General features: G+C 38.5%; 1 protein-coding gene across 2 annotated transcripts; it reads right to left on the reverse strand.

Annotated features, from left to right (window-relative positions):
* Positions 1 to 7,506: 7,506 nt before the first annotated feature.
* BCKDHB (branched chain keto acid dehydrogenase E1 subunit beta) lies at positions 7,507 to 232,460 on the reverse strand. Of its 2 annotated transcripts, none has more exons than XM_044246705.1 (11): positions 232,223 to 232,460; positions 220,869 to 220,946; positions 219,044 to 219,112; positions 189,622 to 189,755; positions 189,004 to 189,159; positions 186,589 to 186,697; positions 159,846 to 159,943; positions 157,487 to 157,597; positions 70,449 to 70,535; positions 9,327 to 9,475; positions 7,507 to 7,796 (listed from the first exon to the last, which is right to left on the reverse strand). In XM_044246705.1, the coding sequence occupies exons 1-10, from the start codon at positions 232,416 to 232,418 to the stop codon at positions 9,335 to 9,337; spliced, it is 1,179 nt and encodes a 392-aa protein (XP_044102640.1). In that variant the 5' UTR covers positions 232,419 to 232,460; the 3' UTR covers positions 7,507 to 7,796; positions 9,327 to 9,334. The 2 variants fall into 2 exon arrangements, with proteins under 2 accessions (XP_044102640.1, XP_044102649.1); XM_044246714.1 differs by lacking the exon at positions 7,507 to 7,796 and adding an exon at positions 8,098 to 8,249.
* Between the last annotated feature and the right edge of the window lie 49,261 nt (positions 232,461 to 281,721).

Consider the following 281,721-nt stretch of genomic DNA (forward strand, 5'->3'; position numbering starts at 1 on the left):
CGGAGCACAAAATCAGGACTTTTAAAAGTCTGTTCCACTGAGGGACATCGCTCCAGAGGCTAAACCGGGGCGAAGCCCACGCGGGTTCAGCGTGGCCTCAGGTCCCGCAGGGTCACAGAAGGATCGGGGGTGTCTGAGTGTCACAGAGCTTGCGGGTATTGGAACGGGAAAGCCGGCTACAGAGACAGAGCCGACAGTAAGCTCGCAGCTCGGGGTTACCTTGAACCGGTCGCAGGCTCGGTGAGCTCGTAGCGCGGTCGGAGGTCAGGCAAACGGAGTTACTGGGCGCTGTTCTCTGAGGGCGCACTGAGGAGTGGGGCCCCGGGCCCTCGGCTCCTCTGGGCCGGAGACCAGGAGGCCGCCATTTGTAGTCCCGTCCTCCGGAACTCTACGGAAAGCGCTCAGGGAACAAAAGCTCCTGAAATCAAACCTCAGCGGATTACTCAGCCCGGCCCCTGGTAAGGGCGGTGCAATTCCGCCTGGGGCAAAGACACTTGAGATCACTACACCAGGCCCCTCCCCCAGAAGATCAACAAGAAATCCAGCCAAGACCAAGTTCACCTACCAAGGAGTACGGTTTCAATACCAAGGAGAGCAGCAGAATTCCAGAGGAGGAGAAAGCAAAGCACGGAACTCATGGCTTTCTCCCTGTGATTTTTTTAGTCTTGCAGTTAAAGTAATTTTTTTCTTTTTCATTTTTTTTCTCTACTTTTGCTAAATTTTTAAATTTTTTTAAATTTTTTTTAACTTTTACCCTTTTCATTTTTAACTTTTTTAAACTATTTTATCTAATATATATATTTTTTCTTTTTCATACTTTGCTTTCTTCGTTTTCTTTTTTTTAATTCCTTTTTTTCCTTTCTTTTTTTTGAACCTCTTTTTATCCCCTTTCTCTCCCCTCACGATTTGTGATCTCTTCTGATTTGGTTAAAGCATATTTTCCTGGGGCTGTTGCCACCCTTTTAGTATTTTACTTGCTCCTTCATATACTCTTAGCTGGACAAAATGACAAGGCAGAAAAATTCACCACAAAAAAAAGAACAAGAGGCAGTACCAAAGGCTAGAGACCTAATCAATACAGACATTGGTAATATGTCAGATCTAGAATTCAGAATGACAATTCTCAAGGTTCTAGCCGGGCTTGAAAAAGGCATGGAAGATATTAGAGAAACCCTCTCCAGAGATATAAAAGCCCTTTCTGGAGAAATAAAAGAACTAAAATCTAACCAAGTTGAAATCAAAAAAGCTATTAATGAGGTGCAATCAAAAATGGAGGCTCTCACTGCTAGGATAAATGAGGCAGAAGAAAGAATTAGCGATATAGAAGACCAAATGACAGAGAATAAAGAAGCTGAGCAAAAGAGGGACAAACAGCTACTAGACCACGAGGGCAGAATTCGAGAGATAAGTGACACCATAAGACGAAACAACATTAGAATAATTGGGATTCCAGAAGAAGAAGAAAGAGAGAGGGGAGCAGAAGGTATACTGGAGAGAATTATTGGGGAGAATTTCCCCAATATGGCAAAGGGAACGAGCATCAAAATTCAGGAGGTTCAGAGAACCCCCCTCAAAATCAATAAGAATAGGCCCACACCACGTCACCTAATAGTAAAATTTACAAGTCTTAGTGACAAAGAGAAAATCCTGAAAGCAGCCCGGAAAAAGAAGTCTGTAACATACAATGGTAAAAATATTAGATTGGCAGCTGACTTACCCACAGAGACCTGGCAGGCCAGAAAGAGCTGGCATGATATTTTCAGAGCACTAAACGAGAAAAACATGCAGCCAAGAATACTATATCCAGCTAGGCTATCATTGAAAATAGAAGGAGAGATTAAAAGCTTCCAGGACAAACAAAAACTGAAAGAATTTGCAAACACCAAACCAGCTCTACAGGAAATACTGAAAGGGGTCGTCTAAGCAAAGAGAGAGTCTACAAGTGGTAGATCAGAAAGGAACAGAAACAATATACAGTAACAGTCACCTTACAGGCAATACAATGGCACTAAATTCATATCTCTCAATAGTTACCCTGAACGTTAATGGGCTATGCCCCAATCAAAAGACACAGGGTATCAGAATGGATAAAAAAACAAAACCCATCTATATGTTGCCTCCAAGAAACTCATTTTAAGCCCGAAGACACCTCCAGATTTAAAGTGAGGGGATGGAAAAGAATTTACCATGCTAATGGACATCAGAAGAAAGCAGGAGTGGCAATCCTTATATCAGATCAATTAGATTTTAAGCCAAAGACTATAATAAGAGATGAGGAAGGACACTATATCATACTCAAAGGGTCTATCCAACAAGAAGATCTAACAATTTTAAATATCTATGCCCCCAATGTGGGAGCAGCCAATATATAAACCAATTAATAACAAAATCAAAGAAACACATCAACAATAATACAATAATAGTAGGGGACTTTAACACTCCCCTCACTGAAATGGACAGATCATCCAAGCAAAAGATCAGCAAGGAAATAAGGGCCTTAAACGACACACTGGACCAGATGGACATCACAGATATATTCAGAACATTTCATCCCAAAGCAACAGAATATACATTCTTCTCTAGTGCACATGGAACATTCTCCAGAATAGATCCCATCCTCGGTCCTAAATCAGGACTCAACCGGTATCAAAAGATTGGGATCATTCCCTGCATATTTTCAGACCACAATGCTCTGAAGCTAGAACTCAACCACAAGAGGAAGTTTGGAAAGAACCCAAATACATGGAGACTAAACAGCATCCTTCTAAAGAATGAATGGGTCAACCGGGAAATTAAAGAAGAATTGAAAAAAATCATGGAAACAAATGATAATGAAAACACAACGGTGCAAAATCTGTGGGACACAACAGAGGCAGTCCTGAGAGGAAAATATATAGTGGTACAAGCCTTTCTCAAGAAACAAGAAAGGTCTCAGGTACACAACTTAACCCTACACCTAAAGGAGCTGGAAAAAGAACAAGAAAGAAACCCTAAGCCCAGCAGGAGAATAGAAATCATAAAGATCAGAGCAGAAATCAATGAAATAGAAACCAAAGAAACAATAGAACAAATCAACGAAACTAGGAGCTGGTTCTTCGAAAGAATTAATAAAATTGATAAACCCCTGGCCAGACTTATCAAAAAGAAAAGAGAAAGGACCCAAATAAATAAAATCATGAATGAAAGAGGAGAGATCACAACTAACACCAAAGAAATACAAACTATTATAAGAACATACTATGAGCAACTCTACGCCAACAAATTTGACAATCTGGAAGAAATGGATGCATTCCTAGAAACATATAAACTACCACAACTGAACCAGGAAGAAATAGAAAGCCTGATTAGACCCATAACCAGTAAGGAGATTGAAACAGTCATTAAAAATCTCCAAACAAACAAAAGCCCAGGGCCAGACGGCTTCCCGGGGAAATTCTACCAAACATTTAAAGAAGAACTAATTCCTATTCTCCTGAAACTGTTCCAAAAAATAGAAATGGAAGGAAAACTTCCAAACTCATTTTATGAGGCCAGCATCACCTTGATCCCAAAACCAGACAAGGATCCCATCAAAAAAGAGAGCTATAGACCAATATCCTTGATGAACACAGATGCGAAAATTCTCACCAAAATACTAGGCAATAGGATTCAGCAGTACATTAAAAGGATTATTCACCACGACCAAGTGGGATTTATTCCAGGGCTGCAAGGTTGGTTCAACATCCGCAAATCAGTCAATGTGATACAACACATCAATAAAAGAAAGAACAAGAACCATATGATACTCTCAATAGATGCTGAAAAAGCATTTGACAAAGTACAGCATCCCTTCCTGATCAAAACCCTTCAAAGTGTAGGGATAGAAGGCACATACCTCAATATCATCAAAGCCATCTATGAAAAACACACCGCAAATATCATTCTCAATGGAGAAAAACTGAAAGCTTTTCCACTAAGGTCAGGAACGCGGCAAGGATGTCCATTATCACCACTGCTATTCAACATAGTACTAGAAGTCCTAGCCTCAGCAATCAGAGAACAAAAGGAAATTAAAGCCATCCAAATCGGCAAAGAAGAAGTCAAACTATCACTCTTCGCAGATGATATGATACTATATGTGGAAAACCCAAAAGACTCCACTCCAAAACTGCTAGAACTTGTACAGGAATTCAGTAAAGTGTCAGGATATAAAATCAATGCACAGAAATCAGTTGCATTTCTCTACACCAACAACAAGACAGAAGAAAGAGAAATTAAGGAGTCAATCCCATTTACAATTGCACCCCAGACCATAAGATACCTAGGAATAAACCTAACCAAAGAGGCTAAGAATCTATACTCAGAAAACTATAAAGTACTCATGAAAGAAATTGAGGAAGACACAAAGAAATGGAAAAATGTTCCATGTTCCTGGATTGGAAGAATAAATATTGTGAAAATGTCTATGCTACCTAAAGCAATCTACACATTTAATGCAATTCCTATCAAAGTACCATCCATCTTTTTCAAAGAAATGGAAAAAATAATCCTAAAATTTATACGGAACCAGAAAAGACCTCGAATAGCCACAGGAATATTCAAAAAGAAAGCCAAAGTTGGTGGCATCACAATTCCGGACTTCAAGCTCTATTACAAAGCTGTCACCATCAAGACAGCACGGTATTGGCACAAAAACAGACATGTAGATCAATGGAACAGAATAGAGAGCCCAGAAATAGACCCTCAACTCTATGGTCAACTAATCTTCGACAAAGCAGGAAAGAATGTCCAATGGAAAAAAGACAGCCTCTTCAATAAATGGTGTTGGGAAAATTGGACAGCCACATGCAGAAAAATGAAATTGGAGCATTTCCTTACACCACACACAAAAATAGACTCAAAATGGATGAAGGACCTCAATGTGAGAAAGGAATCCATCAAAATCCTTGAGGAGAACACAGGCAGCAACCTCTTCGACCTCAGCCGCAGCAACATCTTCCTAGGAACATCGGCAAAGGCAAGGGAAGCAAGGGCAAAAATGAACTATTGGGATTTCATCAAGATCAAAAGCTTTTGCACAACAAAGGAAACAGTTAACAAAATCAAAAGACAACTGACAGAATGGGAGAAGATATTTGCAAAAGACATATCAGATAAAGGACTAGTGTCCGAAATCTATAAAGAACTTAGCAAACTCAACACCCAAAGAACAAATAATCCAATCAAGAAATGGGCAGAGGACATGAAGAGACATTTCTGCAAAGAAGACATCCAGATGGCCAACAGACACATGAAAAAGTGCTCCATATCACTCGGCATCAGGGAAATACAAATCAAAACCACAATGAGATATCACCTCACACCAGTCAGAATGGCTAAAATCAACAGGTCATATCCTGATATGACAGATGCTGGCGAGGATGCGGAGAAAGGGGAACCCTCCTACACTGTTGGTGGGAATGCAAGCTGGTGCAACCACTCTGGAAAACAGCATGGAGCTTCCTCAAAATGTTGAAAATAGAACTGCCCTATGACCCAGCAATTGCACTACTGGGTATTTACCCTAAAGATACAAACGTAGTGATCTAAAGGGGCATGTGTACCCGAATGTTTATAGCAGCAATGTCCACAATAGCCAAACTATGGAAAGAACCTAGATGTCCATCAACAGATGAATGGATCAAGAAGATGTGGTATATATACACAATGGAATACTATGCAGCCATCAAAAGAAACGAAATCTTGCCATTTGCGACAACGTGGATGGAACTAGAGCGTATCGTGCTCAGCGAAATAAGTCAAGCGGAGAAAGACAACTATCATATGATCTCCCTGATATGAGGAAGTGGTGATGCAACATGGGGGCTTAAGTGGGTAGGAGAAGAATAAATGAAACAAGATGGGATTGGGAGGGAGACAAACCATAAATGACTCTTAATCTCACAAAACAAACTGAGAGTTGCTGGGGGGAGGGGGGTTGGGAGAAGGGGGGTGGGGTTATGGACATTGGGGAGGGTATGTGCTTTGGTGAGTGCTGTGAAGTGTGTAAACTTGGCGATTCACAGACCTGTACCCCTGGGGATAAAAATATATATTTATAAAAAATAAAAAAATTTATAAAAAAAAATAAAGTAAAATCAATCATAAGAAAATATCCCTTTGGTCTTTATAGAGAAAGGAAAACACTCTATGACCCTGTTTCTCTGATTTTTTAGGGAGGTGGATCTTTCTGCTGGAACTGGTGAGAACAAACTCTTCTGAAGTAATCTACAGAAGGGGTGGGCAGACTGGCAAGTACCACTTGCAAGGGACAGGCCCCCAGAGATGAGGTGTCCTACGAAGGGATTTCTGAGGCTGTTCAGGCCAGTCTCAAACTCAAAATGAAGGGCAGAAGAGGCAGATTAAGAAATGCGGGCCCTGGCAATATCCCCAACCACAGAGGCTTCCTCTGGCCAGGGCTTTTTTTATTTTTTAAGATTTTATATATTTATTTGAGAGAATGAGAGAAATAAATTATGTTTGAAAGGAAAAAAAAAGTGTGTAAGGAGGGGCAGTGGGAGAAGCAGACTCCCCACTGAGCAGGGAGCCTGACACGAGACTCAATCCCAGGACCCTAGGATCATGACAGAAGGCAGAAGCCTAACCGACTGAGCCACCCAGCCGTCTTCTCAGGGCCTTTTGATGCTTCTAATCTTGTTTCTCTTTTCATCTACAAGTAATAGAAAGGACATGGAAAAAGATACTTGCTTTGCAACACCATGGAAAAAAAAAATACAGCTGTAGAAAAACTTGGTAATTTTATAACAAAAAATAGGTTCATGCTGTCCATCTCCCAAAATTAGGAAGAGAGGCAGCAAGGATGATCCTGCCCCACCATGCTTTGGAAAACAGTGAGTATGTCCATCAGTGCATTTTTTTTTTTGAAGATTTTATTTATTTATTTGACATACAGAGACAGAGAGACCACAAGTAGGCAGAGAGGCAGGCAGAGAGAGAGGGGGATGCAGGCTCCCTGCCGAGCAGAGAGCCCGTGCGGGGCTCGATCCCAGGACACTGGGATCATAACCTGAGCCGAAGGCAGAGGCTTTAATTCACTGAGCCACCCAGGTGCACATCTTTTTTTTTTTTTTTAATTTACTTATTTGAGAGAGAGAGAGAGAGACAGTGATGGCGAGGGAGAGCTGGAAGGAGAGGGAGAAGCAGGCTCCCACTGAGTAGGGAGCCTGATGTGGGGCTCAATCCCAAGACCCTTGGATCATGACCTGAGCTGAAGGCAGAGGCTTAACCACCTGTCACCCAGGTGCCCCCATCAGTGCATCTTGTTGAGGTAAGAGGGAAGAACCAGGTAAGATATTCCAGAAGTTTCATCAACATACAACCATCTTAGCCATAAAGAATTATACTAAATATAATGTAACTGAAAATCAGCATTTCTAAGCATTTCACTTTCAGATTTAATTAACAAGTTAATCTAGTACTCTGTTAAGATTCTTTTAGCTAATGAAAAAAGACTCACACAAAAAAAGATAGAATCTGATTTTGCTTTATTGAATACTACCCCATGCCCAATATTTACAGATGTAATTTGATGGAATTTATAAGACTACCAAGTGAAGCATTTTAAAAAGTTAATCTGAGATACTCTTAATGGAAATCATCAATTCATATGTGTTAATACAATAACTAATTAAAAATTTTCAGCCATTATCCAAGGTGGTTCAGTTCATAGAAACTCTATTTTCAAGAAGAGAGAAGTCTGAGGAAATAAGAATTTTCAGAAAAATATTTCCATATCTAGTCACAATCTTCCAGTTGTTCTGTAAAAGAAATCAATAAGAATTATAGACATTCCGGCCACCATGAATTAAATATAGATTTCTCAACTGCATGACTCTTTTCCTTAATGCCATATTTAGCTTGAAGCATAGAAAAACTATTCTTCCTTTATCATGTTTTCAATAGGTTTACAAATTTTTTAGGTTTAAAAAGAAGTATATATCCAAATTTAAACCAGCACCTAAACTCTGTGGCCACACATTGTGATTACCTTGACTCTCCACTAGGGAGAGTCCATGGAAGGAAGAAGATGGACAAAAGAGATGGTTTTTCTCTAACTAGTCCTAAGTGTGACTTACTGTAGAAGCCAGTTGCTTTCACAGACATTAAGAGGTCACCAGATACACAGCATCTCCCTCAGTGTATCTGAAAGAATACCGAGGATGTGTTGACTAATGGCTTGAACTTACATCTGGTACATTCTCAAAATAGAACTGCAAAAAAGGGAAAGGGGGGGGGGTGTCATAGTGGCAGATGGGAGGGCATTATTTTCTCTATCTGTACAAATTTAAAAGGTACCTCTCTGGTTTTCAATGGCCCAGGTTTACTCCTCAGACACAGAATTCAGGAATTACAGTATTTCTATCTTTAAGAAGTATGGGCTTATGTTATTACACAGAGCCTGGTCTCTCCTTTTTTTAAAAAGATGACAGCTCTTAAAAATGTATTATTATTACTATTTTTTAGACAATCTAGATATTAAAATGTAAATATCACATGTTAATATTAGAATATTAAATGTAAAATTTAATTCCAGCTATACGTTTCAAAATGCCAAGATAAAATAAGGCAGTGTGTCAGTGATAGCAACTCCTTTCTATATTAAAACCTGAAAACTAAACAGTTTTTAATGATATTCATTTTTTGCTAGAAAATCGCTGCTGAAGAGGCAGATAAGATAGAAAATCATAACAACTAAATGTCATTATCCACAATTTAAAAACATTCATTTGTCGAAAAGGATTCTGGAAATGGTGGTGGTGCTGGGTTTTCTTTTATGTAAAAACTTCCCTATACATGATAAATACGTTTTCTGCTCAACAAACCTATTTTCAGATAATATAAAGGCAAATTTCATGTTATGGATCATCATATAGTTTAAATTCACTGGAGTCCCAAAGAATGTTGCTCAAAGGAACATTTTTCAATAACAGAAATTAACCCTATTCATGAACAATTTAAATGGCCAATAACAATATACAGAAATGAGGCTAAAGTTGGAAGAGTAGAGTAAGGTATATTTGTAAGCAAACCACAGCACAGAGTATCTTCGTCTTCATTGATTACTCCACATTAATATATGCACACATCTGTTTTATGGATATCAGATAAACATGTATCTGATGTGTTTCTATCAAGTGTAAATATACCACTATAAATTTCCATTTTTTTTTCTTCAATCCACTTTTGTTCTGGAAATTGCCAACACGCTGATGACTGTAGCTCTTGGTTAATGGCACAGTCATATGAGTGACATACACTAGCTTTGTCAAAGTGCAAGGCTGACTTACCAATACAGTCAATAGTTGATCATTTTTCGAAGGGCATCGTAACACTTCCATTTGTCTGGGATGTAGAATGGCTCGAAAATGTGAGGAAACGGTGTGTCATACCCACATACTCTTGATATAGGAGCTTCTAGGTTTAGGAAACATTCTTCCTACAGAGAAGAATACAGATAGTTCATTCACAAATATTTCTTTTTATTAAGAGAGATGAAACATTTCCACTTGAAATGTAATTCTAAAAAGAGAAAAAAGAAATGTAATTCTATCCAGGGGCATTAAAATAAATCAGTATATCGTAACGTTAAAAAAAAGGTTAAAAAAATTAAGTGACATACACAAGTCTGGCATGATCCCAGTTTTATTTAAAATGTCTTCATACATGCATGCATTTATGTCTCCATGCATAGCTCTGGTTTAAGCCTCACTGGGAATATACCAAATGTGTTGTCCTATAAATTCAAATATAAGGCATGACAAAATTGTAAGAAAATGCTCACAGGAAACTCTGCAGCTTAAAATTAGTGGTGGCATATGTTTTCCCTTGTTTCCTGTGTTTTTCAAATTTTACATATAATGTATTATTATCATAATAAATGTTTCTAATTACCCTACAGTCAGACTGACCTTCTAGCAGTTACTTAACCATGTTCTGGATTCTCTCATGGCCAGGCTTTTGTAGATGCTGATGGTTCCCTGGCCAATTCCCAGCCCAAGCCCATAGCTCTTTGCCTGACTCCTGTGTGCACATCTTTCAGATACTGTGTTAGGATTCACCTCTGCCAGGAAGCCTTCCCTGGTGGCACTTGCCCAACCCTGCACCATTGACAGAGGGGTTTCTGCCCCTAGCCTTCACAGTACTGAACTGAGCAAGATCCACTGTAGTTGCTCAATTATCTGTCTCTCCTGAGAGACAATGAACTCCATGAGGCTAGAGGTCTGGTTCAAAAATATAAAATCCCAACCACACTTGAGGAATCCTACAGGAAATTATCTTCAGAGGGGAAAAAAAAAATTAGGTGACAAATTCAAACTTGAAAATAATTTTTAGAGAGTTCCAAAAAATCTAAAGAGAGCTATGTGATTAAACTGTTCCTATGAAAATGATATTGACGTTACCCCTCACAGCTATTACTGCAAATAAAATCTTAGGGTTTTGCTAATAGTTGCCAGAGGGGAGGAGGGTTGGGCAAAATTGGTGCCAGGGAGAGGGAGATACAGGACTCCAGTTATAGAATGAGTTAAGTCATGGGAAGAAAAAGCAAAGCACAGGGAATCCAGTTAATGATATTGTAACAGCGATGTAAAGGGAAAGACAGTAGGTATGCCTACAAAGAAATAGCACAATGTATAAACTTGTCAAATCCCAAGTCATATACCAGTAACATTGTGTGTCAGCTATACTAAAGACATAAAACAAAAAACAAAAAACCTCACACAACTTAAGGGTTTATAGGCATCTACTTCCTGCATTATCTTGCTTTACCAAGGATTTGAGGTCCACCTTTCCCTATATATTTTACTTAATTGTATTTTATTTTATTTTAATTGGCTTCTTAATACCATGCTTTATATTGTTTAAGTTTTTATTTCAATTGCAGTTATGGTGTAATATGCATTTCAGGTGTACAACACAGTGACTCAACACCCATACATCACCCCAAGCTCATCACAGCAAGTGCCTCCTTAATCAACTTCACCTATTTCACCCACCCCCTTCCCACCTGCCCTGGTAACCGTCAGTGTGTTCTCTATAGTTAAGAATCTGTTCCTCAGTTTGCCTCTCTCTCTCTCTCTTTTTTTTTTTTTCTCTTTGTTCAGTTGTTTGGTTTCTTAATTTCTACATAGGTGTGAAATCATATGGTATCTTCCTTTCTCTATTTCACCTAGCATAAAACTCGCTAGCTCCATCCACATTGTTGCAAATGGCAACATTCCTTTTATGGCTGAGTAGTATTCCAGTGTGTGTGTGTGTGTGTGTGTGTGTGTGTGTGTGTGATCACTCTTTGCAAGATATACCTGTGTGTTTGCATGAGCACAGAAAAAGGTCTGAAAGGTCACACTTGAACTATTACTAGAGGTCACCTTCTGAGGCCAGGAGTGGCAAAAAGGTGAGAAAGAGCTCTAGTTCATACTTAATATGTATTGTAATAGTTTTTATGAAACTATTTGTAATTAAATGTAATTTACATTTGTAATTAAATGACACTGACATAAAAGAGTAAAGAATACCTTCTTGTGTGAATAATGGTTACTATTTTACATTAGTTTTGTAACTTTGTATGTAGTGTTTCCTTAATTTGGAAACAATTATTCTACATTAAGTGGAGTGAAAGGATTTTAAATCATTATATATAAATATATAAAGTATATTTTTAAAAGTCATGGAAGAAACTAAGGATGTACTAAATGTTGGCTAACTGACTAAATTGGCTATTTAAATTTAAAAAATCATGGAAGATAACAGATACATAACAGAGGACTATGATTCAATTTTATAAGGATATGCCCTGACCAATTGAAACAGTTTGACATTTTAATGCTTTGCTAACTGAAGTATTATTAGAGAGACTGGCATTATTCCCTCCACAGACTTGTGTTAAAACATGTTTTAAAAAGACCGGAAAAAAATGCTTGGGTCAAGCAGCTGCACAGAGTGAGTTCCTAATGGACTATTTCATACACAAATGATTTATGTGTGGCTATATGTTTCTCTGGGCAACCATCAAAACAGGGCATCCTTGTTCAACCTGTTTTTTTCATGCAGAAGCTGTACACACACACACACACACACACACACACACTTACAAAAAATATTTGAATCTCAATGGCAGATTTGTAGATCAATGTACCAGATTAACCCTCTGGAAAGTATGTATCTCTATTTTATACCATATTATAATACTAGAACTACAGTAAACGTGTGCCCTGAATTTCCAAGACCGTCCAGATTAATTGTATTCTTCTTTTCCACTGACTGCATAAGCATACTCATACTTTAAAAACTCTGATGATCTTTAATTCAGAAATAGTAATCCACATAAAATTAGGAAGAAATAATGACGTCACTCACAGGGTTGTGAGGGTTACAGGTCATGGCCGGCACAGGGGCTAATGTGGAAGAGACCATTTTCTGGTCTCTCTCCTCAGAGAGCATATATATAGACCAGCTCAGTCCACAGGGAACCATTACAGATGTGAAAGTGAGGTTCCAAAGCCATACAGTCTAATATGTAACCAGGGACTTCGGAAGAGAACCCAGACAGGTGCCGAGAGAAAACTCTTCTCCAGCTACTCATAGTCCAAAGTTTCTCCATGGGTCCCGTGAAAGAGGACTGGAACCCTCACACTAGACCCCATGACGGTTTTCATACATTTTATTGTAGTGTGTGCTTTCACATAAACAGTCAGCTTAAGGAAAAACAGATATTCCTTCCAAAAGACTATTGTCTGAAATTCAAGTATATGGTATCCGAAATTTACTTCTGAATGTCTTTTTGTCATTGTGAGACTCATCTTTCTAAAGCATGTTAATAATAGCAACCAGACAGAATTATATGTAATGAATTATATTTTATCTCATTTAATCATTCTCACAAATATATGAAGTGGGTATTACATTCCATTTCACAGATGAGGAAGTCAAGGTGAAAGAGCCTGGCCCAGGTCAAACAGCTATGTACACAGCCAATTAAGATTCCAACCTGACTAACAACCCATGTTCCCAGTCATTCATCTGCAAAGTGACTGCTGAGGACAGTAATAACAGGAAAAAACTAAAGTAAAATAGATAAAATGGTAAAACAGAAGGCAGGTGGGGATTAAGGTTTTAAAACAGAACCTTGATAGAAATAAGGAGTTAAATTGAGTCTAAGACGCCTCTTCTGGGTATATATCAGGAAGGTAGAGGCTAAGACGTGTGAAGGTGTGAGCACACACTAAGCCTCGAAGAAACACATAGAGCAATAAACAGATGGTCCCGGGTCTCAGCAACCTCCTGAACTGTCCTAAATGATTTAAATAAGCATCACTCAAATTGTTTATATATTAGCCATCTGGGTTGCTATGTGCATTGTAACCAGAAACGGAAGATGAGAGTCTGAAATGATAATTCCAAATCATAAAAACCATAAATGCAAGCAACATAAATTCTTTATTTGCCTATATTATGCAATAAAACAAAGTTTTAAGTGTCTTGTTCAGATTGCAGAGGAGAGAGCCTGTATATTTTTTAGCAGGTAAGAGAGAGTAAATCAAAATTAATTACAAAAGGACCCATTGTTGTTTTAAGAAAACTAAAATTATTAGTAGGTTTCCAAAAATTAAGTGTATTGCATTTAATCCCGTGTTTTGGTGAACATAATACCGAGTATATACTGTGTGTATGTAAATGTGTACAGATTAGGGCTTTCATTCAAGACCTCCCAGCACTTAACCGCATCTCCCCATTAGAGTTTTAAGTACATCAAGCATAAATTCTCCCATCACAGGAATTACAGCACTGAAATCAGTTTCAGGCATTCCTCACTGTACCTTCACTCACTCTCCACAAATCTTTTCATTGTTTTTATGGCAAAGCTGTAGGATATAATTGATACAGCATGGAATCTAGAATTCTTTTTTTTTTTTTTTTTTTTTTAGATTTTATTTATTCATTTGACAGAGAGATCACAAGTAGGAAGGCAGGCAGAGAGAGGAGGAAGCAGGCCCTCCGTGGAGCAGAGAGCCTGATGCAGGGCTCAATCCCAGAACCCTGGGATCATGACCTGAGCCCAAGGCAGAGGCTTTAACCCACTGAGCCACCCAGGAGCCCTTGGAATTCTATTTAAAGGGAGTCTTTGTTTTCCTATGATTTAACTTCTCTGAGCCTCTGTCACTTAACAGCAAATTAGGGACATTAAAAATTCTGCTGTTATATTATCCTATTGTCTTGTAACACTATTGTTACTAGAGGCCTACTTGCTCCTCCAGATTGTAGAGAGTGTCTGAAGAGGACCCGGTTTCAAGCTTGACATATCATAGTGTTAATAATTGCTAGGTTTTTGTTTCCCTCTTGAGATTTCCCAAGTTATAATAAACACAAGGTGTCTGAAAGCACAGATCAAACCATCAATGAAGAAAAGATTCTGGTGTACAGAACGGTCAACACGGAATGGCTACCCTTGCTGGAGACTTACTAAGCCTTAAAAAATGTAAGTAAATACCACAAATAAGTACGTGTCATGTGAGGAGAGGGTGGGAATCACTGAGGTTATGAGGAGCCAGGCTGCGCTAAGGCCTCAGGGAAAGGGAGGGTCCAGTGCTGCCCCCTGGTGGGGTTCAGGGAGCCTGGACACAAATTGCCAGTTCCTGGGCCTGGAATGATAAACAACTTGTGTGGCTAGATGAGGAAGTCAAGAGCTCTGGAAATAGTTGAGGAAGTCAAGAGCTCTGGAAATAGTTAAAAAAAAAAAAAAATCTAACTCCTCTCCCCAGAAGCACATAATTTCCAAACAATACTCCTATAGCAAATTAGGCTGTCAGTTACCTACTGGATGGTTTCAACCAGAAGAGTCCGATATAATTTAATGTAACCAAGGTATAGACACTGAAAAATAGCCAAGAATAAAAGACCACTCAGTATCATTTAATTTATTTTTAAAGCAATCATTTGGTCTTTACTTTTTAAATCAAGGCAATCCCAAGTTCGGATTTCTTTCTAGAGACAATTCTGGAAAAATTTTTATTCGGTTCTTCTAATGACAGAAAGTTGGAGACAGCCTATTGTGTTAGACCACATATTACCCTGAGTTGGAAGACTGTGAAGAAAAGTTTAAAGTGAGATAAGAACACTTCGGGTCTTTTATATATGTTCCAACTTTTCATAGCTGACATAAGCTGATTAAATTACTTAAGTTTCCCTGCAAAACTAATTTTTCTAAACATTTAATGGAGAGTCAGAAAAGGAGGATGCTGTAATGAGAAACAAGTCGAATCAGGCATACATTGTCAATGGGATTACCTCGTAAATCAAAAATGTTACATTCTTCCTTGGAATAAGGAGAAACATTGGCTCACAACTTAATTCCAAAGTAATAACTTGGAAAATTAATTTTTAAATTATTTTGCAAACAAAAAGTTTCACGTCATATAGTCATTATTATGCCACCAACAACCCATTTAAACTATGAGAATATATTTTGTTTCCAAGAGGAGAGAGGATGCGGTTAAATTAAGCTCTAAATGTAGTGAGCACCGAACGAGATGTAGAGGTCATAGAGTCATCCTTTCTTCTCTAGGAGAAAAAAATTTAAGAAGCAACTTTATATGATTTGTGGATGTGTTCAGTTTTAAACCTAAATTCCAATACCATTTAGTCCCAATTTAGTTAAATTATTAAATTAACAATAAAAACAACAGAGATTTCACTTCTAAGTGCAAATAGTCATCTAGAGGTCATAATGAGCAGGGCAAGAGTTAAATTCTAAACATATGGGAAAAAAATCACAATAAACCAAATGATGCAAACTCGATAGCAATATAGTCAATGAACTTAGAGACTTGTATTTTGATTATAAATTGAATAGTCTTATCTATGGAAGGCTAGACATCCCCCAGCTTCCCAATACTATCAGAGAATATTTGTTTTAAATTTGTTTTAAATCTGCCCTGAAAACTTGTCCATAACCAAAACATGAGCTTCAGCAAATGAGAAAAAAATTATTCTGGTGTCTTGAATCACACTTCCTTAGCAAATGAGTCACAGAAACCTGTGAAGGCCCCTAAGCCAGCAGCTCCAAATTAATTTCATTACTGAATTAAATAAATACAACATTTGCTAATCTAAAATATTATTTTTCATTTAAGCTAATGGTTTAAATACTATCTTATCATGTTTTTAAAACTTAGCTTAGAAGACACAGTAGGCTGTACTGATTTTCTATGCAGCACAGACCTATGAAATTAATTCTTCAGACAGCACCGTCCCTAATCTGCCCTCGAACATCAAAACTATGCTTATTTTATTTTTCCGATACCTATGCACAGAAGATGCATTCAATAAACACTTGTTGATATGAGGTCTCTCGCTTTGAAAATACAGTGGAACCAGTGGAACTAAGTGAAACAGTATATGAAAAATAGTATTTTATCCAGCTTTCTCTAACACCTAAAACATTATAGTGAAGCCCACCTATTTCAGCAAAGCTTCTAGATAAAATCATAATCCTGACTAAATTAAAAGCTGAGATGTCTCTGACTTAACTTCACTGAAGTGTCTACAATATCTGAGCACTTTAAAAAAAAAACTTCCATTTCTTCCTCTTTAGTGCAAATTACTAGCAATCTGGTACAATTTTTGTTTTCTGTGATTTCTCTAGCTAAAGAATGGGACTGAATTCTAAATGAGGATTTTCATTTAAATTCAAATTCCATTTTTAAAATGGACGCTTATATTCTGAAGTTAGAAATATGATATGTGAACTAAATGGGTTTCCCCGCATACAATCTAGCTACCCAAAACAAAATTGGAGTATGATAATTAAAATGTGCGCAGAAATGATTCGTGGCTCAAATTCTATAGTTATATTAGAATATAAACAGGTTAATATAAAATTATCTGTGAATCTCCATCGATTAACTGTAGAAACTGAAGTAGAACAAACTTTAAAATCATTAAAATTAACGATTTATTACTTCATAGCGATTTTTCCTCTCAGAATGATGGTTTTGTAACTTTCACTGTTTTAAAATCAGAAACAAGTTTAAGTAAGTGATAACTCATTTCTATCACTTATAATGTTATCTAAGATCACTGTTTAAGAAAGTGCATGTGTTCGTTATGGCCCAGGGACCGTATGAACTACTTTATAGGTATTAACTCATTTTGCTTTTCATAAAGACTAAATTAGCAGCCGCAAAGGCAAAAGTCGCACCCCATCCAAACCACTTTGGTTTCCCCGGTAAAACCTGTCAAGGTCTGGTTCGGCTTTCCAGCCTTCCCCCAGATACAGTCTGGAGCTGTGACCCACAGCTGCCGCGCCTTTCACCTGAAGAGCACAGGCGAGAAGCAGCAGCTAAAAAAAAGTTATTTCTCCCTTCCATCCTCCTGCCCATAAACATCGCTTTTATTTGCAGCCCTTGGTCTCCAAAGATGTCCCGAGGCTTTCAAAGTTCAAAAGCTAAAGTTAAAGTTCTTTTCAGACATAACTATGGGCAAATTCTGACATGTACCGCAAACCGTGGCTACCATGCTTTTGTTAAAACAATTTATATTCAATTGGGGGTGGGGGGAGAGAAAGGCAATGCTCTCAAATTTCCACAGACGCTGGAGCTTCTCAAATTTTATAGTTCAGAATTCTTCCCTATAGAAGCAAGCATCGGCAGCAGCAAAGTTGGAAAGTGGAATTTCCTGAGAATGTGGGTGCTTAATGATAAACATAAGCGACTTGCTGCACCGGGGTCATCTCAGGAACAAACTGCTCTCTGTCAGGTAGGATTCTTGCTTTTGTTTGGCAGCAGGAAACTTCAAATACTCCTCTTAAGCAACTTTCGATGATCTCACAAAGCATTCGGTTTTTCTGTTGTTTTTTTTTCCCCCCATAAAATTATTCCTACAGCATTCTCATACCACCAAATGGTGCTCAGAAGGCAGAAATCAATCCTGGCTGAAGCAATCTGATGATTCTTTTGTCTCGTGACACAGAAAATATATTCTTTCAGAATTTGGGAAACTGAACCTGCGCTAGGAAAATCTCTATTAGGATTTGTCACTGTCCCAATTCTGCAACCTGATTTTAAGTTTCAAGACTGGTCACAAAACGAAACTACTAGAATAAAGTGATTTCCCCCTATCTGGCACCATCTTTCTAAAAAGTTGAGAAGCCAGATAAAGAACTGATGAAAATATCTGCTATTGTATGAATGATCTCTTATTACGATACAAAGTTTGTTTTTGTTACTGCTTTTTCCGTCTTTTTAAATATGTCAAATTTCTAGTTTATGTTTATGTTTAAATGCTAAATGTAAAAACTAAATGCTAAATTGTTAAATGTAAAAAAGGCAAGGGAAAGGGAAAAGATCAACTTTATTTTATCTACGTAATGCCAGAAGAGACGTGTCAATGTTTTTACTGAAATTAAACGCACTTTTTTTTTTTTTTTTTTAAGTTAATCTTGAGTGTCATAGCAACACAGCCTTTAAGCTTGGTTTTGCTGAATGAATAAATCAGACCACGTTGTTTTTCAGCAATTTAATTCTGGTCACTAGATCACTACAGATTTACTAAGAAAAGCACAACAGAAATAAATGTCCTAAGGCTATCAACAATTATCAGGGAGATGTAGTCAAAAATTTGTTGATTGGATCCCAGCAGTAGCAGCACTCCCAAAATTTAATAATTGAACTAATTTACAAAGCAAACAAGTTTTTGGCAGGAATCTCTGACCTAAGTAAGAAAAGGCTTGTTAGTGCTCTCATTATTTAATGCAGACGACTTTTACTAATACAAGGAGTTCAACCTTTTCACTCAACAAATCTAGCACTTGTAATTATTGTCTGCATCCAATTAAAATACAATGCGGAACCCAAAATCTATTTTCCTCTTTGCTGCACTTACATATCTATGTTTCTGCCTTTAAAGTTGCTTAACATTTCCTACAAAGAAGCTTTTCAGATTAAATGTCTATGTATCTGCATAGACACATTTTCAGAATTTCCAGAATCAAGAGATAGTTCAGAATTAGAGGAAAAATACACGTGCCTTTTTAATGCCCATAACTGGATAAATATGTGCTGAAGATGAATTAAGATGAATCTACTTCTCGCAAAGTCTGTATTGCTTGCTCACTGTGGACAAACTTCTAATAAGCCTGATAAAACTATAGATACTAAAGATACACTAGTGAAATGTGGTTTAACAATAACTAGGACCTGGTTCTGGATACTTTTATAGTTAGGTGAAAAAAATATTAAAAATGCTAAAGATACTGTTTGTAGATGAACTAAATTTATATAGTTTCTTTAAAAGGGTGATGTTCACACAGTTTATTGAGTTAGACCAAAGCATTCACTTACTATTTTTTAATCTGCCTGTTTGGATGAGCTCTACAAAAATTCAATCAGGTCCCTCAATTAGGAATCAGGTTAAAACACAGAGCAGGGATTCTCCATCACCCCCTCCCCCCGAGATCACAGGAGCTTCCCCACTGGTCACATACCACAGACAACCATGTGCCTAAGCATACAAGGACACAAACAAATAATTCTGTGTTTAATCAACGAATACTCATGAATATTCTGAGACACCACACGGAGGCCTACTGGAAAAGCAATGTATTTGTCCTTATGCCTCTCACTTCAGGAAGAGGCATAGGTATACCCAGAGAACAAACAGCCAGACATTAACTACATAGTACCCATAATAAACTACATAGTTTATTAACTACATAATAAATAAGTACAACTATTTATATAGTCTCAATCCTTTCAGCAACTCTGTGAGGTGGTGACAAGTGAACAGAGGCTGGCAGAGGTTAGGGGAGGTGGCCAAGATCGCACAGGTGTACACGGTGAACAGGACGTGAACCAGCTCCCCTGCTTATTACTCTTGAGTGCACGCTACAAGGCTTTCGATTTAAAAGTACGCAGGAGAGTATGGGTTGGAGAAAAGGCAAAATTCTTATTTAGTGCTACCATTACAACTGTGAAATAGAAACTGGTGGAAATGTCTACTTGTTGATGCAAGTCCAATCCATACATACTTTTTAATAAAAGGCTTAGCAGTTTAGTGTCTTTGAAGGTCAGGGGTCACTAGGGAAGAGATGGGTCTCTAGAGTTACAGTAGGTTCAGCACAGATTGAGAGGTTTGGCTTCTTTTAAATATTTGTTGGGGAGAAGATGAAAAAATGAGAGGAAAAAAGGACAAGAGTGGAACTTTTTTCTACGATGGGCTTGCTTGAGTGCGGGGCATAAATTGCCCCTTTGGGTTCTGAAGCTGATTTTGAATTCTGAGTAAAAACTGGATATTCAACCAATAGTGGGCTGTAAGCTTCAAGTTGCTTCAACACTGAGATTCAAGAAAAGCAGTTCAGTGCTTCACGAGGAAATGAAACTTGCTTCCTTTCATTTCCTTATCTATAGGAAAATCTAGATTTAACTTAAGTAGCTAAGTAATTTGATAAGAATGTGACAGCTTTTTGACAGAGTAGGAAAACAGGTCAAATAAACATGGGTTACAAGTTTTATCCTAGCCTTAACTTAAATTGGAATATGAAATTTAATCCTCTCCTTATAGTAAATATTTTATAGCTATTCTCCACAGTTAACTCACTTTGTAGAGCTCTAAAACTACAGAAGAAAATTCCTGGGTTATTTAAAGAAATATCTTTTGAGACTAAAATTAAGATTTTTTTTTTTAATTAAAACGACAGACAACAGATAAGACACCACAATTAAATTAATCTGAAATTAAAATGTAAATGTAAGGGCGGTATGGGGGTCTCCCTGCCTCAGACTCTAGTCACTGGCTTCAATTAGTGGTTATTGGCACAGACTCCACGGCTGGCACTGGGGTGTTTATTAAATAGCTGTGGGCTCTCATTATAGGTGTAAAGCTGGCTGCACACATGTAAATGCCACCAAGTGGGCCTGGCTGTGTGCAGACCGGTCTGTCCCCAGGCACAGAAACAGAGAGGTCCCGGTGGTCTGGGACAAGAACCGCAAACGTCCCCAAGAAAAGATCACATTGAAAAGCTCAATTAAAACATTATACATGTTCACAATATATCTGGGGTATGATGCATTAACATTTCATCGTTCTCAATTCCCAGTCCCCCGAATGAGCACGCTTGTATGTCTGACATAACAAATCGCCGACCCACAAGGATTTTCCTCAGGTTTCCTCCAGTGCTAATTATGGAGCAAATCTAATTAAGTTTGTGTGATTCACTCCAGCAGTAGGTACTTCGGTTACTTCAGAATTGCCAAAAGGGATCTGCAGTGTCTCTTCTCCCTCCAAAACAAGCACACTGCGTGCCAAACTGATAACCATTAAACACAGCTGCAGAGCAAATGTGCGGTCTCGGTCCTGTAAATACAGTGTTCACACATCAATCTGCCCCGCGAGCAATGTCGGGTTCAGAACTACCAATTGCGGGTTTATGTAACCGTTAGACGAGTATTATATACGAGTGTTTTCACCCAGCACAGCTTGAACAGATTCCTGTATGTCCTGCGAGATCCTTCCACTGACGAATACTCACTGAAACTCTGAAAACCCCAAACCGTGATAAATAACGTTCAATCAGCATCTTGTTGAATTGGTTTTCGAGCTCTACTCCTCACGTGAAAAAAAGTCAAAGCGGTCTTGTGCGTTTGAGAATGTGTTTGTGGGGCAATTGACATGCAAGAGAGTTAGCCTCATTCCCCAAGAAAATCACAGATATGGTATGTATTAGAAATGCTTTTCTTTTCATGACAGTCGGTGAGTGTGTAACACAAACCTGTAGGCATATCAGAGTTGCAGAAATTGAACGATTTTTATTTCAGTAACTCAAAAAATTTCCAAGGAAGGAAATTCTTTTCAGAGGGGCTCTCCAAACTGGGTGGGTTGCCGGATGCTTAAGGCCATGACCGCATTCCCTCCAGAGGCTGTTAGATCACTATGGCAACTACCCTCTCCCTATCAATAAGCCAACAGCACTGAACACTGATATTCTCTCTAAAAAAAAAAACAAAAAACAAAAACGGTTTCCTTTTCTGTGGCTGCAACGACAGGGAACTAGCTTCAAGACTAAAATATACCACTTTTTGTGCAAAACAAACTATGTTTGCTGCCCAAACGGTTTCACTGGGATTCAGCTTTGTCAAAAATACAAAAACAGGGAAATCAGCCATGGTGCCCCAGTTTAGTTTCAAAACAAGGTAAAACTGGTGACAAAAACAATCGAAAGCTGTTACAGCTGGAACGGGTTATGTGCAGAGGTCCAGGCAGAAGAAGAAAATCGGTCTCCAGGGAGCAAATGACAGATCGGAAGCAAAACTGACATGAGAAGAACATATGCTTCCACCCAGCCCTTGGAGTTTCTTAAAAGCAGCACACACTGGAATGGTTGTAGTTCTTATCTGTGGTTATTCCCCAATATGTAATTATTACCGTGCAGGGTCATAAATTACTTGATTACACTGATTCAATGAAATAACACCCCCCCCCCATTTAAGGAGATACGTAGTTGCCAGCGTGCCTCACTCCAGGTGTGCAAAAACCAGCACCGCAAGCCATCACGCACACTGCTTCACGCAGCTCTGCTGCTTGGAGAGGTACGGTGCCTGACGCAGGGAAGGGCCTCAGTAGATCTTTGCTAACTAAACTGTTCTAGTTTCTACTTACACTGTTCACTCTGGGGCATTAATGAGCTTAGTCACTGATGAGGCAAAAAAAAATCAACAAGACAGGAGCTGGGGTGTGGACGTTTTCACTCCTTAGCAATTACTGAACACTGCCCTACTCATCTACCAGACGCCACACTATTTATTGTGATCATGCCCTCCCCTAGTTAAAAGCTTTTCCTGGCTCCCCAAAGCTTATTCTTTATTTATCCCCATTTCCCTCCCAGCCCAGTACAGACATGCACAGGCCTACCTCCACTCCGAAGCTTACCATTTTAAAAGACTGCCTTTACACGAACCTCTCTCTCTTCTCCAGCTGTCGGATTTTTCTATCCCTTGCTATCTTCACATAGTCCACTTTCCAAAGTCAGCTCCAAGGCCCTTTTCCAGGAGGCCTTCAGGACCTTGTGTTGATTTTAAAATCCATGTGTTCAATCATTCAGCAAATATGTCCCTACCTTCAGAGTTTTAAATTCTAGTGGGGGAATAGGTATGAGGACGTGCTAGAAAGGAAATATGCAGGGGTCTGCACCCGGTAATAACAGGGAGCTAGAGCTCCAAGGTACCCAGGGGGCTCAGGAAGGGGTTTTTTTGAGGAGGTGGCGTTTGAAAACCATCAGTAACCAGCTCTGCCAAGAACCAAGTAGAAGCATGCCTTCCAGGTCACACAAGAAGTACCAAGGCCCCCAGAGGCAGAGAAGAGCCCGGTGGGATCCAGGCAGGGAGAGAAAACGCTGGTGGGACTGAAGCACTGGAGGAGGGGTAGGCTGCACACGGAAGGAGGAACAACAGGGTGAGGGAGGTGGGTAGGCAACCAGATGGCCAGGTGGCCAACAGACCAGCCCTGGCAGGAAGATGGTAACATATGGTTTTGATATTTCACATATCTATATTTTACCAAGTACATACAAGAGTAGCTACAGAGATTTATAAGATTCTCCAGGTAAACTCAACGTTCACTTGTAAGAAATCAGAAATATCTCCAGAGATGAAGGATGGGGTTGCCGATAATGAGACCCAGAACAATACAGGGATGAGGGTAGTAAGTCCAAGTACACAATGTAAACAGATCATTTTTGGGGAGTAACTTGGGGTAAATTATCACTTCATTCAGTAGAATACTTTCAAGGGATCAATACTAAAATGCCCACTTCTGAGGAAAATAAAAACAGGGCATTTTAGAACTGGAAGTATTTTATTAGACTTTGTGGCTAATCGGAATCCCTTTTGGCTAAGATTCAAATACCTTTTCTCTTCTAGTAATTCAACAGATTTACTACCATATTAGCTCCTTAGCAATAATATCAATTTCTCACTTACTCACACTACTGACTTCCTCTTCCTATTTCTTATCTCTGCATCTCTCTCAGTGGTTTCTTACGGTTATGTATTATACAGAAATATCAAAAAATGGCCTAGCAACATGCATGAAGTCATATTTTTATAAATATTTTTTATTGTTCCTTTGGAAAGGATTTGGAATCCCCTGCAAAGAGAAACAGATTTTCAAGTGCTCTACGTAGGGGTAGTAAAGAAAAACCTTCTCCCTCATTCATGTCCTTTCTGGATTTTCTGTCACCAAAGCGGATTATAATACAGCAAATTCTGAGCTAGTCCCGTGTTAATGTTGCTACCCAGCAACCTGGGGTGGTTGTGAGGTAATATAAAAAAGAAAGCAAAATATAATTAGAATGCATTCCATGTGCCCAATTATACAAAACTGAGAAGGGAATATTTGTTTTTGTTTAGCATGTATCTTAATTCTGATCTATAAAAATTCTGATTAAATGAAAATCCTATAATTTGGAATTATTTGGAATCTCTTAGAAAGTTTAATTCCCATTTGCTTTTTGTTTTGTGAAAAAATGTTCTCTTTGTGAAAAAGAATGACAAAACATCTCAACTTCTTTGGTTTTCAGACTAATGCTGTACTGTGAAGTAGAAGACTGGGGTCCTTGTCCCGATTCTGTTATCAACTAGTAAGTGACAAGACCGTGTGGCTCTAGCTTTTCTTAATCATTCTCACTGCCTGCCAGGGAACATCGATCAACATGATAACAAGGGAAATCAATCTCCAGTCACCGAAAGAGTAAATGCCCTTCCTGAATCCCTTGAATAGAAGGCATCCTAGCATACAATGTCTGGCACACAGCGGCTACTCACTCAGTCGAGGTTTACTTGGAAAATTCCAGTTTTCACTTATCTTTACATCTTTCCGACAGGGAGAAAGGCAAGGGAGTCATTTGCCCTTGAATACTGAAAACAGAAGCTAAAAGATTTTGAACAAAACGAACTTCAGCCCTGAATTCTTCACAGAGCTTAGACTCCAGGTTTGCAGGTGACGATTTTGACAATCGAATGGCAAAAAAGGTAATAAAATATAGACAGTCACAGAGCCAAAGCAAACTAAACAAACAAAACAAAAGGAAGAAAACGAAAGAAACCCCAAGGGCCTTAAGAAGTCACAAAATGCTTTGGTTTAAGAATCAACACTAAGGGGGCTAACTCCATAGTGAGGGGATCAAAAGTACAGGAGTGGTGGCCATTTTGGTGAAAACAATCTTATCACCATTAACAAAATGAGTGGGAAAGACATCATCAAAGAGGAGGGTCAGAATCACTGGAATAAGAAGTACGGAGAGGATGGAGGAAACACTCCTTCATTTGTTTTTTTTGTTTTTTTTTTTGTTTTTTTTTTTTAAGATTTTATTTATTTATTTGACAGAGAGAGATCACAAGTAGGCAGAGAGAGAGAGAGGAGGAAGCAGGCTCCCTGCTGAGCAGAGAGCTTGATGCGGGACTCGATCCCAGGACCCTGAGATCATGACCTGAGCTGAAGGCAGCGGCTTAACCCACTAAGCCACCCAGGCGCCCACACTCCTTCATTTGTAACAAAAACCCAGAAGTTGGGCAAAATCTTCTTTGATGATGAAACACATAAGAATAATTTCCTGGGGTTAAAACACAGGAGCATCTCCTCAAGGGAAGATCAGAACCTCTAGGACAGGGTAAAATGTTAGATTTAATAAAAGCAGGCACAGGACAGAGTGAAAGCAAATATCTGCAAACCACTTATCTAGCAGAGGTCTTCTATCAGAGGATCTGTACACATCTCTCAAAACTCATCAGTAAACAAAGAAATGATCCAATCAGAAAGTGGGCAAAACACAGGAACAGACATTTCATTAAAGAGGAGGTAGATATCAAATTAAGTACTTGGGGGACGCCTGGGTGGCTCAGTTGGTTGGACGACTGCCTTCGGCTCAGGTCATGATCCTGGAATCCCAGGCTCGAGTCCCACATCGGGCTCCCAGCTCCACGGGGAGTCTGCTTCTCTCTCTGACCTTCTCCTCACTCATGTTCTCTCTCACTGTCTCTCTCTCAAATAAATAAATAAAATCTTCAAAAAAAAAATTAAGTACTTGGAAAAATTGTCAACACATTAGCTATTGGGGAAATGAAAATTAAGACCACAGTGAGCTCTCACTACACACTTAATGCAACAACAACAAAAAGGACAATGACAACGCCAAACGCTGGTGAGAATGTGATCACCCACACACCAGGGGTGGGAATGTAAAATGGACCAGCCACTCTGGAAAATGGCTTGGCAATTTCTCATAAAACTAACTATGCACTGATACCATCGGACCCAGCAATGATACTCTTCAGCATTTATCCCACAGAAATGAAAACAGAACCACACAAAAATGCACACACAGGGGCGCCTGGGTGGCTCCGTGGGTTAAAGCCTCTGCCTTCAGCTCAGGTCATGATTCCAGGGTCCTGGGATCGAGCCCCACATCGGGCTCTCTGCTGAGCAGGGAGCCTGCTTCCTCCTCTCTCTGACTGCCTCTCTGCCTACTTGTGATCTCTCTCTGTCAAGTAAATAAATAGAATCTTAAAAACAAACAAACAAAAAAAACTCACACACACAAATCCACAACAACTTTTTCCTAATAGCCAAAACTGAAAACAACTCAATGGGGGAATGGTTGAAAAACTGTGGTATGTATATTCACACATACCATGAAAAACTACCCAGTCATAAAGAACAAGAAGCTATTCATAGACACAACCACCTGGATGGAATTCAAACGCATTATGCTAAGTGAAAAATGTCAGATTTCAAAAAATCCCATACATATCAATGTTGAAATGACAAAACTTCATTTCAACACTAATCTTTTCTCTGTTTCTATAAACAGAGAAAAGATTAGTGGTTGCCAGCTAAATGGAGATGGTGGAGGGTGCAAACAGAAAAAGGTATTGCAATGAACAATTCTGTATCTTGCTTGTATATCGAGATATGTGTGTACATGATATATAAGATATATGTATACATTGAAGTGTGTATGTGGGATGAAACTGCATATGATTGCGCATGTGCACACATGAAAATGGGCTGAAAAAGTGGTGAGAAGTTCTGTAGTCTAGTGAACAGCATCATACCGATGTCCATCTCCTGGTTTCCATATCATACTAGAGTCATAGATGTCACCATGGAGGGAAGCTCAGTAAAAGGTACACGGGGCTGTGAGTACTGTTTTTGCAATTTCCTGAGTGCCTAAAATCTTTCAAAAACTTATTTAAGAGGTTTTTTAAAAAGGTATTGGCTAAAAAATAATACCTTGCCGATGTGCTCTCTCCATAAAAAAGCAGGCATATATGTAAGGAGGTAGAAAGGCCTAGAAACGAAGTAATAACCAGGCTCTCGTGTGGTCTGTCAGGAAGCATCTGACTGGACAAATTCGTCTTCTAAATCTCAGTTTTTCTAATTGTGGAAATGGTAGGTCTAGTCCACAGGCTTCTAAAAACTGGATGTGTTTAATTTTAGTGAAGTCCAGTATGTGCCTGGCATACAGGGGATACTGGTTTCCTTGTTTCTTAACCTATACTACATGACAGTGAAATAGTCAGACAGACAGAAAGAAGGTCATAGACCCAGCAGAAGTCCAAATGCCAAATCTAAGGGATACTCCAGCCTTAGTGACTACACAGAGGACCCCAAGAACACAGGACTTCTGGCCTTAGTCAAGCTGTAGCTTGAGGCTCTGCTGCTGTTCCCTCATGGTAGAAAGTCTTTTCTACAAAATGTGTTCCCAAAATTTAATAAGTAACTTTAAAGATAGTTTTACATTTATGGAAAAATGGCGAAGACAGTACAGAGTTCTCATATACCCATGCTCAGTTTCCACTATTATGAACACCTCACATTAGTACTGGTTCATTTGCCACAATTAACGAACCAATGTTGATACATTATGATTAACTAAAGTCTACTTGTTATTCATACTTCCTCAATTTTCCGCTAATGTCCTTTTTCCATTCCAGGGTCCTATATTCTATTTTGTCTTCTTGTTTCGTTAGGATCTTCTTGGCTGTGACTGTTTCTCAGGCTTTCCTTGTGTTTGGTGACTTGGACGGGTTTAAGGAGCACTGGTTGGGTATTGTGTAGAATGTCCCTTAATCAGGATTTGTTTGATGATTCTCTCATAATTGGGATGAAGTTAAAGGGTTTTTTCCCTCAAGTATTTCTAGTCCCAGAATTTAATCCCAAATTGAAGAGAGGTGACTGAAATTGGACAAGTTAAACTTCCAGAAACCAGTAAGTAGTTTTTGGGTCACTCTCCTGTTAAAAAAAATGCTTGGGGATCCCAAACATTTCTTAAGAACATTACTGACACCATTAAATAGATCAGCCTAACCTGTGTCAATCACAACCAAACACAAACAGTTCTAAGACCGATGGCTATGATAAAACAGTCTTTAGACCTCTAACAACGTTCTTTTATTTCACCTGGTAATTTCATTTTGTAGAAGGTTTTGCCAGCCCTTTATCAAGCTCTTATTAGCATTTGTTCCATTTTCTAGACAGAGTTTATAGAATCTTAAAAAAATCTGTATAGAATCTTATAAATCTTTAAGATTTATAAAATCCTAAAAGATACATCCAGGAACCACATTTTTCTATTAAATAGAAATCAGAAAAAGGGCGGCAATGTATTTGCCTGATAATCTCCAGAAATACAATGATGGAAGGCTAGATTCTGCCACAATAATAATGTTGTGAAGCAATGAGAGTTTTCACAAGAATCAGGAATACATGTTACAGATTGGCATATGCTATCATGTTTAGGTAAATTAAACCATTTTGATACATGAAATTATTATTTTATTTTTATCATATTGTATTCTAAAATATCACAGAAAGATTTTTTCCCTGAAATACCTGACACTCAGAGAAATACCAGCGCTATAGCATTTTCTATATGCCATTCAAAATGTCCCCATTGAAAGTATCAAGAATTTATAAATGTAAAATAATTCATTATATTGCATCACTATGACTTTATACATAGTGGCCAGTACTGACTGCCCAGCAACCATTCCCATCTTCCCCCCTTTTAAGAGTACCCAGATTTTCCTTCAGATATCCATTCATCTTCTTTTTCTTCTGTCTCTCTCCCCCATATATTGTGGGAAGGTGACACTTTTCCCAGTTCCGGGAGCGGGGAAGGGGCTCCACTGACTTAGCAAACTGGCATTTTCCATTCTCCTAAGTTCAGAGTCTCTGGTTCAGGAAACAGGACCTTTCTGGTCTAATGAGGGTGACTCTAGAACACTTGCTTGGACCTGCTAGAGCCAGACAGCCACTAGGAAAGACATCAGTTCTGAGATCAAACATTTTATATCCAGCCCCCTCCCACTTGATTGAAGAAGGAAAAGAATAAGGTGACCAGAGGCAGGGGTTGGGGGGTGGAGAAAGAAGGATGGGGAGAGCAGAGTGGGTAGTGGGGAATGGATAGATGTATCACAATTACCCAGGAGTTCTGAGAACTGCAGGTTCATCCCTGACCCCTACCATTGTTGAGTCACTGCCCTAAGGGATTGGCTGAGCCTCTGGGCATGTATGCTAACATATATTACTAGTATATTGCAACCTACATTTGTAAATTAGAATTCCTCGAGGTACAGTCCGCCTCTCTTCTTCCTTTAAACCATGAAAACTTAATAAAATGGTATCCACATTTCCTGTCTTGGTTTCTTGCCCTGTCAACTCATTCCTGCATAGATGCTCATCTAATTGTGTATTACACAATGCTCTCCCAGAGCAGGGCTCACACCTGACTAACTGTACACTAAAATTATTTGAAGAGCTTTAGAATTGATGCCTCAGTCCCAACACCCAAAAGCTCTGATTTAATGATCTGAGGGACAGTAAGTTCACCAGGAGTTTTAAAAACCATAGAATATTCTATTATACAACCAACCAACCAGGGCTGAGAACTACTGCTCTACTGAGCCGTTGCTACGAATGACCCCTGAATCACTAGAGTCAATGAATCTTTCTCAGTTGTTTCTACCTTAAGAGGAACTGGTAGAAAATAGTCACCAAAGAGGAGAAGTAATATTTTTCTCACTAAAAATCCCACAAAGTTGGAAAAAGAGAAGAAGAAAATCCATGTACAGAGAAGAGCTGTAGGAATATGTGAGTTAGGATAGCTGAAGTATGAGAATTTTATGGGAAACAGTACTGTTTGAAAGAAAAATCTCCGTATTCAAAATTGTCCATAAATCCCTCTCTCCCCACAGAACAGTTTGAAATGGGTCTAGATACTATGTAAACCCACTTATTAAATGGTTTCAGAAAAACTTTCTTAAGATGTTTTAGTGCCTTAAAGTTTGTGTGGGGAGGTGATGTGTGTGTTCAAAGAGAATCTGAGAGGGGCGCCTGGGTGGCTCAGTGGGTTAAAGCCTCTGCCTTCGGCTCAGGTCATGATCCCAGAGTCCTGGCATTGGGCTCTCTGCTCAGCAGGGAGCCTGCTTCCCTTCCTCCCTGCCTGCCTCTCTGCCTACTTGTGATCTCTGTCAAATAAACAAATAAAACCTTTTTTTTTTTTAAAAAAAAAAAAGAGAGAATCTGAGATACCAGAATTTCTTTTCTTCTATGCATTTTCAGAGACTGATGATCATTAAAAAAAGGGTCAATGTGTATTTGCATTCACAAGTAACATAATACTTCAAAAGATCACATTTCAAAAGCAGAAAACAAATTAAGAAGGTGTCTTTCTGTAACTGAAATAACACTAATAATATGACAAATAGATAGCCAACCCCCACTGAGCATACACCCGGGTGCCAGTATTAAGCATGACTTGCATTATATTATTATTCCTCATGAACCCTATGAGAGGAAAGCTTCATAATCCCCATTCTAGAGATGAGGAAACTGAGGTTTAGAGGTAGGTCACTACTCCAGTTGGCATGTACCAGAAACAGTATTTGAAAGCAGCTCTGTCCAATTCAAGAGCTTGAGTTCTTAACTGTTATACTCTTTTCTACACTGTTAGGAATCCACTGAAGTTAGTTTTTAAAAAAATGTTTACCCCCCCCCCCACTGAACAGACTATATTTTTAAAAAATCATTACACAAATTGACAGAGAACGTTTTGGGCAATTATAGAATAGCAAGAACAGAAGGCAAAGGCAAGTTTAACCTAAAATGTAAAATCCAGAGCCAGTCACTCTGGGGATTTTCCATATATGTTTACTGGTGATGATGAACAAATTATAATTTTATACTCTCCTTGATTCATTCTATTTCTGTAACTTTAAAGTCTTCCCATTGTGAATATATTTCCCAGTGGCTCCATTTTCCATTTCCACACAACCACAAGTCACTATGCCAAAGGCTCCTCTAACTCAAGGTGGCTAAACAGATCCCAGTTCCTAATGAATTCATTTTTGTTTAGAACACACACACCACCAGCTCTTTTCCATGGACTTGAAAATGACAGCTTTATAGTAAATAAAGGAGAAATGATGGCACTATTCTGAATAAGTACTCACCTCTTAATGGGGCTAAAAAAATGTATGTTATATGCTCTATATAGTCTATATATGATGATGACACAAATTAGAGCATCTCTCCCCGTAAGTGAATGTTCCCTGGAAGCAGGTACCATATCTACTTATCATTGCCTCTCTACTGCCTAACACATATGTTAGACTCTGTGTAAAAATTTGCTTGAGCTCATTTAACATTTGATATTCACCAAAATACTGCAATATACCTGTTCGGTGAGAAAATATATTTGATTTCAGATTATATTTCTCCTACTGGAAATCACACATGTAATTGTTTATATTTTAAAAATGTAACTGGGAGTACAGAAAAATAGAAAATCAGGAAGGGTACATCTTATGTTTTGGTTACCACTGAATATTATAGCTCTCAAGAGTATGAGACATTATTTCCCTGTTTCATATTAGTTGAAATACATTAAAGATGATGATATGTCAGGGTAAAGAATTACTCTTCATTTAAGTGTCCCTTTTTAAAAATTTAGGCAAACTTGGGTTTGCTGAACATTTCTGAGGATTCAGTAAGTTACAGTCATGTTAATTAAAAATATAAACATTTTTAGGTTTCAAAGGAGCTAAATATTGGATACAGCCCTTATCAAGCTTCAACATTAGGACTAGAAGTTTTAACTGCAGCAATCACACAAGAAATAAAAGGCATCTGGGGGGTCTGGGGGGCTCAGTTGGTTAAGCGTCTGCCTTCGGCTCAGGTCATGATCCCAGGGTCTTGGATTGAGCCCCACATTGGGCTCTCTGCTCGGCAGGGAGCCTGCTTCTCACTCTGCCTCTGCCTGCCACTCTGCTTACTTGTGCTCTCGCTCCCTCTCTCTCTCTCTGTCAAATAAATAAATACATAAATCTTTAAAAAAAAAAAAAGGCATCCAAATTGGTAAGGAAGAAGTAAAACTGTCAGTAATTACAGATAACATGATAGAAAACTCTACAGACTCCACCAAAAAAATTATTAGAATAAATGAATTCAGTAAAATTGCAAGATATATAATTAATACATAGTTATCTGTTGCAATTTTCTAGAAACTAATAATGAAATAGCAGAAAGAGAAATTAAGAAAATAATTCCCTTTATGATTGTACCAAAAAGAATAAAGTACCTTGTAATAAACTTAACCAAGGAGGTGAAATACGTATACTCTGAAAAGTATAAGACACTGATAAGAGAAACTAAAGATAACACAAACATATGGAAAGACATACCATGTTCATGGATTGGGAAAATTAACATTGTTAAAAGGTCCATACTACTCAAACCAATCTATAGATTCAATGCAATCCTTGTTAAAATACCAACAGCATTTTTCACAGAACTAGAACAAATAATCCTAGAATTTGTATGACACCACAAAGACCTCAAAGAGCCAAAGCAATCTACAAAGCTACAGTAATCAAAGCAGTATGGTACTGGCAAAACAAAACAAAAAACTAGACACCGAGATCAATGGAACCAGATAGAGAGCCCAGAAATAAATCTACACTTACATGGTGAATTAATCTATGACAAAGGAGGCAGGAATATACAATGGAGAAAAGACGGTCTTTTCAATAAATGATGTAGGGAAAACTGGACAGCTACATGCAAAAGAACGAAACTGGAATACATTCTTACACCATACATAAAATAATCTCAAAATGGCTTAAAGACCTAAATGTGAAACCTAAAACCATAAAACTCCCACAAGGAAACACAGGTCATAATCCCAGATATCAGCCTTAGCAACATATTTATAGATATGTCTCCTTAGGCGAGGGAGGCAGAAGGAAAAATACATAGCTTTTACACAGTGAAGGAAACCACTGACAAAACAAAAAAGCAACGTACTGAATGGGACGAGGTATTGGATATGGGCTAATATGCAAAATATATAAACAGCTCATACAACTCTCCACCCACCAAAAAGCAAACAATCTCATTAAAAGAGGGATGGAGGATCTGAACAGATATTTTTCCAAAGAAGAAATACAGATGGCCAACAGACACAGGAAAAAGTGCTCAACACCACCAATCATCAGGGAAATACAAATCAAAATCACAGTAAGATATCACCTCTCACTTGTCAGAACGGCTAAAATAAAAAGACACAAGAAACAACATGTATTGGCAAGGATGTGGAGAAAAAGGAACCCTCGGGCACTGTTGGTGGGAATGCATATTGGTACAGCCACTGTGGAAAACAGTATGGAGGTTCCTCAAAAAATTAAAAATAGGGGTGCCTGGGTGGCTCAGTGGGTTAAAGCCTCTGCCTTCGGCTCAGGTCATGATCCCAGGGTCCTGGGATGGAGCCCCACATTGGGCTCTCTGCTCAGGAGGGAGCCTGCTTCCTCCTCTCTCTCTCTGCCTGCCTCTCTGCCTACTTGTGATCTCTCTCTGTCAAATAAATAAAATCTTTAAAAAAAAATTAAAAGTAGAAATACCATATGATCTAGTAATTCCACAAGTGGGTATTTATCAAAAAATAAAAACACTAATTCAAAAAGATTATATGCACCCCTATGTTTACAATAGCCAAGATATGGAAGCAACCCACGTGTCTGTAGAGAGATGAATGGGTGAAGAAGCCATGGGATATATATACAATGGAATATTAATCATAAAAATGAATAAGATCATGCCATTTGTGACAACATGGAGGGACCTAGAGGGTACTATGCTAAATGAGATGAGTCAGATACACAGAAAGACAAATACCATATGATTTTACTTATATGTGAAATCTAAAACTCAAAACAAATGAATAAACAACAACAACAAAAAAAACAGGCTCTTAAATACAGAGAATAAACTGGTGTTTGCCAGAAGGGAAGTGGGTTGGGGGTAGGAGTGAAATAGCTGATGGGTATTAAGAGGTACAAAGTTGCAATTATAAAATAAATAAGTCACAGAGATGCAAAGTCCAACACAGGGAAATAGTCAATAATATTTTAATCATATTGTATGGTGACAGACAGTGACCATACTTATCATAACAAAAAGGAAAAAAAATTACAGTGACCATTCCATGGGTGTCCTGCTCAGGTAATCCTCCCTGACAAAAGATGGGACTACAGAAACAGGGTTCCAGGAAAGGTTATTCAACAGAACTGCGGGCTGGAAAACATCCACTGCTGACCTCCCCAACCCACTGCAAAACTGAAGGTGACACTCTGTGTCTCTGAACCCAGCTGACTTCTCCACACACACTCTAGGCAGCTCCTACCCAGAGTGACAGGAGTTGCATGTGAAGTGAAGGTCATCAGCTTTAGATGAACTGTATTATCTAATTCTTTTTCTCTTAAAAGGTCACCACTTTCATAATGTTAGCTTGCTTAGATCGTAACACAATCCATCCTGGGGTACACTGTCACTGGGTATAGTGACTGGATTTTTATTAATTTTGTGCTGTGTGGGGGCATATCACAGGGATAATATGGAAACATCTCATTTTTGTGTGATTATCAAAGGATCAATTTATTCAGTGGCCAAAACTGTCTCTGAGACTTTTCATTTCAAAAATATGGTCACTGTTGCACATGTATAAATGTCACAAGAAAATATTTGTTTGCATATATTATAAAGCAAGAAGCAGGAAGAAAATAATATAAGGATGTATTTGTTACGATTCATAATATGATACTGCAATTAATAAAGCAAATTTAAAAACATAAACATACCCCACATATGGTAGGGAAAAAAGGACTTATTAATAATGCTTTTATGAAAGTTGAATTCGTGCTTTCTCTATTAAAAAAAACACATGTTCCCTTTGGTAGGAGTCAGATTTCATTTTGCTCATATTTAGAAAGTGCTCATATTTAGTACATTTTAAATATAGCCATATATGCATTTAGCAACATTTACACAATGTTTCCTATTTCATTAAAGATTTATAAGCAAATATAACATGTGGCTGATAACCCAACTCCAAAAAAGAACTGATCCTACAACTCTATTAATATTTTAAAGAAGCCACATTGAAGGTCACATTGATTAAAGACTAGAATTATATACCTTAACCACAAAAATTCGTTTTCTTTAAACGATCCTTCTCTGTATTATCTCACCAGGTTTACAAACTTAAAGAAAAATGTGAGCGATCTTCCTAATCTAAATTTATAAAGCATTATAAATTATCTTGTGTGAGAAACCGACAATTCCTATACCTAAATAAATATATTTGTGTCTTTAGATTGTATTCACATGGCTTCACTTACGCAATGCAATCAGAGGTCTTTGAGATTCCTTACACATCTAGAGGCAACCCCTAAACCATAAAGAGAGAAAAGCTGGCTTGAATCAAGACATTTGTTCCATATTACAATGGCAGAGAAGCGATGAGTAATTCAAGAGAGATCACCAGGATCCATGGTGACGGTGATACATGACGATACTATCAAATGTTTTCTGTATGTTGTAGGCTGTTCGAAAAGCTTAACATTATTAATTCATGCAAACCTCACAGCAATGCAGCAAGATGGGTGCCACTGATGGAAAAACTGAAAACAGCTAAGAAATTTGTATAAGACCACACTCTTGGTAAGGTGTCAGCCAGTATGCTGATTCTGACTGGTTTTCTTTAAAAGCAAGGGGTGAGAAAGAAGAGAAAAACACAAGCTGTGACATGGGATTCTTTCCCACATCCAAAATTCCACAAGCCTAGCTCTTTCCATAACGACAGGCGAAAGCAGACTTCTCTGGTTCGCATGGTCCTACTCTCCTTTGCCTTTGGACAACTGCCTCCTGAACGCCCCAGGGAGACCATTATAACACACACACGGGTCCATACTGTAAATGCACCCACAGAGCCATCTATCCGTTCTGTGATGGCAATGGTCACGCGGCACGTCTGTGTATCAGATTGTTAGCTTTCCGAGGGCAAGGGCTTAAGCTTTTTTTTTTTTTTTTTAAAGATTTTATTTATTTATTTAACAGACAGAGATCACAAGTAGGCAGAGAGGCAGGCAGAGAGAGAGAGAGGAGGAAGCAGGCTCCCTGCTGAGCAGAGAGCCCGATGCGGGGCTCAATCCCAGGACCCTGAGATCATGACCTGAGCCGAAGGCAGAGGCTTTAACCCACTGAGCCACCCAGGCGCCCTGGGCTTAAGATTTTTTATCTGATCACCCTGATGCCTTACACGTTAGAGTAATTACGTGATTAAATTTCTTGTCTGGGTTCAGAAGCCCTAACCTGCTCTTGAGAGAGAAAAACTTCAGTGGGAAGAAGTAGGGGGTAATAGGGTTCTGGATTGTTGCCTAAATGCCTAGCACCGTTGGGATTTTCCTGCCATTTCTGGGGAGCACAGAGCATGTCCAGGTGCAAGGAGCTGAGAAGTCACAGGAAGAACAGAACACAGGCATATTGAGGACTCAGGGGAGAAAGCATCTTGAAGCAAGACCTAGAGCTGCTGGAGGGAATTTGAGGGAGAAGCAGCCAGAATCTCAGTCTGTTCTACAGAAGGGGAACAGGCTGAGAAGCCCTGGTCTATGGACTGGGTTCTGTGCTTTTAAAATGACTAGATCCTGGGCCCGCTGTGAAGAGGAGGAGGGATGGTGGTCTCCCTCAGGTCCCCAGCCTAGTGTAACCTACTCACCAAAAGGGAAGTGGATTGTGGTAGGAAGAGTTAAATGCCCTGAAAAATGCCCCTGTCCTCATCCCCAGACACTAGAAACACGTCACCTTACGCGGCAAAAAGCACTTTACAGACGTGATTACAATAAAGGACGCTGAGATGAGAACAGTCCCCTGCGTTATTCAGGGAGGGTCCATCTAATTACCTGAATCCTGAAATTTGGAGACCCAGGTGTGGTCAGAGAGAGAGCACTAAGACAACGGGAGGAGACAGAAAGATGCACTACTGCTAGCTTTGAAGATGGAGGAAGGGCCGTGAGCCAAGGAACGGAACCAGACTCTGGAGGCTGAAACTGCCAGGATGATCCCCCAGAGACTCCTCCAGAAAGGAACATGGCTCTGCCACATCTTGACTTCAGCCAAAACACGTGTCAAATCCGGATCTACAGAGCTATGAAATAATAGATTTATGTTGTTTTAAGCCACTAGTTCATAGTAATTTGTTGTGGCAGCAAGAGAAAACCAATACAGGGGTCTTCAAATTCTAAGTCAAGTCTGCCCCATGAGGGAATAACTGCAGAGGCCCCACGTTTGTGTCAGAAGCCCAGGCAGAGAGGAAGGCCACATCTGACCCCGACGGCTCAATGAAGCATCTCAGGAACTGGGAGAAAAACTTCTTAAAGAATTAGAACAAGCCCAGAGAGAGTACCCCATGTAAAAGACTGATAGCATTAATCTTTTTCATCCTCGGAGAAACGCTGCTCTAATTCTACACCCCACCCCGAGATTCTCTTCTGGAAAGGCTGATTTGAGCCAACTCAGAATGTCTCAAAACAAAGAGAATAAGAGCCACACTGTTCAGTGCTCCAAAATGGTTTCTGCCCTCCATGGCCATCCAAGGTCAGAACAGTCTGTAAAGACGAGGAGGCAGTCCACAAAGCATTCTGAAACAAAACCCAGGCCCGGGCTGCACGAAACAAGAGCTAGCCCCGGAGAGATCAAAACAAGTAAGCTCGATTTCCTCTCATCTTTGCCAGTACTTCTAGGCAAAGAAAGCAAAAATCATAAGACAAATGTTAGTAGTATGAAGTATTTTATTTTAAGAACGCTTTGTGGGAAGTATCTTGATTTCACAATTTTCTCCATTAATTAAGAGTGGAGTTACCCTGAATGAAGAATGGGCATTGCAAATACATTTGCTTATGTTGTTACCCATTATATAATCATATAATATGAACCTAGCAGTTGCTGGGAAGTTCCAGTGGAAAGAAGCACATTTTGATCTTTGTAAAGAATTAGAATAATGACCATGTAATATGGAAAAATCACAGATACAAAATGAAAAAAAAAAAAAAAAAAAACAACAACCAGGCAGTTTGTGTTTGAGTTGCACTGAATATTATGCTGCATAATGAATGATACGGAACTAGAATTACTTTTCATATACAAATTAAATCATGATTCAAGGAAAATCTAAGGTAATCAAGTATAACTTAAGTTCTTAAGATGATTGGACACTCAATTAAAAAATAGTTCACTGAGGTTTGTAAATGTTTTAACATCTGTTTTTGGATTTAACTGTCAAACTAAATTATCCTAAATTTGAGACTGTACTACCTAACGAAGTCTACCAGTTGTTTTTACTGCTTCAGAATCTTGGAATTACAGAATATGAATGAAACCTTAGAAGTCACTCCAGTCCAACAACCTGCCTGATGGAAATGATATCCTTAACAGATATTTTTACTCTTTAAAAGGCTCCAACTGATAAAGCATTTTGCCTTATAGAATCTTCCACCGACCAGTTTATGCCCCAACTTACGTTGCAAACAAAAAAGAAAGAGAATGAAGTGGTCTTTTATTCTGTGCCTACTATGGGTCAGGTATTGGGGTAGCTGCTTTGCAAATTTTTAAAGAATTTACTCTTCATGTCATCCCAGTGAAACAGTATGAGCTACATTTTACAGATGAAATAAAAAATAGGTTAAAATACAGAATATTGCTACCTCCTCTCTAAAATAACTAAAATTCAATGCTATACAACAGGCAAATATTTCAAGGAAAAATATCTAAATAAAACTGGAGTGGCTTTGGAAAGCATGTAAGTAGGTAAATGCATTCTCAGTATTCAAATTTACTGCCCATAATCTATATTTTTAAGAGTAAACCAGAAAATAACCAGTTGGTTTATAATAAGAAAATATTTTAATGAAAAATATTATTAAAATATTAGAGAGCTAACAAAAGTCAATTTGGACACTTAGATCATGTTCTGTATTAGAACAGAATATGCCTAAAAGTGAACACAAATAATTTATAAAGTTTCTAAAATGTCTGTATACTTCATAGTTTCGTTCCCTTTTCTGTGTGACGCTGATATTTCACTACAAGGTATTTTTGTATATATTAATGGACATATCTGGAGACTTTTTAAGTTTTGACTTACTCTACAGAAATTGTAAAAGATACCCATGATCTTTCATAGGGGATGGGTCTGGGGAAAAAAGGTAACAGAAAACCATTAGCACATGAAGCATAGAACACTGACAGAGAGGGAACAGAGACATTTAATATTGCATATGGTCCAATTTCAGATTACAGGAAAAAAATAATATAAATAACTTATTGCTTTCCCATTGTGTGGCAACGTACTAAGCACTTTGCACCCATTATGGCTTATAATCAATGCGTGCCAGACAGATCAGCCCCACTTTTCAGACAAGGAAATTAAGATCTATAAAGGAAGATAACTTTCCCAAGAAGACACAACTTTTGTGTGATAGGTTCTAAGCCCAGTCTATTTAATGAAAGCCTTTTCCTCCTCTTGGCAAAGAAGGTGAAGACCAGCCCAAGGACTGAGGAGCAGATCTCAGAATAAGCTGCTAGTTACGTAACTTAATGACAGGAGAGGCTTGCGAACCCAAGTTCTCCTTGAAGGGTGGAGAAGACATTTAGCGGACAGGTCTCAGGTGGGCTGGCGCTTGACCTCCTGAGCAATGCTTCTGAACCGACCTTCACCTCCTCAGTCTCACAGCGAACACCATTCAGAAATGGGTTGTGGTTTACTCTGACCCGCCACTTGCTCCTGATCAGCAGGTGGGCTTGGAGCCAGTCTCCAGGAGAATCTCCAGGAGGAAGCTGGGGTCAGGATAAAGGCAAAGGGAGTGCTCACGCCCGGTATCAATCCACAGCTGTCTGACTCCACCGGAAAGTGCAAAGCTACACCTCCATGTGAGAGCACGTGGTGTCATCACTGGATTGGTTTCCTTAAGTTTCTGTATCATTTTCCCTGAAGGAAACTAAATTCTTCATCTGTGTCTGAGGGTGTCTTTCCATCAACACACATCCTGCTGCCACAGGTTATTAAATACCTCTTTCCTGTGAATGGAATTCCAGTCATATCCGCCCTGGCTTATCTGCTTGTGTGCCCAGGACACCTTTACCCATTCTTCACGTGTCAGAGAAAATGCTACATTCTTCAGGAGTCTAGTGCACTGATTCCTTGGGTTCATTCAGGCACTTTTTCTCTCTGTTTAGATAGCACTGTGTAAGTCCTGCCGTTATACCAACGTTTCAGTAATCATGACATTCACTCACATGTGTCTCTCTACCAAACTCATATCTCTGGCCTGCCAGTCCATCTCCAAACCTTAGGCTACACAAGGGAATCAGTATTCATTTGTTAAATAAACCTGGTTTTCTTTTTGTTGTCTTTAACACTTGGATACATTCCCTTTGAATGCCAGCACATTAACGCCGAAACTTAACCCAGTGGAAGGTGTTGTCAAGAGATACACTGATTAAAGCATTTTGAGAAAAAGAATAACAATGTAAAGAAATAAAAACAGGGGCGCCTGGGTGGCTCAGTGGGTTTAAAGCCTCTGCCTTCTCCCAGGTCCTAACCCCAGGATCCTGCATCAGGCTTTCTGCTCAGCAGGGAGCCCGCTTCCCCTTCTCTCTCTGTCTGCCTCTCTGCCTACTTGTGATCTCTGTCTGTCAAATAAATAAATAAATAAAACCTTAACAAAAGAAAAAAGGAAAAGAAATAAAAACAGTAACAGCTACTACTTCCTCGGTGCTGTGTACCTGATAGCGTACTACTAGTTTGACATGTGGGCATTCCCTTAATCTTCACAATAACACTTTGCAAAAAGACTTTTCCCTCACTTTCCAGACGGGGACTTTGAAGCAGAGAGAGTTCAGACCATCAGCTCCTACAGCAAATAAAGGGGTGGGGCTGCTCTGTGACTCTCAGGCAGTACAGCCTTGCACTCCGTGCTCTCAACAACTGTCAGCCAAAACCTTCCCTGTGCTAGTGATTTCTATATTCCTTTTCAGGTAATCCTTGAAAGCAGTTGTGTAAGATATGAGGAACATATTAGGAGCGTAAGTCAAGTTGCATTGACTTGATCTGGTCCCACGGCTCCGTTGGTGAGTGGCAGGCAGGTGCTGCCCTGTGACTCCTGCCTTGCGAGGAACATCACGATGCCAACATTGTCATGTGCACCTCTCCCTTTGCATCAGCTTGAACCAGAAATTATCCCTCATCTCATTCTTCCTGCGTGGAGTACTTAGGACTCTTAATCTCTATAACACTTTAGCATAGACTAGTGATACTTTGAAGGAAAAAGTCTGTTTGGATTTTGTTTGAAGTTGTACTGAATCTACATAGATAAAACCACGACACTATTATCATCAATCTCCCTATCTATGAACATAGTCTTTTTAAAAAATCATTTAAAAATTGTCTTTTAATTGATTTTGTCAGTTTTATAATTTTCCCATAAAGATCTCAAATAGTTTTTTAAAGACTATCACATATCTATCATTGCTACCAGAGATACCGATTTTTTTTTAAATTGTATTTTCAGTTTGTATGTGAGGTTCATCTATAGCAACACTGTTAAACTCTCCAATTAATTCTAATAAGCCATAGGAGTTAAGTAGGATTTTCTACATAGAAAATCATATTCTCTATCAATAATGATACTTCTTTCTTCTTTTCCCCTGTTCTTACAAATATTCTGGTCTTACTGTGCTAGCTAGGATATCTATTACAACAATAAATATAATTAGTTACAGTGGGTATTTTGGTTTCTGATTTTAAAAGAAACACTTCTACAACATTTGCCATTAAATATAATGTTTGTTGTAGGTTTTTGGTGGATAACCTTTAAAAAGTAAACGAAGTTACTAATTTACTAAGAATTTTTTCCTTCTTTTAATTATAAGCAGGTGCTGAAAATTACTGATTATTCTTTCTGCATTGAGGTGAGTTTGTAGTTTTTCTTTAAATCAGTGAATATAATGAATTATCTATATATATATATATATTTTAAGATTTTATTTATTTATTTAACAGAGAGAGAGAGATCACAAGTAGGCAGAGAGGCAGGCAAAGAAAGAAGGGAAGCAGGCTCCCCACTGAGCAAAAAGCCCAATGCGGGGCTCAATCCCAGGACCCTGAGATCATGACCTGAGCCGAAGGCAGAGGCTTAACCCACTGAGCCACCCAGGCGCCCCATATAATGAATTATATTAATAGACTACCCAAAGTCAAATCAATCTGTTATTCCTGGAATAACTTCAACTTGGTCTTCAATATTTCTGGGCTGAGTTTGCTGTAAGAACTTTGCATCTAAGGGTGTGAATGAGATTGGTCTACAGTTTTCTCCTCTTGTATTGTCCTTGTCCTTTCAAAACCAGCCAAGAAATACTAACTTCATCAGTTTTGAAATTATACTAACGTCACCAGATTACATGGGCAAGGTTTTCTTCTATTCTCTAGAAAAGTTTCTAGTCTAGAAGTTTATAAAACATTGACCTCTGGTAGAGTTTACCTATACAATCAATTGGGTCTGCTGTCTTTAAGGGAAAATAAGCTATTGGCTCAATTTCTTTCATACTACAGGAAGATTTAAATTCTTTTTCTGCTTGGGTCAATTTTGGTTCATTTTTATTTTTCTAGGAAAGTCAGAACTACACAATTAACTTAAATTTACAAAATTAAATTCAGAAGTTTGGAGGAGTCATTAAAAATAAATAAATAAAATAACATTTTTTACTCGTTCTCTAGCAAGCCCAGAAACCCAAGATCCAAAATGTAGTAATGATAAAAGATATCAACTGATCTCCACCCCACCAAAGATAACAAGGACAAACCAGGTCTCCCAAAGCCCCTTGTAAGAACCAATGAAAATACCATAGCATTGCTAACATGTCCACTTTCTTATATTCTTTTGACATTTTTACAAGTGTATTTCAGAGTATTTAATCTCATCAGGGTGGTAACTACTTTTGAATTAATCAGTTATTATTACCATAGTCTTATCTTTAGCAAATTATAGACTCTTTTCTAAACTTTATTTCCTTCCAACATTCCTCTATGTTCATATAAAACAAGCTTTAGTTCGGTTCCTTTTTTTACTTTTTCCTCATTAAATTAGTATCCCAGCTTCAGGAAGTTAATGATCAAATTGCATGGAACTATGATTCTATGACACATCTTACTCTTAACTGGTACGAGCATTAGGTTGTCAGCTGTCAATCAGAAATAAGATGGCAAATCCCTATAACGGTCGTCTGACCTGCTTCAGCAAATATGTCATTTCTTCCTTCAAATTTCTGAAAACAGAGTTGGGGTAGAGTGAATAGACCTAAGGAATTTAGGAGTTAAAAATTTACATGGTTGAATTAACTCCCTCTGCTTTCAAAGCTTCACAAGCAGAGTACTGGTCTGTTACCTTAAAAGAGTTGTTGAGAATCTTAGAAGAAAAAATTACTGCTTGCTGTAATTTCTAAAATACCATAAGGGATTTGAAATATAAAACTTCTATTCTCTAAAAGCCTTCTAAAAAGTACTCAAGTTAACATTTTCAGACAACAATCGCTGTCTTTGAAAGAAGTGACATCTGTTCATCTTAAAAACCAAAAAAAATTTAATTAGTAGTCACACTGTGCTCCCAAGCTTCTACCAAGCAACTCAATTAATTCCACAACTGAAGGGAATTGGAAAGTCAACTAAGAAGCCTCCAGAATGATATTTAAGTGGCTTATAAAATAATTATTTTTTAAAGACATAAGGAAGAAACAGGAAATGTTTAGAAAGCCGTAAGTGAGGAAAGAATTCCTTACAAAGGGGGAAAAAAAAAAAAAAAGAGCAAAGCACTTTCGTGGTTTTTTTTTTTTTTTTAAGGGGGGAGGTCTTTAATTGGTAGGAACAAGAAAAAATAGTAAAGAAAATGTGACAGAGTCTCAAAAGAATTCACAGATGGTGTTAAACTGCATCCAATTTTTCATGAGCTGTTAAGAGGTCATGAACAATTTTCTCACCCTGACTTTTTAGAGGTTCCTGCAACATCCATCATCACGGTGCAGGTTGAAAACAGGGTTAGCTGATTTCCCTAGAATATCAGCATAAGCAAAGAGCTAACTAAGAATCACTATTTCTACGCTTTCTTTTCCCCCACTGAAATAAACACAAATAAAAGAAAATATATGGATTGGGGCGCCTGGGTGGCTCAGTGGGTTAAACCAAGCCTCTGCCTTCAGTTTGGGTCGTGATCCTGGGGTCTTGGGATTGAGCTCCACATTGGGCTCTCTGCTCAGCAACGAGCCTGCTTTCTCCTCTCTCTCTGCCTGCCTCTCCACCTACTTGTGAACTCCGTCTGTCAAATAAATAAATAAAATCTTTTTAAAAAAAAAAGAAAATATACAGTAAAATATATTATATTTTATATATATTATTATATCATATATTATATATATTATTATATAGAATATATAGGGTACAATATATTATATTTATATAATAAAAGGTGGTACAATAACAGGGTTAGGAAAACAGGATGTTAAAAAATAAAGCTGAGGGCGCCTGGGTGGCTCAGTGGGTTAAGCCGCTGCCTCGGCTCAGGTCATGATCTCAGGGTCCTGGGATCGAGTCCCGCATCGGGCTCTCTGCTCAGCAGGGAGCCTGCTTCCTCCTCTCTCTCTGCCTGCCTCTCTGTCTACTTGTGATCTCTGTCTGTCAAATAAATAAATAAAATCTTTAAAAAAATAATAAAAATAAAAACAAAAATAAAGCTGAGAGAGGGGTATCTGGGTGGCTCAGTTGATTGAGCATCTGCCTTCAGCTCAGGTCCTGATCCCAGGGTCCTGAGACTGAGTATTGCATTGGGCTCTCTGCTCAGTGAGGAGTCTGCTTCTCCCTCTCTCTTTGCCTCTCCCCCATACTGTGCTCTCTCTTTCTCTCTCTCTCAAATAAATAAGATCTTTATAAATAAATAGAGAGAGAGATAGATAAATAAAGTGGAGAGGAAAAAAAAGATGTGCAGTAAGTTTACAGTCTTCTCCCAAGCCTAGAGACAAGCTTGCAGTTAAGGATGAAATAGCTATCTCTTCTCTTGAGGACTCTGAACTGTAAGCTCTGCCCAACCAGCCAACAATATCCAGTCTCTAGGCTTGCAAATTATCAACCCCAAAATACCACAGTGCCCCCAATAAAGTGAGATACAATTTCCCTAAGGGTGTTATGAATACTTTAAATCTATTCACAATTCATTCAAATAAAATTATCACTAATAAAACTAAAAACTAGACACATAATGAATCCATAGAAGTCAGGTAGTGACTGAAAACAACCCAGCACAGAATAATAGTTGTGTTTCCTTGATTGATGCTGTTTTCTTAACTGAGTACTTCTGAGTCAACTGGGTAATAAAAGTTTTAAACCTATATTCTTTCCCCAAGTATCTATATCATCACAATGAATCTTATCAGTTTCTAGTTTTTTGTTCATGTTTGTTGATAATGTAAAATTGTCTAAAAAGATGTTACACTTAACTCATTACATATTTTATTTATTTATTTATTTACTTATGTATTTATAGAAAGAGAGTGAGTGAGGACAAGTCAGGTGGGGAAGCAGAGGGAGAGGGAAAAAGAATACCACATAGGCTCCACACTTAACGCGGAGCCCCATGCAAGGCTTGATCCCATGACCCTGAGATCATGACCTGAGCCGAAACCAAGAGTCAGAAATTAAACCGACTGAGCCACCCAGGTGCCCCATCACTTCTTTTATATTTAATGCTGATTCTCTTTTTTTTTTTTTTTTTTTTTTTTTAGATTTTATTTATTTATTTATTTGACAGAGAGAGAGAGAGAGACAGAGATCACAAGCAGGCAGAGAGGCAGGCAGAGGCAGAGAGGGGGGGATGCAGCAGGCTCCCCACTGAGCAGAGAGCCTGATGCGGGGCTTGATCCCAGCACCCTGAGATCATGACCTGAGCTGAAGGCAGCGGCTTAACCCACTGAGCTGCGCACACCCCTTTAATGCTGATTCTTAAACTAGTAAGGTCATCATTCTTCTAGAGCCTAGTAAGAGAAAAGTTTTAAAGGATTTTTCAATTATAGAAAAGAATCCTTGAATTACATTTCTATTTCTTAGGCAGGGACTTGGCTGTCTTACAAAATACACTTACCAACCAATGCTGGGAAACAACATTACAAGATGAACATCAAATTAAAGATCAAGCCCTTCATACTCAGAAGGCACGGCATACAGATATACCATCTAATTAGCTATCTGATTATCTCTGAAGAATTGTAAGGTTAGTCAGAAAGTTTGCTTGCCAGATTTTTCATGTCATTAATGTGGAAGTGTATTTGTATTTGAAAACTTAGATTATCTACAACCTTTTAAAATCATATAGAATGGAATCTTACAGTTACTGAAAAAAAATACCATCACAAACATGATGTTCCAAATAATGACTACTTGTATTAAAAAAAAAAAAAATGGCCAAAATTTATGATAGTATCAACTGTTGCACAATTTCATCATTTTATAATGTTTACAAAGTTATCTTGCTGTTTAAAATACAAAGGATTATTCAACTAGGGGGTTATATTTAGTATTTGTTTTTATCTCAGTAAAAGTATATTACAACAGACTGAAAAGTCATCCTAAAGCTAATTCCAGTGGTCCAATTATTCAAAAGCATGCTTACAAATATTTAATAGAAGTATTTTTTGGTTTTTCCCAGAGATACAGTATTTGCTTTTCTGTCACAGAATTTAGGGAAATTCAGCAGCCTAGAATCAGAGGACCAAGGTTTAAATGTGCTCCCTACTAACTGTGTGATCTTGATCAAGTTGCTAACTTTCTGTGTCTCGGTTTTTTCATCTGTAAAATCAAAGTGGGCTGACAATGGGTCCTATTTGATAGGATTGGTTTTTTTGGTCACAGCTTTGTATTAACAATATTATAAATGAAATAATCCAGGCTAAAAACTTAGAATCGTATCTAGCATAATAAATCCTGGCTGCATATCCTTTATTTTCACTTTTCCTTAATAACATAGCTCCAACATTTTTATTTTTTAATTTTTTTTAGCTCCAACACTTTTAAAAGCCTGAAATTTTTAAAAAAGATATAAAAAATTACTAAAAGACTGGAACAGTTTTGGAACACTCCCTTTAGGGCAGGCTGTTCCTACTCATATTTTCTTGGAGAGCCACCTAAGTGGAACGAGTAATATAAAGCAAAGACAAAATAGAGACACAGCTCTAGGAGCTAAAATGTCTGCAGGATAATGAGGGGGGGGGGGGGAATGGTCCCGAGCACCGGTCTTAGGAACTGGTACAATTTCCTAAAACCAAGAAAAGAACGAAATGGGTGATGAACACCAGGCTGTCTTGTTGACAAAGACGGTAACACAAAAGCCAATTACCATAATCAATTGCTAAGAGAAAAATGTACGCAACGAACAAAATCACAGAAGAGACTGTCCTTCCCAAGGAGGGATGTGGAAGTTCCAAGAGTTTCTATTTCCATTAAACATGGGAGGAGAGGGGGGAGGGGAAACAGCGCTCTTATTCTCATTTTATCATGGACTTGCTTTTTGAAAAAGAGATCTTGGCAGGGGGAGAACAGACGCCGTAGTCTTTTCTTAACTTGCTTTAGGCCTACAAACCCCTGCTGGTTCTCACTCGATGCCTGTGTCCATCCCAGGGGTCGGTGTGTGTAGGCACACTCAGGAGCAAGCAAACAAGTTCTCAGGGGATCGAGAGAAATCAGAGCACAAGTGGGAAGTTGGGTTGGACATTCTCGAAGATTCTCTTTTCTTTATGATTTCATGAGTTGTGCCCTGATTTTTAGTTTCCTTGGTCTATCATCTATTTTTGCCAGATTATTTATTCAGTTACAACTCCGGGTCGGATGCAGCTAGTTTTGAAGACACCTTCTATGCACCCTCTAGTCAGCTACATGAACGACCCTATACAATGTCAACATTACAGAATCTTGGCACCAGATGATGTAAATCTCACTCACTGAAGCCAGAAGGTACAAGAGACTTATTCTTTGAGTTCAGGTAATACCATGGAAAGACTTTTCCCTAATTTTTTTTTAATTTCCTAGTTTTAATAAAATAAGGTCCTACCTTTGTTTCTTGCCATGCACACTGGAAATTGTAATTTTTTTTAAGAGCATCATTATCCCATTTAAGCTAGCACTGATACTTGTGAATCTCAAACCAAAGTAGAGCTGGTATGCCACAGATCTAAGTTTTGTAATCAATGCTGCTTTGTGCAGTCTGTTAGCATTGCAGTGTTTCACAGCATAGCTCATATTTCATTTCCCCCCACCCCGAGTTTTGTTTCAGCACAACTTCATATAGTATTTTCCCTTTAACAATCTCACTGAAGAAAATAACAAATCCAAAATAGAGTTTACAGCTAAAACAAAAATAAAAGCTCAATTAATGATAGAACTGGTTGTTTTCAAAGTCTGACTAGTCAGAAGATTCAAATTCCCTTGGTATACAATGACTGATAACAAACACTGTGCTGGCTGTGTTAGAAAATGCTTCTATCACCTACTTGATAATATATGGCTTTGCCAGAAAAGTCAGCATTTCAAGCAACCAGTCCTCCAACATGGTTCACGCTGATTATAGCACGATTATAGAACTCAACATTTTGCAAAATAAAAAGGTATATTTAAGTTTTTGGCATTCACAAGAGATCATTCACAAAACTCATAGGAAAAATCTAGGATCAAAAAAAATCTAAGTTCTGTTCTCAAAAGTACTTTAATATTACCGTTTTAATTATATATTTAATATGAAATATATTACAGTATATACAAAGATATTCTTCTCCTAGAGTTTTTTATTTTTTTTAAAGGTTTTATGTATTTATTTGAGAGAGTGAGAACATGAAAGGGGGGAGGGTCAGAGGGAGAAGCAGACTCCCTGCTGAGTAGGGAGCCTAATGTGGGACTTGATCCCAGGACTCCAGGATCATGACCTGAGTGGAAGGCACTGGCTTAACAAACTGAGCCACCCAGGCGCCCTCTCCTAGAGTTTTAACATGAGCTTCATATATATTTTTTTGACATGAGTCATTGATCCACTATTAGCTCATCTCCTAGTGTAAATATTTAAATATTATAAGCTGAATCGGACTGTAAAGGGATACCTATAAAAATGTATTCTATTTTATCTTTCATTATTTGTAAATATGCTTGAAAATATTTTGCATTCTATAAATGGAAACAATCTCTTCTTGATACATTCTAGTTGCCAGATACAATAAGGAAATAGCCATTAAATTAAGAAGCCTTCTTTTCATATATATGTGTATATACATATATTTGTGTGTGTGTATATATACGTATATAAAGGGAGAGAGAGAAAGGGAGAGAGGAAGGGACTCCTGGGTGGCTCAGTGGGTTAAAGCCTCTGTCATTGGCTCAGGTCATGATCCCAGGGTCCTGGGATCGAGTCCTGCCTTGGGCTCTCTATTCAGTGGGGAGCCTGCTTCCTCCTCTCTCTCTCTCTCTCTCTCTCTCTCTCTGCCTGCCTCTCTGCGGACTTGTGATCTCTGTCAAATAAATAAATAAAATCTTAAAAAAAAAAGGGACAGAGGAAGAGAGGGATACAAAAGCTTAACTGCCATCTTTTAGGATGGTTCCTAGAAGAAAACAAAATCTATTTTTCCAAGTGTTATTATTCCTCCTTTATAAGAATTAATATTTAATTACTGAAATATTGTTCATGTCCATGCAGGCAGGGTGGGTGGGGTATGGCACTTTCATCTTCATGGCAAGACAAAAGTTTTCTTAATATTCAACTTCTTTTGCAACAACCTTCTGCTTAATTTAAATGGATTTCATTTACATATAGAAAAAAATGGGTTTTGAGAATACAAAACAAAAACATAATTACAGTTTGGATCAAATAAGAGGAAACAACACAGTCATCCTACACCTCCGAGTGAGACCACACACAGGGGACTCTGTTCCACAGGCTCTTAGTTTTCTACTTGGGTTGTTAGGATTAACTACTTCCACTTCCACAATACATTAAGAGTTCAAGGGAGGAGATGGAACCTGGAGACAGATGTGATACAGTTTCTAGTTCCTTTACTTGCCTGCTACCCAGCCACAGACAAATTAATTACCCTCCCTGAGCTTCAGTTTCCTAATCCGTAAAATAAGGGTAACAGACACTTCATGGGGGGTGGATAATGGGAGCATCAAGTTGCCTGTGGAGCACTCAGCACAGGTACGGGCTTGAGAGTATTCCTTGTATCCCCTCCTATCATTTTGATGTGTGTTGGGTCTGTAATGATATTCCCACTTTCACTCCTCTTATTGGTCATGTATGTTTTCTCTCTCATTGATCAGTTTTGCTGGTGGGTTATCAATTCATTTTTCCTAAGAACTAATGTTTTCAGTTTTGTCAAGTTCTCTATAGTCTATTTTCTTTTTTATTGTTTCTGTTATTATCTTTATTATTCCTTTCTTCTACTCACTGTAGGGATATTTTGCTTTTCTTTCCCTATTGTAAGGTAGAAGCTTTAAATCTTGCTTTAAGGTTTTTTTTTTTTTCCTTTCAAAGAGGAGAATTTATAGTTTACCTCTTCCTCTAAGTATTGTTTTAGCTTCTCTACACATATTTTATTTTGCATGGTCATTATTATTCATCAGATTTTAAAATTCCTTTGTTATTTCCTCTCTGACCTACTATTATTAGAATTTAACTTTTAATTTCCAAACATTAAGTATTTTCTAGGTATCTTATTAATATCTCATTTAATTCCATTGTGGTTAGATAACACACTATGGAAGATTTCAAACGTTTGAATCTTATTAAAACTTGTTTATGGTATAATAACATATGGTCTATTTTGGCCCACATTCTCTGAGCACTTGAAAAGAATGCATGTTCTGCAGTTTTTAGTTATAGATCTGAGTTACCATCTGGTGTTGTTTCCTCTCAGCATGAAGAATGTCCTTTTGTATTTCCTGTAGCACAGGTCTAATGGCAGTGAATTGTCTCATTTTTGCTCATCTGAAAAATTATTTATTTTTTCCTCCATTTTTGAAAGCTAGTATGCCTGAATGTAGATGTCTGGGTTTTTTTTGTTTTTGTTTTTGTTTTTTTACTTCCATAAAGATGTCACTCCACTTTCTTCTGACTTTTGTTGTTCCTAATGAGAAGTAAGACGACTGTGGAGTGCTGTTCTCTATACGAAATGTTTCATTTCCCCCCCATCCCCCCCACCCCTGCAAAGACCTTTGTCTATAGATTCTACGTCTTTGAATTTCCTGTTTTTCCTCCCCTTCTGAGACTTTGATTATAACATTACCTTTGCAACAATATTAAGAGTGCAACTGAGAACCATTCTCATCATCATTTAGTTAAATTAGAAAGAGATAAATAAAAGCCAATGTGGATCAATTTTCTAAAAAAGCTTAAACTGAATTTTTGTTAAATAAATACTGAGTTAGTGATTAAAATTACAGGAAAATTTGAAACCCATGCTACCAAATGTAACATTTATCTATGAAACTAAAAGAATTTTTCACAGTTACTTTCATAATTACTTAAATTAGCATTAACTATATAATAAGTTGTGTTATTCAAATTATGGCATTATGAAAATGATGAAAAATAAGACCACACCCTAAGAAACTTTAAGGTACTTGTCCAGGGCATTTTTCACTATCTGGATCAAATTTTCTATTTTTATCTGATCTGTAAGATATTCTGAAGCTATCAGCAGAAATATGTGTTTCCAGCCTTATGTTTAATTTTTTTTTTAACCACAACTGTATTCATTCAAGGAGCAAGATGATCCCTGAGGCTACACAAAAGTGAAGAGAGCAGAAAGAATTAGAAAATAAAACTAAGCAGTAGAGCTGCTCAGGGTATAGTAGTAAGGAGTCAGGATTTCATGGTAAGGAGGGGTGGGGTGGTGGAGGGAACTCTACAGGGACAAGGAAATCCAGGATCAAAATTGCACTTCCAAAAAGTCTATTCCAGCTACTCTGAAGGAAAAACTTACGAGAAACTGATAGTGCAGGGAAGAAAGATGCTGGCTTTGATTTAGGTAGTAGAGGTGCTAAGTGGTCAGATTAGAGATGTATTTCTAGACCAGTGCACCTCCTGGTGGACTGAACACAGGGTGTAGGGAAAACAGGCATTCATGAGGCTCCCCAGACTTTTGGCCTGAGGTAGGGAACAAAGAAATTAACAGTGGGTTTGGACTTTTTTTTTTTTTTTTTAAAAGATCTTTCAGACATCCAAATGGAGACATGAAACAAGCACTGGAAATTTTGGGATAAATAATGCCTTCGATAAAGAAGAGAGTTAAAAATCACTCATATAAAAATAATGAATACTGTTATGCTGAAAATAAATAAAAAATAAATTTAAAAAAATCACTCATACATGCAATTCCTCTATGTAGAAATAACAAATATCTACTAATATTTTAGAATAATTCTCTTGAATCTAACTAACTGCACTTGAAAAATAACCTTCTCTAAATGCTTTAACCCAAGAGTGACTATATATAAATGTCTTAAAAAGGAAATATAACTATAATTTAAAGCAGAAGTCCCCTTTGATCATACTTTTTAGCATCCTAAGATTTTCTCTGAAAAATCTGAAAAGAACTATTCATCAAATAAAAGCGCTATCATGTGGAATAGTATCTGTCATACTATGACAGATACTGTGACTAAATATATTTAAGTCAATTTTCTACTATAGCAAACCAAGATACTATGTGAACCGACCAACTATACCAAGTGAGAAATTATTTGTTAGCTCTTTACCACCTGAGATTACAAATGATCAATATTTTATAACATTAACTATTAACACTACATTTGGTTCATTCCTGGATCCTTTTACAGTTAACCAGTGTAATCTGATAATTATTTCACTGTCTGATACAACTGACAGTCCTACTTTTCAAAGAAGGGAGACATTGAACTGTGTACTGTGAATACCCTTACAGGGCTATGGAATCAATGAAAAGGTGGCTATTTTTAGCTTAAATTTTGGACTATGCAGTAAAATTTTAAATGCAACCATACTCTCTAAAATGCTTTACTAGAATCATTAAAAAAAAAAAGAAGAATCAAAGAAGCTCCTCCCCCCCCCCCAAAAAAAAGATTTAGAAGTTCTATAAATATACAGATTGGCCATTCAGTAATCCCTCAGCAATGAGTGTTTTACAAATCTCTGTTTGCTGGAAACAGCTTCATATTTGTTCCCCAGAGTTTTAAAATATGAGAGCTATTTATGTATGTGCAGTTACATTCTGTCTTCTTAAACAAAAGGACGCTTAGCCCGCTCCTGCTTTCTAAATTTCTAGGCTACTCAACACTGGGTGTTACTTTAGCCACTGCATACAGGAACAAAGGCCAGCCATAAGCCCCCGGACAATTTGTGTGTATACACACACACACACACACACACACACACACACATCGAAACATAACTGGTCATGCAAAAAAGGTCTTAAAATCTTTAAAAAAATAGATGAGGTTTAAAAGTGTAAAACCTTTTTTAAAAGAGGAAGTATAGCCTATATAACATGAAACGTTGGGAGAATGTGGTTGACGGTGCCCGCAGTTCTACACCACTAAATGACATGAAGATCACTCAGGAGAAGGGGTGCCTCGGCAGGGGGCAAACAGCCACCATTCCACTTTCTTTTGGAAGTAGTGTCCTTGCTTACCTTTTATTTATTTATGATTTTTTAAATATTTTATTTACTTATTTGACAGAGGGAGTGCATACAAGCCGGGGGATTGGCAAGCAGAGGGAGAGGGAGAAGGAGAGAGCCCGATGCGAGGTTCACGAGGTTCAACCCTGGACCCTGGGATCATGACCTGAGTTGATGGCAGATGCTTAGCCGCCTGAGGCACCCAGGTGTCCCAATTTACCTTATTTAAAATGCATATTTAAAGCATTTTGCGGGGCACCTGGCTCAGGTCATGATCCCAGGGCCCTGGGATTGAACCCCACATTGGGCTCTCTGCTTAGTGGAGAGTCTGCTTCTCCCTCTATTCTCTCTCTCTCTCTCTCTCTCAAATAAATAAATCAAATACCTTTAAAGCATTTTTAATGTCATATTTGCTCCTAAATCCCTATTATCTGTGAGATCTTGATCTTGCCAAGTGGGTCTTTCTCATCAAGGAATTTTTTCAAAAACATACACCCCAAATTCAGCATGTAATTAAATCGATTTTTATAAAATCATTTCAAGCCTTTAATAATTTAATTCAATGTAATGAAAATAAAGTTTACTGAAAGACTAAAGTCACTGAAATGGTTAATGAATCTCTCCAGATTCTTAATTTACAATTTGGGGAACAGTAAAATTTCCCCCTTTCAGCAGTTATTTCAAAAAGTCAAACTTAAAAAAATTAAAAGCTGTCATTAATAGAAAGGGTTATTTTATCATTCCCTGATTGGTAAAAAGAGCTAAAAAGTAAAAGGTATAGTAAGTCACATAATTATATTTTCATCTTCATTTTGTACACAATACAAACAACTAAAAATTCACTTAAAGGAAAATTTTAAAGTTATTTTAAATACACTTGGAACTTGTTGACATTTTTAAACTATTAAGGATTAATGTCCAACACAACAAATAAGTCATTGAATGATTCCCAGTTGGTTTGCCAATAACTAAAAATAAATTACACATGAGAACAAGCAGTGGTAGCCACTAGCAAAAACAACCCATCTTAAATTCTTCTCTTACATTAAGAAGATATAATGACTGAACAAAGAGATGGTACTTGTGTTCTTGAGTTTTTTCTTCTTTTTCTTTTCTTTCTTTTTTTTTTTTAGTTCTTGGACATTTAAGAACTCTAAATTTCATTTACCAAGAATCCTGCATATCTAGGCCACTGTTACCTATCCTTAAGATTTAATTGCATAACATGGTAATTGACATATTCCCATAAAGTAGCCTAAGTCAGTAATTATACATCCCAGTTTTCATGGAATGAACCCAATTTATGCCCACTGTCCAAATTTGGAAGATAAATTAAATGACCACCTTTAGTCCACTATGAGCACCAAGTCTCACTATCCCTAGGAAAGGCTTCCTATTCAGGCAACAGGACATGAGAATTGGTGTAAATGGGAATAACTTTTTAAATTGCTAGACCAAGAAAGGTGGGTCTAATTTCTTTACTTTCTACCAGTTCACCTCTCTTTAGCCTGACATGGAAGCTAAAACATTTGTGACCATTTCTTCTTTAGATCAATGTTTCCTAATGAAGATGTCAGCTCTATTTGAAAGATGACCAAAGTCTTCATGAAAACCAATGCAAAGATGAAATCATGTTTAAAATGCGTGACTTGCAGAGAGCATGACAAGAGAAATATTACAGGTGATCATACTCTACGACACTAAAAAATAAAATAAACTTCACTAATAAAAACCTTCACTACAGGGGCGCCTGGGTGGCTCAGTGGGTTAAGCCTTTGCCTTCAGCTCAGGTCATAACCCCAAGGTCCTGAGATCCAGCCCAGGTCAGGATCCCTGTTCAGCAGGCAGTCTGCTTGTCCCTCTCCCTCTGCCCCTTCCCTCCATTCGTGCTCTCTCTCTCTCAAATAAGTAAAACCTTCCCCCTCCCCCCCCCAAAAAAAACAAAAACAAAACAAACAAAAAACCCCACGTCACTAAAAACAAAGGACTTCAGATTTTATCTATGAAATAGCTATCATTTTTTAAATGTTCTAGACAGTAGAGAGACTGCTGGTATCACAGTTTCAAGGCCGAAGACTTTCAACAGACAAACTAGTATCCACCTGATAAGCCGGGCTATCCTTCCCCATAACTATACAAACCTCTATTTGTATAACATGGAATTCTATCCTCTCCTAAAACACTATTTTAAAGCTATTTGTCCCTTAAATTCATTAGCTGGAAGCAAGTGCACTAAGCCTTTGTTCTAAAGGAATCACTTTAATAGAGGTAACACATAAATGATGTTAGCAAGAACTCTGCTTCAGTTTATTAACTAAATGCTTCTTCAAGAATGAAAAAATAGTCTGTCCCAATTATGAGTAACAAGGCAAGTAGTAATAAAGTAGTAAGAAAGGTCATTCAAAATGAAATTCGCTTAGCAAATTTCTTCAAATAGGATAACCACCATTTCAAGATGGGATTTTTTTTTTTTTTTTTGAGGATGTTGGTTGTGAAGGTAAATGAAAATTGGCCTACTCTTTGAGGAAATAAAAAATGTTTTAATGGACTTCTGCTTGTTCTGTTATTCATTTCAGGTTTGGAAAAGAATGTCTTTCTTTCTTAATTATGTGTCCGAGTAAGCTCCCTAGTTTCAATTTTAGCAAATTATCCTTAACAGCATCATTGAAACTACTGATAGCTATGATATTCTTGGAGGAAATTACAATATAGGTAGAAGTCTCATCTGTAACACCCCACTCTATTACACCATTAAAAAAAAAAAACAGAAAAAATATACATTCACAGACTTCATACTGATAGGCAATTCCCTTTAAAAATGTGTAACAGATGGTATTAACTCCATAACTTTTAAAAATATCATCTTTGATCAACCATGTGAAAAAGAAAATATCTGCCTCCATCTAACCTCATTTTCCTACCTTCATCCAATATTACAGGGCACTTCTACTTTTTGCCTACTAGGATGGAGAAGGTTTTCAGAGGCACAAACCACCCTGAATAATGCTAGCTTGTCCATGATGAGAGAAGAATTATAGTTTTGCCGCAAAGATCCATATGTTTGCTGAGGCTAGCAGGAAAGGCAGAGAAAAAACAGGGAGGGAGGCGAGATGGCAAAAGAGGAAGAAAAAAAAAAAAAAGATCTCTGGTGGGCTAACAAAAGGAATCCCAGTGGCATGCTCTCTAATAAGAACATTTCACTTCACCTACACGACTATGGCTCCTTAATTCTAAATATAGGTTAGGCAAGGTCCTAGTTTTATAAAATACGTGGGTTTTATTAAAATGGATACTGTATTCATTAGGTAAAGTGATAGCTGCATACATAATAAAACATTCCATCAAATGAAAAGGGTATTTTATCAATATTTGTATAATACTTCATTATTTTAATGTACCTGAACTATGTTTTTGGAACTGCCATAGAAAAGCTGGTTTTAATAAAATATAAGATTGTGTGATGTTGGAGTATTATTCACAAAATACATTCAATGTGGTCTGCTATGTACTCTTAGGTAGAAACTGATGCCCAGAAAAGTTCATGGTTAGGGAAATAGGGCATAACTTTATTTCAGGATGCAGGGGCCCAGGATTCTTCAGTAATGAGTGGAAAAGGTTAAGATTAAGTTTCAATTTCTTTAACTGCACATATAGAGTTAAACATTGGTATTTTAAAAGGAACAGATTAAAGAAGAAAAATGGTGACAGAAAATTTGAAAATGCAAGCCATCTCAAGAAAAACCGAGAGTCTGACTGGTGCAGAAAGCACTCAAAATACAGGCATGGGGGGGATGGAGCACCTGGCTGGCTAAGTCAGTAGAGCGTGACTGTTAACCTGAGGGTCATGAGTTTCAGTTTCATGTTGGGTATAAACATTACTTAAAAATAAAGTCTTTAAAAAAATAGACACATGGGGAATATATTATACCCTCTTTATAGTCTAAGTTGGGAATATAAAATTGATGCAGGAAAAAAATGCAGAAATGTACTTATTAAGAGGATAAACAAATCCTACCAAAGGAAAGGAAATAATCAGTACTTGTTGTAAACAATTATACAACTATAATCGTAGATGATACAAATAATGGATTTTGAAATACTATTTATCTCAAGGCACTTTTTAAAGCATAAATATTTAGACCCTCTTAAGAGAATAGCCATGAATTATACCTCTCCCCTAATAATATTGATAAAGACAAATTCTTGGCGCCATCTACAATATAAAACTACCCTAAATAGCAAATATCACTATATGGTCCTTTAAAGGATTAAAACAGAAAAATATGTTTCTTCAAGTAGATCAAGAAATAGACTACCTTCTTTGACATAACTTGAAAGAAAATAATCCAACATTCAACATTTTCCCAATCAAATGCAAATTTTCAGACCTGCACATTAAAACATCTTTAACACTATTATTAATATTGATAGATTTAAAACATCAGAACAGTTATAAACTAGATGATTTATCACTTTCATTTTCAACTGTTTGTTTTTGAGTAAGTGCTGATCTTAACTTGTCTTAATTTTCACAAGTGCTTAGATTCAAACTGAGCAGAAAATTCATTAGCAGTAGTTCATCTCTATTTTAACATCTATTTTAAACACAAGCATGTTTTGGTGAGCTGTGAACTCATTCATGAAAAGAGGTGATGGCCCTTGTAACAAAGCATAAACTAATTTGAGCTGTAAATTTAATTACATTAAATTACCAAAATAAAACGAGCTTTCAACAACAGCAACTTGACTGCCTACCCAACAGCATGACAAACTAGCAGAGAATTTAAGTTCTGTCTCCTGGAGGCCAACTCATCCCCTTACTGATGGTCAATACAATGCTGACAAAATACACCTAAAATTTCTTAACAAACTGTACAAGCTTCTCCGTATTTGCCTACAAAGTTACTAGGGAGCCTAGAGGGTCAGCCAGGTCATGGATAGACATTCTCTCACTAAGAAATTTTTAAATAATTTTATTGTAGTTTGAAAAACCTTAAGATTATACATTAAAAATATATATATTTTAAAAGAAGGGAAACTATGCCATGCCAAATAAGGAAATGAAATATTTTCAATCAATTATAATTTGGAGGCTACAACCAGACCTTCAAAAATCACTCTGAAAGTAAACTAAAACTCATCAGGCACTAAAGTATAAAGGTACCAAATCATAGAAATCACTTGTCATTTTTAGAAGAAAGTAATGGTTTTCTTTAGAGAATCTATTTTACTCATTAAATAGTCTACTTATTCATGGAAACTTCACTGGTAACTACGTAAAAGTAAGTATCTGGGTGATGCAGTTGGTTAAGTGTCCGACTCTTGGTTCCATCTCAGAGTCCTGGGATCGAGTCCCACATCGGAGTCCCCTTAGACCCTCTTCCTCTCCTTCTGCCCCTTTTCCCCATCTTGCTCTCTCTCGTTCTCACTCAAGTAATAAACCTTTAGAAAAAAAAATGTTTTATTTAGCCTCACTAGAGAATTAAGAGGAGAAAAAAAAAATCACCAGGTTAGTTACAAGAAGTAACTTTGTCAAAATGACATCAAGTAGCAATGTGAAGGACAACAGCACTGAATATCAGTACTCATTTTGGAAGTTAACTCATAACACAAAACAAAACTTTTGAGCGGGGGAGCAGTCAACAAATTGGGGTGGTGTATACAAAGGGCCAAGGTCCAATCCAGCAGTTTTTGTGACTAGCAGTTTCTGTATACAACACAAACCAGCAAGATACCATTCTTCTTCAAAGAAATTACTAACAGCAGCAATACTTACGGGCAAACAATTCATTTCATTATTTGAGTGCCTGCCTAATAGTGCCAGCCAGGGTTCTAGTCACCCGGCTTACGGACATGAACAAGCCATACATGGTCCTTAAGCTCACGAAGCTTGTCTTTTACTAGGGCAAGAAGGACATAGAACAAATAAACAAGACACCTACAGACAGTTCAGAGGCTATGAGGACAGTAGGACGGAGCATTGCAATGGGGCAAACTCTGGGTGGACAGCTACTGTAGATGGGACATCTGGGAGAGCATTTCTGAGGAGATGCTAGATCAAAACTGAGGTTATTGGAGAATTCACATACTCCTTAGTTAACAACTAATGACTAAAGACTACATGTTTATAACATAACCTTTCACTTGAGTACACATCCTTTCAAACATTTCAGCAGTGAATTTTTCCCATCCAACTGGCAGATCAGTCAGTCTTAAGTGGGATAGACAGGAGTGGCTTTGGGACATCACCAAAAAGGACACAACAAAATGCTGACCAGAGGTTACGAAGAAAGGGAGAGAGGAGTGAGGTTCATAATGAATGTGCCTTTGAATTCAAAGGGGACTACTTCTGACAAGGAAAATATTAATAATTGTGTGAGAGAAACTGGAGCACTTTATCATTACCCAGAAAGATGGAATGTGGATGATCTTTCTTCTGACTGGCTTACATCCAAAAGAATTTCAAAGATAATGACAGCAATCTTTTGAAAAGCCAATACCAAAAGGAGGGAGAGAAAACAAGCAGGGGATTCAATGTGAATCTCAGTATCACTGACCAATTAACATGGGAAGACTAAATAATCTGAGTAACCCAATATAATGCTGCTTTCACTTTTATAATGAGAGCAACAAGTCAAACAGACCATGCATGCAAGGCACGGAACGAATCCACAGAATAACGGAATCTGTGTAGTAGGGTTTACTGATTTTAAATCCATCTCATATCACAAAACTGAGTACGTAGCCACTACCACTAAGAACAGCAATTCCCCAAACTCAAATGTACTTGATTAAAGAACCCTGTCAAAGTAAAGTACTATGATATTTTAAAAATCCAATTCATGAGCAAAATGGGTTTTCTTATTTAAAACATTTTAGCCAGAACTGGAAGATTTACCAAGACATGAATGAGACACAAACTACAAAAAAGATTTAATTATTATAAATGCTTCTATACATAAAAAAATGAAGAAATTATTAGGAGGAAAATATAGATTGAAAAAAGTCATATCTTGTCAGTTTTTTCCTCTATATCTAGATATACATATGTGTCTTTTTTTTTTCCTTCCACAAAACTGGGCAAGTAAAACACCCGTGGGCTTGCATTGTGAGTGTTTCATATAATATTATATCTGTACAAATATAACCATGCTGTCAACTATTCTTTTAATAATTTTCATAAATCTGTAACAGTCATCCTATGGATAAGTCATAACTTATTCAACTATATTCCTGTTGTCATTAATGGTATTTCCAGTATTTTCCTATGAAATGACTGACTCTGAGAAAAATGACCTTTCATATTTTTGTGTGGAACTCCAAAGTGAAGGTTTCTAGAATTTCTGAGTCAGAGGAAATGCATACTTTGATGAGTCTCAATCATCCCCAAACTGATTTCCTAGAAAGATTGATGACCCTGCACCATTTCAACACTAAATGTGATTTATTTTTAAGCACTACCACTCCTATGAGTAACAAATGATAGGTATCTCATTTTTGAAATTCACATTTTTAGCCTTAAGTATCATATTATTTTCATGTTTACTGGCCACTAATAGTTCTGAAAAAATAATCTGTCTCTGACCTTTTAAATAAAGGTACTATTAGTGTCCTTATTAATATTTAAGAATGTTTAATACAATATTATCTTTTGTCCTGTGCCTCAACACTGACCAAGTTGTCACTCTCTTTTTAATTGTGCTTGTTTTTGTCACACAAGTTATTTTTTACTTCATGCAAATATATTAATCTACAACAATAGGGATCCTGTTGTTTTTTACATTTCTGCTCAAAAATTTCTTACCCTTCTTGGAGCACCTGCATAGCTCAGAAGGTTAAGCAACCAACTCATGATTTTGGGTCAGGTCATGGTCCCAGGGTCGTGAGATCAAGCCCCCACTCAGGCTCCACACACAGTGCAGCGTCTGCTTGAGATTCTCTCTCTGCCCCTCACCCCCTCAAATAAATAAATCTTTTTTAAAAATTTCTTACCTATCTTACTATCAGTTATTTTCTACATTTTTCTTTTAGATTGTGTGGCTTTCTTTCTAGTAAAGTCCATTTGAGTTTATTTGAAAAATGGAAACCGAAGGGCACGTTTGAGAGATTTTTAAACCCTAGGTGGGTTGGAGGGGTAAGCGAGAGGACAAGGATGAAGAGGCAGTGAGGGAAAGAGATTTGAAAAGTGAAAACAGCATTCCATGTTGAGTGAACAGCATTTAGAGACTGATTTCTACTTTATGCTTCTCCCTTTCTTAAAAGCTATGTTTCTTGAAGTCATGTTTTCTTGTTTTAAATCGTCACACATTCACTCACCACCCCAAATATAATAATATGGCCTCCATCCTGGGTATAACCCTCTATTCATCGAAGTTACCAATGTCTTCCAGTTAAAACCATCAGTCTCTAGCTGACTTAAACTCTGTAAGCCTTTAATCTTCGATAATGGCTTTCTCCTACTCACTTCTTTCTCTCTGGTCACTCCAACTCACACTCCTTACAGCTCTTCTTCCTCTCTTTCTCTTAAGTGTTGATGTCCCTGGAGGATTCTTCTTTAGAAACTTTCCTCTTAAGACTAGCCTTTTCTTATGTGATCATACACATAACCTTGACCTCAGCCATCCCCATAAGATGATGAATCCTTAACCTTTTCCTAGACCTTAGGTTCTCTTCTGAGCTGCAGACACACATTTTCATCTTCATCTCAAATTCTACAAGCCCAAAATGAATTCATCATCTTCCACAAAAGATGTGCTTAAACCTGTTTTCCAATAATATTCCCCAGCACCTCCATTCTTAAATCACCCAACCCAGAAACTAAGCTAAGCCTTATTCTTAACTCTAGCCTGCCTCTCTGTCATCCACCCCAGTTCCTGCACAACTCTTGTCTCATCAGTCAGCAAGCCCGTCTTTCAAATTTTCCCTCCTTTAAAATTCACTTTTCTCTACACCACCATTCTCACACCCTTGACTTAGAAGACCCCCAAATCTCTCATTTAAATTACTCAGATAACTTCTTTGTTAATTTCTATAACTTCCTGCCTCATCCCTCATGGTGCATCCTCAACACAAGTGCCAAAGAGTTTTTTCCTAAACTGCAAATACTTCTAAGTTAATTTCCTGCTTAAAATCCTTTTAATTATACCCTTTTGCTTTAAATAATGAAAATAATTGTGATTATTGTATTCCGACTACAGATGGTCCTTGATTTACTAAGGTTCAATTTGAAATTTTTTTACTTTATCCATTATGTGAAAGCAATAGGTATTCAATAGAAACTAGGTATTCAATAGAAACTTAACTTTGAATTCTGAATTACGATATTTTTCAGGCTGGAGGTACAATATTCTCTCTCAAGATGCTGGGCAGGCCTGCGAGCCGCAGCTCACGGTCAGCCAGAGATCACGAGGGTGAACAACCCTTACACGTACTACCATTCTGTTTTGTGCTTTCAGCCCAGTATTCAATAAATTACATGAGATATTCAGCACCTTATTACAAAATAGACTTTGTGTTAGATGATTTTGCCCCACTGCAGGCTAATATAAGTGTTATGAGCACTTTTAAGGTAGCGGAGGCTATGCTATGATGTTTGCTAGGTTAAGTGTATTAAATGCATTTTGAGTTACAATATTTTCACCTTATGATGGTTTTATTGGGACCAAACACTGGCAGTTGAGGAAGAGCTGTACTTCCGATTTACTGGGAAATTTACGAGAGGTATTTTAAATACATTATATGGGAGAACTGAAGTTTATTAGCCATGTGAGATGGCTTTGCTCTGTCATAGCTTCTTCCTCACCCAAAACAAATTCCTTAGTATTATATAGAAGATTCTTTATGGTCTAAACCTTACCAGCTTATTGATCTTTACCTGGTGCTAAAGTCTCACCTACTACTCTTCAACCATAACCAAAACCCTGAAACCACTAGAAAATCAATTCTTTTTCCTGCCTCCTTATTCCTTCTGCCTAGAGTCACAACCCCCCTTCACCTCAAGGTCATACACATCCTCCAAGAGTTAACTCAGCTGACCCATGGGTTAGGTGATCAAGTTGTTTTTATAATCCCACAGTCCTCAGACTATTTCCTTATCCAAGCATGTACCATCATATAACTATTGTTTAGCATCTATTTTTGCTACTAAACTTGTGTCACCAAAATAAGAGCTCTATTTAGCGAATGAAATGCCAAAACTGATGTTGTGCCCAGAGCACCCAGCAAGGTTTTATTACAGGAATTAATTATCATTCAAGAAATGGCCAGTAGGACAGCACAATGGATTTAGAAAAAGATGTGAGAAATAATACTGGAAACACCAGTTTACTATCAACATAAATTTCTTATTTCTATTGCCCAAGGCCTATTGGACGTATTCAAACAGAGAATGGGCAAAATCTGATGTGCTTTATGGAAACAGTGAATAGTAATTTGATAAGATGTGAGAGGCTGAGGGGCAGAGATAAGCAAGGAGACAATTTAAAAGGTACAGAAAGGGATGCCTGGGTGGTTCAGTGGATTAAGCATCTGCCTCTGGCTCAAGTCATGATCCTGGCATCCTGGAATCGAGCCCTGCATAAGGCTCTCTGCTCAGTGGGGAGTCTGCTTCTCCTCTGCCTGCCTCTCCCCTGTCCTCTCTCTTCCTGACAAATAAAGTCTTGAAAATTTTTTTTTAATTTAAAAAAAAAAAGAAAGAAAAGAAAAGGTCAGAAAGAGTTGAGGAAAAAACAGAGTTCATTTTGAGACAAGCTAATTTCCAGAAGCTGGTGAATATCCATGTCCTAATGTCCACCTTTTCTCAGTCTCATGTGAAAAATTCTTTCAAATTAACCATTTTCTCATACAAATTTCTTATCACTACCAAAACTAGCAGGAAGTTGAAATTTTTAGTCTAATGCTCCATAGGTAGAGTAAGTCCTGAAGGTTTTGCATTTGAAAGTTGTAAGACCAGCCATTGGTCTCAGGTTGGGACCACCTGAGGAAGAATAGGGGAGACAAGGGCTGAAGGGGGCTCCTTGGATCCATTTACATGACTGAGCAAAGAAGGAAGAGCCACTGGCATGATCCAGGCAAAGGGAAGGACCACCAGAGTGTAACCTGGATATAAGTACAAATTGCAAACAGTGGTGTAATCACCCCAGCCTTCATGCATCCCTAGAAGGACCCAGTCTTTGTTTCCTATCTATGGCCATAGAAACCTCTGGATGAACACTAAACAGGCTTCCAGGCAAAAACCCACTTTAAAAAGAGTCCATCTTCTATTTGTTCACTCTGTGTTAAACTGTTTTTTAAAGTTCTGGCTCCATGGAAATAGATTTTGGTATAGAAGTACACTTCCCTGCTTGTTACATCTGTTGTTGTTGGCAAATGCCTTGCATTGTTGGTTAATTTTTTTGAAAAAATTAAAAAAATAAGACTCTAAAATTGCAGTAAACTACTCATTAAATTACTACTCTGATAGTTTTCTCTGATGATTCTTACTTTACAACATCATTATTTTAATTAAACATTTTTCCACAATGATAAAAACTCAAGACATGTAGGAGTTCTCCCTCTCCTTCAGATTGATGTTTTCAAGCAGAGTGTTGGTAAATTTGGTAGGAATAAGAAGTGTATTTTTTTTTTAAAAAATCCTCCCGTAGAATCCTTTCTAAATGAAATGGTAAGAAAAGCAAAATTCCTTTACTTGAAAATTATGAAAGTTTCCGTTTACACAATGATTTGTGTAAATCCTATAAAAATCCTCTCAAAGTATTAGAATATGATTACCTTAAAAATATATGTCAGTACACACAATTTCTGAGTTCTTTTTCTAGGAAAAGAGACCGCACAGAAAGGATGGAACAATGGTATGGAAACTTACCATCCTCTCCAACTGGACTCTTTCTTACAGACTTATTGCTTCCATGTGTTAAAAAAATAAATAAATAAAACCTTTAAGCCAACCCCAATCTCCAAAATTTTTGGCGTTCTTATTAAGCATTGAATCCAGAAGGGAAGAAAAAAAAAAAACCTCAAAACTTTTTTTTTTAATCACAAGCCTATCAGAGTCAAGATTTATTGATTTATTTCATCATTATGGGAATGTGTTCGAAATTAATAATAAAGGTTGGTTTCTCCAAGGCTTAAAGAAATGATACAATTTAAAACTGCTAAATACCATACATTATTTGGCCTGAATATTCAAATAAATAATGCCTATTTTGAACATTGCATTCTAGCACATATAATATAAATTAATGAGAGGACTATTAAAATGGATGAGGTTCACACACTTCTTTTTGCACAGTAATGATTGTTTTTAACCAGTGTTCCATAAAGCTGAGGAATATAAACATCATCTATAAGTAAATTATAAAATTATCTGAAGCAATGAAATCTTTGCTCAAACTATACAACGCGGTCAATGAATTTCCCAAGCCCTGTGTCTTTGCGCTTTTCTACAAATCAGGGTGCACGATGGAATGCGCAACTCCCTAAAAGCAACATATCTCCAACTTTCAGTGTGTGTCAAATGAAAGAAGGAAAAAGCTCCCTCACCCCCAAAGTGAGAACAGATGGGAATGTAAAATTAGATGAGAAGAGACAGTGAAGCTTTGGATGACCGACCAAGAAATCTTCCCCAGGGGTGGGGGGCCAAATATACTAGACCTCGGTTTGTTTTGCCTCTCAGTTAACTTCCAAATTCAGTACAATAGGAATGCAAAGCAGTTCTTAAATTCGATGCATTGGTTTTGGTTTCTGTAAGCATTCATATAAATTTCATGAAGAAGTTACTGACAATCCATTTTTTAAAATGTTATGTTTAATCATTCCTGTGAGTTTAACATGACTTTAAACTAAGACTGTTAACCGTGAGTATTTTTTTAATAAAATAAATGGTTTTAGGAAAAGAGACAATGGGCATGAACAAACAAGATGTGGACAATAAATTCCCTGTATGATGGAAGAGCCATCTGCCATAAATTGAGAAGTTATGTAAATAAAGTATGAATACATTTCATATTCATTCTTTTCATATTTTATCTGTACAACTAAAAAAAAAAACCAACTTAATAGTAATGCCAGCAATAATTCCTACATCTAGGAGAAAAATGTTTTGATGATATTCAATCTTTTTTAGCATGACATCACTTTTCTTTTTTTATATCACTTTTCTATCTAAAAATACTATCTATAAACTTAAAAGAATACTCTGTATAGTGCTTTATTATCTTCAGTATTTTTTATGTTTAATATGGGTAATAATTTAAAATTTCAGGGACACTGAAAATGGTGCTCTCAGATTCTAATGTATTTGAAAACAGTAGTTTTATTGTGAATCACCATTCTCTTAAAGTACTGTGATAGTAAGAGCTATTTTTTTGTAAGATTAAACATGAGCCCATGAGATCTTCCACAAAATAGTGCTTCTGGAGCAGATTTCTGGGTATGTGTTGATTTTTACATAAAATTTACATTCACTGATACAACAGTGAGAATAATTCAGTATTTTAATCAATTTATAGACCATTCTCATCCATAATTTCAAACTTGTTTTCCAAACAATGGTAAGTTCTCTGTGTACCTTTTCCCTGGTGTCCCAGAAAACTGGCTTTCAATATCTTAATCCCATTTTATCTTTTTTTTAGACCTTACACCATAGTTTATACAACAAGAAGAAATATAGGAATATGGATCATTCCAAGTGGTGAAAGCAACTGCACCTCACACTTAAGTAATTTCAGTTTAAACAATCCAAGGTGCTGGTAATGCAACAGAGGTTTCACTAACAACAGGGAATGAGGCCTTCCATAAAAAAGATGCTCAATAGAGGACACTGCATTTAGTTGAACATGTGCATGAAATAATTAATGAAAGGCAGAACTTATTCTTTAGATTACTCTGAGTATGTGCAAATGTTATTACTGAAAAAGGAAAAAAAAAAGTCTGTCAAGGTATCTCCCCCCTCCCCTTATCAATACATGAAAGCCACAAGTATCAAACATCTGGGGATACTGTGTTGATTTTATTAAAATCCATTTTCTCTACTTAAGCAGAAACACCTGGAGTATTTTCAAATTCATCCTCATACTAATAAATCCAAATACTAATCCCCCAAAACATCAAATGCAGATCCCTCTACATCATTGCCTTAATTCATTTTATAGTTAGCTGGTTAAATGATTTTTAACATGGAACACAGAACATTTTATAATAAATTTAAAACTTCTATCTTCCTCTTGGGGCTCAGAGGAACTTTGAATAAAGAATGCATATGCACAAACTCAACATTTCCTCAAGACTCCTGTCCTAGTTCCAGATCTTCCACTGTCCTCTTAAACTGGGTGAGTCAAAAACACACCCTCGACAACCACCACTAATGTGTCAAAGGAATCGGGTCAGATTAGGTCACGACTTCCCAGGCTGATGTCTGCAGACACCTATGGACAGATTCTTGGGAGTCGGAGAGGGTTACAAGGTATCTTCATGTTATGCTATAAATATAATTATATTTCGGATAATCTCGTTCACAACTTTTACTCCCGATCATTATCACATAATTTCAGGATCTGATTTTAACACAGTGGTTATGATCTTGTTCGTGTGAGTCTTTTGTAATGACTGTGTTTAACTCTAATAGGCTGTTCCTCAAACTGAAATTCACAAATGTCTTCTTGAAGCCTGATATTTTTCTGTTAACCCAAGTCCAAGTACTATTCAAGACCAACAGACACTAAATTAGATGATCTTTCTAATTCTTTTCCAGTCTGAAAAATACGTTACACTCTACCGCAGCTTACTAATAATTTATGGAGATCCAGCATAAGCACACTTTGAGAAAGAGTACTTCACAAGAGGAGTTATTTCTAATTCTGTGTTTACTTCTTTTCTTTTTACATTAAAATGCAAATTAAATTTTTGAGATAACAAAACAGCATTCAGTGAGCAGAATGAATAAGGGTATCAGATCAAAGTTCTCTTACCAAGTCACTATCATTTTAAATGATTTAGTGCATTATATACTAACTAGGAGTTAGACAATTCCAGTTTCTTTCTCCAGTTTTGCCTCTGACTTGAAATAGCATCTCAGTGTTAGAGTGATTTGTTTGTGATGCTCCCCCTTTTTTTTAAACAAAGTTAATCCATTATGCTACTCAATGAATAAAATGCACAATAAATACCAGACACTCATATTACATAATAAGTAGTATGCTCCAGAATTTAATTCATATAATAAATTTGTTAAAAACTGTAAAACTCAAATATTTGCTTTTCTTAATTTTGTTAGTGACAATATAAATAATGTATAAAATAACAGTATAATTTTTGGATTATATCGATCTAGTTTTATGTTTAAATCTGCTTCATCTAATTTTAAAATATTTACAATGTTGTCAATCTGCACTTAAAGAGATAATTTATTGGTATAAATCTCTGTTAAATGGTTAAAAGCTTAACTTATAAAAACTTATCATTATTCATATATCACAATCTTATATCAAATTTTTAAACTATTCACTCTTGAAGGAGTTCTCAACTTAAGATGTTTCTTAACAAAAGAATGATCTTAACACCAGTAAAGAGAAGTAAAATGTTTGCAAACTGCAAAGATATTCTGAATTTAAAATGTACATACTTTACATTTAAAATAGTTATTGAATTTTAATTTAAAAAATTAGGAAAATGAAACTCATTTAAATCACCTTATTCCTATATGTGATATAAATGCAAACAAAAGTTTAAAAAAAATTCTTCATAAAGCATTATGTGGGATTTTTTTTTCCCTAACTTGCAGCAGTTTCTACTGAATACTTTTTAAAAGAAAGTTGTGAACCATTTCTAAAGCACAACATAATTTGATTATTAATTAAACTAACAAAATCACTTACTGATTTTGATATTATTTATTGAATTTATATTGTTAACTTTTGACAGATGCATTTCTTTTTAAGGGGAAGTCTGTGAAAATCTAAGATCAACATATTGCATAACAAGTTTAACTTTTATCAAAAGAGAAATAGCACATTCAGATTTAAAAGTTTTCATTTCCTGTTCTTCTAGCAAATATAACTAACATTAGTTTTGTAAACTCATTTCAAACTTTCTTGTTCCTATAAAGGAATTTTCAGCTTTTATTACTTCAAGATTTCTTTTCTAGAAGATGTAATTAGACCATTAACCGAAGGACAGTGGAGTTGAATGGAAAACGTGCATTTCCAGAAAGTGCACACTTCTATATATTGTGATAAGTAACCTTTTTCCTTGGAATAGACAAGTGCAACTGCACAAACTTTAAAACCAGTGCCAAAAAGTTACTCTACCTGAACCGTAGAGCTGATCTCTGATGCAAAGCCGCCTGTCAAGGGAGCCTCGTGACTGATTAGCAGTCGCCCTGTTTTGATCACAGACTGAAAGAGAAAAGGAAAATCTGATGTTGAAGAGAATACATATTTTCAAGTATATGATGGCAGTTTTGATTAAGGAATAAAAACAAAGTATTTCAATATAATTAATAATTAAAAGTTAGTAATACAGTTTTATGTCAAATAAATTGTAACTCTCACTGCATAGTTACTTGATATTTGCACTGTTACAAAATTTTTCAATATAGTTTATAACCCTACTACAAAAGAAAAATGGGATTTGTCATTCTGTCATTAAAAGGCATTCCATTATAAAATACTTCATTATAAAATACTTCTGTTATAAAATACTTCTGTGTTACAAACTGAATTACTGTATTTCACATTTTTAATCTCAAAATCATTTTTTCTTCATATTACCTTAAGAATGAAAGTGGTTTTGGGGTTCACTTTTGGGTGTATTTGTATATAAACAAACAGCCTTGGGAAATACTGTTTTGTGGAGAAGGAGCACATGAGAATAGCATGTTAGAGCTGTAACGCAGGAAAAGTTCAAGCTTCTAGATCTTCAAGGAAACCTCGCAGGAGGAAAGCACTGCAAAAGTACAAGGGTTACAGACGTCTTTGTTCGTGTGCATTAAAAACTGGTTAACCACCACAACTCCATTTCACATAGAAAATGTCACAAACAAAAAGATGTACCCTCCATACTGGCTCAGTGTTCTTGTTCACCCAGCGTGATATACTCTGTACAATAATAAATCAAAAAGAATAGCTTATGGTATCATAGCAGGATGCCAGCTGTGTTGGAAGGCAAAAAATATTAAAATCAACAGCAAATTACTGCTTCAGGTATGTTGAATAATTAACATGTTACCAAAGAGCTGGGGTAATGTCTCTGCTACATGTCTAATAACTTGATATCACCTTTCTTAAATTATACATTAGTATTTTGTGAATAGAAGATCTTCCAAGCAAATATACGCATATAAATTAAAAGACTGCCTTCATTCTAAGCAACTAGAGTTTAAAATCTTAAAAGGAGCAGATGTTAAACTCCAAGATATGGCCAGTAGCCATGATAAAAATAAGTTATTATATCTACTGAGTATACAGTGACTTAAGAACATAAAATTTTATGAACACCTTAATGAATACCATCCCCACCCCCAGTGAAATGCGAACCTTGCTATACTGGTACTTGGATTTTAGGACTGTGGTGAATTATGCCATTTATGAAAATCACAAGCTAAGTTTTAAGGCACCTTGTTAGAAATATACAGAGACAAGAATAGTCCACAATCACGGAGAAAAAAAACCAAACGCATTCTCAAAGGACTCTCTAAAAGAAGTCCTGACCTAAAGGACCACCAGTTTAAAAAAAAAACAGATTTGACAACTAAACCTTTCTTATCACTCTGAAACCCAAAAGTCTGCCAATGTGTAAGTGTCCAAGGATGACGTAGCTAAAAATCCATCCCAGTTAGAGGATGCATCTTAAATCCCGGGGAGGTAGAAATGAGAAACTTCTATAAAAATGCTACTGTTACCTTAAACCTCCACACAACAGAACTGGTATTTTTTATTTGAGCTGAGTCCTATCCGAGATCGAATGACAACCTTCAGAATGATCCCTGAAGGCCAATAAGCAACAAAGGGGGAGAGCCTGGCTTCCTATAGCCTGCAGAATATAGTAGAAAAACGAAGCACAGACGTAGCCGGGACAAAAGTTTCCAGCCCTTGGAGTTCATGCAACATGATGAAATTCAGAGACCTCCTGAGTGTCCTTCAGCAGGAAAAAGGCTAGATAAACCAAGAACAGCAATACAGTTGCATTATTATGCAGCCACAAAAAAGACTGAGGACTCTGAAAAACAGTCTGAGGGGTTTGAAGTGGCGGGGGGGTGGGAGGTTGGGGTACCAGGTGGTGGGTATTATAGAGGGCACAGCTTGCATGGAGCACTGGGTGTGGTGAAAAAATAATGAATACTGTTTTTCTGAAAATAAATAAATTGGGAAAAAAAAAAAAAAGACTGAGGACAAGGAAAGATGCTTATGGTAAATGAACTGATAAAATGAGCAAACTGCAGAACAACATAATCTCATTTTTACAAAAACAAAAACAAACAAAACAAAACAAAAAACCCAACCCACCACAGCCATGGGGACACCAATATACATAGATGTACGTCCAGAGCCAACATGTGTGAATAGTCTGGAGGAATTCATTCCAAACTACCAAAACTTGTTTCTCCTAAAGACAGACAGTGAAGGAATTGTTGGGAAAAAGACTATGTAAGAAGTATTTTTATATTATAGCAAGTATTCCCAGTAAGTCATTATTAAGTAAAAGCAGAGCCCTCGAATTATGGCTGAAAGTAACAAGTACACACTATGTTGTAGTCATAATCTCCTTAAAAAAACAAAAAAGGTTTTTGTTTGTTTGTTTTAATGGTTCTTTAGGAATAGCTTCCGGAACAAGAGAAGCCTAAGGTCCCAAGCTCCTGCAGCAAACAGGCAAAGAACACAGGGAGTCAGTCTTCTTTGCCAGTCTCTGTAGACTGCACTCCACGGCAGGATGACGGCCAGCTCACCTCCTGGCCCTTAAACTGCTGGATCCTAGACAACATGGTCAATAAGCTCTTAGCATCAGAGAACACGACGCTCTTCAACACCTCTATACGTGTATTGTATACCTGTGTGTTCTTGGATCAGGAGTTCGGCTGACAGTTACAGAAGAAATTCCAGAAATTTCTAAAACACCAAGAACTAAAGGGTAGATATGATGAAAAAGTAATAACACTGCAAGTTTCTGGAAATTATTATGACATAAGAACCAGAGACAGTGTGGCAAGAAGAGAGGAGTCAGAAATAATGATCATCATCAACTGATCGTCCTATAAGTTGCTATGTGCTAGGCTGGGAGCTAAGCATTTCAGACTAATTACTGGATTTAATTTGGAAAGGATCTAAGTTCATTTTTGTTTCTTAAGGTCAACTCTGATATCTGAAAAGCATTAAAATGTGTAAAATAAAATTACAACAAAATTCTGAAGAATGCTAAAATTAAGAAGTGACTGATATTTTCCAATTCATATCATCAAAGAAATAGTACATATCATTAATGATTGAGTCTATAAATATAGTTCAATAATTTTGTAAGATATAATTAAATTTAACTTGGTATGTGCTTTTTTATCATTCACAATTTTAACTTAGTAGAATTTCTGAAGATTGGTTCTTTTCTATACTCCTTTAGAAATTATTTATTTTTTTTCCAGTTTATTTATTTTCAGAAAAACAGTATTCATTATTTTTTCACCACACCCAGTGCTCCATGCAAGCTGTGCCCTCTATAATACCCACCACCTGGTACCCCAACCTCCCACCCCCCCGCCACTTCAAACCCCTCAGATTGTTTTTCAGAGTCCATAGTCTCTCATGGTTCATCTCCCCTTCCAATATATACTCCTTTAGAAATTATTAACACTTTGTTAATATTATGACAATGAGATCCTCACAAATCTAGAAAATTAGAGACAGTTTTACTCTATTCTTTGTGATTCAATTAGAAATTCTGATTAAATTACATGTTTCTGGTCAACTTCAACAGGCATTTAATTTTCACACATTTAGGCAAAATGATACACAACTGCCTGGTTATGTTGCTAGCAAATTTAGAATTTTGAGGTATTTAGTAAAAGTTCACATGGTGCCTTTTAGCAGGGATGGCCATTAACCTTTTTAAAATAACTAAAGATATAAATACTAATAATACTTTGAAATTCATTTTCTTTAGAAGAAATCTTTGTTTCAAGTTTTCTTCCGAGATAAACCTATTTTACCGCTTGAGGAAAAAAAAAATTTAAAGGGTTTAAACAACTTTTCAATATAAAAAGCTGAACCTATCAGAGCCAGGAAAGATCACATAAGGCTGGATTTTCCAATATCTGCTTCTTCAACTTTTTGCCACTAAGACCTGCGCCAGGATCCCAGCCTCAGGCAGATAGAGCACCAGCGAGTTAGAGGCAAACAAATGGCACCAGGGAAAGCTAAGCCAATTAAAGACAAGGACCGTGAATAACTGTTCTCTGTATCCCCTACCGCGAAACAAAAGGGCTTTGTTTCCTACCAGGGCTCCAGAAGATTTGTCAAGAAAACTTGAAAAGCAATTCTGGAAGGCTAGGAGTGAAACAGACTGTGGCTGCTAAGTCAGTTAGCACTGGTCGGCCCTGGATTTCTCTCGTGGAGTCTCACTTTCTCACTTTCGCCCTATTTCAGTTAGCCGTCCCCTCCCCTATCAAAGTTTCAATAAGGAACACACCGGCAACTTGGCCAACAGCACTCATCAAGACATCCTTGTTCCAAAGGGACGCTGACAACACCTTGTGCCCCGTCTGGCCACTCTGTGACTTTTTCCCATTGTCCGTCTTCTATCCAGACATCATCACAAGTGGCTATCACTTTGCATTAGCTATGCAGGGTATCTAGTACAATGCTCAGAAAATGGTAGACACTCAAGAAAAGTTAAATAGATAAAAGCCTATTATAAAATAATTTCATTATATTAACTATGTCCCACTGAAGCTATTTATTGCTTTCTGAGCAAGCTCCATTTTGAGATAGGGCAAAAATATACTTCAGCACATCCTGCAACAATTTAAACATGAAATAATAGACTCCAAACCGAGGATATTTTAATGTAGATTTGACAATAAGATACCCGTGGTAAGAGCAAATTGCGAAGTTACACGCCGTTAAAATGACTACACAGATTTTGGCTGCCCAAACATTGGACATATGTTTTAGTGAATGTAGCCTTTAAAGTTTTTAACACGATCCAACCAGGAAAACTGTTAAGCTGTCATTCCAGGAGAAAATGATACACACAAGCAGACCATTAGGCTTGCATATGCCTGAATATGTAATGCTGACATTCAAAAAGCAAAAAATAAATATATTTTTTATTTCTTCCTCAAACTCCGTGGCGAGACTTTCTCCCACAGAGCACTTCAACCTGACCAACACGATGTTCAGCAGCCAATTCTGACTGCTGATAAGATAAAGCAGGAAAGTAACACCTGGGATAGGCAATTTACAGCCCTTTTCAACATTTTCTATCTGAATATATACCTAATGAAAAGCAAAAGAAAGACCCAAGCCAGCCTTTACCACCTCCCTTTGAAACAAAATATTTAGAAATACATGTAAGCAAAAGTCATATAAAATCATACACCTGTGTTTCATTAATCAAGAACATATCAATCAATATTTAGACTCTAAAATCATTCAGAACATGATTTAAATTAGGCTTCAAATATCACTGCAAATGCATTACAGTTTTTGAAATGTTTTCTTGTTTAGTACCCAAATGCATTTGAAAAGTTAGCCAGAAAAACTTCACAATTAATCATAGGCTAGCGAATGTATTCTAATATGCCCAGCAACTATTATTAATCAGCCTGATCTTCATGCACAGACCATGGACCGGTACGCCACTGGAGAAATACCAACGCTGAAAGAGAAAGAACAGTCGTGAACTCCAAGAAAGTTTGGAAAAGTCCACTTTGGCAAGAATATGAGTGATGGGGTTACAAATATTTTGCTATTGTAGGAAAGTGGAATGAATGGAGAAAAACTAAATCCTAGGAGCTTTATCACCCATGTGGAAAAAAGTAGGTAAAGGAGCAAGCAGAGCATAGAGAACAGAGTAAAATCAACAGGAAAAGAATTAGCAAATCATACTAACAAAGACTTGAAATGTCCGGGAAAATTTCAGACATCCTCACTAGTTCATTCCTGCCTGAACTCTTTGTATAAATCACATCTCAAACACTGAAGAGTCTACAACAAACTACTTTTGCAAAAATTAGAAGTAGACATCTCTCTGAAATTACGTTAAACTGTGTCAGGTAAACATGTTTCTGTCAATCAATCTTACCTTTCTGGCTTGTTTCCTTAGAGTCCCTCCAGGCTCGGGTCATGTCAGGCCAATCGCTACTCTGTGAATGTGATCCATGCTTTCCCGCCTCTGACTTCCTTGCCCAGGTCGGCAGGCATTCTATTCCTCCCTCAAGACCCATCTCATACAATGCCTTCTCCCTGGTCCCCTTCTTCATGTCACATCATATACATTCTAGGAACCACTTCCTAACAGAATCTGAAGAAGCCAATAATGCAAGGGTATTCTATGAAACATAAAACCAGGGTACAAGGACAAGGGTCAAGTACTAGGGTCAAGGCAATAGTCAACTGCTACCTCTCTTAGGAACACTAGAAATTTGCCTTGTAGGACAGCTCTGTGTACATCTGTCATTAGCCTTTCCAATCGCACTCAAAATCACAAATTTGAACACGAGGACTATTTATACTTATGTCTATTGCCAAACACAGAATATAACAGGTAAGCATTAAATTGAGCCAATTATGGGGCACCTGGGTGGCTCAGTGGGTTAAAGCCTCTGCCTTCAGCTCAGGTCATGATCCCAGGGTCCTCTGCTCGGTGGGGAGCCTGCTTCCTCCTCTCTCTCTTTGCCTTCCTCTCTGCCTGCTTTTGATCTCTGTCTGTCAAATAAGTTTTTTAAAAATCTTTGAAAAATAAAAAAATAAATAAAAAATAAAATAAATTGAGCCAATTATGCTTGTTTTATCATCTTGGGACCAGCGTATATATTAGTAAAACAAAACATTTTGAAAAAAATACTTGAGCATCTTTTTGTTTTTTTGTTCTGGGGGGTATTCTTTTTTTTTCTTGGAGACCCAGGCAGGGGTATCTGTACTGTCACTCCCAGCAGGCTCTAACTCATTCAAAAGAACACAATTTAGAAAATGTCAGTATTCTATACCTAACCACAATACCTAATATATGCTTGTGGATGTGGGCTCAGTAAATGTTCTTAATGTTGATTTAAAAAAAAAAAAAAAAGGAAGTATACAGACACAGTGATTTAAATGAATCATTAACAAGCCTCCAATTTTCTGATGCCTTAAAGCCCTTAGAAGAGACTGAATAGAGCTATAAAATGCATTGAAAGGGAAGTCCTAAAAAACGAAGATTTAAACCCTGGTCTGATTCTACTAAAGGACTCCCTTGAGCCAACTCTTTCCACTTACTTTTCCTAGTCCCGACTGGTTTTAGAATAAGGAGTGAGAAATACAAAACATGTTTCTGTTTTTATGTACATCTCTTTTAAATACATGATTGTACCAAAAACACAAACAGAACATTTCCTTTTCCTGGTACTGAATATAAATTTTCTTTTTCTAGTGAGAAAAGGTCATGTCACCATGACGATAAAGATATTGTACTGGATCCATGGTCGTTTATTATACAGTTAAGCCATGAGTAAATACGTAAATAAATGTGTCTTAAAAGTTTTTTTCATTTCCTCCATTAGCTCAAACATCAGGCCATAGGTATCATGTTTTTGTGCCAAAACAATTTTTCAATGATTGAAGCAGCCATTTTCCAGCTGTTTTCCTATGTTCTTTCTATCACAGCCCTATCATTTCTCAGCAGGATTAGAATATTTCCATAAACTCATACCCCACATCCCCTGCAACTCTTAGCCATTTCTGTTCATGAAAAGAAGTCTTACCATGTCATTCGGATATGAATATTATTGACTTTCATGTTGTAGAGTTTTAGAAAACTGTTAACAAGAACTATCACAAAGTCAAGCTGTACTGCTGTACCTTTGGAAATACAGTCAGGATGTTGTACATTCTACATTTTCCATCCTTAGAACCATCCTGAGTTCTAGTAATCTTTTTCTTTGGAATCTGCAACAGCAGAAGCATTCAGAAGCACCACAACTAAAATTTTACTATAAACATGGTTATATTCATAGCAGCAATGTCCACAAGAGCCAAACTGTGGAAGGAGCCAAGATGTCCTTCAACAGACGGATGGATAAAGAAGATGTGGTTCTGGGCGCCTGGGTGGCTCAGTGGGTTAAAGCCTCTGCCTTCGGCTCAGGTCATGATCCCAGGGTCCTGGGATGGAGCCCCGCATCAGGCTGTCTGCTCAGCGGGAAGCCTGCTTCCCCCCTCTCTCTCTTTGCCTGTCTCTCTGCCTATTTGTTATCTCTGTCAAATAAATAAATAAAATCTTTAAAAAAAAAAAAAGATGTGGCTCACATATACAATGAAATATTACTCAGCCATCAGAAAGGATGAATACCCACCATTTACACTGACATGTATAGAACTGGAGGGGATTATGCTACGTAAAATAAGCCAACCAGAGAAAGACAATTATCATATGGTTTCACGCATATGTGGAACATAGGAATAGCGCAGAGGACCACAGGAGAAGGGAGGGAAACCTGAATGGGAAGAACTCAGAAAGGGAGACAAACCATGAGAGACTCCAGACTCAGGGAAACAAACCGAGGATTAAAGAAGGGAGGGGATCGAAGTGATGGGTTAACCAGGTGATGGGTATTAAGGAGGGCACGTGTGGTGACGAGCAGTGGGTGTTACATGCACATAATGAATTGCTGAACCGTACGTCAAAAACTAATTATGCACTATATGTTGGCTAACTGAACATGATTAAAAAAAAAAAAAAAAAAAGACTGCCCCCCCAAAAAAGTAAAGAAAAAGTGGGAGTACATTAGCTCCTATGTACTACTTGGCAAATCTAGAAGCTGACCCAACAGTGAAGACCACTGGCAGTATCATTCCACTACATTTATTATTATTCTAATGTTTACCTTTACTCAAGTAATATTGTTTTGTTACCACAGTGTTACAGACATATTGTGTGGTGGGGGAAGTGTTGATAATTCACATAAAACTCGTCTTTAGCGTCTAGGTTGTGATTATAGGCTGACAGCAAACTCCATACAGAGAGTTTTGTTTGTTTTGCCATTTTAGTCATTTTTTTAAAATATTTTATTTATTCGACAGATAGAGATCACAAGTAGACAGAGAGGCAGGCAGAGAGAGGAGGAAGCAGGCTCCCTGCCGAGCAGAGAGCCCGATGCGGGACTCGATCCCAGGACCCTGAGATCATGACCTGAGCCGAAGGCAGCGGCTTAACCCACTTAGCCACCCAGGGGCCCCCATTTTAGTCATTTTTAACTGAAAAGCTCTATGGCATTAGGCACATTCGTATTGTTGCATGATCATCAGCACCATCCACTGCAGGAGTTTTTCACCTACCCCAACTGAAATTCTGTGCCCATTAAACAAGAATTCCCCATTCTTCCCTTCCCCTGGGCCCTGGTGACTAGCATTTACTTTCTGTCTCTAATATGAGGAACCTCATAGGAGGGGATCATATAATATTTGTCCTTTCATGACTGCCTAACATCTCCTCATAACATCTCCTCATCCACATTATAGCATTTGTCAAGATCTCCCCCTTCCCGGTTGAATAATAGTTCACTGTCTGTATACACCACATTTTGTATATCTATTCATCTCTCAGACATGTTAATTACTTCCACATTTTGGCTATTGAGAAAATTCTGCTAGGAACATGGGTGTAGAAATACCAATTCAAGTTGCTGCCTTCACTTCTTTCAGGGTATATACCCAGAAGTGGAATTGCTGATCACGTGGTAAAACTAGATTACGTTTTTTGAGGAACTGTCATACCAGTTTCCAAGGCATCTGCACCATGTTACATTCCCACCACCAATGCACAGGGGCTCCAATTTCTCTACATCTTCACAACATTTGTTATTTTGGCTTTTTTTCTTGTTTTTTACAGTAGCCATCCTAATGGGTATAGGGTGATATCTCACTGTGGTTTTAACTTGTATTTCCCTAATGATTAGTGATGTCTCATTACTAACAATTTTTTAATAAGGCTGTTTAATTTTTGTTGTTAATAAAATAGTTGGCTTATGCATCTACTGATGTATTATATGTTGGCTAATTGAACATAATAAAAAATGCTTACACATCAAATTTCTAAATCAGCCTCTTTGAGGACTGGAAATAAAATCTCTCCATAATGTAATATTCCAAGTAGGAAAATATATAATCATACTCAGCTGTTCACCATGCCCTCTTTCTTAGAAAAGCATGTATCTGGTTTACTGACTCTCCCCTGTTCTGAAATAAACACAAAGACATGTTTCCTAAGATCACTAATGTCACATAGTTTCTCGCCCAGACTGATTATCTAAAATGGCATTCCTCTCCTGAAAAAATTTCAATGGTAAATCAGCTAATCAGAATCACTAAGATAACTTATACACAGTAAAAGCACTGAAGTCCCCTGCCCAAGAAAATAATGGGGTCTAGTTACATAATAGAGAAATTTCTGAGCCTCCCGTCTTTGTTCCCTACTCTGCCAGTAATTAGGAAATAAAATAATGCGAGCTAAGAAAGTTTGGAACATTGGTACCAACAAGAAAAATCACCATCATCTTATTTATTATATGCAACTTCCCAATTAATTTTTAACGTTGTATAAAGTCCAAAGGTCACTGGTTCATATCAAAACAACTTATTGAGCCATTCACATATGCCAGTACTAGGGAAACAAAGATGAGTTAACCCAGGTCCCAAAGGACTGTAATATGGGTTGCCACAATATCCTAGGACAAAGCATACTTAAAAAAGAAAGAAATTAAAGAATCCTGGAATTAAAAGTCATGTTCCATTTGTTTAAAACAAATTATATTTAGAATTTTAAATTTCGACTCTTAAGATCTTTTCTAAAATAACACTGAAAAAGTGAGTTTCTCTCTTCTTAAACCACAATTACTAATATTCACTTCTTTTCTATTCATAAGCCTCTACTTGGCAAATTTTTCTTAAGTGTTGACAACAGAGGGAAATACTATGTCTGGCCATCATAAGAGTTCCACAGGGTAGAAACTGATATCATCCCCCGTGCTCCGAGCATATCAAGAATAATAAGAAAGTGACCCTAACCAAAACCAGCACTGTCAGCCAGTTATGTTTTATACTGCTGTTTTAAGCATGTATCAAGGGTACAATTTTCCCTGAAGCCAGCTGGTTGTCTACCAAGGTAATACTTCTCTAAGGAATGATCAAAAGTATAAACACTGCTAGAATTCTGCATCACCATGGATAAATGCTTTTATTTTCTAAAACCTTGTCCAATTCTGTTGAAGCAAATGGGTTTTTAGTCCATTACAAAACAAAAATCATGTGTAGTTCATAACACACGGGCAAGGCTTAAAATCTTTCGGGTCTTTTTATGACTCAAAAGAGTGGTATAGTAAAACTCCAGGGATATTTCAGGAAAAGTTATACATATATTTTTTTAGTACATATAACTAAGTTGGCATAGAGAGTAATAAAATACATAAATTTCATACTTTCACTAAAACCAAGAAGATGGGGAGGAGCTATTTATATGACAGGTGGAGTCGGAAAAACAATACTTTTGGCAGAAATAGCAGTATTTGTCTAGAAAACACTCACAGATTTGACAGAGGTAAGGGAGGTACACATATCTCAAGGTAAGAATTATAGTATCAAAATCCTTTGCTAACAGAATTAGTGAGAAGTTATATGCAGTATAATAGTTGTCCAGAAGTATCACTCAATATTGAAAAATCAATTTATATCTAGATTTAAACCTCTTTTCTTTTTTTTTTCAGGGATAGCACTCTGAAAATTTTCTTTCCTTACAAACCACAAAAATATCAACAGTCCATTCCTCTTTGATTTACAATTCTCTGCTCTGCAACTTTTTTTATTGACAAGGACTAATAAAATAGAATAAGAAAACTGTGGCCATTATACCACAAAAAGTGACATATGCCTATAATAGCTTATGAATGACAAAGTCATTTTGTGGAGGAGTGGTCCAAGAAGATTTTGTGTTTGTTGACTGACTTTATTGTAAGTTGGTCATTTTACTCTGTTCTTTATAAATACAGTTATTATAAGAGAAAATATCATTCTAACCAATGAAAATGTTCCATTGCTCTAATAATGTTAAAAAGTAAGTTAAAAATAAGAATGAAATAGCACCTCATCCATTAAAGTCACAAAATAACTTAAATTTGAATACTTGCAAGGTTACGTGTGCAATGTAAAGCACCATAAATCTTCTGAGAAACACTCTGGGAATCTATTTATCAAAAGATTCTAATGTTCAGATTCCTACAATAACCAATCTCAGTTTTAAAAAGTATTCTCCGAAAAGAATCCAAAGTTGTAAAATACTGGACTGTTTTAAAATAATCCTGTGCATGTACTAGGTTTTAAAAAAACTCGAAAGTTTAAGAAACATTCTTTTAGAAACATGGTTTCACACTAAAGACTCCAATACCCAATACTGGGGCACCTGGGGTTCTCAGTGGTTAGGTGTTTGCCTGCCACTCAAGACATGATCCTGGAGTCCTGGGATAAAGCAGTGTCGGGCTCCCTGCTCAGAGGGAAGCCTGCTTCTCCCTCTCCCATTCCCCCTGCTTGTGTTCCCTCTCTCGCTGTCTCTCTCTCTCTCTCTCTGTCAAATAAATAAATAAACTCTTAAAAAAAAAAAAAGACTAATACCGTATTTGGCTCTAGGATAAACTCTGTTTAAAAGGGCTAAGCACTTGAGAAATACTGCATTTCAATGCCTTCCAGTTACCATACACTGCATACTGTCTAAAACCAAGGACATAATGATTTTGCTTCATCTGCCTAACTTCTTCCAGCCCCAGAGTTTATGACCCAACATTCAGAGGGGCAGAAAAGCAGGTAGAGAAAAACTAAAGTGTAGGAGAAGCTTCGACCTGGAAGCACAGCTCCTGTCCTGGGGGTTCAGGCTGGGAGCTGATGGCCTACCCTCTGGCTTAGAAATTAGAGAAAACAGACAGAGCAGAATCAAAGGGCACATGATCTGAAGGACACTGGGTGTTATACGCAACTGATGAATTGCTGAACATGACATCAAAAACTAACGATGTACTTTATGCTGGCTAATTGAATTTAAATTAAAAAAAGAAAAAAAGAAAGCATGCCAAACATCTCAAAAAAAAAAAAAAGTGATCCCCACACTCTGGCTACTGGCAAATGAGTCTGGGCAAAATGATATCACCCTGTTCAAAAATGAGTAAAGGAAGCAAAACACAGAGTAAACCATTCATCCTAATTGGGAAAAAAAAAATTCTAGACGGTATCATGATCATTCAAAGAAAACCATGCCTCTGAAAACGATCTACTCCAGAGCCAGAAGAAAGTGTTAAGCAACTACTATGCATTGTCACGAGAATACAAGGTCTAGTCTCTAAGAGACAGAAATCAAAATTCTAAGAAGATTGGATGGCTGGGTGAAGGATACAGATGACATCTGAAATTCTCACATGGGAACTAACACCACAAGAATAAATTTTAAATTGCCAGTGGTAACAGATCTGGGTATCTCCCTCCTACTGCCTGCCCTCCATCAGTCTGGTACAGCACTCCACTGTTTGCAGACTTCAAAATTATATGCTGCATGAATGAAAATGGATTCCTTGGACCCCATGCAAGTGTCCAAAATAGGGGCAAGAAGCAAGCGCAAAGGAGCAAGGTGAGTAACAAGAGGGGTCTTTTCTTTCCCTGGCCACAGCATGGCAGTGAGGAGTCTCTCCCTAGCTTCCCTCCACTTCCTTGGACATCTGAGCACCTGTGCTAGAGAAGCACAGACAGGGCTTCCTCCTCTTCTCCTCCCATTTTCCCTTTCCCAAAGTCCACCTGGGGCCAGCTATTACCCAAACTGGACTGAGGCCAGGAGGAACAAGGAGCCAGAGGAAGGAAAGGAGGCCCTTCCGCCCAGTCTGATGGCAACTCTAAGGCACAGTATTAATCGGAGACGGACAACCACTGGCTTTCTTTTGGCAAGAGACACAAAACAAATGTCTCAAGGACCCTGGAGAGTAATGTGCATAACTGAGGCAATAATAAGTGGTGGGGAGTGTGGACAAGCAGAGAACAGTCTCCAACTTAGGTGGTCAGATCTTTTTTTTTTCTTTTAAATACTGTGAAAGCCAAGCAAAATATGCCTCCAGCCGGATTCCGCCTAAGAGCTACAGCCTATACTTTATAGAAACATCTTTCTGGCAGAATAACACTTTTTTTTTTTTTTTCACATGTCAAGATGCACTTTCTGCCATGTTATCTTTACCCACAAAATTATACACTGAATTAGGCAGCCTTCCATTCTGGCCTTACCAAACATTCTGCGGATGTTTACCAGGATAAACATCCATTTTGTTGAACGTAACATTTAGCAGAGCAGACAAGTGTTTCAAAAGAAAGACACTTGGGCCATTTCTTCACCATGTGCTTCTAAAACCCAGAAAAACAATAAGCTATCCAAGGTAACGTGTAACTCTATGTTTTCAGTAGTCCTACTATACTCTCCAAAATGCCATCATAAGTGGACAATGACAGCGTTTGAAATTTTAAATGTGCAGGGGAAAAAATGTAGTCCACAGCTCTGAAATGCCTCCCTACAATGTGCTCGGTAACAGTGTCCTCCATCGCCTAACCTAGACAATGCCAGTGTGCCTCCGTGCCAGTGAAAGACTGAAAGTCAGCTTGCCAATTCTTATTAGTCCTTCATAGATTAAAACTTTTTTCTCCTCCCAAAAATATAATTTTCTAGAAAACTTTCTTTGGATAAAAAGGAATCCATCACATTCTTTATCACCTCCACCTTCCCTTACCCACCAGAGCGACCACCAGTTTTTGAAAGTGGAAATTGCTAATTTTGGCCATCAGTATTGGAACGGGGCCTGGCCAACGGCAGTGACAATAACGTCCAAAGTTGGTGTGTCAGCCTTAGCCATAAGGAACAGGTAGAAAGAGGAAGCCCAGATGCCACGGCCAGCATTTTAAAGCAGGGGAAGGGAATGAACAGGGTACCATGAAAATAATCAGGTTTATTTCAGGACCCACACAGAAAAGGGGCTGGAGAATCCAAAATCAAAATAATGAAGATAGGACCATGAGGTTGTTCCACAGTCATGATGGGGCTCAAGATAATGGGTATTTACCACCTTAGCATCACTGTTACCAACCTCCCAGAGGTTACCAACCCCCTACCTGCTACATTTTAGGCTCCAAAGGGTTTTGTACTTCGCTCATCATAAATTCATTTCTGTTAGGTACAGAAATGGATGTTCTTGAATCTATCATATACTACCTCCTTAGTTCTAGTGGTGATTAATGTCATAATTATTTCCAATAAATTAAGGAAAACATACTAGGGTTTTGTTATTCTTTTGAGTCCGAAAAAACTTGTAGGAACTCGCTCATAAATCTCTCTTAAAGAAAAATAATCATTTTTTCACATCTGTTATAAAAAAATGCATGACCTCTAAAATATGTGTGTTTGTGTTTATAGGCACACCTTTTCCCAGTTTTTTATCTATACTATTTGAAATTCATATATTTTAAACTACAGCTTCACATGAAACCAGGAGACCTCCACGAGGGTGGAATATTAACATAACCTTTAATGTTATTGCTCCCCAGTCCTACCCTCCTGCAAAGGAGGGATCACTTTTCACCGGGACAGCCAACCATAATTCTGAAATCAGAGCAGGGCTGGCTCTGCATGACTAACACTGCACCCACACTCTCCTAGCTGGCCTGGGGCAACAAGGTATCTTGCTCACTGAGCAAGGCAGTGGGAGGGAAGGGTGGCTGGGGACACATATTTGAGACATAAATCTGCAAATTCTCAATAAGCTGCAGCCATTAAGAGCCAGTATCCAACCTGAAAAATGTCAAAGACCAGTTCTTTGAATAAAATGAAAGGATGAGCTCAGGAAAAACTAACAAATGTATCTGCACGACCTTCAATATTGAATTGTTTGGGCACTATTTTGTAAAACCACAAGATAAGAAGTTAACCAGAAAACAAGATCACGGACCTGGCATGTATCTTGAAGTCACCGTTTTTCTGTAAAGAACTTAAAAGAGAAGTCTCATTCACAAATAGTGGCCCCTAGCATATATTCCCATCCTCTAAAAAACAGAGTTAGTTTTGAAAGAGAGACCACATAAACAGTGAAATGCACCTCAGTGGGCTGATGGGATGGAGAAAGAGTAAGATTAAAACCAAAACCTAGCTTCTCTAGATACCAGTTGTGTTGCTCAAATAAATTAGCTGCTCTGAGCCCAGGTTGTCATCTGCAAAATGGGGGTTGTATTGCCTCCTTCCAAGGTTGCTACGAGAACCACTAACGGTATCCATGACGGGCCAGGCGCACAGACAGTGCTCATGAAATGGTAGCTGCTTGCCATTATTACCATCATGATCATCATCATGGCCAAATTATCATGAACTTAAAGATTGGGAAACTGATCCTCAAAGGAAGGATGACCCTAGCAAATGTGAGCAATACAAATTCTGAAGGTCAAATAAATTGTTATGCCTAAACAAAATTGAACCTCATTTGAATTAAGTGGTTTCCAAGGTAACATCTGGTCTCTAACAGACTGCAAGCCCTCGCTGAGTGCAGAGTCTGTAACTATGGGCTCCAAGTCACCATCCACTTTCAGCAGGGAAAAACAGTGGTGGGGGACCTCAAGAGATAAAAGTCATCAGATAAGAGTGTGTGCTTTCCCAGGGCCCATGATCCCAGCCAGTATGCTGCAAACTGCACTCACAGAGGCCCTCGTCTGATGTTTCTCAGCTAGAATAATGTTCAGACCTACTCCCTGCTGAAGAAAATTTTCCAAAACTAATTTATGAATGTATTCTGATACTTAAATGTGCACAAAATGAGAAACTCCTTAGGCATATAGCTTTTATACCGTCATAAACCAAAGAAATTTCAAAGGACATCAAAAAACAAAAGCAATGAAATTTATACTGATAATATGAATTTAATGTCACCTCCTGAATCTCCATCCCCGAAGGAGAGTCAAAACAAGGAGATAATGACAGAACAATTTATCTTGCTTTAACCACTGTGTTTTCATGTACACGTATATTAAGCATAGTCTCTATGCTCAAGAGAGCAAGAGAAAGGTTGCCAAGAACATGGACAGGATCTGACCTAATAGAAGTTAAAAGCTGATCTGTTAATACAGGGCATTCTCCATTCCTAGCATTCTGACCATAGGATACCACCTCTTAGGACATCTTCTAGCAATGGCCTTTTATATGGAGCAAGATTACATGCAAACAAAGTATACCATGATTAGAAGCAGAGTGACATCCATTCTGACTCTGGCTTGGGAGAAAGTTCTGGGGAGGAGGTTGAGAAAGAATTATAACCAAAGAGTGATACATGAAGGTGAAGAATATGGTTTATGTTAACCTGAGTTCCAGGGATAGAATGTGCTTGTGCTGTTTCACTCTTGCTCTGTCTCCTAACGCCCGTCATCGTGGAATAAATGTTGACATTTATTCTCACAGGATCACCGTTTAGGAGATAACCCCAAACCAGGAACCCTGGGCTGAGAGAAGGCAGATCCTCACCCCACCCGCCCCCCGCTGCTCGGGTATAGTCCAGAGCCATCTTTAACCCCCAAGCATCAAACCCACCAAAGGGACAAGGTAGGACAAAATGCCAACATGCAGGAAAGATGGGAAAGAGAGGGTCAGTAATTATTGTCTGCAGCTTCAGAACTTTTTATTCCAGAGAACTACAGGCTAGAGGTGAAAAAAATGTTTGCAAGCCTGACTCTTTTTAAGGAAGTTAAAGTTTTGTTGAGGATTTTCTCTGGTATCCTTCAAAAGCAAGTGTCAGAATCCATTACTATTTCTTCTCTGTGTAATCAGCATTCTACGGGTTCTCTGAGAGTCAGATAAACAATTGTTGATGTCCCTTAAGGCTCCAAAAGCCCCTGAAAATATGAATCCTTAGCTCAGTTTAGTGACCTTTTCTCTTGGAAAAGCTGTCCATGAGCTGGTGAAAATGCCACTGATCTCTGAATGCTTTCAGACTTTCAGGAAGAAACAGTGCCTCCTCCAACTCTCCATTTAATACTGTTTCAGTCAAATAAGGAAAAGGAAAAAGTCGATTAAGAAATTAATGTAGAAGATATACTAAAGAGCCAGAACAGTAAGTAGAAAATTAAGGATACATAATAGGGAATACTTTTTTTTTTTTTTTTTTTTTAAGATTTCACTTATTTATTGGAGTGAGAGAGGCGAGATGAACAAGCTGGGAGGAGAGAGAGAAGCAGGCTCCAGGGAGCCCGATGTGGGGCTCGATCCCAGATCAAGACCTGAGCTGAAGGCAGCCACTTAACCGACTGACCCACTTATAATAGGGAATACTTAACCATGAAATTTAAATCCTAAAAATGTGCATTATTACAATACATCATTCCCTGATTTATAGATTTTATCATAAAAACAGAAAAAAAAATGCATCAGTTACCAACACAAGATATTTACATTTACATTATATATCATACACATATACATACATGTAAGTACACAGTATCAGATATATATGTGTGCATATGTATGTATATATTTGAGAGGCAGGGTATGTGGGGGTGTGCAGACAAAGAGATATTAAAGAGGAACTAGGAATTTTTTTTTTCTTTAGTCAGTCAGCTAAATGTAAGAATATATGCCTCATACAGGAAGGACTTTTTTTAAGAATGGGCCATCGTACCTCAGTATGTAGTAGCTGCCCAGTAAACTAATTTTTTTTTTAAAGATTTTATTTATTTACTTGACAGAGAGAGATCACAAGTAGGCAGAGAGGCAGGTAGAGAGAGAGGAAGGGAAGCAGGCTCCCTGCTGAGCAGAGAGCCCGATGCGGGACTCGATCCCAGGACCCTGAGATCATGACCTGAGCCGAAGGCAGCGGCTTAATACACTGAGCCACCCAGGCGCCCCCCAGTAAACTAATTTGTCAAAGGGCTAACCATAATTTTTTTTCTTTTAAAAAGTGGACTCAAAACAAAGAAACTACAACTCTAACAGGAAAATTTATCCTTCCAAATTTATTCTTATTTATTCCCTAGCTTTACCGAGACAGACCTGACATAATATTGTGGAAGTTTGTTTTGTTTTGTTTTGTTTTTAAGATTTTGTTTATTTATTTGACAGACAGAGATCACAAGTAGGCAGGCAGAGAGAGAGGGGGAAGCAGGCTCCCTGCTGAACAGAGAGCCCGATGTGGGGCTCGATCCCGGGACCCTGGGATCATGACCTGAGCCGAAGGCAGAGGCTTTAACCCACTGAGCCATTCAGGCGCCCCAATATTGTGGAAATTTATAGTGTGCAATGATTTGATACACATTTACATTGCAAACTGATTACCACATTAAGGTTTGTTAACATTCATCACCAAACATGGTTGCAATTGTACGCGTGATTACCACATTAAGGTTTGTTAACATTCATCACCAAACATGGTTGCAATTGTACGCGTGTATGTGTGTGTATGTTTGTAATTGGTAAAAACTTTTAAGATATACTCTCTTAGAAACTTTCAAGTACACAACACGATATTGTTAACTATAATCACTGTGTTGTGCATTAGACCCCCAGAACTTACTTATCTTACAACTTCAAGTCTGTACCTTTGACTACCTTTACCCATTCCCCCACCTCCTATACCGACCTCTGTTCCTGGCAACCACCAATCTGTTCTCTGTTTCTATGGGTTTAGGGTTTTTTTAAGATCCCATTTACAAGGGAGATCATATTATAGTATTTGTCTTTCTCTGTGTGAAATTTATTTTTAATAATGTAGGTATTCACATTTGTAAGCAACTAAAGAATCATAAAATCACACAAAAAACTACTAGATTTTTTTAAAGTAAAATCATCTATCATGAATATGCAAATTTGAAAACATCCTCTCCTGTTAGCCAGAAATTGTCTCTTAGAAATCTCTGTTTTGAACAATATTGTTGTCCAAAACAGGGGGGGTACTATGAGACACTACATTTATCATGGCTAAATATTATTAACAATTCTATTTCCTGCCTGAAAAGCTAAGCTAACAGGTGTCAATCAGTTTTTTAATTTTAAAAGTTTGACTGAAGCCTTAAAGAAAGCTACCTGGTTTTACCAACACAGGGAAAAGTGCTTTTCAGTTAAAACTAGGAGGAATTACCATGAGACTGTTTGCTTTCTAAATAAAACAGCCGAACTATAAAAAGTATTACAAAAATTGGCAATCTTGGGGCACCTGGGTGGCTCAGTTGGTTAAGCATCCAACTCTTGATTTCAACCCAGGTCATGATCTCAGGGTAGTGAGATTGAGCCCCCACATCTGGGTTGGGAGCCTGCTTAAGATTCTCTCTCTTCCTCTCTGTCCATCCAACCCCCCACTGGCACCACCCCGGCTTCTCTCTTTTAAAAAAAAAAAAAATTGGCAATTTTGTGAATTTAGATAGAGGTTTCCTTAAATAATTATACATGTATACATACATACATACACATATAGGCATATAGACATACTTATGTATACATACACACACGCACACAGATTGTATAAATACATATAAATGTGACATTTAAAAAGTTAAATAACATGAAATCGTTTTTGCCAACTCTGAATTTTATTGACTTAAGCTCACTATTTGCTGCCAACCTGATGACCCAAAGGGAAATTAATGGTTTCTTGAAGATAACTTCCAACTTTTAGGGGCGTGAGATAGTAGAAAATACATACTAGTTTCTTTCCCTAGTTCCTGGCACAGAGACCCTAAAACTTTTGTAATTTCCTAAGTGATAAGCACACCAAGAACATCTTTTATTTGATTATTTGGTTTTTGCCCTAGTTCCTAATACAGGGCTGAAGTTCTTATAATTTCCTGAGACAGGATTGTCTGTTGTCCTAATGAGGCAACTCTGTGTAGGCTCTCGGATGACTCCCGGATGGAAGCTGGTCACCTGACAGACCAAGCCATGATAAGAAGCTTGGCATTTTCACCCCTCCCCCAATCTCCTGAGAAGGGAGATGGGCTGATTTGCAAACGACATATCAGATAAAGGGTTAGTGTCCAAAATCTAAAAAGAACTTAGCAAACTCAACACCCAAAGAACAAATAATCCAATCAAGAAATGGGCAAAGGGTGGGACGCCTGGGTGGCTCAGTGGGTTAAAGCCTCTGCCTTCAGCTCAGGTCATGGTCCCAGGGTCGTGGGATCGAGCTCCACATCGGGCTCTCTGCTCAGCAGGGAACCTGCGTCCTCCTCTCTCTCTCTCTCTCTGCCTACTTGTGATCTCTATCTGTCAAACAAATAAAAAAAATAATCTTTAAAAAAAAGAAATTGGCAGAGGACATAAACAGACATTTCTGCAAAGAAGACATCCAGATGGCCAACAGACACATGCTCCATATCACTTGGCATCAGGGAAATACAAATCAAAACCACAATGAGATACCACCTCACACCAGTCAGAATGACTAAAATTAACAAGTCAGGAAATGACAGATGCTGGCGAGGATGCGGAGAAAGGGGAACCCTCCTACACTGTTGGTGGGAATGCAAGCTGGTGCAACCACTCTGGAAAACCGCATGGAAGTTCCTCAAAATGTTGAAAATAGAACTACCCTATGACCCAGCAATTGCACTACTGGGTATTTACCCTAAAGATACAAACATAGTGATCCGAAGGGGCACGTGCACCCGAATGTTTATAGCAGCAATGTCCATAAGAGCCAAACTATGGAAAGAACCTAGATGTCCATCAACAGATGAATGGATAAAGAAGATGTGGTATATATACACAATGGAATACTATGCAGCCATCAAAAGAAATGAAATCTTGCCATTTGCGACGACGTGGATGGAACTAGAGGGTATCATGCTTAGTGAAATAAGTCAAGCGGAGAAAGACAACTATCATATGATCTCCCTGATATGAGGAAGTGGGGATACAAAATGGGGGATTAAGGGGGTAGGAGAAGAATAAATGAAACAAGATGGGATTGGGAGGGAGACAAACCATAAGTGACTATTAATCTCACAAAACAAACTGAGGGTTGTTGGGGGGAGGGGGGTTGGGAGAAGGGGCGTGTGGTTATGGACATTGAGGAGGGTATGTGCTATGGTGAGTGCTGTGAAGTGTGTAAACCTGGCGATTCACATACCTGTGCCCCGGGGGTTAAAATATATTATATGTTTATAAAAAATAAAAAATTTAAAAAGAAAAAAAAACTGATCATGCCTACATAATGAAGCCTCCATAAAAATTCCAGTAGTGTGGGGTTCAGAGAGTTTCCAGGGGGTGAACATCATCCATGTACCAGGAGGGTGACATAGCCCAACTCCATAGGGATACGAGCTCCAGAGCACAGCACCCTCCCACACTTGGCCTATCTAAAACTTCAGCTATCTGTTCATCTGTATCCTTTATTTACCTTTCAATAAGCTGGCAAACATCAGTGCTTAAGTGTTTCTGTGAGTTCTGTAGGCCACTCTAGCAAATTAATTGAGCCTAGAAAAGGGTCACAGGAACCTCCAATTTATAGTCAAATTGGACAGAAGTTGTAGATAAACTGGGGACCCACTACTTGCATTTGGCATCTGAAGTGGGGTGGGAGCTGTCTTGTGCAACTGCGGTCTGACCCTAGCTATCTCCAGGGAGTTAATAGAGTCAGAATAGAGTTAAATTGTAGGACACCCCACTAGTGCTGGAGAATTGCTGGGGGGACGGGGGGCACACCTTCAGTGACCGGAAGTGTCAGAAGTGTTGTGACTGTGGTAGTAGTGTGAAAGTGAGGAAGACATGAAGGGGAAGGAAAGACAGAGCTTCTTCCAATACAGAAAGAAATAAACAAAGGCAAACGGCATTATAGCACAAATCACTTCCCGCGGGCAGTCATCCTACCAGAACCCAGTAGTCAAATTTCGGCTTATTGTCTTATCACTTGTCCCTAAATCATTTTCATGACTAGGATAATATAATTAAGATTTTTGTATCTTTAAATGTTCCCTAATAAGAATAAGAAACAGTAGATGCAGTATATGAGGATATTCACTATGCTTAAGAGGCTAGGATAGAGAGACTATGGACTCTGAAAAACAATCTGAGGGGTTTGAAGTGGCGGAGGGGTGGGAGGTTGGGGTACCAGGTGGTGGGTATTATAGAGGGCACGGCTTGCATGGAGCACTGGGTGTGGTGAAAAAATAATGAATACTGTTTTTCTGAAAATAAATAAATTGGGGAAAAAAAAAAAAGAGGCTAGGATATATTCCATATGACATTACACAACATAATTCCAATATGGACAACTAAGTTTCCGTTGTTCTCTAATCACATGGAACCAACCCATGATTTTCATCCCTCTCTGCTTTAAGGCAGGGATAAAATCCTTCTCATTTTATTATCCTGTAACATGGAAAGCTGATGGCTCTCTCCATACTCAGTTTCCCCCCAGAGATCTTGGGCTCCCACATGATGAACAATCTGCAATGATCTGAATGTTGTCCTTTCATTTTCTGTAAATTAAAGTATTGAGAAATTAATACCCAAAGTTTTTAATTACAGAAAGAGGCCACTATCAGTGGAAAGGGAGAAAGAAAATGCGAAAAACCTTTCATGGAAGATTCATTTTTGGCAAACTGTGGAAGAATGGCTATTTTTAACAGCTCTTGGGCAAAACAGTAATTACTACGTTATAATTCTCACGAGGAATTATATAGGACACATCTCTTTTCCATACGGCCGTTTATGCAGGTACAATGTACAGTCAGCAAAGCTAATAAGGTACAAAACCAATAAAAGTAACACCTGGCCTCTGTCTTTAAGGACTTTAAAATCCAGAAGATTGTTGAGTATATATATTAACGTATATAGAAAAAACAACCATACTGATCATGGTGAACACTGAGCACTGTATAGACTTATCAAACCACAGTGTTGGGACGCCTGGGTGACTCAGTGGGTTAAAGCCTCTGCCTTCGGCTCAGGTCATGATCCCAGGGTCCTGGGATTGAGCCCCACATCGAGCTCTCTGCTCAGCGGGGAGCCTGCTTCCTCCTCTCTCTCTGCTGCCTCTCTGCCTACTTGTGATCTCTGTCTGTCAAATAAATAAATAAAATCTTAAAAAAAAAAAAAAACCACAGTGTTATCACCTGAAACTAATATGACATTGTATGTCAACTATACCTCAATACTAAAACTAAAAAATCATTTAGAAACAAAAAAAAAGACAAATATAACCCATAGTGTTAATATATTCAGATTAATTTTTAAGCAAATAATGAATGTTGTGCTTCAAAATACCAAAGACACATTATGCTAGCCATAAGGCTTTTTGGAATTCTGTTTTATAATTATCTTTAAAATTTGTTTAAGGACAACTAAAAAGATCACTCACATTACTTTACAAACACACTCCATAATACTAAATTTGGAGAGAAATATAAATTTTCAGAAAGAATCTAATTTAAAAACAATGACATGTAATAAAACAAACAAACAAAAAAGCTTCCCTGAAAGAAACAGGGATGGATTAAGATAAAATAGTAAACGATATAAAGTACTAAGAATATATTAGGATACTAAGAAATCAGAGGAGATATTTTTACTTTCTTAGATTTGACTATAAACAAGGAAAAGGTAGTTGTGCTATGGCCCATCCTTGATGGTCCAGCATAAGCCGAAATCAAACAAATGCAAACATTGATACCTCTTAGGCAATTACATTGTAATAAGGGAAGGACCGTGATTATTTCAGCAGAGAAATGATTACTTAGAAAATGTTGCCTGAAGACAACCTAATTCCAGTGCTGAAGATACTTTAAAAACATATTTCTATTTTACCAATATTTAAATTTTAGAAACCTTGGTAGGAATTAATGATCTATAAAAGTTAAAACTTATTACAATCTCCTCTTTTAGGGTTAAGAACAAGTTATGGTTTAAAATCTTCTTTCACCAAGGTTCATTGTGAAAATGACATAACACCCAGAAAAACATATATGCAGCCTAGTTTTGGGCCAAAGATCACATGTGATTAGCATATCAAAAGAGATACATTGTTTGTATGCGTGGGAAAGTGACATGAGATAACAGGACATGTTGCAATTTTCTCAACCATCCATGTCCCTTCTCCTGCAGGTTATTTTTCCTTTGGAGGTTTGCCCCCTCTCTGTAAGATGACATGAAGGTGCCATCAACCAAAGCACCTGATGTTCTCTTGAGCAAGGAATGGACGCAGACCCCAAAGGTAATGCTAAGAAAACACTCCTGAAAGCTGACATGTGAATAAATAGCATGACTGCACAAAGATCAAAATCCCATTGACCACTCCCCTCCCCACAAAGTGACACCTGAAAAGACCATCCACTACTTCCTGCAACTTTCTTTCATCTCTGGATCGGTTGGGTACCCTGTTCTTCTAAGGTACTTCCCAGCCGTTTTTAAGTCTCAGCATATGTAAAAATCTAACACCTGCATGGCACACTGCGCTTGGAAGGCTAAACTGCTCACCAGCTGGAAGTAACGGCCTGAGTAAGTTTCTGTTGCTTGCAACTAATGCACTGACGTTGACGTTTGGAAGAAACTGATGGATAGGATGATAATGCTGATCACAATCATGAACAGGATGCTCGTAGTAGGAAGAGATGAGGAAAGAGAAGGAAGAAGGAGCAGAAGGAAAGTCTACACTGTAAGAGACTTTACAAAGGGACATATCTAAATGGCCTTGCTTTAACTGTGTGACAGATCTTAATTGTTCAATTATATTTTTAATGTTTAATATTTATCCTATTTTTGTGTCTTAGGATCTCTTAGATATAAATTACTATTTGCAAAATTGCTGTGTTGAGAAAAATTCAGATTTAAATGGCTGTAAATATTAAACATTACATTTTCACGGATACGTAACTCTCTATGATGGTAGCCGTATATTACCCAATTTTGTGCAAAACACATAGCTTTATTTCGGCTGCAGTTCACTCAATGCTTTTAAAAACACTTTAAAATTTTAAAAAAATTAAAAAGTTTCTACTGAGAAAATTTAAGTTCAGAAAATTTATTAAAATACTTTGTAACTAATTACCTTGTCAAAATGTGGTTTTACAGCTGAAATGCCAGGGAGTGGAGAATGAAGGTACTTTCCTAATTATATGACCATGTTCAGTTTATAACACAGTCTTACTCATCAACTGCTAATGACAAAATAATCTCAATGATCTCAGCAGTAACATTGTTTGGATTTGAATTTCTCCAGAAACCATTCAATTTGCCACTAGATTTAATATAAACAAAAATAAGCCCCAGTGTCATATGAAGGAAATTTTGGAAATTTTACAGTAAAATGCAACTTCAGCACTGGCTTTGGATGTGGGCAAGCATGTATCAACCCTTCAGCCCTGCAGCTCACTGGCTCGGTGAACATGGGCAAGTCTCTCGACATAAGCCTCAGTTTCTTCATCTGTAAAATGGGTGGAGTAAGAGCACCTACCTAGTGCCTACCTGGGAATACTGTTGGGATGTTCCAGTGAAATAATGCACATAAAGCTCTTAACATGATGCCTGGCACCACAGTAAGAATTCTGTTAGTTTCTGTTATGGCATAAAATCGAGTTTCTGTTCTGTGTCAACTCTTACTCTGTTCACAGTGGTTTTTAAATATCTGTATGATTAAAGTCCCCACTGACTTTTATGTAGCAGCAGCAGAGCCCCCTAAGTTAATAATTCAATCAAAAATCTACACAGCTTACGAGGAAAGCATTTTTGTGAGTTGGATTTGAGTCTTAATAATTTAACCCCCTGTCATTACCTTAAAAATTATATAAGCGGGAATCAACCATCCATTGATGTTGGTGTTGCTACAAACACTATAGAAATATGTAAAGAAGGAGATGGTCTTCAAGACATGAGGGGTAGCTTTCCATGGTATGGGTGACACTTGAAAACAGAAGCCTGCAGCAAAAGCTGCTGTCTCTAACTTGTATGTAATCTCCTTGGTTTATACGATAAACATACGGTAGAAGGAGAAAAATCTAAACACAGAAAGGATGCACGACTCGCCCCCCTACAGCAACACAGTGCTTGGAAAATAAGAGCACTTGGCTACAAATACTCAAATACGAGATAGAATTTTGCCTTAGTCTCATGTCCCCGTCACACGCTGAGCGCTCGAGAGGCATTCTAAATCAGTTTACACTGTCTTCTAACCTTGCATAGGATTCCTTAATACATACTAAGCTGTCAAATATCAATGAACGCATTTGCTCTATTGGTACATACTTGTCTAAAAATGATAGAATTATTTGTGAAAGACTTCACAGTTGCCGTGGCTATTCAAACCTAGATGAGTCAAGTTCAAATGAGTTAACAGATGGATTTTTAATGAAAATATTGAGTTTCAGATAGCAAAATAAATTGAATGTTAGAGCTTAGAAAGTGAAAGATTTTTCATTTCCTTGTATTGTTTTGAATAGAAGGAATCCAGGGTACGCAAAGGTAAATGACTTAATCAAGGATGTTACCTTGTGGAGCCAAAGAATCTTAATCTCCCTGGACAACCAGAAAACAATCCCAGAGCAGAATCACACAATTCCTGAGTAAATAAACGATCTATAGCACATAAGTCATAAAAACTACTACACACGTTTACTCAATGATCACATGAAATCCTGACAACCCTCAGTGGGCTTTCCCAGATGAGGAGTCAGAACTAGAGAGGTTAAGTAACTTGACCAAGTACACACAGGGAGCCAGTAATTAAGCTTAGATAAACGTGCTCTGGCCACTGGACCATGGAGACTCTCATGAGAGGGGACTGAGAGTTAACTAGACTATGTTTACTCCATCTTTCCTGTACTGCACAAGACAAGGCATGCCCAAAACGAATTTTGCCTTAAATGATAAAATAGAGTTGCTGGTTCGAAAGTGGCCTAGCTTCTCCAATCGAATGACAGAAGCACACAGACAAGGCCCTCACCTTCCTCAGCTGTCCAGAGACCACTCTTCCTGCCCACGGGAGGAAAAGCAGTATAAAGACCTTCCAACTCTGTATTCTTTCTTTTCTCCTCCCATTTCTATTCAAGGTCATGACTGGATTTTGAGAAAGTAGGTATGGATGCCTCTGAGTATGGGCTGAATGCATGTTACAAAAGCTCGAATTCCTCTTCTCTCTTCCTCTGTTTGCTAGAAGAAGATTAAGATTGAGCTTGGAAGTCTGGTAGCCACAATTCTATGAGGCACAGAAAAGGTGCGGTAGCCACGATTTTGTGACAGCTTAGGAAGAAATGCTGGAAGATTCGTGAGAAGGGGTGATGCACCACGGTCTCAGCTCCTAGCCTGGGCTCTCCCCAGCTGCGGGTTAAGAACACTAGGCTGCGAGGAAGGGGGCCAGAGATCAGGGAAGAAACGCAGCTGAAGAGGAGGCTAAATATTCTGGAGGCTGCTCCCCGGGCCACTGTGCCCCACCGGGGACTGTAACAGGACATGGGGGACGTGAAGAAAGGCAAGTGAACAAAAAGAACAAAATCCCTGTCCTTACAAAATCTGCACTCTAGCGGAATAACCAATAGCATCATTTCAGAGCAACACATATACAGGCCACTGCTTGCCACTGACGTACTTAGAAATGGTGTTAATAAACTTGGGTACTAACTCTAAGAGCAGTGTTTCATGCTACAGGTTAATTCAGCCACTATAGCAGGTAACTTAAGTTACTTTCTTAAATTCTTTCTCTTTAAGAACTATAAACTATGTGTGTTTGAAAATATTAAGGACTTGCTCACATGTTTAAATTTTTTACATTCCAATTCCTATAACAAAGTTCATATTTGCTTCACTTGAACCCCGCCCTCTTACCTCCAACCCCAAGAGTACTCTAGGTAACTCTTTTGGATGGCCTGCCTTCACATGTTGACACATGAGGAACTACCAGCAATTCCTGTGTCATAACCGCTAGTTCTGTCACCCTCTGGAATGCAGTTTCCCCTTCTTTTATATATGATACATTCACAGAGAAGAACATAATTCGATTTAAAACTGATAGCTATCTGTACTTTTATGTGCAGTACATGATTTTTTTAAAAAACTGTAAAATTATTTGGTAAGTCTTTCAAGATAAGTAGCCTGTTTCCTAAAATGGGGGTCAGGATAATTGCAGAAGCAAATGTGTTTTTCAGCTGTTTTAAAACAGAAAAGCCAATAGAGCTCCTCCAACAACGCTTTACATAAACTCAAGAGAAGAACTTGCCAAGGTGGATTTATGTAGCCCATGGGACATTTAGCAACGTCTGCAAGACAGTTCTGGTTGTCACAGCTGACAGCACGAGGGGTAGGGAGTGAAACACTATTACTGTCCAATGGAGAGAGACCAGGGATCCCGCTAACTACCCCATAATGCACAGGACAGTCACTCACAACAAGAATTATCTGAAACAAAATCCAAATAGTGCCAAGGTTGAGATGTTCTAGACCAAGTTGGTTGCTGACTTTCAAACTGCATTTCCAGAGAAGCCTATCAATCACACTGAACACATAGATATCTCAACATCACAGTAGCTATCTTGAGGGGATATCTGTTTAAGAAGAATAACCATAGGACGTCTGGTAGTTATTCAACAGGAAATTCATCTCTCTTTTCTTCCATTCACTCCCATGGCTTCAATCCATCACGCGAGTCAGAGCCTCTCCTAGGCAAGCTTTCCCCATGTCCCAAACTAACATCAATCTCTCCCTACTCCCCGACTCTGTCCAACCCTTCCCTCCTCTACTCCACGCCTGTGTTCTCAGCCTTGGTGAATGGCAACACTGTTGACTCCCACTGAAGCGGGAAGCCTGGACAGCCTGGGCCCATCCCTCTCCCCAGGACCATCACTATACTTTGCATGTAAGTGTCACTTGATCCAAATGCTGAATTCGAATCAATCATTTTCCAGACCAATTTATAAGTGGTAAGCCCAACGAAGTCTCCAAAAAAAAAAAAAAAAACCAAAATTAAAACAATGCAGCAGAGAACGTAGTTCAGTTTTTAAAAAGAAATAGCACATTTGGAAACATTTCCTGTGTTCACACAATAGGAAGAGTCGCAGACCCAAAAAGAATCAAAGAAGCCCCAGGACATGGTTTAAAGAGTGGAAAAGATGTCAAGATAATAGATGAGACCGACTATATAGGGTGCTGAGTCTAAGCTTATTTTCTTTAAAAAGAAAAAAAAAAAAAAAAAAGCTTTCCAGGCATGAATATCTCAAAGCAATGAAACAAAAGAAAACTACATGAAGGAGAAATAAGAGTACAGTAGGAGAGTTAGTAAAAATTTAAAGATAACAACCTAACACATGCATAGAGTTGAAGTTGACAACATTCACAGAGATTATCTCACTTTATTCTCTGAAACACTGTGAGGCAACTAGGTTTTAAAGCATTCTGCATGCTAAGTAGCAGAAAGCTACCAAACCACCCTGACGTAGCCAGGTCAAGCAGTCCCCGTCATCACATACATCCGCTAACACGGCCATGACTGTGCTTGGACCATGACCATCATCACACACATCCGCTAACACGGCCATGACCAGCCGCTCAGTCAGGAGCATCCAAGCAGCTGCTATTTTAGGAATGGTACAGGGGTCACTTCAAGACCCATTTCTGTTCATTTTATGTCTCCAGTAATAAAATTTGGTTGGCTGCTGACATCCTTTACTTCTGAGTCTCCAGAAGTACAGACAATGTGCTTTACTGTCATATGTGAGTCATTCGGTCTGTTTAAGAGAGAAGATGCCGGAAGGTTTCAATAAATGGTAAAGACATCCAAGTGAATCAGAGAAGAGTCAGTTTGGCCGACAGTTTCCCCTCAACACCTAACATTAGCTCACCTGTAACACATTTAGACAAACTAACAATTCTGTTTATAAATATGCATGGATATCAGCCTGAATCATTACAAAGTTAGGGTCATAAATGATTGAGGATTCCTCTCCTGGGCTGTAACAACTCAGATCTAAGCAAAAAGAGTTAACAGAATAGTATTTTTGAAATATTACCTGATCTGTTTTTCACTCTTAGGGATTGTGGTGCTGTACCCACCAATGCTGAGTCACTTTCAGCTTTGGGGGACAGGCAGGCACAGCCAAGAACAAACACTTTATTGTTCAGTTCTAACTTTGCAAACAGAATTTTTTAAATGAGATCAGCAGAAGCAATAGTGCTGCAAGAGCCTGAGAGAGAGATGATCCATTTTGATGTCCCAAAAGCATATGACTTGGAACACCTAGGACTGAGAGTTCCTAATGAAAGTTACTCGTAGGGTTTGATAGGATAATAGCGCAACACGACATTAGAGCAGTTTTCCTGGTTGTAGGAAAACAAAGTGTGATTGGCTGGTAGGAAGAGGTAAGGACCAAGGTGTCTAACTGGAGTTTACACAATACCTGGGTGCTTTGAAGGTATATATATATATGCAATTGAATGTCTGGAGGGAGATAAACGGGAGATGGGGTGGTAAGACAGTTAAAAAAAAAAAATCAGGTAGACTGAGGAGGATATCCACAAACATGGGGGCTTATGCTCAGCTTCCTATCTAAATCTATATAAATACCTCTGGGAGAACCATTTGGATGGGCCCTCCAAGTCACTGTTGGGTAGATACCACAGAGCAGTAATTGTACTGGGGCAGAATGGGATTGAGAGCTCTGAGATTCCCTTTCATCCTGGCTCTAGTGGGATGTGAAAGAAATCCAACAACATTCCCAGGGCCCCTTCAAAGGAGGTCCCACAGGGCACTTGTTGCAGCTACCGGGGAGGGGCTGGGTATAATCAACATGGAGAACTATGGGGCTGGCCAATGAATCAGCAAGCAGTCGTCATGATTTTAGCTTACCTAAAAAAAAAAATCATCAACCATAAGATGCCCCAGCTACTGACACAGCAACAAGGATAACATGAGGACAAAGGCACAGCCCAATCAGGATGAAAGACATGGGAAAGGCTGGGGAGCCCCAGGGGACAACTAGACAGACGGACACCTTCCTTCTTCCCTACACTGAGACCATGTGGAGTATGTTGGGGAGTGGGCGAGGGTGGGAGTGGAGGAAGAACCACGGGATGGGAACAGCTCCAAGAAGCACTATTAGTTTGCATTAAATCTTGCACTTGACTGTTTTTATTCCCACGTGCTAAAGAGAAGCTAATGTAAGTAGCAATATTCCATGTTGGCTCACTACCAGCAGAAAAGAAGATTCCAGAGCTAAACTGAGTTCAATTTCAGAGAAATAAAGTCACATTTCTGCACCCCTACAAATGTATACATTTTATATTGTTGAACAGTTCAGAGTGTTCACAGGTCACAGAATCACAAGTTATTAATCAAGGTTATCTTGAAGTATGATTCCCACATGCTGGTCTTAAAATGTCTTCCTTTCTTTTATTTCAACAAGATTGTACTCATCTCTCTTCTAAATTCATCAGAACTGAGAGTGGAAGGAAAGGGCAATGCCATACAGGTGCTGCTCATTCTCTGGGACATTCTTTAACCTAGCGCCGGAGTCAATACTTTGTCTAATGGTACAGAGAACTCCACTTGGAAATAATCATTTGCAATCCCAATTATTCTAACGCTATTCGACTCAGTTCAACTTTGTAACTGATAGTACAAATGAAAGGAATATTGAAACTTAAAATGATCTCCATCATGCCTTTACCACGTACCTACACAGTAACCAGATGCCAAGGGGGATCCAGAAAGGAAAGAAGCTCAAAAAGCTACAAATGACTGTGTCCCAGCCTCTGACTTCATCTATTTTTTGTTTCCTGGCCTTTTAGGGGAAAATTTTTTCTCCTCTCCTACAGAAAACCTTTCTTGAATTCTACTTCAGAAAACTATCCCCCCTAAGATTATGATTTGTCCCAGCAGCAACCACTTCATAAATATATTCTTGGCATTATCAGAAAATATTAGTACTGTTGTGTGGCTGATCTGTCTCTCCCAAGAAGACAATGTGAATGAACATCTTTAAATCCCCAGTGTCTAATTCAGTTGACTTTCTGTGTCAAAGTGGTAAATACCATTCATACATTAAAATTCAGTTCACCCTCCAAATAATAACAGACGGTAAGGACTACCATTATCATGTCCACTTCAGAGATGAGGACACAAAGGCACAGAGGGGGAGAGGGATAGAACTGAGGATCAAACTCATGGGGCCTGACTCCAGAGTAGATGCTCAATAAAAGTTGGTTAAATTGAACTCAAGCTGGAAATCCGAAGTTCCTTTCTTCCAGATACTGCCTTTGGTCAGCACATTTTAAAGCAATAGTCCATGAGAATGCAATTAAAGAAACACTGCATCTTTTGTTGAAATAATTTGTCTGCTACATTACAGATGTCTTTCTTCCACTGCCATACTCCTTCACTTTTTCCAAGATATCATTATTTTCTTGAGCCAAAAATCGTAATAATATAATGACTTTTGTCAGCTTCCACAAGACTAGCTTTTTGGTAGAGAAGAAACTAATTCTTTCCATGAGCTGTTAAAAGACATTATCTGTTACTATTATAGTAGACACACACATACACAAAATACAAACCACACAAACAAAACGCCTGTTACGCATTTTTCCCTCAGAACAAGGACAACTTTGTTCTCCATTTATATAACAACAAAAGGAAAAGATTTATGACTAATTCTTTTAGTGGTAATTTTAACTTTTTTTTTAATTTTAACTTTTTTTTATAATTATGTTGGAATCCTTCAGGATTTGATTAATGAGCAACCCCTTTTAGAATCTCTATGGGATAATACCTCAAAGGAAACTTCATTTTCTAAAATGTTTTTGAAACTACTCATTGCCTAGCTATGACTTCTACAGTAACACATCCCTTTAGTTACACTATCTTCTGATTCAAGACACATACGTACTACACACACAATAATCTCAAAACTCTGCCCTTCCCTGTCCACGCCTCTCCAGCCTTTGTTTCCATCTGTCATCAAACACCTCAGCCCTCCCCAAATATCAATACTTAACATGTGTTTCCCAGTTACAGTTTCCTCAGTATAAAACCCCAGTAGCTTTTGTTATTTTACAGACTTAGATTTATAGAACCGGTCATCAGGAAATAGTTTATTTTTTCATACACATTTTGAATATATTTAGAACATGTAACTTCTCACTGTCACAGTTACTTACATAGAAAAAGTAAGTTCTTCATTCATTCTTATATAAATTTATTAAAATAGGCAAATATAAATGTATCCTTCAAAATTCTAAGTCCCTATACTTGCATTGAGACCCATTTAAAGTAAGAGTTTTAAAAATATAGATACTAGAGGACTTTTCACACTTACTTTTAGTTGTTTTCAAACAATGATTAATTTAACCTGCTTTTATCCAGACCTGAGGTCAGAATGCTCTATCTGCTCTCAATCTCCCTATATCAGATATGTACCCATTCAATAGTTCCTTACCATCTCATCAAGGAGCACAGTGTGTCACCATCCACAGGGCTCCCCGATCCTTTCCCTTCTCCCTTTTGGGATATTCTTACCTTGGAATTATACCTACTGACATTTCAGCTTTTATGTTGGTGCTGAAGAATAAAACACAACAGTACGCCAGGGAATGGGCTGGCTTAGTATCATCCTCTGAATATCCCCATACTTCTAGTTGGGTCTCAGTGCAAGGTCATGCTCTCTTTTACTCTGTCGCTTTGTAGCTAAGTTTTGTCCCATTTTCCAGTATTTTAGTAACTAGATCCTGTCCGGTTAGTCTATGACTGAGATGTGGCACTAGAGCTCTCATGTTCCATGCCTGAGCCCTTTCTCCTTAGCCCTGATCAAAGGACTAACCTCTACCACCTGCCAAAACATTCTCTACTCTGACTCCCATCTGAATACTCTACCTTTACCTCTGTTTGACTTGGGTATATAGAAACCTCCCCAATTGGCACACTCTATCTGTGCCCTTCCATTTATCGTGAGATTCCATTACTAGCGAACTCTCAGATTCTTCAAGTCTACCATTACTATACCCTAGAAGTATAGGAGATGTTACTCAGTAAACCCTAGCCTAGTTACCAGTCACACTCCTCTTCTATAATCCCTCTTTTGGAATAAATAGCCATGTTTTGTAGTCCCTGGTGATGAGTAGCTAACCAAATAATGTACTGTCCAAAGTCAAAAGGGGGGTGTTATTAATTGTTCTCGGACAACAATTATGCTGGGCAAACTGGGAAGTGTAGTCATCCTACAAAGTACTAAACCAATGGTGAATACTTATCCAAACAAGCAAAACACAAAACCAGCCAGTCTGTGGCCTGGCCAGCAGCCTGTGACCTGGGAGGTTGATTAAAAAGATGATGCCTCCATCAGAAAGGATGAATACCCAACTTTTGTAGCAACATGGACGGGACTGGAAGAGATTATGCTGAGTGAAATAAGTCAAGCAGAGAGAGTCAATTATATGGTTTCACTTATTTGTGGAGCATAACAAATAGCATGCAGGACATGGGGAGTTAGAGAGGAGAAGGGAGTTGGGGGAAATTGGAAGGGGAGGTGAACCATGAGAGACTATGGACTCTGAAAAACAATCTGAGGGGTTTGAAGTGGTGGGGGGGTTGGAGGTTGGGGAAACCAGGTGGTGGATATTAAAGAGGGCACGGATTGCATGGAGCACTGGGTGTGGTGCAAAAATAATGAATACTGTTATGCTGCAAATAAATTAAAAAAAAAAAAGATGACTGGGCCAACTTTACAGTTTGCAATTTAAAATAAGGTGGACAGGAAAACTGCCAGTTGGTTGTAGGGGCTATAGTCGAAAAGTTGGATCAGAGCTGAAGAAGCCAGGGTGATCAAGAAGCTGGTTATATTGGAAAATGGAGAATCCAGTGAACATTAGCGAGAATCGCACCCACCTGACAGAGTCCTCAACCTAACTGGACTTCCAGTTCCTGTAAGTGGACTTGCCCAGACTCCCATATGATCCACACAAGGCGATCCAGATTTCTACTGAGCTAGTGGGCATAAATACTAGTTCTCACAGTCAGAGTTGGCTGACTAAAATGCAGTCCTCAAATGAATTTTCAACTATCCCTCTTCAACACTTCCTCTTATGTACCCAACCTCATTTAACAGGATCATCATTTAATTATTATCATGTTCCCAAGTCTCTTTTCTTCGCTAACCCTTCACTCTCCTAAGACACCAAGTTTTGGGGCCTGCCTCAGATCACTATGAAACCAGGCTTTCTTCTCCATTCTCACGAAAGCTATTTTGGTCCAGTCCCTCAGTACAGTCTCTCCATTTTGGGAAACTCTACCTCCCAAATTGTTCTTCTCTTTTTTTTTTTTTCAATTTATTTATTTTCAGAAAAATATTATTCATTATTTTTTCACCACACCCAGTGCTCCATGCAAGCCGTGCCCTCTATAATACCCACCACCTGGTACCCCAACCTCCCACCCACCCCCGCCACTTCAAACCCCTCAGATTGTTTTTCAGAGTCCATAGTCTCTCATGGTTCACCTCCCCTTCCAATTTACCCATATTCCCTACTCCTCTCTAACGCCCCTTGTCCTCCATGCTATCATATGGTTTCACTTATTTGTGGAGCATACCAAATTGTTCTTTTCATTACTAATCCACTCAACCTCCATATAGCTCAGTATTCAATGAGAAATAATGTTCTTCTCGACCAATAATAGGAAAAGAAAATGTAACAGGATAGGAGAAAAGAGATCCTATTCATCACAGCAATGAAATCTATAAGGAGTCTAGGAATAAATCTACCCAAACATAAGCAAGAAGTTTATGGGAGAAATATACAAAAGATTATTAAAGAACACAGGAATGCTTGAATAAATTGATGGATAGAACACATTCATAGAAAGGAAGAATCAACATAGCCAAGATGTCATATTCCTCAAATAACCTAAAAATCAAATGCAATTCCCTACAAAATTTCAATAGGGCTGTGTGTGTGTGTGTGTGTGTGTGTGTGTGTGTGTGTATGTGTGTGTGTGTAACTTAATTTGGCAACTTAATTTTCAAATTCCTATAGAAAATACAAGGACCAAATATAGCCAAGGAGAAGTGTGAATAAGAGCAAGTTGGGAAAACCTGTCCTACTAGATATCTAGATTGATCATACAGCTATATTGCTAAGATAATGAAGTTTTAGTGGAAGACTCTTCAGTGATACAAACCCTTGCATACCTGAAAATCAGATCGTGACAGAAGATGTATCATAAACCATGGAAAAGGACAGACTACTTAAAAAATAGTGCAGAGCCAAAAATAAAACATGCTTTCTACTTTAAGCCCCACTAAAAATATCAGATATGATTAGAAGTGATAAAAGACCTAAGTTTGAAAGATAAAACTTTAAAACTGCTCAAAGAAATATAGAAGAGTATCTGTATAATCTTGTGATAAGGATTTCAGTGAGACAGAAGAATCACAACCTATAAACAAAAAGATAAATAAATCTGACCACAGCAGAATTTAAAATTTTAGTGCATCAAAAGTTACAATTATAAAACTGAAAAGGCAAGCCAAAGACAGAAAAGATAGCTAAACATACATAGTGCATAAAGTTTTTTTAATTCAGAAAAATATAAAGAACTCGACAAATCAGTAAGAAATTGTTATTTTTTCCCCAATAAAAAATGAGAGAGTTACAGACGAGGAACCAGAATGCCCAACACTTTAAGAAAAGATGTTTAATTTTATTAGTAATTACAGAAATGCTAATGAACCCAACAGGATAACATTTCACACAATGGGATTCATCACAAGACATCTCACATATTGTTGGTGAGTGTGTAAATGGTAGAGAGCTATACCACATTGTAGGACAATTTGAAAATATCAAAGTTGAAAAAGACCAAGGCATTTCATTTCCAGATATTTATGAGAGAAATAGTGCACGCACGCACAAGGAAACATGAACAAAAATATACATTATACAGATGACTGGAAAACAACGTAAATATCCATTCATGAGCACACAGATTAAGCAATTCTGAGATACTCGTAAATGGAACATTAGCATAATAAATTAGAAAAGACATATGCATTTATGTATACAAATTACTCAAAACTGTACTCTTACTGGGCCATTCTCATCATGCTCTTATTTATTCCATTTCTTTAAAATACAGAAAATAACATTCTCTTGTGCCTATTTGCACGGTTCTATACCACCTCATTTGCTTCCACTTTGCCAAAACATCCTTGACAACTTTCTACATTAGCAATTTTCAATTCCTCTCCTTTTATTTCTCCTTAACATGCCTCAGTCAGGCTCTTCCCCTAACATTTCCATAAATATGTTTTAGTTAGCTCACCACTGACCTCTGTGTTGATGAACCAACTGCTCAGTTCTCAGTCCTCATCTTATGTACCGCTGACCACCCCTCCTCCTCAACCCTAGGATTCCATATTACCTTATGTATCCCACCTCACTGATCATTCTCCAGTCCCCTCTGTTGGTGCCTTCCTTTCTCACTGACCTCTAAAGGTTGGAGGGTCGCAAGGTTCCCTTGTTAGATCTATTCTCTACCTCTACACATTCCTTTGGTGATCTTATCTAGTCTGGTGGATTATGTCTTCTACATACTGATGACTTTCAAATGTATATTCCCAGCTCAAACCTCTTTCCCAAATTTCAGATTCATATGAGATACATGAAACACAAGAGAGCCAAAACTCTGTTCCTAATCTTCCCTCCATAAAGTGTATCCTTGTAGTCATATCATTTCGGTCAGCGCCAACTCCAATGTTCTAATAGCACTGGTCAAAAAATTTGAGTCATCCTTGTGGTTTTGATTTGAATACAAATCAAAACCACAATGAGATATCACCTCACACCAGTCAGAATGGCTAAAATCAACAGGTCAGGATATGACAGATGCTGGCGAGGATGCGGAGAAAGGGGAACCCTCCTACACTGTTGGTGGGAATGCAAGCTGGTGCAACCACTCTGGAAAACAGCATGGAGGTTCCTCAAAATGTTGAGAATAGAACTGCCCTATGACCCAGCAATTGCACTACTGGGTATTTACCCTAAAGATAAAAACGTAGTGATCCAAAGGGGCACGTGCACCCGAATGTTTATAGCAGCAATGTCCACAATAGCCAAACTATGGAAAGAACCTAGATGTCCATCAACAGATGAATGGATAAAGAAGATGTGGTATATATACACAATGGAATACTATGCAGCCATCAAAAGAAATGAAATCTTGCCATTTGCGACAACATGGATGGAACTAGAGCGTATCATGCTCAGCGAAATAAGTCAAGCGGAGAAAGACAACTATCATATGATCTCCCTGATATGAGGAAGTGGTGATGCAATGTGGGGGCTTAAGTGGGTAGGAGAAGAATAAATGAAACAAGATGGGATTGGGAGGGAGACAAACCGTAAATGACTCTTAATCTCACAAAACAAACTGAGGGTTGCTGGGGGGAGGGGGGTTGGAAGAAGGGGGTGGGGTTATGGACATTGGGGAGGGTATGTGCTTTGGTGAGTGCTGTGAAGTGTGTAAACCTGGCGATTCACAGACCTGTATCCCTGGGGATAAAAATATATATTTATAAAAAATAAAAATTTATTAAAAAAAAATTTGAGTCATCCTTAACTTCCTTAACTTCTCTTTCCCCCTCCCTCCACACCCAATTACTCAGTAAATCCCATTGTCTCTGCCTAAAAACAAAACAAACAAAACCCAGAATGTGACCATTTCTCCCACCACCTCCACTATTACCCACTTTGGTCCAAGCCACCATCATTTCTCTTCCAGATTTCTACAATAGTCTCCTAATTGGTCTCCCTGACTGTAATCATTGTAATCCCACACAGCAACCTTATCAAGTTTTTTGCAGTATAATACATTATTTCACTCTTCAATAGCATGCATTTCACTCAGGGTAGAAGCCAAAGTACTAACACTCCATTCTCCACACTCTCCCACCTCCCCTATGACTATAGTTGTCACTATCAGAGCTTTAGCCATAGATAATTCCTTTGTGCTTCCTAAGTATATAAGTCACTCTTCTGCCTTATGGTTCTTTTTTTTTTAATATTTTATTTATTTATTTGACACACAGAGATCACAAGTAGGCAGAGAGGCAGGCAGAGAGAGAGGGGGAAGCAGGCTCTCCGCTGAGCAGAGAGCCCGATGCGGGGCTTGATCCCAGAACTGAGATCATGACCTGAGCTGAAGGCAGAGGCTTAACCCACTGAGCCACTCAGGTGCCCCTGCCTATGGTTCTTACACTGACTTTCCTCTCTGCCTAGAACATTCTTCTCCCACACAAGACTATAGGGGTAATTCCCTCACCTACTTCAAACAACCTGTAGACAACCTTTCATTGTTTACATCAGGAGAAAAGGTTTGAGTCCCCTCCATCAATAGGAACAAATAGCTATCAAAAAAGCAAGGAGTAAAATAGCAAGAAGAATGAAGGAAGGGAAAGGGAGCAAGGAAATTGTTGTGGGTAAACCATTTCATATCTAATTGAAGTAAGTTACAAAACTTCAGAGTATTTTTTAAAGTAGTATTTTGGCTGGCATGATTTCATAAAACCAAACTTCTTTTCTTTCTTTCTGTCTTTCTAGAAATGGGCATTGAGAATATTTTAAATTATGCAGTAAACAGTTAATTTTTGACCACCTTTGAGCCCCCACTGAGCCACCCAGGTGCCCTAATTTTTGACCACCTTTGAGAATAAAAAATTCACCCCTCTGTTATGAGTATACACTCTTGAATGCTCATGTCAGTGTGTACCTCAAAGTGCCACTCTGGAGGCTGTGTTAATGAAAAAGGCATTGTCTTTTACTTTAGTAATGAAGTCTAGACCAGTGCTGGTCAGTAGAGCTTTCTGCAGTGATGGCCATATTCTGTATTGGCACTGTCCAGTATGGCAGCCACACACACTTGTGACTACCAAGTACTTGAAATGTGACAAGCATGACTGAGGTACTGAATTTTAATTTTAACTTAAAATTAAATATCACATGTGTTAGTGGCATTTATTGGACAGGATGGATCTGGATATTCAGGTGGCTGGAGTGACTGAATACTCAGCAATAAGAGGTTATATTTTCAAATCAACTGTTTCCCTTAGTATTTTCTTTTTCTCTCTAAATTTTTCTCAGCTTTAGTGATAACTGACATATAAAACTATAAAAGTTTAAGGTGTACATGATCATTTGACACATGTGCATACTGTGAAATGACTACCATAATAAGATTGGTTAATATCTCATCACCTCACATAATTACTTTTCTTCTTCTGTGGTGAGAATACTTTAATTTATTCTTCTAACAATTTTGAATATATAGTACAGTATTAACTAGAGCTACTATGCTCTAGAAGAGATTCCCCCAATTTACTCATCTTGTAACTGGAAGTTTGTACCCTTTGACCAATATCTCCCCATTTCCCCAAATTCCCAGTCCCCGGCAACAACCATTCTATTCTGTTTCCATGAGTTTGGCTTTTTAAGATTCCACATATAAACAAGATCAGAATTTGTTTTTCTCTTCTGAGTCATTTCATGTTGCATAATGCCCTCAAGGCCCATCCATGTTGCTGCAAATGGCAGGATTTCTTTCTTTCTCATGGCTGAATAATATTCCTATGTGTGTGCATGTTTTTTAATTTATCTGTTGATGGACACTTAGGTTGTTCTTGTCCTGATTGTTGTAAATAATGCTACAGTGAACATGGGACTGCAGTTATCACTTCAAGATAGTGATTTTATTTCCTTTGGTTATATGATTGCTGGATTAAATAGTAGCTCTGTCTTTAATATTTTGGGGAATCTCTACCTTGTTTTCTATAGCAGCTGCACTGTTTTGCATTCCCACCAACAGTGCTCAAGGGTTCCCTTTTCTCCACATCCTTGCTAGCAGTAATTTTCTCTTATCCTTTTGATAACAGCCATTCTAACAGGTGTGAGGTGGACTCTCATTGAGGTTTAGATTTGCATTTCCTAATGATTAGTGATGCTGACCATCTTTTTATGTATCTGTTGGCCATTTGTATGTCATCTTTGGACAAATATTTATTCAGTTCCTCTGACCATTTCTTAATTGGGTTGGTTTTTTCTACTAAATTGTGTGAGTTCCTGGGAACCATGACTTAACAGTTATCTTGACTTTCAATTTCTGATCTGGGCCACAAAGCTGAAAGTTTGTGCAGTAGTTAAGTGTACAGGCTTTGGATTCTGAAAGTCTTGAATTTGCGTTCTAGCCCTGCCATCTTATTAGTTAATGTAGACAGGGGCAAGATAACCTTAACTACTCACCCATAAAATAGGAAAAGACAATAATATTACCTACCCCCGATGATTACTATGAAGAAGAAATACGGTAATGAATATAAGGCACTTAACAAAATGCTTGCTACATAATAAACAGTAAGGAAGCATGTGCAACAATTATTACCGAGTTTGATGAACAATTTTCCATGAGTTTGACATTATGAATAAGTCTGTGAAGTTATTTTCTATAGCTTATGAGATTCCTAAGCCTATGTTTCACTAAAAATCAATGACACAGGGTGCCTGGGTGGCTCAGTTGGTTGAGCAACTGCCTTTGGCTCAGGTCATGATCCCAGAGCACTAGGACCGAGTCCGACATTGGGCTCCCCACTCCACAGGAAGTCTGCTTCTCCCTCTGACCTTCTCCTCTATCATTCTCTCTCTCACTGTCTCTCTTCCTCAAATAAATAAGTAAAGTCTTTAAAAAAAAAAAAGTCACTGACATAGAACTTTTCTTGGTGGTAAGGTATACAATAAGAATAACGTAATAAAGCAGAATTGCTTCTGAGCTAACCTGTTAGAATCACTGGATTACAAGGAACTTCATACCTGGTCACCTAGTTTAGTTATTCGATCAAACAAATACTTGATTATCCTCAGTACCATCCTTTGCTTCCAGTGTTTTCTGAGTATTCTGGTAAGAAGAAGCTCATGGATGGGCAGACAGTTCCTCCCTATGTGAAGGGAAAACCTGTTGTCCTAAGGCATCTCCAACCAAGTGGTCCTAATCTTATCTGCCCAAACTATAAAGAACAAAGCCAAACTCTCTGTCAATCATTATGTTCAAATATATGAAACACACTTTCAATTCCATTATAAAATGTTGTCAAAATGAAATATCTACATTCTCTTCAATAACATGACTTAAATTCCCTTAGTTTTCTGCTGATTCAATTCCAAACTCATTCCAATTCAGTCAATATTCCTCATAAACTGACCCGATATGAAAAAAAAAATTTTACTTCATGTTAAAAGCTGACCTTAGAAAAAGATTTTCCTAAAAATAAAAGTTATATATTTTTCAAGAAGTGATAATGAGGCTCATGATAAAATATCAGAGAGAGAGCATCTCTTTCAATCTCTTCCTTGATACAGACTCAGACGCATGCATTATCTACAGATAAATAAGGCAGCATAGATGGATTAAGAGGAAAACTCTGGGGCAGGACTGCAAGGGGGCCAATCATTTAACCTCTCCATACCTCAGAATTTTCACTGTGCTACCTCATGCTGATGTGGTAAGGAATAATTTAGTTAATACATGTAAAATGCTTGAAACAGCCATACAGGAAGGCCTTTTGTTTTTTTTTTCCATATAAATAATAAGAAAGCCTTGGGTGATGTATGAAAATATGTAAGACCATGAGACCAAAATTAAATCTATATTCATAGACCACATTTTCATTTTCCCAGCTAAACTGAGACCTGTAGTTTGAGTTAAATTTAAGTGAATACATATAGATTTTCAGAACAGAGAAATGTTGGGCTTTGATTTTAAAGTTCAAATCAGTTCAATACTAGCTGATCACCTAAAATTCTGTCACCTGTTAGAGCACAAAACTGTTTAAGACAGCCCTTCTTTAACAGCTGTGGTGAGACTGGGAATAGGCATGGAAACAAATTACCACAATGTGGGTAATTCATTCATTGTATGGATAAAGTGCTCTGGGAACAGAGCACCACCACATTAAAGATACAAAGCAATAACTCATAGCCTACTGTTTTATTAAAAAACAACAGAACATCTAAATAGCTAGAGAACAATTGTTTTGAATAATATTTTGAATAAACCAGTCTTAAAAAATCCCTCCAAACTTGAAGGGCTACAAAACCAGCCCTTTCCCATACAGCTCTGCTTAACTGCCAGGCTGAACAGCACAGCCTCATCTTAACTAGCAACTGGCCACTGATACCCAGGTTCCATGGCTAAACAAAGCCATTCCCATCTGCGTGGCGTGAATGACCAGTGCCACAGAAGCATATGTTCCCAATGGTTTTAGACTATTAACTTGTTGTCACCTTATGCTGTAAAAAAGCTCAAAGATGACACAGCAAAACTGTCCAACAAGCAGGATGTGACTCTAAGTTACCCTATCCACTCCTCCACCAGCCACTGCAAAGAGAACTGGTAGGACCTAATTTTATTCCACCTAATTCTTTCCATAGATCCCACCAACTGCGGGATGCCTAGGTAGCTCAGTCGGTTAAGCATCTGCCTTCAGCTCAGGTCATGATCCCAGGGTTCTGGGATCGAGTCCCACATCGGGCTCCTTGATCAGTGGGTGCCTGCTTCTTCCTCTGTCTGCTGCTCCCCGCTTGTGTGTTTTCTCTCTCTAACAATTAAGTAAAAAAAAAAAAAAAACAACAACAACAAAAAAAAAACTTAAAAAGAAAAAAGAACCTACCAACTGCTTTTGCCTTTGGACAGAATTAACGTGGCAATCAAATAAAAAAACATTTACCTTAAAAAATCAAGAACACAGGCTCTGGTATCAGATTATCCTAGGTTTAAATCCCAGCTCAGATGCTAATTCAAAAATAATCTCTTCAACTTTATAGAAGAAATATTCCAGGAATTGGTTTTTTATTTTTAGTGATTAACCACAGGTTACACAACTTGTCCAAGTACCTGTTTCCTCAAAAGTAAAACAGAAATGGTAACAGCAGCTAACCCTTAAAGTTGTAAGTATTAAAAAGGAACAAATGTAATATGCATAGCCATATTACATTGGCTGTAATATCTGATGTCTGACACCAGAAGTATGAACTATTGTTAAAACAAAAACAAAAAAACAAAACAAAACAAATATATATATATAAATTAAAGGTATTATTTACCATCAAGTTACTAACCTACTCAAAACCTTTACCTCAGATCTGAATTTGCACACAGATATAAGCTCCTACCCTCCCAGCTGAGGCACAGGATTCTAGCTCTGATCACAGACAACAAAAAGTTAAGTTCCCAACTACCAGTACCCACCTAAACAGCCACAACGTGTTTTTAAAACTATTTTCTTGCTTTCTTCATGGAATAATAAAAAGACACAAGATTATTATGACTAGACAGTCTGTCCTCTACACAACTGTTGTTATTTCTGCTCTGTTTGACCTCCGAAAGTTTGGAATTTCAGGAAATGAAAGCTATAAGTCCTTTAGAGACCTCTGATGACAACCTGAGGTATATTTAGGGTATCATAAAAGAGGAGGTGATCGGACAAAATGAAATCCAGCAGTAGCCCTCCATTTCATGGGACATCTGACAAGCACAGTAGATAAAATGAAGAAATTAAGAACTAAAGACAGATATAACATTTATCTAAAAAAATTCTAAACTATCCCTCCAAACTAAGAAAGCCTAATTAAGATAAATAGGGTTCACGGTAATAGGCACTTTGTTCTGAAAGTAACTGGCAACTACCAATCCAGAGAAATAATCCAGAGTCAAGTAAGAATAATGGTCTCCTCCAAGGCAGAAAAGAATGTAAATATCTAGATAAAAGTCACTAATTTTGATTCCCAGTTGGGAATGACACCAAGTAGGTTTAACTGTATAATTACAAAATCCCCATGTTGCATCACCACTTCCTCATATCAGGGAGAAAATCCCATTTTGCAGAAGTCACACTAAGGTGATTTGAGAAAAGCCACTACCCTGGATACAGCTAAGCTGAGGACATTATGAACCATCTTATGAAACAAATTAAAGTAGTAATCAGAACCTCTGAAAGTAAAATGTAATCAAATTTTGATTTGTTACTGGAATTAAAACATCTTAAGCCTCCTATGCCAACAAGGTAACAGCAAAGGTAATGCTAAAATAGAAACAAGGATTAAATCCAAGAAAGTACTTGGTACTTCATATAATATACACAGTAAGCTTTTATCATCAGATATACTAGGTGGGAGATGGGTGATGAGGCTAGGGGATGAGTTTGAAAAGGACAGTAGCGAAGAATTAAATGAAAATATAAAATATTAAATTATACTTATGATATTACTATATATTACCATGCAAAATACATATTCACAGGATGATATGAACAAGTGATATGACTTGCTTAAGAAATGGACTTCTGGAAATTTTTGTCTTGACTTTGTGTTATGTTTTTTAATGTGCTTTCCATAAAGCAAGAGAGAAAATACTTTATATATAAATATAAAAATATAAATATGTATGTATATCACAGAAAAAAAGGCTTCTATTGTTTATAGGAGCCCCACAGTAAGCTCTCTGATGAAAGACCAGCTTGGGAAAATCCTGGTAAATAAACATCTAGGTCGGTAAAACAGACCTACCAAGAATCACAATTAGTTTATTGGTTGTAAGGGATGTCTACTTTTCTGTTGATCGAGTAACAAAATGAGTTAGTCACCATTATGGTGTGAAATCTCTGGGGCTGATGTAAGGGTATAAATCACCTTTGTGCATTGATAGTGTTAACTGCATGGTAACTATCAACAGAAACATATACTTTTAAAATGCAGTAATAGTTATAATTCTAGTTATATTTATTTATAGTTAACTGTCCTGATACTCTGGTACATATTAGGGGTAAGCACTGTGCTGGATACTAAAAAATATTTTATTTTATTTTTCTGTCTGAGATACGGATTCCATAGAAAAGTACCATTGATTTGCAATTATATCAAAATTTGAGTGGAACTAAATTAATGTTTACTTCATGTTACTCTGAAAGTTTTAAGATTCCTTTAACTGACCTTGAAAATAGCTCTACAGTTTTTTTCCCCTAACAAATTTACATTTCCATGATATTTTGCTTGTTTTGAATAATGACTCTTTCTCCCATTAGTCATTCTGTGATCTCTGTGAAGGCAGGAACCATATTTAATCTGTTTATCGCTTTTAGCCACAACAGGTGCCTAGAATACAGTAGATCCACACAATATTTATTTGTTGAGTAGACAAATGAGTGAATTCACTGTATCTACAGACTGTAATTAATACCTCAGAAGATTACAAAGTCAATAAAGAGTGAGGGATATTCACATATAGTATCATCTCCTACTTTTCCAGAATTCTGTTATAGAGAATACAATTCTAGAAAGAAAAAAAAATGCCTATTTCCTAGCAAAAGATATTTTAATATGTCCATAGTCTAAAACTCACTAACATGGTTCTTACAAAAGTCCTCTCCTTTCAGGTCTATGGGATCTTGATTTGTTTGTACACAATAACAACTCCAGCTCTTTCTTTCCTGCTTAGAAGAAGAATTAAAGGGGGGAAGAAAAATATAGTAAGACACAATTGACAGCAGAGGGGTGACGGGTGACAGCCTGACAGCAAAGAAGAAGAAACAGACCAGTGTAAAATGCACTTTACCCACATCTCATTGAATTTTGTGCTTTGGTGTGTAGAGCCCTGGGCAGAAATCGCATGGTGTTAACACTCCCTGCAGATATTCAGGATGCTTTGTTTTAATTAAACTGTGGAATTCCCCTGGTCTGCACCAGTAGACTGGCTACTAGGCATCTTGGGGTTGGGGCAGGTGGGGGACATTGGTGGCATTTTTGATAGAACACCAAAGATACTATCCATCTATCCAAAATTCATTAGTTGATAAGCTGGACTTCATTAAAATTAAAAACTTCTGCTCTACAAAAGGCAGCATATCAAGAGAATGAGAAAACAAGCCACAGACTTGGAGAAAGTAATTGCAAAAGAGCTGTCTGATAAAACACTGTTTTAACCCTAACCCTAACCCTAACTCTCATTCATTCCACTCCGGAAGACAGTTGGGCAGATTCTTCTAAAACTAAACCCATTCTTAGCATATGATCCAGCATTTTTGTTCATTAGAATTTACAAGGAGCACTTGGGTGAAGTAGTTGATTAAGTGTCCAACTCTTGGCTTAGGCTCGAATCATGGTCTCAGCGTTGTGGAATCAAGCCGTCAGTTGGGCTCCGTGCTCAGTGTGGAGTCTGCTTGGGATTCTCTCTCCCTTTTCCTCTCCCCCTCTCACTCATAGGCTCTCTCTCGCTCTCCCTCAAATAAATAAATAAATATTTAAAAATAAAAGAAGAGTTTACTACAGGACCTGAAAACTTACATCCACACAAAAACCTGTGCATGCAAATGTTTAAAACAAACTTACTCCTAACTGCCAAAACCTGGAAGCAACCAATATGTCCTTGAGTACGTCAACAGATAAATAGACTGTGGTACATTCAGACAATGGAATATTATTTGACACTAAAATGAAAAGAGCTATCAAGCCATAAAAAGTCATATAGGAACTATAAATGCACATTACTAAGTTAAAGAAGCCAATCTGAAAAGGCTACGTATGATTTCAACTATAGGATGTTCCGGGAAAAGAAAAATCATGGCGACAATAAAATGTTCAGTGGTTGCCAGGAATTGTGGAAGTGCAAAGGAGGGATGAATAAACTGAGCAGAGGATTTTTAGGGCAGTGAAACTACTCTACACTTCAATAATGGATACTCAATACTTCAATAATGGATATATATTATCATATATCTGTCCAAACCTATTGAATGTACAATACCAAGAGTGAATCCAAAGATAAATTATGAACTTTGGATGACTGTGATATGTCAAAGTAGGTTCACCCTGGATTTAAAAAATAATAAGAGGTACGAACTTCCAAAATAACAAAAAAAAAAAGGAACCATTCTAATGAGGGATGTTGATAATAGGAGAAGCTGTACCTGAGTGCAGGCAGGAAACTCTTTGCCTACTCATGCTTTTATTTCTACAGAGCAATTAACACCATCTGTTGAGCACATACTATGTGCTGAGCATTTTAATGCTTTATTTGTATTATCTGATTTAATCTTTTCATATATTATGAGGTTGGTATGAACTACGAGGTAGGTACAATACTATGAAATGGGTACTCTAAGTATCCTGTTTTACAGAAGAATACAGCTTCTAGCAATACTGACCATCTTTTCCTACAGCCACCGGACATTTGATTTCTCTTCACAAGAACAGACCTCTTTGTCCTCTTTTTTAACTGGGTCAATTGAAGAGGCACTTTGCATGATATGGATATTAGCCCTTTTTCTTCATATATATTACAAATATATTTTTTACAGACTGTCATTTTCATTTTTTATAGATTATAAATTATCAAATTTTGTAACTTTGCCATAAACAAAATTTCACTCATATATGCAATCAAACATCTTTCTCCTTTTCTTTAGTTTCCGTACTTTCTGTCCCCTGCTGTCTTATTTAAAAATACATCCTCTAGGGGCGCCTGGGTGGCTCAGGGGGTTAAGCCTCTGCCTTTGGCTCAGGTCATGATCTCAGGGTCCTGGGATCAAGCCCCGCATCGAACCCCGCATCAGGCTCTCTGCTCAGTGGGGAGCCTGCTTTCCCCGCCTTCTCTGTCTGCCTCTCTGCCTACTTCTGATCTCTGTCTGTCAAATAAATAGATAAAATCTTTAAAAAAAAGAAATACATCCTCTAATCCTAGATTACACAATATTTTTTAAATTTTCTTTTATTAGTTTCTTTAGTTTCCATATATAAATACACACCAAGAGTTTAATTTTATGAGTTAAGTAGGAATCTGATATCATTTTTATAGATTAACATAAATGTTGTCAACACCATTTATTAAATAAACCCTCTTCTGCAAGAGACTTAAAATATCACTTTTGTTGCATATCATGCTATAAGTTTCTGATCACTATTTTGTTGTAAGATAAATATCACGAATTAGCAAACTGCAGTTCAAAAAATAAATCAAATCACATCCATAGAGCTGCTTTTACCCTAAAAGACAATTGAGTAGTCAAGGGAGAGGCAATTAGGCCCACAAAGTGGAAAATATTTACTATCTGGCCTTTTACAGAAAAAGTTTGCTAATCCCTACCCTGTATGTTATCTGCTAACGATCGATTGTTAGCATGGCATTACAGTTAGTTTTAATTTCAGCTAATAAAAAACCCTGTTCACTCTTCTTTTTTGCCTACTCTGGGGCATTTGTTCTTCTACGTAAAGTTGCGAATATTTTTAGATAGTTTAAAAAAAGACTAAAAGGGGTGCCTGGATGGCTCAGTGGGTTAAAGCCTCTGCCTTTGGCTCGGGTCATGATCCCAGGGTCCTGGGATAGAGCCCCACATTGGGCTCTCTGCTCAGCAGGGAGCCTGCTTCCTCCTCTCTTTCTGCCTGCCTCTCTGCCTACTTGTGATCTCTGTCTGTCAAATAAATAAATAAAATCTTTTAAAAATAAATAAAAAATAAAAATAAAAAAGACTAAAAAACTCCTTAAGCACTGAAATTGGGGTTGTATTAGATGGTTTGTGTTATATTGCTCTGCCATCCAAGAACAGTCTCTTTGAGTCTGGTTTTAAGGTCTTCCATAAGATTTTATTATTTTCTGTATATATCTACTATCTTTATTTTACAATGTATCCTTAGGGTTTTTTTTTTAATTTTTATTTATTTTTCAAATTTCTTTTCAGGTTCTAGAATTCATTGTTTATGCACCACACCCAGTGCTCCATGCAATACATACCCTCATAATACCTACCACCAGCCTCACCCAACCTCCCACCCCCTACCCCTCCAAAACCCTGAGATTGTTTTTCAGAGTCCACAGTCTCTCATGGTTTATTTTTATTTAATAGGATCTTTGGGCCATTTTCAATTTCTGGCTATAGGTCAACAAAATAGGGGAAAACTATTGCATCTTAAATATTTATTGTCTATCAAGCTTCCTTTCTCAATTCTTGTACTGTCAATTGTTTACAGTCTCCCAGACTTCACAAGTGTATGAACATACCCTGTAAAAGTTCAAATAGTTTTATTCTCTTTTGTCTATAATAATTTAATGTTCTAGTCTTATATCATTATTTAGATCCTCTGAAGTTGCACTAATTAATCATGGAGAGAGTAGGCATCCCTATTTTGTTTCTGATCTGGCTACCAGTTATTTCCACAACCTAATCTCCTACAATCACACCAGCCTCGTTGCTGTTACTCCAACAGTCAAAGCATCTTCCTACCTTAGACCCTTCACACATGCTATTAAGCCCACTTTTCCTCCCCAAATATTTGTATAGCTTCCTTCTCTTTTTTTAAAATTTTCATTAAAATTCTAGTTAGTTAACATATATAGTAAAATTGGTTTCAGGTGTAGAATTCAGTGATTCATCACCTACAGAGAACACCCAGTGCCTATCACAGTAAGTACCCTCCTGAGGACCCACCACCCATTTAGCCCATCCCCCACCCACTTCCCTCCAGCAACCCTGTTTGCTCTCTATATTTAACAGTCTCTTATGGCTTGCTTCCCTCTTTTTTTTCTTCCCATATGTTGATGCTGTTTCTTAAATTCCACCCATGAGTGAAATCATATAATATTTCTGACTTATTTTGTTCAGCATAATACTCCCTAGCTCCAACCATGTTGTTGCAAATGGCAAGATTTCATCTGCTTGATGACTGCATAATGTTCCATTATATATCTAATATGTACATATATTATATATGTGTGTAATAATATTTATACATATATATGTATTATATATGTATACAAATATATATAATATATACATACTATACACACACACATAACATCTTTATCCATTCATTACTTGATGAACATTTGGGCTCTTTCCACAGTTTGGCTACTATTGATAATGCTGCTACAAACATCAGGGAGCATGTAACCCTTCAAATCTGTATTTTTGTGTACTTTGGGTAAATATCTAGTAGGGCACATGCTGGGATATAGGATAGCTCCATTTTTAACTTTTTGAGGAGCTATCATACTGTTTTCCAGAGTGGCTGCACCAGTTGGCATTCCCACCAAGTTTAAGAGGGTTCCCCTTTCTTCACATCCTCACCAGCATCCATTGTTTCCTGTGTTGTTAATTTTAGCCATTCTGACAGGCATAAGGCGGTTATCTCATCATGGTTTTGATTTGTATTTCCCTGATGCTGAGTGATGTTGAGCATCTTTTGATGTGTCTGTTGGCCATCTGGATGTCTTCTTGAGGAAAATGTCTGCTCATGTCTTCTGCCTATTTCTTAATTGGAGTATTTGGTTTTGGGGTGTTGAGTTATGTAAGTTCTTTATATACTAACCCTTTATCAGATACGTCATTTGCAAATACCTTCTCCTATTCCACAGGCTGTCTTTTGGTTTGTTGTTTCCTTCACTGTGTAGAAACTTTTAATCTAAATGAAGTCCCAATAGTTCATTTTTGGTTTTGTTTCCCTTGCCTCTGTAGATGGGCATAGTAACAAGCTGTTACAGCTGAAGTCAAAGAGTTTGCTGCCTATGTTCCCCTCTATGAGACTGATAGTTTCCTTGTAGCACATTTAGGTCTTTCATCCATTTAAATTTTTTTGTGAATGGTATAATAAAGCTGTCCGGTTTTCCCAACACCATTTGCCAAAGAGACCATCTTTTTTCCATTAGATAGTCCTTCCTGCTTTGTCAAACATTAAGTACATTAGTTGATCATATAGTTGTGGGTCCATTTCAGGGTTTTCTATTCTGTTCCATTGATCTATAGATCTTTGTACTAGTACCACACTGTTTTGATGACTACAGCTTTGTAATAGAGCTTGAAGTCCAAAATCGTGTGCCGCCACCTTTGCTTTTCTTTTTCAGGATTGCTTTGGCTATTTAGGGTCTTTAGTGGTTCTATACAAATTTTTGGATTATTTGTTCTAGCTCTATGAAAAATGCTGGTGGTATTTTGATAGGGATTGCATTAAATGTGTATTGCTTTGGATAGTATAGATATTTTAATGATGTTTGCTCTTCCAATCCATGAGCAGGTAATGTTTTTCCATTTCTTTACGCATCTTCAATTTCTTTCATAAGCATTCTATATTTTAGAGACAGATCTTTTACCTTTTTGGTTAGGTTTATTCCTAGTTATCTTAGGGCTTTTGGTGCAATTTTAAGTTGGATCAATCCCCGTCTTCTTTTTCTGCTGCTTCATTATTGGTGTATAGAGGTGCAACAGATTTCTGTAGGTTGATTTTATATCCTGTGACTCTGCTGAAGTCCTGTAATACTTCTAGCAATTTTTTGGTGGCATCTTTTGGATATTCAACATAGAGCATCATGTCATCTGCAAATAGTGAAAAAGTTTGACTTCTTCCTTGCCAATCTGGATGTCTTTTATTTCTTTTTGTTGTCTGATTGGTTAGGCTAGAACTTCCAGTACTATATTTAACAACAGTGGTGAGAGGGGCCATCCCTGTCTTGCTCTAGACCAGAAAGAAAAAGCTCTCTCAGTTTTTCCCCACTGACAATGATATTAGCTGTAGGTCTTTTGTATATGGTCTTTATGATTTTGAACTATGTTCCATCTATCCCTACTTTGTTGAGGGTTTTTATCAAGAATGCTATAGTTTGTCAAATGCTTTTGTTTGCATCTACTGAGAGGATCATATGGTTCTCATCCTTTCTTTTACTAATGTGGTGTATCAGGTTGATTGCTTTGCAAAAACTGAACTACTCCTGAAGCCTAGGAATAAATCCCACTTGACTGTGGTGGTGAATAATTCTTTTAATGTATGTTGGATTCAATTTGCTAGCATTTTGTTAAGAATTTCAGCATCCATATTCATTGGGGATATTAGCCTGTAATTCTCCTTTTTTAGTAGGGTCATTTTTTGGTTTTGGAATCAAGGTAATGCTGGCCTTGTAGAAGGAGTTTGGAAGTTTTCCTTCTATTTCTATTTTTTAGAAAAGTTTGAGAATAGATATTAGCCCTTCTTTAAATGTCTGGTAGAATTCCCCTAGGAAGGCTTCTGGGCTGGACTTTGGTTTGTTGAGAGATTTTTGATTACTGATTCAATTTCTTTGCTGGTTATGAGTCTGTTCAAATTTTCTATTTCTTCCTGTTTTGGTTTTGGTAGTTTGTATGTTTCTAGGAATTTATCCATTTCTTCCAGATTGCCCAGTTTTTTGGCATATAATTTTTCTTAATATTCTCTTACGATTGTTTGTATTTCTGTGGTGTTGGTTTTGATCTCTCCTCTTTCATTCATGATTTTATCTATTAGGGTCCTCTCTCTTAGGTTTGGCTAGGGATTTACCAATTTTATTAATTCTTTCAAAGAACCAGCTCTTTGTTGATCTGTTCTACTGGTTTTGTTTTTATATCATTTATTTCTGCTCTAATCTTCATTATTTCCCTTCTTCTGTTCGCTTTAGGCTTTATTTGGTGTTTCTTTTCTAGCTTCTTTAGGTGTAAGGTTAGGTCGTGTAGCTGAGACTTTTCTTGATTTTTGAAGTAAGCCTGTATCGCTATATATTTCCCTCTTAAGACTGTCTTTGCTACATCCCAAAGATTTTGGATTGTCGTGTTTTCATTTTCATTTGCTTCCATGCATTTTTAAATTTTTTCTTAAATTTCCTGGTTAACCCATTCATTCTTTAGTAGGAAGTTCTTTAACCTCCATATATTTTGTAGTCTTTCCAAATTTTTTCTTGTGGTTGACTTCATTCCACAGTGTTGTGGTCTGAAAATATGCACGGTATGAGCTCAATTGTTTTGTACGTGTTGAGGTCTGATTTGTGGCCCAGTATGTGATCTATTCTGGAGAATGTTCCATGTGCACTCAAAGGGACTGTGTATTCTGCTGCTTCAGGATGAAATGTTCTGAATGTATCTGTTAAGTCTATCCGGTCCAATGTATCAAAGCCATTGTTTTCTTGTTAATTTTCTGCTTAGATGATCTTGTTCATTGCTGTTAAGTGGGGGGTGTTAAAGTCCTCTAGTATTACTGTATTATTATCAATGAGTGTCTTTGTTTGTTATAGATTCATATATTTGGGTGCTCCCAAGTTGGGGGCATATTTACAATTGTTAGATCTTCTTGTTGGATGGACCCCTTAATAATGATATAGTGCTCTTCTTCCCTTAATAATGATATAGTGCTCTTCTTCTTCATCTTTTATTAGAGTCTTTGATCTAGTTTGTCTGATATAAGTGTGGCTACTCTGGCTTTCTTTTGATGTCTATTAGCATGATAGATGGTTCTCCATCCCCTCACTTTCAATCTGGAGATGTCTTTAAAGTCTAAAATGAGTCTCTTGCAAGCAGTATATAGATGGGTCTTATTTGGGTTTTTTTTTAATGCATTCTGATACCCTATATCTTTTGATTGGAGGACTTAGTCCATTTACATTCAAAGTAATTATTGATGGGCATAAATTTAGTGCCACTGTATTACTTGTTAAGTCACTGTTTCTGGAGATTTTCCCTTTTCCTTTCTAGTCTTTGTTGCTATTGGTTTTTCTTTTCCATTCAAAGGGTCCCCTTTAATATTCCCTACAGGACTGGTTTAGTGGTCATAAACTCCTTTAGTTTGTCTGGGAAACTCTTTCTCTCCTATTCTGAATTACAGCCTTGATGCATAAAGTAATCTTTGCTGCATATTATTCCCCTTCAGCACGTTGAATATATCACACCACTTTCTTCTGGCCTGCCAGGTTTCTGATATGTCTTCTCTTGTAGGTTAGGGATTTCTTTTCCCTTGCTGCTTTCAGGGTTCCTTCCTTATCTCTATATTTTGCAAATTGTACTACAATATGTCTTCGTGTTGGCTGGCTTTTTTTTAATTTGATGGGAGTTCTCCATGCTTCCTGGATTTGAATTAATGTTTCCTTCCACAGATTAGGGAAGTTTTCAACTATAATGTGCTCAAATCTACCTTCTGCTCCAATTTCTGTCTCTTCTTCTGGAATTCCTATGATATGAATGTTACTATGCTTTACGTAGTCACTGAGTTCCCTATGTCTACATTTGTGATCCATTACTTTTCTCTCCCTCTTCTTCTGTTTCATTATTTTCCATAATTTTATCTTCTATATCACTGATTTCTTCCTCTGCTTCGTCCATCCACATCGTCATTGCATCTGGTCAGTTTTGCATATCAGTTACAGCATGTTTTATTTCAACCTGACTAGGTTTTATTTCTTTTATCACTGCAATAAGGGATTCTCTAGTGTCCTCTATACTTTTCTCAAGCCCAGCTTGCATCCTTATGATTATTGTTTTAAACTCAGGTTCAGGCATCTTACTTATATCTGTTTTGATTAACTCCCTGGCCATTACCTCTTCCTGTTCTTTCTTTTGTGGTGAATTCCTCTGTCTTGCCATTTTGTCTAGGTCACTGTTTTTGTATTAGGAAAGCCTGTTATATTCCTGCTCCTGATTAATGGCTCTATTAAAAAGAGGTCCTATATTGTCCTGGGCCTGGTGCTTCAGGAGGTGTTTCAGAGTGTGCATTCTGCTGCTGTGCGGTGTTTTGTTTTGAGTATGCTCCATGCTGGGCATGGAACCCAACATGGGGCTTGAACTCACGATCCTGAGATCAAGACCTAAGCTGAAACCAAGAGTTTGATAATTAACCCACTGAGACACCCGGATACCCCTCTGCTATTGTGTTTTGGCTGCTCTTTCCCTCAGGTCAGTCCTCTGCAGAGTTTCTCCTTACCTACAGTGGAGAGTGTTTGGATCTTACCCACTGTGTGGCAAGTTTTAACTATGTGTGTTTGGTCTGCTTGTTAAAAGAGGCTAGATCCTATTTCCCTTAGAGATGAAGTTTTGCAGTGCTCTATGATCAGTAGACTTGGTGTATGTGAGGGGTTTGTGCTGGTCTTCTGGGAGAAGAGCACTGGTTCTCAGGTGGACTTGCCTAGGAAAGATGCACCTGCAGGGTGCAGGGCTTTGTGTAAATGGCTCCAGCCTCCACTGAGGGTGCTGTGTTGCTCACTGAATTACTTGAGCGCTCAGGGGAAAGGGGGAAATGGTGTTGTCCTGTTCTCTCATCCCTGTAGTGGAAAGTTCATACCTGCCACTCCTCAGGAAGCCCTCACAGAAGAGTGAACAATCTCCCTTCTTGTGTCCCCAGCTTCCATCAGATCCCTGCAGCTTGGCAGGGGGGAAACATCATCTGTTCTGTTAGCTATGTCCTCCATTTCCAAAACACCTAGAAAATGCTAGCAGTTGCTCAATTACTATTTACCCAAGGATAAATTGAAAGAATAGTTTAATGAGAATGCCTTTAGCATATCCTAGTTTGACAGGATGTCTTCTATAGTATTTTAGTGTACAGTCCTTGCCATACATAGGACTACTGAGCAGGTACAAGGCTTCCCTGAGGAGTTCCCAGGCAGCTTTAAGGTCTAGGTCCTCACACAAATCTCTCCACTACTACCTTTTCCCCTTCCATCCTGCAGAATAAACAATGTTCTGAAGCTTTCTGAGAGCCAAGGCTGGTCACAGTGAGAGTCAGGAGTACACTTTGAATCTCTGCACACATACTTGCCCCGGCTTGGGTCTGATCTGAAGGGCATTGGAGACGCCAAAGCTTGGCAATGACAGATACAAAGCTCTCCAAACTAATCCCATTAAAATAAACAAAAACCAGGTAAAAGCACTGTGTGGAAAGAAAATACCATTTCAAGACAAGTTCTCTAACTGATCTCCACTCAAGCCCCTAACTTCCTTCTCCTAGAAATTCTGAAACTGCTGTTTTAGGTGGTTGAACAGGGGCTCAGAGAACAGGTTTAAATGCCACCTTATCCAGAGTTCCCCCCAGAACTGGGTTTCACTCTACTACATATATTATATAATTTAATTTACAAAATCAGATCAGTTATTAAACATTCAGGAAAATGAATCACATAGAAGTGTGCTATCTGCTTAAATGTTTTTGATTACTAGAAACAATGACTCTAAAAGCTCAAATAGAGTATTACCTCCCTGAGTTTTTAGGTTTTTCCCATCAATGTATTTTCCAAGAAATCATGAAAATGAAATCCAAGTAAACTATTGTATATTCTCACCTAAGAACTGGAAAGGAGTTTATTACTAACAGCATGACTGTTTTCTTAATCTATCCAGGCATTTCCCAAATTTTCCTGTAAGAGATCACTTTAAATTTACTCCTCTACTATTGAACATTACATCTGGCTGAAGAAAATGTTTTACATACTTTATTTATTATAAGTTATTTGGAAGGCTGTTGCTGTTTGTTCCAAAAGTACCCCAATGTCATTCCGGAGAGTCTAATCACCACATATGGTGGTTGGAAAAAGCAACCACTCTGTCATCCCACAATCCTAAGAAAGAATATTTCCAACCCCCTACAGTGGGTTCTTTCTACAGCTCATAGGAATAAAAGGCAAGGGAACTACAATGAGTCACAGACGTACTCTTACTAGATAACAGTTCCACCATTTAGCAGTGGGCTTTATACTTTTCAAAAGCTCACATCAGTCCTTAGCCTCATTGTTAGCTCAAGTACAACACTTTAAGATCCATAAACAGAGGACTCCCTTTAAGGTGTTTTATGGTTATACATCTAAAAGCCAATTGCACTATTAGGTTAGGGCCGCAGTTCAGGTCTTTAAAGTCTACAGGTTTATAGGGCATTCGAATATGAGAAATGGAGTATAAATGAGCTAATAAGGTTTCAAAAGCATATTAGACCTCTGGGATACAGAGACTGGCCTCAAATTTATGTCAGCTGGAGCCCAAATATTTTCCCAAAATGAGCATAATTCACCTACTTTTTTTAAATTAATAAGTAAAGCAAAATTTAAAAGTAAGAGCCCTGAAGAGATGAAATAATCCCGATGCAATTTAAAATTTTGATTAACGAGATGATTTTAAAGGGTTCACAAGAATCAAGTACACTAACTGAAAGGACTTTAAAGGTTTCAGTGACTGAACAACCTTCAGTGTCCCTTGAACTCCTTTAATGCTGTAATACATTTACATGAAAAACATAAACAACCACATTGCTTTTCCTCAAAAGAGACTGAAATGATTTATACAAATTACACCAGACTTACATCTTCTAGGTAACAGACAATCTGGAATACACATTGAACCCATTTGGGGCATTTTGTTTAATTTATTCTAGTAATGTGAGAGGTCAACCTATCAATATAAACTAAAGTACCCAGATAGGTATTAAGTCCTTCAACAAACCCTTGTTACCTTTTATTTAATTGCTGAAAACTTTTTTAAGACTAAGAAGAAAAAGTCTCAATTTCATAAAGTAGAAAGGAAAGTAGAGAAGAAGTTGACTCATTTGTCCAAGGTCATCCAGCAACCAGCAGAAAACTGGGGCCTGAGAACCAGTTCCATGCCCCAGAACTCTGTGTACTGACCAGGCTATGCCATCACTTTTACAGTCTGAAAGCCTGCAAAAGCTGGGATAGTATGCTTCATGGTAGCAAAAGAAGGAAGAAGCATATCAGACTATTCTCACAAAAGGCTAAAGGCAGGCGCCTGCTGCGGAAAAGAACTGACAGCTCCAGTTGGAAACCCTTCTCACCCATTCTCCAAAACAAGTTAAGTGAGCCAAAGGAATTCAACTTCTTACTGTATACTTCTGGTGAGTGACTTTGGGGAGACAATTGATAAAAACAAGAAATGGGAAATATTCATGACTCATACCCTATGCTAACTTGACAAAGGACACAACATACCATCCATATATTCTTACCATCTTCACTTTGATTAATGAGCCAAGAAGGGATGCAAACTGAGCCTACTTCTGTATCCTTGGCTTGATAAGATGGTTGGAGGCTTCAGTCCAACAAGACCATGCATGCTTTTTCTCAAAATTAATAGTCATGGAAGTTTCAATGAGCCTCCCTTCCCTGAGGGTAAAACCGTTACAAACCACAATTTACATTAAAGACTTTGGTTTTTTAACATCCTTTCCTTATAACACCAGAACCCTTTCATTGAATGTCCTTACATTCAACATTACTGAACTAAATATCTCACAACAGCCACACATTTTTAAAAATTACCTTAGGACAAAAACAAAACAAAACAAAAGACTATAGTAGAATGATGTTAACATTTTCACTAAAGAATCACTTGTCCTAAAATAGGCACTATTAAAGCTCTCATTGCCATAATTTGGCAAAATCTATCAGCTACAAAGTGCCAAATTTATAGTAAGGTCAATATATTTTTCAATAACTTCATTTTAGGATTAAGAGAAACAATATGCCATTTATAAAAATGTCACTGATAAATGGCTGAGATTATCTAAGAAAGCATAGCTAACATCATCCTCAAGGAAATGGGAGAGTAGTTGGTACCGGACGAAACAATGTTAGCAACACTAAGGATTTTCTGAAAGTTTTTAACAACCTAGTTGTATTGTCCAAATGCTGACTCTTTTAAATATGGGCAAATGTGGAAAAACTAAAGCACTCTGTTGACATGAAGGAAAAATGTTAACGAAGCTTTTGTGAACTAAAAGTTTTTGACAAAAGACGCAGTGTTTCACAGATGCAAAATAATCTTGCAAGTTTATTGAGGGATTGGTCAAAGAACAAAAGCATGTAAGGGCCCCTCTGAAAGGAATATTCACTAAGATTACTCCCAGTATTATACATCCTAATATGTCCTATATTTTATAGCATTCCATACAAGTAGTTGTATTTATTTGTTTTTTTTAATTTGTTTTTTAAAATATTTATGTATTTATTCGAGAGTGAGAAAGATAGCGAGGGAGAGCACAAGGTAGGAGGGGCAAGGAGAGGGAGCAGGCTCCCCGCTGAGCAGGGAGCCAGCTATGGGGGCTCAATCCCAGGGTCCTGGGATCATGACCTGAGCCCTAGGCAGACGCTCAATGGACTGAGACACCCAGGTGCCCCCATATACAGGTACTTTCTAAGTAGCCATTTTAATTTACTTTTGTAAGGACACCACACCCCCAATTTGCTATTTATCTATTAACATCCTTGACATTATGCGCATCTCCTTCACGTATCCAGTGACATGGAACACACTACCTTTCCAAGTATTTCAAAACAGAAACAAAAAAAAAGCATTGTTCTCCTGCTAGGTCATGACAGAGGTCAGACCTTAGGAGAAAACAAGTTCTAGGAGGCATTTGGCTGACAGACAAATAACCTCGAGAGTCATTTTTAAGTCATCTGAAGTTAAAAGGGTCATTAGACACTGAGAATATGCCAAAGAACAGCCATCAGTATAGGGAGGAATCTGGAAACCAGAGGATTAAAGTCATAGCTGAAAGGGATGAATAGAATATTCAAACTGGAGATGAGAGGACTGCCAGGAGGCTTGGAAGGTGTCCAAATATTTGAAGACAAGTCAAATAGAAGTGGGTATAAATAAGATCTTAACAAGAGAGACCAGGAATCAGTAGGTGGAATTACGAGAAAATCAAGTATCACCTGAAAACTTTCTAACAGCCAGAACCGCACAAGAGAACTGGTTGCCTCATTGGACAGGAAGAGCCGAGCAGGAAGGAACTGCTGACTGTCAGGTTGCTACAGTGCAGGGCAGTGGGGGATGGAACTGGGTGGCTTCCCAAGTCTGCTTGCTTTTGCCTACTTGTGTCTTACTACAGGATTTTGGGCAAAACAATCAATTTCTGCCTCTCAAGTTACAAAACTGGTAAATACAGTAGCATTATAATTTTGTGGTCATATAAGAGAGGAGGCAAAGATCTTTCCCGGAGAGATAATGAGGCTTTATGCTGTCCTATGCCTGTGGTAGGTATCAACTAACCTGATTAAAATGTATATATATGGGATGGAAAAGGGGAGATCTTTATAAGATACACGATGGAAGGATAAACCCCATGACAGCCTTTGAAGCCATTAGGAAGCAAGATACATGAAAGTGCCCCAAGCACCCTAAAGGTAACCACTGTGATGGGAGAGCTGAGGTAGAGGCTACCCACGAGTCTAACCCCCAGTGAATGGCTTAGCCACTGGAAAGTCTGGCTCGAACTCCTGGTTGTGAAAGCTTTTTCAGCTGCCAAAATTTTTCAGTCACATGAAAACTGAGATTGTCAGGCTTCCTTAAAATTCCATTCTTCAAAAATAAGCCTCTTGTCCCTAGAGAGACTAATTAAAAACAAAAATCCATATTTCCAACTATCTACACTTTTGGTCAAAATACTAATGAGACTAGTCTCTTGGATAAAAGGCTACTTAATAGATTAGTCAACACGCCCCCCACACTCTGGTACCACAGCCCAACTTCCCCTGGAGTTTAACCACACTGAGAGATGAAAGATACGTGTCTTGAGTGATTCACGCCAAGAAAACAAGTGGTTCCAAGCCATAGCGCAGGGACTTCTATGGGATCTGCCACACCTCAAGTGTTGTCTCACACTTTGAGGTTATTGGCTGTCAGCCGTCTTCAAAGATGGAGGTTTTATCCCCCTCTTTTCTCCTTCCCACCAATTCAGTTAAAGTTTGGAAAGTGTCAGAGGGATTTAATGCAAAATAGTATCAGAATTAATGATACAGTGAGGTTGCCACCACTGAAAATTCATAAGCAGCTCCATGATTAAAAGAACTGAAGAACAGTAAAAACAAAGAGAAAGGGGTCATTTTACTAGTTTCCAAATGTGACAGGAGAAATCCGAAATTAATAGAAAAATACCCTAACAGAAGATCACTAAATAACATTGTTAGCAATATGAATATAACCAAAGGGAAATTAATGATCAGAAGCAGAGCACCATACCCTGCAGCTTTCAGAAAAAAACTCAGCAAGAGCTCATTTATCTAGGACTATAGGAGGCTGGGTTATTCCACATGTTTGAGAGTTCACCCTGCTCATACCTTTAAGCAATAATATTGCATTTTAAACAGTGCATAGAACAGAAATTAATCTCATGATGATGGATAGAATTTGGAACATCAGTTATAATACCATGTAACCAAGGCCCAGGTCTATCTTGTTTCTAAACTGACTACAAACTGCTGTGATTTTTAAATATTCTTACGTATTTTTTACTGTTTTTTCTTTTCCCGCAGAGTGCCTCATTTTCAGGTTATCATTGTATCAGCTCTAGTCTTGCCAAGTCCTTACCTGGGACATCCTAACTTTGCCCCATCTTCCAGTGTGTTGTTTCTAATCTATTGGGAACCTGGGAGAGCAAGCAGACATATTTGTAAGAATTCTAACTGGAAGGTGAAGGCATATGATGAAGGGCCTCCTAGTCTCTCCTACAGAATTAACATGTATCTGCTTTTAGGTGTGGATTTTATGGTCACTACCCCAAGCCATTTCTAAGTCTTTTTCTACCTACTTTGAGATTCTCGGTCATGTCCCTGAACATGGAGATTCGACAAAACCTGATCTCTGACTACATGGAAAGTTCATATATTATGGGACAAGAAATACATTTTGATTTCACATCTTCTCCATGCTGCTGTGGTTGTGAACATACAGAGCTGGAAGGCAGCATCACGAGAAAGCTAGATGAGGACATTAAAAACTACAACACAAGGGGAAGGAAAGCAGCTCTGAGAGCAGGCTGTGGTGCCCGGTGAACAACACTGAGAAGGAAACGATACAAACTTAAAAGACAACAGGCCAGGGTCAGATCCCAGAGGACCAAATATGTCATAGTATGATTTTACATTTTTTGTGTTGACAACAATCTGAAAGCACCGCCAGAATTGAACTATGAGTCGTAATACCAAGAAGTTTTTCAGTTTAATAAATTACCCAGCCAAGAAGGAAGGAGCAAAAGGACACTATGTCCTAGGGAGAAATGATGGTGGTTTGAGTAAGGCAATGAGAATGGATAAGAACTAATGGTTGGAGAGGTACTACAGGTGGCCCCATCTATACCAAAGCGGGTTTAAACTGAGGGGCAGGGAAAAGGGGGTGGGGACAGAGGGAGAGAAAAGATAGTAGCAGCCATGGAAAATTTAAAAAGTAAATGCCCGGGGCACCTGGGTAGCTCAGTGGGTTAAAGCCTCTGTCTTCAGCTCAGGTCATGATCCCAGGGTCCTGGGATGGAGCTCCTCATCGGGCTCTCTGCTCAGCAGAGAGCCTGCTTCCTCCTCTCTCTGCCTGCCTCTCTGCCTACTTGTGATCTCTGTCTCTATCAAATAAATAAATAAAATCTTCTAAAAAAATAAAATAAAAATAAAAATAAATAAAAAGTAAATGCCAGAGAGGCTACCAAAAAAAGTCATTATAAAACTCAGCTACTAGATGTCTGTTCTACTTCCAGAACTGGAGAAATAATTTACTATTTAATTATGGTACAAAGAACATAAAGCTGTCTAAAGAAAAGTATAAGGACAAAGGTATTTTTTAGACTTATGAGAGGAATTTCCCATGCAAAACATAAAAAAAATGAATAACTTCTTTTTTATATCTGTATTATTTTATTACATCATTTCATATTGAAATATAGTACTATATTCCAGAATGCTAGAGGACAGTTTTCCTTAATTCCACACAATCTTTGACACAGAAGAGACTGGTTCGGCCATCCTCCCCATTCCTTCTCTTAACATTTCTGCCAGATGATCTCCCATTAATGAGGAACACACAACCACAAGAGGCAATTCATTTCATTTTTTGATAGTTCCAACTAACTTACAGTCCCTTTAAGGACAAAACTAATAAATAGCCTTTTTCATTTTGACAGAAAATCACTCTCCTGAAACTTCCACCAAGCATTTCCAATATTATACCCTAGAGTTTCACATTGTGAATCAGTTTTAACATCTACAAGACAATTCTTTTTTTTTTTAACTTTTCATGTAACTTTATTGTAATTTTGTTTTTTTTTTTCAGTATTCCAAGATCCATTGTTTATGTACCACACACAAGGCAATCCTTAAAGCCCTTTCAGAAAATAAAACTAAATCAAGCAGTTGATTTCTTCTACATGATAATCAACAGCCAAGTCTTTTGCTCCTTGCAATGATGTCATTCAGCTGTCGTTCACGTAGGCTGTATTTATCACATGCACGTACCTGTCTGGTTGGTTCACTGTCTTTACTGGCTTTAGGGCAGAAGATCTAGTGTAGCTGCCAGTCACGTGATTTGTTTGCCTTGATTTACCGGCAAGACATAAAAGTAATTTTGTTCCCCAATAATGACAGACATCTGAAATTTGGTCAACTCCAATGGAAGAATTTATTATTTTAAAAAGCTTACTTTCCTTTCTTCCTCATCTCCAATGCTGAATTGTGGTTCTTGGTCAAAGAAGTACAAGAAGTACTCGGGCTGTAAGTGCCAAATCCATTCTCTCAAAAATACTACCTGTGTGGGAAATTTCTGTTGTCCTTCTCAGTGAGCCAGGACTCCATATAATGAAGTCAATAGTTTCTATTTTCTACTTTATAATTCAATCAGTTCAATACTGGGCTTTAGAAATATCACATTCAAGAAAATACAACGGTTCAAAATCTGTGGGACACAACAAAGGCAGTCCTGAGAGGAAAATATATAGCGGTACAAGCTTTTCTCAAGAAACAAGAACGGTCTCAGGTACACAACCTAACCCTACACCTAAAGGAGCTGGAGAAAGAACAAGAAAGAAACCCTAAGCCCAGCAGGAGAAGAGAAATCATAAAGATCAGAGCAGAAATCAATGAAATAGAAACCAAAAAAACAATAGAACAAATCAACCAAACTAGGAGCTGGTTCTTTGAAAGAATTAATAAAATTGATAAACCCTTGGCCAGACTTATCAAAAAGAAAAGAGAAAGGACCCAAATAAATAAAATCATGAATGAAAGAGGAGAGATCACAACTAACACCAAAGAAATACAAACTATTATAAGAACATACTATGAGCAACTCTACGCCAACAAATTTGACAATCTGGAAGAAATGGATGCATTCCTAGAAACATATAAACTACCAAAATTGAACCAGGAAGAAAAAGAAAGCCTGAACAGACCCATAACCAGTAAGGAGATTGAAACAGTCATTAAAAATCTCCAAACAAACAAAAGCCCAGGGCCAGATGGCTTCCCAGGGGAATTCTACCAAACATTTAAAGAAGAACTAATTCCTATTCTCCTGAAACTGTTCCAAAAAATAGAAATGGAAGGAAAACTCCCAAACTCATTTTATGAGGCCAGCATCACCTTGATCCCAAAACCAGACAAGGATCCCATCCAAAAAGAGAGCTATAGACCAATATCCTTGATGAACACAGATGCAAAAATTCTCACCAAAATACTAGCCAATAGGATTCAACAGTACATTAAAAGGATTATTCACCACGACCAAGTGGGATTTATCCCAGGGCTGCAAGGTTGGTTCAACATCCGCAAATCAGTCAATGTGATACAACACATCAATAAAAGAAAGAACAAGAACCATATGATACTCTCAATAGATGCTGAAAAAGCATTTGACAAAGTACAGCATCCCTTCCTGATCAAAACCCTTCAAAGTGTAGGGATAGAGGGCACATACCTCAATATCATCAAAGCCATCTATGAAAAACCCACTGCAAATATCATTCTCAATGGAGAAAAACTGAAAGCTTTTCCACTAAGGTCAGGAACACGGCAGGGATGTCCATTATCACCACTGCTATTCAACATAGTACTAGAAGTCCTAGCCTCAGCAATCAGACAACAAAAGGAAATTAAAGGCATCCAAATCGACAAAGAAGAAGTCAAATTATCACTCTTCGCAGATGATATGATACTCTATGTGGAAAACCCAAAAGACTCCACTCCAAAACTGCTAGAACTTATACAGGAATTCAGTAAAGTGTCAGGATATAAGATCAATGCACAGAAATCAGTTGCATTTCTCTACACCAACAACAAGACAGAAGAAAGAGAAATTAAGGAGTCAATCCCATTTACAATTGCACCCAAAACCATAAGATACCTAGGAATAAACCTAACCAAAGAGGCTAAGAATCTATACTCAGAAAACTATAAAGTACTCATGAAAGAATTGAGGAAGACACAAAGAAATGGAAAAATGTTCCATGCTCCTGGATTGGAAGAATAAATATTGTGAAAATGTCTATGCTACCTAAAGCAATCTACACATTTAATGCAATTCCTATCAAAGTACCATCCATCTTTTTCAAAGAAATGGAACAAATAATTTTAAAATTTATATGGAACCAGAAAAGACCTCGAATAGCCAAAGGGATATTGAAAAACAAAGCCAAAGTTGGTGGCATCACAATTCCGGACTTCAAGCTTTATTACAAAGCTGTCATCATCAAGACAGCATGGTACTGGCACAAAAACAGACACATAGACCAATGGAACAGAATAGAGAGCCCAGAAATAGACCCTCAACTCTATGGTCAACTAATCTTCGACAAAGCAGGAAAGAATGTCCAATGGAAAAAAGACAGCCTCTTCAATAAATGGTGTTGGGAAAATTGGACAGCCACATGCAGAAAAATGAAATTGGACCATTTCCTTACACCACACACAAAAATAGATTCAAAATGGATTAAGGACCTCAATGTGAGAAAGGAATCCATCAAAATCCTTGAGGAGAACACAGGCAGCAACCTCTTCGACCTCAGCCACAGCAACATCTTCCTAGGAACATCGCCAAAGGCAAGAGAAGCAAGGGCAAAAATGAACTTTTGGGATTTCATCAAAATCAAAAGCTTTTGCACAGCAAAGGAAACAGTTAACAAAACCAAAAGACAACTGACAGAATGGGAGAAGATATTTGCAAACGACATATCAGATAAAGGACTAGTGTCCAAAATCTATAAAGAACTTAACAAACTCAACACCCAAAAAACAAATAATCCAATCAAGAAATGGGCAGAGGACATGAACAGACGTTTCTGCAAAGAAGACATCCAGATGGCCAACAGACACATGAAAAAGTGCTCCATATCACTCGGCATCAGGGAAATACAAATCAAAACCACAATGAGATATCACCTCACACCAGTCAGAATGGCTAAAATCAACAAGTCAGGAAATGACAGATGCTGGCGAGGATGCGGAGAAAGGGGAACCCTCCTACACTGTTGGTGGGAATGCAAGCTGGTGCAACCACTCTGGAAAACAGCATGGAGGTTCCTCAAAATGTTGAAAATAGAACTGCCCTACGACCCAGCAATTGCACTACTGGGAATTTACCCTAAAGATACAAACGTAGTGATCCAAAGGGGCACGTGCACCCGAATGTTTATAGCAGCAATGTCCACAATAGCCAAACTATGGAAAGAACCTAGATGTCCATCAACAGATGAATGGATAAAGAAGATGTGGTATATATACACAATGGAATACTATGCAGCCATCAAAAGAAACGAAATCTTGCCATTTGCGACAACATGGATGGAACTAGAGCGTATCATGCTTAGCGAAATAAGTCAAGCGGAGAAAGACAACTATCATATGATCTCCCTGATATGAGGGAGTAGTGATGCAACATGGGGGCTTAAGTGGGTAGGAGAAGAATCCATGAAACAAGATGGGATAGGGAGGGAGACAAACCATAAGTGACTCTTAATCTCACGAAACAAACTGTGGGTTGCTGGGGGGAGGGGGGTTGGGAGAAGGGGGGTAGGGTTATGGACATTGGGGAGGGTATGTGCTTTTGGGTAAATTGGAAGGGGAGATGAACCATGAGAGACTATGGACTCTGAAAAACAATCTGAGGGGTTTGAAGTGGCGGGGGGGTGGGAGGTTAGGGTACCAGGTGGTGGGTATTATAGAGGGCACAGCTTGCATGGAGCACTGGGTGTGGTGAAAAAATAATGAATACTGTTTTTCTGAAAATAAATAAAGAAAGAAAGAAAGAAAGAAATATCACATTCAATATCTGCTATCATTACTATCGATCACTCAATATTGTTCAGTGGTTTAGCCAAACAAGAAAAAAAAGTAAGTATATAGATTACAAGAGACACAATCGGTCTTACCTGCAAAATAAGATAACCAACCTAGAATATCAACTAAGAAACTACTGAAAGGAGTAAGATTTTGGTGAAAGGACAATACACTGAAATACAAAAATCACCGTGCTTCTTGCTTAAAAAAAAAAAAAAAAAGAAAAGAAAAGAAAAAATAGAGCAGCTTTCCAGCTCAAGCTGATAGACTGAATATATGCTTTTTTACCTTCCCTTCCCTAAGACAGGAAATGAATACAAAAGGAAAAAAAACCTAACAGCCAAAACAACCAAGTTGAGGGAGGGGTAGCGATTACTAGACAAAAGAGACTAAAACAAGAGTCTTATGGATGTGTTATGAAGAAGCAGACCAAGAGCAGAAGGAGCTAAATCCCAGACACATGGGCGAGGGAGGGAGGCTGTACAAGGAGAGAGGAAACTAAGCTCCCCTGAGACCCCAGATGGGCTCACCAGCAGGTGTGGAAGGTGGGTGTAAGAACTGGGAATGATAACAGGGGAATTAAATAAAGCAGCTGTACCAACTGCCCCCCTTCCCCCAAATAAAAACACATCTTTCCAACCCTGACCTCAGAGACAATCCAGGCAAAGAAGAAAGTCTATGATAAAACCATTCAAATTGCCTACAAAGGTAGGCCTGTTCTGTGAGGGTTGATGTCCAAAAGGCAAGCCTACTTCATTTGTGTATTGAGAGGTACCCGCCTCCTCATGCCTACAGACAGACTTCCCATTCACTTACCCACGTGCACAGACAGACCTGCTCAACTCTTCCCACAGAGATATCTGCTAAGGAAAGAGACCTATAGGAAAACACCCACTCAGGGCTCCAAAATAATCAAAAAGAATAAAAAATAGATACTACAAAAGAAACAAACTATTGAAGAAACAGAGATGATTTACCAAATTGAACTTTTCAAAAGCCTATTATTTTATAATATAAATAACTTTCATATTATATTGGTATACCCAGGACAACTGAAGAGGACATGGCACAAAACGACAGCAAAGTCCAAAAAGAACAGAGCATAAGAAAAAAAAAAAAAAAAACTGCTGAAATTAAATTATTCAAAATAAGAATTAAAATTAAAAAGAAAAGAAATGGTCAAAACACTACAAGAAAACAACAGGACAAAAAGTAGATTGGAAAAGGTGAGAGACACAGAGGATCAATCTAGAAGGGCTATTATCTAACCAATAAGTTTTTTGAAAAGGTAATATACAAAAGAAAAAGGATATAATTATTCTTAAATAAGTAATAAGTTCCCAGAGTAAATGCATGAGAAGCAAAATAAGATGACTGAAAAGAGACTCACTCTGAGACGCACTCATATGGCATTTCTGTATAAAAGAACAAATAAAGGAATAAATAAGTTTTCAGAAAAACAAACATATAGAACAATCACTTACAGAAGGATGAAAATCACACTGGCAACACACTTTCTTACCTCAATATAATATGAGTAGATAGAGAAGCATTATCTTTAAACTCCTAAGGGAAAGTTACTGCAAACATAGAATTGTTATCCAGCCAAATATCAACCCAGTGTGAGTGCAAAACACAAACATTTTTTTCACCCAAATGTAGGTGTCCTGAGAGCCTCCCACACTCACACAACTTCCGCTTGATGAAGTTAATTTGTATGTTCGTTAGCAAAATGAGGGAGGGAACCAAGAAAACAGTGTCTTTAAGAGTGCAATGGAGAAATATTCTTGAGGATGAATTTGTAGCATAGTTAAGGAATGACAGTTAAGACTGGAATAGAAGGCTCCTAGGGGTTAAGAAAAGTGGATTCCAAGTGATAGTATTGATCTTCAAGATATATTAAAGGCTGGGCACCTGGGTGGCTCAGTGGGTTAAGCCGCTGCCTTTGGCTCAGGTCATGATCTCGGGGTCCTAGGATCAAGTCCCGCATCGGGCTCTCTGCTCAGCAGGGAGCCTGCTTCCCTCTCTCTCTCTCTGCCTGCCTCTCTGTCTACTTGTGATTTCTCTCTGTCAAATAAATAAATAAAATCTTTTAAAAAAAAAAAAAAGATATATTAAAGGCTGACTATGCTTTTTCAAGGAGAAAAGAAGAGGCAATTTGAAATTTTTTTTAAAATCCAGAACAATCCAAGAGAACATTATGGCCCAAATACGAAGCATCTAAAATGTGACAAGATTTTATGGAATTAATGCACCATAAGAAAAGACAAACCTTTGTTCTAGAGGTCAAGAATATCTCCTTTTAGGTGCCTAGGGGCAAAGACAACTGGACTAAAGTTAAAAAGAAAAAAAAAAGGAATAACATCTTACCCTCCTGGTCAGCTCTGTGGTTAAAAAAAACATTTATGTTGTCAAAATAATATCAAGAGTATTTATTGGTTTTTAACTTTTCGAATCAAAAGTTTGGAAGGTTTAATTATGGTTATAGTACAGAATTGAATGTTATCAGTCTCAGCTATGTAAAAATAAATAGTTGATACAAAATAGGAATTGGAAGAAAAGAAAGAGGTGAAGACAAGAGTAGAGGGCATTAATGTCATTTTCTTACACAGTGAAATATGGAGGGATACTAAGAAAAGTTAATAGAATAAGGTAAGATCTAAAAATTTATTAAAATCAAGAAGACACCGAGATGGCCAACAGACACATGAAAACGTCCTCAACATTACTCAGCATCAGGGACATGCAAACCAAAACCTCAGTGAGATACCACCTCATACCAGTCAGAAAGGCTAAAATTAACAAGTTAGGAAACAACAGGTGTTGATGAGGATGCGGAGAAAGGGAACACTCCTCCATTGTTGGTGGGAATGCAAGCTGGTGCAGCCACTCTGGAAAACAGTATGGAGGGTCCTCAGAAAGTTGAAAATAGAGCTACCCTATGAACCAGCAATCGTGTTACTGAATTTTTACCCTAAAGATACAAATGTAGTGATCCAAAGGGGCACATGCATCCAAATTGTTTATAGCAGCAATGTCCACAACAGCCAAAGTATGTAAAGAACCTAGATGTACGTCAACAGATGAATGGATAAAGAAAATGTGGTATATGTATACTATGGAATACTATGCAGCCATCAAAAAAACAAACACAAAATCTTGCCATTTGCAATGACATGGATGGAACTAATGAGTATTTGCTAAGCGAAATAAGTGGATCAGAGAAAGACAATTATCATATGATCTCTCTGATATGAGGAATTTGAGAAGCAGGGCAGTCGTGGGAGGAAGGGAGGGAAAAAAATGAAACAAGATGGGATCAGGAGGAAGACGAACCATAAGAGACTCTTAATCTCAGGAAACGAACTGAGGGTTGCTGGGAGGTGGGAGGGAGGGATAGGGTGGCTGGGTGATGGACATTGGGGAGGGGATGTGCTATGGTGAGTGCTGTGAAATGTGTAAGCCTGATGACTCACAGACCTGTACCTCTGAAACAAATAATACATTATATATTATTTTTTAAAAAATCAAAAGACAATCAGTAGAATAAATAAAATAACTCAAAAATGGGGAAATGATAAGGTGAAGCTAACAGGTAACAACTGAGTGTGAAATAATTTTTTTAAATGATAAGTGAAGGTGTACATACAATGATATATACAAATGTAGACATATATATACATTTGTGAATATGTGTGTATTGGACCTCTCTTATTATGGGATAACCCAAAACTTTTAATGCATTCTCCTTTTTTTAAAGATTTTATTTATTTATTTGAGAGACAGAGAGAGACAGTGAGATCACGAGCAGGGGAAAGGGCAGAGGGAGAAGCAGGCTCCCTGCTCAGCAGGGAGGGACTGATGTGGGACTCGATCCCAGGACCCTGGGATCATGACCTGAGCCAAAGGCAGATGCTTAACCAACTGAGTCACCCAGGTGCCCCATTCTCCACATTTTTATAGTTTTTTACATTCTTCCTTGACGAAGTGGAATTGATAAGTAAGGAAATTATTTTCGAGTCTCCATCATAACTAAGATCAAGATGTAACCTAGGCACAGTCAATCAAACCCAATTCATCAGTGAACTACATGAGGGACTGGGCTAGGGGAGTCCATTTTTCTGGCACAAGGTATGAAATATGTTTTTAGGTCAGAGTCAGCAGCAACTGGCCTAGATGTTGGCATATATGCAATTCGCCCCAGCACATTAATGTTTTATGATGCTAAGAAACACAATAAGAGGCAATGCATAACCACAGAGCTGAGAGCCTCAGAGAAAAACAGTTCCATACACTAAGCCTCTTGACTCAGCCTCCCCCATCTGTTCTGTTTTAGAAGTGTTTATTGCATGGTTCTCCCCAACTTTTATGCATTTTGCCCTTAACTTCATAACCCAGCAGGTTCACTCCTTCCTGACTCTAGTTTCAAACCTTCTGTGCTCTAGAAACAAAGCTGTATATGTTTTGAGCTATTTGCTGAACCTACTTCCATAAACCCTGTTATTTTTGGTATATGTTTAGAATCCAGGTCTTTGCAGAAATAAATCAAGTATTATGACAAAAATATCCATATAATGTCTTAAAGATATGGAAGTGGCCATCAGAACAAAACAGAGAAGTGGTTAGAAGTGGCCGTGTTTAGGGGTGGGCCTAAAAACAGGGATGGAAAATACTGTTTTGCATTATATGCTCTGCTAAACTGTTACTGACATGTAATATATTTTAACCTCTCCCATTACACACAGAAAAGGCAACAAAAGAATAAATTGTAATAATAATGATGCCATTCACAATAACAACAAAAATGCATACAGTACAAAAAAATAAACTTAAGATGTGTAACAGCTACAGAAGAAACCATGTTAAAAGAAAAGAGAAACAGAGAAAAAACCAAGTTCTTGGAAGAAAAAGCAATAAAAATGTGTGACAGGGAGTGTGTGTGTTTGGAAGGCTTGACTATCCAGGACTGATAAGGGTGGTTTCAATTTTGGAATAGAAAAATTACAGAAGTTGGGCGCCTGGGTGGCTCAGTGGGTTCCTCCTCTCTCTCCGCCTGCCTCTCTGCCTACTTGTGATCTCTCTCTGTCAAATAAATAAATAAAATCTTTAAAAAAAAAAAAAAAGAAAGAAAAATTACAGAAGTAAATGGTATTATTCCTTAATTTTACTTTTTAAATCTTTTGAAGACCATAGTTTTAATAAAGTTTTAAGTTAAATTGTAACAGCTAGACATTGTAAAACTGGAGTATTATAATAGAAAAGGCAAGAAAAACTTACCAATTATAGCATAAATGCTACAATTTCCTAAATGTAAGTAGCAGTTTGATGGCCATCAAAAAAAAAAAAGAAAAAGAAAGAACAAATGTAGATTTCTTACATTGAACCTAAAATGTTAAACTAAGAACACTAAGTACCTATGAGCTTTTTTCACTATGAAATGAGGTAATGGATTTCTTTCTTTTCACTGCTTTCCCTAACAGCAAAAGCAAATAGTTTCAACAAAATGAAAATCTTGAGTGAAACTCAAACAATTTAAGTGTATAAGGGGACATATTAAGTAGGATTAGAAATGGAAAAATATAATTATAAAATTTAATCTTGCTTTCTCCAGTTCCATGTAGAAGTAAAAAAAATAATGCCAAATGAAATGAAATATGGTAGTGTGATTTACAAGGTGTATACAGTGTTTAGGAATGTTCTATTCTTTTAAAAAGTGTTATACAGGTGGGCAAATGTGAAAGAAAACTCTTGAAATGTTATAAAATATTTGCAAGCTCAAATTTAGAAGCATTTCATCACTAAAATTCAAAAGATCATTTTTAAAGCATGAAGTTAGATAATCATCAAATAACTATTCTACCACAAGGCACGGGGATACTATGAAAATGTCAGCATTCCAGAATTTAAGATCTAAGACCGAACTGTAGTTCTGCCACTCATTAGCTGAGTCACTTTGGAAGGTTTCTAACCTTTCTGAAAGACAGTTTCCTTATCTCTAAAATGGGAACAGAAATTCTTAGCATAGAGAATGGAAATGCCTCTGTCGGAACATTTTACGGTCCTGACAAAAAGCCCCGCAGGAAAGAAACAGAAATGACTCCTGCTGGTAAACACATAGCAACCGCCAATATCTTCTACACGTACAAGTTACATTCAAATTGTATCCCAAATCACAGTTATTTCATCACATCTGAAAAATATTTACATACAAAGTCTGCTCAAACTGGTTGAGAAGCTGCATGCTTTAATAAAAGCAGAGGCCAGCAACCTTCTCAGCTGTGTGACCAGGAACAAGTTACTCAGTTTCCTCACCTATAAAATAATGATGGTGACATCTAACTAGAACTGTTGTGAATACTAAGGGAGCTATGCATAAAACATGTTGGTTTAAACTCTGACCTACCACTCACCAGTGGTATGTCAAGCCTTGTTATATTTCGTTTATTTCACAAAGTTAGATCAGAACCCAGGCACTATCCTAATCTTCTTCAAGACATACCTAAAACATAAGCCATACTAAAAATAGATCAGGTAGACGGAGTGATACTCTCAGGGTGTTTTTTCCTACAGAAATTACCAGTTTCTTTCTTTTTTTTTTTTTAAGATTTTATTGATTTAATTGACAGAGAGAGATCACAAGTAGGCAGAGAGGCAGGCAGAGGGAAAGGGGGAAGCAGGCTCCCTGCTGAGCAGAGAGCCCCATGTGGGGCTCGATCCCAGGACCCTGAGATCATGACCTGAGCCAAAGGCAACCGCTTAACCGACTGAGCCACCTAGGTGCCCAGAAATTACCAGTTTCTCTGTTAATTTCTTCCACTGAAAGACGGACTGCTTACTACATATTTCATGCTATTTTTGACATGCAATAATAAGATCATTCAACAAATATTTACTGAGTTTCTTCTCTATACTGCACACTCTTCTAAATTCTGAGGGACACGGTAATGAACAAAATTCACAAGACTCCCCCACCCTCAAGGAATTCCAAGGAATCATCCAAGGGCCACCATGCAGGGCAATAAATGTAGTCATCACATCCCAAGTATAGCACCCAAGAACATAGACCGTGCTCCAATTCGTACAACTAACCAGTTGTGGTCATGACAAAGAAAATCCTATATGAACCATGAGTTGTCAAAAGCGGAACCAAGTTCCAAATTGTCAGCCTTCCTATTTTAGAACAGAGCAGCAATTCTTATCAGAAAGGATAACCTGCCTTCCCTGCCTGCATTCTCTGCAAGGTCAACCCACAACTAAAATAATTCCAAACTAAAAATGATATTTTCATTATTCCTAAAGGAAAGCACTTATTTTTACCCCAGATAGTATTGAGTCTAAAAAAGGTTTTTGAATCATTTCTTAGATTTTTTTATATCAGAAGCTTATAATAATCATGAAAGAAACACATGAAATTTTAAATATACAACCTAAAATAACTTTACTTAGAGTCTACATCAGAAAAACACCTACTACTCTCAACAATTAAATACACCATGCTGGGGCGCCTGGGTGGCTCAGTGGGTTAAGCCGCTGCCTTCGGCTCAGGTCATGATCTCAGGGTCCCCACATTGGGCTCTCTGCTCAGTAGGGAGCCTGATTCCCCCTCTCTCTCTGCCTGCCTCTCTGCCTACTTGTAATCTCTGTCTGTCAAATAAATAAATAAAATCTTTAAAAAAAAAAAATACACCATGCTAAATCCATAATAATTTTAAACCTAAATATCACTGCACCATCAAAGAGGCATATAATTTTCATCTGGGCATATTCTTTGATTACATGTTTTTATCAAAAACTTATTTAGAGAGTGAAAGAAAAGTGCAGAGGGAGATTTCTAATTTGTTTTCAGTCAAATAAACCATCGGTTGTTCTGCTAAACACATTAAAGATAACATTTGGGATACATTATAATATATGCTCTAGGAAAAAAGCGCCCTGATACTATTTATTCTGAACCTCAACATAAGATATGCTTAATTTACAATGACAGAGTCAGGCCCCATTATGGAAACCTGGTGATACTAACCATGAAACTTGGCTTAAGAGAGGCCTCTAGTGGTTACAGGTAATTACTAGCTCTCCTGCCCACCCCCGCACTGTGGTAATGTTCTTATTCTCTCATTCATTCTCCTATCCCCTCCCCTCTACCTCGCCAATTAAAAACTTCCAGCAAAAGAGCTAGTATTCAACCAGTGAATTATCAATCAGGTCCAAGAAATTGGACTAAAAAAATGTATGTAACTGGGAGTCCTAAGCCATTATAGGTTCTCTAAAGGCAAATTCTCCAACTTCCCCACAGAACCAATTTAGAGCCATTCACAACAATACAGACCCTAAATATTACCTTGCAAGTGTTAGTAATCTTACTAAAAATGAAACCTAAGGTAATCCAAATCGCTTATAAAAATAAAAAACCTAAAGGCTACAAAATTATAATTAAAGTCATAAAATGTAACCCGTATGTTTTTACGTTTATCTTCAATGGTACTTTGGGTCTTCTCCATCTGCTTTGCACTATTCACAAATACACTAACACCAGGTACAAACAGAGAGAGTAAGCAAACTTGGTTCTTTATATATAAATGATTAGCCACACCCAGATGACCAAGGTTGAACTTCTTCCCACTTCTTCCCAGTTCCACCCCTACAATACCCTTTTCCCTTTGTATTGAAGGACTCTGCTCCCAGAACCTCCCCACCTCCACCCCTTTCCCCTGCCAGCCTCAGAACCTGCCTTAACTTTATCCAGGGTCCCAGTGAAGTCTCTGAAGCATGAAAATAGCTGGAGTGAAAGGACAGGAGGAGAGGATGTTGAATGCTCCCTCCCAACTGCAGTCACTTCCTCATTCCACAGCAAACCTACTTCCACCTACTTCTACCTTCTGTCCTGCACTGTAGTGCCACGGAGGCCTTTCCCTGCTCCCTGGATACCCCCAAGATACTGAGACCATAGATGCCTCAACATGCAGCCATGCAACAACCGTTGGCATCGATGGCACATCATCAACTTTTGCTACACAAGTCAGGTAGAAAAGACAAAAGAGAGGGAAAGCAAGAGGGAGAGAGAGAGGAAGTTCCTTTCTATATTACTTCCAAAGTTTGTTAAGAATTTAAAAGGTGGGGCGCCTGGGTGGCTCAGTGTATTAAGCCTCTGACTTCAGCTCAGGTCATGATCTCAGGGTCCTAGGATTGAGTCCCACATCGGGCTCTCTGCTTGGCGGGGAGCCTATTTCCTCCTCTCTGTCTCTCTGCCTGCCTTTCTGCCTGCTTGTGATCTCTGTCAAATAAATAAATAAAATCTTTAAAAAAAAAAAAAAGAATTTAAAAGATAATAACCCATATCCTGTGTATCTCAAAAAAAAAAAAAAAAGGTAGATTACTTTGGGGGAGGAGAGAGAGACTTTGCAACAGTATCTCGTACCAGTATGCTTGAACAGAGAAAACCCCCGATCAGAAGCAGTGTCTAATAGCTATGACGGATGTTAAAAGTCACATGTCACTCCTGGGACCAGTAGGAAGACCAAAGGGAGCAGGTCCAGGCTAACCTCTTCTAGCTCCAAAGTCCTTCACAATGACCCACCTTACAAAACAGGCAAGGAAATAAGAGGAGAAAGGTTCAGAAAACCCAAATTAGTATCATAAGGCTTGAAGAGTAAAGCATGTGTTCTTGATTCATAAGAAATCACTACAGGCCTTCCCTGGACAATGTACATGTCTCAGTTGTAAAGTTTGGTCATCCGGATCCCACGGCACCTGGCAATGATGTGACGGCAAAAGATAAAAGAAAATTTAAATTTAAAGAAACTTAAAACCATGAAATTAAGCACAGAAATGTATCAATGAAGTAAACAACCATATACCTCAATAAACGTAAATGTCAACACAGTGTAACAACTCATGTTCATTTGGATGAAATTTTTCTGAAAGATGAAATTTTATACTTTACATTTTCCTTGAGAAAAGTTGAAAAGGTTCTGGAAATATTGCCATTCAAAAGGTTAAGAAGTTTTAAAAACTACTACCCAGAAACAGTAACTCTCGTCTATGTAGAAAATTACCATAAGAACTCAATTCTCAGAAATTGTAAGATAGTCACTTTCACTTTGCTTTTTGGAATAAATTGGTCCTGTTCTAATGAGAATTTAAGCAATAATTTCTATATACCATGATGAAAAATGGACAACTGTCAAGAAAAATAAAACACAAGGTCAAACTAAAACTCAAGACTTTAAAATAAATGCTTCAGCTTAAAACAGATATATTCATAAAGCACTATTCAAGAGTTACTTTACAGACTTTTGTATAAGCACCAAAAATAAGAAAAAGTACCAAACTCATAACATTTCACTATTAAACAGTTTCATCATGAAACTTTCTTTTGCTGATACTGCACAGCAAAAATCTACTGAATGCCAACCTAATCCACGCATTTTTTTCAGGTACCAAGAAATCAGCAGTCAGCCAACAGACAAAAACCCCTAAACTCACAGAACTTAACCTCCTACCACAGGAAGAAAAATTGACAATATAAATAATAAAGTTACACAATATGCTAGATCATTTCATCTCTCTAGAAAAAAAGGAAGGAGGGGTAAAAGGGAGTCTTCGTGAGATGGATGGTATTCAATATTAAGTAAGTAGGTAAGAGGCCTTGAAGGAGAAAATGGTATTTGAGTGGTGACCTAACAGTCACTTGGTTGAGAATCAAAGAAGGGCATTTCCTGAAGGGTGGACAGGTGGTGGGCTGTGGAAGGTGGTGAGACAAGGTAAACCCCTGCAGACCATGGTAAGAAATTTGACTTTTCCACTAATTTTAATGGGAAACTATTGAGGCCTTTTGAGACTAGAAGGGACCTGATGTGACTCACATTCGAAAGGATCAGTTCTGCCTATGACAAGGGACGAGCAGAAGTAAGACAGTATTTCGAGGCTATGGTCAAAACCCAGGCGAGCATGAGAGCTGGTGGGCAGATGTTGGACATACTGTGTAAGCAAAGCCAGCAAGATCTGCTTTGGAATTGAACGTGGGCAGGCAGAAGAAGAAAGAGAAAAATCAAAAAAGGTTCCAAGATATAAAGGCAAACCCTTATCTATTTCAATAATTAACATATTTAATCTTCAAATAAAGTATAAGCATGTCAAAGCTCTATGTCAATACTTTCTTCTCTATAAACATGTGGAAATCGCCTACACTTTGTAAACTGTCATTTTTCTTTTCTTTTTTGCACTGTTGTAGGCAGTTGATTTTAAGTTGAAGGACAGTACTATTCTTTTTTTTTTTTTTTTTTTTAAGATTTTATTTATCAGAGAGAGAGGGAGAGAGCGAGCACAGGTAGACAGTATGGCAGGCAGAGGCAGAGGCAGAGGGAGAAGCAGGCTCCCCGCCGAGCAAGGAGCCCGATGTGGGACTCGATCCCAGGACGCTGGGATCATGACCTGAGCCGAAGGCAGCTGCTTAACCTACTGAGCCACCCAGGCGTCCCAGGACAGTACTATTCTTGAATCCTGAGTTTCTTTCAAAGATTGTCATTCTCCTGCCAAAATCAAGTTCTTCTTTTCCATAAGCAGCCTCTCTGAATTTCTACACATTAAAAAAAAAAAAAAAATCATTTCAAGTTGGACAGTACTTCAAGCCTAACTCTGTGCCTGGCCTCTGATTTTTTTTAACTTTGTAGCTCGCTTTTCAACTCACTCCGAATGTGGTCTGTATCTCAGCAAGAAATCTATTCAAGCCCTCAACACTTAGCCAAGGTTCTTATCTCTGGGGAGCGTGAGAAGAACAGCTCCACTTAGGGGTATAAGTTTCTGGCTGAATGACCAAAAAAACTGCACCAGATCAGAGGACACCAAGGCTCTCCCTAAGTCTACAAAAAGGCTCACTACATTATAAATTCAAGAAAATTAATCAGTGGCAGCACTGTGATCTAACTCTACCCCAGTACAATGCTGTAATGACTATAACCTTACAACACAGCTTGATTATAACACATTTTATAACTAAGTCCTCCAGCTTTACTATTCAAGATTGCCTTGGCTAGTCTTGGCCTTACAATACATTAATAGAGTATGTGCTTCAGTTTGCTTGCATCTTCTCTAATTTCTCAGAATAATGTTTTGTGATTTTCTGCATAGTTTTTACATACGCATCACTCAATTTCACCCTAAATGTTTGATTTTTTTATGCTTTTTCAAATGTTATCAATTTATTTTCTATTTGTTGCTGGTATTATACATTCCTTTTCTATTTTGTTGCTGGTATATAAAGATACAATTATTGTATATTGACCTTGTTTCCAGGGGTGTTGGTAAACTGAATTCTAATGATCTGCCCATAGATTCCACTAGATCTTTTTACATACAAATCACGTTACCTATGAGTAGTAAGTTTTACTTCTTTCCAATCCATATGATTTTTGTGTCTCTTGCCCTTATGTGTGGGCAACCTTGTTGCATTCTTGATCTCAATGGAAAAGAAGTCAAAATTTCAGTAGGAAATATAATTTTTGCTGTAGGCTTTTTATAGCTATTCATAGCTACAAGATAAAGCTGCTCTTTATAGTTTCCCCTTCTATTTCTAGGTTACTAAAAAATTTTCATTATGAACAGATGCTGACTTTTAACAAATGTTTTTCTGTATTACAAAGATCATCAGGATTGTTTTTCCCATTTTCTGTTCACGTGGGAAACTGCATCAACCACAGTGTGAATGTTTGTGAATGTCAAACACCCCTTGCATACTTGAAATAAACCCTCACTTTTATCTTTTTGTATGTTGTTGGATTTGACTTTCCAATATTTTGATTTTCACATCTCCATTCATTAAAAAAATGTGTCTATAATCTTTCTTTATATACTGTCTGAAACAGATTTGATATAAAGATCGTGCCAGCCTTATATAAAGAATTTGGAAATATACCCTCTTATTCTATTTTCTCTAAGAATTTGCATAAGAACTGTGTTTTAAAGAATTCACCAGCAAAGCCCTGTGGGTCTAGGGTTTTCCTTGTATAAGCATTAATTAAAATGGATTCAGTTTCTTTGAGATATGACTATTGAGGTTTTCTAATTTTTATTTTTGAAAACATTGTATTTTCCTAGGAATCTGTCCATTTCACCCAAAACTTATTCATAAAATTGTTCAGGCTATACTCTTAGTATATTTTTTTTCAATTTATTTATTTTCAGAAAAACAGTATTCATTATTTTTTACACCACACCCAGTGCTCCATGCAAGCCGTGCCCTCTATAATACCCACCACCTGGTACCCCAACCTCCCACCCCCCCGCCACTTCAAACCCCTCAGATTGTTTTTCAGAGTCCATAGTCTCTCATGGTTCACCTCCCCTTCCAATTTACCCAAATTCCCTACTCCTCTCTAATACTCTTAGTATATTTCTATTGTCTGTAGGCTCTGTGATTTCCCCCTTCTTCATACCTGTTGTTTGTCATTTGTGTTTGCCCTGTTTTTTTCCATTAATCTTGCTAAAGGTTTATCAAGTACATTAGTCTCTTCAAAAATGTAATTTTTACTTTATTAAACTTCTCTACTGTACATTCTGTTTCACTGATTTCTGCTCTTTATCACTACATTTATCCTATTTTCTCCAGATTTGATTTTCTTTCTGGAGATGGAAATTCAGATCACTAATTTTTTTATTCTTACTCCTCTTTTCTAAATATATGTATTTCCAGTCATACAGCTCTCTCTGAGCATGGCTTTAGCTGAATCTTGAAATTATTGATATTTAGTAACTTCATAACCCTTCAGTTCGGTATTTTTCTAATTTCTGTTTCAGTTTCTTTTACAACCTTTGATTTAAGTGTAAATTATTTAATTTGTAATAAGTTGAGGCTTTTCTGGAATTCTGAAAATTCTAATTTCCAGAAATTAGAATCCAATTTCTAATTGAATTCCACTATAGTCCAAACTTTAAATGACTTTAAACGTCTGAAGTTTAAGATTATATTTATGTCCTAACATTTGGTCAATTTTGATAAATGTTCCATATTCAACTGAGCTAGGCATACTGTGGCATTTCATAATGTATACTAGATTTAATCCTTCTGTTTTTAATTACTTATACTTGGGTTTATAGCTATCATCTATCTGTTTTCTAGTGACACACTGTTTTGTTTTGGGGCTTTTTTGTTTGTTTGCTTGTTTTGGGTTTTTTTTTTAACATATTTTCCTTTTTTTTAGTTTAACCAAATACTTCTATTTATCTATAGGTCCCTTTTTAACTTGCTGGAAATGTACTTTCACTATGATTTCAGTTGTTAGTCCTGAGGTTACAACATGCATCCCTAACTTACTATGATCTAATAAAAATATTACACTTAATAATTCTAGAACAACAGAATATTATAATTCCATGTATGCCCATTCTGACTGACTTATAGGATCATTTTCCTTCTGCCTAAAGAAATGCCTTGTTGTATTGTTTTTAGTAAAAATGTGCTGGTGAGAAACTCTCTCAATTTCTATGTGCCTAAGGTATTTTTTTAATTACACCTTAACTTTAAGAGTATGTTTTCAATGGGTACAGAATGTTAGGTTGGCATCTTTAGCAATTTAAGATGTCATTCCATTTTGTAGGTGGGTTTGGTTTTCTTTGAATACATCCTTAAAGGTTTACAAATCCTCAAGAATGGTATGTCCTTAAAGCTTAAGGACAAATATTTTTTATATAGCTTCTGACCAATTCATTCTCTCCTCTTCTGGAATTCTAATCATATATGGGATAGATCTTTTAACCAGATCCCCAGTGTGTCTTATGCTCTCTTCTGCTCTATTCTATTTTTCCCCTCTCTCTGTGTTTCAGGTTGGACATTTTCTATATACTTGCCTTCTAGTTCATAATACTATCATCTACTAAACCCAGTAAGTTTGTAAACACATCCGCTGAGTTCTTACTGACAAATATTTCTTTAGTTCTACAATTCTCTCTCTCTCTCTCTCTCTAACACACACACATATACACACACTCCTCCAGGTATATATATATACCTTCTTACCTCTTTTGTTCTTTTTCTTCCTCCTATACTCCTAAACATAATAAAATCTTTGGCTGCTAACTCCAATGACTGGATCGCCTCTGTTTCTGCTTTCTATTGTTTCTGTTTTCTCTTGGTTTGGAATCAAATTGTCCTGTCTCTTCATATACTTAGTAATTTTTTATTGAATGCTGATTCACAGAGGTTCCAGATGATGGGAGAACTGACTCCTTGTGCTGGGCAGACAGAACAGAAGGTAAGTTATATTAATCCAATAAAGAACTAAAAGGGAGAGAGGCTGTGCTGTGGATTTGCAAAGCTTCAATCTACTTCTTGTAGATCCTAAGACCTGATTCTACAATTCTTAACTGAGAGTATGGCTGATCTTTGACACTCCAGTCTCAAAAGATGGCTTGGCCTCCCAGGCATTTGTTGCTTAGTTTCCACCGTACACAGCTGTAAAATTTGACGTTTATCTTGAAGGGGAGCCCAACTGTGTGTTTCAGCACCCCTCCCTCCCAAGTTTCCTATTTTGTCACTACAACCCATGAAACATGGATCCTTTACAACCTGGGTTCTCGGTGTCTAGCTGAGACTTACTTGGCAGGTGCCCCCAAGTAAAAAGAGTCAATTTACCATGCCCTTCAGGGCTTTCAACTCTCCTCAGTGATGTTCTTAAGCTATCTCCTCCCCTCACACTTCCAACTTCCAAGGTAGGACTGTCTCCCAGGCACTTCAAAACTCAGGAATTTTTATTCTGCTTTTTAGAGGCTTCCAGCTTAGCTCTCTAATATCAGGTCCAGAACAGAGTAGATGAACCACTGGTTCTTGGTTCCTGGACCCACTCAGGTCTCCAATTTTGTAGCTTCCCTGAGCAACATTCAAACACTCTGCAGCTCTCTGTCCCCAAGCAGTTTTTCAGGATTGTAACTTCTAAACAATGCTTCAAGGCTCAAGCAAAAAGAATGACAATGTTTTTCAAAACACAGTTAAATTTAGACTGCATTAACCAATTCATCAACTGTCCCAGAGTCATTTTACTATGCATAATATGCTAATGTTTATGTATGTTCAATAAGTTGTTTTGTTTTTGTGTTTTTAACCTTTAATGGCCCTTTCTTGAGTAGGTATTCCAAAACATGCTTTTGGGTGTTGAGTTTAACATGTCATGAACAAAGCTGAGGAATCTAATTTTATCATAAAACAAAAGAACCAACAAAACACAGCACTAACTGAAAAAGATAATAAACATAAATTTTGATCACTACAGAATTCATGAAGAAAACTTAACTATAGTTTAACCAAAAAAAAAAAAAGGAAGAAGAAGAAGAAGCAGCCTCACTTTTAATGAGGTTTAGCTCTAGGGTCCTCTTCTTTAAAGTCATCTCCAAACCCTAGAAAAATGCCACATACCAAAATTTTTCTTTGATACATGAAAGGAAAACAGAAGATTATCATGGTCAGCAATGAAGAGAGTCACAGAACCCAAAGTAATCAAGAAAAGGCAAGCTTTCACTGTCCTAACTAGAGGGTCATCAACTAGAAAAATAACATGATGAAAGCACCCCAACACAAGACTAAAAGGATGAGGCAGCAACTCAGTGGTTTGATGAATCACCTTGTCATTCAGGAGCAGTCTCTAGTGTCCTCTTTCATCTTTTCCAACAGTAAAGGGCCCCAAGGAACTAGGATCTACATTCTGGATCACACAAAGATGCAATCAGTAGATTTAATAAAGGAGGGAAGGGGCATACCCCACAAGCAAAGTTATGTAGAGGTAAATATAAATAAATAATTTCCCCCTTCTTTCTTCTTCTCTCTTCACTTTACCTTCACAATTAAGTGTGGAGTGTTGTTATATTTGTGTTTTACCATAAGCTGCTCCAAATTCTGTTTGGATGTATAAAGTATATAAAAATGTCAATGTCAATATAATTTAAAACTACTCACCCAACCATTTAACAGTACTCCCCACTGCAGCATAACAAAACATTATATCCCCATAGAAAAGCACCATTCACTCTGTAACTGCAAACCCCAAGAATAAAGGAGGGATACAGTTGCAAAAAAGAAGCCCACTCTGGGGCAAAGGCTATCAGCTCCAGTTTAACCATAATTTGGAATATTTGGCTACTTGAAAGAAAACCCAGTGTTTGACCTGATTTGAAAAAGCCTACAAGAGGCATGACTCTCCTGCAGTTATGAGTAATTCAACCTAAAATACTGCTCTTAATGATGGAAACTAGAAAGACTAAGAATATTGTAGAAGCCATCCATAACCATTTCAAGTGTCTAGATGATGTCAAGTGAGTCTACAGAACATTTACTATCTTAAGTCTTCCAATAAATTATAAAATAATCTTTACCTAAACATACCCTACGCTATACTCTAAGAGCAGCAGTAGCTGCAGATCTTTTTCACACAACTAACCTAAGAAACAGCAAAGCTATTCTTAAAAAATGATATAAAATACACTAGGTCTTAGAATTCACTTGCTATAACAGTAAATCAAGAAAAAGTAAGACATGCCACATTACCTCAACTTTAGTACATAAGACCATCACACAAAAACAGCTTAAGCTTCCCTATAGACCACAATGGAAACAGATGCACTTGGGTTTATTAATATGAAAGCTATCAGTTATAACCAAGTAAATGAGAACTGAACTATATTCCTGAGAAGGGACTATCAAGAGTTTGCTTAGATAGAAAACTAAAAGCAGACAGAATCTCACAACATAACACTCTGTGATTCACAGTACAAAGACTATGTAGAGAGGGTTGTTTTAGGGTTTTGTTATGTTTCTGTTTTTGTTTTTGGCTTTGTTTTGTTTTTTAAATAATCCATCTCCACCTCTTTTGGAGAGGAGACAAATGAAAATTCAGCCAAACCATTTAGTTGATTCTATTAAACCTTGCTTATCGAACCATAACCCATAAGTAGTTAAAAACACAGGTGACCTCAACAACCTGATATGCTCTCATTTGCGCTACTCCATTACTTTCACAGCTCAACCCAAGCAGGATGCATGAAGGACACAGTTCCATAATATTTTAAACAAAGAACTATGGGAGGGAAAAACCCTCAAGTGATTGGTTTCCTTGAGCATTAAGCTGTGTATATAACATATGTTTCTGTCACACATAAGTTTTGAAGTTTTCAATCAGTTGAAAATGCTCACAAAGCTTGAAATTTCAAAACAATTCCTTGCAAACTGCCAATGAATCTGGTCCACAGGTTTAAGGAAATGACACTCTATCAACACTATATTCATACCTTGCAGACTGTATCCACATCCCAAGGTAGTATAGTCCTCAGATCAATGACTTCACAAGACACTCCCAGCTTCTCTTGAGCCATGGAAGCTACCTCTCGGATCACGTGAACCTGAAATAAAAATAGCAGAAAATAACTACAGAGATTTAGACCCAAAAAGTCAGACGAATTCTGACATCATTAATAGAGTCTTTAAAGTCAGAGGAACTTATTAGCAATGGAGAATTAAATTTGTTTTAGATATGTTGAACCCCGTATTTCCCCAAAGTAATCAAACACAGATGTCCAGAAAACAACTGGAAAGATATCTTTAATTTCAGGAAAGGAAAGCGGTCATTAATAGAGACACTGATTCTAAAGATACCAGCACACAGAAAGTGAAGTTAGAGGAGTAGGTTGAGTTTCTAGTGAAAGCATGTGGAAGGAGAAGTAAAGGGCGGATCTCATGGGACCCTGAAGAGGACCAACATTTATGGGGAAAATGGAGAAGGAGGAACTCGCTTGAAGAAGAAAAAGAAAAAAAATGAAGGAGAAGGGGAAGGAGGAGGAGGAAAGGAAGGAGGAGAAGAGGAAGAAGAAGCAGAAGAAGAAGAAGAAGAAGCAGCCCCAGCAGCAGAGAAGGAGGAAGAAGAGGAGGAGGTGCCTGGGTGGCTTAGTCAATTAAGTCACTAACTCTTAATTTAATCTCAGGTCATGACCTCAGGGTCATGAGATTGAGCCCTGAGTCAGGCTCCACACCTAGTGTGGAACCACTTGCGCAGGGTAAGAGAGGAAAGAAAAGGAAGGAAGGGAAGGAAGGGAAGGAAGGGAAGGGAGGGAGGAAGGGAGGAAGGAAAAAGAAAAATCAGGAGAAATTGTATCCCAGAAACTAAAGAAGAAAGGTTTTCATGGAAACAGTAGTCTGTGTCATACAGTGTAGCGATATGGGATAAGGGTTGATTTAAAAATTAGAAAATTAGTGGGGCGCCTGGGTGGCTCAGAGGGTTGAGCTTCTGCCTTAGGCTTGCATCATGGTCTCAGGGTCCTGGGATTGAGCCCCACATTGGGCTCTCTGCTCAGCGGAGAGCCTGCTTCTACCTCTCACTCTCTCTCTCTCTGCCGGCCTCTCTGCCTACTTGTGATCTCTGTCTGCCAAGTAAATAAATAAAATCTTTAAAAAAAAATAAAAATTAGAAAATTAATAATGTTAGCATTAATAGTTTTAGTAAATCAGTGGGGACAGAACTCATAGGTATAAGAACATAAGGAAGTTAAGGAATTAAATACAGGTAGTAGAAAATAGTCATCCAAGTTTAGTGATAAAAGAAAGGAGGAAATACACTGGTATTTAAGGGAAAAGTAGGGTCAAGAATAGGTACTTTTTAGAGAGGGAAGAAATATACACCCTTTTAATAAAAGGGACATTGAAAGGAGAAATGCATTAGAGGGAAGGGACCACTCGTAAGTTACAGCCCTAGAAAAGGCAAAATGGAATCTGAAAGATCTGTAGAGGGAGCTATGAAAACCATAGGACAAAAGAGAAAGAGGAGTAAAGGACTGGCAGCAGACACAGAAGGTGTGAGGAAAAGGTAAGTTATAGGACATAGCATCTAATATACTAACTTCCCTATTACAAAGAGAGGCGAAGATGCACACTGAGTGACAGAGATAAAGGTAAGAGTTTTTCCCACTGGTGGTAAGAAACCAGGAGAGCTACCTCTCCGTGCCAAAAATCAAGTGGAAAAGAGAGTCAGAGGGTATAGTATTACAAATGATTTCTTTTTCTTCACTTAAGGCTGTACAAGTTTTCTAAAATAAGTACTTCTTTCACACAGAAAAAAAGAAAAATGGACCATTTGTTTAGAAGAAGGAGATAGAGAAGAGGTAGACATCTCCGGCCAGAGAGGAGTCTGGAGGCAGAATGACGTGATAACAAGCACTGGGGAAACTAAGGCAGATCAGTACCGAGGTTCACTGGAACACAGGAAGGTACAGAATTTTGAAGCTGGACCCCTGGCTGGTGTACATAGCTGAGCAAGTATCACAAGAGATGGCAGCAGATGTGATGAAAAAGACAGGAAGTCAAGCACAGAAACAAGTATGAGGACAAATAATGCATGCTTCAGAAGAAACAATTTCCCATGAGTACATTTCTATCAACTCAACAGATTTTTAAGCTTCACCACATGCATATATATTTTGACTGAACAGGCACCTCACCCTCAACCAGAAGTCAGTACCAGATACAGATGTAGCACTAACAAGACTTAAATTTGACCTATAAGAAAAACAACACTTTGGATTTTTATAGTATCAGGATTAAAAACAAGAGCTTCCAAGCACAACATGGACATCATCAGTTCTTAGAAATGTTACCGACCTGCGTGCCCCAGGCAACTAGAGTCACGTCACTCCCTTCCTGAATGACTTCGGCCTGGGACAGGGGAATGTTGTATGGTTCTACAGGAACCTGTTCAACTGAATATAGAACAGGGAAAAAAAAAATTTATTTTTTCTCATGTGGCGCTTGTGCATAAGAGAATATAAGAATTTCACTGTGGCAAGCTTTCTTTTATTTTTCTCCCAAATTCCGTAAGTTACTTAAAACAGAAATAGCATTTATTATATGGCTCTATGACAATACTACACATATGAAAAAAGTCGCATGTAAATGTAGAAAATATATCAGCTACCCTGGCACAGAAGAAGGACTTTGGGTAAAAAACTAAGAAAATCTTACAGTAAGATTTGGTTGACAACATACCAATATTGGTTCATTAACTGTAACGAATATGCCATACTACTATAAGAGGTTAATGATACAGAAAACTGAGTGCCGGGTATATAGAAACTCTCCTGTACTAGCCTATCCTCACACTTTTTCTGTGAATCTAAAACTGTTCTAAAAAAATAAAGTTAAAAAATTTTACCATGTTTCCACTAAAACTTGATCAGACTGAATTAAGTTCTCAGACAAGTTTTCTATCAAGAAGCTGATGTAGGGGGGCTTGAAACACAAGACACACAGAGGAGGGCCAAATTTTTAAGTATATATCATTTTTACACCATGCATCTACAAATACCTCATCAACTACGACAGCTGACACCACCTTAAATTTCAAAGCTGAATCCTTTTGACCTCAAGAAGATACACTAGATCAGCTCCATTAGACCAAGGAAGAATAAGCCACTGGTAAGACTATTTCATGATTATTTTTGCCCAATCAAGTACATGTAATATAAAGACTGAATTCCAGGGGAAATCATAAGGTGAATTTTTAAATGAAATTGAGTAAGAAGTTGATGGAATTGCTGCATTATGCTGGGAAGCCTTCTTAAATTCCCACCTGAGACCAGTCATACAGTAATCAATAGTGGTGGGGAGAAGTAATAGAAGTGGTTGGGGGAAATAAAACAATCCCTTTTGTTAATTTTCTCTATAATCTTTTATCATTGTTGCATGGGTTTTTTTTTTAATTTTTAATTTTTTTTTTAATTTGATGAGCAAAGAAGGGCAAACTAAAAGGTCCCGTCTGTGCCCTAGTGAGTTGTCTGAACTCCACTGTCCAGAGTCATCAATACCAACACCTTCCTGCGTGTCTGCAGGGGACAGCTTTCATGCTTTGTGTTATCCGGGCTTCTTAATCCTCTTCCTAAACTAGGGAAATGCCCCATATGATGAGGCAGGGCCCTTGGTCCACAACAGAAGTAAGGACCCCATCTGCACTTTCCCAGGCTTCATTGTAGTGACGGCACAAAATGTGGGCTCTGCCGATCCAACAGACCCAGGCCAAGAAGAGCAGCAGAGATCCAGGATCCATCCCAGAGTACTGGTAAGAATGGAGGCTGATTTGGCTTTCAGGCTCAGTAGTGGCAACCATTCAAACTCTAGTTCCATGGCACTGTTAGCTGCTGGGGCATCTTTGCAAAACCAGTTACACAGTAGAATTCTGGGTACTGCTTCTAGACATAAGGCTTCTAAGCCCAGTTCTTAGGCACACCAAAGATTTCTGAGCTGTTCACTCCTTCAATACATCTTTCTGCTTATATGGGCCAGAGTTGGAGTTCTGCTTGAAAATTAAGACCCCCGACTAATTCAGTGTCTTTTCAGATGTTCATAATATTCAAGTATGCACATTCATAAACATAGGTGAATCTTTTTCTCCACATATATAATCACCCTGATCTGAAGGTCTTCTTATCATCCCTCCTTTTTTCACTTGGCAATATATCTTGGTCATGTTTTCATGTCAAAAAAACATAGTTTTTAAGATCATTTGTAAGTATAATCTATCAAATTTAATGGTACTGTTATCAATGATGAGGAAAATTCTATTTCTTGTTTTTATATTTCCAACCCAACAACATTTCTAGAAAGAGAAATGATATTTATATTTCCAACCCCAGAAAGAGAAATGAATATTTTTTAAATCACAGGTATGTTTAAATAATACACTAAAATCTACCAAACTACTCAAAGCAGATGACAAGCTAATTAACAAACCTGAGGCATAAGCTGCTTTAGAAAACTCATAAGCATTAAAAGCATTTTTTAAAGTTTTTGTATAACACGTAAACTATGTTGAGCCAGATACTTCTATCTAAACCAGTGGGTAGGTCAATTTTTGTAAACAGTATCTTACTGGAACACAGCCATTCATTTACGTATCATCTAAGGCTGTTTCTGCCCTACAACAGCAGAGCTGAGGAGTTGACAAAAGATAGCATGGTCTACAGGCTAAAATTCTACTACCTGTTCCTTTACAGAAAAAGTCTGCCACCCTCAATTCTAAACAGTGCTTTCAGAGGTTAATTCCAGCCCATTCATGGACAGCTTAAATCTAATATTTGATGGGCAGATGAACCAACAGATACACAGGTGGACAAAGGGACACACAAACAGGGAGACAAACATTCAACTGGAGTAGTACACTCTACATAGCAGTTCTCAGTTGCTAAACCAAAGCCATGGTCAAGAACGATGCTCATGATATCCAACAAACATGGGAAAGGCAGCACATAAGCTCTTTGCCATCATCAAGTCTTCTTTCCTCTGGCAGCAAGATCTGCATGCCAACAGACAAGCCTTGAAGCCAGCACACCCTGTCTTGTCGGTGAGTCAGTGGTTGTCGTTCAAGAATCCTGTCTTTCCCGCCTTTTAAATCAGCTGCCAAGTGATTAGCAAATCCCTGGAACACACAGTTCTAATGGCTGGCACACCAAAAGAAATGGGTTAGCATCCTGGCCCACTTCCTTTGAAAAGCTGCCAGTGAGTGACTAACTGCTTCATTGTATTAAATAAATTACCCAGAATAATAAGACCTCATTACTTTAACACTTAATTAAGGAACAACATGGCAAACAAAGTGTTGTTCTCCATCAACAAGATCGTGTAGAGAATTAGATTCAAGAAGAGTCTCTTATTAAAAACAACCCCCCACAAAAAAAAATTTACTAGATTTGCATAAATTTAATCCCTGAGAGCAGACGAATGAGAATATGTTTGTTTATTTGAACTTGGCAAACAGGTCACCCAGAGGGCAAGCCATAATTCACAGGTACTTTAGTTACACTAATTTAAAAGATACTTACTCCAAGAGACGGTTATTATTTCGAATGAGAACTCTTGCATTCCTACCCCATGACTATGTGCTTTTTGAAAGAGCACAGGTAAGAGAAGTAATAACAGAAAATTTCAGGAACTGAAGAGCCCCTATACAGTCCTATTACAGATTCCTGTTTTCATAGCAGTGGGACCAACTGAGACCACTCCATTTCACCAAATGCTGATCACATCCCAGTCTCAGCACTAATGAGCATTCCAGACAAACCCTTGAGCATTGGACATATATTGACAAAAATGTGTCATCCGGAAAAATTAAGAAATCTTCCTAAGACCAAAATTTAAAAGATGCAATTTTTGGCTCAAATATCAGATCGGGTTTTTTAAACATATTTTTTAAGTTCCACATATATGTGTCCCTTGTAGATGCACTTATATTCATATTACATGTGCACTTACAGACTCATGGCATGAAGGAGTTCATTCCTGGCCCCATTTTTATTTTCCATCCTTCCACCTTCCTTTTTCCGTCTCATTTTTTTGTCATTTGTCTGATTAAACACATTTTTAAAATAAAACAGTGGCCAAATGTATATGCTATGGACAATACACCTTTATTCATTTAATAGTTACTGCATACCCAATATATGCAGGCATCATACAAGACACGAATATGAAACTGAAAGGGGCAGCCCCTGTATTTGACAAGCACACACTCAACTGGAGTTATAAGGATAGACAGACATGATCAGCAAACAACAACGTGATACAATAGTGGGGATAAACCACTCTAGGAAAACAGAGGGAAGCACCAACCTAGTTGTAAGGATGGAGGAAGTTCACCACCAGGGAGGCCGCAACTGAGAAGGGTCTTAGAGCTAACAAGGAAATGAAGAGGGTATTCCACGTAGAAAGAAAAATATATACAAAGAAATGGAGGTGTGACGTCGTGTGTGTGCGCATCTGCAAACGTGTCAACACACATCTATGTGCTGTTTCAGGGAAGGGTGAAAGCTTTAAGTTACATACCCAAGTCCCTAGAAAAACCTTTTCAATTCTTTCTGGCTTCATATATTAATAACACATGTAGAAAGAGTCTGCAAGAAAATAATAACTCACTCTTAATGATGCAAGTTTCCCTGTGAGGCACAATATTACCATTACCGAGATAATAGGGTCATTTCTCTGCCCTGGCACTAATCTACAGTAATGCGAGTTTCCTCACAAATGTGAAAGTTGGTAGGCTTTATTCATGTTGCATTATACATGATGCACTGATAAAACATAAATGTTCTTCTTAAAAAAAAATAGAGTATATTTCTAAAATGTTACTTCATGCTGCCTGGTTACTAACAACATTGGAAATCTTCATACTTGAGCAAGTACATCTCATTTGTCAGAATTTACAGTCTAATGGAGGAGAGTGGGCAAATCCACTCACCCAAGAACCCAATTCCCAGCCCTGTCTCTGCATCTGACTAATTTGGTGATCTCTGACAAAGCAATGTATTACTTTTCTTCCCTAGTAGCCCATCTGTAAACTATGAAAAGCAGCATCTGTCTGTCTGTCTGCCACATCTAGGGACAGAACAAGGACATATTAAGTTAATCACATTGTGGATATCCTTTCAGTTCTTAGGAAGAGGACAATTCTATATTTGAATTAATTCAAGGATAAAATCATTAAAACTACAAAGAAAGTTTTCATTCTAGGGACATTTATTCTTACTCCTGTATAAAACTCCTGTTTTTTAGCCACCAACCAATCTCTCTATATTACAATTGTTATTTTCCAAATAATCTTTCAGATGAGGCTACCAGTTATGGTCATACTTTGATAATTTTCACTTCTACACCAATAATTTGTTTTAGTACTGATGTTAGAGATGAGAAACTATATGAACAAGAAAAATAAGTATAATTTCTTCTAGTTATTACTTTTAAATTATTCCCCAAACACAGTTGTATCCAATTTCCCCCTCACCTCTTCACCTCAAATTACTGAAAATTTAAAGATTAACCACTTATATTAGCAAGACCAAATCAATATACTGTTAACCATATTATTTGTCTATATAAGCTGTCATTATAATAGTTGTTATAATATTATTATCTAATGAAAAGATAAAATTACCTTTCAATAAAGAATAATTAAGTGCTAAGCTTTTCATATTATCTAAGCCATGGTGATTACAGGGAGCATGTGTGGACAGCATCAACGAATAGTTACAGATCATGACAGATGAAAAAGACAAAGGAACAGTCTGTCCCAAAATCAAGGAGACTAAGAAGACAACAGTAAGTGGAGACTCTGGATTGGATCCTGATCCAGAAAGACAACCTTAGTAGGACTACTGATGAAATTTGGATTAGGTGTCTGGAGGAGTTAACAGTATTGGCTCACTGGTAATTTCCTGGTTTTGATCATTATTACTAGAGTTATTCATGAGGTTAACACCTATAGAAGATAAATGGGGAATACATAAAAATTCTTTGTACTCTTTTTGCAATATTTCCATTTAAACTTATTTCAAAATGCAAAGTTTAGCAAAATATTAACATTAAATTTTTTAAAAGGAGGCTGACCCATCTTAGTAAGTCTCCATGGATTCTGAGAAAATACAGTGTAATCTGATGGGCAAGTATGCAAAATTATGAATGTCACTAAACACCAAGTATGGGAAACTGAGCTAACTACGAGGCACGATAGAGGCACTGTAGGTTCATACTGCCTTGTGAAACAATCTCTGTCTTTTGAAATATCAGTACAAATAGAAAATGAGGTTACTAATAAGCTACCCAGTTGCAAAAGAAGTACAACCACATTTAGTACTGTATACATTAACTTCATGTACCTGGGTGAACATAACCAAAGTTCTGACGATACAGAGACGTAAAGATGGGAAGACATAAATTCATTATCTGTGCATGCCTGTCAGTTTTTTGCTGGAATCTCTTCACCACTAAATAAAACCAGTAACCATCACACTGTCTAAATATAAATCACAACATCAAGTCAGAATCAGCAAGTATCTTGCATGTAACCAGGAGACTTGTCACACGGAGATACAAAAACATTTGAAACCTTAAAATCATTGGTGTTATTGTTTTAGAAGGTCATGTTTTCTTATTGCTAAAATGCCACTGAAAAGTAACATCTATATTATTTTTAACTGAATGGTGACATTGAGAACCTAGTGACAAACAATATTAGATGGGAAGGCCTGGACCCATTTCAACTCAAATGTACTCTAATTCTTTTCTTGGTAATTAATTCATGTGAAAATCCCACATTCCTAATTTTGTGTGTGTGTAATGAGACAAGTCAGGCTCCTTTTTAGACTAATTTGCAAACATAACACAAAAGCAACAATATGATAAAGCAACCAACACATTCCTTACACAACTTCAAAATTAACCTCATTACATTTCCCTATCTCATTTAAGGTAACAAAAAAGCTTTGAGGCTGACAATATTGCATAATATGCATCAGTATCCTTAATTTATACACTAAAATTTAACCACTTTGTAATGTATCTTGTTCAATTTTTGCAATGACTTAGTATTTTTCCCTGTACTCTTTCAGTATGCAGCATTTAATATTTAATAAAAGTTCTCCCATATGCAATTTTACTAGCAGCTGTCCCTCATTCATGTTTAATATATTATAATTTCTTTAGTAAATGTTTTCCAATGCATTTTCAATAGCAAGGAGCTATATATGAGTGAACTTCATTCATATAAATAGACTCTAACATGGTAAGCAGCAAAATGACAAAGAAAATAATTGAATGCTGAATTTAATGGCACTATTTTAAAGCAATTTTCTACTAGCACAGGGAGAGTTGAAAGGGGAAAAAAAAAAACGAACCTACAAAAAGAATTATGTCAAGACAGAAAATGAAAACGTTAATTCACTGTGAACTGTAAGATATACCATCATTTTATGAACCACCAGGAATGAGAAAACTGCTCATTAAACTGGAAGTGTTGAGAATTTTACACTGCTTACAATTTTTTTTTATCAAAAGAAAGCAGTTCAGGCTTAATCAGGCATGGGTTTTATTACATATCACCCTTCTATTCTAAAGATGTAACAAAATATAAGCAAAATAAATTGGTTAAGCTATTCCTAAAACTCTTTGACCTTTAGAAACTAATTCTTCTCATTCGGCTTTTGACTTATAATCATCAGTGTCCATGTTTCTCCACAGAAGAGCATTTCTGTATCAGCAAGACCATCAGTGAAGCAGCACTTTATCAATGAATCCATAGGAGAATTATGAGATTGGTGCTGGGCTCTCAAGCTAGCTCAGTATTTAGAAACAGCCTATTCTGATTCATGCTTCCAAAGACTGTTAAATTATGATTCTTCACTTTGCCTGACCTTCTACCCATCACAACCATTTGGAACCTCATTGTTAAAGAATAGTTCTCTAGCATCTGTGGGATTTAATCTAAGCTACGGATCTGAAAGCTATTCATTTTTTTTTTTAATCTATTTCATGTAGGCATGGCTGCTGATGGATGACTTTGATATTTGTACCTGAGTAGGTAACAGCAATTACTGGCCACTGGATACGATGGCATTGTATCAAGATGACATTGTTTTTAAGCCATATTCTAATTTCAGAGATGTTAAAATCTGAGAGGTGATGAAAATCTCAGAACCAATAAAATACGGTACCTTAAACTGGGTAGGTGACTTGTAAACATTAAAGTATTATTACAGATATTTTCTGCATTTTATTTTTGATACCTTAAGTCCCTCAGTTTCCGTAAATACAATATGACCCATGAGGAGCTACAATTCCTACTAGACACCAAGCATTAGCTGCTCTGCACCAAATTCCTACATGCAGAGAGTAAACAGAAAAAGTCAAAATGGCACGGGGCACATCGGCAAAGGAAACTAAGGGTAAGAATGGCACAGGGAAACGAGGTGATGTGTGTCATACTGCAAAATTCATCACTACATTATCTAACACTGAACAACAGCTGTTGGCTTCAGGGATCAGAATCCAATCAGGAAAACAGAAACTTCTCTAGAAGAATTGAATTCAGGAGATCTGTTACAAAGATGCTGGAAGGGCCAAGTTGCATGGAAACATAATGTAACCTGGAGGCCAGGGAGCAGCTAACAGCCCCAGGCTACCCTCAGGCATCCACAGGAGCCACTTATGGTGCTGGAATCACCATGAGCTGCCACAGAGCAGGCCAGAACCCACGGAAGGCCGCGTATCACCAATGCCTCGGAGCAATGGCAGAGGGAGCACCACCTGCTCCACTACCGCCACAGTCCCACAACGGCTCCTTTCTTCCCCCTTCATCCCACCTTCTAAACCATTCCAAAGTGCTCTCTGTTGACAGAAACTAGATGGAAATAAGGCAGGAGATCAAGAAAATGCACTTTTCTTATTTTCAATCCCAGCATTACAAAGGAAAACACAGAAGGGCAAGTGTGAGGATGAGAGGCAATGGACAAAGAGAGCACAGATTTACATTACAAGGAGCATTTAAGAGAAGAAAAGGTCACCTTTGATGAGAAATAAAGGGAATCCCAATGTGTTAATAATCAAAAAAGCTAATGTTTGGAGCCCATCCTGTACCTGATGCTGTTTGAAGCCTTTTTATGTATCACCTCATTTCATCCCCACAGCTCAATACAAATGATATTAGATTTATTCCAGTTCTACAGATAAAGAAACTGAGGCAGAGAGACATGAAATACCTCAGTGAAGTTATAAGACAGGGAGGGGTAACTCACAACCACCATGTTATACTGTATAGAAATCTGCCCAAAGTGGATTTCAGTAGCAATATCAAGTATGAACATCCCTCAATGTTGATCCTCACCATATGCCTTAAAAATCAAGAGCAACCAATTGTATACTTTTAAAAAGGCAACCCTCTGTTTTTAATATTTAAACATGTGGCACACATAATCTTTAGAATAAATAATTGCTATTTTCCTACAGACCAACCAAAGTATTAAATCTAGATTCCTCATTGACCTCCAGCAATTCACTCCCATTTTCTCAAATTAATTTTTTAGACAGTAAATGGGCTTTATATTTCATAAAGCAAATATTCTTTAAAATCTCCACATACATATCACCCAGTATCAGCCTCTGTGTGTTGCACTGTCACTCCTCCATTAGAAATCTATATTTTTCTTCTATTTAAATCCCTTCATATCAAATTATGGATTAAAACTACCTAATTATGAAGGACTCCAGGCATATTTATATAGCCAGAAATTATGACTTGTAGTCTAGTGGTTTAAATAAAATACCATTTATTTAATAAAATATTAAATAAATAATCATTTCATAACCCCAAGCTATACTTAGTGCTTGAGATAAAAAAAGGATAAATTAGTAGAATCCATAAATTCAACAATAATACTGAGGAATGCTAAGAGTATTGATAAGATGAATAAATAATTTCAAGTTACTCAGAAAATTTTCCCAGCTATAATTTTTATAAACCTGACCACTTTATTTCTATTTGTGAAGAGTAAAACTATGTGAAAATTATTAAATATAACCCTAATGGTCTTAAAAATTTTGTATTTACTACCTATCTAACCTGTAAGTAGAGAATGTATAGATCTTTAATTTTTGCTCAACACACACTTGCATACATTGAAGATGAAAACTCTGAAAGGGCCTTTTGTGTGCCTTTTATTTCAAATTTGAAATTCTTTAGATCAACTATGAAACTATCAGCTAAAAACACCCCATCTGTTAATCAACAGATCAAATTTGGCGGTGTTAATATGACTATCTATATACTAGGTCATTGACAACTGGGTCTACAAGGGGAGGTTTAATTGGAAATTTTCTGTTTTAACTTTCTTCATAAAGGACACTGTTTATCATACGTAAGTCAATCTCTGACTTTTAAGCATTAGCCTTTGGACACATTTTGGGAAACACATTAGGAACTGCCTGTAATCAAAATTAGAAGACTCTGGCTTGACCTAACATGATATAGTGGACACCCAAATATACTAGTATAGGTTGTAAATAATCCTAAATAATCTGTAAGAGCCCCTGAAGATTATGCATGTCCTAGAGTGGCGGCCTTCATATGACCACAGACCCAGCAACTGTTTCTTCTCACCTTCTTGCTAAACGTGAATTGCCCAACCAAAAGATTCTAAACCACAAGATCAATGACTCCCTCTTCACAAAATCATTTTGGACCAACTGTTCCTGAAACTGGCTGAATGCTGGCTGATCTCTCTTACTAAAGCTCTACGAAATATTTACCCTTCTCCCGCTCCTGAATTTGAACAACTCGAGTTGTGCTCATGGCTCATGTAATTTAGATTTATGCTTAAGGGTGTTAATATTAAAATAAATCCATTGGAGATTTTTAAAATAATGCAGAAACATCCTTTAATCCACTACTAACATTTATCAAGCATTAGTTATCATTCAAGCAGTATTATAAATGGTTTACATGTATTAATATATTTAATCAAATGATACAAGGAAAGAAAAGTTTAATACTACTAAATTTGAAAATCCAGAGAAAAAAATGTATTATACAAAGATATAAATGACTAACATTTATTCAAGAATGAGTAGTAGTCTAGGGGTGCCTGGGTGGCTCAGTCAGTTAAGCGTCTGCCTTCTGCTCAGGCCATGATCTCAAAGTCCTGGGATGGAGCCCCACATTGGGCTCCCTGCTCATTGGGGAGTCTGCTACTCCCTCTGCCCCTCACCCATCTCATGCTCTCTCTCTCTTTTTCTCAAGTAAATAAATAAAAAATCCTAAAAAAAAAAGTAGTAGTCTAACAATCATAAAAGATACTAAAAAGAAAATCAAAGATGTGTCCTCAAAGTCACAAGAACCAGAAAGCTTTATGAGCAAATTATATTAAACCTTATAGAACAGATAAGTTTTAGTTATTCAGTCCAGTCTGGAACACAGAAAAAGAAAGCATGCCAGTTAATTCTACCGGACTAGAACAACCCTGATCCTGAAACCAGACACAGTTTCTGATTCTGAAGGAAGGGGAACTATAGTCAAATTTGATATATGACTACATGCTTGTGTTCATACATGTAGAAAAAAACTACGGTCCAATTTTACATATGAACACAAAGGTCTTTTGAAAAAATCTTTAATTGAATCCAGAAATATGCTAAAAGAATAATGCATCATGATACAGTAGAATTTATCCCAGGAATAAAAAAATTGAGACATCAGAAAATAGATTAATGAAATACACCTCATCAAAAGATGAAAGAAGAAAAACCATGTAAACGTCTCATAAGATACCTAGAAAGAACTTGATAAAATGCAACACCTTGGGAGAAACAGGAGGAAGGGGCGTTTAAGTTAAAAAAAGAGAGATTTCTTTAATATGATGAAGAGTACTGACCAAAGCCCTGGTTAAGAAAGGAGGAGACGCCCTTATAATAATAACAAAAACAACAATATATGTCTTATCAATTATTGGGGAAAAAAGAGCTATACCTATCATTAGCTACAGAAGATAAGATTTTTCCACCCAAAAAGTTTAAAACACTAAAGTAACTAAAAGTAACTAAAATATTATTTGAGAATTGGGTATTCTCAAGGCAGTATCAACATAAAAAATCAATAGTTTTTTTATATACCAGTAATAAAAACCTATTAGAAATATGTAATAGAAATATCTCCAATCGTGGGCGCCTGGGTGGCTCAGTGGGTTAAGCCTCTGCCTTCAGCTCAGGTCATGATCTCAGGGTCCTGGGATCGAGTGCCGCATCAGGCTCTCTGCTCAGCGGAGAGCCTGCTTCCCCCTCTCTCTCTGCCTGCCTCTCTGCCTACTTGCGATTTCTCTCTGTGTGTGTCAAATAAATAAATAAAATCTTTTTTAAAAAAAAAATGATCGTTAAAAAAAAAAAAGGGACACCTGGGTGGCTCAGTGGGTTAAGCCGCTGCCTTCGGCTCAGGTCATGATCTCAGGGTCCTGGGATCGAGTCCCACATCGAGCTCTCTGCTCGGCAGGGAGCCTGCTTCCCTCTCTCTCTTTCTCTGCCTGCTTCTCTGTCTACTTGTGATCTCTCTCTGTCAAATAAATAAATAAAATATTTTAAAAAAAAGTTTTCTTCTATTAAAAAAAAAAAGTTTTCTTAAAAAAAAAAAAAAAAGAAATATCCCCAATCGTAATGGCAAAAAAAAAACACCCCTAAATATCTAATAATAACCCTAAAAACAAATATGTCAAACCTAATGGTAACATCTACACAATTTACTTGTAAACATAAAAGTTTGAGTGGATGGAGATAACCATTTTCCAGGAAAAAAGAATCATTAGAGTGAAGACACAAAAAAAACAGAAATAAAATGCTCTAATATTTTCTGTCTACTTAAAGACCTTAAAACTATATATAACTTAGAAATAATAGGTTATATGCTGCTTTCAATGACATCTAATGTATGGGCACAGATACTATGGTGACATTTCCAAGAAGACAGAACTATTGAGATCCAGTTGTTGCAACACGGACTTGTAACAAACCAACACTTTTCATGATGACAAAATACAGGGAAAAAAACACAAGAATGAGCAAAAGTCTGACACACGAGACAAGAGAAATGCAATACTTTTATCCTTAGTATTCTCAAGTTAAATCTCTTATAAACATTTCCAACTTCCATTTAATCTTTCAGGCTATACATAGCTAAATTGTAAGTCTTGTCTCCCCACAGTACCTGTGTCAATATACCTTATCCTTCTAGTTTTTCCACTGCTATTTAGACACATGCAGATTCTGGCTTCAATCATTTATTTTCAGAGCTTAATCAATGAATATCTGAGGCTTGTGAAAAACAAGGATGGAATTAAACATAGGTTTTATAGTTTAAACAGTAAAGAACATAGGCTTGTAATCTTCTCCTTCCACATATGTGTGTGTGTATATACAACATATATATGTTTACTTCAACATTGTTTGGAATAAGAATTTACGAACAACTAAAAGTTCCATAATAGGAGAAAGCATGAAATTCTTCTGCACGTGCCATAATTTATGAACTAAAAATCTGCTAAATCACTGAAAATGAATACACTGAAACACATCCAAAATAAATTGGTAAGTAAAGAAAATTAGAGAATAGTTATAATATGTTCTTTCTATTATATGTTTATATATGTTCTATAGATTCAGATTTGAATAGATGTAAATGCATGGGAAAAGATTTGCAAACTAAGTTATAGAATGATGTCTATAGAATGAGGGGCGCTTGGGTAGCTCAGGTGGTTGAGCATCTGCCTTCGGCTTGGGTCATGATCTCCAGGTCCTAGGATTGAGGCCCACATCAGCTCCCAGCTCCGTGGGGAGTCTGTTTCTCCCTCCGCCTCTCCCTTCCCCTATTTGTGTTCTCTCTGTCTCTCTCTCTCAGATAAATAAATAAAGCCTTAAAAAAAAGAACCATGTCTATAGTATGATCTTATATAACTGTTTATATGTAAATGTGTTCTATACGCTCACGCATGCATGCAAATATACATGCATACAAAAAGGTCTGAGAAAAAGAGTTGGGAGTAAGGAAAGGAACTTTCACTTTCTGTTCTATGTAGCTCTATGATACTTGAACTTATACAAAAGTACATATGATTAATGACAATGAATTTTCTTAAAAACACTAAGTAAATCAGTCTATCATGTAGCTTAAGCTTAGTCAATGACAATGCATCCAGTTGGATTTGGCCAATGATCAAAAACAGATGTCTGTCTAATATCCAAAATTAGTCTGAAAGTGAATGTCAATAATATAAAGAATATGCCAAGAGTATAATAAAGTTTCACTGGGCCCTATCTCATGAAAATTTCAGTTTATCAAGTCAATCACAGAAGATATATAAACAAATTTAAAGGTAAATTTTGTACTTCAAGTTGATTAAAAAGCTTTTGATTCTTCTTTCTACTTACTAGATCAGGCCTTTTTATCACAGAAATAGGATAATAATCTATTAGCTACATGCCCTGTTTGTTTTGGGTTTATAATAAATGCTATTCAGGGGCCTCTGGGTGGCTCAGCTGGTTAAGTGACTACTTTTGGCTCAGGTCATGATCCCAGGGTCCTGGGATCAAGCCCAGTATTGGGCTGCCTACTCAGCCGACAGCCTGTTTCTCCCTCTCCTTCTGCCTGCTACTCTGCTTGCTGTTCTCTCTCTCTCTCTGTCAAATAAATAAATTTTAAAATGTTAAAAAAAAAAATGCTATTCCAGAGGTGTCTGGATGGTGTCTGGGTGTCTGCGTGGCTCAGTTGGTTAAGCATTTATCTTTAGGTCATGATCTCAGGGTCCTGGGATTAAGCCCCGTGCTGGGCTCCCCACTCAGTGAGGAGTCTGCTTCTGCTTCTGCTTCTCCCCCTCCCTCTGTAATTCTTCCCCCCACTTATGCTCTCTTTCTCTAATAAATAAATGATCTTAAAAAAAAAATAAAATCAATGCTACTCCACATGGTTAAGATAGAAGTCCACATGACTAAGTCATAAAGAAAAAATATGAAATAAGAAACATGAAATATAAAAATTCACTTGATCAAATATGCAAACACTGAAATAAATTGATAGTAATAATATTTGTTTAGAAGTACAGAGAAAAGGGATGCCTGGGTGGCTCAGTTGGTTAAGCAGCTGCCTTCGGCTCAGGTCATGATCCCAGCGTCCTGGGATCGAGTCCCACATCGGGCTCCTTGCTCGGCAGGGAGCCTGCTTCTCCCTCTGCCTGCCTCTCTGCCTGCCTCTCTGCCTGCCCCTCTGTCTGCCTGTGCTCACTCTCTCTCCCTCTCTCTCTGACAAATAAATAAATAAAATCTTAAAAAAAAAAAAAAAGAAGAAGAAGAAGAAGTACAGAGAAAAGGGATGCCTGGGTGGCTCAGTTGGTTAAGCGGCTGCCTTCAGATCAGATCAGGTCCTGAGATCGAATCCCACATGGGGCTCCTTGCTTGGCAGGGAGCCTGCTTCTCTCTCTGTCTCTGCCTGCCACTCGGTCTGCCTGTGCGCTTGCTCTCTCTCTCTCTCTCTCTCTGACAAATAAATAAATAAATAAAATCTTTAAAAAAAAAAAACAAAAAGTACAGATAAAAGTCTGGCAGTATGTATAATAAAAGGCCAACAGTAGCTGGGGAATGGATTTGTGAGCTCCTTTTATCTTCTCTTTAGCACTTTTTAGGAGTTTCAGTTAGCAGATAGGAAAGACTGAAAACCAAGTGGTGTGCCAAGTCAGCCAGCTAGGCTGGGAGTAGAGCCAACACTTCAAATTCAGGTAATCTGGTTCAAGAATCCACATTCTGAACCCAGAGTTTATTGGATTACCCCAGGGCAGAAAAGATGCCTACAGGAAAAACAAAGAACCTGATTAGGCACCTAATGTGTCCAAACTTAATGAAAATGGGTTATATTGAGGAAATTAGGAACTTTATTGGTAATAGGAACATGAGCTTAAATTAAGCAAATGAAAAAAAGAGAGAAAACATTATCTGGTCCAGAGAAGACAGAGTTCTATATCAAGGACGCAATAAAATGCCCTTATTTTTCTTTTTTTGTTCCGCTGTAAACTATATCAATATGATGATCATAGTAATGTGAACATTAATGATCTGACCAAAAACTACACAAAGTCCAAGAAGATACTGGGAGAAGTGTGAATATGTTGAGAGGAAGGAATGGCACATGCCGGAAAAAAGAAGGGCACATAAAATAGCTAAATTCTAGTAGGAAATTAAAAATCATAATCCCTAAAATGTTAAAAAGCAGTATAAGCACATTCTTTACAAATAAGATAAATTACGAGAAAAAAGTACTGAAAGAGTTGAAAAGAATCACCTATGGGAAATAAGCACAGATTTTGTGAAGGCTGAGGTAAGAAACTTCTATTTTTTGTCCTAAGATATATTACTTGACTTTTTAACTTCTGTAAAAGTGTTAATTTCAATTTAAAAACTAATTCAAAAATATCACAAAGGAACTGAATTCTCTCGCATGATTCAATTCTTGTCATTGAGTGTAACCAGTATTAAATGGAGTTGCCTACATCAAGATAATCCTCTTCATGATGCCAACCAAAACAAATTTAAAAGGCAAAAATATTCTTTTGTGTACACTGATGCTGGAAAAAAAAAACACTTTTAAAGTCTTCTATCACTCAGAAGCTACTTAAAAGAATTTTCTTCTCTTCAAAATATATGACTTCGTATATAATCAATGTATTTGCTAAAGAAAGAAAAAAAAATGAAAAGAAAAGCCCTTTGATACCATTATGACCTATTTTTGCCTGAAAGGGTCATCTGAATCCTGGAAATGAAGCAGCAGAAGGCTTTTAGTCTTTTTTTCTCCCCACTAGAACAACCATAGATGAAAGCCGTATTTCCTTCGTTATCACTGATGTCATAAATCAATTTCAATTAAATAAAGTCAAAAAACTCAAAAGGGATAAAAGCAAAGCTTCTCTATAAGATGCCTATATCTGATAATGTCACACTGACTCATTTTCTTTTTGAATCATAACTATTTTGCACATTTCTGACACTGTTTATATTGCTCTTCTAGATCGGTCTTTTCTAAATATACGTCAGCCAATTTTTGAAAGTCTGATTGCATATACCTATCAAAAATTAGAATAATATAGAAATATTCTCCTTCCAAATTTAGAAGATACAAGTTCTACATTTATTTATTGTATAATCAAAATAAGTAGAAACAAAATTCAAGAAAATTGCTGCATAAAGAATGTATTACCTATTTTTACTTTCATCTTTACAGTTCATAAAGTTACTGGCTGAACGAAAAGAAATCACTTCTCTCTGCTGTAGATCAGACACATGGGGAGTCACCACAGCACGGATGTTTGAACATACAGAACAGACTAGGGACCAGGCCCCAAAAGGAGGGAATCAGGGAGGTCAAGAAGAGTAGTGTCAAGGACAACTGCTGTGCCTTCACCAAATGGTTTCACTCCCTCTCCTCAAACTGCAGGAAGAGACATTGCTCAGCTGCCTCGGCCCCTAGCTGGGAACACAGAACTAGGTCCCTTAATGAATACATGAAGCGAAGCACAGGCCCCATCCATAACCATACTGGATTTGTGACATATATAGTTTTCATAACCTTCAGAGAAGCAAATTAATCCCATGTCAATGGAGAAATTAATGCAGTGTATATTCAAACCTTGAACTACACACACTGTAAGGTCTGTACAGCCTCAAAGCATGGCTACCGATAGCACAGATTTCCATTCAATTAAAAAGTAGATCCTTTTGCCAAACTAATCCAAAAGAAAAGAGAGAGGACCCATATTAATAAAATTAAGAATGAAAAGGGAGAGATCATGACTAACACCAAGGAAATAGAAACAATCATCAGAAATTATTATCAACAGTTATATGCCAGTAAGTTCAACAACCTACATGAAATGGATACATTCCTAGAAACCTATAAACTTCCAAAACTGAATCAGGAAGAAACTGACAACCTGAATAGACCAATTTCTAGTAACATGATTGAAGCAGTGATCAAAAACCCCCAAAAAAACAAGAGCCCAGGACCTGACGGATTCCCTGGAGAATTCTACCAAACATTCAAAGAAGAAATAATACCTACTCTCCTGAAGCTGTTTCAAAAAATAGAAACAGAAGGAAAACTTTCAGACTCTTTATATGAAGCCAGCATTACCCTGATCCCCAAACCTGGCAAAGAGCTCATCAAAAAGGGGAATTTCAGACCAAATCCCTGATGAATATGAATGCCAAGATTCTCAACAAGATACTAGCTAATAGGATCCAACAGTACATTAAAAAGATTATCCACCATGATCAGGTGGGATTTATCCCTGGGATGCAAGGGTGGTTCAACATTCGCAAATCAATCAATGTGACAGAACAAACCAGTAAGAGAATAGAGAAGAACCACATGGTCCTCTCAATTGATGCAGAAAAAGGCATCTGACAAGATACAGCATCCATTCCTAATTAAAACTATTCAAAGTATAGGAATAGAGGGAACATTCTCAACTTCATAAAATCTATCTATGAAAAACCCACAGTGAATATCATCCTCAATGGGGAAAAGCTGACAGCCTGCCCTTGGAGATCAGGAACATGACAAGGATGTCCACTCTCACCACTGTTGTTCAACATAGTACTAGAAGTCCTAGCAATAGCAATCAGACAACAAAAAGAAATAAAAGGTATTCAACTTGGCAAAGAAGTAGTCAAACTCTCTCTCTTCGCAGATGAGTTGATACTTCATATGGAAAACCCAAAAGGCTCCACCCCCAAACTACTAGAACTCATACAGCAATTCAGTAATGTGGCAGGATACAAAATCAATGTACAGAAATCAGTTGCTTTCTTATACACTAACAACGAAAAAATAGAATCGATTCCACTTACTATAGTACCAAGAACCATAAGATACCTGAAAATAAACCTAACCAAAGAGGTAAAGGATCTGTCCTTGGAAAAACTACAGAACACTCATGAAAGAAATTAAAGAAGACACCAAAAAATGAAAGAGCATTCCATGCTCATGGATTGAAAGAATAAACATTGTTAAAATGTTTATACTGCCTAGAGCCATCTATACTTTCAATGCCATCCCGATCAAAATTCCACTGGCATCAGTCAAAGAGCTGGAACAAACAATCCTAAAATTTGTATGGAACAGGAAGAGAACTCACATTGCTAAGGAAATGTTGAAAAAGAAAAATAAAACTGGGGGCATCACGCTGCCTGATTTCAAACTTTACTACAAAGCTGTGATTACCAAGACAGCATGGTACTGGCACAAAACAGACACATAGACCAGTGCAACAGAGTAGAGAGCCCAGATGTGCACACTCAACTCTATGGTCAAATAATCTTCGACAAAGCAAGAAAAAATATACAGTGAAAAAAGTCTCTTCAATAAATGGTGCCGGGAAAATTGGACAGCTATGTGTAGAAGAATGAAACTCAACTATTCTCTTACACCATATACAAAGATAAACTCAAAATGCATAAAAGACCTCAACATGAGGAAGGAATCTATAAAATCCTAGAGGAGAATCTATAAAATCCTAAAGGAGAATGCCTCTTCGACATCAGCCACAGCAACTTCTTTCAAGATATGTCTCCAAAGGCAAAGGAAACAAAAGTGAAAATGAACTTCTGGGACCTCATCAAGATAAAAACCTTCTGCACAGCAAAGGCAACAGTCAACAAAACAAAGAGGCAACCCACGGAATGGGAGAAGATATTCGCAAATGACACTATAGACAAAGGGCTGATATCCAAGATCTATAAAGCACTCTTCAAACTCAACGCACACAAAACAGATAATCATGTCAAAAAATGGGCAGAAGACCTAAACAGACACTTCTCCAAAGAAGACATACAACTGACTAACAGACACATGAAAAAATGTTCATCATCATTAGCAATCAGGGAGATTCAAATCAAAAACATACTGAGATACCACTCAGTATGCCGCTCAGTCCCCACATATAAAACCAGTTTAAATGGTCTACGGCCATACCACCCTGAACGCGCCCGATCTCGTCTGATCTCGGAAGCTAAGCAGGGTCGGGCCTGGTTAGTACTTGGATGGGAGGCCAAAATTAACAAGACAGTAAATAACAAGTATTGGTGGGAATGCAAGTTGGTGCAGCCACTTTGGAAAACTGTGTGGAAATTCCTTAAGAAATTAAAAACAGAGCTACCCTAAGACCCTGCAATTGCACTTCTGGGTATTTACCCCAAAGATACAGATGGAGTGACAGAAGGACCATCTAAACCCCAATGTTCACAGCAGCGATGGCCACAGTTGCCAAACTTTGGAAAGAACCAAGATGCCCTTCAACAGATGAATGGATAAAGAAGATATGGTCCATATATACAATGGAGTATTACGCCTCCATCAAAAAGGATGACTACCCAATTTTTTTATCAACATGAACGGGACTGGAAGAGATTATGCTGAGTGAAGTAAGCCAAGCAGAGAGAGTCAATTATCATATGGTTTCACTTATTTGTGGAGCATAAGGAGTAACATGAAAGACATTGGGAGATGGAGAGGAGAAGTGAGTGGGGGGAAATCGGAGGTGGAGACAAATCATAAGAGACTGTGGACTCTGAGAAACTGAGGGTTTTAGAGGGGAGAGGGTAGGAGGTAAGGTGTGCCTGGTGGTGGGTACTATGGAGGGCATGAATTGCAAGGAGCACTGGGTGTGGTGCATAAACAATGAATTTTGGAACACTGAAAAATAAAATAAAATAAAATATTTTTTAAAAAGTAGATCCTTTTAATTCTGTGGGTAAATCTTTAAGATAGCAGATTTCTGGGCATAAAACTAGGATGCTGGAGAAAGTTGTTTTATTTACGCCCTCCATTCAATAAAGTTTACATTGGACGTAAAATTGGGCAATGTTAGAAAGAAGGCAGCCTCTGGGGTCAGAACATCTTGGTTTAAACCTAATCACCACATATTCCTCTGTGAGCAACTTTCTTAAACTCTCAACTTCGGTTTCAGGATACCACCACCCTACAGGGCTCTTGTGATGATCAAATGGAACCAGTGGTGCCAAAAATGCCCAACACCTCACTCTGGAGACAGACAAATTGGGTTTGAGATCTAGCTGGGTGGCTTTGTACAAGTTGCTTAACTTCCCTGAATGTCCAGAGGTTCCTCGTGGCAACAGAATTTTTCTGATAAGGTTGTTATGAGGATTAATTGAAAGAGTTCTATACTGTATAGACAGAAAGACTATGTTAGCATCTCAGTGTTCAAAAAGTACTGAAAGATGAGGCAGAAACACACATGGATTATCCAACTTAATCCTCTCAACAAGCTTATGAAATAAATTCTATTACACATAAACAGATAGGGCTCCTATTTCAGCCATTAGGATACAAGTAGCATTTATATTAAGTTATGAAGGCTGTTGAAGATATTACTCAAACTAGGGATATCTTCATATTAAAAGAGAAGCATGTTTTCTCTACCAAGATGATGTATTATGCCAGTCAAGATTACCTATTCTATTGGTAAAGTCTACAGAGGACTAGAACTCAAAAAATATTAAATAGGTTAATAGGTTTCCCTCAGATCCTTCCATTTAGAAAGAGAAAGAGCAAAGGAACAAAATGGTGAGGATTTTCACTTTTGATTTCTATTTCTCCCCTTCCTCCCCACAATCTTCTACTAAAGAACATCATTCACTTAAGCAGTCCGGGAACTTGGCCCCTGAGCAAGAAGGTCCCATGACCTTCTGGGCAAGCCAACCAGAGAAAGTGCCGCTCAGTCCCCACATATAAAACCCCAGAAAAGTCAGAGTAGCTGGACTTGAGCCTCATATCCATCACTGGAGACCATGGCAGTCCCTTTAGAACCATAAAGAGTGGGGTAAGAGCAGTGGCCATGGGAAGAATAGGTCCTAGCAGGAAAACAAGGGATGAATAGTTGGTTAAAAAAAAAAAAAAAAGCTAAATGAGAGAGAGGTGTAAGCTAAAGCCTCTACAATTAAATCAGTCTCAAAAGCATTTAGTGACATAAAAAATGTAGATAAAATTCCACATTACAGGAAATTCTTTGAGTTAGGAAGTTTACTTTTATAGATGTCAAATATTTTGGCTTCCTAAGGAATTCTTTATCTGGTATCCTATAAATACTTTATTTCAGGAATTATGTATAGAACATGACTCAAAATTTGAAGAAATAACAGCTTAACTCAATGATGAGGAAAAAGCGAATAACAGACGATGCTTTCCTAAAATTTCCTATCCACCTAGTTGCAATGGTGCAGTGGCAAAATATGCCAGGGAATTACTCCTCAACAAAATTCTATTAATGAACATTATTAGAAAATGCCCTCTTCTATTTCCCTGGTATTTTTAGGCCTTCTTGTCCTCCCTTCCTATTCAACATCTCTCTCATACTTTGCTTCTCCTTATTTCTCTAGATTACATTCCGCTGACTTCTTTGGCCTTATCGTTCGGCTAATTCTCCCTTGGTTTATAATTTCTGGTTAAACCAGGGTTTTTTTCTTTATTTTTCTTTTTTCTTTTTCTGTGCCAGTTCAGTATGCATCTAAAATAAATACACACACAGATACCAAACATTCATTTTAGGGTATCTAATCTACCATTCTATTATTGTCAGACAAGGAACTTTTATTCTATCCTTATTCAGAACCTCCCTCTTCTTTACCCTCCTGAAATTTATTTAGACACCAAGCATTTCATATAATCAAAGAAATGTCTAGCCCATCCTCCTCTGCTAATTCAGGCCCTCATCATTTCTGAGACAAGCTGTTAAAACCTCCCAGCTCCATCTAACGGCCAGTCCTTTCTTCACACTAAGGTTTAGAGGTAGTAAGAGCCACACATCAGTTCTAGACATCCGTTGGATTCCAATCCATCCCAGAAGGTTCTAACATGTCCCTGTTCTCTCCTACTTCATGTCCATCTTCTCTGCCTGACAGTCAACCCAACAGACTTCAGCAGACAGCACCAAACACAGAAGCAACAATTTTCATAGACTGTTCAACTTCTATAATTATATATATTACAGCTATATATTCTTCACTAGATCTTGTTTTGCATCTCTGTTCAAACCTTGACCATAGGGCAGTATCTAGAGATCTGCTCATTCCTTCCAAGAGTTGCAGTATAATCCACCAGATGGATGCCACTTAGCTTAATCAAGCAAGTAGTGGACAAGTAATGGACCTAGTGGACCTAGTAATGGACAAATGGGTTATTTCTAGTCCTTGCTCTTATAGTGCTGCAGTGAACATTGATATTTTTTCAGACTTTTATAAGTGTATCTCTGAAATAGATTCTCAGAGATAGACTATAGGTAATAATCATTACTGCTATCAGTTCTCTTCCCTCCTTAAAATCTACAACTTCTTCTGGGAACCATGGTTCTAGGAACCATGGCAGATACTGGTAGTTGTTAATATCCATCTCCCATCATCGTATAATAAAATTTTTAGTTGGGCACTAAGCTAAAGGCAACTTTTCTCAGCCTCCCTTGTGACTGCTGTAGCACCATGATGAAGTCCTGACCAACAGACTAAGCACAGATTTAATAAGTATAATTTCCAAATCATTCTTTAAGAGGAGGAGAATTCTCTTCCCCTCTCCTTATTTCCCCCCTTCCTTGTGGCTGAAATGTTTCTTTGATGTTGGGAGCAGAGCAGCCATCTGGGACCAGAAGCCAGTCACAAACAGAGAAACCAGACAGAAGGATTCTGGTATCCTGATATTTATGTGAGAGAGAAACAAATTTCCATCTTACTTAAGGCCTTACCTTACTTACTTAAGGCCTTATTGTTAGCCTAAATAATATATCTAACTTTTGTAGAATCATCTACTTCAAGAATACATCTATGTTTAAGAGGTCATTCCATAAATAAAATATAAGGGCTCACATACATAGATTTTATAAACATTGCATTATACTCATAAGTTACCTTATATAAGACTATGCTCCGTTTAAGTAAGATTGCTTAGTAATTAACATAAATAGGCTATAACATAATGAATACAACTTCCAATTATTTTTGCAAAGGGTTGCCAGGCTAGTATTTAAAATACATGCATGAACCTTCCCACTATGAATTCCTTTAAACAACTCTAAATGTAAAGATTCATACCTTTGGTCTATGCTATTTTAACTATTCCCAAATGTATGCTGAAAATTCAAAAAGAATGTTGGAATAATACTCAACCTCTTAAATTTTTATTTATGGACACTAAGTCTTCCCATTGCCACCACTTCTAAGTGGCCTCTGTGATAAATCTAAAGTATCTTCTTTCATTGCGTTATCTGATTCTGTTAATACAGAAATGTCTTCTACAAAGCATCTCAAGTTACTGAATCAAAAATGCTCCATTCCTTTTTATATCATTCTGAACAACCGGAAGTTTGACGTTTCCTCCAGCAGCGTGAGGCAGACCTGAGAGATGAACAAAGATGGAGAGAGCCACTGCACGGAGGCCAATGAAGAATCAGTGGCAGAACAGGCAGAGCTCCCCTGCTCCCCTCCCCTCCAATAAAAGCAGCAGCCAAAATACGGTCAACTGTAAGACACCAATTTGAACCAGAAGCCAAGTCTAAGAAAACTATGGGATAAGAGCATCCTGAATTCTATATAAGAGCCAAGAATAAAATAAGTTAAATGGACAGCATCAGTTACTGCTTCAGAATTGATATACAGCATTGGTTCTCAAAATTTAGTTGGAGTCAGAGTCACTGGGAGGGCCGCTAAGAGACAGCTGAGCCTCACTCGGGAGGTTCTAAATCAGCAGGTCATGAATCAAGGCCTGACAATGTGCATTTCTAAGAAGCTCCCAGGAGGCTTAGGCTGCTGGTCCAGGGATCAGCTCTAGAGAACATGGATGGATATGAAGGTTTTGGTGGCTAGCTCTTTTCTCCTAGACTACGTTCTTCTGTAGAGAAACTCTCCAGCTGAGAAAGAACCTGTTTTACTCTTTACTGATCCCCTGGATCTAAGGAAAGATTCAGACTTAAAGTCCTTGAAATGGCACATAATCACTGGGAAACTTCTGAAAAACTTTTGAACCCCATTCCTCATCAGTGTTTTTCATAATCTCTCTCCCAGTGCCAAGGCTACAACAAATTTCTCAAGCTCTTAGCTGAATTCTGTAACATTATACATTTCCCTTTCCAATCCTGCTTTCAAAATTTGCAGCCAAATGAATATTACTTGCCTAAGTTTCTTTTTCACTCTCCATTTATTAAATATGTACTAAACAAAAATCTGCATTAGTTGATAAGCTAGCACAGTTGGTAGGACTTATAAATATAATACCCATAGGGGATCTAAGGTAATTAACAAATAGCTACTCAGTGTACACTATCTGTGTATTCCTATTCACTTCAAGACTTTAAATTCTTATGTTACTTTTAATTCCATAATGACATATACATCACAACAGAGTTCCTAAAAAATGTAAAGATTCCATTTAAAATATGTTTAACTTAAGAGCACTGCGACTCTGAAAAATTTCCAATGAAAGTATAAAATGGCATAACTCCTTTGAAAAACTCTTCAGTAGATTCTTACCAAGTTAAATCAACATCTACCCTGTGAAACGCCAATTCCAATTCCTGGATGTTTATTATTCAAAAGAAAAGAAAGAGTATGTTTACAAAGCACCTGATCAAGAATGTCCCTAGCAACCTTCTACAAAATAGGCAAAAACTGAAAACAGTGATGGACATTTGTTCATTAATAGGAGAATGGATAAATCGTGATTAAATTTATACAGTGGAAATACTACTCAGCAAATGAAAAAGGCATAAATTGCTGCTAACAAGCAACAAGGTGAATGAATCTCAAAACATGAGGTTGAGAAAGGAGGCAAACACAAGAGGATACAGATGGTGTGATTCATTTCTACAAAGCCCTAACACATGTGCAACTACTCTACGGGGACAGAATCAGAAAGTGGCTAAGTTTGGGTTAGAGAAAATGGGCTGGCAGAGAAGAGACAGGAGGAGCTTCCTGGAGTGAGGAGATTATTCTAGATTTTGTTTTTCACAGTCTTTACCTTGATGTGTAAGACTGTCAAAAAAAAAAAAAAAAAGCTATCAAACTGAACACTGAATATCTGTGCCCTTTATTGTAAGTAAGTCCCATCACAACAGAAAATAAAGCTAACGACTTGAGAAAAAGAATGATTTACAAAAGCAATATTCTTTATATCCAAAATAAAATATAGTTTAGATAGAATAGCTTGATATTTAAAATTTCCATTATTTGGGGAACCTGGGTGGTTCAGTGGGTTAAAGCCTCTGCCTTCGGCTCAGGTTGTGATCCCAGGGTCCTGGGATCAAGCCCCGCATCGGGCTCTCTGCTCAGCAGAGAGCCTGCTTCCCTTCCTCTCTCTCTGCCTGCCTCTCTGCCTAATTGTGATCTCTGTCAAATAAATAAATAAAATCTTTAAAAAAAATTTTCATTATAGGTGATAAAGAAGCAGTCACAGATGAATGGTTACAGAATTATGATTTCATGCTTAAGGTAGGGTGACTGAACATCTCGATTTGCCTTAGACAGTCATTCCAGTGTTGACCTGAAACCACAGCATTGTCAGTGCCCCCTTTGCTATCAAAGATATCTTGATTTAGTATATGTGCTGCCGAAGGGAGCACAAAGATATCTTGATTTAGAGAAAGACCTATAGCTAGAAGGAAATTTGATATTATTTGGTACAATGCACTCATTCACTTTTCCGTTCAACCTACACTCATTAAGCATCTACTATGTAGCTAAACATAGCCTCTATGTTCTTGCTACCATTTCACATTGCTCCTTTGTTTCCACAATTAGAACCTAAAACAGAAGGATGGATTTTTGCCTAAAGTTAGCATAAAATAAACAGTGAAAGACAAACTAAATACAGAAGAAAGCAATGAGAATTTTCTATAAGCAAGGAAAATATAAATCAAACTTACAAAACAAAAAAGTTAAAATTTTTTTGAGCTGTGTAAAACAAAATGCATAAAGATATTCACAAATATAAAATAAAGAAAACCTTTACCTGCTGCCCTGTAAAGTATTTTAGGTTCAAAAAATATACAAGGATTTTTATCCTCTATGCATGACAAAAGAAGTCCTTTGGCCTGGAAAGGGCTTCTGGGTACAACCACCTGCAAAAACAGATTTTTTTTTTTAAAGACCATTTTGATACAAAATGTAGTCCAGTAAACTCACTTATAAGAAGGGGAGATATTTCAGTAACTAATTATTACTAATTGCAGAACTCTTGCATTTTTAGCCTAATTACCATTATAAATGTTACATATTGTCCCATCCCCCAAAAATTCCATTGTTGAACAAGTATTTATCAGATGCTGATCATAGTCTAGTAGCTACGATACTGTTCTCTTAAAAAGCTAAGCTTCCATACATATATTAAAAGGAAACTGCAAGAAGCAAAGTTGTCAGTATCTTCCTGTAATTCACCTATTAAAAAAATATTTTCCACTTATACCCTGCTGCTACTTTCAAAGGGCATGTAACTCTTCTCCAATTTTGATACCAAAATTTCCTCCTTTCCCATGAAACACAGGGTCTTCATTTCCTAAGTGGAAAATAATTCACTGACTTTATGATCTGGGCACTGTAACGTCCGCTTATCGCAACACTGAAAGGAAAGTGTGGATATTGCCCACTTCCAGCTGAGATAAAAGGGCTCCAGAACCTTCTTGAGAAGGCCTTTGACAAGGAGGAGGATGATCACAGAAGATGGCACATGTGTTAACTGGGCCAAGCACTCTATGGGGATACTACTCTTCTTAGCAACCCATACTATTATTATTTTCCCCAATTTAGAAAGAGAACCAAGGGATTAAAAAAGAGATCAAATAATTTGCCCAAAGTTACACTGATTGTTTGACCACGGTTTCTCTCACAGTTCTAACACCAGACCCTAAGCTCTTACTGTATCATTTTGCCTCAAATCACAACTTATGTCTAGTTTTTAACAACTGTTAAATAATTACGTAAATACCAGTGAATACCAGTGTTACATGAGAAGCGTTATTCAAATAAATCCGAATTTACCTTAAAGACTCAAATGAGATTCCTTGAAACAAACTACATTTTTCCAAATCAATTTTACACCATTTTAAACTGAAGGATTATTTTTAAAAAGTAGCACAAATCTCACTCTTTTCTGTAAAAAAGACTTCTGAACACCGTTGCTTACCATAATATACAATGTCTTTAGGTTCCTACTTTAGTTTCTCTTCATCTGCTTTCCTCATGTATTTCTGGCATTTTGTACTATTTCCATTTGGGATTAAAAAGAGGGAAAGGGACAAGTGAAGAAAGGAGATTGTGAGGGGACAAAAATCTCTACTTAGAAGTGCTGGGTAAGATCATAAACTTTAAATGTCAATCAGTTTTCAGCTCAGGCACAAAAATAAGTGTGTTTAGGGATGCCTGGGTAGCTCAGAGGGTTAAGCATCTGCCTTCTGCTCAGGTCATGATCCCAGGTTCCTGGGATCAAGTCCTGCATTGGGCTCCCTACTCGGAAAAGGGCCTGCTTCTCCCTCTCCCTCTGCTGCTTTCCCTGCTTATGCTCACTTGCTCAGTGAAATAAATTTTTAAAATCTTTAAAAAATAATAATGAAGTAAGTGGTGCTTCAAATGTGGCTTCTGTCCCAACCTACCGCTTCCATCTTGTGCTGAAAAATTATGCAACCTCCACTCAATTAAAAAAAAAAAGTGTGACTTTATAAAAATAAAACAGACACATGTTTACAGCCAATTCATGTTCTCAAACACACATACAGCCCTGGGTGGACCTAGGAGTTTCTATCATGATGCCCTGGAAGGCTCTTTAGCAAATAGAAATGGAAAAGATAATGTAAAAAATTAAAACATAAAATATGCCCAAATGTCATTTTTTTAAATCAAAATACCTAAACTATTGTGGAAGACTTAAGATTATTACAGACAGCTTTAAAAGAGAGATGCTTCAAAATTATTTGATGGAGTATTACCTTACCTGGAAAACACATCTTGATAACAGAGGCTTCTCTTAAATGGAAGCAAAAGTCCTATCCCTCTGACTTTGAAGTAAATATGTACTAAACCGTATATCTATTAAAATTTACCCAGAATCAGTTAAGTGAGAAAGCCCCATTAGAAAGAAACAGAGCTTTGAAAGAGAGGTAAGTTAAACCAACTATGTTCTCTGTCTCATCATTTATAGTTGGTGAAATTAATGTCAGGGTTAAGCCAGTGCTACTTCAACAAGAATATTCTATAAACCTGGGAACTGAAGAGCTGATCTAAAATAAATATTCCCTTTCTAAAAAAAGCAATTAAGTTCACATAAATTCCACAAATCCTGTTTGCTTTCCTCTGGCTAAGCATATTAGTTAACAGAACAAACCAGAATGGAAATATCCAACAGAGATCAAACAAAGTGTATAAATGAGGATACCTTGATTCCTGGGCAGTGAGCAAAAAAAGCTTCAGGACTCTGAGAATGATAAAGAGCCCCATGGCCAACACAGCCCCAAGGGGCCCGGATGGTGAGGCTTCCACAATTAAAAAGATCTCCAGAACGATAGCGATACTTGGCAGCTTCATTAACAATCTAGGGGTAGGGGGTTAGGGGGAGAGAAAAAGGACAGGTCACAAGGAGTCTTTTATTTTCATCCCTTTCCTTAACCATTTTATTAGATCTTTAAATATATGCCCATAATAAAATAACTCATAATGCATGAGCTCAAAGATGACCAAAAAATCCCCAAGATCGGAGGTGGGAGAGTGGAAGCAAAACTCCAACACTTCATGGATGTAACCTAAGACATGTTTAATCATAGGGGCACCTGGGTGGCCTAGTCAGTTAAACAACTGCCTTTGGCGCAGGCCATGATCTCGGGGTCCTGGGATCGAGCCCCATGGGGGGCTCCCTCTGCTCAGCAGGGAGTCTGCTTCTCCCTCTCCCTCTGCCCCTTCCCTGCTTGTGTTCTCACTCTCTCACTCTTTCTCAAATAAATAAACAAAAATCTTAAAAAAAAAAATGTTCAATTATAGTAAAATGAAACCTTCTTACCTGATCAAAAGCAGGGAAAATATAATCTGCAAACTGAATTTCCGCAATGGCAGTAGCCCCAGTGACTGCGATCCCAATTCCAAACCCAACAATTCCTTGTTCACACAACGGTGTGTTGAAAACTCTATCTTTTCCTAAAAAAAGAAAAATTAGTCTTAATATGACAAATGGGAGTGATACAATACACAGCACAAGAGAGAGTCTAATTCAGAGAGTTAATGGTGACGGAGCATAAAAAAGGTGAAGGAAATAGAAGATAATTAGCATGAGGGCTGCTTTAAAAGCAAACATAATTATTATATTAACTGTAAGTAATCTTAGCGTTTCAACTGAAAGAAAGGTTGTCACTCTGGGATAAAAGAAAGCAAAACGCAACTACTTAAAAGAAAACACTGAGACAATAAAGATAACCTAAGAATCCTAAGTAAAAAAGAAAGAAAACAAACAATGAAAGCCTTAAGCAAAACAAGGTGTTGTCACCACAGGATCAGTGGACAAAGTAAACTTTAGGGGAAAAGGCATTACCAGAGATAAAGCGGGAAAATTCATCATTTTGAAAGGTTCAAGTCAGGAGGAGGACATAGTTCTAAATTTACACTCATGGAACAACACAGGCTCCAAATAAGAAAAATTAACAGAATTAAAAGGAAAAAGTGGATAGATTCCCAATATAGAGGGAGATATTAATACACCAATCTCAGTAAGTGACAGAAAAAGCATACCAAAATAAAAAGTCAGGACTAGAGAAGATCGGAATATGATTAGCAAATACAACCTAACACAAGGAAGCAGTTAATTCACTGACCACAGACTAGGCTAAACATCCAATCTCAACAAATTTTGAATGATTAAAATCCTAACAGGGTGTATTCCCTCACTACAGCTGAACTAAGCTAGAAGTCAATAACAGAAAGAGAGTTAGAAAATCCTAAGTTAGAAAAAAATTTTAAATATGTCTAAGGATCCACGGCTCAAAAAAATTATAAGGAAATTATAAAGTATTTTGAACTGAATGACAATGAAAATTATGTATCAGTTTGTGAAGGCTACAAATTTAGTAAGGAGTCCAATAACTCTTTTACAGACTAACCTGCCCACACGTATTATCAACTCTGGACACAATGTAACAAATAAGTGACTTAAAGGCATTGGAGAGCCAAAAAGCAGCCTAAACCAAAGAGGCCTTGACCCTTGAAAGAAAGGAAGGGCAGTGGATAAGCATAACATTTATAAGTCCTGGCCCCTGAGGGGACTCTGCATTCTCTGTGACAAGAGACTGCTAGGATTCAGACAAGACAGACTCAGTCTTTATTAGCTCGGAGCTATGAGAGAATGAAAGGGGTTCAGGGGTGCCAGTGGACAGACATTGAGGGACCAAGCCCCTAAAAGAACACCACATAGGGGTACCCCAAAGTCCATGTGTATACTCCATCCAAATCTTTGGCTGACCTCTATGGCTGCAGGAAACGTGAAGAACCCAGCAGGTAACAGCTGGAAGCCCAAAGAGCTGAGCAGATATTTCAGCTCTACCTACTAAGAAAAATACAGAATTTGGAGTTTGAGACTCTTCAAACTAAAAGAGCTTGATAAACACTTCAGGCTTCACATTGAAAACACAAGGTATATGTTACTAGTGTTCAATTCTCATTTGAAATTTCACCACCTGTCCACCAATAACCAGAAAAATCCTAAGTTCAGGGAGCTGGGTAGACAGACACAAATAATGACCACAGTCTGGCCAGGTGACTAGAATTCTGTGGACAGATCGGGGATTCATATTTCAGTCCCAAAATTGAGGGACACCAGTTCTTCTTGTTGCACAGAATTCACTCTCAGCTCAATCATTCCTTTTGAATACGCATCACAAATAGGGCAGGTGCTGGGAAATGCCAGCCAGACACATCCTGTAGTCTGCACTCTCTAAGCAGCTGCAAAAACTTAAAAGCATGATTCATACTCATCACCATCTGTGACTATCTTCTGAAACTGTGACCTCTATCACTCATCGTTCCCTATTTGACAGAGAACAGCTTGATACGCTCTGAAAATCCAGGACTCCACTGAACTATGAACAATTCCTTAGTCGTAAGGTTCAAGCCGTCTCCTGTAGAATACATACCTCTGGAATGTCTGAGCCTCCCTAACTAGGTGAGCAGTGTTCTTATTTATTTCCTGCCACTTCGAGTTCCCTGGACTCAGGTATTTGTCATCTCAAGACGTAGATACAGCTATTTTTTCCCCTAAAGATTTTACCTATTCATTTGAGAGAGAGTGAAAGAGAAAACACAGAGGGAGAGAGAGAAGCAGACTCCCCACTAAACAGAGGTCCCCATGTGGGGCTTGATCCCAGGACCCTGAGATCACAACCAGATCCAAAGGCAGATGGTCAACTGACTAAACCACCCAGGTGCCACTAAGTACAGCCTTTTTTGCTGCTAGAAGGTGGCAAAGTTGAGTTTCTCAGAACTGTTACTCAAATGCCTGCTTGGTCTGAGGAAATGGCTTAATTTAACAACTCTCTCCAACAAGCTGCAATGACATGAACTGTTTGTTAAAAACGGACGAATGGATAAGGAAGATGTGGTCCATATACACTATGGAGTATTATGCCTCCATCAGAAAGGATGAATACCCAACTTTTGTAGCAACATGGATGGGACTAGAAGAGATTATGCTGAGTGAAATAAGTCAAGCAGAGAGAGTCAATTATCATATGGTTTCACTTATTTGTGGAGCATAACAAATAGCATGGAGGACATGGGGAGATGGAGAGAGGGGAGTTGAGGGAAATTGGAAGGGGAAGTGAACCATGAGAGACTACAGACTCTGAAAAACAATCTAAGGGTTTTGAAGGGGCGGGAGGTGGAAGGTTGGGGGAACCAGGTGTTGGGTATTAAAGAGGGCACGGATTGCATGGAGCACTGGGTGTGGTGCAAAAACAATGAATACTGTTATGCTGAAAAGAAATTTAAAAAAAAAAAAAAAAACTGTTTCTATCTTCTCCCAAAAAGGTAATGATGGAGGATAAGAACACACGTAACTTGTACAAAAATAATGACTTCCTCCATATTATAGTGAAATTAACCTGATACAAACTCCGTACACAGAGTATCCCAATGGGTAAATTAACACATGCAGTGATTGCGCCATGAGTCAAGACAGATCTGGTTTTCAGTGCTACCTCCACTAATTACTAAACTCCCTAAGGCTCAATTTACTATCTATAACAAAAGAATCATGATACTAAAAAGAGTAAAATAATTAGAAACAGGAGATAGGGCTACTGTGATTTTTTTTTTAAGATTTTATTTATTTATTTGACAGACAGAGATCACAAGCAGGCAGAGAGGCAGGCAGAGAGAGAGGAGGAAGCAGGCTCCCTGCTGAGCAGGGAGCCCAATGCGGGGCTCAATCCCAGGACCCTGAGATCATGACCTGAGCCAAAGGCAGAGGCTTCACCCACTGAGCCATCCAGGTGTCCCAGGGCTACTGTGATTTTAAATAGGAGGGTTGGAAGGGGAGGTGAACCATGAGAGACTATGGACTCTGAAAAACAATCTGAGGGGTTTGAAGTGGCGGGGGGGGGGGGGGGGGGAGGTTGGGGTACCAGGTGGTGGGTATTATAGAGGGCACGGCTTGCATGGAGCACTGGGTGTGGTGAAAAAATAATGAATACTGTTTTTCTGAAAATAAATAAATTGGAAAATAAATAAATAAATAGGAGGATCAGGAAGGTCCCACTGAGAGGTGACATATACAGAGAGAGTTGAAGGAAGTGAGAAAGTGCACTATGCATATATCTGAGGGAATAAATGTTCTGGGCATAGAGATCAATAAGTGCAAAGGTCCTGGGATACGGGCATTTCTTATTACATCATAGAAAAGGCAGGAAGTCCCCAGTGCCTGGTCTGGAGTAAGAGCAATACTGATAGGAGATAAAGCTGAAGAGTTGAAGAATATGGGATGGGGAGGTGACACAGATCAGACAGGGCCTTGCAGGTCCCTGTCAGCTCTCTATTAACTATGACAATGAGTGAGTCAACAATTAGGTGAGGGAGACAGGAAGCCATTGAGTAAAATCCTTCCATTCTCTCAACTACATTCCATCTCTCTAGCTGGTACTTGGTGAATAACCTCTAACCACACAAGGGGGACATGGCAAGTCTGATTACAGGATACTACCATACCAGTAAGAGATGATGACACCTAATTGCAGAAAAGGTGTGAGACTCTGTGGATATAGTCTAAATATAGAGTTGAAGGGATTTGTTGATAAAATGGTTACAGAGCATGAGTCAGAGAAAAACACCAAGGATGACTCAAAGGCTTCTGGCCCACGCAAGCTGAAGGACAGAGTTGCCCTTAACTAAGGAAAGGCAAACCATGAAGCATGCTGGGATGAAATACCACTTATGGAGAGGTTACATCTAAGATGCCTTCAGATGTTAAGGTAAAGCTCGTAAACAGACTGTTAGATACAGAAGTTGAAAGTCTTCATCATCAAGACAGCACTAAAAAACATGGGCCTGGGTGTGATTGCCAATTAAGTGTATCTGAGTATATAGAGGAAAAATCCAATGTTAAAAAGACAAGCAGTGAGAATATAATCAGCAAAGTTGAAAAGAAAAAAAAAAAAAAAGCCAAGAGTTTGGAGGAAAAGTAGGAGAATGTGCTGGCCTATAAGCCTCTTCTAAGAGGCCTAGATCAAGAGGGAGAGGGAAGACAGGAGACAATGAGTAATGATAATTATTGGGAGAAGTTTTGTTGTAAAGGGGGAAAAAAAGGAGGAACAACTGACTGGACAAAAATATGGGTCAATAAAGGGAATTTTTCTGTAAGACCAATAAAAAAGCATACTTGCAGGCTTATAAAAATGATCGATAAAGAAAGGAAGAAATGATTGAGAAAATTAATGAAATGAAGAGACAGAAGAACAACCAAGACTATGGCTTTGATGGGGAGGAAGGGGTCTAGTGTGGAGAGGTTGACAGGAACCCTTGCATTCAGTCAGAGTGCGGGAGGAAGGCATGTGTGAGCACCGATGCGGATACAGGAGTGTGTGCAATGGCGAGAGCTTGTCAAAGTTCTCTCTTCACTGCATCTATCTTTTTGGAAAAACATGAAACTAGATTACTGGTAAAAAGTAAAGATGGGTGTGCGGCAGTGTTGAGGAGAGAGAGTATGAAATAGTCTTCTGGAGGGCGCCTGGGTGGCTCAGTCAGCTACGCGTCTGCCTTGGGCTCAGGTCACCATCTCAGGCCCTGCTATTAAGGCTGGTGTCGGGCTCTTTGCTCAGTGGGGAGCCTGCTTCTCCCTCTTCCTCTGCCTGCTGCTTTGCCTACCTGTGCTCCTTCTCTCTCTCTCTCTCTCTCTCTCTCTGTGTCAAATCAATAAAATCTTAAAGGGGGGGGGGGGGGAAGGAAGGGGAAGGAAGGGGAGGGGAGGGGAGGGGAATGTCATCCAGGAAAATGGAGAAGTGAAAGGACCAGGATCTGGCAGCAGGATGGTAGGCAGCAAGAGTGACCCCTGGAGATTACTAGTCTCAGACTAAAAGTGACATCAATTGCAAGATGACGTTTTTCCTCTGGTAACATTCTACTTAAGATTGAGGGTTTAGGAAAGGGTATTTGTTAAATTAGACACCCACATGCAGAAGAATGAAGCTGGACCACTTTCTTATACCATACACCAAAACAGACTCAAAATAGATGAAACATCTAAATGTGAGACAGGAATCCATCAAAACCCTTGAGGAGAACACAGGCAGCAACCTCTGTGACCTTGGCCACAGCAACTTCTTGCTAGACATGTCTCTAAAGGCAAGGGAAACAAATGCAAAAATGAACTATTAGGACTTCATCAAGATAAAAGGCTTCTGCACAGCAAAGGAAACAGTCAACAAAACCAAAAGACAATGGACAGAATGGGAGAAGGTATTTGCAAATGTGCTATCAGATAAAGGGCTGGTGTCCAAAATCTATAAAGAACTTATCAAACTCAAAACCCAAAGAACAAACAATCCAATCAAAAAATGCACAGAAGACACAAAAGACATTTCTTCAAAGAAGACATACAAATGGCCAAAAGACACAAGAAAAATGCCTCACATCCCTTGGCATCAGGGTAATAAAAATCAAAACCACAGTGAGATACCACCTCACACCAGTCAGAATGGCTAAAATTAACAAGTCAGGAAACAACAAATATTGGCGAGGATACAGAGAAAGGGGAACCCTCCTACCCTGTTGGTGGGAATGCAAGCTGGTGCAGCCACTCTGGAAAACAGCATGGAGGTTCCTCAAAGAGCTGAAAATAGAGCTACCCAGCAACCCAGCAATCGCACTACTAGGTATTTATCCCAAAGATACAAATGTAGTGATCCTAAGGGACACCTGCACCGCAATGTTTATAGCAGCAATGTCCACAACAGCCAAACTAGGGAAAGTGCCTAGATGTCCATCGACACACGAATGGATACAGAGGATGTCTCTCACACATACACACACACACACACGCACACACACACAGATACACACACACACTAGAATACTACTCAGTCATTTAAAAAAATGAAATCTTGCCATTTACAACAACATGGATGGAACTAGAGGCTAGTAAGCTAGGCAAAATAAGTCAATCAGAGAAAGACAATTATCATATGATCTCACTCATATGCACAATTTAAGAAACAAAACAGAAGATCATAGGGAAATGGAGGGAAAAATAAAGACAAAATCAGAGAGGGAGACAAACCATAAGAGACTCTTAAGCATAGGAAACAAACTGAGGGTTGATGGAGGGGAAGAGTGTAGACAATGGGGTGACTGAGTGATGGACATTAAGGAGGGCATGTGATATAATGAGCACTGGGTGTTATACAAGACTGATGAATCACTGACCTCTACCCCTGAAACTAATAATACATTATATGTTAACTAACTGGATTTAAATTTAAAAATAAAAATAAAAGATTGAGGGTTTAAAGATGGGTTTAGCTGAGATCGGATTTTGCCAAGCAAATAATAACATGGAATTTAAGCTGGGTATAAAGGGAAGAAAGGTCATCAGGACAGTGAGATACAGTGACAGGGTGGTGGAATTCATGGCTTTTAAGAATCAATATGGCCAAAAAAAAAAAAAAAAATCAATATGGCCAAAAGGTTGCTGGATTGGAGGTACTAGAAGCAGTGAGCTAGGGAGGTTCAAGGTGGAAGTCAGAGCTGGGGATGCCTTAGATTAAGATCCTGGAAGGACCTATTTACTATTACTATTTACTATTTACTATTGATAATGATAACATCTGGGATAGGACGTTAGAGTGAGGGGATGAGGTAGGATGAAGGACAAGATCACTAGAGAGATCATTGAGAACACCATCCATGTGGATACTGACAGGAGTCCTGGAGAGGCAGACAGTGAACCAAGGTGGAATGAAGAACGGTGGCCTGGTATGAATGGATGGCAAGGAAGGACTATATTAGTGTTCAGGACTCATCAATTTACTGATTTAGTGATAGTGCTTAATAAATGTTTATTTTTAAAGGAAAAATTAAATGATGGAAGCTAGGTTTCTTTTGATTCAGAAATCCAGTCTTTCTTTACTTTCTCAGGTGACTAAATTCAGCTTTTGGGTATTTAGAACCAAATTTCTCAAATTCACTCCTATTAAGTAGCATTATGTGATTATATAATAATCTCACACAGACCACACCCTTTAGGTCAGGTGGTTACATAGAATTGTAGCCCTGAAACACATGACCATTTAAAACATTCATCCAAATGATAAATATAATCAAAGATCAGTCGTAATTCCTAACTTTCAAAGGCAGCTTGACTCTAATGACACCCTAGTTTCTGAAGCTCACGGAAAACTGGAAGGAGGCGGCAGCTTCATCAAAGCGCTGGAAATCAAACTCAATGAATGTTTAGGTAAGTGGTCAGGGGCTTCGATTTCATAAGAAAGAAAGAAAAAAAGGGGAAAAAAAAAAACTATCTTTACCCTGAAATAGATCTTCAATGCCCAACAAGATTTTCTAAGTCAGAAAAAAGGAAATACTATCCAAATCACTTCTTTCTAAAGCTCAAACAATGGAGTAAAATTAAGTTAACATTTCAGATAAACTTACTGCTATTGATGCTATAGGTACCTAGGAGAAAAGGCATCCATACAACATACCAACTTCTTAAGTTTTGCTCGCTGTGCTTCAATTTTAAGCTATCTCTCTTTGTATAACTCCATGACCTCTTGAGTCCACGCAAACGTGTAGAATGCCAGATGTTTGGTTATTTAAATAACTAATGTGTTAGAATCTCATTTGTCGACAAAAATCAGGCATCAAGTCATACCATGACGTCCTTAATAGTTCTCTTCTTTTGTAAAGGGAACATGATTACATCACTGGCAGCACACTGAGACGTGAAAGATACTGTCCACCATGGAACGCCAAATATTAAAAGAAAACCAGCAGCAAGCTGGCTTTTCTAGCCAGAGTCACAGATGGATATAACCAAGTCCACCAGTGAACCCAGTTCCCTATACAACATTTAAGCCACAACTAGCTCAGAAACAGTGAGAAGAGTGCAAAGAAACAAAACTTGGGAAAAAAGCAGCAAGCAGTCATAGGTTAAAGTAACAACATTACTTCCTGGTAGGTCATGAAAGTCAGTGAGGACCTGCTTCTTTTCAGTGCCCAGACATATTTTGGAACCCATGACAAGTTTTAAACTAGCTTTCCTTGTGAACACAGTGGTCCTGCAGGTTATTAAATCTACCTTGGGTAAAATTAAATTTATTATTACCACAAAATTTCTGGAAAGGCAGCTTTAAAACTGCCCATCTCTAAGCAACACGTATCTTCTTAGGACACAAATCTAAACAGGTCAGCATATCCTTCCAGAAAAAAGAGATCAGCTCCAACAGGGAAGCACTTCAAGTCCCAGATTCCCTGACCAAAAGGGTAAATAAGGACATGAAACATTCATGATTAATATTCATTAAGCTAAATAATAAACCACAGGTAAGGCCATTGTAGATATAACTTTCATAGGGAGGGGGACGGATAATACATTACAATATTTGTAGTCACAGACTTTCTGGAATATGTTGTGATTTTACATTTTAAAGTTTGCCAATAAAGAATTTGATAGACAACTATCATAAGATCTCGCTTATATGAGGAAGTGGAGATGCAACATGGGGGGTTAAGGGGGTAGGAGAAGAATAAATGAAACAAGATGGGATTGGGAGGGAGACAAACCATAAGTGACTCTTAATCTCACAAAACAAACTGAGGGTTGCTGGGGGGAGGGGGTTTGGGAGAGGCGGGGTGGGGTTATGGACATTGGGGAGGGTATGTGCTATGGTGAGTGCTGTGAAGTGTGTAAACCTGGAGATTCACAGACCTGTACCCCTGGGGATAAAAATATATGTTTATAAAAAATAAAAAAATTTAAAAAAAAAGAATTTGATAAAGATGAAAGGTATTTGTTTTAGGATCAAGTAAAGCAAAGTCAAAAGTTAATCCAGAATACTTCTACCTCTTAAAATAAGTAGAAAAGTGAATAGAGTATTCTACTCATTAGGAAGATATTTAGAGAATAAACATGCAAACAAATCTTAAAAATAGAAATGCTAGGTAGAATGACTGTACAATTCACATTCCAAACAGAAATGTCTGGGAATGTTAAGGATACTAAGAATAATTAACAGATGTGATTGATCTCAACAGGCCTAAACTCTGTAGTCCCAGGAAAACAGCTGTTCTGAATAAACAAAGACATATAGTCACTATTATTAGAGTTAAATAATATTAACACCTAGATAAAAAGTAATAAGGGAAATATGTTCAGCTTAGCCGTAACTAATTTACCCTATATTAGCATCCTAAATCAGGATATTCATGTTTCAGAGCTGGAAAATTAAGTGAACTGAAGAAGCCATTCTACCATCAAGATAATGCTCACAGTTTACTCCCTACTAAGGGCACCATGATGGCCTCAGCCCAGACCCCTATGTGTGGAGAACCTGTTGCCCTGCTTGCTGAGAATGCTCTGGGCAAACAGACACCAGCAGTCAGCCGTTTCTAGGGGCTATAATGAACTTTCAACTGTAATGAACTTATAGCTTAAGGTCATGTGTGGTGGCTACTATCCAATGATTGATCAGTGTGTGGGTATAAAGGTCTGGTCATTTCAGTACAATTAGGGACAACCCAAAGGGTCAATATGACTCCAGAGATCCCAACACCTCCAGGGTTGGCCACAGTGGTCCTAGGATCTATATCACTTCTGGACATCATCTTCTGTCCAATCCTGCTTTTACTTGAAAATAGCATTCTATTTATGGCTCCAGAAGACTCCAGGTTCTAAGCTTTCCAGATTTAGGAAGTTTACCTATATCTACAATTACCTTACAATATTCTCCACATGTCTCTGGGCAACAATGAATAGAAAGAGATGCTTGTAAGGCTTGGAATAGATCCCACCTGTCTTTCTCAGAAAACTCTTGGCATAGAACTCTGGGTCATTAATATGGATGAGAAGAAAGTTAAAGACAGAAGTTGACTAGGAGCAAATCCATGTGCTTAGTAAATCTTTACCAAATGAACAAATGGAGGGATGAAATACAAAAATCCCTGTTATCAAGAAGTCTAAAATCTTGGGTGCAGATTCAAAAATATCCACAGATCCAGCAATCAATTCCAAGGATTCAATGACTAGATTAAAATTAGCAAACTCCTTTCCTGAGAACACAGACAGTTTGATTTATCTTTAAACACTCAATAATAGTTGGGGCGCCTGGGTGGCTCAGTGGATTAAAGCCTCTGCCTTCGGCTCAGGTCATGATCCCAGAGTCCTGGGATCGAGTCCCATATTGGGCTCTCTGCTCAGCAGGGAGCCCGCTTCCCTCTCTTTCTCTGCCTGCCTCTCTGCCTACTTGTGATCTCTCTCTCTGTCAAATAAATACATAAATAAAATCTTAAAAAAAAAAATAGATAAGTACATACCATGGAAATTTAGAGAAAATCCTCACACCAGTCCAGATTCAACTGCATATCCAACTGACTATATCAATTTCATAGTTCAAGTGATCTTAATTATGATAAGAGTTGTTTAAAAAAAAAAAAAAAACAACTCAGCTGCATTCAACATTTCCTGCTTATTATGCTCCTGAAGTCATGCATCAACTTTAAAGAGATTTTTACATTTTAATGACTAACAAAGAACTCTTCAAGGGTATAATAAAAATGATTTTGGTGCTTAAAAATTGGATCTTCTTTTGTTTGTCAAGAAATTCAATTACTATTAGCAATTATCAGATGAGAGACTACTAGAAATATGGAACATTGGCGCAAAATTATTTAAGATGAACAAAGTGTCAATGCCACCACTTAGATAAGATCTTTAGTGAATCATTTATGCTCTCAAAACAACAACAAAACCCCAAAACCCACAGTTTTTGTCATATAAGAGAGATGAACACTGTAGCTCCTCTACCTTTTATTAAAATCACATTAACAAGGTTATTAATGTGACTACAAATTTCTTAAGTGAAGCTCTCTAAAATTGAAGAGATTAAACCTGGAGTTTACAGAACTGCACACAAAATATATAGTTTTTCAAATCTATGTACACATGGCTGAAGAAAGATTCCCAAAAATGAATACAAGCGGTATTTCTGAATAAACCTGCAATAAATTCACTTCACTTGAATACAACCAAAGCTGTTTTTCCAGAAAGTCAAAAGAAATATTTTCGTCATCCTTGTGATAACAGCTGGAATTTAAGGGCAAGCCATCTAATTCTTTTTTTAGTCTTCCTTCATTTATATGGAAATGAGATGTTTCCTAAAACATATCTGTACTCAATACCTACGTCAACACTGAAGCTCAAAGCACACAAATTCCTCCAGCTGATTCCTGACTATAAGTGAAAACAGCATGCCAACATCATCTAAAGCCCATGTGCGTCATTCACCAAGGAGGACATTACCAAGCTGTCAATTTCAATTAACCTGCCTAGCTTTATAAATAGCCTAAACTTCCCTATCTAAATAGGTTGGTGCCCTTTTCTCAGAAGCAAAGGGAACAACATGACAAAGAAGCATGAAAAATAAATGAGCTTTCCCCTTTGTAAACAGGAGAAAGTTGACATTAAACCAATTCTAAGTCCAAATTCAAGAGCTATTAATAAAATAAAGCTCAAGAGAATCAAGAACCAGTTTTAACCAGAAAATAAACACTGGCTATCAGCTCTCTTAAAAATATCTGTGAGCCTTACTGCCATAGGAACTAATTCAATGTACATATACAGGCAGAACTAAACACAAGTATCATAATGATGGTCCTTAATATGGTCCCCAAACTAACACTGTTTAAAAGTCCCAAATGCTTGATCCTCAGCCAAAAAACAAACAAACAAAATTTTTAATTCAATTATATCACTCTATTCTAAATTTGAAACATTTTAGCATTTTTATAATTTATAGCATTACAATTTCTTATGCTAGTTCTAGATGTTTCTTCCTCTAAAATTGATTGTAACCCACAAACCCTATATCACTTCTATAATTACTTATATACTGCACTCCTCTTCTGCACACTCCAATGAGCAAATGAAAGCAGAATCAGAAAATATCAATGGACTTTACTGAGAGGCAGAAAATAATTGGCCCAGATTATTAATCAGGCTAGTGACTCCGAAATTAGTTCATCTCACCAATTTATCCTGTGTGGGGTAAAGAAAAAAACACAGTTGGTCATCATAATTAATCTCAGGTAAAATGTGAGAATTCATGTGTGTACATGTGTACTTATACACACACACGAGTCACCCAGGTAATGATTCACAAGCTTGCCATAACAGTATAACAGACAAGTGACATCTTGCAATAAGGATAGTATTGGAGGCACCTGGGTGGCTCAGTTGGTTAAGCATCTGCCTTCGGCTCAGGTCATGATCCCAGGGTCCTGGGATGGAGCCCCACATCGGGCTCCCTGCTCAGCGGGAGCCTGCTTCACCCTCTTCATCTGCCTGCTGCTCCCCTTGCTTGTGCTCTCTCTCTCTCTCCCTCTCACTGTCAAATAAATAAATAAATCTTTTTTTAAATGTAAATAAATAAATAAGGATAGTATTCAGCTCACTGAAATATCGAAGACAATCAAAAACTAGTAAGTTAAAAGAAGACTTCTGATCCAAAAAGATGACAAAGTTGATATACCATACTTTGAAGAAGTCTCCCCTTAAATCCCCACTCACAGCAGCAACAGAAAATTTCAGTCAAAGTCATTCACTGGTGAAAGTCATTCACTGGTAAAGAATACTCTTATGTGTCAGTTAAATGATTCGCCACTTTATTTGCACTAAGTCATGACACCTGTCTTCCCATTCTTTCATTTATTCAACTGATTCCTACGTCACTATTATGGGTATCACAGGCATAAAATAGGGGGCAAAATAAGCAGAATGAGTTACAGAGGCAGTGCTAGATGGAAACTGATGAGACTGAGAGAAATTACTTCTGGGTAGTGAAGGCTATGAAGAAGACGGGCTAGTAGGGCTAATCGGGAAGTATAAATCAGATTTAGAGCAGAGGGCAGAGAGCATAGGTATGACTGGTGAGTAGTGTAGATCCAGCGAAGAATATGAGGGAGAGAAACTAAAATTGGAAAGAAAAGTCAGAGCCAGATGGGGTTTTTTTGTTTTAAATGAAGAGCGGGTCTTCTTTTTTTCCTTTTTTTAAGACTTTATTTATTTATTTGACAGGCAGAGAGCACAAGTAGGCAGAGAGGCAGGCAGAGAGAGAGGAGGAAGCAGGCTTCCCGGTGAGCAGAGACCGATGTGGGACTCAATCCCAAGATCCTGGGATCATGACCCGAGCTGAAGGCAGAGGCTTTAAAACACTGAGCCACCCAGGCGCCCCAGAGCCAGATGATTTAAGATCTTCAATGCTAAGCTAAGAAAACTAGACTTAACTATTAAACACAGAGAAGATTTTAAACAAGAATATTGTGATCAGAACCGCATTCTGGGAAAACTCACAGATGTACACATAAGGAACTAGAGTAGGAAGAAGAGTGAGAACAAAGTCTCTTGTGACAAATATTATTATTCAGATCAAAGGGAACGAGCGCATAAACTATGCTCAGGACAGTAGTAAGGGAAACCCCAAGGTAAAGCCAACAGAACTTAGACGAGTCTGAAATTAGATTTAAATCTGAGTTGTCTTGAGGACCCATAAGCAGGATCCAAGAGGCAGACAGAACTTGAAAATCACCATACATAATAAAATGCAAGGAAAACGGTTTCTACAGTGATCAAAAAAAAAAAAAATACATACATAAGTAAAAGGGGGAGTTTCGCTTGAAATAAACTGGACACTTTTTTAGAGTCAGATCTATTTCTAAACAAAAGGTCAGGGAGAAAGCCAGAAACTACCACAATGCACAATACGAGAGAAGTCTTTAGTTTGGTCCAAACCAGATCGCCAGCTAAAATAAGCCATAATACAGAATACAACCTAGTATTCCAGAATTAAAGAAATCTATATTCTAGATGCTAGCACAGGACAGTTGTATCTCCTCGAAGCCTGGGTCATCTATTTCTGACCTCACTTTGCCATGAAAGTTCCCTTTCTTTAGGTCAGCAAGTCACCGGTGGCCCCTTCGCTGCACACCCAACCAACATTCTTCAGTCTGTCTTTCATTAAATGTGAAACCCCGGCCAACTGCCCGAGATCCTTTCTTCTCCATTTGCCCCAGCTCCCAAAGAACGGCGAGTCCCAGCAGTTCTCCCTAACTGTTCATTGCCCCCCTCCTGATTCCATCTTCCCTCCCGCTGACATATGTTAGAGTCTCATTACCTCTCAGATAGATGCAGTTGTTCTCAAACTGTGATCCTCGCTCGGACCAGTGGCAGCAGCAACATCTGGAAAGCTTTAGAAGTAAAAATTCTTGGGCACCCCCCTCAGACCTCCTGAGCCAGAAACTCGGGTAGGGCCTAGTAATCTGCGCTTGGGCAAGCCTTCCAAGTGATTCTGAGGCAAACTCAAGCTTAAGAACCTCTGGACTCCCCAGTCCTCAGCCCCAATATCCCTGCCTTTAGCCTTACAGCTAGCGCCAGGTGGCCAGAGTTACCTTCTAAATGACCTGTTATATTATGCCATTCGCCACCTCTACGACAGTATTCAAAATATGTGAACCCAATTTGAAAAAAAGCTAACAGACCTCAAAATGTTCAATTATTTGTATTTTAATGTTACTTGAATCTGTACAAACATAATACAGTTTTACAAAACTAGCACTACTTCCTTCTATTTATCAAGCATAGGTTAGTATACTCATTTTTTCCCAAAGAGAACACAAAACCAATACATTTAACAATGTTAACCAGAAATCAGGCTTTTCTGAAACTTAATCACAGTGTCAGATTTCATCCCAGAAAGATGAAGGGTTAGGCCTGGTTCTAGTTGTGAAATCTTGAGGAAGTTATTTTGCCTCTCTGTGCCTCAGTTTCTACATCTACCAAATGGGATAATAGAACTCCACAGGAATGTGGGATTGCATGAGTTAATATAAAGTTTCCAGAACAGAGCTGGGCATATGAAAAGTACTCTAAGAGTTGGCTGCTGTCATCAGCTTCATCATTATTATTAATATTCTGTTAATATAGCAAATGCCTATATATGGAAGCATGGTACTGATTGCTAGTTATCCCCCATTCTTCATTCTCCCTTTCTTCTACAATAACAGCACCCCAGAGTTTTACTGAGCACAGATTTACAGAGGATAGAGACTCCATTTCCCAGCCTCCCTTCCCTCTCAGGATGTTTATATCTACCCTCTCCATGGAGAATAAACCTCCAGGATAGAGATCCTGCTGGCGGAGAACTAAGGGCTTCTTAAAAAGACTTTCAGCCAATTTGCCTCATTCTAGAGCACCATTCTCTTCATCCCTCTTCCCAGAGGTACTTGGTGTTATCAATTCCTGAGCCCTTGGGTAATTCTTCTTATTTTAATATAATTTTTTATTTTTTTATGAACATATAATGTATTATTAGCCCCAGGGGTACAGGTCTGTTAATCACCAGGTTTACACACTTCACAGCACTCACCATAGCCCCTTGGGTAATTCTTTGGTAGAAACTGGACTGGTTCTTGGTCACTACACTGCCCACTCCAGATTCGGTTTTGGCTAACCTATCAAACCCTGTACCTTCCTAGCATTTTGTTCATGTGGTCTCCAGTCCCACTAACCCCATCCTTGGGGATTTTGACCGCTGCAAAAGATCCCTTAACATTTTACTGGGGCTTGGGGAAGGAACAAAAGAGAGCTTATATTCAATTTTCTCTTTTTCCAGAAGTCTCCAGTTCCATTTTCTATAAAAACTCTCAGTGCACCACTTAGTTTATCCTCTATCATTTAAATTCTGGCCTAAAGCAAAGAAACGAAGTCCTTACATTGTTTTCTCTTGCTATTTCATTCTTACACTGTTATTTTACTCACCAGGTAATTAGGCTTTGGCTCAGCAAGCATATTAGGATTTCCCTAAAGGCAGAGCCCACATCTTAAAATTTTTAGTACCTTCTAGAATAGTAGTTCTCAAGCTTGGCTGCACATTTGAATCACCTGAGGACCTTTTAAAACCCCAACCTGGCCACACCCAGAGCAGTACCTTGCAACCTCTGGGGCAAGACCTTACAACCAGTCCCGCAACAGAGGAGCAAGGCCGAGAAGCACTGCCACAAAGTGAGGGTGCTGTTGCTGTCTGGAGACCTCAGTCAGACCCCCATCCCACCCATGTACACACACAACCGAAAGGCATCTACCTTCCTGGAATGGCATCTCCAATAAGCTCTTGAAAGGCATAGTAAACGGGTCTCAGGCAAACACCCCGAGTAACGCTAGGACATAGTAAGGAAGTGCCTTAACAGAGTTCGGATGACACTGGTCAACGTGGCAAGGGTTTAAGAGTCAACACTAGCCTTTCTCTGCTGTGTGCCCTTCAGCCCATCACTGCCTTCCTCATCCTTAATGACTTGTGAGCAGTTGGCCTGGCAATCCCGGATCACAGGCTTGAATGGACCGAGGGCTATTTGGAGAGCCAAGCTTCCAGCTCTGCTGAAACTATAAAACTGACCCAAACAAAGAAAACCAGTGGAGTTGCCAGGCAGCAGAGCTCTAGAATGTATTGGAGAAGCGAGGGGAAGCATTCTGGCTGGAGAATAGAGCCAGAGGGCTTGTGTCAATCTTACATTTGCATAGCTAGCCTGCTATTTGGACTTGGATTTTATGTGTGCAGGAAATAGTTTGGGGGAATTGTGAAGATCAAAGTCACCTGAAGTCCCCCTGAAACCACGACATTAGCAAAGATAGGAGCCACAGATCCCCAGGTCACAGCGCCGGCCTCCCGGAGTCTCTTCATTGCCTTTTTTTGGTGGTTCTCGGGGAGATGCACATCAGGTCACTTATGGCCACATACACAGTGATGGCAAGAAGAGGACAGGCAAGGCCAAACTGGGACAAACCACTAATGCCCCCAAAAGGAGACCCACAAGAAAAAAGAAACAGATGCCATGGGATCCGGAAGGGAGAAAGTACATCAGATGCTAACAAGTAGGCCTAGTCCCTTGCTGATGGAGAGAGGAAAGGGTGTTGCTTTTGAATGAAGGATCAGCTAGAGACCACAAACAGACACAACTAGTAGTAGAAGGGACCTGAAAATATGCAACTGCACCAGGAATCCCTGCCATGTTAGGTCCAGGACTGGCCGGGAAAGGAGTCTACTCACCACTCTCAAAGACAGCCACGTCTGTTCTCGGCTCCTGTAACTGCCTGGTGCATTGCCTGGTGCATGGGGAGGACTAGGAAAGAGACGGGTCGTAAAACGGGAGCGCTGGCAGTAGCACTCTACAGCTACCGTGAAACCCTGTGCAGCAACTGGGCGGCCGTTCCCTTGGGACAATGGATGCTGAGAGCTAAGGATGACTTAGCCTAAAAAACCTGGGAGCGAATTTTACCTAAATTTTACTTTGCTGAAATCCTGAACTGTAATGGGAGCTAAAGCTGAGCAGTGAGTGGCCTTCTGCCCCACCCCTGAAGCAGCTCCAGCGTGAACTAGATAGGTGAGCAGAAGAAGGGAATTTGGCAAGAACTGAAAAAGGAGAATGCTTTATTGAGACTATTTTGCTCAAATTCTGCTCACAAGTATCTGAGAGAAATCAGGAGAGACTGGGTAGGTTAGAGGAATACAATTATTGTGGCCACAATAGCTAACTTCTCTCTCCCTCTCTTCATCTCCCCCCATCCCTCATCCTCCCTCTCTTCCTGCTTCCTTCTCTCTCCCTCCCTCCCTCTCCCCCCTCAACCCCCACCACCGTTTTTTCTTTATTTTTTATCTCTAGTAACCTTACACCCAACATGGGTCTCGAACCCATAACCCCAAGATCAAGAGTCACATGCTCCTCTGACTGAGCCAGCCAGGCGCCCCTGAATTTTCTCTTTTTGATACAAAGAGGTAAACACTGTGAGCAGAGTTGTAACCTTAATTATTAAACGTAGAATAATTAAATAATTAAAGAACCATTTTATAGAATTAAAATATTAATATCACAGAATTAGAACAGAATAATCAAAAGCTAAGTATCTAGCTGGTCCTTGGACAGAAACTCCACAATCTCTGACAAAAGAAAAAGGTGCTTTCTTCGGACAAATGACTGACCCAGGGAACTGCTGAGAATGCGACGGAACTTCTCTCTTTAATGTCTCTCCTATCAGTGTTCAATTTAGATTTGAAAAGATATAAAAGGGTTTTTATGCCATCTAAATGTTCCTTGCTTCCTTTAAGAATTGACATGTTCCTATAGTGACTTAAAAGTTTCCTTTTGAGTCCTAAGGAGCCTCCACTTCTTCCAGAACAAAATACTCAAATTGAGCATCTACAGGATCTTGATTGATTAAGACTGTAATGCTGTGTTTGTGTTTCTGGCTTAGAAACTAGGGTCTTTGTTTCTGCTGGACTCCCGGCTGGCAGAGACCAGAAGAGGAAAACATGAGGGTTAAATGAGCAGCCTGCCCAGAAATCAAGAGTGGGAGAAATCCCTTATTACCAAAGATGCTTGAGTGTCCAGGAGCCAAAACGACAGAAAAAGAATCTTTTGGCTAATTTAAGGTTGGCTAGATGCCACCATTTCTGGCTGGCGGCCAGAGGGCCTCGAGGGGAGAGGGATGGCAGGGCGCCACAGGAGAAGGTCAAGCACTTCATCGCTAAAGCTGCCTTTGGGTGTAGCTGCTCAATGGGAAACTGAAAACTTTTTGTCCAACAAGCTTCCCAAGTGATTCCTTAGCACATGACATTTGCCAACCTTTACCTAACTGATCCCTTATCCCCTCTGCCAATCAAAGCAACCACGAAATTTCATCTACGCCAAATGGGAACAGAAAACAAAGCACTTGCTCCAATATTCTGTGACTTTACATAGAAGGCTCCGGTCAACGAATACCTGCCGGATGACATGAACACTCCTCCGTGCGGGGCTGTTTGGACTGGCTACTCCCGATTTGACTGGAAAATCATTTTTCCTGGTGAATTTCATGGTTATGTGAATTTCTAACCACACTGGAGTCGCTAAACAGCGGAATTCCAAGTTAGAACTGAAGTAAAGATTGTATATCTATGTAAATAACCCACATGCTTAGATTCAAACCTTTTGAGACAGGTAAGGGACCTCGGTTAAGTGACAGTAACAGCTCAACATCTGAGCACCATGGGTCAACGTGCAGCTGCCACGTCGCTGCCAGGACCATCAGATGCGCTACTTCAGAGACAGAAAAGCATTCTCGGGTGTCATGTAATAGGCTCTGGGATCGGTTTCCTCAAGATGAACGAAATAGGATGGGAGAAGCCAGGGATTCCCAGATATAAGGCAATCGGAACTGTGTATGAAAATTTGGGGACTGCTGATCCCCTTCCGTCCCTGAGAATTTCTGGGATCTGAAAAGAAAAGCCTCATAATTCAAAAATTACATTTGAGTCAAATAAGCAGCAATTCTGCATGTATGAAAAGTTAGGGAAAAAAGTCACTGGCTTCAATACATAAAAATTAGAAAGCGAGCTGTCCAAAATATAACAATTAAAAATATCGAGTGCATCCAAATCCAATAAATATTAAATACTGAAGTGTGTGTTCTTCCCGCTGTTAGAAGTACCAGTCTGGAGGAGGATATATGTAAGACTTGGCACCCGGTTTAGGAAACTAACTTAGCAACATCATTCCTAACAATAAGGATACAGGACTTTGGTTTTACTGGATAGTGAAAGCATAACATGAAAGACCTTTTACTCCCTTTAAAGTGCTCTCAATATAGTTTCATTTTTCTAATTCTTAACTGTGATGTTTTAAAAAACTATAGGACTGAATTTTATAAGTCTGACAATAATGACCCTTTAACCCCATTTTTCCTGGTCTAGTATTTTAGTCCAAGTCTATCTCCTAAGCCCTGTTGGTGCTCATATTTGATCATTTTAAAAGCCTGCCATTGTCAAATAAGGTTAGGAAACACTGGCTTAAGGGCTTTACACCATGATCCTCAAAATGTCAGAGAGAACACCTGTTGGCAGCTTTAACATTTATTGTTTAACCAACTAAAGAAAAATAAAAAACAGTCAAGGCAGCAGCTGCCACCCAGAATAACTTAATACACTAATCAGAAAAACATGCTCACAAAAGAATCACAGAAAGAATTTTTAAGAACTTTTGATATGGGTTACTGATGGGTTATTCATACTCCATGAATAATCAGAGCCCTTAAGCTCTGTTCACTAAAATTCCTTGTATATTCCTTCTATTTTTTTTTAAAGATTTTATTTATTTATTTGACAGAGATCACAGGTAGGCTGAAAGGCAGACAGGGAGAGAGGGGGAAGCAGGCTCCCCGCTGAGCAAAGAGCCCAATTTGGGGTTTGATCCCAGGACCCTGAAATCATAACCTGAGCCGAAGGCAGATGCTTAACCCACTGAGCTACCCAAGCGCCCCTATATTCTATTTTTCATGCTTTGTAGGAATTGTTCATTTATAAGGAAGAAGGGAAAACAACATAGTGCAGAAAGCTCAGCACTAGTCTTTAGGAAGGTTGAGCTCGGGGTCTGGCTTACCTGCTTACCGCTGGATAACTTGGTAACATCTAGAACCTCTCAGAACTTCAGTTTCTAGATTATATGGAAGACTGGATCAGGGGTTCTCAACCTTAGCACTACTGACATTTTGGGTCAGAGAATTCTCTAGTGAAAGAGGGCTGTCCCTGTGCACAGTAAGACAGTTATCCATTGCCTTGACCTCTACCCATTACATGCCAGTGGCAACCCCCAGCTGTGATCATCAGAAACGCCTCTGGACTCCTGCCTCCAGGAGTGAGAAATCACCCCCAGTCGATAATCACTGGACTAGATATAGCCTCAATCTCGCTCTAGCTCTCATCTCCTACAAAATATATTAAATCTTATTTTCTTAAATGTTATTTGTTGAGACACTGGTGAACATGCCAACTGTGAAGATTATACATTTTAAATTTTAAAGAAATTAAAATACAGTGACCATCTATACCAATTCTAATTTTAGAAGACTCCAAGGTCGTTCAGGAATTAAAAGTCATAAAAGAACATCGAAGCATGTAGGAGGGAAACAAATGTAAATGAAGTATATCTCAACAACATTTGAGTCCCATTTTCTAGGGTACTTCAACTGGATAAAAGAGATAAAGAACACATTTAATATACCCTTCTTCTCATCTAGTTCTACCACATGTGTAGTCTTAGAAAACAAAGGGCCTTGTAACACTGGCACAATTTAAAGAAACACTTAAAGCTACTAACAATCCTTTTAAAATATTTTTTAATAAGCACATTAGAAAAAAAGTTGACACTATTTTAACACCTGTTTTTACTCCAAATTCACAGAACAGTTAAACATCTTACAACCTAGACCTGCTATTAAAGGTGCTGTGAAGTCATACATGTGTATACTTTGTGGGGAAAATAAATCACGTACTCCATTTCCCTCAAGAACTGCCATTTACCAAGCTTTTCCTTCAGTGAAATTAACTTTAACTGCCTAGAAGCCAGACCCCCATTCACAGACTGACATTCCCGACCCTACAACCAAGAGGATGATGACCACCCAAGTAACCCCTTCCTTGAGGCAGGCCATTTTTTTCAAAATTCACATTGAAGAGGTTAATTTCAAAATTCACATTAAAGTAGAGCAGACTTGTCAAAAGATTTTGCCTGCATCCCCCAAATTTAAAACTTATACTGCAGAAAGAATGCCCTTTATTTTCAATATTTTATTTATATATTTGTAAGAGAGAGAGAGAGAGAGAGCACAAGCAGGGGGAACAGCAGACAGGGGAAGAAGCAGGCTCTCCGCCAAGCAAGGAGGCTCAATCCCAGGACCCTGGGATCATGACCTGAGCCGAAGGCAGACGCTTAACTGACTGAGCCACCCAGAAGTCTCTGGAGAAGGAAGGTCTTGAGAGAAAGTTAAGGGCCCCACATGCCAGTGATTCTAAAATGACAGAACAATTGTTATATTCACAAAACCTCTACTTGCAAAAGAAACTGAAATGTGAAACAAATGTGCTCCTCTTTCTGAAAAGAGACACAAGCACAAAGAATACCAAAGTACATGCCCGTGAGGAACATCTAGTCCTTTCCTTAACTGATGAGGCCACGGAGGCCAAAAATCAAGTCCCAAATAGCAGCATATGACAGAGGAGAACATGTCTTCTCCACACGCCTGTCCTAGTTTTCCTTCCTGAAGCCAGTGTGTTAAAGTGCCTGGTTAAACAATTTCGATGATGTTTACATAAGAAAACAAATAAGCGGTTATATTTGTTTTCCCAAGCTGCTAGGACAGGCTGCAGTTGTGGTATAGAGGAATGAACACAGTAATGGAAAAATATCAAATCCCATGAAAAGGCAGATGCTTGGGCCCATAGACTAATTCAGCAAGTCCTCTGCTATTCCTTCTCACCTAAGTTTCTTCCAATAAGTGGACCAAAATAGAGTCTTATGAACCACAGTCCAGCAGTGTCCACATCAGTACAGAAGAGCATGAAACAAAAACGTATGTTGAGGGGCGCCTGGGTGGCTCAGTCGGTTAGGGAACCGACTCTTGGTTTTGCCTCAAGTAGTGATCTCGGGATCGTGGGATCAAGCCCGTGTCAAGTTCCAAGCTTAGCAAAGAGTCTGCTGGGGTTTCTCTCTCTGCCCCTCCCCACACTCACTCACTTACTCACTCACTATGTCTTTCTCTCTCTCTCTCTCTGTCTCTCTCTCAAATGAATGGATAAATCTTTGAAAAAAAAAATGTGCTTAACCTGATGTAAAAATCTTACGTGACTGAAACACACCCAGACAACACATTGAGAAGGACAATAATGAGGACAGGTTCCAAAGGAACGGTGGAATCGGTCTCATTATATAAATGAAAGAATGTGTGGTATTCAACATTAAATCACATACCCTAAAAAAAATCCACTACCATCTGAATTGCCCGCTCCTACCCACGGGTTCCCTAGGACATACCTAGTTTCACCTGTTGCTCCGGGGCAAGGGAGCCCTTGCTTAAAAAGGCTAAAGCTGGTATTTGGAGTGCATGTATCAGTGAGGTTAGACCATCTATTTTCAGTTTTCAAACCACCCTTACTATTTTGTGCCATCAAAGGACAAGAAGGAGAACAGTGGTTTATGGAGCTACACTCACTCTCGCTCATCTGGCTTATCCAGAATACAAAAGAGCTCTATCTTTTTTTTTTTTTTTAAGATTTTTATTTATTTATTTGATAGACAGAGGGAGATCACAAGTAGGCAGAGAGGCAGGCAGAGAGAGAGGGGAAGCAGGCTCCCCACTGAGCAGAGAGCCCGATGTGGGGCTCGATCCCAGGACCCTGAGATCATGACCTGAGCTGAAGGCAGAGGCTTAAACCACTGAGCCACCCAGGCGCCCCTATTTTTTTTTTTTTAAGATTTTATTTATTTGACACAGAGAGAGATCACAAGTAGGAAGAGAGGCAGGCGGGGCAGGGTGGGGGGAGGCGCGGTGGGCAGGCTCCCTGCAGAGCAGAGATCCCGATGTGGAGATCGATCCCAGGACCCTGATACCATGACCCAAGCCGAAGGCAGAGGCTTAACCCACTGAGCCACCCAGGTGCCCCTCTATCTTCTTTCTTTAACAGCGTGGTCCCTAATTACACAGTTCCTTCTTTTAAATATCAGGTAGTATTCAGCATCACAACATTAGGTCAGTAACCAGCAATTCTTCAAATTCTCCCTTCTGATGGGATTCAAATGGATTCTCGGCCTTTGCAGAGTGTGGCCTTTGCAGAGTGTTGGTACCGCTGGCAAGGAGAGCCTCATTTCGAAGCGTAGGCTGCCACCTACTGACTGTGCCCCAGTCTCTCTCAACACGAGGCTCTTCCACAGAAAGCGAATCAATTCCTTGCAGGATGCTCTCTGCTGTGTCATTTCATGCCATGTTTTCAACTAGATCAATATATTCTTTCAAATACAAGTGCTTTTAACTTCAAAAAAAATACAAAACGGACAGGTTTCTGTACAGCTAAACATCCCTGGCCTGCACTCAAAAGGGCAGAGAACTATTTTTAAGACACATGCTATTTTTTTAAATATGGAAAAAGTTCTATTTGAATAGATGTCTCTTCACCACTTCCTTTATTCCTCAGTCCGGAAGACTGAAGCTCACTCCATATCATTAGAATTGATTTAACTGTTCATACTGATCAACCTGGAATTATTCAAAACTTTGTAGTCCTAAAGCACTTGTAAAAAAAAAAAAAAAAAAAAATCGCAGCAGCTGATAATAAAGCTAAAATTAGCCTTTAATTAGCTCAACCCCCTCTCATAGAGACCTAAATCTGCAGGTACCTCCTTTTTCTAAAGGGCAGAGGACTTTTTTCAAGTGAGAGTTTCTTGCTGTTTTAAAAAAAAAAATCAGGGGCACCTGGATATCTCAGTTACTGTCCTCCTTTGGCTCAGGTCATGATCCCAGGGTCCTGGAATTGAGCCCCACATTGGGCTCCCTATTCAGTGGGGAGTCTGCTTCTCCTTCTGCCTGCCACTCCCTCTGCTTGTACTCTCTTCTCTCTCTCTCTCCACCGTCAAATAAATAAATAAAGTCTTAAAAAAGAAAAATCAGACCAACGAAACATCATGAAAGGGAAATAAGGAAATCCCCTTTTTGAGGCAGTAGACCATTGTCTTGGTGAGAGAGTGAAGGCTAAGTTCACTCAACAACATCCACTTCATAAGTACTGCCAGACACTATATTAGGAGCCCAGGATGCACAGATAACTTAAACATCTATTGCCTTTCAGAAGCTGTCTGGTGCAGAGATCTGGTGGGGAGACAATTACAATGCTGCCTGCACTATGTCAAAGGTATAAAATCTGAGCAGTGAAAACTACGGCCTGGGTCTGCTTGGGGGTCAGGAAGAGCTTTATAGAGGAAGCTTCTGAAGGCGAAAGTGGAGCTTACCAGGAAATCAGATGAGAGAGAGAGCTAAATGGTGTGTGCAAAGGACGAGAGATTGGGGGGAAAAAGCGGAGGCTTAGGGAAAAGATCTACCAGTTCAACATTGGTAAAGAAGACATTGAATGAGGTCAGGGAGGTAGGGAGAGGGCAGCTCTCAGAGTCTTTTCTATATCCTGCCAAGCAATGTGCCTTTTAGAAAGATCACACTGGCGGCCAGGTGGGGACAGGAGGCAGGGGGATTGCTAAGAAGAGCCATGAACTGTCCAAGCAAAGAAGATAAGGGTCTGCAGGCAGAGAGGCCACTTTAGAAAGAAACTGAGAAGATGAACTTGTAGGACTTGACTGGGGCTGAAGAACAAGAGGAAGAGACTCGGATCCCCCCAGTTTCTGGCTCAGGTAACCAAACGGGTAGTGGCAAATTCACTACCACTAGTGGCATATTCACAGTAGGCCCTGTGGGTTTTCTGGGCGGAGATAATGCACTCCACGGAATTTGAAAATTGGAGTTTGGAAACGGTGCGTGTGAAGTGACAGGAGGTGACGATGAGCCGTGGTAATACGAAGACACAGATGTGAAGCTCAAGCCGGTGGTCTACACTGGATTTAGCAATTCGCAAGTCACTGGAGTGTAAGCAGCAGGGGATGGGGATGAAATGCCCCAGGCAGAGAGGGTGCGATCACAAGAGCACCACAGGGAGAAGCTGGGCAGCAAGAGGGGAGGAAGAGACCCTGGGCAGGCAACAGAAGCCTCGCTGGCCTCAACAAGCACTGAGCTCACTACCACACAGGGCCAGCAGGACAGAAGAGTGAAGGCTAGAAACTGCTCAGACGCGCAGCTACACCAGATGCAGACAAGACTAAGTTCAACCTCTGCTTTCCACTTCCACGTGTGAGGCGCTTGGAAGTAGCCACTCTGTCCAAGTCAAAAGCTGAACAGACTGAAAAATCAACAACTCTTCCTGGACCCAAGAGAGAGGAGAGGACACACAGCAAACCGCTGTCTTCCTGGAGGCTGAGGAGACAGACAGACAGAGGAAGACAGGCAATCTTGACTTAGCAGAGCAGAGGCTGAGGAGTAAAAATGACTGCCAGAGCCAGGGCCAGAGTAGGAAAACTTGAACGGTGAATGAGGAATGGCTGGAGGCTCAGTGTGGACAATCCTGAGAGTTAAAAAAAACTCCAGGGAATCCAGTCCAACCTAAGGAGGCCTCCCGAATTTTGTGAGGCTTACCTCTAGGAGCTCCACCAGGTTCCTAAGATAAACACGTGAGAAAAATGCCCTCTTGCTTCCAGCTGGGGAAGTGCACAAGGAACCATTTTGAAATACACCAGAGCACTCCCTTCTTATAAAGGCCTGACATCAAGGGAAACCAGTTAACCAGAGCCTAATCTGCTGGTATTTATTGTCAGACTGTAATTGATCTGGGGGAAGGAATATGTCCAACTCCAGTCAGCTCCAGGCCTCCTGTCCCACCTGAGAGAGAGGAAAACACACCTGTGAAGTTCACAGTCCAGAGGCAGAGGCTCAATAAAGGACCGAGACCTAATCACAGGGTTACAGAATACGTCCCTTCCCCATATACCTCACCACCACATCCCTGAAGGCCTATTTACAGCAGTTCCTTTCACCCAGTGCATCATGTCCAGCTAGTGAGAGAAAATTACAAGGCATACTAAAAGGCAATATCACAATTTGAAGAGCCAGAGCAAGCATCAGAACCAGACAGGGCAGAGACTGCAATTACCAGACCAGGGATTTAAAACAACTATGATGAATATGCAAAGGGCGCCAATGGCAATAAAGTAGACAACAGGCAAGAAGAGGAGGGCAACATAAGCAGAGCTGAAAACCCTAAGAAGAAAACAAAAGTATAATTCTATATTTGTTTGTTTTTTAAGATTTTATTTATTTATTTGACACAGAGAGAGTCATTGAGAGAGGGAACACGAGCAGGGGGAGTGGAAGAGGGAGAAGCAGGCTTCCCACTGAGCAGGTGGCCCAAGGCAGGGCTTGATCCCAGGATCCTGAGCTCATGACCTGAGCCGAAGGCAGACGCTTAACGACTACCCAGGTACCCCTAATTCTGTGTTTTAAACATTACTTAATATATGCGAACATACTCAGATATATTCAAATATGGTCTAGAAGTATGTAAACCAAGAGTGGTACCTTGGTTTTCTCTGGTTATCTCCAGAGGTATGGACAATTTTATGTTTCTCCTTTCTGCTTTTCTATATTTTCCAAATTTTCTCTAATGCTTATGCATTGCTTTTGAAATAAAAGGTGCAAAGGCTTTTAATTTTTTTTTTAAAGAGCTAAAGTTTGTAGGCATCCAAATTAGCTGGAACTGAGACAGTGTGAGATAGTTGAGATTGAGGTACCTCAATCTCTGAAAAGCTGTTAGAAATAGGAGAAAGCAGAGGGACAGCTCTCAGAAAATCCACCTGCTATAAAGAGAAGAGACCTTCTCGGTAAGCACGGTGGAACATGCCATGATGTCTTAGATTCAAGTATAACAGAACCTCAGAGAACAGTGGGAAAAGAGGAACAACAGTTAGGGGAAAAAAATCAGAAAGACCCTCCCTGCCGACTGCACCCATGAGCTTTAGAGAACAGTGACAAAGGTAAAAAGAAAGGGAGACGTCAACTCCTCCCCCTGAACTTAACCACTTTGCTGACTTCCATTTGAGGTAAGACTGAGGGAAGAAACAAAAAGTCAAATCACCTCAAAGTCATCCCTAACAGTAAGGAGCTGAAATATATTCCTCACACAGCAAGTCAGGAGGGAGGATGCTGGGATCCACCAAAGTGCACTCTGTTTGAAGTCTGAGTCAAATGAAATGAGTAAAAGCAACTGGCAAAAATCAATCCCATGCCAAACAAAAGACAGATCAGCTGAGGTAAAACATGTGGAAGGATAATGGGATGGTAAAATTTTTTTTGAGTGGGGGGTTGGTAAATCACATGTGTCAGCTTGGATAGATGATGGTACCCAGTTACTTGGTCAAATACCGGTGCGGATATTGCTGCGAATGTGTTCTTTAGATGTGATTAACATTTAAATCACTAGACTGTCAGTAAAGCGGATAGCCCTTCACAATATGGATGACCTTCACCCAAACATTTGAAGGCCTTAGGAAAAAAGACAGGTTTCCCCAAAAAGAAGAAATTCCGCCTGAAAACTGCAACAGAGAAACCCTGCCTGGGCTTCCAGCTTGCTGGCTTGCCCTACAGATTTCAGACTTGCCAGCCCCCTTATTATGTGAGCCAATTCCTTAAAAAGTAAATCTCTCTCTCTCTTTCTCAATATAGATATACGTGTAGGCATTAGATACAGGTATAGAAATAGGGAGATACATATAAAGACAAACAGAAATAGATGCATATATAATACACATACATATATACACACATACATAGATACAATATATCCTAATGCTTCTAATCTCTGGAGAACCCTAATACAGGAAATAAAAGATGAACTCTATTAACAAAGACCAGTAGGGCAGAATCTTGACCTAGAGACACTGGAAACAAAATTGTTGGCAGTAGTAAGAGATCAAAGCCTCCTAGATTTGAATGACATAATAAACTAATACATTTAATGAAGATGATTTTGGCATCTCTAATATGTGTGATCTGAACCAGATCAGAGAGATACTGCAATTAGAACACATTCGGAGAAACCCAAGCCAACAGGTTCTGTAGATGGCTACGGAAATGGAAAACAAACCAACAAAAATAAAAACAAAACCAACAACTATGTGTACAATAAGGATCCAGCAAACAATGGAACAGGCATCTTTTGTATCTTCAACATATTTAAGGAAAAATTATACAAGAATACTATTCATATAAAAAGGCAGTGACTTACCATATTTGTCTCGCAAGCCGACAGTACATCTAAAGACTCCACCAAAAGCAACATCTTCACCAAATATTACTGAAAAACAATGTTTACAAAACATGTTCTATTTAATAACCCTTAAGTGATACTGACAATGAAAAATGTTTATACCTTAAGTCAGAAAACAGAAATGGATTAGTTTAAATCAAGGTTTCTCAACTTCAACATTACTGACAGTTTGGACCGAGTAATTATTTCACTGTAGCAGCCTGTTCTGTGCATTGTAGACATAGAGCAGCATCCCTGGCCTCTACCCAGTGGATGACAGTTGTCACCCGCTGCACACACACCCACACACACACACACACACACACACACACACAGAGTCGTGACAGCCAAAAGTGTCTCCAGACTTTGTTAAACGTAAGAGGAAGAAGGGGGATTAAAATCGCCCCAGTTGATGAAGAAGCACTTATCTAGAATGTCATCTTGTTTCACCCAGGAAGAAAACGAGGCCCAGAGCAGTAGTAACGTAACTTAACCAGTAGGACAGCAAGCGGCAGAACTGACTCACACTCCAAGCTCAAGTCCCCTGCCAGTGGCTCTCTTTCAAACATGGTCTACAATGAAAGGCAACAATCTGAAGGGCTGAAGGAAAAGCATTCCAAGCTGAGAGAACAGTCACAAGTAGGAAAAGGACCTAAATGGTGTGAAAGGAGGCAAGTATGGCAGCAGATAGTGAGCAAGGCCAAGGACAATAACAATGGGTGTTCACATAGCTGAATTTATTAACACCTAATCAGCTTTGTGGACCTTAGGAAATTCACCCTTCTTTACTCTTCAAGATCAATCATTCTCAGATGACATTCAAACAAAGCAAGATCTCATCATCCAATAGTATAGCGCTCACTTCCTCCTAACAAATTAACCCCTTGTTCACTTGACCTTAAAACTAGGGATTCTCGGGCGCCTGGGTGGCTCAGTGGGTTAAGCCTCTGCCTTCGGCTCAGGTCATGGTCTCAGGGTCCTGGGGTCGAGCCTCACATCAGGCTCTCTGCTCAGTGGGGAGCCTGCTTCCTCCTCTCTCTCTGCCTGCCTCTCTGCCTACTTGTGATCTCTGTCTATCAAATAAATAAATAATCTTTAAAAAAAAAAAAAAAAACTAGGGATTCTCAAGTGGAAGTCCAAGGCATACTAGATATATATATTTATATATACTAATATATAAATATGTATAGGTTAGAGTATATATTATATACTAATATATAAAAGTATATATATTCATACATACTAGCGCACGTGCGCACACACACACACGTATATGTGAAGAAAAGCCAACCAAATTGAGGAAACATATAGCAAAACAACTGTTTTTATACCAATAATTAAATTTAATAAGATAAAGTTATTTACAAATACTAAAGTTATTTCAAAAAAATCTTGTAAGTGGGATGACTATCTCAAAGGAAAGCGTGGAACCAAATCTTCATTTCATAAACAGATTCATAAATCTGAATCAAGTGGTACTTCCTGTTTTTTTCCTATATGCTGGAGAAACAGAAGTATGTATTAGGCATCAATTCAGAAAATATTAATATAATATCAGGACCACAAATAGGGCAAAAGTTGACTTGATGATGTCAGATATACATGAGAACTAATTCATAATGAACCGATTTTTAAAAATGTGTTGATACCATAATCTGATTATTTGACCTTAATCATTTGACCAGATCATTTAAAAAATTTCAGGTAGATCTATGTTAACCACTGAGCTTCAGATGCAGTATTTCCAGCAAATTTTCAATCAGAATGAACCCAGCTACCACACTCACACACAAAGGAAGTTTACCTGCAGTAGGATCTTTAGCCAATGAGTTATCCAAGGCACTTGTTATCGCCTGGAAAAGATTCATTTTCTGAGTTTGCCCTGTGAAAATTTAAAAGAAGAAAAAATTTTAAGTAACATTTCCTACATCGTAAGATGAATAAAAAATAGCCAGTTTCTTAACAGTTGGTTACAACATGATTAAAATCAAAGAACAGAAAGTATAGACTATCCTATGTGAATTTACTGGATGAGTCACAATGAGGCTGGTTTTGCAGAAAATACAAAAGCAATATAGAGTTCTGCACTTGATGATGAAGCAAAATTTACACTTACTAAACAATGAAAAAACAAGTATAAAAAAGGAAAAAGGAATTTAATCAAGTCACCAAATGTGTATAGACAATAAATAAAAGTGATGGGAAGTTGGAAAAGGGAACCAGCCAGAGTGAAGTGGTCTGGAAAGACATTGGGCAGGGGTGAAGCCTATCCTCATAGAAAGTGCACAATGACCAGAGGCACATGTCAAATATGCCGGTAACAGCAAATGGTCATGGACCATAGAACGATGAGGGAGAAAGGCTAATGATAAATGTTAGCACTCAGAACTTGTTGGTGTTTGGAGAATACTACAATCCCAGGCATCAACACACCAGTCTCGATCCTTCCACTGTCTTGCTAGAATCTCTGAAAGCCAACTTCTGGCTCCCTTACTCGACTGATAGGATGGTGAAATGAAATAATACATGGAAAACACTCAGAATAGGACCTGACACAGTGCATGCTAAATAAGTAGGAGCTATTTACTATTGGACTCTGGACTTCACCCATGTCCTTCATCTCGACCTTGGTATTATCTTGAATTATATAAAAATTTATTTAATAAACTTCCAAGTGTTAGAATTCAGAAACATTACTTTAGAGTTTTCAGTCTTGGTGCTGTCCAGAGCCCACACATATCCCAGAACTTGAGATCAGCTCCTCTCCAAAAACAGTCTTGAGGGCAGAGGAAAGCTTCTGCCTCAATCTTCTCTGCCCCAAAGGCCATCTTCACTTTAGTGCCTGATCTGTGCACTAGTGTTCACTTTAACCCACAGCCATGCTGGGAGCAAATCCCTTGAACACCTAATTACCCTTGACTACTGTCCCATCTAACCTTTGTGCTCCTCGGCAGCCTGGGGTCATCCCAAAAGCCACAGCCTGATTCACAGTATGGGTCACAGCAGTGGCTGCTGCCATCAACACTCTGACTGTGACACACACTGGCCACTCACCTTCTTCCTGGAGACCCATCCTCATCCCAAGCCCAGCCTGGATCCACAGCAGGCTCTGACCTATGACACCATCCTCATCCATCACCCACTGTCACTCAACCTTCTGACCCCTTCCACACTGCTGAATGCCTGGGGTTCAGGTCTTAGCAGTACTCACTCAGATCTGTCCTGCTGCCCTCTCTGCTGAAAATAAAGGCCTTTTCTATTCTTATTTTTTGGTGAGGATAATAGGAATTTATTCAAGAAGTATTGTTATGCCATGAACGCCAAAGGGGATATAATCACACCACACGTCCATGATGACTTCATGAATTTATCTGCTCTCTTCTTCAAGCTAAGGCTGTATTATTTAATAGATACTTGCCTTATATCATTCTTTATTGTATAAAGCCTCTTTAAAAGTACTTACTGGGGCCCAGCATCAGATGACAATGGTTAGGGGTAAATTCTTTTTTCCCACCACTATGACATTCCCATATTTCCTCCTATATCATACATTTCCTAAAGCAAGATTTTTGTCTATTATGATGTTCATAGCTAAGAACCTAAGAAGGAGAAAAATGCCTAAACATCTAAAGTGGAATTTATTCCAAGTGTGCTGACCATCTGAATTAATCTGGAATGCCTCCAAGACATCTTATTCCATTGCTGTTCAATGAGTTTGAAGTACAAAAAAAGCAAAGACTTTAATAATAAAAATCATATCAAGTAAATCTGGAAAGTACTGCTTAATTACCCACAAGGAATCTATTCATCTTGTAGGAAAATAATTTATAAGTAAGGTTATTTAAAGGTTTTATTTCCATGTAAGCACAAAAATTTCCACTCCTGGGGCGCCTGGGTGGCTCAGTGGGTTAAGCCGCTGCCTTCGGCTCAGGTCATGATCTCAGGGTCCTGGGATCGTGTCCCGCATCGGGTTCTCTGCTCGGCAGGGAGCCTGCTTCCCTCTCTCTCTCTCTGCCTGCCTCTCCGTCTGCTTGTGATTTCTCTCTGTCAAATAAATAAATAAAATCTTAAAAAAAAAAAAAAAAATTTCCACTCCTGAATACTTTTTTTTTCAACAGATTCAAAATTTTAGGGGTTTGGATTAACTTCTATGTTACTAGATGCTTTTAAAAGATTTAAATAATTGGGGTGCCTGGGTGGCTCAGTGGGTTAAGCCTCTGCCTTGGGCTCAGGTCATGATCTCAGGGTCCTGGGATCAAGCCCTGCATTGGGCTCTCTGCTCAGCAGGGAGCCTACTTTCCCCTCTCTCTCTCTGCCTGCCTCTCTGCCTACTTGTGATCTCTGTCAAATAAATAAAATATTTTTTAAAAAGAACAGTAAGAAATTATTAAACACTGCTGCCAAATTATACAATTACCAATATTAATAAATGGCTGCTAAATTTCAAAACCAGGCTGATAACTCTTATTTCCAAGATAAAAAGTTAAAACAAAACTAAAACGGACACAGCAGTGCAATTTCCCTAGTCAGGGATACCAACTAATGGATACCCATTGGTACCCACTGAACTTGTACTAAGTAGAGCATTGTGAAAAACCAGGTCATTATCACTGCTGCAAAGATAAAGCGGCATGTAAGGTAGTGTCGGTGGAATATAAGGAACACGATAGAGCAGAAGCCCCAAGAGGGCAGGGATTCTTACCTGCTTTTGATCAGAAGTATATGCTTAGTGCTTATAACAATGCCTGACATGTAGTAGGTGCTCGATAGCTATTTGCAGAATGAATGACTGAACAAGGAACCACAGGAGGCTAGTTCAATAAAGATAAAATATACAAAGTAAAATGTTCATCAACCACTTAAAGATAAAGAAATACAGTAAATCTCTACCGATGTTACAATTCAGTCAGACTGCAGGGGAAGGGGAAGGAGGCAGAAGTGACACTAAGGCGGAGTATGCAGTTACTGAGTAACTATTCAGTATCCAGTAGCACTAGGGGAGGAAGGGAGAAGTTTTCCCAGGACTAGAATATGGAGACAAAAGGAGCAAATGGGTGCCCAAGGAGCAGTGCTTAGCAATAAACAAGGTCAACAGCAGGGCACGTAGACAGTAAGTGGGTCTATAGTTAGACCATGAATAAAAAGACACAGCTGTGACAGGGAAAGTGAGGGTTTCCTTTCAGAAACCAAAAGATCTTCCAGCATATTCAGCACTGGCCTTCCTCTGAGCTGCCTCATCCTTGGGATACACCTGTGCAGCACAGCATTTTCATGTCCTATCCCTTAGAAAGCTCAGCACTGAGGGCCTCACCCAAACATGACAATCAGTATATGCCTGTTGAAGCATGATGAATGCATGATTTTAGTGGCATAATCTGGCACTAACCATACTGTGAAATGGAAGGATGCCTAAGAAACTACCTATTTTCTCCCAACAAAACCTCTTCTACCCCTCCAGATGCCCCGTTCTCCAGGAATCCCTTTGTATGTGCCAGATGTGTATCTCTATCCCATTCCAAACCCTGTTACCGGGTTTCCCAATCTCTACCCCATAAAGTAAGTTTCATAGAGAATTCAAATATGAGGGACAGAACATTTTATATTAAAATGTAAGTGAAGGATGAGGGGCACCTGAGTGGCTCAGTCAGTTAAGTGTCTGCCTTAAGTTCAGATCATGATCTCCAGGTCCTGGGATCGAGCCTTGCGTCAAGCTCCGTGCTCAGCGGGGTGTCTGCTCCTCCCTCTCACTCTCCTTCTGTGCTGTCTCACTCTCTCTCTCTCTCTGTGTCTCTCAAATAAATAAAATCTTAAAAAAATAAGTAAAATAAAATTGGGGCGCCTGGGTGGCTCAGTGGGTTAAAGCCTCTGCCTTTGGCTCAGGTCATGATCCCAGGGTCCTGGGATCCCGCCCCGCATCAGACTCTGCTCAGCAGGGAGCCTGCTTCCTCCTCTCTCTCTGCCTGCCTCTCTCTGCCTCCTTGTGATCTCTGTGTGTCAAATAAATAAATAAAATCTTTTAAAAAATAAATAAAACATAAATAAAGGATCCATAATCACAAATTGCCCTTTTTTTTTTTTTTTAAAGATTTTATTTATTTATTTGACAGAGAGAGATTACAAGTAGGCAGAGAGACAGGCAGAGAGAGAGAGGGGGAAGCAGGCTCCCTGCTGAGCAGAGAGCCCGATGCGGGACTCGATCCCAGGACCCTGAGATCATGACCTGAGCCGAAGGCAGCAGCTTAACCCACTGAGCCACCCAGGCGCCCACAAATTGCCCTTTTTAAGGTGCCAGTAAAGAAGGGGGGTAGGAGGGGCGAGGAGACTGTTATCTGAGGCCAAAATTGGGAGGACCTAAGAAAGCCTTAAAGTTGAAGAGATTGTGGCTAGGAACCCTCAGAGCACCTGGTAACTTATGTCATGGTATGACGAACTACAACTGTTTCCCTTCCTTTGGCCTTCCCTACTCGGTCTCTAAATGGTTTTAAATTTTTCTATATACTGGTGACTCCCAAATGTGCTTCTCCAATCCAGACCTTTCCTCTGACCTTCTGACTTCACACGCACAGTCACCAGTTCCCCAGGTGGGTGTCAGGCCTTTCTAACTCGGTAAGCACGTAAGTGACCTCAATGTCTGCTCCCAAAACCAGTCTTTTCCATCTTAGCTAACAGCACTATCCTCCACTCAAGTGTCCAAGCCATAAACTGAGGAAGCACCCTTGAATGTCTTCCTTTTTCTCATTTCTTGAATCCAACACTTCCAATCCTACTTCCAAAATAAAGCTTCTTCCAAAGATTTATACTTCAGATAGATCTTTGGATATATATTACCTCCAAACTAGAGCTTAAAATCTAGTACTACGATGTCTGAATTCCAGAACTCACCATTTCTTTCTTGTTCCTGAAAACCACCTCCTAATGTCCTGTCTTAGCCAGCTCTGGCTGCTATAACAAAACACCACAGACGGAGTGGCTTAAACAACAGAAACTTTCTTCTCACTCTTCTGGAGGTTGGGAAGGAAGTCCAAGACCAAGACGAGTTTCTTTTCTTTTTTTTTTTTTTTTTAAAGATTTTATTTATTTATTTGACAGAGAGAAATCACAAGTAGATGGAGAGGCAGGCAGAGAGAGAGGGAAGCAGGCTCCCTGCTGAGCAGAGAGCCCGATGCGGGACTCGATCCTAGGACCCTGAGATCATGACCTGAGCCGAAGGCAGCGGCTTAACCCACTGAGCCACCCAGGCGCCCCCCAAGATGAGTTTCTGATAAAAACCCTCTTCCTAGTTTGCAGAAGGCCATCTTCTTGCTGCATCCTCACATGGCAGAAGGAGAGATAATCTCTCTTGTGTCTCTTTTTATAAGGGTTTTAATCCCATTCACGAAGGCTCCACCCTCACAACTTAATTACCTCCAGTGTCCTCCATCTCTAAGTACAGACTGGGGATTAAGGCTTCAACACAGGACTCGGAGGACGGGGGAGACACAAACATTCAAATAGTCCATAGGACCACCACCTCACTTCTACTCCTTCTTCCCTCATTCATCAGACCACTACTACACTAAAGTCCTATAAATAATGCATGTCATGTGACCCCTCTGCTCAAAATCCTTTTAGGTTCTCTGACTGCACCCAGAATCAAGCCCCACTCCATCAGGTCCACAAAGGCCTACTTGATCTCATATCTGCCCACCTCAAAAAGTCCTATCGTGTATCACTCTCCCCAAGGCTCAGCGCCTGACTCCTCTCTCAATGCCACCAAACCAAGCTCCTTGTTAGATCAGGACCTTCATGCATGCTGGGTCTCTGCCTGGCACCCCCTTCACACTCCTTGGATACTCCTTCCTCATCCCTTAGAGCTTAGTTAAATGCTACCTCTTCTTAGGGGTCTCGCTAGATCACTATGATTCTCTTTCCTAGCAGCTAAACATTTCTTACATGTCATTTATTGCAACTGGGATTGATTTAAGTATGCATTTGCTGGCTATTTTTTGTCCATCTTCCCCACTAGACTTCTAATTCCATGAGGACAGGTCCATACCCACATTTGTGTTTTGTGCTAAGCATCTAGCACAAAGTTTAGCAACCAGGAGAAAATTAAAATGCACCGAATGAATAAAGAAACCTACACATACACATAATGCCTAAAATCAGGGACAGGGAGAGGCCCAAATGTGTTCTTGGGGAGCAATACAGTGCAAATGTCAAAAAGTAGAGGGGTGCCTGGGTTAAGGTGATTAAGCATTGGACTCCTGATTTTGGCTCAGGTCATGATCTCAGAGCCGTGAGATTGAGCTCCATGTCAGGCTCCATGCTCAGTGCAGAGTCTGCTTGTCCATCTTCCTCTGTTCCTCCCCACCCCCAACCCACTCACTCACCACTCTCTCTCAAATGAATAAATAAAATCTTAAAAAAAAAAAAAAAGTAGTTTAACCTCTTTGCATCTAAATTTCTTTACAATAAAATGTGGATGATTGCAGGATCTCAACCCCAGCACTGTTACAAGAGGATTAAATGAATCGCTACATGTAAGGCACTCAGAATAGTGTCTGGTACCTGGTAAGTTCTGATAAAAGTGTCTGCCGTCATCATTATTACCATTCTCTGGAGTACCATGGATGGGCAATGAGAAAGTCAGAACAAGGAAACACAGAGTAGGAAGAAAAAACAGGAAGGACATGATTTGGGGTGATTCTAAATAAGCCAGGGAAAAGACACATAGAGAGAATTATCTGGTCTCAAATGTTCCCAACTTTTGACATGGTTGTGTTGGTGCCAGACAAGTACTCAGAGGAGCCTACCTCATAATACTATATTCTGCCAACACTTCAAATGCTATGGAATAAATGTTTGTGTACCCCCCACATTCATAAGTTGAAACATCCTTCATCCCCAACACGATGGTACTTAGAGATGGGGCTTCCGGAGAGGAACAGGTCATGAAGGTGGAGCCCTCCTGAATGGGATTCATGCTGTTACAGAAAGAGACCCCACAGAGCTCCCTTCCACCATGTGAGGTCACAGTGAGAAGACAACCAGCTAAGAACCAGGAAGCTGGGTCTCATCAGACACTGTATCTGTCAATTCCTTGATCTTAGACTTCCCAGCCTCTAGAACTGTGAGAAATAAATTATTCATAGTTGTTTATAAGTCACCAGTCTATGGTATTTTTGTTATAGCAGCCCAAACATACTGAGACATCCAATCAACACCTCCAAACCTCCATCATCTTCTCTCTTCCAGCATTCCTCATTCGTATCAGTGATACCACCATTCTACCATCCTTTCAGACTCTCGGGCTAAAAATGTCAAGTAATCTTTGATACCCCCTCCCTTGGCCCCCACAGGTGAAACAGCACCAGCTCTAGTCAATTCCTTCAAAACACACAACCATCCCCACTGACATTCCTCAATTATATCCTCTCACATGGACAGTACAATATCCCTCTAATCTCTCTGCATCCTTACTTTCCTTTCATTAATTCTACAAACTCTCCTCATAATATTACACGAGCACTTTGCAAATCACTCTCTTAATGACACAAGCAATGGCCCTCCACAGCCCACAGAATTTAACCTGAACCCGAATGTAATTACATACATAATGTAATGCACCCAGCACAGTGAAAGCTACATTGGATATAGTCAATCTTTTCTCTCCCTCAGCCTTTCTTCTGGCTTTCCACACTTATTTCCTACCCCTCCTCTTTTTTCCTTCAAACAAACTCACTCCTCCTCATCCCTCATAAAACCCTATGCTTTCTAGCCGTTCTTTACTCATGTTGTTCCCTTCTCTACAAATTTTAATACTGGAAAGAAGACCTTCATCCCCACAGGAAAAGGACTCTTGGGTCTACCCTTGATTTCTAGAGCTGTCTGCCTTCCCCAGTGCAACTGCAAAGGGTTTATTATAAAAGGCCGTAACTCAGAAACAGCCAGAGGGAAGAGATGCACAGGGCAAGGTATGGGTAAAGGGCATAGAGCTCCCATGGTCTCTGAGAATGCCATTATCCCTGAATCTCTACCTATTCACCAACCCAAATGCTCTCTGAACCCCATCCTTTTGGGTTTTCAAAGGAGGTCTCATTACATAGGCATAACTGATTAAATTCATTCAACCTCCAGAACCTTTCCCCTCCACAGAGGTCGGGGTGGGACTGAAAGTCCAGCCCTCTTATCACACAATTGATTCCTCTAGTCACCAGCTTCCCTTCTTGGATGAACTGGGAGATTTTAAACAGTTAACATCAGCGTAACAAGACACTTTTATTGCTCTCATCAAAGGAAATTTCAAAGGTTTAGGAGCTCTGTGCCAGGAAAAGGGGACAAAGACCAATAAGTACTTCTTATTATAAATCACAGTATCACAGCACAATTGTGACTTTATCATGACACCCAATACTCACACTCTTATACATGCAGATGGAAGTATAAACTGTAATTTGAACTTTGTATTAAAAATCCATTAAACTATTCCTTTGAATCCGAAATCTCATCCCTAGGACTTTATCCTAAATAATCTCAGATACATAAAGGATACATGAAATGTTTCTCTCTGCATTATTTATAACAGTGCAAAAATATAAAGCAAAAGCATAATGGTAATTTTTAAAAGTTTTCAGTTACTGAGTGCTTCTTAGTAATCAAATTGGGTTAAGTACATTGCACACAACTGTCTATATTTAGTCTTCATAACAATCTTTGAAGTTGGTATTACTATAAAATCCTTATTTACAAAGAAACTGAGGCTTAGAGACAGTAAGTGAGTAATCCAGAGTCACAGGTAGTCACAGGGTCAAAACCAAACCTGGGACAATCCGATTCCAGTGCCAAGATCTTAACCACTGAACTAGAGGGTTTATACTCCATGGAACAGGTTGCCCCCCCCTTTTTTTAGTTTTATTTATTTATTTATTTGAGAGAGAGAAAGATAGAGCACACACAAGCAGGGAAAGCAGAAGAGGGAGAATAAGAAACAGGCTCTCTGCTGAGCAAGAGCCCAATGCAGGACTCAATCCCAGGACCCTGGGATCATGACCTGAGCTGACGGTAGATGCTTAACCAAGTGAGCATACCACCGAACATACCACTTTCTTTTTTTTTTTTTTTTTTTTTTAAAGATTTTATTTATTTATTTGAGACAGAGAGAGTGTGAGAGAGAGCATGAGCGAGGAGAAGGTCAGAGAGCGAAGCAGACTCCCCATGGAGCTGGGAGCCTGATGTGGGACTCGATCCCGGGACTCCAGGATCACGCCCTGAGCCGAAGGCAGTCGTCCAACCAACTGCGCCACCCAGGCGTCCCAACATACCACTTTCTAAAGAAGATTATGAAAACTATGTAATCATATAGGAAAACGCTTCTGATTAAATGATGCAGATTATATCTGTGCTAAAGCTCTCCGGTTGCAGGAAAAATTTAATTCCACTGATTTGATCAATGGAGTAATTTAATTCCACTAAACTGAAAGGGAAGACCTGGAAGGATACACACCAAAATGTTAGCAGTATTCAGAAACAGTAGTGGATGGTGAGATTACTTTTTCTTACTTTTTTCTATTATCCAAATTATCTGTAACATGCACTTATTTTTATTTTCATAAAGACAAACATATAAATGTGATTATCATTCTACCTGGGTTTTAGTAGTTTCACAATTATGAAAGGGGGCTGAGGAGATTAAGAAGACCTATATTCTATTTCTCAAATATTGGGCTAAATTTTCTTCGTTTTGAAGACAGAATTCAAGGTTCATCCTGTTGGTGAGAAAAAACTGCTATTCACCTTTATGATATATACTGTTTTACAAAAGTGGCACACCTCTTAGTAAACCATATCTACATGCATTATAGCACATTGTTTAGAATGGAAGCTCTAGAATCTAAGTAATTAAAATCCAAAGCAGAAGCTATCACTAACTTCTCTGTGTAACCTTGGACAAACTCTCAAGACTTCAGTTAATATCACCTACCTCAAAGGTTGTCCTGAGCATCAAAAGAAATAATGAATGTAAATTTTTTAGCACAGTCCCTGCCTATGGTAAGCACTCAATATATAACCATACCTATTATTCAGAGACACCCTTCCAAAAATATCAGATCTAGGGACACCTGGGTGGCTCAGTCGGTTGGGCCACGGTCTTCAGCCCCAGGGTTCTGGGATCGAGTCCCACATCGGGCTCCTCACTCGGCTGGGAACCTGCTTCTCTCTCCACCTCTGCCTGCTTGTGCGTGCACTCGCTCTCTCTCTCTCTCTCTGACAAATAAATAAATAAACAAAATCTTTTAAAAAAAAAACAGATCTAGTACATAGGAAGTCATCAGACAAGGAAAAGGTAAATGTTCTCTTACTGTTTTCATTGTTCTGATAATAGACACTAGAACTTCCAGAGATTACATATAACTTGCAGAAGAAATGGTAAAAGTCATGCAATTGTCATACTGTGAGGAGTTTAGTACATATCCCTCCTACCAATAAAGAGTACTTGATGGACTCCTCTTCCCCCTACCTTCATCAATTACCCCTCCTTAGCTAAGCGGCAGCCTACCCCAGTCCTGGGCTCAACCTGGGAGCCTGGAAACCTGGATTCTTTCCCATCTGCAGGAACAACCTGTTCTATGACCTTGGGGAAAATTAATTCAGTTACTTAGTCCTTCCATTTCCTCTTCCCTGACAAAGCAAAAATAGTAATAATAGCAGTAGTAGTAGTAGTAGTAGTAGTAGTAGAAATAGTAAAGAAAAAGGAAAAAAAATCTTTTAAATACCGGTGCCTGTAGTTAATGGCCCAGCTCCGTACAAACTAGCACAACACCTAGCGCCAAGGCTGGGAAAGTAAGGATGGAGAACTGAGAAAAGTAGGCGTTCCCTAGGCACCACCCTCCCACCCTCTGCCCTTCCAGACTGCGGCACGCCCTCTCACCCATCTCGAGGGTTCTGAGGGGATGCCTCTCAAGGGTTGTACAGTCACAAAAATAGAGCGAGAAGGAAACCACAGTCAGTCCCTAAAGTAGGTAGGCTCCAGAAAGCAGGGCAGGAATTACAACAAGATGCAAGGAGATCCGCCTGCCGGCCGCTGTCCACACGAGCGGGACGGCACTCCTTACGAGGCCCCCACAGGCCTGGAAGTCTAGGTTGCACCAGGAGCAGACGGGGCAGCCCCCAGCTCACCATACTCCTGGGGCTCCGGGTCGGGCTGGAAAGTGAAGTGAGCCACATGCCTCCTCTGCGCCGCAAACCCAGTGGCCGAGTCGGGCTGCACCAAGCCCCGCAGCAGCCCCGCGCCTCGAAGCCGACGCCACTGTCCTTCTGCCCCAGCCGCTCGCAGCCTCCACAGCCCGCCGACAGCCGTCACCAACGCCGCCATCCCCACTTGCAAAAACAGGCTTGCAAGCGACGCCGCCGCACACTGCCGGCAGAAGGGGCGGAGCACCGAGACGACTTCCATATTGGTAGGACCCAAGGGGAGGGCTCGTGAAGCGGACCAATCGGAGCTAGGAATTCGGGGGTGGGGAAGGCGACGAGAGGAGGCCAGAGGCCTTTGCCTGTAGTGCGCATGCGGAAGAGGAGCTGGGGCGGGGGCGAGCGAGCAGGTGAGCTCCAATGAAATTTTTCCTGGAGGTGGAGCCTCACCAAGTCACTGCAGGGTCCCAAGGCGCGCGGACGCGGGTGCGTAATGTTACACTCTTAATCCTGGAGTTGCTCTTTACTGATGTCATTTGCACTGTTACCTCCTTTTTTCTTTTTTTTTTTTTAAAGATTTTATTTATTTGACAGAGAGAGATCACAGTAGGCAGAGAGGCAGGCAGAGAGAGGGGAAGGGAAGCAGGCCCCCTGCTGAGCAGAGAGCCCAACGCGGGACTCGATCCTAGGACCCTGAGATCAGGACCCGAGCCGAAGGCAGCGGCTTAACCCACTGAGCCACCCAGGCGCCCGTTACCTCCTTTTTCATTTTGAGATTTATACTTTCTTTTAAAATGTAACCCTTTTTAATCCGCTCCTATTCTTGTGTATTAATTTATAAGTAAAAGATGGAAAGGGTTGCTGATTGGCATTGGTCGTTGGTTTGGGTTTTCAAAAACCTGGGAATCACTGCTCACAGTTTGCGCTCTTTATTCAGAGCCTCTTTGAATGCTTACTAAGCATGTAAACATTTTTACTGCTTTTGTTTTTCAGGATTTAAAGGTGAGTTAGAAAGGTAAACTCAGATTTCATCCTGCAAATTCATTTAAAAGGAATTCAGATGCATTTTTGCCCAAGAGCCGTGAAAAATGACCTGACCTGCTTACTATAGCTTAGAAACCCGGAGATTCCAATCGTTAACTTACGTTTATAATAATCAATTTCAAAAATTTTAGCTTTAAAAATCCAAATGCTAAAAAGGATAACTAACCTGCACATGAATTTAAAAAATCACAGTAAAATATGACAGACAAAAGTGGAAAGTGCTTCCATGAGATGAAGAGGAGAGGGGGGAAGGTCAGGCCCTAAACAGAATTGGGAGAGGAGTGGGAGAAAATGAAGAGAAGGAAGAGGGGGAAAAAATGTTCTTCTGTTATTCTTAGCCTCACAACCTATGTTTGCTTTTACAAGGGAGGCAAGGAAGGAGAGCGAAGAAATGGGATGAGGACAAAGGCCCGGCGATGCACCAACCTCCTGTTTTCTGATTGGGACTGAGAGACAGAAATTTAAAACTGTTAAAGAGAGAACCAGAATTATATCCATCATCCCTACTCCTACACCAATATATCCATTATTTCTCTTCCTACTCTAAGACCCACGAGGGACTTGTTGCTGGGTGTGGAGACTGGTTAAGATTCTCTCTCTCCCTTTCCCTCTACTCCTCCTCCCCCTCCCTCCCTCTCTAAATAATAACAATAATAATAATAATAATAAAAGAATGTCGTAGTTGGTAGAGAAAGGAAACAAATTACATAACTACACTCCAATGTCGTAGGGGCTCTAAAACAGTGTGAATAAAGTGAACCATGCAGAGCAATAAGCTCTGTTTTTAGAAGTCAAGAATGCTTCTAGAAGTGGGGCGCCTGAGGGCACCTGGCTGGCTCAGTGGGTTAAAGCCTCTGCCTTTGGCTCAGGTCATGATCCCAGGGTCCTGGGACTGAGCCCCACATGGAGCTCTCTGCTCAGAAGGGAGCCTGCTTCCGTCTCTTCTCCTCTCTCCTTCCTCTCCTTCTCTCTCTGCCAGCTTCTCTGCCTACTTGTGATCTGTCAAATAAATAAATAAAATCTTTTTTTAAAAAAAAGAATGCTTCTAGAAGTAATGCTGAGCTGGACCTAAAAGATGAGTAGAAATTATCAGGCAGAGGGAGGGGAAAGTATCCTAAACAAATTAAAAAAAAAAAACCCACAAAGGTTAACAGAGCCAGAAGGAACAGTATGATACATTCTAAGAAGAGAAAAAACGGGCTGGTAGCTGCTAGACTTGGAGTATAGGGATTGACAGGAGTCAGAAAGATAAATTAGAGGGAGATTTTCAAGGTCTTCATATGTTGGTCTAAGAAGAGTAGACTTACAACTACATGGAGTCAGGAACAACAAAGAGAACACCTAATAGATTTGTCTGCCAAGCAAATTATTATTGGCGGGAGGTTGAAATTTTCCCTTTCCCCCCATACCCTCTGCCTGGTAACCAAGGAAATGTTTGTTGTTAAACTGGGATCAACCCTGGCTATAACTCATTGATAATAGCTTGGGAAACTATCATTTTCTGTGAATATTGGAAGCATTATTTAGAAAGATAGGGTATCTTTAAGTGCCACTGAGAGAGATAAAAAAAAAAAAAAGAAAAAACAAGAGTTTTCGGAATTCTGGTGGACAAGAAAAATATGACTATATTTGAGTTCCTGATTCTATTTGTTTCTGAGGCCTAAGTGCGTTCTGGTCCTGGGTTTCTGTACGACTACGAGACTCCATAATAGCCTTAAAATAGATTCTCCTCTTAGCTTAAGTTACATCTAATTGCATTTCTGCAACCTTAACCTCACTGAACACCTTAAGAACCCATAAAAGTGGAGAGCATACAAAACGAAGTTGCTCATTGTTCTTCAGAATGACTCTTGGCTTATTCTCTGTCACTGAGCTTCAGTATTTGTACAACCTATGCCCGTTTGAACTCAGTTTGGTTTTGGACACCATTCATTTATAGCAACATAATATTTTGTAGTCTTATATCTTATGGTCCTGAACCCTGCTCCCACTCAAACTCAACCAGAGACATCAGAGACATAAAGTGACCAAGGGCTCACATTCTTACTTTAGAATTTTAAAGTAGATTGTAATGCTGGTGGCAGAAACAATAATTTGAGAAAAGAGTTTGAAAGACTAGTTTCTAAGTATTAAGCCTGAAACCTGGAACCTGAATGGCTTAGGGCACAAAACTTGTGATTGAAACAAAAAATTGTAAATAGCATACTAATTGAAGAGCCAGGTTTTCCCACCTTCCATGGAGGCAGAGCCTTAGCACACAAAAGAACCATAGGTGTGGGGTGCCTGGGTGGCTCAGTGGGTTAAAGCCTCTGCCTTCGGCTCAGGTCATGATCCCAGAGTCCTAGGATCGAGCCCCACATCAGGCTCTCTGCTCAGCAAGGAGCCGGCTTCCTCTTCTCTCTCTCTCTGCCTGCGTCTCTGCCTACTTGTAATCTCTGCCTGTCAAATAAATAAAATCTTTAAAAAAAAAAAAAAAGAACCGTCGGTGTCCTTCTTTACAGATAGGTCTAGGAGTATCACAGAGTCTTCACATTCCCCCACCATGGCATGGCATTTGGAACAAAGGAATGCTTCTCTCATACAGCCAAGAGAGATGCAGGTATGGCATCAAGTTCCATAGAACTTAAGAAGGCCCAGTAGTCAGAATGATAAGGGATTTGTATCTATAATATACTTTTTAAAAATTCCTAAACTTGATAATAAGAGGATAAATTACCAAATTTAAAAACATAAGCAAAGAATGCAACCATTGGTGGTGGGAATGCAAAATGGTGCAGCCGCTTTGGAAGACTTGCAGAACTTTGAAACTTGCAAAACTAAAAATTCTCTAGCCATATGATTCAGCAGTCACTTTCCTTGCTGTTTACCCATAGGAACTGAAAATTTATACCCACAAAAAAATTGCCTACAAGGGTTTATTGAAGCTTGATTCATAATTGCCCAAATTTGAAAGGAACCAAAATGTCCTTCAGTACATGGAAAAGTAATTGGACTGGAAAAGTGAACTGTGGTACATCCAGATAATGCACTAGTATTTGGCACTAAAAAGAAATGAGCTAACAAGTCATGAAAAAACATGAAGGAAACTTAGATGCATATTACTAAGTGAAAGAAGCCAGTCACAAAAGACCACACAGTATACAATTCCATTTATATGAAATTTCCAGAATAGGCAAATCGGAGGAAACAGAAAGTAGATTAATGGTTGCCAGGGGCTAGGGAAAAGTAGTAATGGGGAATGGTTGCTATTAGGTATGCAGTTTCTTTTGAGGTAATGAAAATATTCTAAAATTGAATAACAGTGATGGTCACACAATTTTGTGAATATACTGAAAACCACTGAATTTACACTAAAAGTCAATTTTATATCATATAAATTATATTTCAGCAAGGCTGTTGTTCAAAAATCAAGTTATAGGGGCACCTGGGTGGCTCAGTGGGTTAAGCCGCTGCCTTCAGCTCAGGTCATGATCTCAGGGTCCTGGGATCGAGTCCCGCATTGGGCTCTCTGCTAGGCAGGGAGCCTGCTTCCTCCTCTCTCTCTCTCTGCCTGCCTCTCTGCCTACTTGTGATCTCTCTCTCTCTGTCAAATAAATAAATAAATAAATAATCTTTTTTAAAAAATCAAGTTATAGAAGAATAGTAAAAGTTACATTTGTCCACCTAAATATGTGGTTCAGGAGATTCATTCCCCTATGGCATGTGTTTGACAACGTGTATGTTAGTTCATAGACTCTGATTGGTCCAGATTCAGAACTGGAGATACTTAGATGGAAGAGCTCTAGGATTTTCCTTGCTTTGCTGCTTACCACATAGAAGAATCCTGTTGGGATCATTCTGGAAACAAAATCCAGAATATAGCCAAAGCCAATGTGTTCATTTCCTAGGGCTGCGGTAACCGAGTACCACAAACTGGGGACAGAAATTTATTGTCGCCCAGGTCTGGGGCTAGAAATCCAAGATGAAAGTGTTGGCAGAGTCATACTCTGAAAGCTGTAGGGGAATCCTTCCTTGTCTCTTCCTAGTTTCTGGTGTTTTACCAGCCATCTTTGATATTCTGTGGCTTGCAGCTGCATAAATCCAATCTCTACCTTTGTCTTCACAAGATGTTCTTGCTGTTCTTCTTTTCTTGTCTCGGTATCTTCACACAACCATCTTAGAAGGACACATCTAGTCTTATTGGATTAGGAGCTCACCCTACTCCAGTATGATCTCATCTTAACTAATTATGTCTACAACTCTTTTTCCACAGTAAGCCATGTTCTGAAATACTAGGTGTGAAATACTGGAGGTTAGATTCAACAGATCTCTTGGGGGATGGGCACAATTCAATCCTCGACAGCCAGAGATTCAATGGCAGAACAGACACTGAATGGATGCTTCTGATCGACTTTCTGAAGATGCCTGCCTTGTTAAAGAGTTTTTATCAGTTGTTTCATAGATTTCTTCTATGAAATTTCTTCTATGAAATCTATGAAACAACTGATAATGAAATTCTGTGATTTGGAGTAGAGTTAAAGAAACTGGAGATATCTGGTCTACGTAAGACTTTTAAAGTGATATATGAATTCTCCTTAAATGTTTGAAGGCACCCTTGTAGAAAAAGGATTAAATGTTCTTTTTGGTTCTGACAAGAAAAACAAGAAACTGAAGAAGCAAACTCCAGCTCAATATAATGTACATGAAATATATAAAGGAGATTGCCTTGGGATGTGATGAATTCTTTCTCATTAGAAATAGACAAGTACAGGATGGAAGAACATTATTGGAGGAGACTCTTGTGAGGACTTAGACTCCATTTAGAAGTTATTTAGGGGCCTCCTAATTTTAAGAAACTGATTCTGCTAATCACTAGTGCGCATTGAGAGCCATTCATGTGTCAGGCATTCAGTTCTAATGAACATTATTTTAAGCCAACCCATGGACCTAAGCTACCTAAACCATCCAGCACCTGAATTATCCCTCATTCTGCCCTTCCCAGCATCCAGGCAACTTCTCTCTGGCTTTCATCTCCTGCAGGGGCTTAAGAGCCACTTGGGATCCATCTGTCAGGAACCTGACCATCTACTGGATAGAAGTCTTGTGAGTAGACATCACAGAAAGGACAACTTTCAAAGTGACATCATCTGGCCTTTGTGCTCAGCCTGATGGAAGGATTTAGATACAAATGATAGCTCAGAAGACTGCTCCAAATATAGATATCTGCTGTGTAACAGGTAAAGTCACTCATCCAGAAGCAAAAATACATGCCAGCTTGATTTTTTTTTTAGTTCCCAGCACAATTTGTGAATATTGCCAGGTTTCTAAAAGCCTAATTAGGGTGATAGTGTATATCATCCTGAGTACTGGGGCCAAAAGAAATGTTTAAGACCCATATTTTACCTTAACTTCATTTTCATTGTTATTGTAACTTTTATCCATGTATTTCATTTAGAAACCTTGAACAACTGGCACTTATGGAAGCACTGGAGACTTTATGAGTACACTGGGAATGTCTGATGGTGAGCAGGGTGGAAGAGAAGGGAGGAGGACATGGGCAGGTGAGCACTGGCCACCACCAGTGACTCCACTGTTCATCCTCCCCATCGTCCAAAGCCACCCACAGACACAGGCAAATAGAAGTCCACTTGTGTCCCACCATGCATACATTTAACCTTCACAAACTAATATGACACTTTAATTAGATCAGGTGATTCTTCCCTCCCTTTCTGTCAAAGACTATAAGCCCTAGACTGGATATTCAACCCTGACTTCACATCAGAATCACCCAGGGAGCTGTCAAAACATACTGATATCCAGACCCCAGGTGGCAAATATTAGCAATACTCACAGATATTTCCATTTCCTCTGCTTCTAAGAACTCAGGCAAATTGTCCTTCCCCAACCATCTGAAATTAAGCATTGCAATTACTTTGCCAATGAATTTGAGCCCAAGTAGAGAATTACTCTGGGTAGAAGAATTTCAGAGCTGGTGGCTGATTCTGTTGTCCTCTGCCTCATCAACTAACAACATTCCAGAAAGTAGATTTGGAGGGCTCCTGGGGGACACTACTTAAGGCATCACTGCCCTCATCCACCATTGTTTGACATGGAGCATGAGCGAGAAATTATTTGAAACTATAAAGGGGTGTGTGTGTGTGTGTGTGTGTGTGTGGATGTGTGTGTGTGTTAGTAGAACATGACTTGTAAGCACAAGCCAACTACTTTACATGGTATTCAGCTACTCTAACCCATTCTAATTCTTCAGGAACATTCTTAGCTATGTTACCATTGTAGATTTACATGATTTTCAACCATAATTTTGACTACTCATAATTTTTGCCTTAGATGTATTAGATTTTGGAGTATAAATACCTGCAAATGATACAGCTCTCCTCTACTGAGGCTATTTGAAAATCCTTTACATAAACATTTCAATCTTTTAAAACAACTTGATACACAAGCTCTTACAATCCTTAATTTACAGATGAGATAACAGGAGCAGAGGGACTCATTGCCTAACCACAATTTAAGCAGCATAAAGCATTCTCAGCTATGTTTTTCAAATTTCAAAACCTGTACACTTGTGCTTCTCAAATGTATTTTAAGAATAATCCCTGAAAATTTTGTTCCAGTTTCAGATTCCCTGAATCCCACACCGAGAAATTCTTACTCAATAGGCCTGGAGTAAAGTATCTGCATTTTTAATAAGCCTTCCCTAGCCAGTGATTTTGATATGATTGATCCACATAGCATACAGACAAACCCTATAAATCCCATACAACCTTTCTATACACTCTGTTGCCCATCTAGAGAAGAACAGCCACCACCTGACCCTCTATTCACTCTTTCATCAGTTAGGGTTATTTAGTTACAAGCTACTGAAATCACCTCTGGCTAATTTAAGCAGAACTATGATCATTTTAGAAGATATTGGGATGACCCAAGAAAACAGCTCAGAAAGACCTGACACCAGGGCAGACCCAGAGAGCCAGGTAAGAGGAGGTATTTTAGAGTCTTATAATGATATTAAAAACCTTAGCTTGTGGCACCTGGGTAGCTCAGTGGGTTAAAGCCTCTGCCTTCAGCTCAAGTCATGATCCCAGAGTCCTGGGATCCAGCCCCACATAGGGCTCTCTGCTCAGCGGGAGGCCTGCTTCCTCCTCTCTCTCTGCCTGTCTCTCTGCCTACTTGTGATCTCTGTCTGTCAAATAAATAAAATAAAACAAAATAAAATACCTCTAGCTTGAACTGACTTTCTGTGTTTGAGTGATTCTGTTCAAGATTTAGTTCCTCAGGGAGAGAATCTGGATGGCCCAGATTAGTTCACTGTTATCCCTTGACTAAGAAAGAAAGGGCATCTTATTGACCAGTACTAAATAGAAAGTAAAAGAGAAGATTGCCCAGACATGACCAAAGAACTGCTACCAACCAAACAGGGAATTGGTGCTTGGAAGCCAAAAGAAAACTAAATGACAACACAGTCATCCTGCCTGGGAAGGGCCTGCGTGGTCCTTCCAGTCCTCCCTCTGGATTCCTCACTGTGGTACATAGTTCATTACTGGAACACGATCACTAAAATAGCATTTTAAAATGTTTCAGAATTTCTGCAGAATAATGGTAGCTTCAGAAATCTGAATCCCCCTACATCTTTTCTTTAAAAAGAAACAGAGTAAAAGGGGAAGCAAATTAAACACACAAAATTTATATCTACAGAATAGTTAGAACACAAGAACACACAGAAGTCTACAAACTCCAAATTTATCTTTAAATGAGGAATTTAAAAACTTGGCATTGGCTCACAGAGTGGAAGTAGTTTAGGAAAAACTTTGTTTAGAGCAAGAAGATAATGTCAGTAATCCTAGGTCTATTGAATAAATTAATTTCATACTTTAAAACATTCCAACAGAGAAAACCAGGCTCAAATGGCTTTGTTGATGAACTCTACCAACTGCTTAAATAAGAAATATTATGAATTTTATTTAAAAAGTCCAAGATATAGAAGATAGGGTAACACTTTCCAACTTATTCTATGGTCAGGCATTACCCTGATATTAAAATCAGAGAAAGACATCATAAGAAAGGAAAACTAAAAATATTCTTCATGGACATAGACACAAAAATCCTCAACAGAATTCTAGCAAATATAATAAAGCAGTATAGACAAAAAGAACACATCATGACCACATGGAATTAAACATGGAATGTGAGGTTGGTTTAACACTTAAAAATCAGTCAATACAATTCGTCATATCAACAGACTAAAAAAGCAATGTTCACTTTAACAGAGACAGAAAGGGCATAGACAATCAAAAGGCAGAGCTTGTCAGACTAGATTAAAAAAAAACAAAAATAGGGGGGCCTAGGTGGCTCAGCGGGTTAATCAATCACCTCAGGTCATGATCCCAGGGTCTCAGTGGGGAGTCTGCTTCTCCCTCTCCCACTACTCCTCCCCCGCTCATGCTCTCTCTCACTTACTGTGTCTCAAACAAATAAACAAAATCTTTAAAAAAAAGATCCAACTAAATGCTGCCCTCAGATGACACACTTTACATTCAAAGATATGAAAGTAAATGGATAGAAAAGATACATAATGCAAACAGCAGTCACAAGAAAGGTAGAGTGGCTGTACTAATATCAGATTAAATAGACTTTAAAACAAAGAAACAAAAAGTTACTAGAGATAAATAGGGACATTTTATAACAATAAAAGTGTTAATCCATCAGGAAGATGTAATAATTATAAGCACATGTGCAGTGTAAGCACAGAGCACCAAAACACACAAAGCAAAAGCTATTGGAAATGAAGGGGGGAAACAGACAATTCGACCATAACAAAGACTTCAATACTCTACTTGCAATAATGGAAAGAACAAGTGGGCGGAAAGTTATCAAGGAAATAAACAGATGACTTGAACACACTCTAAACTAACTAGACCTAACAGACATCTGTAAGGCACTATCCAAAACATTCTTCTCAAGTACACACAGAAAATGCTTCAAGATACAACATGTGTTAGGCTGTAAAATAAACCCCAATACATTTAAAATAACAGAAATAATACAAAGTATATCCTCTGTTCGTATGGAATTAAATTAGAAATCACTAACAGAAAGAGATTTGGGGCCCTCGGAAGTATGTTAAATTAAACAACACACCCCCAAATAATCAATAGATCGAAAAAGAAATCAAAAGGAAAGAATGAATGAGATGAACATGAAGAGGGGCACCTGGGTGGTTCAGTGGGTTAAGCATCTGACTCCTGATTTCTTTGGCTCAGGTCATGATTTCAAGGTCATGAGATCTACCCAGCCCTTGGGCTCTGTGTCAGTCATAGAACCTGCTCAAGAGTCTCCCTCTGCCCCTCCCCCGCCCCTCCTTCCCTCTCTCTAAAATAAATAAGAACCATCTCAAATCAACTAAATTCCCATCTTACGACACTGGAAAAAGAAGAGTAAACTAAACCTAAAACAAGCAGAAAGAAGGAAATGATAAAGACTAGAGAGGAAATTAATGAAATCAAAAGTAGAAAAACAAATAGAGAAAATCAATGAAACTAAAAGGTAGTTCTTTGAAAAGATTAAAAAAAAATAAAAAGAAATTGCTGAATCTTTAGCCACACTGACCAAGAAAAAGAGAGAAGCTGGGCCCTGGCTGGTTCAGTTGGTAGAGCATGTGAGTCTTGATCTCAGGGTCATGAGTTTGAGCCCCATGTTGGACGTAGAGATTACTTATAAAAAGAGAGAGAGAGAAAAGAATCAAATTACTAGAATCAGAAGTGAAATAAGGAAATGATACCAAATAGAAGGAATGCAAAAGATTAAAAAATGGTTAATGGTGTATAAATATAAAAGTTATTCTGTCCATTTCTTAATTCTATCAAAAAGCAAATGATTGTTTAAAGTAAAAATTGTAACATTTTATTGTAGGGTTTATGATGTATTTAGGTATAAAATATATGACAATAGCATAAAGGATGGAGTATAAATGAATTACACTATCCAAGCTTCTCACATTTTGCATGAAAAGATGGGATATTCAGTTTAAGTAGACACTGATATGTATGTAAAGTCTTTAACCAATTTTGAGTTGATTTTTGTGTATGCTATAAGATAAAGGTTCAACTGCATTCTTTTGCATGTGGCTGTCCAGTTTTCTCAATGTCATTTCCTAAAGACACTACCCTTCTTCTAGTGTGTATTCTTGGCTCCTTTGTTGTAAATTAATTGGCCGTATATGCATGGTCTTTTCTGAGCCCTCTGCTCTGTTTCATTGATCTATGTATAAGTCTTTATGCTAATACTATACTGTTTTGATTAACAGTGATTCATAAAAAGTGAATGCTGCCGTCCCCTAGAGCAAGCATGCTAAAAATCTTTCAAAGAGTTATAGCTAAGAAGCTAACAAAGGAATTAAAATGACATAAATGTTTATTAACTCCAAAGAAAGAAAACTTATTAAAAGATTTTTGGTATAGTTGTCGTATTGAAAACACCATTATCATCTTGTAAAAGAAAAATGCCTCCGTAATTTGAGCATAGAATACTCCATATAATATACAATACAGAGTATAATATAAATTAACTATTATACGCTACAGAGGCATTGAAAGAAGAAATCGTTTTAAATGCTAGGTCTTCTGTCTCTGGCTATATGACCTTAGATGTATTACTCTCTCTGAGTCACACGGGGAGAACATTAAACTGACCTAGAGGGATGCCATGTTGATAAAAATCACAGAATGCATTAAAAATACATACATAGCATCCCTCAGTAAGTATTCAATTAATTAGCTAATTTGCACATATAGAAGTTTAATACGGGGCCTCGCCCAGAAAAATATTTAGTAAATATTAGCTATGATTATTTTTATTAATTCATAATTACAGATTGTAGTAACTTGGTCAAGGCACCAGGTGGCATGAGATAATAAAAATTACTGTTACCTTAGCGTACTCTTCAGAATATAGTTGTATAATGACTTGCTTACTACATAAGTCCGTAAAAGCTTGAAATTCAAATTTCCTAAGGCACATATAAATTTGAAAATACCCCTTTAATTTATCATCTGTCAGCAATTTCATTTCAGCATTTCAGTGTATCTGCCTTTGCTTCTGTTAGGAATGACAGGCCAAGACCCAAATATTACAGACACTGTTTTATTTTATTCTCAACTCTCCTAGGAGGTATGTACTAACTCCAGTTTATAGATAAGGAAACTGAAGCTTAGGGCAAAAATGGTATTCAAACCAAAGTTTGACAGAAATGTCTTTGAAAATTAGTTTACATGGTCTCCCATGGTCCTTAATTCCTCTAAGGAAGAATGAATAAAGAAATAGCCAAAGTAACTCTTTTCAAGCAAAATAAAAGAAGCAATCTCCATGTTTATTATTCTTTATAAACTGGCATGTGGATTTCCAATACTGAACTTAACAAACATACTCTGAAGAATTTTTAAGTGGAAGCTTATTAATTATGCAAAATATTTATATTATACTCCTAAGAGTCTTAAAATACTTTGTGGTTTAAAAAAGTTAATGCATAGTAGATAGGCCTCACAACTTTCCATTTATAAATGAAAGAATATAGCACATATGGGGATAAGTCATTTATCAAAGTTACTCTCTCCAAATCCATCTTGGAATTGACTTCAGAGTACACAAATGCTTGGTTTCCAAGACCAAACTAACATTTATTTATTTTCTTTTTCATTCAACAAATATTTATTGAGTACTGCATGGAGACTAATATAAACCAGACACAAATCATTTCATCAAAAGTCTTCATCTCTGAGGTAAAAGAATGTTTGTGGAATAGTTTCTGGACTGGCTTGCCCAAACTGAAGACCATCTACCATTTCCCAGGCACAACAGTGGGTTCTTCCTGTTCCAATGATGTCACGTGACTTGTCACTGATGTCTGTCATCCTGAGGGAGTGCGATTTTTTTTTTAAAGATTTTATTTATTTATTTGACAGAGAGAAATCACAAGTAGATGGAAAGGCAGGCAGAGAGAGAGAGGGAAGCAGGCTCCCCGATGAGCAGAGAGCCAGATGTGGGACTCGATCCCAGGACCCTGAGATCACGACCTGAGCCGAAGGCAGCAGCTTAACCCACTGAGCCATCCAGGCGCCCCAGGGAGTGCGATTCTTAGTCCTTGGTAAGGTCCTACCCTGGGGCCATGGGAGGGAAGGATAGGAAGATGGATAGTTACTGCTACTTCCTTCTCCAGGTGAGGTTTGCCAACCAATATAGACCTCCTTTCCAATTTTTAAAACCTTGCTGCACAGAAATGTCTACTGTGCTTCATTGGAAGGATGAAAAGTTAGGGCAGATACAGACGAGCCTTACAGAAACCATTCTGCAGCCAATGCAGAATGTAATACAAACTAGAAAGAAAGAACACCCGGAAAGAATACAGCAGTGTTTTTCAATGTGGTTTCTTACTACTGCATCATTATCAGCTAGAATGTAAGAGAGGGAGACCGAAACTCTCCTCCACACCTACCAAATTAGTAGCACATCCTGAAATAGAGCCTGGGGATTCACAATGCATTTTTAACAGGCTGATTAGGTGACTGTGGTGTAAAGTTGAGAATTAAATATTGGAGATTTCTTTTAGCCAAAAGAATCAAGAAGGCTGTATGAAAAGAGTGGCATGGTAGCAGGACCTGGGATACAGGGAGCAGACATTCCAGATGGGAACGCAATAGCATGAGCAAAGGCAAAGCAGCATACAAGAATAGGTTCCTTTGTGATGGGACAAAGGATACATGACAATTTGTAATAAGAAATAAAGTCAGGATGGTCCATAGGGACAGGTCAGAAGAGCTGTAAATGTCATGTTAGGGAGCCTGGACTTTGCTTCCCATTGTCAGATGAGTTACAGTAACCATCCTGATAAGAACAATAATGCGGGAGTCAGGGATAATGAGGTCTCACACTACCCAAAACCACTGGCTTATTTTCCATCTTCACAATTTTCTTAAGCTTAATAAACTCAAACAGGAGTTTCTCTTGTTTAAAAGAATCATAAAATATTAGACGGAAAAAAGACATTATCATATTTGATGGTTTTCTTTTTTTTAAGATTTTATTTATTTACTTGACAGAGATCACAAGTAGGTGGAGAGACAGGCAGAGAGAGGAGGAAGCAGGCTCCCTGCTGAGCAGAGAGCCTGATGCGGGGCTTGACCCAGGACCCTGAGATCATGACCTGAGCTGAAGGCAGAGGCTTGAACTCACAAATATGGTGGTTTTCGAAGTAAGCATGGTGGCATGCAAGAGACCAGTCAAGTGGGGCTCTGGGTCTCCCCATCTTATCTAACTGGAATTCAACCGGTAGTTTGAATTAACTGCTCTGAAAATGCTAGACCCCAAAGGAGAAGGGAACATGGCCACTGACTGAAAACGACGGGAACTTTGTTTAGTCAGGGACCCGGTAAGTCTCTTGTCATGGAAAAATTCTCATACATATGATTCCAAGGACCCTCTTGAAGATTGTGTCTCACACTACAAGCAATCTCAATAGGTTTTTAACTTTATCTAAAATCCCCTTCTACAAAGAAAACTCTCAGCCATGGCAGAGGATTCTCCAACCTCGTTTTCCCCATGGGTTCAGTTAACTCAAGGATGAAAAAGCGCATTCGATGGGGAGTGAGGGCGGGCTGCTCATCCAGTGACCCTGGCCTCTTACAGCTGGGCTCTACAAGGCTGGCCGATAGAATGTTCTAGACAAGATCTCCTTTAGAGTGATAAAGTGTTCAATAGAGATAAGTAAACAAAGAAATTTATTCTGACAAAAGTGGGGAGGTAGCAGAAAATCTAGCTCTGCGAAAATTGGTTGACCTAAATCAGGTCAACCAGATCAGGTCAAATTAACATTTGAAATAATCTTAAGTATTTCCATGGAAATATTATATAGTTATATTTGCAGTTACATAGCTTTTTAAAATGTATATATGAAGCAGTTTATTCGAACCAAAAGGTAGCAAATTACTCTAACAAAACAAGATAGGAAGTCTCTCAGATTGATGACTGCTGACCTTGAATTCACATTGGCTTCTCCCAGGCAGTCTGCAGATCAGGATGTCACACTGGTCAAAGAAGCCAGTCAATAAGTGTAAGTAAATGGAGCTAACCATGATGATACTCTTCCTCATATGTAGCTGGTTTCTGACCACATGTACCACTGAAACTGTCATCTTAAAGGAAGTAAGAAGTGACATTCTAACCACTAGCTTTTCCCAGTTTTCATCTTTGTGAACTGATAAGAAACATCTGACACTACTGATTAACCATTTTTCTCTTCCTTCAGTCTGCCACTTTTTTTTCCTCTACCACTCTGTTATTTCCTTCAGAGGTTCCTCTTCCTCCTTCCACCCTTCTAAATGTAAGCATCTTGAATTCAAAGTGCTGTCCTTGGACTTCTACCTCTGTCTCTCAAAGATCTCACTTCTTCCCACTATCACTCAGTGGTCATGGTAGCTTTCTTCCTTGAGGGTCTACTGTATACCAAAGGGTGGTAAGTGCTTTACATGCGTTTTCCCTGACCTTCACTGAAATTCTGTTAATGACAACTCTTATCACTGTCCAGTGAGTGAATTCAGAGGCTCAGCAGGTTAACTCACTTCCATGTGGACATACATCTACCAGTGAGATAGCTGGGATTCAAGCCCAGGTAAGCTGTAGCCAAATGCCTGACCTTTTCCTGTATTGTCCATGATGATTAAGAGGTGAAGCCCAACACTGCCTACAACAAAATGATACAGCCAGACTGATCAAGGCACAGATAGGAAATTTCTGAAAAGTCCTAGGCATATATATAAGAGATGGTATATGATTCAGGTGGTATTTCAAATGAATGAGAAAAAAAAGGGGGGTTTCCAGCAAACTATATTTTAACACATAATTTTAAATAAACACCTACTTCATACACATCAAAATTCCAATTGGATTAAGATTTTTGATGTAAAAAAACAAACTGTAAATATTTATCTATATTTTCTATATATATCACATATACTTACCTGTGTTTTCTGTATTTAATTGTATTTTCTAGATACATATTTATATAATGTGGAGGAAGAGAAAGACTTGCAATGTATGACACCAAAGGTGGAAAGCACAAATGAATGAATGAGAGATTCAATTCCCAAATACATAAACTTCCAAAGGGGAAAAAAAAAATCTCTTACAGTTCTGTGCCCATACATCCACCTCCCTGCTGTCCATGCTGCTGACTTTTTATGTCTGTCTATAGCTTGCTATTTTCCCATTCCCATCTTATCTTTATCTAGAAAAAGAAAGCTCTCCAAACTAGTATTCAACACTTAATTCAACTGCAACTGTGACCTCAAGAATGTCAAATTTTCTAGAACTCAGTTCCTTTTTTTTTTATAAAGTATTGACCTGGAAAATTTCTGAGGTCTTTTGCATTCCAAAATTTGATTCTCTTTTTACAGCCTCTATTCCCTTCTGTTGCAGTTTGAGGAGGATAATAAATAACCACCCTTTCTTTTCTTGAGTTTAGAATCCATGAAGATATAAAACACACTAGAGACCCAAATGGTGCCCAGAGGAATAGCTTTCTTATTGATAATAAGTCCGAAAATGTGGCTTGAATCGATGGCTACAGGAGCAGGCTAACACTACCCCACAACCGCCAGTCCTGAGCTTGACCACCACAACGTACTCCACTGCCCCCCCCCTTCATGGCAGAGAAGGAAAATAAAGGAAGGAAATGTGGGATTGAGCCACAGACCCTCATTTCCTTCTTACAACCTCATCAGAGGTAGGAGCACAAACATAGCTGAAGTCCTGGTCCGTGAAGTCATAAAGGCATGGGAAAGTGTTTGTCTCCAACTCCACTGAGAAGGCACTTCTTTCATTTAAACTCCAGTTGTATATTTCTCCACACCTCTTGAAAACCAGCCTGTTCAGGGTCCTTTCTTCCTCACTCAGAGAAAAATTATATTATCTAAATTGGTCTTCCATCTCTGCTCTTTCTACCATCTTACCCATTCTGTGCACCACTTCTAGATTAATCTTCCAAAATCGTGTCATAATCAAGAAATAGCTACATAAAATCTGAACTTGAAATCAGGAAACATAAATTTCAATCCAGGTTCTTTTACTAATTACCTATACGGTCCTCCACATTTCGCTGCACTTTCCTAAATTCGGGGAATTCTCACCCACGACATGGCATAGTTAGACTGCCCCTATCTGTTCCATAATACCAACACAAGTGTCAAAAACTTGCAATAAATTTTGAGGTACCTGGCTGGCTCAGTCAGAAGAACCCACATTTGAATATAAAGATTATATAATAAATACATAAACAAACAAACTTAAAAAAATTCCAGTAGATTTGTCTACAGTATAAACCCCTTAACATGGTAAATATGGCTCTGTATAATTGACTAACAATTTCTAGACTTTATCCCCTGAATTTCCTACAGGGTCTGTCCTTTTTAACAAAGCAGATTTCTAAAACATTAAATACTTTATTTTTTCTGTGCTGTTCCTTACTTAGCAGGTACCCAAACCCCAAAACTCCCAACACGGCTTCTCTGGAGACTGTTCCTTCTAGAAGATCCTATAAAAACAATGCTTCTTTCCCAAGGCTTTTGGATCTTCCCAGCCAGAAGTGACCACACATTCACATCTGGGTTGGCGCTATATTTGTCATGCATCCATCTGTGTCAGAGAAGCTTATGATGATGGGTCATGCCTTACTCCCACTCTCCCTGCAGCTGGGTGAAGCCTTGTAACCAGTTCTAGACAATGCACTAATGTGTTTTAAGGATACATCCTATTTCTGAGCCAAATGATCCTCCAGTTTTCTCTCTCCCTGTGGCAATCTGACAACTATGTGCTTAGATGTTTATTTCACAAGACTTTGTGACATGAAAGACCTGGAAGACAGCTTGATGAAGCAAATGAGATTTGTTAAAATGTAAATAACCCAACCTGTTCTACTATACCACCTAGAAAGAAGGCTGAGGGACGCATGACCAACCGCTGTTTCCTCAATTGTACACAGAGAAGCAATAGCGCCATGATAGTGGAGTACCAGTATTTATTATACCTATTTACTTATAATTAATAATTATAATAATCTGTGAGATTAATCACTATTACTTACATTAATACTATAGTATATTACGTGTAATCTTATTTTTATTACATTGTATTATATATTATGTCACTATAAGCATTTATTTTTTATTTTTTAATTGTTTTTAGCTTTGAAGCAACTTTTTATTTAGGGCTTAAAAAATATAATTCAAATTCTGCTCTAAGCAATAGAACAGAAACCCAAATAGAAAGTTCCAACCTTTTAGAAATGGAACTCCTTATGCGTGTTGGATTTCATGACATTTTTACCACTTCCTAAAACTACAAGTGACTTCAAAACAAGTGATAAATAATTTAAACTGAGGCTCAAAGAGTTCAAAGGGGCACAGCAGGATGCTACACTGCCTTCAGTATAAAGCAAACTTAGGAAGGGGACCTAGAGGACCTCAGAAATGAAGGTTTTGCCTTCTCGACTCTAAGAGTCACCACTTTCTGTCTTCTAAATTGTTATTATGAAAAATTCCAGGACTACACAGCTACAAGTAAAGCTAACGTTCCGATGAACACCATGGCACAGATTCAACAATTAAGGCTTTGCCCCCTTGCTTTATCTATTTTTTAAAAAAAATTTTAAATATTCAGGGACACCTGGGTGGTTCAGTCGGTCCAGCATCTGACTCTTGGTTTCCGCTCAGGTTGTGATCTCGATCTTCCGATTGAGCTCAGCAACCGGCTCTGTGCTCCACGCAGAATCTGTCTGTCCCTCTCCCGACCCCAGCTTACATATGTGTGTGGTCTCTCAAATGAATAAACACCTTTTGAGAAATTTTTAAAATATTCATATTTTCTTACACAACCACGTCACCATTATCACAAAATTCTTAATCTTTTAAATTTTTTAAAATTAAAATTAATGGGGAAAATTAATTTTCCTGAGGAAATTATTTTGAAATGCAACATAATACCTCCCTACAAAACCTGGGGATGCCCGTGAATCCAGCAAAGTGGAGACATCAACTGCTCAGCGTCGCCAACAGCTTCCAGGTCTTGTGAATGTCACCTGCAGGTGACAGGAGATGTGAGCCAGTCAGCCAGCCCGGTCTCCTCCAAACAAAAATGCTCACTCCCAGGAGGAAAGGTGATCTCTGTCTCTTCCCTTAGGTATGTCAGGATGCTTTGTCTCCCAAAGATACTCTTAAATGAGTGAGACTGGAATGGGAGAAGGTGTCACATGTGTAAGAAGAGTCTCAAGGACACTAGACACACCCCAAATCTTTGAATTTTGGAGGATCTGGTGTCGATGTCACTTACTGTTGTTAAGTGTTAAGTGTTATAAGGGCTGTGGTTATATGTTGGGGGGAGAGGTTGTTGTAAGTCTTGACTTGTGAGGGAAAGGGAATTATAAAACAGCAGAAGGTACTTGAAAAGACTTCAGTCACTAGACTGAAGCTGTGGAGATCAGAATCTTATTTGGTGTTCATGACAGGGCTCCTAGCATACTACCTATAATCTTTGATTTTAAAAGCTAAATAAAACAACAACAACAATGAGCTAACTACAGGGCGCCTGGGTGGCTCAGTGGGTTAAGCCTCTGCCTTCAGTTTAGGTCATGATCTCAGGGTCCTGGGATCAAGCCCTGCATCAGGCTCTCCACTCAGCGGGGAGCCTGCTTCCTCCTCTCTCTCTGCCTGCCTCAGTCTACTTGTGATTTCTCTCTCTCTCTCTCTGCCAAACAAATAAATAAAATCTTTTTTTAAAAAATGAGCTAAATATGAACAAAGTGGGACTAGCAAGCCATGTTAGCTGGCTTGCTACATTTATCCCTAACCGTTGCTTTCCTCACCTTGGAAATTGGAATACCGAAGCTTACCTCTCATTAGTGTTGGGCAGTGAGGACTAGAGACAACATGTGTTTTCTACCAAGTGGGACTTGGTAAAAACTATCTTATAGGAACAAGGTTGTAGTGGCTGGAATATACTTCAAGAGATTCACCAGGGCTCCCCAACTTACGCCTCTGATCTAATTTTGACATTGGTGTCCCTTCTTCCTGCTTCTCTTTTTTTTTTTTTTCTATCCTTAGTCATGAAATGTTAGGAGAGCAGAAACTTAGTCCCAGGTCATCCATAAAGCATGATCATGAGAAGGCAGCTAGGAGCAGTAGGGCAGGAGCTTCATTTTCCCTCAGGAGAGCTTCTGCTTGAGCTCAGTGCCTAAGACAGGGTTAAGTACTGAGCCGGAGACATCATGGGGGAAATTTCAAGCGCAAACTAAAAGTGAAAAGTTGCCTGAAGAAAAAAGGGCAGTACACCTGATCCTTTTTTTTTTTTTTTAAGATTTATTGATTTATTTGACCGACAGAGATCACAAGTAGGCAGACAGGCAGAGAGAGGGAGAGGAGGAAGCAGGCTCCCTGCAGAGCAGAGCAGAAACCCTGATGCACCCACTGAGCCACCCAGGCGCCCCCTGATCCTTTTTCTTTAAAAACATATATTATTTTTAAACTTGTGAAGATTAGAATTATTGGAGCTATTTATTTGCTTTTTAGAGATGGATTCATGACTTGTATTGTTACCAGAAAAAATCTGTGATGGCTTAGCAAGACCTGAGGTAGGAGAGAAAGGGGAACAGAATGAATCCCTTTCTGCCATCTGGAGGGAGTGGTGGGAAAGCAGCATGAGAATCAGGTATAGGAGGTCCACAGGGAATGGAGGGCACTCAAAGGCGAGAGCTTTTCCTACTCCTGAATCCCCATGCTCCTCAACTCCCTGAAATAGTCACAGTATGATGGGTGTTGACATATTGCCTCTTCGGGCCTTCCAGAGACATCGGCTTATAGTCTGGGGATTTCATGACAACAAAATCAGGCACAATAATAGTGACAGTTAGAACAAATAATAACAGAGAAGGTTTCTTCTGAGCCAGTCAAGTACTGTTTAGCCCATGAAACTTCCTGACAGGCAGTATGGCCTGACGAGGAGTGGCTGTTGAGAGGACAGTTGGGTGTCGATGCTTATTCCCCCTCTAAATGCAGAGAGAATGCCTCTTGCACTTTAGTCCATCTAAGTAGAAGTTGACATTGATTTCAGGTCCATGGGTTGAAATGGGATAACTTCTCTAATCATTCACAGCCCAGGTACTCTTCTAACCCATCTTCCCCCTGACCACCTGTGCAACATTAAGCTTACAAAGGACAAAAATTGTGGAGCTTTTTAGTTGTCTTCTGGTTTATTTTAAACATTTTATTTCAAAAGAATTTCAGACTTACACAAAGTTGCAAAAATCATAGAAAGAATTCCCCCATACCCTCCACTCAGAATCTTGAAACCACAGAACAATGACCAAAACCAGAAAAATATCAAAAAGATCTATTATCTATCCTACACGTCTCATTCAGTTTTGCTCATTGTCCCACTGATGTCATTGATTTTATCCAGGTTCCAATTCAAGAGACATATGTTTAGTTGTCATGCTGCATAATTAATCCATATTCTACACCAAATGTAGGGAAACTTGCTCTGTAAAAGGTCAGAGGGTAAATATTTTATGTTCTCTGGGCCAGATGATCACTTGGCCAGACATAACCACCAACAGTATATTTTAAAAATGGGTGTGGCTATTGTCCCAATACAATTTTGTTTAGAAAAACAAGCAGCCAACTAGATTTTTTGATGGGTCATAGTTTGTCCATTGTAGAGCACTGGTTCTCAAAGTGTGGTCCCCAGACCACCATTTTATGTTATCACCCAGGAACTTGTTAGATATGCAAATTTTTAGGCCCTATCCTGTACCTATGAATCAGAAATTCTTAGGGGAAGAATGGGAAATGTCAATATGCATTTTAGCAACTGTCCCAGATGTTTTTGTGTATCCTAAAATTCTAGAATACTGATCGAAATACTTTTTCAGTATTTGTCTTTTAAGACCTTGATACATGTGGACAATATAGGCCTATTATTTTGTAGGATATCCCTCAGTTTAGGTTTGGTGGATGTTTGCTTATGATTAAATTCAGACTATGTATTTTTTGGCAAGAATGCCACTGAAATGATGTGTTCTCTTCATGGGCGTTATCCGAAAGCACATGGTATCGATTTGTCTCTTGAAAGTTGAAGGTAACTTTGATCACTTGGTTAAAGGGTTGTCTGCCTGGTTTCTGTACTGTAATGTTACTATTTTCTCTTTGTAATTAATAAGTATCTTGTGGGAAGATACTTCAGTTCCATATAAATACTTTCATGTGCTAATTTTAGCATCCATTGATGATTCTTGCCTAAAACAATTATCCCTGTCTTTTTTGCCACATATGCAAATCATATTCTTTCTGCACTAATTACTTAGAATTCTACACTAATTACTTAGAATTCTACTTTAATAAATAGCATTTCCTTTTCTTTCATTTAATTATTTTTTCAACAATTTATTTTTATCAGCATGGACCCATGGATTTCTATTATATTCATGTATTATAATTCATTATTATCATCATTAATTGTGTTCTTTCAGTTGACCATATTGAACCAATGGGAACCCCTTATAATTGACTCTTTTTTTCTTTTTTGACTTGTCCCATCATATTTTGAGGCTTGAGAAGTTACATCCTGGTTACCTACTTTCTGCACTCCACTTACCTAGTGGTTGGGGGGTTCAAGGAATGTGGACCACTTTTAGCTGTGCATAAATAATAAGAGAGCAATACATTCAAGGAAATATGAAGAAAAGTCAACACAAGGTGAACTTAGCTTTTGAAGTATGACTATGAAAGACTATCATCACAGTGTTTCAAATTCATGCCTTGTAACTGGATGCAAAGATTTATGTTTGAGCTGGTCCCTTAAGTGTAAGAAGATGACCTAGGGGCTTCCAAAAGTTCATTATAACTGATGTCAGAATTCAATAATTTCACTTCTTTTTTTTAAAGATTTTTTTTATTCATTTGACAGAGATCACAAGCAGCAGAGAGGCAGGCAGAGGGGGGGAAGCAGGCTCCCCACTGAGCAGAGAGCCTGATGTGGGGCTGGATCCTAGGACCCTGGGATCATGACCTGAGCCGAAGGCAGAGGCTTAACCCACTGAGCCACCCAGGCACCCCTCACTTCTATCTCTTTAAGCAACAAATTAGAGTCTCATTTCAAAATTTTTATTACAGAATAGAATTTTCACCCTATACTCATGAATACAATGGACCTATCTTTTTCTATCTTGACATCTTTAGAATGAAACAATGTATATGTTCTACAAAAAAGATAATAACATTACCCAGAGACACTGATAGAGTTTGGATTCAAAAAGAAATTGCATTTTTCCATTTTTGGGACTTAATCCTGACATTTCTGAAGTAAGAATTACCAGCCTAAGTCTGCAGGTGACAAGTGGGGTATGTGTTTTGGGTCCACAGTGAAGTAAGACACTGTCCCAGCTGTTCGTGATTGCTACAGAAATCTCAGACTGGCCCCATCAAACACCTACTTCTGTTATGGTTTGTGATACAGGTTACAGGTCAGAAAGCTTGAATGACAAAATGAAGTACAGGTAGGAAGAACCACACAATCTAACCTTTATCACTTAGAATTGTTGGCAATAACTGATTGGTTTAGTTGTATATTCACTTACTGTATATTACTGAGCACCAACTTGGTTCAAGGCCTGCAGCTAGGTCCTAGTGGGACGCCAAACTGTTTAAGATACCTCAAAAGGATTATTTCTAAGGATTAAATAAGTTCATTATCCTTTAAAAAATGTGATGAAAATACTAAATAAGTAATGGATTACACAAACACACATATGCACACATGCATGAACAAGAAATGGCTAAGGCAATTAAAAAGTGCCTCTCCATTGGATGTTGCTCTTTTGGTAATTCAACGAAAAAAATTAATTTCTTTAGAAAGTTTTCAGGTACAACAACAACAACAAAACCTGAAAAAAAAAAATGAAGAAAATGGGGCTCCCGGGTGGCTCAGGTGGTTAAGCATCTGCATTCAGCTCAGGTCATGATCCCATTGTCCTGGGATCAAGCCCCATATAAGGACCCCTGCTCAGCAGGGAGCCTGCTTCTCCCTCTCTACTTTCCCTGCGCTTGTGTTCCCTCTCTTGCAATCTCTCTTTGTCATAAATAAATAATTTTTTTAAAAGAAAGTTTTCAGGTAATTCTCAAACTATTAAAAAATAAAATTATGTTTAAAAATCAATTACTCGGGCACGTGGCTGGCTCAATCAGTAGAATGACTGTTGATCTCAGGGTCAAGAGCTCAAGTCCCATGCTGGGCATAGAGATTACTTTAAAAGTGAATACATTCATATATACAAAAGCAAGCAAACCAATCAATCAATCAACTCTGTTGCTGATGGCACACAGTATGATTCCATTTATACAAAGTTCTAGAATAGGCAAAATTAATAATAATATAAAAAATCGGAACAGATCTATTGGGATGTGGTAGTATCCATTGCTGTATCACAGATTATTCCAAATTTAACAGCTTGGAACATTAAATACTTGTTATCAAGTAGTTTCTCTGGTCCTGAAATTTGGGAATGCCATAGCCCAAAGGTTCTGGTTCAAGTCTCTTGTTCAGACTCTTGTAAGACTGAAATCGGGACAGTGGCCAGGACTGCAGCCATCTGAAGGCTTGACCAGGGCTGGCTGATACACTTCGAAGATGGCTCACTCATATGGTTGTTGACAAAGGCCTCAGGTCCTTACTGACTCAGGCACCCATAGGCCTCAGTTCCTTGCCACAATGCCTTGAGTATCCTCACAAGGTTGGCTTCTCCCAGAATAAGTGATCCAAAAAAAAAAAAAAACCCAAGATGAAATCTGCAATGTTTTTAAAGATGTAAATAAATATCATGCTGTGTAAGCTATTGCAACTCTGACAATTTTGAAATTGTCAAGGTGGCACTTTCATCTTTGGTAACTCTGGCCCAACGGGCTCAGTTATACAACCTTACTCAGCCTTATGCCTTAGCCAAGGGCAAAACTACCAAGATTTATACTAATAATCAGTGTGCGTTTGGAGGGGAGCTCATGATTTTGAGATGTTATGGAAATAGCAAAGTTTCCTTACCTCCAATGAGGATAAAATTAAAAATGGCTCCTATGTCCAAAATTTGTTAGATGCCACACTTTTTGCTGGTTGCTCTAGCCATTATCGAGTCCTGGGCATTCCAGACTCGACCCCAAAGGAAACCACCTTGCTGACATTGTCAGCCAAAAATGTTGCTGTGGGGTGTCTGAGTGGATCAATTGGTTAAGTGACTGCCTTCGGCTCAGGTCATGATCCTGGAGTCCCTACAATCCTCAAGGCTAGTCAAATGCACTAACATTGCCACTGAAACTTACTTGGTGAAATCTGTAGAGGCCTTTCAAATACCCTAGCTAAAAGCATTGCCACTGGTCCTTCTAAATCTCACATCCACTCCCCTTGTAACTCCTAGACTCTCACACTTTCAGATAGACCCAGGATGCAGGATGAACCTCAGGGTCAGATGCTTTGTCTGATTCACAGCTGATAAAATGATAAAATATCAGAGTACATATTGTAAAGACCTCATTGCTTTAGTTGAGAATAACTGTGCTTGGTAGAACAATGTTTTCACAGTGCACTCCCATGAGACAAAGACCTTTAGCATCCTACTTTGCCACCTTTAGATTTATCCTATTAGAAAAGACAGCTTCCCAAAGACTCTCTTCAACTTCACTGGAAGGGTCCCTCCAGGTACTGCTAGCCAATCCTGTGCTGCCAAAGTTTAGGGAATAGACACCTGCATTCACATGTCACGTTTAAGAAAGTATCAAATCCTGACTAGACTTGCACACCAACTAGTGACCTGAAAATACAGATTTCCAGCAATGAAAGCAGATGATATCTTACAGAGACAGCTTTCCCCAAATACCCAGAGCAGACCTGTATACCTTTTTCTCACTCTTGTTTCTTAAATTGTTTTCTCCCTCTCTTTTTTTGAAGACAATGATAATATCAGCATTTCCCAACCCACTGCCAAAGGGAGAAACCTTTCTGACTGTTGGATCCGTCACAAGAAACTGATCTGTTCATGATATCTGAGATCCCTTGGTCTTACCTGTAACCCATTTCTCTTATAATCTATTCCCCTGCACTCATGAGAAATATCAATGGGACGAGTCCTCACTGCAAGGGTTTTAGAAAGAACCCCTTAAGATGGGATGGTACCTCACAAAGTGTTATCTCAATTCGTCTGATCCCTGGTTTGAAAAAGCTAATCAGGAAATTCCAGCTAATGGATCTACCAATGGCCAGACCTTAGTTGGAGCCCTCTGTGTTCCACGCCTGGTTTCATTTTTATCTGTGGTACGATAGCCTTTCCCAAGGGCATATGCATGTTTAGATAGCTAGTGAACTGAGATGTTTTACTGTCCCTGTCAACATTCATAACATATCACAAGTCTCCTGTTGGTCCCCACACTCATCCTCCAGAGCTGCCTTACACAGGAACTTTCAGGAAGAGTTCATAACTCCAGGTTTGCCTTTATAGGGAGAGCTGTTCTCCCTTCAGTTGGGGTACGTGTTAATGAATGCATGATCAGAAATCTCTCCCCTAAATAGGTAAGCTTGCTGATTCCATAGCCAAAGCAGTAACAGACCAACAATGATCACTTGAGTCATTAGCTAAAGTAGTTTTGGATTATCGTATAACCCTTGATTATCTACTTACTGAACAAGGAGATATTTGTGCAATAACAAATACCACCTGTTGCACATGGATATAGGCCTCTGGAGAGGTAGAAATTCAGTTACACAAGATCAGGGAACATGCCATTCAGTACAACAAATTTTACCTAATGACCCCTGGTCTTTTATCCTATTTAGTGAATTACCTTCAGGTTTGGGCTCCTGGTTTTGAAGAGAGTCTAAACTGATTCTGCTTTGCATAATTATTTTTAAGTCTTGTACCTGTTGCCTATGAAACCTTTGTGAAAATAGCATACCCAACATGGCGATGCTAGCTCAGTTCTTCAAGATGATCTCCAATGTTCACGATCTTGATAAAATATAGACTTTAGAGAAGAAATGCACCAGATATAAACTAATATAGAGATAGATAAAAAGAATTAAAGAGACATTTTAAAGTGCAAATGGAGACAGAATTGTGTCTGTATCCTGTCTGAGAGCCTTTCATGATTCCCAGCTAGTGGCAGGAAAAGAACCAGCTCCTTAGCATGGCGTACACAATTGTTTCCATCTGGCCCTACTCCCCACTCCAGCTTCAGCAACTGCTATGCCCCAGCTGGTTTTATGGGGACAGAAAGGGTCTTATTTATTTTTTCATCCCCAGCACTTATTCCATTCCAGAATCTGATAAATGTTCACATAATAAAGGAATGCCTGCATGCAGAGTAACAAGCATGAACTTTAAAAAGACAGTTTTTAGCTCTAAATTTTCTATGAATGGTTCTCTTTTGTTTTAGATTCTAAAAGTGAAACTTCAAAGTCAGCTAAAGTTCAGTTTAGACACTTAGGAACTGACCATAGAAACCATATTTATATACATGTACAAATATGAGTATATAGATATGTGTGTATATTTATACACACAGGAATATTTCATAGATCACAAATATTTTTATTTCCCACAAATTTTATAGGTTGTGTCTGTTTCCTAAAGATCCATCATTTAGCACAATAAACATATTAATGTTTGTATCTTTTTGCCAGATAAAAATGAGATGTTTTTGATTAAATAGTGACAACTAAAAGTAAGGAAAATTGAGAACAAAGAGGACCAAAGTAAGACCAAAGAAACAAACAAAGCACAAAGGCGAGGAGGTATTGTGATTGGAGGCCCAAGAAATAGAGATCAGGCCAAAGGAAAGCACACCTGAATAAGGTGTAGCTATGACCTAGTAGAATGTCTTGTTGATCTATGCATGTAGCAATTCATTAGACATCATTTCAAGCAGGTGCACTTTTACCAAAGCTAAACTGAGTCCCCTCTATGTGCCAAGTATCATACTGGGTGACAGGAAAGTCTAGATGACCACAAAATAGATCTTAACTTGAGTTCACAACATAGAGTGAAAAATAAGTCATTGGTTATTTTTATATGGTGGTATATTGAAGATGCTATCAAACATAAAGAAGGAGCTTGAGTGATGGGACCAAGCAGGAGAGCAAAACAAGGAAAGTTTTCTAAGGAAGGTAATATGAACAGGGCTTCAAGGGAAAATACTGAAGGGTTATCCATCAGAGAACCCAGTGTGAATATTGGCAAGGAAGTTTGTGAATCCATGGAATATGAAGTGCCAGCTGGGGGTTAGGGGGTGGTAATCAAAGGAAATGAAGCTGGAGAAGTAGGTAGAGGACAGGTGATCCAGTGTAAAGGACAATTTAAATAACCAATGGAGGACAGAAGTCACAAAGCCAGTATCCTAATCTGAATTCAGAATGCGTGATTTCGTTGGATGGCTGTTCTTTATCCATGAAGCAATAGGGAATACTTCACTAGGGTCATTTTGGTTTATTAAGTTTCAAACTCTAGAATCATGCTTTTTATTTATTGTTGTAGGTGTTGTCTTCTTATTAACCATGGTTTTCAAACTGCTAGTCAAATCCTATATAATCCAAACACAAGGATTTTCTAAATGTGGCCAGCCTCATTAGAGGCAGTTATTTGATCTTCTTTCCAGGAAAATATGCTTTATTTTAGTGTTGTGGGCTCTGTCCCCTTTCTACCTTTATGCATTTATTTATACTCCTATCCCTTCTACAAATGATTTCGTGTAGTACATAGTGGCTATAGAATAAATAAAGGATAAGATATAAGTAGAAATACGAATTACGACCAGGAAAAATTGGCGGGGGGCAGTTCAAGACCAAGGGTAAAAGAACACAAATATACAGATAAGAGCAAATACCATTCTTTCATCAGGGCTTCAAATCTAACTCTGAGCTTCCTGGAAATGAAAGCAAAATGGGGTATGTGTCAGTCAGCCACGTGTTCTCACCAGGAGAAAGAATGAAGCTTTCCAGTTGATCAGGAGACATGTTGATCAGAAGACAGGTCTTCTCTAATTTGAGTGACCTTGGGACAGTAACTGAGTCGCTCTGGGTTTCAGAGTTCTCATCTATGAAACTTATAATAATACTTCACTTATTCTCTTTCAGGAGAATCAACCGGAATTACAACACAGAAGTACTTCAAATAATATAAAATGTCATACAAATTTAAAGTATTATTATTTGTAACAGAATGTTGAAAAAATTGCCTTAGGAATATTTGCTATCTATCTGCAATGACGTAAAACTGCATGGCTCTTGGTAATCATCCCTGACAGCATGATAAGCAGATTGACATTTATATCAATTTAGCAAGTAAATCAAACACCAGCAACCCACAGAACTGTCATTTGCCTGGCTTTAGATAGTGCAATTCCTGGGACACATCAAGTCTGCCTCTTTAAAGAAACAGCATCTTCGACTCCTATCAGCACAGTCAAAAACATCTCTCCATTCTCCACTATGCATAATCCCCTCCTTAGCTCTTTATTTATATATTTATTTGGAACCCTGAGAGAGCAGAGCGTTGAGTTAATCCATATTCATCACATTATTGTATCATTGATGACACGTTACCACTGCTAACACATGCAAATTTCTCTTGACTTTTATGTCAATTTATTCATTCCCTCCCACATCCACTACCATTGCCTTCTGTAACATAGGCACACAATTTAATATTTGATATGTATGATTTTATTTGCATATTTCCTTTCAAAATATGTATTTTTCTTATTTTAATTAACTTAAATGCTATTGTGCTCTAGCATTCATTCTTTCCTACTTTCTCAGCACCGTTGTTAAGATATATGCATCATGGCCCACGGACATGTACTCTACTGCTGACAGTACTGCCCACATTGACTTCCCCATATCCCCTGTAACAGACTCCCAGATTACTTCCATTTCCTTGCTTCATGTGTTGTCATAACATTGTTGAATGTTTCTGTGTGAATATTTAGTTTAGTAAGCCTTAACAATTCTAATTAAAATTTTTCACATTGTCTCTTAAAAATACTATTTATTTGAGAGAAAGGGAGCAGAGCCAGTGAGAACATGAATGGTGGGGAGGGGTAAAAGGAGAGGGAGAAGCAAGTTCCCCTTGAACAGGGAGCCAGAGGTGGGGCTCAATCCCAGGACCCTGGGATCATACCTGAGCCAAAGGCAGAAACTTAAGTGACTGAGCCACCCAGGTGCCCCACTAATTAAAATTTTTGAGGAACAACTTATATGGGAAATATTCCTTGCATTAAAATAGTTGAAATAGGGGCGCCTTGGTGGCTCAGTGGGTTAAAGCCTCTGCCTTCGGCTCAGGTCATGATCCCGGGGGTCCTGGGATCGAGCCCCGAGTCGGGCTCTCTGCTCTGCAGGGAGCCTGCTTCCTCCTCTCTCTCTCTCTCTCTCTCTGCCTGCCTCTCTGCCTACTTGTGATCTCTGTCAAATAAATCAATAAAATCTTAAAAAAAAAAAAAGATTCTCTCTCTCCCCCTCTCCCTCTGCCCCTCCCACCCCTGCTTGCATGTGCTCCCTCTCTCTTAAAAAAAAAATAGTTGAAGTACGGGTTCTCCCATCTAAGACAGAAGGGAGTAAAGAAAAAGGAAATAATTTAAATGACTGTGTTTAAAATGAAAAAGTTTCATTTTATAGAAGGAAAATAACAGAAGAATCATCAATATAGATGTGAGTCTGTTGGGGGAAAAAATTGACAATTCATGACCACCAGCTGACCCTGGAACTGGACCCCAGCAATCAGAGGCTCCTCACTCCTTCTCCTGTGGCTGAAATGTGTGCTCTCCCCACCCTTCTCATAGTGGCAGCTGTTTTCAAGGATATAGCCCTGAAAGAGCAATGTGATGTTGAAACCATCCAGACAGTTTACATGACTAAAACCAGTTAAGGCCTCTCTATAAATTTTTTAAAGATTTGATGGATGGCTGCAGAGGTCTCCTTATCTTGTGACTGCCTAAGACAAACCTCAGAGTAAGTTCCCTGGTTTACTAAACATCTTCTCAAATCTGGGAGTGTCTGCTTCTTTCCTCAGTCTTGTTTTCCCCTGTGTGTATGAAACCTAGCTTGCAAACCAACAGAGTCTGGAGAATACAAGACAGGAAAGGGTATGTGGAAAACTGGCTGGAGTATAGGAATTACCCGTTTCCCTCTTGATCTTTCCAGGGTATGCATAGTGGAAAGTAAGGAAGGCGAAAGATTGGCAAGATCCATGGTTTACTTCTGGAATTGATTTCTTAATTTAAATGTAAATACAGTCTCATTACATCATGTATGTTGCCCACCACATCACTGTGTATCACGCTCACTTATGCTAATAGCAACAGCCATTCCTTTTCTCTTGCAACTAGTAAATTCACTGTCAAGCCTTCTCTGCCTCTGCTCTGGGAACCCGAGATCTACCTGGGCTTCCTTTCCCTTTCCCACTCTACCAGTGATTGGCCTCAGGACCTAAAGTTCATGTTTTGGCTTCTGAGTTTGGAAACATGTTCAATGTCCTCATCCAGGGACACTAGCTCCACTAAATATACAACCAAATATACAACCAAAATCTAATTATTGTCTCATTTACAAATCCTTCTATATCTGCAAAAAAGGACTGAATGTCCCCTGAGAAAATTTCAATAATGTGATGAGTTTCAGCAAGTCAAGAGTCCTGTGAGACGTTGGTGTTTGATTCAAGGTGAACTTAGTTGTGGCCAAGACATTCCACATTCTTATTTTCCTTGCTTCCACACTTCCTCCCCCATTTATTGTGATTTTTCAAATAACAAGAAGAAATGTGTTTTAGGGAGCAGAGACATTTATAGATGAGAAAAATAAGATTAATCGATTGCTGAGATTGTAACATCTATCCTAATAGCAAAATTAGAATAGAGATGATCCTCATTTCCCTTATTCTTTGCTTTGATTAATTGTTCACATTCCCAATTTTTATTTTGTGTCTCTGCAGTAGGGTAATATAATATGTAGGCAATTTTTTGGGCAGGTGCTCTCTTATCCAATTCCATTAAGCCTGGCCTTGAAAGTATTTCACATTGACATCTCCCTCTTTGCTCCCTGATCCAAGTCTAAATGCAAGCAAAAGGGAAAAAGTAGAAAAAACAGATGTATCTTAGTCATCAAAACCACATGTGTTGGGCGCAAGAAGCTCATTTGTGTCATTAAAATGCACCAAAGAGCAGTAAGACTTGGGGTGAATCTTAGGACATTTCTAGACCTCCTTTCTTCATTTGAACAATGAGAATTTTAGTGAAACGATGTCTCAGTATCTTACTCTCCACTTCTCTCACTGCCCAATGCTGACAGCCCTCTTTGGGTGAGCTTTCTTTTTCAGCCATCACAAACAAATTATACTTGTATCTGGATACACATGGATAGGAGCTATACGTGGCATCATTGACTGTCCACTGTGTCCTGGGAATTTTACACTAATTGTTCCATTTAAATCTCAAAATAATGTTGTGAGGTATTATTCATCAAATTTTACATAAGAGGAAACAAATTTAGAGAGATTAAGCACATTGCGTGAGAAGTTAGTAAGTGATGGAGTTTGGAGTCAAGTGGGTCAGCCCCCACCTACACTCTACATTAAAACATACATAAATCATGCAAATGAGTGCAAACCAATGTGTAGGCTGTAAAGGCCAAAATTATTCTCATTCTCTTCTAAATATTCTCATTCTCACCAAAGATATGTTAGGGGACCCTGGATGGCTCAGTAGGAGGAACACATGGCTCTTGATCTTGGGGTCACGAGTTGGAGCCCCACATTGGATGCAGAGATTACTTAAAAAAAAAAAAAAAAGATACATTAAAACGTTTGTGCTTTTCAGGTGGTGTACCGGAAATTAAGAATTCCAAGAAGTTATCATAGGATCTTGCATTTACAGGAAGAATGGAAAGAGAGAGATGTCAAACTGAGTGAATAAAGTTCAGAGGAGAAGACTGCTATTTTGGGCTGGGACTTTCTGGGCAGCTTCACAGAGATAATAGAACTTAAAGTTATAGAGTCTAGAGAAGATGTCTTTGGCTAATAAGTAGAACAAGGGCTTGTATATTATTTTGGATGCTTCCAACTACATAAAACAGGTAATATACAACTCAGCATGGCTTAAATATTAAGGAAAATTTATCTAATATAGCAGGAATTCCCAAGGTAAAATGGCTTCTTGAATTAACCTCCATGCTTAATCATCAAGGACCCATGATTTTTCCACTCTCATACTCTGCTCTTTTACTCTTAGTTTTCTTTATGGTTGCAATAAAGCTACTGCTTAAAATTAAGTGCAGACATAACCACATCCAGAAGAAAAATAGGTACTATTTCTTCCCATGAATTTATTTTTAAGACAGACATATTTCACAGGGCAGACTTCCCTTCATGTTTCATTTGCCAGAAGATACACACCACACACCAGGGCCTAAACCAATCACTGACAAAACAATGAGACCACCAAGTTGGACTTAAGCCTATCAAGATTAACCAACCCTTGGAACTGAGAACAGAGCCACTACTCTGAACTCTTGGAGGAGGGGTGGTTACCTCTAGCAAGTCACAGTCTTACCCCTAGGCACAAGGTGAACGGAAGCCAGCCGTAAGGAGCTGGTAATTAGTGTGACTACCTTATACAAAGATAAGGAGGTACCAGTGCTCTGGAAAGCTGAATATAGTAAGGGCTTCACAGAGTCCTAAGGACAGCATTGGATTAATAGGTACATAGATCAGAATGAGTATTTTTCAGGACTACTTGTTAAAAATACAGAAAGAAGAAAGGAACAGATAAAAGAACTCTGGGCAAACAGAAAGATGCTAAATTATCTCCACATGTCAGGAAAATAGGGTTAATTTCAAGGGATTTTAGCATAGTTTCTAATCTGTTTGGATCATCAACTCATTTTTTAATATTCCTTAAAATTGTGCCTAGATTTTTCATTTTTAAAATTGTTCTAAATATCTAATATATTGCCAGCACTTCTCCTGTTCTTTTACTGCTGACCATGTCTTTCATGTGTAATTGATTATTTTCTGACCATCAGCAAAGGGCTTCTCCAACCTTAAGAGGCAGAAATGAGGGGATGAAATGACAGACTTGGAGGTATAGGCCACCAGATATAAACTAATATAGAAGTAGACAAAAAGGAAAGAGTTTTCCAAGTTTAGTCTTGCCAAGAGGAAGAGAACTCTTCAAACTCAACAAAATCTCAAGGCCAGTAAGTATAGGAAGACATATATTAATGAAGGCAAATATTTATTGAGTATTTATGTTGTACCCAACATTATTTTAAGCACTTTTCATATATTAACACATTCACTCCCCACAATGACCCCACAGAGAAGGCACGGTCTTCATCTGTAAAATAGGGATAACTAAGGCATGGAAGAGTTAAATGACATTTCCAAGACCACACAAGTAATAAGTGGTTGGTCCGGTCCAAGATTCAAACTCTGGTACATGGCTCAGACATCACTCTCTTTCCCTTACTGCCTCTATATGAGAAGGCACAGATCCAAGTAAAGTTTTGCTATGAATCAATAATAAAAACAACTCATATTTGTTAAGTACTTCTTAAATGTCTGGCATTGTGCCAAGCACTTCTAAGCATCTAACATTTGCTCTTCAGAGCAATTACGCAAGGTATTATTATTCCCATTTTGTAGGTAGAGAAACCAAGGTTTAGAGAGATTAAGCAATTACATACAGAATTACACAGTGCATGACAGAACCAGGATTTAGATTCAGATCTGAATACCTCCAAAGCCAATGCCCTTACTTATGTAAGCAATGGAAATGAACTTGCAGGTGAGGTGAATTAGCATTCAAAGACCAAAAGAATACACAGGCATTAAAGGCCAAATATATGCCAGTCACTGTGAAAAGTACTTTTTCATCATTACTTCACTTCATCTCCGTTATGAACATTTTTTTAGGATTAGGTCTCATTTCTGAAAATTTGGGATCAAGTTAGGTATTAATTATTCTTGTCTAAGGATTCATAAAATACAGACTCTTAAAAAATATAATTAAAAAAAAAAAAGCTATAGAGATTAAAAAAAAGAGAGAGGGAGACCTATGATGGTTGAGTCTGAAGACCTAGATCCCCAGTCTCCTCTCTGAAAATAAACAGCAGTGCCTTTTTGGGCAAGTTGATTTCTTGACTGTTCTTCATGTGATAAGTGGCACAGGTTGGCCTGAATGACATTGTTCGGAAAACAAGATAGTCCTTTTAGGGATTTCTGCAGCATATGATTTCGGGAGAAAATAGTTCCCTGGCTCCTGGTGGCTCATGAGTGTCAAAATCACTCAGCTCACAGAGTGATACACAGTAAAAGGCAGTTTTACTTCATCATCATCTCTCCTGAGTCCTACTTACATGCCCACTTTACTACTGAGATTCCTACTCAACAGCTGCTATGAGGGCAGCATGCCTCTCCCAGGACAAACAAGTTTCACTTAAATCAGACTGTCACTTGCACCATTTTCCTGTCATTGCCCTTCCCGATCTGCTCCCAACCACACCGCTATCTCCTGGTGTCTGACCCCGATTCATCTTCCTTGACTATTCCTCAACCTCCGTTAAAGATTTAGGCATTCAGCAAATACTTACCAAGTCTCACAGGGTGTATCTAACAAGGGCTCTTTTCCTCCCTATTCTTTTAATCAAAGTCACCTTCCTTTAAAAAAAAAAAAGTGAGCATCTGCTGTTTATAGCCATCTTTCCCAAACATGCTTCATGATGGGAAATATTTGGGTACTTATTCAAATTATTAATCTTTAGGACCTTCCCCCTGAAGAATCTAGTTGAGAAGATCTATGGTGGGGCTTTGAGAATCTTTGGTTTTCACAAAAAACACTGTGCGTTATTATCGGGCCAGTTTTAGAAAGACTCATATGAAGTAGAAGAAAGGAATCAGGCATTGTGAGTATGATGCTAAAAATTTAGTAATCTAAAACCTTATGAAGTTATAATCTATTTGGGGAAACTAGATCCATAAATAAGATACTGGTTGTCAATACAAGGTAGGATATGCATTAGACCATAAAAGTGTGTAAGACCAGAAGAGGTTCAGATGGAGGAGAGGACTCTGGCTGGACTCAGAAGACAGACTGGGGTTATGCTGCTGAAGACAAAAAGGATACGATTCAGTAGAGAGAGCATGGAGAGAGGAGTGCATGGAATGGCAGAAATGTCAAAACATGGAGATGGGAGTCCAACTGGAGCAAAGGAGACGCATAACATAGGAGTTGACAAATTCAAACTGAATCCTGTAGGTAATGGGGAACCATTCAAGATGTCTGAGCTAGGGGGCAACTGATGACAATATTTTAGCAGGTGAATCTGGTTATCATCTTCATCAGCAGCTCAGAGGTTCTTACCTAGAGGGCCCAGCCCCACCTAACCCCAAAGTTTCTGATCCAGGAGGCCTGGGAATGAAGCTTGAGAGTCTGTATTTCTAACAGGTTTCCAAGAAATACTGATGCTGCTAGTCCAGGAATCACAAAATGAGAACCACTATTCCAAACACAGATTAGAGAGAGCCCAGTAAAGAGATGGGGATGGCTGAGTGCCAAGACAAGGGTGATGGTTTTAAAATAGGAAAGAATAAGAAGATATTATCAAAGAAATTGGTGTGTGCTGAGAATAGGTACACATAGGCAAAACAGAAAAAAGGGAGACAAAATTTTGGACCCAAACTAGCAAGTACAAGAAAAGAACGTTGGATTTTGGGAAGAAGAAGTTCAGTCTGTTATAATAGGGTTGCTGCTCGAGTTGAATCCTTCTTGCTTTGTTCCAGGTTGCCCCTGATCTTACCAGCTGGGGAGGAAAAAGTGAATGACAAGATTTGTGAGACTATGAGGAAAGTGCTCTGGGCACTCACAGGATAAACTAGGTAATCAGTGACTGACAATGTTTTCTAATTTGACTTGACCCAGTTAGCAAGTCAGTCCCAGGCTGAGACCTATAGCACAGTTTCAAATCAGTTGTTTATGCAAACATCCACCCAAACCGGAAAAGCCTGCTTAAGACCAGGTCAACTGTTGTCATGTCACTCCACACCTACCTGGAGGCTGTGAACCTTGACTCACTAGGCCACTCCCAACTTCAGGGATGGGCAGCACTTCCCCTATCTTTTTTGTTTATTTGTTTGTTTGTTTTAAAATACCTATAGGTTTACTTTCAAATGAAGTTACCTTGGTTACTTAAATTTCTTTTTTTTAAATTATATTATGTTAGTCACTATACAGTACATCATTAGTTCTTGTTTGTGTTCCATGATTCATTGTTTGTGTATAACACCCAGTGCTCCATGCAATACGTGCGCTCCTTTATACCCAACACCAGGCTCACCCATCCCCCCCACCCCCTCCCCTCTGAAGCTTTCAGTTTGTTTCCCAGAGTCCACAGTCTCTGATGGTTCATTTCCCCCTCTGATTCCACCTCCTTCATTTTTCCCTTCCTTCGAATGTCCTCCATACTATTCTTTACATTCCACATATAAGTGAAACCATGTGATAATTGTCTTTCTCTGCTTATTGCACTTAGCCTCTCTCTTCACAGATGACATACTTTATGCGGAAAATCCAAAAGACTCCACCCCCAAATTACTAGAACTCAGAGAGCAATTCAGTAATGTGGCAGGATACAAAACCAATGCACAGAGATCAGTTGCTTTCCTATACACTAACAATGTAACTGTAGAAAGAGAAATTAGGGAATTGATTCAATTTACAATACCACCAAAAACCACAAGATACCTTGGAATAAACCTAACCAAAGTAAAGGATTTACTTATTTATTTATTTTTAAAGATGTTATTTATTTATTTGACAGAAAGTGAGATCACAAGAAGGCAGAGAGGCAGAGAGAGAGAGAGAGAGAGGAGGAAGCAGGCTCCCTGCTGAGCAGAGATCCCGATTCGGAACTCGATCCCAGGACCCTGAGATCATGACCTGAGCCAAAGGCAGAGACTTTAACCCACTGAGCCACCCAGGCGCCCCAGAAGTAAAGGATTTATAATTGAGGAACTACAGAACACTCATGAAAGAAATTGAAGACACAAAAAGATGGAAAAACATTCCATGCTCATGGATCAGAAGAATAAACATTGTTAAAATGTCTATGCTGCCCAGAGCAATCTATACTTTCAAAGCCATCCTAATTAAAATACCAATGGCATTTTTTGAAGTGGTATAACAAATAAGCCTAAAATTTGTATGGAGCCAGGAAAGATCCCAAATTGCCAAAGATTTGTTAAAAAAGAAAAACAAAGCTGGGGGCATCACATTGCCTGATTTCAAGCTATATTACAAAGCTGTGATCAGCAAAACATCATGGTACTGGCACAAAAACAGACACATAGACAAGTGGAACAGAATAGAGAGCCCAGATGTGGACCCTCAACTCTGTGGTCAACTAATCTTCAACAAAGCAGGAAAAAAGTATCCAATGGAAAAAAGACAATGAATGTTACTGGAAAAATTGGACAGCTATATACAGAAGAATGAAACTTGGCCATTCTCTTACACCATACACAAAGATAAACTCTAAATGGATAAAGGGCCTCAATGTAAGACAGGAACCCATCAAAATCCTAGAGGAAAACATAGGCAGTAACCTCTTCAACATTGGCCACCGCAACTTCTTTAAAGATTCTCCAAAAGCAAGGAAAACAAAAGCAAAAATGAACTTTTGGGACTTCATCAAGATAAAAACATTTTGCAAAGCAATGGAAACAATCAACAAAACAAAGAGGCAACCCACGGAATGGGAGGAGATATTTGCAAATGACACTACAGATAAAGGGCTGCTTTCCAAGATCCCTAAAGAACTTCTCAAACTCAACACCCATAAAACAAATAATCATTAGTTAAATGTGCAGAAGACATGAGCAGACACATCTCAAAAGAAGACATACAAATGTCTTAACAGACACATGAAAAAATGTTCAACATCATTAGCCATCAGGGAAATTCAAATCCCTATCTTTTGTTCTTCCACAAGCAGGCCCTTTCTGGCCCTGCAGAGAATATGGGCCAGCTTCAGAGTATGAGGAAGGAGGCTCCAGCCTGGGGTGGGGAGAATATCTGGTTATGATAGAGTCAGCCTGTGGGGAGTCCACTAGACAAGGAAGCCAGGGATCCCTTCAGAGATAGCAACAGAGTAGGGAGAGAGGACAGTACTCTGCATCCTGCCCTCACCAGCTTCCCAGAGCCTGGTCACACATGGGCACACTGCTTGCCCCTTGTGTTCTGTCAACACTTCCATATATTTGCTCTAAAATGGTATCAGTTAGAACTAGAAAGTCAATGCAAGGTCATCTGGGCTACAGCCAAAAAGAAAAAAAAATTTTTTTTCACAGGAAGAGTAGAAATAAACACCTGGAGAACAGGAACTTTAGTTTCCTTCATTTATTTGAACAAAGACATACTTCATCTAGGACCATGTATCATGTGACGCCTCTGTGGAAAGGCAAATCCCTAATTCTGCCTGAAATCCTGTCAGGGCCTCCCGGGTGGCTCAGTGGTTAAGCATCTGCTTTTGGCTCAGGTCATGATCCCAGGATCCCAGGATGAAGCTGATTCAGGCTCTCTGCTCAGTGGGGAGTCTGCTTCTCCCTCTCCTGCTGACCCTCGCCTGCACTCATTCTTTCTCAAATAAATAAATACAATCTTAAAATCAATCAATCAATCAACCAATCAATCCTGTCAAGGGCATGTCTAGAAAAAATCTGCCTGTGTGAACAACCTTCATTCCTAAAATCCAAGTGTTGCAAGGTAGGTAACTTGGAATGGGTAGTAGCTATAAAGGACATCTTCTTTTTTTGAAAGAATGAATAATATTTAGTTTTATTTAATGAGTATTAATCTCCTGGCTGAAAACATAGAATATCTGCCAATGAAACAATATTCTAATAAGAAAGATGTTATCTGTACACACATAACCTAACCGGTTCAATGAAGATCTCTTTGTAGATCCAAATCACGAATAGGCCTAAACTGGCAGTGCCTATTATTCATTCATTTTGGCTACATTTCCCATTTTACAAACAAACATCTTTATTTATGGTTAGAGCTTCAGGGTTTCAGAATATCTTTAGACCGGTTTCCTGATCCTGGAGCAGCGGAGTTCCCTTGCTGTCCATCAGATGACATCTACTTGCTGCTGCAGGGCATTCTGTAGGGCTGCTCTCCCACTCCATAGTTAAATACATATAAAGACATAATTCACACAGGATAATCCCCTAAGAACCATATATACCCTCCAATCTTACCAAACTATAATTTCTTATTGTTCCTCAAGTATTCTAATTCCTATCTCTGTTCCCACCACTCTCCCCCCTTTTTTTTCCCTCTTAGTTTCTCTCATCTGGAATTCTTAAGATTTTATTTATTTATTTGACAGAGATCAGGCAGAGAGGCAGGCAGAGAGAGAGAAGGGGAAGCAGGCTCCCTGCTGAGCAGAGAACCTGATACAGGGCTTGATCCCAGGACTCTGGGATCATGAGAGGCTTTAACCCAGTGAGCCACCCAGGTACCCCTCATCTGGAATTCTATACGCACTTCTATCCAAACATTTCAAGGGCCAGGCAAAGTCCCATCTCTCTACTAAAGGACAAAGTCTTTCCTGACTATTCAACCCTATGGTCATCTAGGCACTGACCCTTTTTAACCTTTATCAAGCATTTGGCTCTAAACTTTTTGCTGCCTAATTCTGTTAATTAGCTTTTCACAAGTTTTTGAGCTATCTTCCAATTAGATTTTAAGTTCCTTAAAGGCACACTCTTATATTCTGGTTTCGTATATTCCTCATGCATCCACCTAGTAGACACTCTACCTGTCCTCGCTTTGAAAAGTAACAGTTAATCCACACTTGACCCAACATGTATATTTAATGTTCTTTACAGATTTTTCTAGAACAATGTTTATACATCCTTTGTATAAACATGGATTTTTTAAAATTATTAGTCACCATACAGTACATCATTTGTTTTTGATGTAGTGTTCCATGATTCATTGTTTGTGTATAACACCCAGTGCTCCATGCAAGATGTGCCCTCCTTAATACCCATCACCAGGCTCACCCATCTGAAACCCTCAGTTTGTTTCCCAGAGTCCATAGTCTTTCATGGTTCATCTCCCACTCTGATTTCCATCCCCCCTCATTTTTACCTTTTTCTCCTAATATCCTCCATGCTATTCCTTATGTTCTACAAATAAGTGAAACCATGTAATTTTCTTTCTCTGCTTGACTTATTTCACGCAGCATAATCTCCTCCAGTCCCAACCATGTTGATGCAAAAGTTGGATATTCATCCTTTCTGATGGCTGAGTAATATTCCATTGTGTATATGGACCATATCTTCTTTATCTGTTTGTCTATTGAAGGGCATCTCGGCTCTTTCTATTGTTTGGCTATTGGGGACATTACTGTGATGAACACTGGGGTGCATGTGGCCCTTCTTTTCTCTACATCCATATCTTTGGGGTAAATGTCCAGTAATGAAAATGTAGGGTCATAGGGTAGCTCTATTTTTTAACTTTTTCTGCTAGCCCAATCAAGTACTTGAAATTCTGATATCAGAACTCATCAGCTGACTGTGTCCCAGCCACAAGACTGCAGTTGTTCATTCTGTAGGAGCTCAACTTCAATATCATTAATGCAATTTGGATCATCCCTCTTCTGATTTTTCGCAAAACGTTCATCCACGATGCTCTTTAGCAAGTTCCTTTTCATCTAGTTTGTTCAGGGCTTCCTCAGGATCAGTTGTTGTTCCCTGTTGAATTTGTTCTATCGTTTCTGCTGAACTTTGTCTCCACAAGTAACCTTGTAAAAAACTGAGTAATTTCTCTAGCTACCACAGGAACACTCGTTCCAGGTAATTCTTGTGTCGTAAGTTATTCTTTAATTGTTCAGTAACTCTGTTGTAATCTGAAAACTTTCAGATTGGCATGATGCGTCGGCGACTTTTCCCCTTCATTTCATTCTCATGGATAGTAGCTGGAGGCTGGAATTCCATTTCTTGGTAGTGCGCATCATTCTCACATACACTTTAAGATAATCAGCAGAAATCTGATGAAAATGTGTTAGTCACATAATGATTTCCTGCTGGGAGTGGAGGTAGAGTTACAGGAAGTTCCCCAATATGGCTTGCAGGATTGAATCTGGGGTCGGGTCTCCTTAACGGATGTTTTATTTTGTCTACCACTCTAAGGCTTACATCAGTCCACTGGGCTAGCCAGTTTGCTGATATAGCTAATATTGTTTCTCTATAAGAAATATAAGTCCTTCTTTCCAGGAAGATCACTTTTATTCATGCATTCAGACAATATTTACCAAGTGTCAGCTACAGACCAGGCATTATATTATGCACTGGGAATATAGTAGCGAACAAAACTAATAAATGGCTTTGCATTCTGGCAACTGGTATTATAATGGAGAAGGAGGTAAGTAGTGAAAAAAAGCAAAACAAAACAAAACATACCTAACTCAATTATAGAGACTGTTCGAAGGATAAATCCTACAAAAAACAATAAAGCAACAAGGAAGAAGATTATGATCTAGAGGGGCAGGGGGATTATGATTTTAAATATGTTATTTAAAGAAGGCCATACTAGGAAAATGACTATTTGAACAAACATAAGATGAGGAAACAAGCCTAGTGACTACTGAGGAAAAAGCATTCTGGAAGAGGGAACAGCAGCCCAAGGGCCATAAGGTAGGAGTGTGCCTACTGCCTTCACGATATGGCTGCATAGAGCAGGAAACCTGTTCTCCAAGGACTTGGACATTTCCTCTGAATTATATGTGAGTCAGTTGGAAGGTATCAAACAGAGGAGCAAAGTGCCCTAACTCATACTGGAGCAAATCACTCTCGCTACCCTATAAAAAGCAGAATATGTAAGGACAAGAGTGGAAGCAGAGAGAACAGTGAGGAAGTTATTGCAGTGATTCAAGGTGAGGTAGGAGCTGGTGGTGAGGACCGAAGTCTAGCTATATTTTGAAAGGGGAATCAACAGAGATTTCTGGTTAGATAGTCTTCATCTCCTCCCTAAAATATTGTTTAATGCCGCCACACACTAGGGATATCTTAAATGTAGACTTAAATTTCAATTGCCAAATCTAATATCTAATTGTTGATAATTAAAAAAAATCCTATATGGTATCATGATATTTATCTGTGGATTTATATTATTAGCTACATTTTAGGACAAATATTAACTTCCATTTCCATTAATTCCAGATTATATACAAAATTTTAAAAATTGGGGAATATTCTTGTACATTCATATCACAGGATATTACTAAAACAAAATTTTGATTTTTATTTATGAAGGGTTTAAATGACTTAGGAAAATGCCTGAGAAAGGTAGGTGGGAAAAAAAAGATTACAAAATTATAAATACGTTATTTCAGTTACACAATTATGCCAAGTGATAATAGTAATTAACTTGTTATACTTTTCAAATAGATTAAAGTGAGACTATTATTTTTCTTTGATAGTAATATTAAAAAAAAAAAAACACTGTGGCAAGATTCTCAAGCAAAAGCCTCCATCTAAGGTTGCTTTCCATTTATCCAACAAGAGGAGATGGAGGAGGCAATGTGCTAGGTTTACTGAGGCAGATCAGAGTCCCACCAAAGGCAACATGCTAGAGTCTCCACAAATACACTGCCCCAGCATCCCTAACTCTTCTCCAAAGGTGTCTCTTCACACCACCCCATTCTCCACCACCAAACTCCTATTCTTCTCCAGAGTAGGGCTAGCTAGTCCATGCCAGTGCTCCATGACTGATTATTGTTTCCCTCATTTGCACATGCTTTTTTTTTTTTTTTTTTTTAAAACTAAATAGAGACTCTGGAACAGAACTTCTGTTGGATCCTCTGCTCCACTTGATGGAAATCCAACTGTGTTCTTGCCTCTTGCAGTAGCAAGAATGTGAACAACCATCCATAACCCCCTTCTCATTTCATCTGTGACTACAGGGGCTTTCTGACCGTATTCTCTCAAATATTATCTATCTAATTTAGTAGATTTCTAATAACAGCAAAATATTAATTCCATATATAGATACACATCTCTATGAACAGCCAATAAACATTACTTTACTAAAAAACTAAGTAATGTAATTGCTAATACATTTCGCTCTTCAATACAATATATTCTCTTTCTGGCAGTAAAAGGGGACAAGTAGAGCAAAATGGAAGAAAAGAAGAAAGAGGAAGGGTGAAGAACCATGGAAAGCATCCCAAAGTTATTTGTAACTACTCTGGGAAGAGAGCATCAGTTTAAAATCCTCCAAAATGTCAAAATGTCATGGCAAGAAAAACAATACTTTTGTTCCTTGTGTCATTCAACACCTAGAAGTCCTAGGAGGCCCTGAACTACAGGGTAAGAATCCCTGATTGAAACAAAGTAAGAAAGAGTATTGCTGTGTCTTAATTTTAATTAGTGCCATTCATCATGTATTTTTAGCTCTCTTTCTAGCACAATCATTACATTAAACCACACAACTTCTTTAGCCAATGAATTGTGAGAGGGATGTCATTTCCAAGTGGTAACTTTTAAAAAACTCTATCATGCTTTCCCTTTCTGTCTGCCACAGCAAACAGATTGTGAGGCACCAGATAGTGGGGTCCAAGAGTGATGGCAAGGCAGAGCTGCAGTCTCCTCCCTCCTCCACAGGCATTAGTAAGAATTAAAATTTCATTGTTTAGGGACGCCTGGGTGGCTTGGTTGGTTTAACATCTGCCTTTGGCTCAGGCCATAATCCCAGAATCTTGGGATCAAGTCCTGCACGGGGCTCCTTGCTCAGGGGGGAGCCTGCTTCTCCCTCTGCTTGCCTTTCCCCTTGCTTGTGCATATACTCTCTCTCTCTCTCTGACAAATTAATGAAAAAATCTTAAAAAAAAAAAAGCAAAAAACCAAAATAAATAAAATTTCATTGTTTAAAACTATTGATATCTTTCAGGGTTACTTGTTACCATGGCAAAACCTAACCTGATTGATACTGATACCGGTTTAACATAATAGCATATGCTAATGTGAAAATTAAAAGGAAATCCCATTTAGAATGGAGTCAGGAGATTCCCAGTGCGAGCTCTCATACCCTAACACTGTTGTCAATTACAGATCCAACAGGAAGAGATGGACCTTGCACTTAGGCACTATTTTGCTATCCCAGTAGGAAGAAAAGCTTTCCTCCTTTCCCAGGCAACAGCTCAGCCAATGAAAAGTCACTATACTTCAAACTGCCACTTAAACACAATGGAATTTTTGTTTATATCGACTTCCTAATGTCCCCCTTTCCTCTTTAAGTGTTCCTCTGCTTTGTTTTGTGGACTTACCTACAGTCTGCTGTAAGTTGCTTGTTCCAGATTGCAATTCTCTGGTATTCCCAAATAAACCCAGCTTTTGCTAGTAAAACAACTGGTAGTTTTACTTTTTAAGGTTAACTCTGGTTTCCTCTGGAATTTCCAATAATTGAGAACAAACAAATCAGAGATCATAAACAAAGACTCACAAATTCACAAGAAGTGTAAAGTGTAAACATTGCAAGCCTGAGACTGATACCCTTAGAAAGATTTGCTTGGAAGTTTGCCTTTGGCCAGAGTCTAGGAACTCAAATTTCTGGAGGGTTCCCAGCATCTCCTAAATAATGAGTGTTTTCCAGTGCCTAAACTGTGAGGTACAAACAATGTAGTTTTAGATAAAACCCACTTCCCTTCTGGGAGCCTAAAATTTGAGTACATGTTAGAGTGAATACATGACCAGCCCTCCAAAACACCCAGAGTGACAAGTCTTTAATGAGCTTCTGTGGTAGACAACATTTTATAAGTATTGTTACAACTTCTGGCTAGGAAATTTAGTGCATCCTTTGTGAGTCACTGGAAAAGGATGCTTGGAATCTTGTGGCTTGTTTTCTATAGACTTTGCTTCATGCATCTTTATCTCTTTGCTGATTTTGTTTTACATCCTTTCACTAATAATAAATCATCACCATGAGTATAACTGAATCCTCTGAATTTCCCAAGAAATCATCAAACTTGGGGGGTGGTCTTAGAGACCTCCAACACGGTAAGAAATCAATGGCAGAGTCAGAAAACAAAAACGAAGTACTAGAATTGCAAATATGGAATATAAAATTGTTCCACGTAAAATGACCAAAGAAATAAATGATAGAATCACACATTTGAAGAGGAAGAAAATACCCCCCCAAGGAAGAATAGGCATGTTTGAAAAACAACCAAATGCAATTACTAAAATTGAAAAAAATTTAAAGAGATAATGGCTGAGAATTTTTCAGAATCAGGAAGATAGATGATTCCACAGACTTGGAAAGCACATTATACACCAAAGTATTAAAAACAAAACAAAATCAATTGACAAGACATAATTTAGTGAAACAGCGTATCACAGAGTTTAGATCTTCAAAGTAGCCAGAGGAAAGAGGCAGATCTTTTATAAAGAAATAACAAATGGATAGATCCTGAAAAAAACTCATGAAAATGAGTGAATTTAAAACATTTTCAAATAACCAAAAAGATTTTCACTATCAATGGATCTTTGCTAAAGGAATTTTTTAAAAGCATACTTTAAAGAGAAGAAATCCTCTCAAAAGCTAGTTTTAGACACAAGGAAAATATAAAATGGTAAATGTTTCTGTGAATCTAAATAAGTATTTCTGTATATAATGATAATAATAATCTGTGGGATTATAATAGGATAAAACTAAAATACGCCATAGGTGTCAGACAAGTTGTGGTAATATAGTTAAAATACATTAAAATCTTTCCAGTTTGGTTGAGTTACTTATTTAACTTGATTCTTTGTCAAGCTAAATAACTTGGTAAAATTTAAGACTAATTACTAAAAACAAACCAAAAAACCTCCAAGACTCTAAACCTTCTAAGCCAAAGAAAAGAAAAACACAAAACTAAAAGAAGAAAAAAAAAAGAGAAAGAGGGAAGGAGCAAGCAAAGAATGAAAGAAGAATATAAGTGGATTAAATAGAAATCCAAATATATGATGGTAGAAACAAATTTACTATAATCATAACAAATATTAATAGATTAAACTTGTCAGGCAAAAGAGACAAATTACAAGTGATTGGATATAAAGTAAAATTCAGGTATGTTATCTACAAGAGATATTCTTAAAAGGCCATAAACATGTTGAATTATAATTACACTCACATACCAGGGACTATTAACCAAAACCAGAAACCAGAAAATGCCACATTTAGAATAAATAAATACCTATTTCTAAATTAAAGAAAAACCCTATGAAATGGTAAATGGTAAACTTGATACTTAACCATGAAGATAAAAAAAAATTCTAAGTTTGCACGCACCTAGTGAAACAACCTTAAAATACATAAGGCAAGAATAAACATAACTTAGCAAGCAAAGTGGTATTTTAAACATTTATATATTGTCATGTTAACTTGATAGCTTGTCCCTTACCTAAGAGTGTTTTGATTGTTTTAGGAAACATGAAATACATTGTAATTTTTCCATTTAACATAACAGAAAATAGGTTTCTGGTTAGGAGTTATTTTTGCACAAAATATCGGATTTTTTTTAAAAAAGATTTTATTTATTTATTCAACAGATAGAGATCACAAGTAGGCAGAGAGGCAGGCAGAGAGAGAGAGGAGGAAGCAGGCTCCCTGCTGAGCAGAGAGCCCGATGCGGAACTCGATCCCAGGACCCTGAGATCATGACCTGAGCCAAAGGCAGCGGCTTAACCCACTGAGCCACCCAGGCGCCCCAAAAATATCGGATTTTTAAAAACAGACTAAATACAAGACACCAACATTTTGTTCAAAAACACATATACACACACATGATAAAATTATTTTTATCATATGAACAAAAGGAAAGATAACTTAGATCAACCCTCCTAAGGATAAACTTTAAAAAAATAGGAAAAAAATAATCATAAAAAGAGCTAACATTTAGTGGTAGGGAGCCTCAAAGATAACCCGTTATGATTTCTGCCTTCTGGTAGTCATACCCTCAAGAGAAATTAAAAAGTACTTTGAATAAATAAAAAGGAAAACACAACTTAATTAAATTTGTGGGATGCAGCAAAAGCAGTACATGGAGAAAAATTTATAGCACTGAATGCATATATTAGCAAAGAAGTTCTATAATCAATTATTATCAATTATCTAAGTTTGTACTTTAGGAAACTAAAAAAAGAAGAGCAAACTATATCCAAAGTAAGAAGAAAGAAATAACAAAATTAGAGAAGTCAAGCAGAGAGGGACAATTATCATATGGTTTCACTTACTTGTGGAGCATAAGGAATAACACGGAGGACATTGGGAGAAGGAGAGGAGAAGTGAGTTGGGGGAAATCGAATGGAGGAGACAAACCATGAGAGACTGTGGACTCTGAGAAACAAATAGGGTTTTGGAGGGGAGGTGGGTAGAGGGGTTGGGTGAGCCTAGTGGTGGGTATTAAAGGGGGTATGTATCGCATGGAGCACTGGGCGTGGTGCATAAACAATGAATTCTGGATCACTGAAAAAAAATTTTTTTAAGTAAGTAATAAACATGAAAAAAAAAAAGAGCAGAAATAGAAGAAATTGAAAACAGTTAATCAATAGGGAAAAATCATGGAACCCCAAACTGACTCTTTGAAAAGATAAAATCAATAAGCCTCTAGTCAGACTAAGGAAAAAAAGAGAGGACACAAATTACTATAGTAGAAAAAAAAGAAAGGACAGAACTATAGATTCTATAGACATTAAAAGGATAATAAAGAACTACTGTGAACTACTGTGAACATGTCTATGCTCATGAATTTGATAAACTATGTGAAATGGGCCAATTTCTTAAAAAACACAATTTGCCAAAACTCACACAAGAATAAACAGGGTGCCTGGGTGGGTCAGCCAGTTAAGCATCTGCCTTCAGCTCAGATCACGATCCTAGGATCCTGGGATGGAGCCCCAGCTTGGGCTCCCTGCTCAGTGGGGGAGTCTGCTTCTCCCTCTGCCCTCCCCAGCTGTCATGCTTTCTCTCTCTCTCTCTCCCTCCCTCTCTCAAAGTAAAACCTTAAAAATAAATAAATAAATAAACAACCTGAATAGGTTTTTGTCTATTAAAGAAATTGAATCAATAATTCATTACCTTCCAAATGGGTTCCCAGGCCCACAGGGAATTCACTGGTGAATTCTACCAAATATTTATGGAAGAAATTATATGAATTCTCTACAAGCTCTTTCAGAGGAGAGAAGCAGAGGGAATACTTCCTAACTCATGCTATGAGGCCAGCATTACCCTAATATCAAAACCAAAGATATTTCAGGAAAACAAATATCTCTC

This window comes from Neovison vison, chromosome 1 (assembly GCF_020171115.1).
Source record: "Neovison vison isolate M4711 chromosome 1, ASM_NN_V1, whole genome shotgun sequence".
Classification (NCBI taxonomy): domain Eukaryota; kingdom Metazoa; phylum Chordata; class Mammalia; order Carnivora; family Mustelidae; genus Neogale; species Neogale vison.

Bases quoted from the DNA above. Each gene is read 5' to 3' on its own strand.
- BCKDHB (XM_044246705.1), bottom strand. From the start codon at position 232,418: ATGGCGGCGTTGGTGACGGCTGTCGGCGGGCTGTGGAGGCTGCGAGCG. The intron at 189,160-189,621 runs GTAAGAAGGTTT...CCCTACCCCTAG, and splicing joins TTTTCCCTGCTTTTGATCAG to ATTGTTAATGAAGCTGCCAA. The intron at 70,536-157,486 runs GTATGAATATAG...TTTCTCTTTCAG, and splicing joins ATGTGGATACAGTCTGCAAG to TCTGTGATCAAAACAGGGCG.